The 243,793-nt window shown below is 41.0% G+C and overlaps 1 protein-coding gene, 1 non-coding gene and 1 pseudogene across 8 annotated transcripts; 1 reads left to right on the top strand and 2 right to left on the bottom strand.

Moving 5' to 3' along the window:
- The first annotated feature begins 7,170 nt into the window (after positions 1-7,170).
- On the top strand, positions 7,171-119,732 carry BCAT1 (branched chain amino acid transaminase 1). 7 transcript variants are annotated; one of them, XM_067008897.1, is made up of 13 exons: positions 47,325-47,430; positions 47,596-47,655; positions 48,258-48,449; positions 48,524-48,595; positions 59,571-59,771; positions 65,509-65,619; positions 68,324-68,443; positions 82,404-82,567; positions 90,681-90,823; positions 97,176-97,261; positions 99,890-100,030; positions 104,346-104,420; positions 113,526-119,732. In XM_067008897.1, the coding sequence occupies exons 3-13, from the start codon at positions 48,447-48,449 to the stop codon at positions 113,565-113,567; spliced, it is 1,158 nt and encodes a 385-aa protein (XP_066864998.1). In that variant the 5' UTR covers positions 47,325-47,430; positions 47,596-47,655; positions 48,258-48,446; the 3' UTR covers positions 113,568-119,732. The 7 variants fall into 7 exon arrangements, with proteins under 7 accessions (XP_058936107.1, XP_066864994.1, XP_066864998.1 ...); XM_067008895.1 differs by lacking the exon at positions 47,596-47,655 and having other exon boundaries at positions 47,330-47,430; XM_067008894.1 differs by lacking the exon at positions 47,325-47,430 and having other exon boundaries at positions 47,448-47,655.
- LOC136792309 (MARCKS-related protein-like) lies at positions 109,317-111,350 on the bottom strand (annotated as a pseudogene).
- Positions 119,733-134,420: 14,688 nt separating the features above from the next.
- Positions 134,421-134,528, bottom strand: LOC131767566 (U6 spliceosomal RNA). The gene has a single exon (XR_009338770.1). It is a non-coding gene; the product is annotated as a U6 spliceosomal RNA (small nuclear RNA).
- Positions 134,529-243,793: the final 109,265 nt, after the last annotated feature.

The raw sequence follows: 243,793 nt of genomic DNA, 5'->3' as shown, positions 1-243,793 counted from the left end.
TATCTGCTTCCCAGGTTATAATCCTCAGTTTGGCTCGAATAAAAATCCCTTTTTTTCTTCTTAACTTGATAATAATGGCTCAGATGGTGTTCTGGCCTTACTCCTACTCCCCCTCCCAGGAGTTGGGATTCAGTAGATCTGGGAGCGGGTCTGGAGTGAACATCTTTAAATGAAGTCAATGTTATAGCTATGTACATGGGTGGCTTACTTAGAGTATAAACAAAGATTATCCAGATCCTAGGGTGTCAGTCCCATTAGATGACCTAAGATAATGACAAGGTTTTGAATGGAGAGGAAATTTGTGAACCATGCAAGGAAATCTTCAGGCTTTTTGAAATGAATAGTCTAAGCAGGCGTAAATTACATTGTTGAGAAGACATACAAGAGTGGCTTGAACCTAAGTTGATGTACTCTAAGCAAGACCTTCAGAACTGCCAATAAATTGGTTTGCCTAAAGTAGAGGGTATTTGGGGAATTCCCTGGAGGTCCAGTGGTTAGCACCTCACTCTTCAACTGCAGGGGACCCAGGTTAGATCCCTGGTCGGGGAACTAGGATCCCACAAGCCACATGGCATGGCAAAGATAACAATAAAATAAAGTAGAGAGTATTTGGGCAGTGGTGATTTAGTGAAAGGTGCTTTATGTTGTAGAACACATCCCACAGAATATAAAAAACAAAACAAAACAAATTAGAAGAGAGAAATTAAAGGTAATAATGATAGTTAATATTTACTGAGCATTTACGATGTGGTAGGCACTATTCTAGTTATGTGTATTAGCACTTTTGGTCCTCATGGAAACCATAGAATTTTTTATTCCCATTTTATAGGTAAGAGAGATGACGTCAAGACAGGTTAATATGTTCAAATGTCACCCAGATACCAGTTAAGAAGCTAATGTCCAGCTAAGAGATGATGAGGGATTGAACTAAGGCATTCTAATGAGTATGAAGAGCAAAAGACAAATTTGAGAAATAATAAAGAAAAAAGCTTGTAGAAATTATAAATGATGAAACTGGCAGAGAGTGAAGGAAAAGTAGGATCTAAAGTTGACTTGGCTATCGTTTGGGTTACTAGTTAAACAGTACTGTTATGAAGAAAGATAGGAGGGCTTCCCTGGTGGCGCAGTGTTTGAGAGTCCGCCTGCCGATGTAGGGGACACGGATTCGTGTCCCGGTCCGGGAGGATCCCACGTGCCGCGGAGCGGCTGGGCCCGTGAGCCGTGGCCGCTGAGCCTGCGCGTCCAGAGCCTGTGATCTGCAGCAGGAGAGGCCGCAACAGTGAGAGGCCAGCGTACCGCCATCTGTGTATTTGGTGAATTGTGGCAAGGAGAGATTAAAGGCAGAAATAACAGTAATCCAAGGGGAAGGTATAATAAATGACTAAATCAGGGCAGTGAGAGTGGGAACAGAAGGGGCTCCACTATGAGAAATCTTGTGAAAATAGAACTGGAAAGGCTTGGTGATACGTGGCTGTGAAAGGCTCATGTCTTTCCTTCCTACTTTAAGTGCTGTCTATGAAGACATGAGCTATATTAAAATTTGGAGCCTGGATGACTGGGAGAATGTCGATGGCATCAGCAGAGAGAAGGAAGACAGCAGGACAAACAGGATTAATAACGAAGATTATGTGCTTGGATTTGGACTACTTGGCCTTGAAATAATAGTGATGAACCAGATATGGACCTTTGGAAATAAAGTCTGGAAATCAGAAGAGACATTAGAATTAGAGGCATAGCTTTGGAGATGCTCAGACTAGAAGTGACAATTGAGATACCTAGGAACAGAGTATCAGGGTCAGGTAGAAGTGGGGTGACTTATCTCGCCTACATCTGGAAGGCATGAGAAGAAAGAAGTATGATCATAATTAGGGGGAAAGGACCTGGCAGAGAGACTAGAGAGGGTCCAGAATAGCATAGTATCGTGGAAGGGAAGAGTTTCAAGGAAAAAGTAGCCAGCTTTGTGAGTCAGGGTGGGAAGTGCCCCGAGAGTTTGTAGCAGAAAGATTTACAACATCCTTTCAAGCCAGATGGGTATTAACTTACTTTTAAAGAATTCAGAAGAAAGATTCCATAAATCCCCCCTTGGAATTTTTTTCTTGGTTAAGATGTGTTTTTAATATTCTAGAATTTCTTTTCTTGCACCTTCAGTCCATATCCTTCAGTATTCCTTATGGAAAATGAATGGCTGTTACTTATTCTAAGGTGATCGGGATTGAAGGATTCATGGGAGATCCATGTGGAGCACACAGAGCGGGCCTCCTTTGATGGGCACTGTACAGGTAGTAACGCGCTTCTCTCTTAAAACGTACCTCCAAGGTAGGTACTCTTTTCCTTATATTAGTGATTTTTTTTTCTTTGCGGTACGCGGGCCTCTCACTGCTGTGGCCTCTCCCGTCGTGGAGCACAGGCTCTGGACGCGCAGGCTCAGCGGCCATGATGGCTCACGGGCCCAGCCGCTCCGCGGCACGTGGGATCTTCCCAGACCGGGGCACGAACCCGTGTCCCCTGCATCGGCAGGCAGGCTCTCAACCACTGCGCCACCAGGGAAACCCTATATTAGTGATTTTAAAAAATTAAACTGGGTTTCCAAGAGATTGAATAATTTGTGAAAGGTTGTACATTACAAATTTAGTGAAACTGGGGATACAAATTGAGGTCTGGTTCTAAAGCCAGTGCTTTCCCCTAATTTGTGCCACCCTTTTGTTTGATGATCGTTTATTAAATAGGGCCTTAGTCTTCTCTTAACTTAGTTTAGAGAGTATTATAGGGTTGGGCTTGAGTCTGTTTACTCCATCAAAAGAAAATACGAAGGAGTTGTAAAACTCTTATCTTTTTTTAATTTTCCTTGTCCTGGGATAGTTGACCAAAGATTACTGATTTATTTAGGAACAGTTGAATGTGGGAGTTACAACACCCTCCACGTTCAATAAGAAATCCATGTTGAGCCCTTTCTGTCTTTGGATATCAATACCCCTGGGCACACAAGATCATCCAACTTGGTACACACCCCCACTTTTTTGTGTGTGTGTGTGGTACGTGGGCCTCTCCCTGTTGTGGCCTCTCCCGTTGCGGAGCACAGGCTCCGGACGTGCAGGCTCAGCGGCCATGGCTCACGGGCCCAGCTGCTCCGCGGCTCGTGGGATCTTCCCGGACCGGGGCACGAACCCGTGTCCCCTGCATCGGCAGGCGGACTCTCAACCACCGCGCCACCAGGGAAGCCCCACCCCCACTTTTGATGGGGGGTGGCCAACCCTCTCTGATACAGTGAGTTTAATTTTGCATGGGAATTAGATTCTACTATGTATAGAATCTAATTGTTATTCTACACTTGTTATTCTTCTAGTATAATAAGGCTAAAAGTAAATCCATGGAGTTCAATTTTTCCTGGAAAATTTCTTAAACTTCCCATAAAGTATAGTATAAATGAATTTTGAGTATTGAACTTGGGGTGTGTGTGTGTATACATATATAATGGTTGCAAGTATTATAGGAAATATAAACAAGATAAAACCTTGCAGTAACTTTCATTCTGGGAAATAGAGAAAGAGAAGAATGGAATTTTTTTCTGAGTTTGTAGAGTAGAATTTTTTTTTTTTTTTTTTTTTTTTGCGGTATGCGGGCCTCTCACTGCTGTGGCCTCTCCCGTTGCGGAGCACAGGCTCCGGACGCGCAGGCCCAGCGGCCATGGCTCACGGGCTTAGTTGCTCCGCAGCATGTGGGATCTTCCCGGACCAGGGCACGAACCCGTGACCCCTGCATCGGCAGGCGGATTCTCAACCACTGCGCCACCAGGGAAGCCCTGTAGAGTAGAATTTTAGAGTAGATGTCCTTCTACTCTTTATGACAGAAAGGATCATTGCCTGCTGCTAATTCTCTTAAACCACATCCCAGGAATTGAGAAAATGTGACTTTCCCTTCCTCTAGAGAAGAATTAGTAAGATACAGGAGAGAAATTCTGCAGATACATAGTTGGCATATAATTTTCATAATGAATACAATAACACGTTTTTTGTTTGTTTGTTTTTTTGTCCACGAGGCACGAGGGAACTTAGTTCCCTGACCCAGAATCAAACCTGCACCCCCTGCAATGGAAGCATGAAGCCTTAACCACTGGACTGCCAGGGAGTCCCAATAAGAGACTTCAAAAAAAATAAATTTATTGATTTAATTTATTTATTATTTTGGGCTGTGTTGGGTCTTGGTTGCTGCACATGGGCTTTCTCTAGTTGCGGCAAGTGGGCTTCTCACTGTGGTGGCTTCTCTTGTTTCGGAGCACAGGCTCTAGGCTCACAGGCTTCAGTAGTTGTGACCCACGGAATCAGTAGTTGTGGCGTGCGGGCTCTAGAGCACAGGATCAGTAGTTGTGGTGCACGGGCTTAATTGCTCTGAGGCATGTGGGCTCTTCTGGACCAGGGATCGAACCCATGTCGCCTGCAGTGTGGCAGGCGGGTTCTTAATCACTGTGCCACCAGGGAAGTATGCCAGTAACAGACTTTTTTTTTTTTTTTTTTTTTTTTTTTTTTCTTGCGGCACATGGCCTCTCACTGTTGTGGCCTCTCCCATTGCAGAGCACAGGGTCCGGACGCTCAGGCTCAACAGCCATGGCTCACGGGCCCGGCCGCTCTGCGGCATGTGGGATCTTCCTGGACCGGGGCACGAACCCGTGTTCCCTGCATTGGCAGGCGGATTCTCAACCACTGCGCCACCAGGGAAGCCCAGTAACAGACTTTTTAATGACAGTGATGACAAAACAGAGCTGGGCTGTCTGGGGCTTTGAAATCAATCTCAAAGTTAGTGTCTCTGGGAACTGTTCGAAATTCTGTCTCCTCTTCGAGTTAAAAAAAAAAAAAAAAACAACAAAACAAAACAAACAAAAAGCCCACTGCCCATGGATAAAGATATGGAATACATCAAGTTTGAAGAATGCAACTTCCTTTAGTGTCTTTTAACTGTGACTTTCTTGAAGTGTGGCGCCACTGACAGCATAACAATCTTGGCTGATGATGACCCTCTTCATTTGGGAAACAGCATTTTTGGTGTCCAGGAGGGAAGTTTGGGGAATGTTTGCATGTTGCAATGAGGAACCTCTGTGGGATACTCCTCTCCACATCAGGGGGAAATGGGAGAACAGACAGAGCCATAGAGAGATTGTTTTCATATTCTTCTGTAGATGTTAATTCCCACAATTCCTCTTTCGCTTTACTTCTCGCTTCCCTTCAAGCTCTTTGCCTTTATACCACCTTCTCTCTTCTTTTGTTGCTTACGTAGGAAAGTCATTGGATCTAGAAGTCATTGCCAGGCATGGTTCAGAATTTACTCATTAATTCATTCAGGTCTATCACCCCATCAGTCTCTATCCCTCTACCATGGTTTATTAATCCCCATAAAATTTTCTACTTGCCACCTGATTTTTAAAAAATAACACCTTGGGCTTCCCTGGTGGCTCAGTGGTTGAGAGTCCACCTGCCGATGCAGGGGACACGGGTTCGTGCCCCGGTCCGCGAAGATCCCACATGCCGTGGAGCAGCTAGGCCCGTGACCCACGGCCACTGAGCCTGCGCATCCGGAGCCGGTGCTCTGCAACGGGAGAGGCCACAACAGTGAGAGGCCCGAGTACCGCAAAAAAACAAAACAAAACCCAGCTTTATTGAGATGTAATTCACTTCATACAATTGACCTACGTAAAGAGTATAATTCTATTTTATTGTATTCACAGAGTTGTGCAACCATCACCACAACTGAATTTTAGAACATTTTAATCATCCCCCCCAAAAACCCTGTACACATTAGCAGCGACTCTCTACTCCCCTCTCTCCCTAGATTGGCAACAACCATCTATTTTCTGTGCCTATGGATCTTCCTATTCTGGGTATTTCAGATAAATGGAATTATGATTTGTGATCACTTGTGACTGGCTTTGTTCACTTTGTGTAATGTTTGAAAGGTTAATTCATTTTATAGCATGTATCAGTAGTTCATTTCTTTTTATTACCAAATAATATTCTTTTGTGTGAATATACCACATTTTATTTATCCATTCATCAGTTGATGGACATTTTGCTACCTGATTCACGTTCATTTTCTGTTTCCCACTCTAAAATATAAGCTCCATGTGTGTCACTTTTTTTTTTTTTCTTTTTACCACTCTACCCCTAGAATCTTGCCCAGTGCCTGACACTTTATAAGACTTCAGGGAATTCCCTGGCAGTCCAGTGGTTAAGGCTCTGCCCTTTCATCACCCAGGGTTCGGGTTCAATCCCTGGTCCGGGAACTAAGATCCCACAAACCCTGCAGAGCCACCAAAAAAAAAAAAAAAAAACAATAAATTTAGCAAACGAAAGACTCTATCATTCATTCACCTAACCAAATTTAGTTAAGCATCCACACACACATTTGTGTTGAACACTCCCTCTCCAAGACAGTCCACTGGCTGTAGGAGATGAATACCACAGAGGATCTACCCTCAAGAATCTCGTAATCTCATGATGTAACATCCGTGCAAATAATTGAAATAAAGGATACGGAGAAAGCGCAGTGCATAGACAAGAGCTCAGTTCTGCTTGAGGGACTCAGCTATGACTTCATAGCAAAGACTCTAGTGGAGGTTTACAAAAACCGGAAGTTGCCAGATTGACAGAGTCAGTCAGAGAGTGGTCAACCAGAAGGGCATTTAAGCAAAATCGTGGAGCCTGACCAGACAGCTGGAGCAGTAGAAATGCTGGAACTTTTGTGTAGAAGTGGGGAGAGGAGGACCCAGAGAGCATAAACTGGGCTAGCAGGCAATATTCAAATCAGAAATAATTGCACATGTTCAGTCAAAGGATTCGAATAATTCCCCCAAGTGTATAAGAAGTTGACAAAAAATGTTGACTGAGCAGGGGCCTGTGGGACTAGAGGAAGGGTTGTGAGAAACAGAGATTGGCAAACTCTTAAAAACCAAGCACGTGTTCTTTACTATTCAAAATAGACATTTAAAAATTTTTCTGTTTTTAGATGACCGGGATCCACTGTATAATTTTGATCAGGGGCATGAAGGAAAGTTACTTTGGGGAGAGTGGAAAGTGAGGTGGGCAGGCGGCCAGCTAAGGACGGAACGGCAATCATGATCTGTGATCTGTGTTTCTCCTTTTCTTTGACGCCCCCACACCAATGATATACGCGCACCCAGGCACTAATGCAGGGGTTACGCGTTTGAAAAGCTGGCCTCCTCCCCTCCCCACCAGGAGTGAGCGGTGGGTAAGGGTCTGGAGTGGGCGCCGGGTCGGAATTTTCGTGCGGAAGAGGCTCTACCCTCTGAGGCCCGTCTGGGGGAAACACAGCCTCAAGACTCTTCCTGCTGATGCAATCCGCAGGAGAGCCAGCGATCGCCGCTGCCAGGGCCAGTCCGCGAGGCGCCCGCCACGTGTGCCCGCCGCCCCTCCAGCCACTTCCCCAGACTCGCGCCGCCCGGAACGCCTGGGGCGCGGCGCCTTCGCCTCCGCTCACCTCGAGCTGCTCTCACGGCCGACCGAACAATGAAGGTAACTGCTTATGGTTCTGACTGTATTTTTACAAAAATGTGTGTGTGGACCGAGCCTGCGATTCCTTAGACGCACGCTTGGCAGAAAGGGGAACGGAGGAAGGACCACACGGTTTCTTGGCACGCACACGTTTGCAATTTTTCCCTTATCAGTCATCGTCGGACAGGACGTTACATTCTTCTCTTCAGACTTCTGCTTAACCCCCGGTCACAGGACGTACCGCCCGTCTCAAGCTCTTTCACTACTGCATTCGTGAACCGAGATAAAAAGGCTGCTCGCAGCTCCTTCCCCTGCCTGTTTTGAAGCGCGGAAAGGAAGAGGAAGCTCTTCTCAATTTTCTAAGATGCCCAGGAGGAGGGGAGTTTCGGAGGAGCGGTCTGGGGGATGTCACTGGCTGTAAACGGGTTTTCTGCTCGGTGTTAAGTTATAAAGGAGGGAGGTGCAGAGCTAGGTAATGGGGGCTGTCTCATCGCTATTGAAACAGAAGGCTTGTCTTACTTTGTTTCTTGTGAATAGTCAAGCTTCGAAGAGTTACAAATCAAAGACGCCTAAGGGCATTCTTTTATTCTAGAACACCCTAGGGTCTTTCATTCTTATGCTAATCAATGATAATTAGCCCAGCTGACTATTGCTTGGGAAGGTTTATGTGTAGAAATGAACAGATTTAAGGGTTCTGTTTTCCTGGTCCTACAAGCATAAAAACTGCAATGATATGAAAAACTGAAGTGCAGCTTTTTTAAAGGAAAGTGAAGGGTGGGCAAGTGGTCCTGCCTTCTAACATCTTGGAAGTAGGAGATTCCTATATGCAGTCTGAACTTTGAGGAGAAAAAAAAGCTGAGTTTCCGGAGTTTCCAAGGAGGGAGATAGGTACGGTTTTCAACTGGGCTTATCCACAACCCATTCCAGTCTACAATTTCACTTACGAGAAATAATATGTCAATGGTGCCTTGTCACCAAACAAAAATTTCCACTATGATTAAGCAGGAAATGAGTGGAAACGTAGTTCTGTATTAAGAAGAGACATGCAAGTGCCCCACGGTGAAAAATTCAGCAGCCTTCCTCTTCTAGAGTTAAGAGATTCTAGTTCTGGCTTGCTCATGCCTGTCTACTTTCAGCTGAAAAGTACACTTTGATTGAGTATTGAATTAGTGAGTAAAAGGAGAAAATTATGAGAATAAAGTCTTGCTTTTCCAACTTTCCCCTGTACCATGTGGAGCTGTGGTTGATTATCTGTATGTAGTTGAATATCTGTAAGTTCATGGGTGCTTTAACATGAGTCCAAAACCCCCTTCCCTTTTACGAGGTACTTTTTATAACACAGGAACTGAAGATATCTTCAAGTAGTCTCATTTCTGTTTTCTGATATTTTACTAAGATTAAGAAAGAAATGCTTATGTATTTTAGGCATGATCTAAGGAGTATTTAAGGTTCCTTTAAGTGTGTTTTTATTATTTCAAAAAACCTTTCTACTAATCTTTTACCTAAGTATTGCTCATACTTGGGTCATCATTTAAAAAAAAAATTATTTGCACAAGACACCATGATAGGCTCTGTCCTCAGCAAATTTTCCAGACATGGTCTTGCCTGGGAGCTATTATTTTAAGATGGACACATACAGAATGGACAACCGAGTGAGAAAAATAGCACCTACATTGAATAGGGTGTGTATAAAAATGGTAATTACATACTATAACTCACTGAATTAAGGTGGAGATTTACAAGAGACATATCTGAAAGGACAGAGATAAGATGTCTTTGACAGGGATGCATGGTTAAATGAAGGGAGAGGGCTGTTTGTGTGTGTGCACAGGGGGCCCAACAGGACGGCTGGCAGGGAGAGGGGATTCACATTCCAGACCCAGGATGTGGCCCCGCAGGCCAGGCTCAGAGATGCGAAGCAGGCCTCACAAAAGGGCATTGGTAGAACCTGCAATGGTGAGGAAGAAAAAAAAGAAAAAGGAAGAACAAAAAATGAGAGTTTAATTTTGGCCAATATTTCATTTAGTGAGTTTCCATAATAAATAACTTCATTTGATTTTAGAACTACAGAGAGAAAGGAAGATGAGTTAAGAAAATTTTCCATTTGTATGCAAGAATTTCTCTTGCCTGTCAACTCATGGAACCTGAGAAGGTCTAATCATTTGAAATGGGCTTAAAACCTTGTGAAAGAAAGTTGGGAACAGTCCTCTGATTATTACAGAGGTTTATGCTAAGAATTAAAATCAAGTTATGGTTTCCTTCAGTAGTTGTGTATCTCCCAACTCTTTTCATAATTTTAGATGTTATCCCTTACATCAGTTCAGGACTTTTAGTTCTGTAGGGGAGGAAAAATAATTTTCCCTCTACCCTTCTAGATTCTTGGCTAAGATATCCCTGTAATAAAACACAGATTAACAGGAAAAAACACCCAGAAGTTTAATAACATGTATACCTCCTGTATACATGGAAGATACCCAGGAAAACTGAGTCACTCCCTTCAATGGCCCAAGCTATCGCCTGATATATCATCTTCAGTTAAAGACAAAAGAAAGATGCTGGAGCAGTGGAGCAAACCAGTTATGGGAGGTTATCAGAAATGCACAGAAAATTGCAGATTTAAGTCGGTACCTTCTCCATTGGTAAGAGTTTCTAGAGATTTAGTTATCCTTCCTTTCTTGGTACAAAGAGGGAGACAGCTTTACAAACGAGGATTTCCCTTGTAAATGCAACTTCTGCTCTGTTTTCAAATATTCTTTTGTGTCTGCAGCCTTTCAGAGATAATCAGTTCAAAATAATCCTTCTGCCAAAGAGGCATATTTTAGGGGTGATCCATTCTGCTTACCTTCAGTTATTTCTTTTTTTTTTTCATTATTTCTAATATTAAGAGATAGAGCAGGGGGAAGGGTTGACCTAAAACAGACTGCGGCAAATATTTCTCCAGCGAAGATGGGTTTGTTTGGGATCAGCAGAGAATTGCAATTCGGGGTCCGCAACCAAGGCCAGCCACAAGCAAGTCTCTGCACAGCAAGGAAAGAAGTCTTTATAGAGGGGAGAAGGACATTGGCACAGCTCTAGTAAACAGAGTCCATGGCTTTTCACTGACCGAGTTGCTGCTGGAGTCTTTCTTCTTCTCGTTGGGCTCTGCTCTCATTGCGAGCCCGGAGAATTCCCTCTTCTGGGCTCCTGACTCTATTAAATTGAAGTTTCTGTAATTTTTTAAAGAAGTGCACAGCTGGATAGTATAACCTGAGAGGTCTAGGCTTATGAGTAAACTTTTCCTGTGCATAAATGAAGAATTGTTTCTAAACTGCGGGCACTGTGAGTGTTTGGGTTAGTTATATCTTTGGGGGTTTCAGGTTGTTTGCTTCTCTGAATGGCCTCTCCTCAATGGGTGTAGAAAGATGAAAATGAAGAGTTTTCTCTGTCTTATTTTAGGCTTGGCAACTGTAATTCCTCTAACTAGCAGATGCCACACTACAGAAACCCAGTGGAATGTTCAGTCTTATTATGCCCGAGGGGGTTTAGTTACCATATTAGAGTGAGAATCCGATACCTCCCGTGATAGACATCATTATCCATTCTCCACTTCTTATATGGTACCTCATTCTTTCTGAGCACAGGAGGATACCATGGCTGGTCTGCTCACTTTACAGTTGTAAATGTGGGCAGCCTTTGTGTTGTAACTTTATCCCCTTAACAGCTGTCCAAATGCTCTAAACACTTAAAGTGACATATGGTAAACATTCCTACTGATGAGCTTTACTGAGTCTCTGTAGCCCATTTGGTAATCCGTGTCATGGCCATTCAACTAAGGCTACTGAAATTGGAATCCACGTACATCAAACTTGGGTGCAACTCAAATGTTTGAAATGTTTCAAAATGAAGCATTTGGGATGCTCTGATTCCTAAACATAACTTTGTAAATGTTTGCACACATTTTTATCATAAGATCTAGTCTATGATTCACAATGTCAATTGTAGATATGAAGCCACAGCAGAATCAGTCTTTTCTATCACACAAGGGTTCAGGATGTGTCAGCTGCACCTGTGCTTCTAATTAGTCCTCTCAAATCTACAAGATGAATAATATTACCCTAGAAATTGAGTCTTACATCCTTAAAATAACTTAGAAGTCGGATCACCTTATTATTGCAGTATAGCATATAAATATTTTCCTATTGTCGTATAGGCCATGCCCCTTTTGTGGGAAAAGCCATTTTGCAAAATATTTCTCTCACGTTCAGTGATTAATGGGAGAAAGAAAATCTTAAAGAAAGAGATAATCATGCTCCAGAAATTTAGGGGAAAAGGTCAAGAAGAGAAGAAAAAGGAAGACAAGTGAAAAAAAAATAGAGGAAATTACATTACAACAAGCAATAATCGGGAAAAGTCATACTGAAAAACATGCGATTCTTTGTGATTGAAAAATGTGTAAAATTCAGCTAGTTCCATTAATAGTCTTATATTTCATCTAAAAAGAACCAATTCATTAGTTTTTAAAAATTTTGATATGTAGATCTGAATATTTGATCAATTGCATGTACAGTCTATCCCCTAGTCTGAGAAATGTTTTTGCTATTTTGACTGGAGATGGTTAAGAATCCTAGGACATAATTAGAGTTCCAATTCTACCTGACTCCTTATAAATCTAGACAGAAGGGGCACCTGTTGGGATGTTCTAAGCCAAACAAGCTACAAATGTCTCTTACGTGACCAGCAAAGACCTCAGTGGATTTCTGGCATAAGGCCAAGGGTGGATTTGCACACGATGATCACTCAGCAGTTGTTAACATTCCATCACTATTAAAGGGCAATTTTGCCTAGTACATTTCATTTCGTTTTCGCTGATTCAGATTCAAAGTTATATTGTTTTGATTTCAGTACTAGATATTAGTGCAGGAATCTGAAATCACAGTAAATGTTTCTTTGAACTTTGAAGATAAAAGGTAGAGTTAGGGCTTCCCTGGTGGCGCAGTGGTTGAGAATCCGCCTGCCGATGCAGGGGACACGGGTTCGTGCCCCGGTCCGGGAAGATCCCACGTGCCGCGGAGCGGCTGGGCCCGTGAGCCATGGCCGCTGCGCCTGCGCGTCCGTGAGCCTGTGCCCCGCAACGGGAGAGGCCACAACAGTGAGAGGCCCGCGTACCACAAAAAAAAAAAAAAAGGTAGAGTTAAAATGGAGCTGTAAGGTCACTTGGGGAAGCATAATAATACATTGCTCAGGGATTCCATGGTTTTCAAGGTTAGTGAATGGTTTGTACTTGCAAGGTTAGTGTTGGTGTTTATAGTAGAAACACACCCAGGTTTGGGGAAGGACTTCTTTGCTTAACAAAAGTGAGATGCTTTATGTTTTTAAATGCTATATAAGTTACGTAACATTGAATCGTAACCTCAAAACAGTCATAGGAGGAAAGCATGACGACTATTATTAACTCCCATTTTACAGGCAAGGAAAATGAAGATCAGAAAACTCACTTAAATCGTTTAAGATCACAAACTGCCCAACATTATGAGAAACTAGATATATTTGACTCCTAGTCCAGTGTGCTGTCTCCCTCACCGGTAGTTCTAGCTCTTTTGGGGTCTGATGTCACTTTGCAAATCTTAGAAGAATGGATAATCACCCCAGCAAAATGCACAAATACACATAGGCACAAAATTTTATATCTAAATTATTTATTGTTAAAACCAAAGCGATGCAGTCCATACAGCATGAAAGACTAGTGGAAAATACTGAAATGATCTAGTTATTTAGAACAGTGGAGTGCTCTTGGCTCTTGCACCTGAAATCAGCTGAGATATGTAAATATATAAGCAAGAGAGCCACACTGCCCTTTGAATATTGAAAATACCTGCCTTTAGTCCAAAAGGCAAGCAATTATTTTCTTTGCCTTTTAGCAACACATGAGTTATCAGTTTCTTCTTTTTAATCTGATAAAGTCCATAGTGTAGTGGAGGGAGAAAAAATTTGCCTCTTTCCTTTTAGGTTCATTTCCTGGCATCTGGCAAATTAGGCTGACAAAAGACAGAATAACAAGAGAAAACCAGAGTTCATTAGCTCCTGCAGCTTGCATACATACAGGAGAAACTCAGTGATGAGTAACTCAAGGGGTGGTTAGAACTTGGGTTTATATAGCATCTTAACACAGAGAAACAAATATGTAAAGGCAAACGTTTTAAGTTTACAAGGGCAGCAAACTGTGGGAAGGTCAATATATGGGGGACACTAGTGGGGACACTCTTTGTGCAGGTCCATCTCAGTACTGACTTTCTGTCTTCTTCATGGCTGTAAAACTTCTTCAGGAGAGGAGATTTTTGGCAGTCCTCTTTTCTCAGAAGTTTCTGCTTTGAGTCAGAGAAGGGAGGTTCCAGGAAGGCTTCTTGTTGCATCTGTTGGATCTCTCGTGCCTTCAGTTTAAAATAATCCTTATCCCAAAGTAGCATACTTTAGGATGTCGTATTTTGATCCTCTACAGTAGTCACAGAATAGAACTTGATGCCACAGAAGCTGCACCCTTATTTCTTTGCTCTTCATCTCATTTTGAAGTGTATGCATGGCTGCTTTTATTAAACAGGGTTAGTATACAATTGCTTAGCAGAGTTTAGTAGTTTGGGGTGCCTACCCTTCCAATTTCATTGGTAACTTCCCTACCCAAATAGGTCTACATGGCTAGGTTGCTACCAGGTGACCACTGCCTCAGCCACAGCTAATTACAGCAATGGTGGACATTTGGCCCAAGTCCAACCATCTTTCACTTCTTTCTTACTCTCTTATCCCCTACATTCAATCAGATACCATACCCTGCGGATTCTGTTTTATCTGTTTCTATATGTTCTCTCTTTCCCATTGCTGGTGTACTGATCTATGCTCTCATTACTTCCTGCTTGCATTATTTCAAAACATGACTTCACCATTGTCTACTGAACTGAACTTAGTGCACGAGGTCTTTTTCTAATCTAGCCTCTCTTTTATGTGGATGTGCTCCTCCAATCATTATGGAGGATTTGCTGTTCCTCAAAATGAGCTTTCGCATTTCCATATATTCATTTCTAACTCCTTCCTCATACCTCCTCTCCATTTGGGCCCTCCATCACACCACTCACCACGTTGGCTCAGCCCCCAGGCACTTTTTGAGAAAGTGACTTGTTTTACAGTAGAATGAGTATGGGTGGAAGATGGTAAGGTAAGAGTAGGTTTACGTTTTGAAGTCAGGAAATAAGATATTGATCATATCCTGCAATTTCTGCACTCACATTTCCTCTCTTCCGTGAACCTTGTACCATCATTGGGGCTCTTACAGGTATTGGTTGAGGTAAATCAATGACCTCTTTCTAGACGTCCTAGATCCAGATTAATTGATTCTGTTTTATACTTCTTTGTTTACAAACAGCAGATACATTTTTTTTCACATCTGGATTTATTCGGAGTCAAAGTTTTTTTTTTTTTTTTTTAACATCTTTATATGAGTATAACTGTTTTACAATAGTGTGTTAGTTTCTCCTTTACAACAAAGTGAATCAGTTATACATACACATATGTTCCCATATCTCTTCCCTCTTGTGTCACCCTCCCTCCCACCCTCCCTATCCCACCCCCGGAGTCAAAGTTTTAATTGACTCCCCAAAGATAGAGGGTTATAAAACCAGACAACAGTGAGTACTTACATGTTTTCATGCTTACTGCCAAATTCATTTTATACAGCTAGTTTTTCCTGATTGATTTTTTTAGGGGGTGTCAGTGGTGAAACTGTACATAGATTGTAAGCATCATTGCACACATTTCTGGGAAAATTCAAAAAGATGCTACATAACAATATGAACTGGACCCATGAAAACCATAAGGATCAAACTCAACAATGCCTGTCCACTAAATCACTACCGTCTTCAGATTTAGGCAGTATGTAAAGAGAAAGTGTCCCTGCCACATCCCAAGGAACTGACTTAGAATATAGAACAAAGTCATGTGTCTAGGAATGTTAACAAATTCCAATACTGTTTAACATGGGGATTTTGTTGTTGTTGTTTGCAAACAAAGCAGTTTTTAAGCAAACTAATTAATGCATACACAGGCATACAAATCCAACAAAAGAGGCACTTAGAAGCAGGGTTCATTGAATACTGGAATTTTGAAAGAAAAAATCTATTAGGTCATTTTAGGCATTTACTTCTGCTAAAGAAGGATTGTTCTTTTGGGTTTATTTCTCTAGCTTTCGATTCCATTCCACCTAAAAACCTAAAGAACCAAGACTTCTCAAATCTTCTGTGGACAATTTTGCCACTTACTATATTCACTATTTAAAAGTTTCCTGATAATTATTTTCCTTCCCTTTTAGTTCTGTATTCTATTTGCTCTCATTAGTAATGTCAGTAATTCAGTGAATATGTAGATAGAGAATGTCAATAAGTTTTGTGCTCCTTTAATTATTTCATGCATGCCTCTTACATTAACATTGTGTCTGCTGGTCTCCCGGCACCTTTCCTCTTCTTGACCAATGTTCTTAGAACATTTATTCACAGTAGTCCGTCAGTCTACCATTTGATGTTAAAAGACAACTTTTTTTTTTTTTTTTTTTTTTGGCTGCATTGGGTCTTTGTTGCTGCGTGTGGACTTTCTCTAGCTGTGGTGAGTGGGGGCTACTCTTTGTTGCGGTGTGTGGGCTTCTTATTGCATGGCTTGTCTTGTTGCGGAGCATGGGCTCCAGGCACGCGGGCTTCAGTAGTTGTGGCTCGAAGGCTTTAGAGCGCAGGCTCAGTAGTTGTGGCCACAGGGTTAGTTGCTCTGCGGCATGTGGGATCTTCCCAGACCAAGGCTTGAACCCATGTTCCCTGTATCGGCAGGCGGATTCTTTTTATTTATTTATTTATTTTTTTCAGTACATGGGCCTCTCACTGTTGTGGCCTCTCCCGTCGCGGAGCACAGGCTCTGGACGCGCAGGCCCAGCGGTCATGGCTCACGGGCCCAGCCGCTCTGCGGCATGTGGGATCCTCCCGGACCGGGGCACGAACCCGTGTCCCCTGCATCGGCAGGCGGGCTCTCAACCACTGCGCCACCAGGGAAGCCCAGCAGGCGGATTCTTAATCGCTGTGCCAGGGAAGTCCGGACCTCATTCTTTTTTACACCTGATGAAATGTGGCTGACTTCCAATCTTTTGTCATTACAAACAATGCTGCAGTCAATACTCTCATTCGTATGTCATTTCACACATGTACACGTAAATACAAGGCACTTTTAATTAAACTAAGTATTAACAATGATGTTGACCTATTAAATCTATCTCAGAGTATGTACTTAAGATAATGTGGTTGCAAATGACCCCTCATTCCCAGCATCATAATGTTACCTTTTGGGGCTTCCCTGATGGCGCAGTGGTTGAGAATCCGCCTGCCAATTCAGGGGACACGGGTTCAAGCCCTGGTCCGGGAAGATCCCACATGCCGCACAGCAACTAAGCCCATGCACTACAACTACTGAGCCGGGGCTCTAGAGCCCGTGAGCCATAACTACTGAGCCCACGTGCGGCAACTACTGAAGCCCACGCGCCTGGAACCCGTGCTCGGCAACAAGAGAAGCCACCACAATGAGAAGCCCGCACGCTGCAATGAAGACCCAATACAGCCAAAAAAAAAAAAAATGGGGCTAAAAAAAAAAAAACAGCTAGTGGAGGAAAGAATGAGTAAGCTCTCTATATACAGATTAAAGGAAAATCTCCATGAGCCTTTTCACTGTATACGTTTGTACATTTGCTTTTTGACCATGTGAGTTTATTACATTCAAAATTGAAATTAAAACAAAAAAATGGAAATCCCTTGTAGTGGAATTAATTTGACTGTAGAGCCATTATCAAGGAAATCTGAAATTCTGGGTAATTCAGCACAATCAGTTAAGACCAAGGATATATTTCTTGACAAAATCTCCAAACTATTATATTTAATTATAAGTAACTAAAAATTATCCTTTGCTATCCTGAAACTAACAACATTGTAAATCAACTATACTCCAATGTAAAATTAAAAATTTTTTAAAATTATCTATTGAGAAAGCAGGTAAACATAATACGTACAAGCAACTTTACAGTAACTATTATATTAAGAATATACAGAAGAGAAGATGGCCTTCTATGAGCCATGAAGTGGGCCCTCACCATACATCAAATCTGCCTTGGTCTTGAACTTCCCAGTCTCCAGGTCCATAAGAAATAAATTTCTGTTGTTTACAAGCCAAAAAACAAAGAAGTATACAAACTCTTCTTGAAACCTAACATTTATAATAATGACTAGCAAACAATGATTGACTTGAGTTTCATTTAATTAAACACATAGACTACTTACTACTTACCACAACTACTTACTAAGACTACCAGGCTTTCTACCAGGTAATAGGCAAATGGAAATAATTCAAGCATTATTCACACTCTTGAGAAATTGCTATATTCAGAAAGAGATATATAAAACGTAACACAATAAAGTATAATATGGGTTACAGTAGAAGTCTGCACAAAGTACAGTGATACATGAAAAAGATGAGTCAGAGAAATCAGGGAAGGCTTGAAATCAGTGGAGGTGATGTTTGAACAGAAGCATGAGAGAAGGTCAGGTGAACAAGGAAGTCAGAGTGTTTTAGGCACATACGTGGTCCACTTTCACCCAACCCCAGACTTCTGGACCTAGATTCAATCACTCATTCCTTTACCATAAAAGACCATGAGGAAAAGCGTGCCTGGCCTCCCTTCCAGACCCCTGGTAAATACAGAGGCCTGAGTACCCAATATCGTTGAGGAATGAACTGTTAGAACTCACACCACTGGCAACCTTGCAATCAGTTAAATTCACCAAATCACATTTTGCTCACAATGTCTCCATCCTTCACTGTCTCTTGATGCTCTGGTTTTTCTCTCTTGACTCACCCCTCACTAGAACCTCCCACCAAAATTCGTCCACAGTACCCTTTGCAACTCAGGATTAGCACTCCCCCCTCTCCTTTCCTAAATCTTTCCCCCTCCTCCTGCCCTCAGGTGAGGTCACTTCCCTCTACAGAGGAGGTGACTCACATTCTCTACTCTCTCTCCTCTCCGAATTAGAGGGGGCCGGTCTTCACCCTGCCCATGCTGTCTCCACATCAGACAGCTCCTATAAAACCCCTAACTCTGGGCTTCCCTGGTGGCGCAGTGGTTGAGAGTCCGCCTGCCGATGCAGTGGACACGAGTTCGCGCCCCGGTCCGGGAAGATCCCACGTGCCGCGGAGCGGCTGGGCCCGTGAGCCATGGCCGCGGAGCCTGTGCTCCGCAACGGGAGAGGCCACAACAGTGAGAGGCCCGCACACCGCAAAAAACAACAACAACAAAAACCCCTAACTCTGCTCATACTGGTAGTCTGTGCCCTCTCTCCGCCTCATAGCTGTCATTGAGAGACACGCTGTCACTCTGCCTCATTCATCACTGAAGATTTTTAGCACTTGGCTCCTGATTCTCTCTTCCATCTCAAGTCCTCTCTTCTCATATTATTACAAGGTGCGTGGCTGGCCCATTCTCCTTTCTTGCATCTCAGTCGTTTTAATTTCTCATCTCCATTGTTGCACTGCATTCCTCATAATCCACCCACACCTATGGTCATACCCAGACGTATTTTTGTTTTTGTTTGTTTTAGCGGTACGCGGGCCTCTCACTGCTGTGGCCTCTCCCGTTGCGGAGCACAGGCTCCGGACGCGCAGGCTCAGCGGCCATGGCTCACGGGCCCAGCCGCTCCGCGGCACGTGGGATCCTCCCAGACCGGGGCATGAACCCGTGTCCCCTGCATCGGCAGGCGGACTCTCAACCACTGGGCCACCAGGGAAGCCCACACCCAGACTTTTGAATGACACTAAATTATACCAAGTCCCATCAGTTATGTTTGGTCCAAGATATAGCTTACATGAGTTTGGGTCTCTCCACTTTATCTAGCATGTGCCCAGTTCAAGCTACTGTCTTCTCTTCAGGTGGTATATATGTTTCTACTTTTGCTCACCTCTTGCTTATCCGCATCTCCCACCCCTGATCTGTTCTTCACGAAGCAGAGTGATCACATCGGTCATCTGCTTCGAAAATTCCTCAACCCCTTCCTCTTATGCTTTGAATAAAGCCCAAAGTCCCTCTCATGCCCTAGAAGCCCCCCCAAATCTGGTCCTTCTTACCTTTGCAGCCTCACCTTGTTACCACTGTTTCCATCTCCCTTCATCCCCCAAACTTTTCCTTCCGGGCCTTTGCATTTGCCAGTCGCTCCGCCTTAAAGGCCTTCTTCCTACTCCCCATCAAGCTGGCTCCTTTTTATTTTTTAAAAATATTTATTTATTTATTTAGGCTGCGCCGGGTCTTAGTTGCGGCACGTGGGATCTTCGTTGTGGCATGTGAACTCTTAGTTGCGGCATGCGTGCACAATCTAATTCCCTGACCAGGGATCGAACCCGGGCACCCTGCACTGGGAACACAGAGTCTCACCCCCTGGACCACCAGGGAAGTCTCCAGCTGGCTCCTTATCACCCTGCCAGCCTCAGACTGAGTGTCGCTACCTCAGAGATAACCTCACAACCCCCCAGCGATTCCCAGTCCTTTAGAGCACTAATTGCAATTTACAGTTATTTACTGGTGTGATTATCTGTACGGTTTGGGGCTTGATATCTGACCCTCCCACTAGATCATACATTTCTTGAGGGCAAGGAGCATATCCAGTTTTCTGCCACTGTGCAGACTCATGTAACCCAATACCTGGCCTAGCATAAGTGGTTGGTGAGTTTGGTAAGCTGAGTAATGAGCCCCCAGTTATGTCCACGGCTCAATCCTCTGAAGCTTTTATGGTAAAGGAGATTTTTGCAAGTATGACTAAGTTATAGCTCTTGAGATGGGGAGATTATCCTTGATTTTCTGATTGGGGCCAGTGTAATCACAGGGGTCTACAAGAGGAAGGCAGGAGGGTCACAGGAAGAGAAGGAGATGTGACAATGGAAGCAGAGGTTGGGGGGAAAGAGAGAGGGAGTAAGATTTGAAGATGCTACGCTGCTTGCTTTGAAGATGGAGAAGGGACCATGAGCCAAGGAATGCAGGTGGCTTCTACAAGCTGGAAAAGGCAAGGAAACAGATTCTCACCCTATGGCCTCCAAAAGGAATGTAGCTCTGCCGATACCTTGACTTCGGACTTCTGACCTCCCAAACTGTAAGATAATGCCACAAAATGTATGGTAATTGGTTACAGCAGCCATAGAAAATGCATATAGATTTTGGCACCTAGAAATGGGCTGCTACAGTAACAAATACCTGAAAATGTGGAAGTGGCTTGTGGAATTGGGCATTGGGCAGAGGATGGAAGAAATTTGAGGAGTACAAAAGGAAAAGCCTACATTGTCTTGAACAGATTGTTAGAAATATGGATGTTAAAAGCACTGCTGATGAGGGCTGTGAAAGTACTGGAGAATATATTTATGGAAGCTAGAGGAAAGGGGATCCTTATTATATAGTAGAAGAAAGCTTAGTGGGTTTGTGTATTACAGTTATGTGAATAGCAGAATTTGTAAGTGATGAACTGAGATATTTAGCTGAGATTTCCAAGCAATGTATTGAAGTTGCAGCCTGGTTTCTTCTTTCTGATTATAGTAAAATGCAAAAGGAAAGAGGTAAGTTGAGGGGAGAACTGTTAAGCCCGAAGGAACCAGGTCTTGATGGGTTGGGAAATTCTCAGACTCTTCAGATTATGAAAGACGCTCACATGAGGAGATTCACCATTAGGAAAGCATGCTCTGGCTGAGGCTGAGTTAGGAGACTGTGGTGACATGCAAGGAAGGGGTGATGGTGCTTGGACTAGTGGGGTGGTGGTGGTGTGGAAAAGATAGAGGAATGAGTTGCTTTTATTGGGACTTTGTTTAGGGTCTTTGGGGCCTATAAGTGGAAACACATGTTGCACTCTTATAGAGCTGCCTTTCCTGGCCACCTGAGCTCTCTGGCTGTCTAAACCCTCTCTGGAATGTTTTGTCTTAGTGTCCCTTGGGACCAGATCATCTTTTTTTCTGCTTGTATGCACTCTGGATTTCTCCCTGGACTAAAGGTCCAGTGAGGGGTGGTCTCTAGCTTCCTGCTTTTCCTCCACCACTCCATCAATGAGTCTTCCAGATGCCCTTTAGGCAACGTACTGGATCCACTTGGTCCAAGAAACAATCACCATCACATCCTTTTCACCCTGGGCACAGACCAGAGGGCGGGGCCATCTTGTCCTTCAGTCCTTGGGTAGCAGACAAGTTAATACAGTGTTAACAGGATTAGAGAGAAAAGGAGAGATAATAGTAATGTAATGGAGCCACCAAAGGACCCAAAGCCTGCAAGGAAGATAGGAATCTCTTGATTAAGAGATCCCAAAACTAGAAGAACCAGAGCAGCTAGTGCCAAAAGGTAAACAAAACTGAGATGTGGTGATATAACTAATAGTAAAGAAGGAAAAATTATCCACTCCCTTCTTTTCACTTCCCTCAGGATGATGACTTCATATTACTATCATGCATTTATTGAACAGACATTTGAAGAGTACTTACTGTGTAAGCCTCCAGAACTGCTCAAGGTCTTGAGGCTCTGAGAAGGAAGACTAGGCAGAGTCAACACTCTCATGGCACTCATAGGGAAAGGCCATGTAACATGACGGCTACGAGCAAAATCTGGGACCAGACTGCTGGTGCGTTTTCTTATCTATAAAATGGTGGTAATAATAGTACCTACCCCACAGGATGCTGTGAGGATTGAATAAAATAACAAATGTAGAGCCCTTCTATCAGTGGTTTGAAATAAGCATTACCTAAATATTAACTAAAGTTATTCTAATTTACTCTCATATGCTAACAAATAAAATATTTCAATTAGTGATGCCGTAGCAAGAAAATAAAATGAAGTGATGTTATAGTGATAGAGCTGAGGGGAAGCCAATACTAATTTATACTGGCTGGTCAGGGGAAAGCCTCACAGAGAAGGTGAACTTTGTGCTAAGACCTGAATACCATGAAAAACCATGGGGTGATCTGGAGGTAGTGTCCCATGCATAGTGAGCAGCAGAGTTAGCTTACTAAACTTCCTAGAGTTTAGTGAGAGAGGAGAAAAGTTTCATGATAGGGCCACATCATGAATACTCCTTTAAGCCATGGTAAGGAGTGTGGATTTTATTCAAAGTGCAGTGGATCATTTGAGCAACAGATGGAATTACATTTTTTAAAGTCACTAGTGAGTCAAATAGTATATTATGGTTACATTTTTTTCCTTACACAACCTTTTGTTTTTCCTGTAGTTAATTATTGCATTCTTTTCTTCCATTTGCTCACTTTACTATGCATTTATTATGAATTATTCCCAACTCTCAAATAGCCTCTATAATTTTGCATAGGTCAAGTGTATCCATTTATCTGTCAGTCCTTTTTTATTTTTCCTGGACTATTTTTTTTTCTGCCACCCTTCTTGTTCTTGTTCCAATCTGTCCTGGTTTCTCTCCAGGACAGCTGCACAGCTGTCTTTCTAAGACTTCTCCTTGGCATCCTGTATCCTCTGTGTTAGGCCCCCAGATTTCTGAATCTCATGGGTTCCTCTTTCTTAGTTTACTTCCTCATTTGTGTGGAGCATATCCTTCAGTAGTTTCCAATTAAAGAAATGCTTTTGTTCTATCACACTAGGTTGATATTTGATTATGAACAGCTTTCTGAGTTATAAATGATTTTGCATCCAAATTTTAAAGGAGTTACTATATTATTTTCTAGTTTCCTATGTCATTAATGAGAAGTCAAAGGGCACTCTTATTTCAGATCCTTTTTACATGCAACCTATTTTTGTTCTTTCCAGAAGCATTCAGGATCTCTTTTTATTGCTTGTGTTTGGAAACTTTAACATGACATGAGTCCTTTCATCCTAGGAAATTTTCTGGTTATATATCTTTCGAAAATTTCTTCCCCTCGTCTTTCTTTTCTTTTTCTTAATCTCCTATTTGTTTATTGTTAGACTGCCTTGACTGATTCTCTAATTTAAAAAATTTCTCCCCAAATGTCCGATTTGGGAAGGGGGGAGATTTCATCAATGTTATCTTCCAACCTTTTCCTTGAATTTAAAAATTTTAGTCTTCATATTTCTAAGACCATTAAAAATTCCCTAATTATTTAAATAATAACATCATGTTCTTGTTTCATGGATGAAATATCTTTTCTATATTTCTGAGGAAATTAATTATAATTAAAACATTTTCTTCCTACTCTCTGTATTGCTCCTCCCCTATACCTCTTATTTGTTTCTGTTTTTTGGGGAGGAGGGGGTTACCTTTCACGTAGGAGGCTTTGTTCAAATATCTGGTGACCTGTGGCAACTCATTTATATTTAAGAATGAGGCAGCAAGAAGCCTCTGGGAAGCTCTGTACACATGCTTGGTGCCTTCTCTGGTCCATTTCACAGTTTTATGACCACGGGGAAGTGACTAGCCCATTTCAGTGCAGGATTCCCAACTATGCTTAATTCTAGGTCTTTTCTCAGGGCGTTATATAGTTTTTTCAGGAAGAATCATCCAATCTGCATAGGACTTTCTGCCTATGTTTTGTGGACCACTGTAGGGAACTAGTGATTTCATCATTTAGTGTGTGGATTTTCATTATTTCCCTGGAAAGTGTTTAGATTCCCTTAAGCCTGGATCTCTTGTGGCTCATTTCTCCGGTGAATAAATCTCTCATTTCCTGATGGAATTAGGAAGAAGTAGCTACCTGGCTGGGCTAGGTGGGTGTGGAGCCCCAGGGGTAGGTGTATATGAACCTTATATGGGTAAGACAAGATGTTAAATGGGACCATGGTCTCCACTGAGGCTCTAGTAGAGTTGACCCTCCGAATCCACGACTGTACTACGTGGTTTTATATAAGGGACTCGAGCATCCTCGGATTTTGGGATCTGAGGAGGTGTCCTGGAACCAATCCCCAGCAGATACTGTAGGGAACACAGAGAGACAAGTACCTATACATTCCAAGCAGACATTTTTGATGTATCCAAAGAACTTCCTAAAGGACAGCAAAATTAGTTCTATAAACTTTTAATTCATTACTTATCTCCAATTTATATTTAACAGAAGGCTGGAGATTGAGCAGGCAGGGAAGAAAAGCATTATTTGGAAAAAAATTGTTGGCCAAGCAAGATATGCTTGGCATTTCCCCTCTTTTACCCTGGAGAGGGAAGGAGGGATACTCCCATCTCTCCTACAGGATCCTCACCAAAAACTATGTGAGGAGATCAGTGGGTCCCTTTGCTGAAAGGGTCTGGAGTGGAGCCTGGAGATTTCTTGAGCCACACTTTATATGTGTTCACTGGCATTTGGGGGGCGGGGTATATACCAGTGTCTGACTCTCCCCTGGGTCAGTCAAGGCTGGCTGGCGCTGCCTGTGATGGAATAGTCAAGAGAGAGGTCTTCAGAGGATGCAGTTTACAATTCCAGAGTTTTGTGGGGCAATGGTGCCATGAGCTATGAGGACTCTTAGGAAAGGAGCCATATCAGAATCACCCAGAAAGGATCCCGTCCAAGAAGGCTGCTTTCTGGGGCAAGTAGAGGCCAGCTGTCAGAGGCTGCTTAGGGGGTATAATGCCAGCGCCAGAGCTGAAGGGGGCCCATCGGAGGCGAGGCAGGGTGTGCACTACTGCAGTGGGGAACTGCAGGGCAGAGGTCTCCTTTGGTGGGGTGGTAAGAGAAGACAGGTGTGTGAAGCATCCATAGATGCCCTATGATGCTATAACAAGCCAGCATTTGACCATTTGCCATGGGACGGGGTGGGAGGGCAATACCAGAATATAACGGTCCTAGACAAGTCTGTTCCCATTTCCTCTTGTTGCTGGTACACATGACCCTGGGCGATCCAGAAATTGCAGCTGGGGCGTGGAGAGAAGATGGAACAAGGAGAGTGGGGAAAAAAATAGGAGGCCACATTCCAGCTGCTGGGTTTGGGCTGAGGGTCGATCAGGGAGAAACAGCCGTCAATGTGACGTGAAAGTTTCATTTCAGTCATACTGGGTCTTTTAAACACTTGACAACGAGATTGGACTCATACTTAAAAGTGACTGGGAACGCAACAGGATCAGCCTGGTCGTCTCCACATGGGGAGCTAGGTTCTAAAAAGTGGGGTTGAGGGTGGTGGTGCGAGAAAAATAAAACTTACTGATTGTACTCACCCCAAGTTAGTGCCATTCTGTAATGATTATGCACATTTTTATCAAAACTCCCTGCTTCATCTTTACCTTTTAAAATCCCTGGTGCAGGGCTTCCCTGGTGGCGCAGTGGTTGAGAGTCCACCTGCCGATGCAGGAGACATGGGTTCGTGCCCTGGTCCGGGAAGATCCCACATGCCGCGGAGCGACTAAGCCCGTGAGCCATGGCCGCTAGGCCTGTGCGTCCGGAGCCTGTGCTCCGCAACGGGAGAGGCCACAACAGTGAGAGGCCCGCATACCGCAAAAAAAAAAAAAATTTAAAAAAATAAAATAAAATAAAATCCCTGGTGCCTCTCTTCTGAGTCTTTCTGAGCTTCTGTGAAGGAAATCAGATTTTCTTCAGTGTCACCTTTACAATGTGGTTTCAGCTCCTTCTAGGCTACAGAGTTGGTGATTTCTCACTTTCCGCTTTCTGCCTTCCAGAATGGTTGACGTCACTCGGTACTCTTGTCTCCTATTCTCTTTCTCCTATGGATTACACTTTAAAAAATACTGTTGTTTCAGTGAGTTTCTGGAAGGATTGTGGAGAAATGGTCTTGTATTCCACCACGTTTAATTGGAATCTCAGACAAATATCTTAAGGACAAATAATAATATTCTCAGTTTTCCCAGTACTGTTACGTAGAGCTTGTCTATATAAATCACCTTGAGTTCTCCTTTTTTTCCCCCATAATTGGATTTTTGGTCATTTCATCAACATCAAAGAGCTGAAATTTTTTCTTCTCTTTCTCTTTTTTTTTTTTTTTTGGCCATACCACGCAACTTGTGGGATCTCAGATCCCTGACCAGGGATTGAACCCAGGCCCTTGGAAGTGAGAGCACAGAGTCCTAACCACTGGACAACCAGGGAATTCTGTGAAATTTTTTTCAATTTAATTTTTTATTTTTACACAATCTTTAAAGGTACTTTCCATTTACAGTTGTTACAAAATACTGGTTCTATTCCCAGTGTTGCACAACACATCCTTGAGCCTGTCTTACACCCAATAGTTTGTACCTCCCCCTCTCCACCCCTGTATTGCCCGCCCACCCACTGGTAACCATTAGTTTGTTCTCTTATCTGTGAGTCTGCTTGTTTAATTTTATACTCACTAGTTTGTTATATTTTTTAGATTCCACATATAAGCAATATCATATAGTATTTATCTTTCTTGAAGAGCTGAAATTTAACCCAAAACAAATAACTATTGTTTTATGCAAAATTTTTAAAAAGGGGATGAAGATTGTAACTCAGAGTTGAAATGGGGTTTAAAGGTTGTATGCGTTTTTAAATTATTCTGTCCCACATTTTACAGACTAGTGAAAAATTTATATATATGTATGAATTTTTATAATTTCTCCACAATATTTTTTAGAGGACTTCCAAGCCTACTGTATTAGGCACGGCTCTCCAGAGAAATAGAACCAATAGGACATATATGGAGAGAGAGATTTAGCCTAAGGAATTGGCTCGTGTGATTGTGCGAGCTTGCAAGTTCAAAATCTATAGGGCAAGTTGACAGGTTGGAAATTCTGGTAAGAGTTGATGCTGTAGTCCCAAGTCTGAAACTTGAAGGACAGAACAGGTAGGCTACAAACTCAAGTAGGGTTTCCGTGTTGCAGTCTTGAGGCCAAATTCCTTCTTCTGGAAAACAGAGTCTTTTTTTTTTTTTTTTTTTCCTCTTAAGGCCTTCAGCTGATTCATTGTGGCTCACCCACACTATGGAGGGTGATCTGCTTTACTCAAAGTCTGCTGATTTAAATGTTGATCACATCTAAAACCTACCTCCACAGTAACAAACAAATGGACACCATAGCCTAGCCAAGTTGACACATAAAATTAGCCACCATCACACTTGCTGTAGAGAGGAAAGAATATGCAAAAAACAACCTGTATGCCCTTTATCTAGATTCATCTGTGGTTAAGCTTTTCATGTGCTTTATCTTTCTCTCAAGCGATGAATCATATGAAAATAAATTCCAGCTGTGATGATACTTCTCACCCAAAATACTTCATGTCCCAGGAATAGGGACATTATCCAAATAGCACACTTAAGAAAATTAAAATGACTGCAGTGAGATCATTTCCAGTCCATATGTTGTTTGTTCCAGTTGGCCTTAGAATATTTTTCATTGCTTTGTGCTTATTGGTTTTGTTGTTTACACATTGCATTTGTCTCTTTCCAGCCTAGAACTATCCCTTTTTTTGCTGCTGTTCTTTTTCATGACACTGTCTGTTTTGAAAATTTCAGCCAGTTGTCTTGTAGGATGCCCCCACATTCTGGATTTGTCTAGTTTTTTTCTTTTGGGTCCAGATTAAACCTCTCGGTAAGAATACCACTGAGGTGAGATTGTGTCCTCATTGCCTCCCATCAGGAGACACATAATGTTTGCTGGTACCTCTATGAACATGTTAAGTTTGATCACTTGGTGAAGGTGATGGCCAGGACTTCTCTCCTTGTAAAGGGATATTTCCCCCTTTTAATTTTTTTGTTATTTTTGTGTGTGTGTGTGTGTGTGTGTGGTACATGGGCCTCTCACCGTTGTGGCCTCTCCCGTTGCGGAGCACAGGCTCCAGACGCGCAGGCTCAGCGGCCATGGCTCACGGGCCCAGCCGCTCCGCGGCACGTGGGATCTTCCCGGACCGGGGCACGAACCCGCGTCCCCCGCATCAGCAGGTGGACTCTCAACCACTGCGCCACCAGGGAAGCCCCCCCCCTTTTTATTTTTTTAATTTTTAAAACTATTATTATTTTTAGCTGCATCACGTGGCTTGCAGGATCTTAGTTCCCCAAGCAGGGACTGAACTGAGGCCACGGCAGTGAAAGCACCAATTCCTAACCACTGGACCACCAGGGAATTCCCTCCCCCTTTTTAATTAGTATGTAATCTGTAGCATGATACTTTGAGACTGTGCATATCTCATTCTCCAACCACCTTTCATCTGATGATTTTAGCATCCCTTGACTGATCTAATTATATTATTCTCAGCATTGGTCCGTTGGCATTCTCATGTAAAGAAGAGGTTTCCCTTTCTCTCTCTCCTCTCTCATAATTTGTTATTTTCTTATAAGTTATTAAAAATTATAATATTTTTCAATAAATTCTCAGTCTAGAAAAGGGAGGAAATGAGAGAGTAAGTTACAAACATACCTGATTGAAAATACCTAGTGCTCCAATCATGCCATCATTTAGACCAAAAAGCTACCTGTGCAAAATCAACTTGTATTTTTTTGTTCATTTTGTAATCAAACCTAACAGTGAATTAGTAAAAATTAAACAAATTGCTCAAGGTCCCCAGTAATTGCAGAGATGGGCATGGACTACACAGACTGCTTTCTACTTTCACATCTATTAAGTGCTCTGTGTGGTCTGAAGACTTGGGTTCTAGTAGCAGCACTGCCTCATTGTATTTTATTTTATTTTATTATTTATTTATTGTTTTCTTTTGGCCGTGCCATGCGGCATGTGGGATCTTAGTTCCCCCACAAGGGATCCAACCCGTGTCCCCTGCATTGGAAGCACGGAGTCTTAACCATGGACGGCCAGCCAAAAAGCTGCCTCTTTTTAGATGTGACTTTGGTCAAGCCAATCTACCTTTCTGACACGCAGTTTGGTTATCTCCAAAGTGAACATGAGAACTTCACTTGGATACTTCATGGCCTTTGCCCTCAATGACAACCTCTCCACAGTTGATCAGGTCTACTCCTGTGCATAAAAGCATTAATGAAGTAGATCTGGGATTGCTAGTCTTGGAAACGTCTACTGGCAAGGCTGGCCCTTGGTGTCTGGGAACTTGAATTTCCAGAGGGTTCCCACAGTTCCCTGATGAGAGTGGCTTACTGTACCTAAACTATTTGTACAATGTGCTCTCTGCCATACATCTGTTTCCTTCTGGGAGGCTGAAATTTGTATGTGCTGGTAGAGGGTGCCTACATGGCCAGCCTCCGATAAAAACCCTCGGGCACTGAGTCTCTACTGTGCTTCCCTGGTAGATGACATTTCACGCGTGTTGTTGCAACGTGTTGCTGAAGGAACGAAGTGCATCCTGTGTGACTCTGCTGGGAGAGGGCCCTTGGAAGCTTGCACCTGGTTTCCTCTGGGCTTTGTCCCACTTGCCTTTTCCCTTTGCTCGTCTGCCTTTTTGTCCTTTTTCACCCTGTAATAAATCACAGCTGTGAGCACTGAGGCCTGCACATCATCCTAGCAAATCATCGCACTTTTTCCAATTTTCTCATCTGCAAAATGGAATTTGTAATGATAACAATACCTACCTTATAGTGTTGTTGTATGAAACATGTGTGGGATTAAGGGCCTGATAGAAACGTGTCTGATGGAGGGTGGTTGTTATTATGCAGTATGTCCATTGTTTATGTGAGGAACACCTTGTGTTTTGCGTTCATGCTCATGTCTTTTTGTCAAAGTAACACTGACACATCCGCTCACGTAAATTAACTCTCAAATCTTTGATGACTCATTTTGTGAGAACAACAGGTTCACACCCCAGCTTATAAGGACACCTGCATCTTTCACTAAAATGTGTGTGGGGGCGTGTGTATGGGTGTGTGTTTCATCACTTAACAAATATGAAATAACTTGGGAGTTTTTTTATGGTCTGAATGTGTCCCCCCAGCATTCACATGTTGAATCCTAACCCCCAAAGGTGATAATAGTAGCAGGTGGGTCCTTTGGAAGGGGACTAAACTCTCATAGCTGGGATTCGTAGTTTATAAAAGAAGCTCAAGGGAGACCCCTTGCCCCTCTACCACCCAGGACACAACAAAAAGTCTGCATCCCCAAAGAAGACCCTCACCGGTCATGTTGGTACCATGATCCTGGGCTTCCTACCTCAAGAACTGTGAGAAATAAATGTTTGCTGTTTTTTAGCTGCCCACTATTTATGCACCCCTATGTTCACTGCAGCACTATTTATAATACCAAGATATGGAAGCAACCCAAGTCTCCATCAACAGATGAATGGATAAAGAAATTGTAATACACACACACACACACACACACACACTGGAATATTATTCAGCCACAAGAAAGAAAGAAATCTTTCCATTTGCAACAACATGGATGGACCTTGAGGGCGTTATTCTATCTGAAACTAAGTCAGACAGAGAAAGAAAAATACTGTATAATCTCACTCATACGTGGAATCTAAAAATAAGCAAACAAACAAATAAACAAAGAAGCGAAACCAAGCTCATAGATACAGAAACAGATTGGTGGTTGCCAGAGGTGGGGTTGGGGGCTGGACCAAATGGGTGAAGGGGGTCAAAAGGTACAAAGTTCCAGTTATAAAATAAATAAGTAAGTCCTGGGGATGTAATGTGCAGCATGGTAACTATAGTTAACAATGCTATATTGCCTAGTTGCAAGTTGCTAAGAGAGCAGATCTTAAAAATTCTCATCACAAGAAAAAAAATGTCTGTTAACTATGTATGGTGACAGTTGTTAACTAGACTTATTGTGGTGACCATTTCACAATACACACGAATATAGAATCATGTTGTACACTTGAAACTAATATAATGTTATATGTCAACTCAATTTTAAAAAACATGTAAATTTTTTTACATGCTCACACTTTTAAAAACATCTTTTTCTATGGCAGAAGGTAGAGTGTATGAGAAATGCAATTCTTTACTGCTGAGCCTATTTTTACACAGTAGATGGCTGCATTATTGTAAAGTCATAATATCTACTTATATTTTGTAAACTAATCATACTCAAATGCACAGAGTAAATTGCTTTTTAAAATCTGTACTCAGCCATAAAAAAGAACGAAACAATGCCATTTGCATATCATATATTATCATATATTATTATTAATAATATTAATATCATATATATCATATATTATCACTTATATGTGGAATCTAAAATATGGCAAAAATGAACCTATCTACAGAAACAGACTCACAGACATAGAGAACAGACTTGTGGTTGCCAAGGGGGATGGGAGGAGGGAGGGGGAGGGATGGACTGGGAGTTTGGGGGTGGTAGATGCAAACTATTACATTTAGAACGGATAAACAACAAGGTCCTACTGTATAGCACGGGGAACTATATTCAATATCCTGTGATAAACCATAAAGAATATAAAAAAAGAATGTATGTGTAAACTGAGTTACTTTGCTGTACAGCAGTAATTAACACAGCATTGCAAATCAACTGTACTTCAATTAAAAAAATTTTTTTAAATAAATAAAAGCCATTTTTGGCAAAACTTTTGCATTGTAGAAGTCCTATGACAGCAGTCCACAACCTTTTTGGCACCAGGGACCGGTTTCATAGAAGACAATTTTTCCACAGACCTGGGGTGGGGGGAGGCGGATGGTTTCGGGATGATTCAAGAGCATTCCATTTATTGTGCACTTTATTTCTATTATTATTACACTGTAATATATAATGAAATAATTATACAATTCACCATAGTGCAGAATCAGTGGGAGCCCTGAGCTTGCTTTCACTTGCCCCTCACTGATAGGGTTCTTTTATACGAGTCTGCAAGCAGTTGATTTATTGTGGTCTCTGTGCAGTCAGACCTCTCTGCTAATGATAATCTGTATTTGCAGCCGCTCCCCGGCGATAGCATCACCGCCTCAGCTCCCCCTCAGATCATCAGGCATTAGATTCTCACCAGGAGCGCGCAACCTAGATCCCTCGCATGCGCAGTTCAGAGCAGGGTTCTTCCCCCCTGAGATTCTAATGCAGCAGCTGATCTGACAGGAGGCGGAGCTCAGGCGGTAATGCGAGCGAAATACAGATGAAGCTTTGCTCGCTCGCCCGCCGCTCACCTGCTGTGCAGCCCGGCTCCTAACAGGCCACGGACTGGTACCGGTCCGTGGCCTGGGGGTTGGGGGTCCCCTGTCCTATGATATATCTGTTTGGTAAATTGAGACTGCCATATATTGGGCTTACTTTAGTGGGGAAAATGTATGCTGTCATCATGAGTGAGAAGGAGCTTCCATACCAATTTTTAAAAGCAGAGAAATAAATTAACCAGCCTTTTTGAGGAAGTGAGTTTTAATTCACTTGAGGACTGCACCAAATCCAAACATTGAAGGAACCCTAATGGAAAACTGGTTTTTCTGTATGTTGCTCCAGTAATCTGAGGAAAGGCTAAAAAGCCAGTGGACCTCTTAGTACAACAGTAGAAGTGCTAGCCACACGGGAGTGGTCAATTTGCCAGGAGGATTTATGGGCATCTAAGGTCAAACCACCCCTTCTCAGCCAGGCAGCAGGGTTGCAAGGAAGCCATGCCACAAAGTCTGTGTGTAGAGAGGTGAAAGTCCTGTGGATCCTTTCATCTCTATAAAATTAGAAATAATTCCAGTTTCACACATGCCAAATTTTCTCAAATATTTCTCAGATATGAAGATTCAATATGAATCTTCACTGCAATAATTATAACTAACGGAGTGAGAGCTTACTACGTGCCAGCACAGGCTTTATGTGAATTACCTCATTTAGTCCTCATGAATACTCTCTTATTAGCATTTCACAAGTGGAAAAATTGAGACACAGAAAGGTTAAGTAACTAGACCAAGCTTGCGGAGCCACTGAATCCAGCAATGTCACTCCAGAGTCTGTGTGCTTTACCGCTGTGTTATAGGGTCTCCCTACAAACTTGATAACCTGGTATTAGAAAAAAGAAACAACTATAACATATTCTGTTCATGTTTGCAAAATGCTCTAACTTAACATATTTCCTTTTTACCTCTGTAGGGAAGGTAGCTGAGGTTCAGAGATTAATGTGAGGTTCAGAGACACAAGGAGATTTGCCCAAGGTTATAGATCTCCTAGATAACAGAGCTAGAGCTTGAAACAAAATCTTGCAATGAACTCGGAACGCATGACTTAGTGAGATTCAGAAAAAGTTCCGAGGGGCATTTCTATACAGAAATGTGTGGAAGTTAGGGGAGGTAGGCAAAATATCTTGTAAATAGGTAAGGCAGTTTTAGTAAGGTTCAATATATGTATGACACAGAGACTGAACAAATGGCCGCTTTAAAATCTATCTTTGATTCATAGAGAATTTACCTAGGATAATGCAAATAAACCTTCTGGTATCATAAAAAAAAAAAGAGGTACAAACTTCCAGTTATAAAATTAAAAAGTCTCAGGGAGGTGTTGTACAGCACAGCAAATATCATCAATGGTGCTCTAATAGCTTTGTTTGGGGACAGATGGTTACTATACTTATTGGGGCCATCATTTTGTAATGTATTTAAATGTCGAATCACTATGTTGTACACTTGAGACTAACATAATATTGTACATCAACTACATTAAAATAAAAGATAAAAATAAAAACAAAACAACCCCATAGATCATAAAAAAAAACAAATAAAATAAAATCTATCTCTGATTCTTTTATGCCTAACACAATTGAGTTTACTTGGGTATCTGTTTTCTACTCTTTCTCCTTCTCTCCCTATATGTGTGTGTGTGTAAAACAAATCAGCTTATCTGTCCATTTTTTTTTAATTGTCACACTAAGTTTAGTTAACATCCATTATATCCTTCTTTAATTGAAACAAAAACATGGTGGAATGTATTCAATCAGCTTATTCAGAAAATATTTTTTGAGGTTCACACAGTTGCCTGGCTGTGTACTAAGCACTGGAAATCCAAAAGAGGATGAAGTCACTGCCCGGACAGTTAAAGACCGCAAAGAAGTGTCATAACTGCTCTAGTAAATGTAAGGTTAAACTAGCATCTCCAACCTGCAGAATTCACACCCCTGGGGATACAGGAAGACTTTTCAAAACAGTACGCAGGACAAACAAGTGTTAGGAAGCCAATCATCTCCCGGGCTTTTTTTTTTTTTTTTTTTTGCGGTACGCGGGCCTCTCACCGCTGTGGCCTCTCGCGTCGCGGAGCACAGGTTCCGGAAGCACAGGCTCCGGACGCACAGGCGCAGCGGCCATAGCTCACGGGCCCAGCCTCTCAGCGGCATGTGGGATCCTCCCGGACCGGGGCATGAACCCGTGTCCCCTGCATCGGCAGGCAGACTCTCAACCACTGCGCCACCAGGGGAGCCCATCTCCTAGCTTCTTAACCTTTATTTAACTCCTTCCCAAGCTCTGCCGGCAGGAAAACATCCGTGGAGCAAGCATCTTGCCAGCTCTCTTTTCCCATCTCCCTTTTCTCAGCAGCCTTCTCCCATGCTACCGGAGAAAAGCTTTGCTTTCATTCACTCCAAATTGCCCAGCAAACCACCAGGGCACAAAGACGTGGACAGTTCAGATGATGTGTCAATAAAACCTTTTAAAATTAAGTCCTCATAAACCCACTGTTGGGCTTCACTGCTTTGTCTTATTGCTGTTTCTCGTCCGGGGTGGAGAATGGCGTTAGGAACAGGAAGTTTTGTCGCGTGTTGTGATCCTCTGAATTTGGACTATGTTTAAGACGGAGGCAGCAGGAACAGTGACAACTTTTGCTGAAAAGCCTTGCCTCTTCCATCCCCTGACTCTGATTGATGAATCGTCCCGCCTGGCGAAGGCAGCCGTTATTCATCCGGGTGACAGACACACGGCGCTGTTCCTGCTGTGCCTTATCTCTCCACATTAAAATGAGAGTATTTGAGGTTTATAGAAAGCATGCTGGAAATGACAGATATACAAGGCGTGCCCTTGGCCTTTTCACCTCGAGAAAGCTTGAGGGCCTCTCATCCCCTTTGTTTGCGTTTCTCTTGGGATGATCTCAAAGAGCAGGTGGTGATAAGTGCCCTGTTTACAGTTCTGATGGGGAATGGCACATTTTACAGCCAAAGGGACGTATCTGAGAGAAGTTAGTTAGTATTGAACATATATTACACTCACAGGAAAGGCATTTTCATTAACTTTTTCCAAAAGTTCCCTGTATTCCAAAATACCTAATTTTCCTTTGCTGTATGTCTTTGGCTCAGGTCAATCATCAACCACTCCTCATTTTTCCTACTTATCATGTACTTATTAAAATTAGTTCATCTTAATGGGAGTATGTTGTGGATTCTACTGTAAATAGTATACTTAACAAACATGAATAAAACTTAACACGTCTACCTTGGTCGTGGCCCAAGGCCTTTTCTTTCTGCTGTTAATTTCCTCAAAGTAGATTAACTTGTACTCTTAAAAGCGGAGCAGCTGCTTTCAGTGGAAAACAAAATGTTCTCTGAAGCAATCCAGGATCTAATACTCTGGATTTTAAAAAACAAGCCTCATTTAGTTAGGACTAATTTCTCCCTCTCAGAAGTTGATATGTGGTTCTATTTCTGTAAAATGCAATATTATAAGCGTAATTGTTTCCAAACATGAAATGAAATTGCTTATCTTTCTACCTAGAATCTTCAGGTGTCTGTTTCTCTGTCTTTCTGTCACTCCTTTTTAGGGTACGTCAAGATGACCCTAGCGTAGAGACTTGCCATGCTAAGGATTCCTTCTGTGTATGAAGGAAAATGAGAAGTGCCAATGAGGGCGAGAGGAAGGGCAGGAAGGGAGAGAAAGCAAGAGCTTCAGAATTTGCAGAATCCACCGGGCTGAGGAGTCTGCACTTTGTCTGTGAGCCCAGTGGTTTCAACGTGGGTGTGTGCCCCCAGGATGTGCAACAGAGACCACTGGGGTGTCAGAAGCATTGATTATATTTGTTTTTTCTTTTTTTTTTTTTTTTTTTTTTTTTTTTTGTGGTACGCGGGCCTCTCACTGTTGTGGCCTCTCCCATTGCGGGGCACAGGCTCCGGACGCGCAGGCTCAGCGGCCATGGCTCACGGGCCCAGCCGCTCCGCGGCATGTGGGATCTTCCCGGACCGGGGCACGAACCCATATCCCCTGCATCGGCAGGCGGATTCTCAACCACTGCGCCACCAGGGAAGCCCTGTTTTTTCTAACATGTAGGAAAAAATGAAATTGTACATATATTTAACTCACATGGGTTGACATGGGCACCGCACCGTCTAACTCAGTCCATCAGAGGGTCACACTATCACTGACTTTGAGCACTGAGTGTCCCGAGGCAGTGCAGGGGAAGGGTCTCCTGTGCAGCCTTGGGCATTCATCCTCTTTCAGCAGAGGGGGTTGTGACCGTGACAATTTATATGAGCCTGGTTAAGGGGCTTTGTAGATTACGTCAGCCAGTGTTAATTGATAATCCTTGAAAAGGGGACAACTAGCTTTAACAGATTGCTGCAAACCGAATAAAACAAGCACAAACAAAATTCAAAGCATATATCATCAAAGAGTCTACAAATAATAAATTCTGGAGAGAGTGTGGAGAAAAGGGAACCCTCTTGCACTGTTGGTGGGAATGTAAATTGGTACAGCCACTATGGAGAACAGTATGGAGCTTCCTTAAAAAACTGAGAATAGAGTTACCATGTGATCCAGCAATCTCACTCCTGGGCATATCCAGAAGAGATGAAAAATCTAATTTGAAAAGATACATGCACCCCAATGTTCATAGCAGCACTATTTACAATAGCTAAGACACAGAAACAACCCAAGTGCCTATCAACAAAACATGTGGAGATATACAAACACACACACACACACACACACACACACACACCGTGGAATATTACTCGGCCATAAAAAAGAATGAAATATTTCCATTTGCATCAACACGGATGGACCTAGAGATTAGTAACTCAGACAAAGACAAATATTATATGATGTCTCTTGTATATGGAATCTAAAAAATAACACAAATCAACTTATTTACAAAACAGAAAAAGACTCACAGACATAGAAATCAAACTTACGGTTACCAAAGGGGAAAAGGGAAAGGGAGTGATAAATTAGGAGTATGGGATTAACAGATACACACCACTACATATAAAATAGATAAACAATAAGGATTTACTGTATAGCACAGGAACTATATTCAATATCTTGTAATAACCTATAATGGAAAAGAATCTGAAGCTTTATACCTGAAACTAAACAATATTTTAAATCAACTATAGTTAAACTTAAAAAAATAAAGTATTAGTGATATAAAAATAAGGAAATAACAAAAACAAAACAGCTAATATTTTTCCAATCCTATTTATTTGTTTATTTATGGCTGCATTGGGTCTTCGTTGCTGCATGCAGGCTTTCTCTAGCTGCTGCGAGTGGGGGCTACTCTTCCTTGTGGTGCACGGGTTTCTCTTTTGTTGCAGAGGACGGGCTCTAGGCACATGGGCTTCAGTAGTTGTGGCTCGTGGGCTCTAGAGCGCGGGCTTAGTAGCTGTGGCTCGTGGGCTCTAGAGAGCAGACTCAGTAGTTGTGGCGCATGGGCTTAGCTGCTCCGCGGCATGTGCGATCTTCCCAGACCAGGGCTCGAACCTGTGTCCGCTGCGTTGGCAGGCAGATTCTTAACTACTGCGCCACCAAAGAAGTCCCTATTTTTCCAATTCTTATTACAGCTTCTCCATTATCCATATCCCAAGATAGAAATACCAATGATTTAATCAGAATGATTACTTAGCCCTTCTGTATATTTGGCCTGTAGCCAAGGATGGTAGACGAAAACCACCATAATTAGGAAGATATTTTAAAATGCTAATTATTTCATGTTTATCTCATCTTTTATTATTCCTATTTTTGTGTATGACTTCCGTATTAGGTTATTTTCATAAACGACTATATATGTTAGGCTTGCATGCTGTTTTGGTTAATATTGCTATATAATCAACTAACCCAAAACTCTGTGGCTTAAAACAATGTTTTACTGTCTCTCATGGTCTAGAGATTATCTGGGCTCAGCAGAGTAGGTTTTTTCTTTTTTTTAACTTTTTATTTTATATTGGAGTATAGTTGATTAATAATGTTGTGTGGGACTTCCCTGGCGGTCCAGTGGTTAAGATTCCACGCTTCCAATGCAGGGGGCATGGGTTAGATCCCTGGTCAGGGAACTAAGATCCCACATTCCGCATGGCGTGGCCAAAAAACAAACAAACAAGAAAACAATGTTGTGATAGTTTCAGGTATACAGCAAAGTGATTCAGTTATACATATACATGTATCTATTCTTTTTCAAATTCTTTTCCCATTTTGGTTGCTACATGATAGTGAGCAGAGTTCCCTGTGCTGTACAGCAGGTCCTTCCTTGCTGGTTAGCCATCTTAAATATGTACATGTCAATCCCAAACTCCCTAACTATCCCCCCCGCCACCCTTCCCCTCTAGTAACTGTAAGTTCATTCTCTTAGTATGTGAGTCTTAGCAGAGTACGTTTAACCTAGGGTTTCTCATGTGATTTCAGTCATCTGAACACTCAACAGGGCTGGATGCTCAAGATGACAGCTCACATGGCTGGCAGCTGATGCTGAATGTTGGCTGGGAGCTCATCGGGGATTGCTGACTAGTGAGCCTGTACATGGCCTCTCCCTCATTTGCACTTCTTACAGCATGGCGGCTGGGTTCCAAGTGAGGGAGTCCCAAGCACCTTCCAAGAGGAAGGATGCAGAAGCTGCCAGGCCATTTAAAGTGTACGCCTAGGATTGGAGCAGCGTCGATTTTACATTTCTGCTCTATTCTATTGGTCAAAACAGTCACAGGGCCCACCCAGATTCAAAAGGGTAGGGGAAAACTCCACCTCATGATGGAGTTGCACAGAAGAGCAGATGCGATGGAGAAAATGTTTGTGGCCAATCTTTGGAAAATACAATCTGCCACGCTTGCTACAATTTTTAGTGATGGGTTTACAGTTGTAAAATTTGGAGCCACTGAAACAAGTCAGAATTGTAGGTAAGATCACAATCTTGAGGGCACATCGATTTAACTAACAGCTGTTTGATCTAGGGAAATTTAAGTCATGTCTCTGAGTCTCTGAAAATCAAGAAAGTAGAAGTTATGGGGTGTGTGTCGGGGAGGGGCTCTTTTGAGTATTAGGTGAGAAAATGTGTACCCAAAGTGTTACGGAACCAAACCTGGGTCCACTGGCCCGTGCGTTGTAAAGCCAATCTACTGACACCAGGTTGTGGTGAACGAAAGTGCAGCGTTTATGATAGAGCACCAAGCAAGGAGTCCAGGGAAGCTAGTGCTCAAAACCCCTGAACTCCGCGATGGGTTTTTCAGCAAAGCATTTTTAAAGACCACATGAGGGAGGGGCCGCGCTGGGTGCACAATTCTCTAACTGGTTGATGTTGAGGTAACAGGGTGGTGTCACAGGGGTTCACATTATCAACCCTTAGGCACCAATAGGTCTGGGGGCTACATACTCATGATCTTCAAGTAGTTTTCTTCCACTCGGTCGTGGTTTCTAGCATCTGTAAAACAGCTCAGGAAATGTGCATCAGATACTGTTATCTACGTACTTCGGATAGGAGCTAAAGCAGAATATATGGGGGAGGGGTCTGTCCTGGGAAGGCCCCATAGGGTCCTGCTTGGCTACAAAAGTGCTCAGGACATCATAACAGGCTGGGCCAGTAGCAGGTACCATTATGGTTTTGAACTGGGGAGTGAATCGTTTAGAAAAAGCTTTTCAGAGCAAGCACTCTGAGGAGAGCATGGAGGAGGTAGGAGGGAGGGGAGGAGACGGGAGATCAAGAAAGCAGTGGGTTGGGCTTCCCAGGTGGCACAGTGGTTGAGAGTCCGCCTGCCGATGCAGGGGGACGCGGGTTCGTGCCCCGGTCCGGGAAGATCCCACGTGCCGCGGAGAGACCGGGCCCGTGAGCCGTGGCCGCTGAGCCTGCGCGTCCGGAGCCTGCGCTCCGCAACGGGAGAGGCTACAACAGCGAGAGGCCCGCGTACCAAAAAAAAAAAAAAAAAAAAAAAAAGTGGAAAACAGGACACTAAAGATGGTGTGATCATTAAATTTAAAGTTAGTTAACTGTTAAGGGTTGAAATGTATCCCTTCAAAAAGATATACCGATGCAGGGGACGCGGGTTCCTGCCCCGGTCCGGGAGGATCCCACGTGCCGCGGAGCGGCTGGGCCCGTGAGCAGTGGCCGCTGCGCCTGCGCGTCCGGAGCCTGTGCTCCGCGGCGGGAGAGGCCACAGCAGTGAGAGGCCTGCGTACCGCAAAAAAAAAAAAAAAAAAAAAAAAAAGATATATTGAAGTCCTAAAAGCCCAGTAACCTGTGGATGTGATCTTACTTGGAGGTAGGGTCTTTGCAGATGTGATCAAGTTTAAATGAGGTCAAATTGAATTAGGATGGGTCCTTAATTCAATATGACTGGTGTCCTTGTGAGATGAGAACTAGAGACACAGGAAAGGAGACACCTGTGATCTCCCATCAGAGGGTGAAGGCTAGAGCTGCAAGCCAAGGAACAACTAAGGTTACCAGAAGCTGGAAGAGACAAGGAAGGACTCTCCCCTACAGGTACCAAAGGAGGCACATGGCCCTGCCCACCCCTCTTAAGACAGTAAGTTTCTGTGGTTTTAAGTCACCCAGTTAATGGTACTTTGTTACAACAGCCTGAGGAAACTGACACAGTAACTACAGTTGACCCGTAACACGGGGGTTAGGGGCAGGGACCTTCCAGGCAGTTGAAAATCTGCACATAACTTAGAGTTGGCCCTCTTATCCGAAGTTCTCATCCGAGGATTCAACCAACAGGGGATCAGGTAGTACTATGGTATTTACTATTGAAAAAAATCAGCATATAAGTGGACCCATGCAGTTCAAACCTGTGTTGTTTGAGGGGTTAGTTGTATATACACACTACAAAGAACTGCTAATTTTACTTGGGTAAAGGAGGCATGGCATAAAAAAGGCCAACTCAGAATTCTTTTGTCAAGATTTCTTTATGGTCATAGAAAGAAATTATTATTGACATGGAAGGGTCAAGTCAACCTTTCTAACGATGGGGTGTTCTCAGGGCAGGAAGGAGCTGTTTCTCATCCATCTGTGTCCTCCCAATGCCAAGCAGAAGGCATGCAAATAATAGGTGTGCAGTTTGCTTTATGAGCCAAACTGAGCCTCTTTTTTTTTTTAACAAACTTTACGTTAAAAACAAGAAACACTTGAAGTGCTAGATGTAGATTTTTAAGATTTCTCCTCATATGATATAGTTCCGATTATTAATATACCTAATCTAAGGGTTACACATAAGTGAAAAGCCATCATGATTTTTAATTTAAAAAAAAAAGAAAAATAATAACAGCTGACATTTATTGAGCAATTATGAGATGCTAACTAAGACCGCTGAGTCCCTTATACAATATCTTCATGTTGAATGTCATCACTGCCTTGTCACTTACTCTAATTTAAAATGTGAGACTCAAAAGAGGTTAGTCATTTGCCAAAGATCATAGAGCTGATAAGTGACAGAGCCAGGACACCAACTCTCAGCTATGGCCAAACTTATAACAATGCCCCCAATCTGCACTAAGACCAGAGCCACATATGGCTATTTAAATGTAAATGCAAATGAATGAAAATTAAGCAAAATTAAAAATGTAGTTCCTTAAGCACACTAACCACATTTCAACCGCTCAATAGCCACTTGGCTTGGCGCAGAGACAGAACATTCTCATCATTGCAGGAAGTTCTGCTTGAAAGCATTGATCGAATCCCTTAACAGTCATAATAGGTTGAAAGCCCATATGATGGGTAGTTAAGGGAAGAGATGGAAGAGTGGAAGGATGAGAACAGAGGAAAAGGAAGGAGAAAGATTTAGAGAGAGCAGTTCATGGAGAAAGGAGCCTAGATCTACCGGTAGAGTGGCCCCTGAGGACATTTTTAGTCTGTTATATTTGTAAACTTTGGCAGTTAAAATTCCAAAATATGTTAAATACATACTTTAAAAAAATTAGAGTTGCAATTCAACAGATGGTTAAGTCTCAGTTGTGTGCCGGGCATTGGGTGAGGGGGGATTCCTAGGTGCACAAAGTGGACACAATTTCCCATCATCAAAATTAGAGCAACATTAATCCAATAATTAGAATAAAGTGTGACAGTTATTTTGTAGTGGAAAGAATTCTATAGAAATAAATAGCAGAGGGACCAATGTAGCCTAGACAGGGCTTAGAAATGTCTCCCCAAGGAAATGCTGTGAAATAATCTGAGAAAGGAAGGATGAGAGAGGCAGTGGGCAGTAGCAAGGGGGTGTTGCAGGCAGACGGCCAGCTGTGAGAAGGCCTGATGTCAAAAAGAAGGACTGAACTAAGTTACACGGGTGGCTGGAGAGAAGAAGAATAGCAAAAGGGGAGCCAGAGAGCCGGGGACAGGTGGGGGAGCTTGCTAAAATAATCTGTGATAAGGAGGACGTAAAGCCTGAAGATTTTTCAGCCAACAAGGGATATGTTCAGATTTGCATTTTGAGACAATTTCTCTGGTTGACACGCTAAGAATGGGTTAATGGGAAGCAAGGCTGTAGGCAGAGGTTACTTGGAAGCTATTTTGTACTAGGATGGCGGTAAAATGGCTGGAGAAATGGTGATTGTCATGATATTTGGAGCTAGAATGTAGACGGTGGTGATCACTTGATTGTGTCTGAAGGATGACACTTATATTTCTAGCTGTGGAAACTTCATAGAGTAGGGGTCAGTAACCTACAAGACAAATCCACTCTGTACTATTTTTGTAAATACAATTTTATGGGAACACAGACATGCCTGCTCTTTTATGTATTGTCTATGGCTGCTTTTGTGATACAGTGACAGATTTGAGTAGTTGCAGCAGAGACCACATGACCCTTGAAGCCTGGAATATCTACTATCTGGCCCTTTAAGAAAATGTTTGCAAACTGGGATAAATGATCATTACCTACTAGGGATTAAGATTTACCAGGGAAGGCTTTAAGTAATTTACATCTGTTACATATGTTATGATAATCTATCTCAATTGGCAAACCTGAAGTGTTTGCTATTGTCCCATTTTACAGATGAGAAAACCAAGGCAGAGATATGACATTCTCATTCACACCCATAGCTTCAGTGATCACGCCAGTGACTTATCAAATGTTTACTTCTAACCCAGACCTCTCATTTGAGCTTCAGACAGGCTCAATATCTCTAGCAGGCTTGTATCTCTAACAGCCAGTCTCAGAGGCATCTCAAAACTCAATTGGCCCCAAACCAGACTCCTGTTCACCCCCTCAAACTACATCACCTGGGCTTCCCTGGTGGTGCAGTGGTTAAGAATCGGCCTGCCAATGCAGGAGACACGGGTTCAAGTCCTGGTCCAGGAAGGTCCCACATGCCACGGAGCAACTAAGCCCGTGCACCACAACTACTGAGTCTGCTCTCTAGAGCCCGTGAGCCACAACTACTGAAGCCCATGCGCCTAGAGCCCATCCTCTGCAACAAAGAGAAGCCCCCACAATGAGAAGCCTACTCACCACAACGAAGAGCAGCCCCCCGCTCACCACAACCAGAGAAAAGCCCACATGCAGCAACAAAGACCCAACGCAGCCAAAAAAAAAAACCAAACAAAACCACCTCATCTTTCAGTGTTCCATTTTTCTTGGTGAATATTTTAACCAGAGGAGCAAGACAGAATCCAGGGAGCCCTCCTAGGCCCCTCGCCCTCCCTTGTTTCTTCTCATATCCAATGTATCTAAAAATTGCTGAAATCTGACTGCTTCTCTCCATCTGCATCACCTACCACCTGCCAAGTCCAGTTTAATAGGATCATCTCACATGTGGGTTCTGTTAATAGCTTCCTTATAACCCACTCCACCCAGGCCCTCCTCTAATCTCCAAACCGCAGCCAGAGGGCACTTCAAGCCTGTCAACTCCCACCCCCATTCCCTACCAGATCCTAATCTTTTTTTGTGTGTGTGGTATGCGGGCCTCTCACTGCTGTGGCCTCTCCCATTGCGGAGCACAGGCTCCGGACGCGCAGGCTCAGCGGCCACGGCTCACGGGCCCAGCGGCATGTGGGATCTTCCCGGACCGGGGCACGAACCCGTGTCCCCTGCATGGCAGGAGGACTCTCAACCACTGCGCCACCAGGGAAGCCCCAGATCCTAATCTTTTGAACGTTTTTCTCCTGAGGATTCCTTGGGCCCTTTCATTGTGGTTTTACATTGTTTTATTGTTTTTTGAGTTATTGTTCAGCTAACTGATAGAAATGCAAAATAATTCTTGTCAGTAGACATGCAAATCAATTCTGAAGGTCAGGGTTCAACCAACATATCTCCTCCACTTGGAAGAAGCCAATTTCATGTCCATTAGCAACTTCCTTTAACAATTCACTAACCCAGTAATGTGTCTGTTCTTTGAACCAGTTTTAACCTGTACCTGGTAACTTCATTAAATGAGTTAGATAAACTCTACAAGTTCATTTTCTATCTATATGACAGTCATACCGTGTCCCCTGCATCGGCAGGCGGATTCTCAACCACTGCGCCACCAGGGAAGCCCTAGTTAACACTTTTGAGTAACATTTTTCTATTTGGCTGGAGGCAATGCATGGTAATAGGATGGAGGTGTGCTCACATTGCATCTCCAGCACTTAGCCCACTGCCTGCACAAATGTTACATAATTAATGAATATTTTTGACTGTGAGCATATTACTGCTCAGGAGAGAGGCGGGCTGAAAAAATATGTATTAAGAAGTCATCAGCATCTAGATGCAGCCATGAAAATGCACATGAAGGAAAACCATTGGGTTGAGCAAAATGAAGGCTACTGGGAAGGCTACTGTGGGTGGAATAATTGGACAGAAGTCAAATTATAGTCACTTGAAAGGGAAGGAAATAGAAGCAGTTAATACAGATGGCACTTTCTCAGAGTTTGGCTCTCGAGGGGAGGAAAGGTCAGGGTGGCCCTGTAGTAAATCTTTAATAACATCATTCTTGTATTACACATGCTTTCTTGACTGAAAAGGGAGGATTTACAAGTCACATTTAAAATGGCAAGAAAATTGGAGTTGTATTTAAAACAATAATAGACTTTGAATGAATAGTACAGTGTAGACATTTATTTTTTTAATTTTTATTTATTTATTCATTATTTATTTATTTTGGGGGGGCTGTTTTGGGTATTCGTTGCTGCGTGCAGGCTTTTCTCTAGTTGCGGCGAGCGGGGGCTACTCCTTGCGGTGCACGGGCTTCTCACTGCGGTGGCTTCTCTTGTTGTGAAGCACGGGCTCTAGGCGCGCGTGCTTCAGTAGTTGCGGCTTGCAGGCTCTAGAGAGCAGGCTCAGTAGTTGTGGCGCACGGGCTTAGTTGCGCTGTGGCATGTGGGATCTTCCCGGTTCAGGGCTCAAACCCATGTCCGATTTTTTTTTTTTTTTTTGCGGTACGCGGGCCTCTCACTGTTGTGGCCTCTCCCGTTGCAGAGCACAGGCTCCGGACGCACAGGCTCAGTGGCCGTGGCTCACGGGCCCAGCCGCTCCGCAGCATGTGGGATCTTCCCGGACCGGGCCACGAACCCGTGTCCCCTGCATTGGCAGGCGGACTCTCAACCCCTGCGCCACTAGGGAAGCCCCCATGTCCGATGCTTAACTACCGCACCACCAGGAACGTCCCAGTGTAGACATTTAAACCAACATTTTGAACGCAAATAAGTTGTCTGTAGCTCTTCAACTAAGGGTTTCTTATTTTTAGGCTTGGGGCAGGAGTCAAAAACGGGCAGCCCTAGAGTATACTTAATCTGTATACCTTCTTGTTCAATTCAATGTTACATTTCTTCAAAAAGAAGGACTCTGGTTTTCAGTGACATGTGACCTGTCAGGGCTCCACCCCAGCATAAGAGGCTTTTCTATGCCTAGTATGAAGGGGAGAGAGGAAGGGACAAGTGAATAATGCAGTTTTCTGAGCAATAAGATTAGAGCTGTATTGTCTTTAGGGCTGTATGAAATCAATTCTAAAAGCAGACTGGATTTAACCCAAAATAAACTGCTCTCTCCCCTTCCTAAGATCAAATCAGCACAAGTCACCACTTCCTATTAATTTAAAAGCCCAGAAAGGCTCATAATTTAGGTTGACATTGCTTCAGGAGCACACAGCAGACAAGAGCCATTACAGGCTTCCTTTTCCCTCTTTCTAAATGTTGCCATCACAGGCCTACCTCAAAAAATTGTCAAAGCTGCTTGGTTGGGAACTCGTGGTCTACTTTGCCTGAAAGCGATGAATGGGTTGGGTGGGTAGGTGGGGGTCTAAGTGGCATCAAGGTCTTTGGGCAGAAACATCTCTTAGGGGATGTGAACCTAGTAGCCCCGTAACACACCAAGTTACAAATCCGACTTGGGTAGGTGGCGGAAAGACATCTAAAACCCGGATTCACGTTCTTCTCCTTCAGTTTGCGCGTGGAGGTTGGTGGCAGACAAGAACCCAGGCACCACTGCCAGTCCCGGCTGCAAACTCTCAGGGCAGGAAGGGGGAGGGAAGCAGAAACTGCCTCTTGTGGGCTGGTCGAAGGAAAATCTGCCCTAATGTAAATTAATTTCCCCGAGGTTGCCTTGCCCTGGGCGGAGGGGCGTTTCCAGGCCCACCCAGGCGTTGTTTGGTAAATAAGGATGCTTGCTGAGTGCCTGCAACCGGAAAGGCGCTCCTGCACTCTCGTGCCCTGGGGGCTGGGACTACGGCTGGGGGTTTCCCGACCGGAGGACCACAGTGCCCAGGCAGTTGAAGGTTTCTCCCCCAGGGATGCTGGAGGCGCTGCGCTGTTCCCTGCGCCTGGTCCCGGCCTGCGGCTCCGGGTGTTGGCGGCCGGCTCCGCGCGGTCCGTGCGCCGGAGCTTGGCCGCGCCGCCCGCCCTCGCGTCCAGCCGGGCGCTACGTGCCGCCGCAGCTCTCCGCAGCCGCGCGCTCCCGGAGCCGCCCCATGGCCAGCCCGCCCCACGCCGCCGCAGCCCTCGCCCGCCAGGTACGCCGACCCCGGGCGTTCGCGGGCGTAGGGGTGGGGCGGGTTGGACCCCGGGTCCCGGAAGCCCACGGGCCCGGCCGGGCGCGCTGCTGCCGTTTCCCGCACCGTCCTGTTTCGCCTTGCACCGCCGTGCTGTCTCCATCCGGGCGTCTCCTCTTTCCCCAGCCCTGCCCGAAATCTCGAGTCCCAGCCTGCGAATTCCTCGGAGAAGCCCCCGCCAGACAGGTCTAAAGTCCTGCCGGGGACCCGCTCCGGAGCGCGGCGCGGACAGCCTCGGGGAGCGTGAGGGTCGCCATGGAAGCCGCTTTGGTGGAGGAGGGGTTGGTGGGGGGAAGCGGAATTTCTGGGCCGCCAGAACTGACAGCCGCATCCTGCGTGCCTTCGCCACCCCAAAATATTTTGACCGCAGCCTTCTGCCTCCTTGGATTCCCTTTCTTCCTCTTTCCCCTAGTGATGTACCAGATTAGGCTTTTTTTTTTTTTTTTTAAGGTCTTCCCCGTTTCCAGTTCGACCTGTTTCCATTGTGTCCTTAAGTATGTTTAAAATTTACCCCCTAATTCCATGCGGTTTTGTCTTTCACGTGTGGGGTTTAGTGTCCTTGCGCCTGCATCGGAGGACCCTGCCCGTAGAGCAAATGGTTCACTCTGGTCCCCAACCTTTTTCTAGGCTTGCTATTGTGCGCCCGTGATCGACAAGACCACGAGGCTGAGCGCGCCCGGGAGGTTTTTTCTATAAATGGCTTAAAGCCCTAGTCTAGACTATTTTCTCGGATAAAAGGGGGAGACAATTACCTTCTTGTTCTTTGCTGGTGAACCCTGGCTCTGTAGGGCGAACCTGGAATTTAACCAGTCTGCCCGAAGCCGGCGGTGGAGGACAAAAACAGCCGCGACCTCCGGCAGGGCAGAAAGAGAAGGGCAGCCCTCGCAGGACGCTCTCCTTTGGGGCTCGTGCCTGGGTGTTTGATCCTCCTTTTCCTGTTTGCTTGGGGACCGGACCGGAGCGGAGCAAAGGGTGTGATGGTGAGTGATATTAATTACCCCAGACCCCAGTCACCCACCTAGTTTTACTTAATGGATTTAATTCTTCTTTTAAGGACTGCAATAATGGGTGCTCCGCGGAATGTACCGGAGAAGGAGGATCAAAAGAGGTGGTGGAGACGTTTAAGGTAAGTTATTTGCCAGAGGCTCAGAGAAACAGCAATTCAGTTGAATACCGCCATTTCTTGTTGAGATTGGGGCAATTTTCACTGTACGGGTTTATACAGTAATTTAGATAAGCTGCCATGCATTTTAAATTCCACTCTTCCAGGGAAAAAGTGGAGAGCAGCGCAGTACAGATGTGTCTAAAATTACCTGGCAGTTAATTGCTTGTTTTATTTCATGAATTATAAAAGTTTTCTTGGAAAGTAATCAGTTCATGAATTTCACCTAGAGGTTTATATGATTATATAATACTTTTAACTCTTCACCCTATTTGTGGAAAAAGTTAAACTCATGTATTTCGTCTTTAAGCAGTAGCTAACATTTTACAGTAAAAGGGAAAAAATGGTTGTATTTCCTTCTTTTCTCTCCGAATTATGGAATTTATATATTAAATAATCTCATACATCACAGAGGAATAGTGAGGAGCAAAAGAGAAAGAATCTTGTAAAGTACTTTAAAAATCATAAAATTCTAAATGTAAGGTGTATTATCATTTTCTCTATAATTCATTATCTCCACCTACTCCCGACCCCCCAGACCATGGAGATTTTTGCTTTTTTTTTTGCTTCCTCCTGCTCCTCTGCTGCCTGTTTCAGTCACTGTCAATTGTCATCCATAGCACAGCGTGTCCTAATGATCTCACATCCTGGCAGGGTTCAGAGAGGGAGTGAAACTTGACTTATCAATTTCACACATACCCTGCTCTTACTATGTGCCAGGGACTGTGCTAGGCATTGGAAATCCAAAGATAAATTTAATATAAGATCTCTGCTCTCAGGACTTTTTAAAAGCCAAAATATAATAGGATACAGTAATAAGTTTGTGAATTTGTTCCTTGTCCTTTAATGTCCTCTGTAACCCAACAGTCAATCTTCTCTGCTAGTCTATGAAGACTAAGCTCCTAATACATTTGAGGGACTTAGATGTTGAGATGTGGGGCCTTGAAAGAATGAGATAAAAAGGAATTCTACTTCATAATCTCTGAGGGTCATCTTATATAGTAAATTCCTCAAAGTAAATTCCTCAAAGGTTATAGATAAAATAAAAATTTCCCCAAAGGTCTTTATACATAGAAGAATGGTTTACAAAGTGAAGAGTTAATTCATCATGTAAGTAATCTCTTTGTTAATTAATTTAGATTTCAGTTAAGGAGGGGTGTATTGATAGTCTATACTCATGTATTTGCATATCGAAATGTGAGTGGTAATGGTGGTTGTATTCACAGTGCAAATGTGATGAGGTAAACGAAAAATGAAATTGATAATTTGGGGGAGAAAAATGGTGGCTTTTACAGGATCGTGTTGGCTTTGGACGTATTCTATCTCCCTTTTGATCAACTCCATTTATAACTTAAATTGCCTTTTGGGTCTCTCATGGGTAGTTTTCACATTGCATCTCTTCCCCCATTTTGATAGTCATTTTAACGTGAGGAAACCGTTTTCCAAGAGTACAGTAACAAGATGCCTTATTACTGGGAAATCCTACAGAATTTTTCTGTGGACTCCAGGGTTGTCTTTGTTTCAAGGAAGTCAGCTGTCTGTTTCTTCCCACCCGCCCTGCTTCCACAGAATATGCAGCTCCAAAAGCCCTAATTTACTCCTATTCGTACCTCCTTATTAGATTTTTAGAAAGTGTCTGTAAATGATAATGAACGTAGCACCCATGGCTTTCCAAATAGAGCAAGACAAACGCACTTGTTTTAGAACAAAGTTATGCAACATCTGATACAGTTGTCATGCAGAGATAGCCTTTGAAAGTTTAAGTGCCAATTCAGAGAAGTACTGATGCCATGTTGGATGTTTCCTGAATACCGGCTAATACAGCCCTCAGGTGCTCTCAATCCAGTTGCAGTAGCCTGCTGTGGCTTCCCCATCTCAGACCAAATGGTTCCCCAACCACACATTTTGAGTCAAGAAATTGTTGTTTTTAGTATGCCCTGTTTTTGTCAATATTTCTTGCCCTTTCACAATCCAGTCTTTGCGGCCTTCCAAAGTCTTCCACAAGTATATGGTATCCTGACTTTGAAGTCATCAGAGACCATTGGAGCATCGGAAAGAGACAGATTAATTATTCAGGATAAAATATCATTTTACAAGTTCTGTTATTTTTATCCATCTTTAGAAAGGAAATATAGAAAAAGAAAATGGTTTTTAAAGAACACTGATGAAAATTGTTTGTGAAATGTTTCTTTTACACCAATACTCTTTCCCCTTGGAACTGCACTTCATATCTACTAAAGCCAGTCACACACCTTCAATGCATATTTGTTTACTTTTGAATTTCATTCAACCGTATCACCTAATTGTTTAGATTTAGTATTTTTAGGTCATTTCTCAGGTTAAAAGCTGTTATTTTTAGTTTCCAGAATTGCAGGAATTTTTGTCAAATGAAGGAAAACTGGAGTTCTTTTTTTTTCATTTTTTTAATATGTTTTTTAAAATTTATTTGTTTATTTAGGCTGCGGTGGGTCTTCATTGCTGCCCGTGGGCGTTCTCTAGTTGCGACGAGCGGGGGCTACTCTTCGTTGCAGTGCGCGGGCTTCTCATTGCGGTGGCTTCTCTTTTTGTGGAGCATGGGCTCTAGGCACGTGGGCTTCCGTAGTTGTGTATCGCGGGCCCTAGAGCGCAGTCTCAGTAGTTGTGGCTCACGGGCTTAGTTGCTCCATGGCATGTGGGATCTTCCCGGACCAGGGCCGAACCCATGTCCCCTGCATTGACAGGCGGATTCTTAACCACTGCGCCACCAGGGAAGTCCCGAAAATTGGAGTTCTTAATGAAATTCTGAAGCCACCTAATAGTGCGTTACTTTGAAAAGCTCCATGTAGGGGCAATCCTCACGTACAAATCAGAAAATTAGATGGTCGCAATTCACATCCTTAAGAAATTACATGTCTTACAAGAGGATGTCATAGTTTACTGAAATGGAACTAATACCTAGTAATATAATCACTTATATTCGATTTCTAGGAACTTAACTAGTATTAACAAGTTATTATTACAATAGCACTAGGTTGAGCATAAAAACATAAAAAAGTCTTTGCCATTAACTAACCTGATCTCAGGGCAAGAGGGTCCTACCCACTATGGGTGGTCTTAGAGGTATTTTAAAGAGAGGATTCAGAAAAGTAAAAAATACGTACTAGGCCTTGATCATTCTTCAAGTTGGCTGTCTAAGGGTTTGGAATAACAACAACAACAAAAGTCTTTTATGAATTATAGTAGTACAAGTTTTTGTTTTCAGTTTTGTTTTTATACAGTCTGTTATGTTGAGATATCGAAAACCGTGAAGATAGATCCAGGTTTAGTGAAGTTTGGAACAGAATTAATCGGACATATTTGCTATGATACTCTGCTAAATGAGAGTTAGGCCAAAATGATAAAGAGAAATGACTCCCATTCCCAATTGTTTAAATCAATCTGAAGGATTTTTACATAGGAAACCAAGCATTTTGGAGAGTGAGCTGTCTATCTGGAGGGTTTGCATGAGCAGTAGGTAAGGCAAGTGTTAGGCAGTTGGAAAGCAGACTGCTGGGCTGGGTGAGCGTACTAGTTTCCACATTTACTGCTGGAGGGAGAAAGGAGGGAGTTTGGATAAACTGGAGGCACCTCATGTTCTGCTTTACAAGTGGAAGAAATAATGGAGAAAAAGAGGTGAGGGTGGGAAGACAACTGTAGCCAAGTTTTAGTCCTTCTATCTCTTCCCATGTTAGACAAGAATACATAAGTGTTCGGGCAGTAGGCTAATGTGTACCGCAAATACAGCCCCAGACACGTTCCTTGTTAACAGAACCCTGGTTTTGTTTGCAGTTCTCCAACCAGCCCTGGATGACAAACCTGCCTTCCCAGCCTCCCTTGTAGCTAGAGAGATCACTACGACACGTTTCTAACCAATAAGGCATAGGGAATTTCTGGGAAATTTTTGCTTTTGCGATCAAAGGGAACAGATTTGTCTGTATTGTCCTTTTCCTCCCCTTTCTTTGGACTTTGATTAGATCATTAACACTGAAGCTACAGCTGTAGCTGTAGGGCTACAGCTGTAGCTTCAGCTACAGGTAGCTCCTCTGGGTGAAAAGTAGCTTCAGGCTTCTTTTGACCCAGAGGAGACGGCCAAGAAAATCACAGAGCCTTGACATTAAGGGGTACTGGCAGGCCTGGCTCCTCCAGACTTGTTATGAGAAAACCAGCTCCTGTTGGGTTTTTATTTACTTGCAGCTGAATGCATTGATTGGTAAATGATAAAAGGTTTATGCATAACATTAGTGAGAGGTAGAATTGTAAAAGGAAGTTAGTGCCTTGCTTGGGATCCTTGATTTTGGGGTTAAAATATTTGGACTTGAGTCTGTAGCCATTTAACTGTTCATGGACTTTTGAAGGTAATGATTAAACATGTGATACTTGAAAGTACAGGTGTCTTAATTCAGTGATCGATATGGGAAGCAGGGTTGGGAGAATGTTGTGAGAATGATGAGCTCAAAGGTAATGAACATGCAAAGAAAATAGAGGAAAAATACACGATGAATGTGCTAGCAGAGGTCATCTCTGGGAAGTGGATATGTAGTTGCCAGGTAAAAGATGGAGATTTTTACTTTTCATTTTTCTTCTTTCCGTAGAATTTTTTGAATAAATTAAGGATTAAGAAGTCAAGAAGTAGAAAGTAATATGAATATCAGAAATAGGGACCCGATTTTGAAGGAAATATTATGTGTTCCATTTTAGACATATTCAGTTTGAGATTACCAAGTTCATATGATTGCAAGAGAGTCAGTGGCTTTTGGTAACTATTTACAAATCTGTGAGATTTGAATCTCTGTCACTGGCTCTCAGCCTTTCTTGTGCATTGGCGTCTCCTGGAGAGCTTGAAACCAAAACTGATGTGGAGCCCCACTCCTCAGTTTCTTTTGCACTGATCTTAGGTAGGGCGTGGGCATTGATATTTTTCTTAAAAAAAAAAAAAAAAAATCCTCCCAGGTAAATCAACTCAGCAGCCAATGTTGGGAACCATTGCTGTTCAAGTTGATGAAATCTTCAGGGGAGACCGTGTGGTGTGGTTCTCAGCCCTGACTGCACAGTTGGAATCCACCTGGGTAAAGTTAAACAAACAAGCACCCACCCTGCTCCATCCTTCTGGGATTCTGGAATGGGGTCCAGTTTAATGTTTTTTAAAAACCTCCACGGTTGAATCCAATGTTTGGCCAGGGTCGAGAACACAGATGCCAAGGGGGGAAGTGTAGAGGCTCAAGGAAAAAGCTCAACATTACCCAGATTCTCTTATTTTTCCACCATTTAAACTCTCCTCCTTCCTCCAACTTTGCATTTCCATACTTAACAAAAACAGCAAGAAATTAAAGCATGGTAGGCTAGCTCTAGTATTATCCTTCAAATTACCTGGAATGGAGAGAGAAACTGGGTCTACCTTAACTGCCAGCAGTGTCTATGGTACAGGTCCCAGGGAAAGAAAGAAGATGGCGTACAATCTTGGTTACACAGAGCCAGAGCTCATGGAGAATTGGAATGTCGGTCGGTGTACAATGGAGTAACTGGTTCTCTCAGCCCCTCCTTTTCCTGCGTCCCCACCATACCGGCTCTTTGCTGTTTCCTGTACATGCCAAGTGTGTTCCCACCTCAGGGCCTTTGCACTTTCTCCCTCTGCCTGGGAGACTTTGCCCCTAGATATCTATGTGACCTACCCTCTTCATTCAAGTTTCTGCTCAAATGTCACCTCATCAGGGAGGCCTTCCCTAACCCTTCTATCTAAAATAATCCTTCTCTTTCCCACTCTGTCCTTTCAAGCTGCTTTCATTTTCTTCATAGCACTAATCACCTCCTGACATCTATTTATCCATTTATTTCTTTATCCTGTTTTTCCCCCTCGCCAAGAGAAGAGGACTCCCCTGAGTTTCTTTGTGCCAATACAGGTACATAGAAGCTCAAAAACTGTTAGGTTAAAAAAAAAAAATTGTTGGGTTAATATGTTACTGAATTGATCAACCGGACCTGTGCTGGGGTCCTAGTCTGGGTCAAGACCCCCATTTCCCCCAGGGAGGTTCTTTTTCCCATCAGATTGTGCAGCCAATAACAAAACCAATGCTGAGACTGGAACAGCAAAAGCTTTATTCAGCGGTTAAAGAATGGAGAAGTGGGAACCTAGTTCATCAATCAACTTCTCAACCCAAGTTGGGCGGGTTGTATAGGAGGGTCAAGGTAAAAGGGAGGGAATTGGAAAGAGTGGGAGGAATATTCATGAGTTATCTGAGGACAGGGGTGTGATTTGAACCCAGAACTGATGCAGCTCTCCTTTTCAGTCCTTGTGTGTGCTTTTCCGGTGGTTGTCATGGCAACCGTCAACTGTCATGGTGCTGGTGAGGGTGGCATTTAGCTAACATGTTACAATGAGCGTATAATGAGGCCCAAGGTCTAGTGGAAGTCGTCTTCCTCCATCTTGGGCCTACTTGGTTCTAACCAGTTCTTGTTTTTTCCTTTCAGCTTTGTCCTGAAACTTAGAATTGGTTTCTGTTCAAGGGAGGGGAAGGGGTATGATTCTGGGGTGATAACCTTGGTAACAGAATGAATGAATAACACTTGTTCACAGAGGTACCACCTGTCTTTGGCTGGCAGCAGGTGTGCCTGAGAAGGAAGGCTGAGCCCTTGCATCTTGGTATCTGCTGTGCTTGTTTAGTGCAGTACCTGAGCCACTGTGCTGGTGCAGTGTTCACTGAGTGAATAAAAAGGCAAAATACTAAGAATAATAAAGCAGGTGACGAAGGAAGAAGAGTGAGGGAAGGAAAAAACAAACAGAATCACCCTACAGTTTGATATGAGGCAAATCCATAGTCTTGTTTTTAAAATATTCTGTGCAGATTGTTGTGGGAATAAAGTTGTATATATTCCATTGCCTATTGGTTTCATGGCAGATAGGGTTCATGGAAAGCCTAGAAATCCTGAAAGGTAGATGGACCCTGTGTGGTTTGCTTCTTGTTGACTAGCTAATGATAGAATGGTTTGTTTGTTTTTTTCACATCTTTATTGGAGTATAAATGCTTTACAATCTTGTGTTAGTTTCTGCTGTACAACAAAGTGAATCAGCTATGTGTATACGTATATCCCCATATCCCTTCCCTTTTTCGTCTCCCTTCCACCCTCCCTATCCCACCCCTCTAGGTGGTCACAAAGCACGGAGCTGATCTCCCTGTGCTTTGTGGCTGCTTCCCACTAGCTATCTATTTTACGTTTGGTAGTGTATATATGTCCATGCCACTCTCTCACTTTGTCCCAGCTTACCCTTCCCCCTCCCTGTGTCCTCAAGTCCGTTCTCTATGTCTGCATCTTTATTCCTGCCCTGCCCCTAGGTTCATCAGTACCACTTTTTAAAATTCCATATATATGTATTAGCATATGGTATTTGTTTTTCTCTTTCTGATTTACTTCACTCTGTATGACAGACTCTAGGTCTATCCACCTCACTACAGATAACTCAGTTTCCTTTCTTTTTATGGCTGAGTAATATTCCATTGTATATATGTGCCACATCTTCTTTATCCATTCCTCTGTTGATGGACAATTAGGTTGCTTCCACGTCCTGGCTATTGTAAGTAGAGCTGCAATGAACATTGTGGTACATGACTCTTTTTGAATTATGTTTTTCTCAGGGTGTATGCCCAGTAGTGGGATTGCTGGGTCGTATGGTCGTTCTATTTTTAGTTTTTTAAGAACCTCCATACTGTTCTCCATAGCGGCTGTATCAATTTACATTCCCACCAACAGTGCAAGAGGGTTCCCTTTTCTCCACACCTTCTCCCACATTTGTTATTTATAGATTTTCTGATGATGGCCATTCTGACTGGTGTGAGGTGATAACTCATTGTAGTTTTGATTTGCATTTTTGTGGTTTTGATTTGCATTTCTCTAATGATGAGTGATGTTGAGCATCATTTCATGTATTTGTTGGCCATCTGTATGTCTTCTTTGGTAATGATAGAATTGTTTAGCTAATGTTAGAAATAGCAGGTGGAGGAATTCCCTGGTGGTCCAGTGGTTAGGACTCTGCACTTTCATTCCCGGGCCCCGGGTTTGAACCCTGGTTGGGGAACCAAGATCCTGTGGGGTATGCCCCCCCCCCCAAAAAAAAAAGAGGGCTTCCCTGGTGGCGCAGCGGTTGAGAGTCCGCCTGCAGATGCAGGGGACGCGGGTTCGTGCCCCGGTCCGGGAGGATCCCACATGCTGCAGAGCGGCCGGGCCCGTGAGCCATGGCCGCTGAGCCCGCGCGTTCGGAGCACATGGGAGAGGCCACAGCAGTGAGAGGCCCGCGTACGGCAAAAAAAAAAAAAAGAAAGAAAGAAAGAAAGAAAGAAATAGCAGATGGGAGGTTGAACTTTATCTTACTTTTGAAGAACCACGCAAATTATTGGTTTTGTCATTGGAAAAAAATAAAAAAGGTAAGGTCTGTTGCCTTCGCAATATTTCAGATGCATCCAGAATTCAGGGATAAAAACCTCATCCCTTCTACTCACACTCTCTCTGCTACATTTTTAGCTACTTTCATCTTTCTGCTTTTGTTTTCTATCTTACTCTCCCGTTATTAAGAAACTTTTATTAATAGTGTTAATAGGTGAAATTTTGCATTAAGTTTGCCTTACTATATTGATATAGTTCCAGATTTTTCTTAGCCCAGGATCCCCCCAGCCACTTTTTCAAAAAAGCTAACTAAAGCCAAAGCACAAGTACTTCCTTGTGGAAGGATACTGTGAAAGCATTCATGCAATAAAAAGTTTATGTTAGAATTGCACTCACTTTAAATCCCGCCATCTTCTGAGAATGAGTCTGTCATTCATTATGGAGTGCATCTGAAATCAACCAAAGTTATTTTTAGCATTTAAGAAACCTTTACTGCTGTGTGTGTCCGGCACTGTGCTAGGTTTAACTGCAAATACTCTAGCCATTGTTCTTAACTAAATAGTCTAGAAGGATTGGCAAGCTTTTTTTTTTTTTTTTTGTGGTACGCGGGCCTCTCACTGTTGTGGCCTCTCCCATTGAGGAGCGCAGGCTCCGGACGCACAGGCTCAGCGGCCACGGCTCACGGGCCCAGCCGCTCCGCGGCATGTGGGATCTTCCCGGACCGGGGCACGAACCCGTGTCCCCTGCATCGGCAGGCGGATTCTCTACCACTGCGCCACCAGGGAAGCCCGGCAAGCTTTTTGAATGGGCCAGATAATAAATATTTTGGGCTTGAGGGTGATCAGGTTTCTGTCACAGCTAATGGACCATATGCCATCAGGTGAAATTTGCCTAACATCCTCCCTAGTCTAGAGGATAAGGGGAGAGAAATGGAATTCGAAGATCAAAACAGTGTAGCTGGAATAAATTTATTTTCTTGCACTTAGTAAAGGGTTTTACTTGGATTAAATACTGATAGAAGAAATTTTTTCCTGCAAATTTTGCATTTTACTGGCATATTCCAAAGTAGCGTTACTAGACTGGCCTGAAAATTACAGTAATATGTTGTCCTTAATACCTTATACTTCATTGTAATGTGAGCTTTCCGGTTGTTTTGAAATAAATGACGTTTTTATGTTATGTGGCAGCCTGAATGGGAGGGCAGTTTGGGGGAGAACGGATACATGCATATATAGGTATGGCTGCGTCTCTCTACCAGTGCACCTGAAACTATCACAACGTTGTTAATCGGCTATACTCCAAGATAAAATAAAAAGTTAAACAAAAAATAAATAAATAACATTTTTAGCCTAAATGTTTTTCTAAAAATAACTGAGTATCGTTCATAATCTATCAGATGACCCAAGCAGCTATAAAGCAGTGAATTAATCAGAAGTAATTAGATTATTTGAAAAATAATGATCAGAGCTGGTGATAGGAAGTGAAATTCTGTTATTTGATTTTGGGGGGAAATGACTACTCTTGTGTATGGAAAGAAGTGGAGTCTGATCTTCCTCAGAACCTATTAACAGCTTGAACTTGTCCTTGGTTAATTTTGTTTTTAAGTGTTCTGAAAGCTCCCTCCGCTGTGGTTTTGGTCAGCATTCTACCGCTATTGTGAAGTTAGCAATGCTATTGTCTGTGATCCGGATGCTTACGTGTTGGCCATTGTAACCGCCAAGCCGGCTGTGGAGAGCTGGTGAAATGCGGCTGTGTGAAGTTGTTTCCTATTACTCTTATTTATCTTTCTTTCAATAAGGGGTCCTTTGTTCACTGTTTCCTCAGTACAGAATAGAGGATTTATATCTTAGTGTTCAATCTCGACCTGTGTTTGCGGCGAGGAAAACATTTGCTTCACTCTGCTTGCCGCCTGTCTCCTACGATGCACCCGGAGGATTTTGGAAGCCTTCCGCCAGGAATTCTTTGGGGGGGAGCTGGAGGATAACCATCCCAAGAGCTTCAGTTCTTAATGACATTCTTTTTAGTTTAACAAGTCATTGTGAGTGTTTCTGTTTTCATTCTAAGACCCCTCTTTCTTCTTTCTCGAATGATCCACATGGGTTCTATGGTGGGAGTGAAGAAGAGATATGTTCTTTTAGCGTCATTTAACTCCATCGACTCTTCTGTCCCTGTTTCTAAATGCCACTGAATTTTGGTTCTGATATTTGTTCGGCGGTATACGTTGCAGAGATTTTTTTTTTTTTTTTTTTTTTTTGCTGTGCCCCGCGGCTTCTGGATCTTAGCTCCCTGACCTAACCTTACTGGACCGCTAGGGAATTCCCTACGTTCCAGAGATTTTTAAACAACAGTCCAAATTCTGAATGCAGGCATGATTGGCTTCTCTCACGCAGTGTTGTTAAATTTCTGCGTTAGTTGCCAACATTTAAAAGTCAAATGATTTCACTTTCTAACTGGCCAGTGACTTATATTGTATCTGTCTTTTTATCCTCTATCTCATCCAGCAGGTGTTCAGTTACTTTTCTTTAATGGTGCTGATTTTCTTCCCCAGGCTAAAGATCTAATAATCACACCAGCCACCGTTTTAAAGGAAAAACCAGACCCCAATACTCTGGTTTTTGGAACGGTTTTTACGGATCACATGTTAACAGTGGAGTGGTCCCTGGAGTTTGGATGGGAGAAACCACACATCAAGCCTCTTCAAAACCTGTCATTGCATCCAGGTTCCTCGGCTTTCCACTATGCAGTGGAAGTAAGTACTTGGGAATTAATGATGGCGACATACTTGGTCTTCACTGGAGTTACTAAGTAGCTCCCCCGCTCAAAGCAGCAGGGCTTTACCATATTAACTAGAGGCCATCATAAATGGCCTGTAAACAGTTGTATTGAGGGTAAGTCTTAAGAACTAAATTTTCAGATAATCTTGAATTTTTAAAAATCTCAATTAAAAAATTATGTTGGTGGTAAGCACGCTGTAGGGTATACAGAAATAAAAATATAATGTGCATATAATGTGCACATGAACTTGTAACATTGGCTTATAATATTATTTAAAAAATTATTTAGAGCAAATGGGAAGGACAGTTGGCAAGAAAATTAGCAACCAAAAAGCCTGTACTGTTGATATTTCACTAAATCACCTCTCTTAGATCTTCTAATGATTGAGAAGGGGTCATTGAGTACAATATTATATTTAGATTTTAATGCTAACTGCATGGTTTTATGACAGCAATAAAATGTAGTTATGCATGTTAAGGGACATGTAATTAAATGTCATCCTTCAGGCACGAGTGGGATAATTATAAGCATCAAATATTAAATAGTTAGAGGGTGCTTCTCTGGTCCTTCTCAGGATACACACTTAGCCAAATACACAATATACTTGACCCCAGTATATTTTACTCTTTTTTAATGTGTTGAATATCTTTCCTAGAATATTGGGGTATAGAAATGAAGCAATGGCCTACTTACTAGGGGACTAAAAGGTGGTAATAGTAAATATTCAGAATGATTATGATAAAATAACTACATTTGTTTATTGAAATCCTGCAATATGCCCTGTACCTAGGTATCTCATACGGGTCATTACATTTAATTGTTTTAAGTGAAAAAGCATATAGTTAATTATTCAGGTTCTGGAGTCAAACTTCCTGGGCTCAAAGCCTGTCTGTGGTCATATTATTTTAATCCAAAAGTGAACATACAAATAATTTCCTTGGACATCTTTCTCCTCCACTCATCAGCCCTGGTGATTTTAGAATCCTATTGATTTTATTTTTAGAGCTACAATTACATGTGGTTTTGTTGATTTCAAAAGTATTTTTTGATAAATATGTGAAGATTTCAGAGAGTGAAGGAGAGACATGTGAAGTGTGAGTAGGGAACCTGGATGAAAGAAAATGCAATTTTATAACAGTTACTTCATTTTTCAGGTTGAGATACATATTTAGTGAGATAGAATGTAATTTGAAAAAATGGACAACATGTACTATTTAGTGAATACTTATAAATGAGTGCCCACGTAGCTACCACCCAAGTAAGGAAATAGACCTAGACCCTTTGAGCATCCCAGAAGCCTTCTCGTGTCCCTTCCACATCATAAAACCTGTATCTTCTGGCACTCGTTATTCTTACTTTTGTGGTAACTTTTCTTTGCTTTTCTTTTTGGATTGTATGTATCCCTACGGTTTTGCTTCTTTCTGAACTTTGCATAAGTGGAATTCTAGTGTGTGTGTGTGTGTGTGTGTGTGTGTGTGTGTGTGTGTGTGTGCGCGCATGTGCGCGTGCGCCCATGAGCCTGTTTGAGCTCAATGTTATGTGAGCTCTAAGCATCCAGGACCAACCCTAATATCTGTGGGTCCTGGGACAAATGTACAAACAGAGGCACCCCAAAGTCCACCCTCTATCTCTTTCTATCCTGGCTCCATCCTGTACCACAGGGGGCCTCACACACACACACGTAGATGCCCACACCACCTGCAAACAGATGACCCTTGGCCATCCCTTGGACTTAGATGTGGACATCCTAGTAGTCCTGTCTGTTCTTAAGAGGATGAAACCAAGGAGGCCCATTGAGGCCCTGAAAATAGGATCAGGGCCATTTGGGTAGGGAATTCTAGGGAGCTGAGTACTTGGAGTCTGTCTAGAAAAAGGATTCAGCCAACGCCTTGCTCCAGGGGGGTCACAGCTGGAGAAAGACAGGGGTGAGAGGCCCTCTAAAGTGTGAGGCTCAGGGCAGAGGCCCAGGTTATCTGGGTCAAAGGGTGATAGGAACCACATCATATGCTCCTTATAGCAATAGTATTCCGTTCTGTGAATATATTCAGTCTATTGTTGACGTGCACTTGTGTGGTTTCTTTCTGTGAACATTCTCGTACATAGTATGCTGGTGTGCTTGTATACCTGTTTCTTTAAGTCAGCAGCTCTCAAAGTGTGGTCCACAGACCCCTGAGCTCCCCTTTCAAGAGATCGCCAAGGTTAAAACTCTTCACAATAATACCAAGGTATTATTTTTCTTGTGTTGACATTTGTACTAGGTAACACTCTGCCACCCAGCCTCTGTTAGTCATTATCTTGTTTACTGGCATGCATTACAGTATAAAAAGAATGTCAGTTTTACCTAGGAATGTTCTTGATGAAGCATAATAATGATTAATTTTATTAAATCTTGACTCGAGTAAACATTTTAATATTCTGTGTGAGAAAAACAGCAATTTCGCGTAAACCTCTAATGTCATACTGAAGTGCTAAGGTTGTCTCAAGGGAAAGGAATTGTATGATTGTCTTTGCGTTGTGAGCTGAACTGGTTGCTTTTTCCATCTAGCACCATTTTTATTTGAAAGAACAAAGAAAAGTTACTCAAACTCAGGTGTGTGGCAGATTTTTTTTTTTTTAAATAGAGCTTTTTTTCTCTTTTTATTTATTTATTTATTTATTTATTGGCTGTGTTGGGACTTCGCTGCTGCACTCGGGCTTTTTGGTCTGTTTTGCAGTGAGCGGGGGCTACTCTTCGTTGCGGTACCCGGGCTTCTCATTGCGGTGGCTTCTCTTGTTGCAGAGCACGGGCTGTAGGCATGCGGGCTTCAGTAGTTGTGGCACGTGGGCTTCCGTAGTTATGGCTCGCGGGCTCTAGAGTGCAGGCTCAGTAGTTGTGGCACACAGGCTTAGTTGCTCCACGGCATGTGGGATCTTCCCAGAGCAGGGATCGAACCTGTGTCCCCTGCATTGGCAGGCGGATTCTTAACCACTGCGCCACCAGGGAAGCTGGCAGATGTTTTTTTGAAAATGAACGACATGAGTCTGTCACTTCCAGCAAAACAGTGGACTCTGTTGCCTGTGATAAAATTCTAGCTCTCAAGTGAAAAATTGGAATTTTGGAAAACTTGTTTCCACCACCGTGAGCTTGTCCCTTTCTGCTATAAAAGAGGTTTTATTTTTTATGATATTGGTGGTGATATTTAAAGGAGTTACCCTTTGGAAGATCTGTGTAACTCAGGGAACCCAACATTTTTCCAAATGAGTGTTACATGATATTACAAATTTATGTATGAGTAAAGATTTATTCAAAGTGCGGGGCTTCCCTGGCGGTCCAGTGGTTAAGACTCTGTGCTTCCACTGCAGGGTGTGTGGGTTCGATTCGATCCCTGGTCAGAGAACTGAGATCCGCATGCCTCACAGCACGGCCAAGAAATTAAAAGATTCAAAAAACAAAAACAAAACTGAAGCACATTTTAAAATGAAAAAAAAAGTAAAGATTTACTCAAAGTGCAAGATAGATTATGATGACTTTTTTTTTAAATTATTTTTTTAAGCAGTACGCGGGCCTCTCACTGTTGTGGCCTCTCCTGTTGCGGAGAGCAGGCTCAGCGGCCATGGCTCACGGGCCCAGCCGCTCCGCGACATGTGGGATCTTCCCGGACCGGGGCACGAACCCGTGTCCCCTGCATCGGCAGGCAGACTCTCGACCACTGCGCCACCAGGGAAGCCCTATGATGACTTTTTGATGTGTTAATTTGCTTATTCTGAACCACAGTCCCCAGAATAACGTTTTTCATCTCCTGCTGGGGACGGACTACAAGGGCGTTCTCTTGTGAGCACTGGAGGACATAGGAAGGCAGTGGCGGTTTTGTTGCGTACATGCGCCTTCTTCTAGTTATTCAGTCACACGCTAATTTAGGTGCTGTTTGAAGGAACTCTGCAGATGGGGTTAAAGTCCCTAACTAGTTGATTTGAAGTTGATCAAAAGGGAGATTACTCTGGGTGAGCCTGACCTCAGGACTTCCATGCAGCAGCTAGGCCTACACATGCACACAATCTCTTCCGCTGTCGCTCCTTCCTGACTCACTTGCAGATGGGCTGCAGACCACACTTCCTGGGTCCAGCCTGCTTGTGATCTTCTCACAGGCTGTCCTACAGATTTTGGACTTTGCTTAGCCAGCCTCCACAAATGCGTTGGGCAGTTTCTTCTAATAAATCTGTAAATGTTATACGTATTTCTTTTCTTTTTTGTTTTTTTTTAAAATAAATTTATTTATTTATTTTTGGCTGCGTTGGGTCTTCGTTGCTGTGCGTGGGCTTTCTCTAATTGTGGTGAGCGGGGCTGCTCTTTGTTGCGGTGCATGGGCTTCTCATTGCGGAGCATGGGCTCTGGGCGCGCAGGCTTCAGTAGTTGTGACACACGGGCTCAGTAGTTGTGGCTCGCGGGCTCCAGAATGCAGACTCAGTAGTTGCGGCGCACTGGCTTAGTTGCTTCGCGGCACGTGGGATCTTCCCAGACCAGGGATCGAACCCATGTCCCCTGCGTTGACAGGCAGATTCTTAACCACTGAGCCACCAGGGAAGTCCCTGTTTTATGTATTTCTACTGGTTCTCTTTCTTCTCAGTTGAACTCTGACTGACCATTGAATTTTAACAAATGAACAGAGCATGAAAACCTCATTTATGGGGTTTGATTCCACAGTGTAACTAACCTTTAAGGGACTGCCACTTGTCAAGTTGTGGAGGAGTATCAGAGAAGAATATCCACAATTATCTGAAAAGGTTATCAAAAATACTTCCTTTCTCAACCACATATCTATATGAGACTGGGTTTTCTTTGTGTACTTCAGCCAAAACAGCATTGCAAGAGATTGAATGCAAAACCAGATATGAGAATCCAGTTGTCTTTTGTTAAGCCAAATATTAAAGATTTGCAATAATTTAAAACAATGCCACACTTATCATTAATTCTCTTGGAAAATATAGATAATTTTAATGAAAATATTTTAACATTTCATAGTTTATTGTTAATAAATAAATAAATTTAAAATTTCTCACTACTGATAATGGTAAATATTGATAGAATTACCTTATAAATAAAAGCTCTTTGGGACCTTTATAATTTTTAAGAGTGTAAAGACATCCTGACACCAAAAATTTGAGAAATGCTGCTTAAGGGTCTAGGAATATGCTGATGGTATTGGATATTAACTTCATTTTTACACAGAAAGGGTAACTATTTTCCATAGTGATTTTACCAGTTTTTATACCCACCAGCCATGAATTAGCAACCACATTCAACCATGACTCATCAACCTTGCCAACTCTTAGTATAACCTGATTTTAAATTTTTAGCCAGTTTAATGCAATGGCATATTATTGTGATGTTTATTTCAATGGATATCTCCTTATTTGAGGTCCCTGCTTGTTTCCATCTTTTGCTCACTATTGTGTTCCCTTTCTCTTTTTTTTTCTTTCTTTTTTTTTTGCGGTATGTGGGCCTCTCACTGCCGTGGCCTCTCCCACTGCGGGGCACAGGCTCCAGACGCGCAGGCTCAGTGGCCATGGCTCACGGGCCCCCGCTCCGCGGCACATGGGATCTTCCCGGACCAGGGCACAAACCCGTGTCCCCTGCGTCGGCAGGCAGACTCTCAACTACTGTGCCACCAGGGAAGCCCAGGGATTGTTTTCATTTAGTTACCTTGTAACATTTATTTCTCTTTTATCTTCAGTTATTTGAAGGATTGAAGGCATTTCGGGGAGTAGATAATAAAATTCGTCTGTTTCGGCCAAACCTCAACATGGATAGAATGTACCGGTCTGCTATGAGGGCGACTTTGCCGGTATGTATATTTAGGAGTTTCTCTTGTGTTTCTCTTGTTGTAATGGGTCACTGAATTCCACCAGACAAACCATTTCTGAATACTTAGATCAGTATTTGGTATAAACCATATGAGCGCTGAATTTCTTTCTGATCTGTTTTTTAATCAGTGAGTTAAAAATACAAGGAAATAACCGCTTGGCAGCTCCACAATCTGTTTCTTTGTGAGTGTCTGTGGGAGATAATGGGATAAGGAAGAAAAATATACCTCAAACAGAAATAATAAAATTTAAAGACCATATGAAAATATGGTGTACTGCACAGATATATGTGGGATGTTTTGCCTAACTGCTAAAGACACTAGCAAGTATGCAGTGATTTAAGTAGTTGTTTTGATATTTTAGCTCAAGTTTTATTTAAAGAAAAAAAAAAAAAAGGATGTATAAAACGGTTTCTCACGGCCACTGGGTCCTGGCTATAACATTGTTTTTTATGGAGCAGAATTCATTCTAAGGTGGGTTGGATTTAGCCCCTAAGGTTCATGTCTAGGTAGGAGGTGACTTAGATTACTTTCATTCCCTGAGACTTGACCAGGCTGTCTTTCTGAACTGAAAGAAGTCTTTTCCGCCTTTGACATATTTTGTTCGTCCCTAACCTTCAGCTGTGCATTGAAGAAGGCCAAGTGATGACTCCTTTTTAGCCAGGCTGTTCCTTCTCCTTCCTTTATTTTTATTTATTTATTTTTTTTTTGCGGTACGTGGGCCTCTCACTGCTGTGGCCTCTCCCGTTGTGGAGCACAGGCTCCGGACGCGCAGTCTCGGTGGTCATGGCTCACGGGCCCAGCCGCTCCACGGCATGTGGGATCTTCCCAGACCGGGGCACGAACCCGTGTCCCCTGCATCGGCAGGCGGATTCTCAACCACTGCGCCACCAGGGAAGCCCCTTCTCCTTCCTTTAATAACACATTCTTCACCGACCTTCTTCAGAGGCCATAATATAGTAGCAGAAGGGAAATTCAGGAAATTTCTTTGGACTCCGTCCTAGTTCCACTCTTTACCCATTACAGACAAATCATTGGGAAATCCTTTAAAATGAGGACAGAAGGAAAGGGAAGTAACATTTATTGGACATCAACTGCCACAAACTATGTTATGTGGTTTTACGTTCCTTGCCATTTTAATCATAACAGTAGGCTATCGTCAAGAAGGTATGTATTGTAAATTTTAGCAACACCTTTGTACAGAGAAGAAAACTCAAGCCCGCAGAGGTTCAGTGATTTGCCTAAGATGACACAGAATAATGGGACAGGGCAAGAGCTTCACGAGGGATGTAAGTTTTTAAATCCCTAGTGAAGTTCTTTCCACTAAATCTTACATCTAAACAGCAGTATCAGAGATCCCGTGCTTGATACAGGGAGATGGTATATCCTACATGATTGGCAGTCCCGATTTCTATAACATTACCACACTGTGATTGCTGCTGTAAGTTAGTATTTAAATAGCCAAATCCTGATGTCATGAGCTCTATCCATGTGTGTTTCTGACTCATTTCTACCTTGGATAACCCACAGCATCTCTGAAAGTATGTTTCTTTGCCCTGCCAAGTGAATAGAAACTACTTATTTTACAAACTGTCACCCATCTAGTATATAAAAACCTTTTTCACCTTAGAAGTAAACTACTCTTTGCTTTTGCCCATTTTCCTGTTGGATCATCTGTCTCTTTCTTACTGATTTTAGGTTATCTTAACATTTTCCTGTTACGATCCTTTGTTGGATATGTTATAGATAACTTCACCCAGTGTGTCACTTATGTCGTTTGAAGAACAGAAGTTCTTAAGTTTTAAATAGTCAAATTTTGTCCATTTTTTTCCTGTATGATTTATGCTTTGTGTCTTTTAAGAATTCTACTTTAAGGTGACAGATATTTTGTATGTTTTTTAAATAAAAGTCTTAATGTTTTCTCACATTTAAGCGTATAATCCAACTACAGTTGGCATTTGGGTATGGTAAGAGGTAGGGAACCACTTTTTTATCTTCCTCATGTAGATAATCTCTCATTCCATCACAATTTGGGGGGGAAAAGTCACAGAAAAAAGAAGTTTTGTTTGGGTTTATTATTATTACTTTTAAAATATTTATTTACTTATTATTACTTAATAAATTTATTTATTATTTTTATTTTTGGCTGCATTGGGTCTTCATTGCTGCACACGAGCTTTCTCTAGTTGCGGCGAGCGGGGGCTGCTCTTTGTTGCGGTGCGCGGGCTTCTCATCACGGTGGCTTCTCTTGCTGCGGAGCATGGGCTCTAGGCACGTGGGCTCAGTAGTTGTGGTTCGCGGGCTCTAGAACACAGGCTCAGTCGTTGTGGCGCACAGGCTTAGTTGCCCCGCGGCAGGTGGGATCTTCCCGGACCAGGGCTTGAACCCGTGTCCTCTGCATTGGCAGGCGGATTCTTAATCACTGCGCCACCAGGGAAGCCCCATATTATTTTTTTTCAATTAAAAAAAAAATTTTTTGGCCTCACTGCGTGGCCTTGTGGGATCTTAGTTCCTCGACCGGCATTGAAAAAGGGCCACTGCAGTGAACACACCAAGTCCTAACCACTGGACCACCAGGGAATTCCCTATTATTACTTTTTTAATAGTCAAAGCTTTCCTGAGGATCATTTCTTACTGCTACAATGGAAGAACATTGCATTATTCATTATGTTTTTCATTCCTTCAGGCGTTTGACAAGGAAGAGCTTTTAGAGTGTATTCAGCAGCTTGTGAAATTGGATCAAGAATGGGTCCCTTACTCAACATCTGCAAGTCTGTATATTCGTCCTACATTCATTGGAACTGAGGTGTGCAGACTGACTTCCTGTTTTGGGGGGAGTTATCATTGTTTATGCTTGAAACTTCTAGTATGTAGTTTGAAATAGCCCCCCCAGTAGCATCATTAATGCTCCTTTACCTTGATTATTAAGACTGTAAACATTTTTTTTAAAGGGCCAGATAGTCAGTATTTTAAGCTTTGTGAGCCATATGGTTTCTGCCACTAATCAGCTCTGCCACTGTGGTACAAACACAGCCACAGACACCAACATAAATAAGTAAAGAAATGAGCGAGGCTGTTTGCCTTCCCCTAATCAAGACTAACCACGATGTCCTCAGCTTAGCGGTGTAATGCTAGGTAAGTGCCCCTCCAAGGTAAGAGTGGTAATGGCTTTGAAATTTGGAGGAGAGAGAGCTGCTACTTTTTTATCTTCATTTTCCTCATGTCTTGGGATTACTTGGTAAGGAGATGGAGGGAGTGGAGGGCCCTCTTCTCCCATAGAAAATGTTGGAAATAAAGTTCACAGTGGATATTAGGGGAGGCACTTGAGAGCTAGGGGAACAGGTCTAAACAACATGGCTGTGAGATCTCCCAGTAGGTCACAGTCTATTGGTTGGTGCCCTTGCAAAGGAAGGACATGCCTGGAGTGTCCAAGGCCATCTGTGCAGGTGAATATGTGATATAAAATATAAAGACTCTGTCCCTATCTCCTTCCTCTACTGGGTAGGGGTGGCCTTATGGAGAATAGGTGATAATGAGAGATCATTGATGGGGGGAGTTGAATGTGGGTGGGGGGGTGAGGGGTTGTGTGGCATATGGAGATCTTTAAGGTTAGGGACAAGGAGACAGAGCTTTTGCTATAGTCTAACCATTCTGCTCTCTACGAGGTAATTGTATGGTTACCAGATTTTCCACTGGGTTGTATGAATGCAAGCAGCAATGCCAGAGGATAAGTACCTAAGTGGTCCTTTGGTATCCTTTTTTTTTTTTTTTTTTTTTTTTTTGCAGTATGCGGACCTCTCACTGCTGTGGCCTCTCCCGTTGCGGAGTGCAGGCTCAGCGGCCATGGCTCACGGGCCCAGCCGCTCCGCGGCATGTGGGATCTTCCCAGACCGGGTAACGAACCCGTGTCCCCTGCATTGGCAGGCGGACTCTGAACCACTGCGCCACCAGGGAAGCCCTGGTATCCTTTTTGATGCCTTTTGAAATACTATTAAGAGCCTACATAATGGATTTCATGAATTGCAGTGTCCCTAATAAGCTTTAAAGAATCGGCACAGTTCAAAAAGTCATCTTCTCCTTAAGTTTCTGACATTTGATTATTACTGAGCTTTTAAATATTATTATTTAACTTTAGACTAAGAAGTAATTTTTTAATTTTGTTGAAACGTTTCTAATCTCAAAGCACTACCTTCTAAGGTATCCTGAGGTGCTTTCCCACTCTGAGATCTGATTCTTCTATTCCTAGTTTGTTGAGAGTTTTTATCATGCATGGAGGTTGGATTTTGTTGAATGATTTTTCTAAATGTCTTGACATGATTATGTGGTTTTGTCCTTTATTATAATATATTATATTAACTCATTTTTAGATGTTAAAACAACCTTGTATTCATTGGCTAAATCATACTTGCTCATGGTGAATAATTCACATTATATCTTGCTGTATTCACTCTGCAAATATTTTGCTACGAATTTTTGTGTCAACGCTCATGAAAGGTATTGGTCTGTAGTTTTCTAACATACCTAGTTCTGTGATTTAGTCAATTCTTTAGAGTCCTGGAATTCTATAATCTAGAGTTAGAAAGCTTTTATTTTTTTTTTATTTTTTTTTTTAATTTTTTTTTTTTTTGTGGTACGCGGGCCTCTCACTGTTGTGGCCTCTCCCGTTGCGGAGCACAGGCTCCGGACGCGCAGGCTCAGCGGCCACGGCTCACGGGCCCAGCTTCTCCGCGGCATGTGGGATCCTCCCGGACCGGGGCACGAACCCGTGTCCCCTGCATCGGCAGGCGGATTCTCAACCACTGCGCCACCAGGGAAGCCCTAGAAAGCTTTTAAATCTGATTTTATAGTCTGGCTGGTTGTCCCAATAATCCTGGCTATTAGTAGTCCTCAAAGTTTTGCATATGAATCACCCATGTGTTGTTTAAAAAACACATATGTATCCCAATCCCCAGAAATTCTGGTCGAGTGGGTCTGGATGGTGATTCTGATGCCTGCCCCAATATAAGGACCTCAGTGATAAAAACCCTGCCAAGCAGTCCTCTCCCACTGCACTCTATCAGCTTACATGTTTGATCATGCTTTGGACCTAAGAATCACGAATTTTTAAAAATCTGCTTTCCAAGAATTGCAAGCAATAACTGATACCATTTGATGAGTCAACACTATTTATATTTGGTTGGCATGTTTACATCAATTAGAATCTTCTAATTCATGGTATAGGCAGAAAAAACAATAACCTGTAATTCAGAAATGAGCATGATATAAATAGCATTTAGGGAAGTATATAGATTTAAACATTTGTGCACCACATGAATGTTTATACAGTCCAGTCTGGTAATTATCACTTGTTGCCTTTTCATGGTGGCTACATTTGATATGTGAGCTACTGGCTGGAGGATTGGAGCCAGTGGGTTCTAGGTCACTGGGATTCCTTCATCAGGGATGACTAACTTTTGCTTGCCTTTTTAGGTTACTCGGTTTTCTGATGGCTCTGTCATGTCTCTGCCTTCATAGAAGAACTGCAGGCTCACCTCTGTATCAGTTATCTGATGCTTTGGTCTTGTGTGCTGCTAGCTAACATCCACTTTTTTAAAAAAAAATTAATTTTATTTATTTATTTATTTGGGGCTGCGTTGGGTCTTCATTGCTGCGCACAGGCTTTTTCTAGTTCAGGCGAGCGGGGGCTACTCTTCATTGCTGTGTGCGCCTTCTCATTGTGGTGGCTTCTCTTGTTGCGGAACATGGGCTCTAGGCGCACGGGCTTCAGTAGTTGTGGCTCACGGGCTCTAGAGCACAGACTCAGTAGTTGTGGCGCACGGGCTTAGTTGCTCCACAGCATGTGAGACCTTCCCGGACCGGGGCTCGAACTTGTGTCCCCTGAATTGGCAGGCGGACTCTCAACCGCTGCGCCACCAGGGAAGTCCAACATCCACGTTTTTCTTTCATGGTATTTTCATGGTTATTTTGACTGATTAAGTGGATCTTTTATCCAAGAGGTATTTTGATTTCTTTGAATGAACGAATATATGTTGGGGAAATTTTTTAAGGTATGTAACCACCTACTTGCTCACATGTGCCTGGTCTCTAGTCCCTGGTATGGCACTCACTTGTGTATAGAGAATATTCAGTATTCTTCAATAGACATATTTGTACTGGGCTCCAGCTTCGTCCCAAATAACCTAAATCCATGGAGCCAGGATGAGACACTGCATTTAAACAAACTCTCCAGAGATTTTTTTAACTACTTACAAGAGAATCACCATCCCAAGTCTTGTGTTTACTCCAGGGATTGCAGACTTGCACCAAGGTGGAAATATTTTTATCTTTGAGAGCTGCACTTCATCCTACGGGCAGGGTGTTGTTTTCTTTTTCATGAGCTGTGATATGACAGTCTGATGTTCATTACTGCTTCACACTCAGTTAAATTTTGTAGCTGCCATATAATTTGAGAGTAGCTCTGACACCAACTTACGAATTTCATTACATTTGCACAGGCGCTCTGCCTCTCTACATGTTTTTTTTTTTTTTTTTTTCCTCTATGCAGGCCTCTCACTGTTGTGGCCTCTCCCGCTGCAGAGCACAGGCTCCAGACGCACTGGCTCAGCGGCCATGGCTCACGGGCCCAGCCGCTCCGCGGCATGTGGGATCTTCCCGGACCAGGGCATGAACCCGTGTCCCCTGCATTGGCAGGCGGACTCTCAACCACTGCGCCACCAGGGAAGCCCTCTCTACATGTTTTATAATCAATGGATTCTCCATTATTTTTATTATTTTACATAGGTAACACCTATGTACCAATGTTTTTGTGCAGTTCTTCATGTCTTCCAGCCTTCTCTGATAATAATTGGATCCATTACTAAAAATCCTTTTAGGTTTAGGACTGTAATGAACAGAAGAGTATTTACTGGAACATGTATTAATAGCTAATTAATTAGCTAGTTAAATAACCAGTGAACAGAGATTGCCAATAAAAAGATACCAGGTAGAAATTTGAAAAAAAAAAATTTCTAGAAAGTTTACATTATTAAGCAAAATACTAAACAGGATTACATAAACCTCTTGTAAAACATTTAAATTAGAGGATAAAATCATTCATGATCCCAGACACTTTCTCATATTAAAAAAAGAATTTCAGCATCATTTCAGTCAATATCTTCTGAAATATTTAGTTACAGGTAGTTGAAAACTTAAAGAGGAACTAAAAGCTATAGTGTTTCAAACTGCTGCTGATTGTTAACTGGAAATTAGATAAAATCTGAAATCATAATGTTTAAATAAAAAACATTTACATAAACAGTTTCTAAATCTTTACCAGCTAAGAAGCTAAACTTATATGATTATCAGGTTCAGTACTGAATACCTCAGAAAGCTCCATCTAAAAAAGCTGTCTTGTGCTGGGTTTTTTTTTTTTTTTTTTTTTTTGCGGTATGCGGGCCTCTCACTGTTGTGGCCTCTCCCGTTGCAGAGCACAGGCTCCGGACGCTCAGGCCCAGCGGCCATGGCTCACGGGCTTAGTCGCTCCGCGGCACGTGGGATCCTCCCGGACCAGGGCACGAACCCGTGTCTCCTGCATCGGCAGGCGGATTCTCAACCACTGCGCCACCAGGGAAGCCCCCTTGTGCTGGGTTTGACATCTGTTTTATCCAACTCTACCCTGTTTGGTAACTCTGAGAAGGTACAGCTACACACGCGCAGATGGGCTTTTATTTCCTCCGCAATCCTGATAAGTGTACACAGGTGCTTTGACCATGGTCCATAGCAAAATATGCACAACCACAAACCGAGGTTCCCTCTGATTGGTGCTCCAAGCCTCCCACTTTTCCAGTTTATCTCAGCATCACCTCACCTTACTCTCTCCACTGGGGAGGTGGTGCCAAATAACATCAGGGCTGAGAATAAGTGTCGTAAGGAGGGTCGAACCTGATGGGAGGGACAACCCTCTGGGCTGCAGTGGTCAGGCTGCCCAGACCCTCTGACCAGGTCCCAGGCTGTCTACCCCACACACATCTGCAAGCGCCCAGCAGATCTGACTTTTTCAGCTGCACGCCAAGACAAGGCTGACCTTGGATCTAACACGTCCTTCTACTTTGGAGTGCCCCACGTATATTTCTGGAGTTGAGCTCAACTAGAGAAGCTCTCTGCTTCAGGTTAATACCACCTCCAGTGCACAGAATACAATTTGGACAATGCAGAACAACATTTAAAATCATTTCACATAAAGTTGCCCCATCTACAACTTCACTGTAAACCTTTCAGTGTGATCTTTTCACGAGAGCTCGAATTGTAAAATCCTGCTGCCAAATGGGCCACTCTGATTTTTGGTTCACTCCACAGGGAGCTTAAGGACATGTAAATATCATCCATTGACATGTCTTTCTTTTCCTTTTATCACCTTGTAAAATCTTTATATTACATATATAATTTTACCTATAATCATAACAATTTCCACGAAAAGAATTCTCTATTCACAGCCTTTGTTTATTTATGCTTATACACCTTTTCATCGTTTCCCTTTATGACTAAGCTCTATAAATGAAAGGATCTGAACAGATTTGAAAACTAGTTATTACAGCAGCAATTTGTAACCGTTAACTTGGGTTTTGTCCACACTTTTAATATATTCTGTTGCAGTCCTATTCGAGAGTTTATATGTATCTCATTACACTATTTAGAAACAGTTAAAGATCTTACTTGCATAACTATTAACATGTTTTATATTAACAGCCCCCTTTTTAGTATCTTCAGACCTCAATTACCTGTTTTTAGGGATACAGCTTGTCTCTATTGATTTTAGTCTTTGATGATCAGCTTGCTATTATCAGGCCACTCCTAACAATGGACATCCTCTTGAGGCTGTTCTTGCCCGTTTCAACATTATTACAGTGGAAAATTGTTTTTATTCTCTTTGTTTTTACTTTTTTGGAGTGTTGGTGCACATGGTTAATAATAATACCGCTCAGTTCATGGCACTTACCATCATGGGGTAGAAGGGGGCCCTCTCTTTGTTTTTTAAATTCCCTTTTATCGTCTCTACTCTCATCTCCTCTTCTGCCATTGGAAATCATTCTTATTGAATGAATATTCTTTTGGTTCATATGGGTTTTAAGTATCTTATTACCTTGGATGCCTGTAATTTCAATTCATATAAATGATTTTGTCTTACACATCTCATTGTGTCTCTTAGCGTTTTCCCTCTGTGCTGTGTTTCTCATTTCTATCCAGGTTCCTATGTGTAGATCCAGTCCATCACTTCTAACTGCTGCAGAGTTCCCCACGCTGGACGCTAACCACACTTTGTCCAAGTTCCTTTACTGGGATTCCATTTCCCTGTTTCCTTATATGATACCGCAAAGAGCAGTTTGAAAATATGCAACCTAGGGAATTGCTGAAAGAGTTACTGTTTCCCTGAAAGATGCCATAGGCCAATCCCAGAAAAGTCCTGCTGCCTTTCAGGGAGGTCCTGGTTCTCTTTGAAGAAACAGGGTGGTCCAGTCTGTCATCACCCCCATCACCTGGCATTGTGAAGTTCTCCTAAGTGCCAGGCACTATGCTTGGTGCTATCCCTGCACTGACTGACAGCAGCCCTGTGAGTAGGTGCCACTGGCATCACTTTAGAGATGAGGAAACTGAGGCCCACAGAGGTGAAATCAGAACCCCTGTGTGCTTGCCTCTGTGCCGTAACATCTCTTATGCACTGGTCACTGTGCTGTTCTAGGGACGCTACCTCCCTGCCTCCGTGGAACTCAGTGTCTCATGGAACTTGTGGGAGTGTCAGACCCATGGAATGAATGTGTTGATAGATGTAGGTCAGTGTGGTGAAGAAATGGGGCCTGGTTGAATAAGAGTGCTTGTTGTGGTAACTCGGATGGGAGCTAATAAGTGCTTTCCCGTCTTGTTTCTGTTTCTGTTTTTGATGGTAATTTAGTTTGACAAGGATGTCAATACAATTCATTGGGGGAAAGTATAATCTTTTTAAAAAATTCTTATTGCAGTAGAGTTGATTTACGATGTTGTGTTAGTTTCTGCTGTGCAGTAAAGTGGATCAGTTATATCGATATATATACATCTATCCACTCTTTTCAGATTCTATTCCCATATAGGTCATTACGAATATTGAGTAGAGTTCCCAGTGCTGTACAAAAGGTTCTTATTGGTTATCTATTTTATATCTAGTAGTGTATGTCAATCCCAATCTCCCAGTTTATTCCTACACCCCATCTCGTCTTAATGTAAATCTGCCTTCATGTCCATTTCCTTTCCTCCTCTGAGCTACCAGCTTTCCTGCTCTCAACTATATTTGACATAATCATTCCAGATTTTATATATTTTATAATATGTTATATGTATTCTGTAACACACATGTATAGTCACACTAAGTCTAAAGTTCATTCACAGTGCTTCTGAGTTTAGGAATATCAGTTTTCACAGGAAACCTGCCACTATATTTCTGGGATTTTAAAGGAGGGATATGGGGGAGGGAAAAATTTGATTCAAAAATTTAGATAGTACCAAAAGTATACAATGGAAAGGAAGTTTCCTTCCTACTCTCATTCTGATCCAGAGTCCACAGTTCGCCTCCTTCTGAGCAATTCCTGTTGCCAGTTTTTCTTATATCTGTCTAGAGATATATATAGATAAATATACACACCTCTTACCAGCTTACATGTGTTTGTACATTATTATCCTTTTTACAAAAATGGCAGTAACTCTTTGCCCAGCTTTTGCCAATACTCAAGACTTTTTTTTTTTTTTTTTTTTTTTTTTTGTGGTACGCGGGCCTCTCACTGTTGTGGCCTCTCCTGTTGCGGAGCACAGGCTCCGGATGCGCAGGCTCAGCGGCCATGGCTCACGGGCCCAGCCGCTCCACGGCGTGTGGGATCTTCGCGGAGCAGGGCACGAACCCGTGTCCCCTGCATCGGCAGGCAGACTCTCAGCCACTGTGCCACCAGGGAAGCCCCTCAAGACTGTTTTTAAATGATTTTTCTTATTGGCTGTGTTCTTCATTGCTGCACTCGGGCTTTCTCTAGTTGCAGCAAAAGGGGGTCTACTCTTCATTGCGGTGCGTGGGCTTCTCACCGCAGTGGCTTCTCATGTTGCGGAGCACAGGCTCTAGGCATGCAGGCTTCTGTCGTTGTGGCACATGGACTCAGTAGTTGTGGTGCACGGGCTCAGTAGTTGTGGCTCAAGGGCTCTAGAGCACAGGCTCACTACCTGTGGCACACGGGCTTAGTTGCTCCACGGCATGTGGCATCTTCCCGGACCAGGGCTGGAACCCGTGTCCCCTGCGTTGGCAGGCGGATTCTTAACCACTGTGCCACCAGGGAAGTCCAGAGAGGGGATGTCTTAGTCGGCTTGGGCTGCCGTGACAGAATACAAAGATTAGGTGTCTTAAACACCAGAATTTATTTCCTCACAGTTCTGGAGGCTGGAAGTCCAATAGCAAAGTGCCAACAGGGTGGGTTTCTGGTGAAGCCTCGCTTTCTGGCTTGTATTTGTCCATTTTGTCACTGTGCCCCGCAGGGCTTTTCCTCTGTGTTGGGGGAGGAAGGGGGGTGCGGGAGGGAGCAGGGTGCACTTGCTCTGGGGTCTCCAGGCTGACAGGATTAGGGCCCCATCCTTGTGACCTCATTTAACCTCAGTTACCTCCTTAAAAGCCTTATCTCCAAATGCATTCACATTGGGGGGTCAGGGCTTCAGTGTATACATTTTGAGTAGAAAATTGAGGAGGAATCTGAAGGGTTCTGCATGGTTTGAGCATGGGTTGCCTTGAGTATGAGGGCTGTGGTGAAGGCTGAGGGTAGAAGGAAGGTCTGGTTTGAACTCTCTTCACATTAGGAAATCCTGGGAATTTCACTGGGTTTTTGTTTTTTGGGTTTTTAAAAATCAAACTCATATCGAAAAAGAGCTCTGGACTAAGAGTAGAAGATGTAGAGCTTAATAACTGAAACTTTGGGTGAATCATTTGAGCCTCAGTTTCTTCAACTTAAAAATAGGAATTATAACCCTTAACTTCCTGAATTGTTGGATTTTCTGAGATAATGGCTATGGAATGTCTTGGAAACCGGAAAGTACTGTGTAATTATTGAGGATCGTTGATTATTTTTTTAATCTTAAACCAAACCAACTAGTTTTTCCTACAAACACATTCACACTCAAGGCCCCACATGGACCACTGGTCAATCCCATATCTCTTACAGTGCCCTGTTAGTCTCATGTTCTTTATCATTTTCCCCTCTGACTAATCTTCTTTCTTAAGAACTGGTAGGATTTTTTTTTTTTAATTAGGCTATTCTTTGGATAAAAAATTTTAAAAAAGTGATTTGGATCCCCCCAAAAGTTCTGTTCTCTTTGAAAAATGTTCCCCTGTTATTTCTAATTATCTTTTTTCTTCTGTCTCTCACTTGCCTCGCCTGGCAGAATTGTTCTCAAGCCTCCTCATGGCTGCTGTGCTTCTCTGCCTTCCAGGCCAAAACACAAACTAGTAACTAGTACCTTTCTCAGCTTGCTGAGTGCCCGCTGCTGTCAGACGCCCTCTGAAATCCTGCCTTTCTATAAAGTAATTTTCTGACTGACACAGACAGAAGTGGTATTTTCCACTATGAGATGTATCTTTATTTTCCATCACACCCAATTGTCCTGTTATTCTGTGAAAAATATACACATATTTAATACCCTTATATATACATGTATATACTTGTTATTTGTGAGGCATAACTTAGAAAGTAAAAAGTATTTTTTTGAACACATCAGAATTTCAACTTCATGTGGTCTCTTGAGGCATTATAAACTTTGCATCTGAGATTTTATATACTTCATTTTCCCTGGGGTTTCTTTTAAAATAAATATCTTTTTCTTTTTTGGCTGTGTTGGGTCTTCGTTGCTATGCGCGGACTCTCTCTAGTTGCGGCAAGCGGGGGCTACTCTTCCTTCGGTGCACGGGCTTCTCGTTGCTGTGGCTTCTCTTGTTGCGGAGCATGGGCCCTAGTTGCACGGGCTCAGTAGTTGTGGCTTGTGGGCTTAGTTGCTCCACGGCATGTGGGATCTGCCTGTACCGGGGCTTGAACCCGTGTCCCGTGTGTTGGCAGGGAGATTCTGAACCACTGCGCCACCAGGGAAGTCCTCCCTGGGTTTTTTTAAAAGCCCCTTTCAATTCCTTATTTATTGAAATAATCCAAGACACTAGTAGAGAAGAATTTTTTAAAATCAATCAAAATAAGACATTGGGGGCTTCCCTGGTGGCGCAGTGGTTGAGAATCCGCCTGCCGATGCAGGAGACACGGGTTCGTGCCCTGGTCCGGGAAGATCCCACATGCCGCGGAGCAACTAAGCCCGTGAGCCATGGCCGCTGGGCCTGTGCGTCCGGAGCCTGTGCTCCGCAACGGGAGAGGCCACAACAGTGAGAGGCCCGCATACCGCAAAAAAAAAAAAAAAAAAAGACATTGGAACTGGTCTACATAACTTAACAGCTGTTATTATCTGCATTTTTACTTATGTGGCTTTTGTTTTATTTCATCAGAAGCCTGACCTTGTCATCATAGAATTTTGTTCATTGCCATTTGATTAATTTTTAAAAAAAATAAATTTATTTATCTATTTATTTATTTTTGGCCGTGTCGGGTCTTTGTTGCTGCGCCCGGGCTTTCTCTAGTTGCGGCGAGCGGGGGCTACTCTTCATTGTGGTGCGCAGGCTTCTCGTTGTGGTGGCTTCTCTTGTTGCAGAGCTTGGGCTCTAGGCCCCTGGGCTTCAGTAGTTGTGGCTCGCGAGCTCTAGAGCACAGGCTCAGTAGTTGTGGCTCACGGTCTTAGTTGCTCCGTGGCATGTGGGATCTTCCCCGACCAGGGCTCAAACCCGTATCCCCTGCATTGGCAGGCGGATTCTTAACCACTGCGCCACCAGGGAAGTCCCATTTGATTAATATTATACTATCATAAACTACTCTTAATTGTAGGAGTAGTGCAGAATTTAAATTGCTTTCCATGAAAGAAGGGAGAATTAAGAAAAAGGAACAAATAATGGCTCCTTGAGGGTAGAAACAGACCTAATCACCAAGTTCCCTTCCTGATCCATAAAGTTACCTTTTACTTATTCTCACTCATGAAGCAGTGTGACCATTTTCAGTAAAGTCACAGTTCTTTTCATGAAAAGACATTTGACATAAATAATCATTTAAGGAGGAAGGTGACTGAGCTCTGATCAACACAAGTACTTGAAGTGCTTGTAAAACATGAGTTGACCTTGCTTAAATTTAAAATAAAATGTTAGTACACATAAACACGTTTTTTTCTCAGCATTGAAAAACTCTAGTCTATTATTTACCTGCTTGCTAAGAGTAAAAGTTTATCAAGATACTGTTTTCTAGAAATAGTTTAATGCATGTTATTCTGTTTTCCATCTGTGCTCTCTACTACCACCTAGTGGAATAAATACAAGTTTACCTGTCAATTAAATCAGGGGAAGGAAGTGAATAAGATGAAATTTATCTCTGAAAAATATTTCCATAATGATGAGTTATTGTTACTTTTAAACAAATATTTACTTATTTATTTGGCTGCGCTGGGTCTTAGTTGTGGTGTGTGGGATCTTTGTTGCAGCATGTGGGATCTGTTAGCTGAGGTATGCAGGCTCTTAGTTGCGGCGTGTGGGATCTAGTTCCCTGACCAGGGATCGAACCCGGGCCCCCTGCATTAGGAGCATGGAGTCTTAACCACTGGACCACCAGGGAAGTCCCTGTTAGTTTTTTTAATACCGTGTAGGTTGCAAAAAATACGTGAGTGAGAAAAGTCCAGGCATTCATGTGGTATCTAATAAAATGCTTATCAGCTTGTCCATAAATAAGCTATTTTATTTAGAACATTAGAAGCTAGGTAAATTATTGAGATGTGTCCTGCATATTGTATTTCTAAATTATGTTGAGAAGTTTAATTCCTCATTACAATGGTCAATAAAAATTTTATTTTAATATTAAGCTTCAAAGCATCCCTGATATGAAGTGTACTTACTTAACTGATAGGTAAATAAAAGTGCGGAGATAAGATAGTCAATTTTTATCAAGGTTGGGAAGAAAGGCAAATGTGTTTGTTATTCTGAGGATTTCTTTTCCAAATAACGAAACCAAAAAAAGCAAATGGAGTTTAAGGCTCCTCATTCTTCCCTTGTAGGGGTGTCCTCTTTAGCCCCCCTTAAAGAACAGACAAATGAGCAAAAAAAACAAAACCTGTAGACGCTTGCTGACTCATTTCTTTAACTCAGTTATCCATCACCTATAATCCGTTTGCTCTGGGGCCAGCCAAGCTGCGTGGTCCTCACATTCACAATGGAGGGTGAATGGACTCAGCTTCCCATTTCCTAATCCTTCCCGATGGCATCAGTGTGCACATATACAATCACATTTTATTCTGCTCACAGATATTTTACCTACCTGATTCTTGACAATCTGGGCACAAGTAGTGGGTGAGGGGCCTTGAGCTAATAGGTAATGGAGGAAGAGATTTAATTGAAATTCAGAAAAATATATATCCCTAGGTCTACTTTCAGTGAGTTTCATGGAATATTACAAAGGCCACAAAATCAGGGGAACTGAGTCTCCTCTTGTTTTTTCCACGCCAGACTACTACCCCATCCAGGCAGACCAGGTTCCTTTTGAAGACTAGACACAAGTATTTTATATCCCAATACTTAATGTAAGAATCCTGACTTGTTTTCTTAACTCGTGTGGTCTTGAATCGCACGGGATAGCCCAGTGGCCTTTTTTTGCCTTTATAATACGTAGCCCTCAAAACTTTTCAGTCTCTCAGTCTTCCTCCTTAAAAAACAACTGGCAGTAATTACTTATAACTGCTTCTGTGCTGGAGGCATTTGTATGATTTCGCATCATTGGCTTGTGATTTTCCGGTATTGGTGGGAAAGGCCACTTTCTATCTTTGTCATTCCTGACACGAATTCCTGAGTCCTTCATCCTCTTGTCTTTTTTTTGGGGGGGGGGATTTATCTTGTCTGGTGTCTTTGCTTCTAGTGCAGTTAAACACTCTTGCTCTCTGCTGTTTCTCACAGTCAGGTGTGCTAATGACACACTCCCCCAAGCCCACTGCCTGCTGGAGGCGCTGGCGTATCCTGAAGCAGTCAGCAGTCAGAAGCAGAAGAGCAAGTTAGAGAAGCAAATATTAGGTTTCACCCCCAAAGACTGAAATCATGTCTAGGTTCTTCCCTTTTTCAGTTCCCAATCGGTGCAACGCTGAAAGGTGTTGTATGGCTAGTTGTTAAAAATAGACTCCTCTGGGGCTTCCCTGGTGGCGCAGTGGTTGAGAGTCCGCCTGCTGACGCAGGGGACACGGGTTCGTGCCCCGGTCCGGGAGGATCCCACGTGCCGTGGAGCGGTTGGGCCCATGAGCCGTGGCCGCTGGGCCTGCGCGTCTGGAGCCTGTGCTCCGCAACGGGAGAGACCACAGCAGTGAGAGGCCCGCGTACCGCAAAAAAAAAAAAAAAAAAAAAAAGACTCCTCTGAAAAAGCCTACTATTTAAAAAGTTGACAAATGTGTTTTTCCTTTAAAATCTTAACTCAGAAAGCAAAGTAAAATGGAACCAAAGTACCCCCATTCTCGGTGTTTCCTTCTTGAAAGAGAAGACCATCAGGCTTTGTGTAACTCAACTTCAGAAGTAACAGCTGTCCGTAGTCCCTTCTGGGAGATTGTTACAGATCTGTTCTAGACTTTGAGACTGGTGTCTGCATTTTAAATGAACAGTTGTGTGTACTTTTGCTTTATTGCAGCCTTCTCTGGGAGTCAAGAAGCCTACGAAAGCCCTGCTCTTTGTAATCTTGAGCCCAGTGGGGCCTTATTTTTCAAGTGGAAGCTTTAATCCGGTGTCCCTGTGGGCCAATCCGAAGTATGTAAGAGCCTGGAAAGGTGGGACCGGGGACTGCAAGATGGGAGGGTAAGTCAGTCTGTGTTTCTGTCTAAAGGAAAGAGTCCCTCGTGACCATTTAGTTATTGCCGTTTCACTTCAATACAAGTACACATATTAGTATTTACATTGTAATGCTCATTTTTATTCTGTGTTTAGTTTTCAGTGTTTTGAATGTGCTAGTTGTTTAAAGGATAACCTCTGTGGCCCCCTCGTAAGGGAGAAACATTGACTGTTACATATAGGCAAGAGCTAAAGTAACTAAGCCAGGAATAAAAGCCGTGCTTTGAATAAACTACCCCTGGATGCTGGTCCCTGGCCACAGACTGAAAGTTGGCATTCAAGAGCATCTGGTGCTGGGGCCCAAGCTCCCAGGTGGCTCCAGGGAGTCCTGTCTGGGGAAGACGCCTGCTTCACTGAAGCGCTGTCTTCATTGCCACAGATTGTAGACATACCTGCTGCCAACTGGCTGAGGGATAGCCCTGCTTTGGCTTGGTCAGGCCAGTGGCCTAGGCCATATGTAGCTGGCAGGAAATAAAAGAGCATTTGCAAGTGTTAGACAGTTTCAGGGGTGGACTTGGCCGTGAATTGGGAATGCCCTGATGGGTGAGCAAGAATTGCTGGATTAACCAGCATGGCTCTTCCTTCGTGTGTATCACACACCCAGGGCAGCAGCAGGCCCACAAGGTGACTCAGTGACCGTCTTCTGGGCCCTGTTACAAAACGTAGATTCATGGAGCCCTGCAGAATTGAAGAATGTGCTGCTGGGATGCCAGAGAGACATTGATAGCTGGCTTTGACCCCTCCATAGACTTTATTTCCTTCTTTTCTACCAAAAAAATAAGCATGTTGACAAAATTCTATGTCCTGTCATCACTGTTGGTATTCCCTCATAACTGCATTCCCTCAAGGGGCTAGAGAAACCCTGTTGGAGTCCATTAAACTAAAGAAGTCACTTTTTTCCTTCTATGCCCTAGGCTAGCCAGGTGCAAAACTACTGTTCTTTGCTCTCTTGATGTCTTTTTTACTTGTTCAGACTTCTTCACAGAGCGTATGCATATGCACCACTGCATACCATCTGTATTACTCTTTTAAAACTTCTCTTAGAGTGCAGTAAAGCAACAATCTTGATGAAGAGATAATAACTTAAAAGTTTTTCTTCTTTAAACCTTGCTCTCTAGCTCCCCCTACCTGCTTAGGGAAAAGTTAACACGGGAACACAGAAATTGGAGGGAAATCTTTAGTTTGGTGTCTAGGCAGATTGTTATTTGTTATAAAGAAGAAATAAGGCAGTCTCACAGAATATATGATCACTATAGGGCAATTAAAAATTAATACTTTTGGGGCTTCCCTGGTGGCGCAGTGGTTGAGAGTCCGCCTGCCAATGCAGGGGACACAGGTTCGTGCCCCGGTCCGCGAAGATCCCACGTGTCGCAGAGCGGCTGGGCCCTTGAGCCATGGCCGCTGAGCCTGTGCTCCGCAACAGGAGAGGCCACAACAGTGAGAGGCCCGCGTACCGCACAAAAAAAGAAAAAAAAAAATTAATACTTTCTGGGACTTCCCTGGCAGTCCAGTGGTTGAGACTCCATGCTTCCAGTGCTGGGGGCGCGGGTTCGATCCTTGGTCGGGGAACTGGGATCCCACATAACACGAAGCTCGGCCAAAAAAAAAATAAACAAACAAACTTTCTGTACAACACAAGGAGTGAGCCCCAGTATTACTATGTACACCTAGTGTATCAATATGGGCTCATCAATTATAACGAGTATACCGCACTAGTGCAAGACGTTAATAGCGGGGAAACAGAAGTTGGGGGGTAAGGGTATATAGGAGCTCTATTTTTTGCTCACTTTTTCTGTAAACCTGAAACTGCTCTAAAAAATCAAGTCAATTATAAAATAAATTAATAGTTAAGCTCAGTTGGACCAGGATCAGTGGAAGTTGACTTGAAGTCTCTTAGAGGAGAGAGTACTAGATCTCATAAGTAAAAGGAAAAATGGCAAGAAGGCAGACAGGAACCAAAGGATGGACTTGCCCCACACATGCCTGTTGTTTCCAAGAAGTTCCAAAGCTCTCTATTCCTGTCCTTCCCACCTGGAGGAGTCCAAGGGAAACAAAGGATTTTGCATTTACCATCATCCAGTTTAGTTGACAAAGACTTTTGTCAGGAACCTTAGATTTGTGTGTTACTGCTCTTTTCTAAACATAATTAATTTAATAGCTACCTTCTAAGCTTTTTTAAAAAAAATCAATTAGATTTATTAAATAGCTATTGATTTTCATAAGCTCAAGAATTTTCTGCTTTTATCTCAGTGAATAGGAGGAAGGCAGAGGAGAATATATATATATATATATATTCTAAGATTATGTCGCTGTTTTGAAGCCATCAGAGATAATATTATCCTTTTATTTCTAAGTGTACTTCAGTGAGAAAAGTAACAGTGGCTCACGGTTGAAGGGGAGTTCGAGCACAGTGGTTCTCACCTGTGGGTGCAAATTGAAGTCACCTGCAGGAGCTTTGCCACCGAGTGATGTCTGGGTCCCCCTGTTAGAGATTCTGGTTTAGCTGGTCTGGCAGATAGCCTGAGCGTCAGGATTATTTTCATTGTGCAGCTAATCTTGAAAAGCACTGAGCTAGAAGTCAGTCTTTCATCAGAGGAACATCTTGATTCCCAGGCAGTTTCTTAGTTAATTTGGACTGATTCAGGTCTCTCCCTCTCTCCATCTTAATTTTCCTCCTTTTTCCCTTATATTCTCATTCTGCACTTGAGTGCAAGCTTTGAAGTCAGGAGGACCTGGCTCAAAAACCGAACTCCTTGGGCATGTTACTTGTCTAAGCCTCAGTTTCCTCATTTATAAAGTCAGGGTAATAATGCCCACTTTACCTGTGAGGATGAAGAGAGATAATATAAAGGACATAGGACCCTGGCTGGCATATAGGGAGCTCTCAGCAAGTGTGGTGGTAGAACCAAGCAATTACCAGAGTGGATTGGGAATCAGATATCTGAGAGCCATACACGTCACACATCTGCGTAATCTTGTACAATTAACTTCAGGTCCTCAAAAGTATAATAAAGTCTAGGGTTGTGTTGAGACAATTCATTGAAATAATAGGGTTAAGTACTTAGTACCCTGCCTGGTAGGTGGTACCCTCTCAACAGACAATAGTTTCTATTGTAAGGCTCTCTTTCTTGTTTCATCTCTAGGACTCTCTTTATCTTAAGAGCAATCAGTTGGATTTCACACACTAGAATTTACTCTTTGGGAAGGATATATTTAATATTTCCATCTCCCAGATTCTATTTAAAATTATATTAAAATTTTTTCCATGTAGACAGTTTTCCCACTTTTTCATTTTTCCCTTTACTCCAAGAACATGTGTTTCTCTTCTGAATATTGGCAGCACATGGGAGGAAACCCAAATATATTACCAAGGTATCAATTACCCTGTGGCCAATAATAATACAGTTTACATCTGAGAGAGAACTCTTTTTTTGGTTGCCTGGGTCTTCATCATTGCTGCCCGCGGGGCTTTCTCTAGTTGCTGCGAGCGTGGGCTACTCCTCATTGCGGTGTGTGGGCTTCTCATTGCGGTGGCTCCTCTTGTTGCACAGCACGGGCTCTAGGTGCACAGGCTTCAGTAGTTGCAGCGGGCGGGCCCAGTAGTTGCAGCACGCAGGCCCCAGAGCGCACAGGCTTCAGTAGTTGTGGACCACAGGCTTAGTTGCCCCATAGCATGTGGGATCTTCCCAGAACAGGGATCAAATCCATGTCCCCTGCACTGGCAGACAGATTCTTAACCACTGCGCCATCAGCGAAGTCCTGAGAGAGAATTTTTTTTTTTTTTTTTTTTTTTGCGGTACGCGGACAGCACTGTTGTGGCCTCTCCCGTTGCGGAGCACAGGCTCCGGACGCGCAGGCGCAGCGGCCGTGGCTCACGGGCCCAGCCGCTCCGCGGCACGTGGGATCTTCCCGGACCAGGGCACGAACCCGCGTCCCCTGCATCGGCAGGCGGACTCTCAACCACTGTGCCACCAGGGAAGACCCCTGAGAGAGAATTTTGATACACACTTGTGTTGGGGGAAAAATACCACCTATAAATAAATACTCCATTTCCTTGCAGTGCACTGAAGCAGTCGGGGTCTTTAATTCTTTTTTCTGCCCAAGTAGCTTTATGATGCTGGGGAACCATGGTTTTGATTCAGCCTTACTCTCAAAAGTGTATGTTTGTTTTTAGAAGTTTCTTTGAAAGGCTAGATATTCACACTGAAACTTCTCTATGTGCTTTTGAATAGACCAAAGGGCATTCATTATACTTAGGAGAGAAATTGTTTCTTTATTTTCAGATGTTTGTCTCAACAATTTTATCTTATGAACTAGAGAAAAGTCAATTAAAATAGTCATTAAAAAACAACCTTAATTTCGTTAGGATATAACAGGCTTGTATAGCCTGTTTCTTAACTTTTATTGTTTTATTTTTGCCAAACAATCTATGCAGTATATCAAGCAACTGTTTTTACTTTTGCCAAATGAATTCAGTGATGCAAACTATGAACTGACTTGCTTTAGTTCATTTATAACCCAATAGTAGAAGTAAAAGAGCTGCATCTGGGCCTGCTGGCTGCAAACCCATGCTCTTTCTACCAGACTCCCCCTGCAGCCTGGTTTATACTCATTAAAAAGTACTCATGATTTAACTCAGTTATTGCCTATTTGCCATTAAAAACGAAAGCCTCCTGCATATCAGAATTGTGTCATCTCCAGATTGACCGATAATTTACATTTTATTACCTGTGTTTTGAAGTATACATATTGAGGGTCTTTTATTTTATTTTTTATTTTTTTTGCGGTATGCGGGCCTCTCACTGTTGTGGCCTCTCCCGTGCGGAGCACAGGCTCCGGACGCGCAGGCCTAGCGGCCATGGCTCACGGGCTTAGTTGCTCTGCGGCATGTGGGATCTTCCCGGACCAGGGCACGAACCCGTGTCTCCTGCATCGGCAGGCGGATTCTCAACCACTGCGCCACCAGGGAAGCCCTTAGGAAAGCATTTTTTTTTTTTTGCTGTATGCAGGCCTCTCACTGTTGTGGCCTCTCCCATTGCAGAGCACAGACTCCAGACGCTCAGCGGCCATGGCTCACGGGCCCAGCCGCTCCGCGGCACGTGGGATCTTCCCGGACCAGGGCACGAACCCGTGTCCCCTGCATCGGCAGGCAGACTCTCAACCACTGCGCCACCAGGGAAGCCCGAGGGTCTTTTAAAGGAGTCGTAACACCTTGGGTTGAGTGAACCCCTTCATGCCCCAGATTGCAATAGCCCTATAGTATGATGCCTGTTTCCCATGGCTTTCTAGAATAGTTTAGTTTATTAGTCAATAGTCTTGGAGTTACAAGTCAGAAAACCAGCTCAAACCATCTTAAGCAGAGAAGGGACTGATTGGCTCGTGTAAGTAGGATGGTAGCTGTGGACCAATAGGAGCTCAAATCCTTGTTGCCAGGTTTCTTCTGCCCTTGCCTGTGTCCTGCCCGTGCTGCTTCCTCCGCAGTCTCTCTCCGCTCTGCTTCATCCTACCTCTGTCTCCTGTCATAGCTTCTGGCTATGGGTCGACTTAGGGCTCTCCTGCTTCAGATGGCCTTCTCCTTTGAAGGCTGGTGACTATGGACACAGTAGACCCAGACTTACGTCCTAGCACACAAGCTGCCACTACTCTCAAAGGGAGAAAATACATCTTTCAGGTTTCACACATTAAAATGGATGAGTGAATGAACTCAAAGAAGAGCTTATGAGCAGCTTAGTTACTTGCCCACCCTTTTGTTCAGTTGTGGCAGGACAAGATGCTATGATTGTCAACCCAAGCAGAATGACTTGGCTCTGTGGGAAGAGCCAGAGAGAATATAGTGGGAAGAGTACGTGTGCAGATGAGAATGGCACGTAGCCACTGTGATATATGGCTTTTGTGCTTACCTTACACTTTGACTTAGTACTATAGTCTTTAATCTTGCCCAGATGTAAAAGAGACCATTAAAAGGCCTAGGTGGGTATTTTGTAGAGGGTAACATTAATGCTTTGTAGCAGTTATTATTATATGTTTGATTATTTCTGTGTTCTTCTGGGGGTTCATAGTCCAAGGTGGGCCTAGGGTTTATTTCCTATGCCTGATTGTGTCATGGCAGTGCTTCTCAAACTTGTTTGCTAATATCCTCTGAAAGCCCAGGAAAGTGAATTATATAATCAGGGACATAGGAAGGCAAGCAAGCATCACATTTTTTTTTTTTTTTTTTTTTTTTTTTTTTTTTTTTTTGCTGTATGCGGGCCTCTCACTGCTGTGGCCTCTCCCGTTGCGGGGCACAGGCTCCGGACGCGCAGGCTCAGCGGCCATGGCTCACGGGCCTAGTTGCTCCGCGGCATGTGGGATCTTCCCGGACCAGGGCACGAACCCATGACCCCTGCATCGGCAGGCGGATTCTCAACCACTGCGCCACCAGGGAAGCCCCAAGCATCACATTTACTTGAGGACTGTCTTGTTTTATCTAAAACATTGATTCATATTTTGTAGTATACTCCATAATTTTCCCATTTAAGTTTAATAAAAGATAAATTTAAAATACCACTTCCTTTTCTCCTAAAGCAACATAAAATTGGAGAACTCATTAACGAGAGGACAGTGAGAGAGCTAGGCATTGTTATGAATGAATCTACCCATGCCAAATGAAATTTTTTTTTTAACGTCTTTATTGGAGTATAATTGCTTTACAATGGTGTGTTAGTTTCTGCTTTATAACAAAGTGAGTCGGTTATACGTATACATATGTTCCCATATCTCTTCCCTCTTGCGTCTCCCTCCCTCCCACCCTCCAAATGAAATTTTAGGGTATAAAGAACATTAGTATTTCTGTTTAGTTTAGAATTCAGTTCTCCTTCCAAATGATAGACCATTTGTGAAAATATATCTTCTTAAAAAAAAGTGAATTCCAAGATATTTAAATTTCTTATCTCTGTAGTTTGAGTTTATTCTCCATGAGCCGTGTGTGTGTGTGTGTGTGTGTGTGTGTGTGTGTGTGTTAAATGTCAATTGTATCTTGCACTCTGATTCATAGAGGAAAGTGTTCCCCTAACAAGTTTACTTAAACTTCTCCTAGGAGTCAGGTAACGAATGAATGAATGAATAAACAAACTACTAAACTACATTGTCATTCCAGGAAGATATGCCATGTTCCTTTGATTTCAAGTAATCCAAGGTGAATAGTGCTGGTTGAGAAAAACAGGCTTTTGGAATACTTTTAGTTAAAATCAGGATTTTTAACATCTTATCTCACCTTTTAGGGAATTTAGACATTGGACATTAGGTGTTTCTTTGTTATACTTAAAGGTCTCAGAGCACAGCGTTGGTGTTCTGCTAATTTTTTTTTTTTTTTTAAGATGTTGGGGGTAGGAGTTTATTAGTTTATTTATTTTTGCTGTGTTGGGTCTTTGTGCGAGGGCTTTCTCTAGTTGTGGCAAGCGGGGGCCACTCTTCATTGCGGTGCGCGGGCCTCTCACTATCACGGCCTCTCTTGTTGCGGAGCGCAGGCTCCAGACGCGCAGGCTCAGTAGTTGTGGCTCACGGGCCCAGTTGCCCCGCGGCATGTGGGATCTTCCCAGACCAGGACTCGAACCTGTGTCCCCTGCATTAGCAGGCAGATTCTCAACCACTGCGCCACCAGGGAAGCCCATGTTCTGCTAATTAATAGCTGTAACTTGATAGTAGTTACTTCTCTAAGCCTCAGTTTCTCATCTGAACCATGGAAATAATGATCATGGCTAACTCACAGTGTTGGTGTGGGGTTTAAATGAAATGTAAAATTGATTGGTATGTGAAAAAAATACTCAGTAAGTTTTAACTGTTGTTAACTTGTCTATTTACCTGTGTTCTAACTTTTCAAGTTAGAATTCCATGATTTTTCTTTGCTCTCTCTTTCTCAAATGAGTGCAGTTAGACCATTTAGGTTCTCTAATGGGTTTCCTTTAACATTATGCAGTTAACTAGAGAGTATATATTATTAAAAACATAGTACATTGACTACATCCACACGTGAATTAAAGACTTACTGGGAGGTAGGGGCTGAAGTATAGTCATAATCAGTATGTTTCCTCTTTCTTAAAAGGAATTACGGCTCATCTCTCTTTGCCCAATGTGAAGCAATGGATAACGCATGTCAGCAGGTTCTGTGGCTCTATGGAGAGGATAATCAGATAACTGAAGTTGGAACAATGAATCTTTTTCTTTACTGGATAAATGAAGATGGAGGTAATCCACTCAGATTTCAGCTCTTGGCTCTTTTTCAGTCATTTTCAGTGGGACTGGAAAGAAAAGAACTAGAACCTTAGAACAAGAGAATAAGTAGCACGCTTGCAAAATCTAAGGAATTCTGTGCTTTTGCTGTCCAAGTATTTAAGTTTACAGCATTTATAAAGATTTTGAGTTTTGTTTATGTTTTTTGGCTTTAGATGTACTTACTACTGAGATGTCAACTGAAGGAATTTATTTATTTATTTATTTATTTGTGGCTGCATTGGGTCTTCCTTGCCGCGCACAGGCTTTCTGTAGTGCGGTGAGTGGGGGCTACTCTTCGTTGCGGTGCACGGGCCTCTCATTGCAGTGGCTTCTCCTGCTGCAGAGCACAGGCTCTAGGTGCGCGGGCCTCAGCAGTTGTGGCACGTGGGCTCAGTAGTTGTGGCACACGAGCTTAGTTGCTCCGCGGCATGTGGGATCTTCCCAGACCAGGGCTCGAACCCGTGTCCCCTGCGTTGGCAGGCGGATTCTTAACCACTGCGCCACCAGGGAAGTCCCAACTGAAGGAATTTAAAACTCCACAATTTGAAGATAATGCTGCCTTATCCCCTTTTCCATCTTATCATTTTTCCTGAAATCCCTTGCATTTGGAGATGGGTCTCAGATCAATTCAGTGGTTATTCACCATATACTATGTATAAAATGCTGTTGTAATAAACACAGTCTACTGTTTCTACTGATACGAAATTGAGTATACTCTCTTGTTGTAATTCATTTGACAATCATTGCCCTTTCTGCATATTTTGACAATACATTAGAAGCCTTCCAGATTTACTCTGGAGCTCAATTTGAATGAAGAACATGATTTTTAAGGACAGATCGATCTATTTGGGTATTGTTTTTAGATTCTGGTTGATTCGAGACTATTAATATATGTCTACTATAAAAATCAGTACTTCTTTGTTACCTTTAATATCCTGAATGCTCACTTTATCCCTCTTTGTGATTATTTTTTTAAATTAGTTGGCAGAGACCACAGCAGTTCGTTGATGTTTTGGCAAAGTCTATGGTATTAGATTAACTGGTATTTTTCCCAATAATGGAGGGAAAATACATATATATGCATTTATTTTCATTAGAATTTTAATAGTCAAAAGATTTAAAAACATTTTTAGGCCTATTTACATTCTTAGGCTGTTCATTTCACAGTACTGAGTGTTGAGACTAGAAATGTAAAATGATAAGTTTCTAAATACTTGTGAAATCTCGGGATTGGTTTTAATTAAAATTTTAAATGAAATTTTAATTTTAAAGCAGCTATAGTAGCCTCTATTGCTCTTTTGTTATTTGGCTACAAATAGAGGAAAATGGTGATTCAAATGTGGCTGACTTCAGAGCTAATTTGAGCATTACTTGCAGACAGTTATAAGATGAGCCTCATGTTTTAGTCAGAGTTAGAATAAACAGAAGGTGTAGTGACTACACCATGTCCTGGGGTTGCCCAGTGGTACTCCTTAGCATATGAAAAGCCAGGTATAGATCATGCTTGTTCTTCCATACCTGCTGTTTGTACTTGACACTCTTGAAAAACAAAACTTTCACTGGAATATTTGTGATTTCTAAATTTGAGTTATTTCATATGACCTGTATCAAAAGCCATGCTTAGAAGTTGACAGCCAGTGTTGGACAGACAGTATTACTTAGGAGATAATAAATTGGTTCAACTCATTCTTTCCACTTGCCCACTGCCATCCCCATCCCCCAGAAAACCCACACAACCCCAAACAAAACCAGTTACATCGTACAGAAGTGGCACCATCCTTATTTATGCATGGGAGATGTCAGGATTTAAGCACAGTCTGAATCAGAGCTACATGATTTAACCAGAAACTCTCCTGGTGAAAAATGACCGCTTATGCAAACAGTAATCATGAACCACTTCCACCATGGCTTTTAAGTCAGAAGAGGGCTTCCCTGGTGGTACGGTGGTTGAGACTCTGCCTGCCGATTCAGGGGACGTGGGTTCGTGACCCGGTCTGGGAAGATCCCACATGCCGCCGAGCGGCTGAGCCTGTGCGTCCAGAGCCTGTGCGTCCAGAGCCTGTGCTCCGCAACAGGAGAGGCCACAACAGTGAGAGGCCCGCGTACCGCAAAAAAACAAACAAACAAAAAGTCAGAAGAGAAATGAATGAATTTGTCTTTGGCTCTTATAAAATGTACAAGACTGGGCTTCCCTGGTGGCGCAGTGGTTGGGAGTCCGCCTGCCGATGCAGGGGACACGGGTTCGTGCCCCGGTCCGGGAGGATCCCACGTGCCGTGGAGCGGCTGGGCCCGTGAGCCATGGCCGCTGAGCCTGTGTGTCCGGAGCCTGTGCTCCAGGAGAGGCCACAACAGTGAGAGGCCCGCGTACCGCAAAAAAACAAAAAACCAAACAAACAAAAAGTCAGAAGAGAAATGAATGAATTTGTCTTTGGCTCTTATAAAATGTACAAGACTGGGCTTCCCTGGTGGCGCAGTGGTTGGGAGTCCGCCTGCCGATGCAGGGGACACGGGTTCGTGCCCCGGTCCGGGAGGATCCCACGTGCTGTGGAGTGGCTGGGCCCGTGAGCCATGGCCGCTGCGCCTGCGCTTCCGGGGCCTGTGCTCTGCAACGGGAGAGGCCGCAGCAGTGAGAGGCCCGCGTACCGCAAAAAAAAAAAAAAAAAAATTGTACAAGACCTTAACAGTTACTCTTCAGGCTATGGTTGCCTCCTTCAATTTGAGGCTGTTCACCTGCCAGATCAGATAAAATTTGAAGGAAGGAGAAAGGAAATGGAATAAATGTTTGAACAGTACTCTGAGAGAAGTAAGTAGAATGTCAGGAATAATCTTTGGGCTTAAAAAAAAACAATTGAAGCAACTCCCATAACTTTGATTTATACCACGTGGCTTTAGGAAAATACAAAGAATAATGTGTTGAAAATCAGAAAAATACTGATTTCCCCCCCCAACTTTACCAAAAGCAGAGTTCTTCCCATGAGCACCCACTCTCACTGCTCCTTGGGGACAAGGTGGCTGCCACAGGGCTGGACACTATTTTGTGGCACTTGGCCTGAAACTCATGTGGTTTTCTGTTTTGTTTGTCTTTGTTTTTGTTTCTGGAGCAGAGAAAGGTTTGTTGCAAGGCCGTGCAAGGAGATGGAGGTGGCTCATGCCCTGAAAAGCCTCGAGCTCTTATTTTTGTTTTTAAATTGAAGTATAACTGATTTACAATGTTGTGTTAGTTTCAGGTGTACAGCACAGTGATTCGGTTATATATACATATGTGTGTGTGTATTCTTTTTCAGATTCTTTCCCCTTATAGGTTATTACAGGATACTGAGTATAAGTTCCTTGTGCTATACAGTAGTAGGTCCTTGTTGGTTATCTATCCATGTGGGTTTTGATTCCAGTAACAGCAGCCCTGGTTGTAAGATCGCACGGCCCCGAATTCTCCTTTTTTATTCCGTTGATGAGTAATTTAATTCAATTTAACTTGCTGTTCACTGTTGAGAGAACAGTTGTATCTTCTACCAGACACTGGAGCTACCTTGAGAGTAAGAGTCGGTTGTTGTGGTTGAGTTCACAGTTGGTCTAGGAGGCATTTACACCGCCTCTGCTTGGAGTACTCTTCCTGCATGGCTGCTCCCTGCCCTCCCTCAAGTCTTTGCCGCATACCCCATTCTCAGTAAGGCTTTCCCTGGATACCTTCATACAAATCTTAAACTCTCTCCCCCAGCACTCTCCATTGCCTTCCCCCTTTTTTTGTCTCCATCACCTGACATACAATTTAATATAACTGTTTGCCTCTGCTTGTTAGAAAGTAAGCAAGGAGTTACATCGGTTTGGTTCACTGCTGTATCCCTAGTGCTTAGAACAGCCAACGGCACTGATACTGATAGACACTCAGTATATATTGTTGAATGAATGAAGAATTGTGCTGATGGTGTTTGGGGCATTCCTGGTTCCCATTAGTGCTTGAATTTGGGAAGTCACAGATGAATCCTGCTGTTACTGCTTCTAAATCCTTCATCTCCCCCAAATGATTTCTCTGTCAAGAACAAGCTTCATTCGTAGGCTCTCTTTTCCTCCTGTTGAGCAATCTGGAGCCCGTTTTGGCTCTTGTAAGCATGTTTGTGGTTGCAGAGGAAAATGAATATTTCTCACCCAAATGTTGTCATGTCATCATCTCTGTCTGGCAACCAGAGAAGCAGATGTTCTGTTCCTTGACCTCAGGCTAGTGGTTACGGTTTTGAGTGTTAAATATATTTCACAAAACTGCATTTGCACATGAGGGGGCCGCTGTTTTCATTTAACTTTATGCCATCTTAGAGCTCAGCAAGTATTAGGAAAGGTCCCATTTGGGAACACTAGAAGTGTTCGTCTATATGTATGCAGTGTGTATGCATACGTGTACACACATATAGATCTATACATTTATATATCCAGCTAGCTTGCTATTGCAAAACACATGTTTATTTTGAGACAAACACTTCTAAACAAGACAAAAAGTAGCCCTAAGAACATTGCCAAGAACAAATTTTCTTCTTTTGAGAGGTGATTTTCAGCAGATAATTTTTAGAAATAAAATTCAAAGAAATCATACTGCTGTATCCTAGCAAAAAGGATTATTCATTTATTTTCTTATTCAGAAACATGTATTACATTACCACTGAGGGCCAGGTACATTGCTGAGGGGACACAGGAATGGACATAAGAGTTTTGGTCTTCCAGAGAGCTGGGTTGTCGAGGATGTCTGATGTGGCCACAGTGGAGTGGGTGAGCCCAGACCACAGTTTACGAAAGAAAGGGCGGTGGCCACAGCGTTGGGAGACTTAGACTCTGGTCCTGACTGTCCCCCAGTGTCACCAACCTTGGCAAGTCACTTATGTTTTTTAGGGCCTCAGTTTATCCTTCTATAAAATAAGGATTGCACTAGGTGATTTCTAAAGTCTTTTTTGCCTGCATCAAATGGCTTTGGAGCTCAAAGACTGATTTCTACACTGCTTTAGCTACCCAGTGATCCTTTCCAGCATCCCTTGTGAATTCCTCTGCAGACACATGATGGGCTCAACATGTATATAAAGTGATGGTTGAAGGTTTGAATTTCTCACTAGATTCAGCTTCCTGGGTGCCAGAGGTGAGGAGGAGGGCGGATGTTGAGTACCAGAGGCATCCTTGTGTAAGGAGGCTTTGTGGCTGGCGGACCACACTGACTCCTGCAGACAGGTCATAATGTCAGCCCTTGCCACGGTTGGGAGTGTCTGCGGTCATTCTCAGAGTAGACCAGTGTCTGGGCCCTGGGTCTGTGAGTCACCCGTGGAGTGTTATTTTGGTTTTTTTGGATTTCTTTTTTTCCTTCTTTTTTTTAAAAAAAAATTATTTATTTTATTTTTTTATTTTTGGCTGCATTGGGTCTTCGTTGCTGCGTGCAGGCTTTCTCTAGTTGCGGCGAGCAGGGGCTACTCTTTGTTGCAGTGCGCAGGTTTCTCATTGCTGTGGCTTCTCTTGTTGAGGAGCACGGGCTCTAGGCTTGTGGGCTCAGTAGTTGTGACTTGCAGGCTCTACAGTGCAGGCTCAGTAGTTGTGGCTCACGGGCTTAGTTGCTCCGCGGCATGTGGGATCTTCCCGGACCAGGGCTCGAACCCGTGTCCCCTACATTGGCAGGCGGATTCTTAACCACTGTACCACCAGGGAAGCCCCTTCTTTCTTTAGTATTTCTTTGTTAGCCATATACATGCCTGAGCCCACTCTGAGCCCATGCCATCTGAATCTCAGAGGGTGAAGTCAACATCTCCATATTTGATGTGGATACTTCACCAGGCTTGAAAGTCACTCTGGATGGACTTGTCAGAGGCCAGTGTGGGAGCAGTGATGGCCTGAGTGGGCACACACACCTCTTAGGGCTGGGTTTCTCCCCAGTATTCATAGAAGGTTTGGTAATGCCCAGTGTTTCTGAGTAAGGGTCTATGCACATTATCCTAATTACTGACCAGCTTTAATCCACTGAGGTAAATTTTGACTTTGGAATGTTCCTCTTAAGAGTATTTTATGACTCTTACTGTTTGTTAGTGGGAAAGCATCTCATTTTTCACAGGTTAAGGATAAATTGAAGATGGTAGGATGACTGATTTCCTTTCTTGTTCCTTTTTTTTTTTTTTTTTTTACTTAAACATAAGGATCTACCTGAAGTATGAGTTGATTTGGAAAATTTGACAGTGCAGAACAGTGACCTCCTTTTCATGTTTATTAGCAGCAAAATTGCAAGAAACATTTTTTTTCTTTTAATGGCTGTTGATAAAAGGCATGGCTAATAAAGTTGGAAACTGTTCCAATTTCTAATTGACAGAGGAAGAACTGGCAACTCCTCCACTAGATGGCATCATTCTTCCAGGAGTGACAAGGCAGAGCATCCTGGACCTGGCACACAAGTGGGTGGGTGCCTTTGACATGAACCACTTTTCTAAGCATGGAACAAAAAGTAATCAAAATAAGTCCAGCTTAGTGTTGAAATAATATCCTGTAGTTCCAACCAATGCTGTCGAATCTTTAAATCTTAACTTGAGTGAAAAGAACTCTTCTAGAAGGGCTGTCCTGGTGAGACTATCAAGTAAGTATTGTTTGTAGGGAGGGCAGGCAGGAGCTAGTATAGCAGGCCGACCTAGTGAAGAAGTATTCTAGTACTAGTCTTAAGCTTTATACCAGGTGTCTCCTACCGACTCATCTGGTTTATCCCCTGAGTGCTTCCTGTTCACCAGCCTTTCACTTTTCAAGGCTGAGTGTGTTGTTTCCAAATGGCAGTGGTACGTAGCCCTTCCCTTCCTCTATTTATTCCAGTGTAACCGTGCTAGAAGTTAAAGAATTTTTCTGACATATAAATGCTTACTAACATGACAGTATTAGTTTTGCTGCCTTCTTTCTCCCTCCTTCCTGCCCCCTGTCCTCCCAACTTCACATACATGCTTATTTTAAAATGTAAACATTCAAGCAAATGTAAAGTTGTTTTCAGTAGCCTTTCTGATTCAAGTGACACAGGCATGTGTGTTAAACCATTCGGTATTGGAAATGACTTAGCATATTCAAGATGAATACTGAATGAGTTGATTAATCTGGCAGAGGTTTCTGGATGGGACTTTTGACCCATGTATTGAAATGGTCTCCAAGGGACCAGAAAAGGCTTTGAGCATACTGTGGTGAAACAGTGCTAATAGGACAAATGTTTAGAAACACACACATCTACGAGAGTACAGTTTCTCTGGAAAAGGCTTTGGAAATAGAGAAAATGTGCTATAAATAATTCTACAAAACCCTGAAGGAGACAAGACCCTACTGCCACATGCTGGCTGGCACATTGGGCATGACATTTACAAACTGTCAGTATAATTTCAAACAGCTTGCCCTGTCCTAATTGTGTTTTCGATTGGAAAGATGTATTTTCCAAGCTCAGTAATTTTTGTTTTATTAAAGAGAAAAATCAACCAAGTACAGAAGGTTTGATGAGAAGTTCCAAGTGGAAATTCCCCCATGCTAATGATTTGCTAGCATGAAAAATAGGTTATTATGGAGGAAGTTTCTTCCTGACTCCTTAGCTATAATTTATTTTTAAAACTGTGAGACACAAATGCCAAGAGGCATGCGGGGGGTTACCACTATTTGCCAGGTAGGGGAAATTGTCCAAAAATAAGTTAAGGGTGAGCAGAGTAAAGAGAATTCTGTTTATGTACAGAGATTTCTTTTCTTTTCTTTTCTTTTCTTTTCCAGAACTCAGCTTGTTCTCACTTGGCTGATTTTCTGGAATTTATTTATTTACCTTTGTACAACTTAATTGCAATTGCAGACTGAGATAGGTTGAAACTTATAAAAAACCATATTTCTGTTGCAGGCATATTTCCCTACCCTTCCGAATATACTTACAGCATGATGCATTCTTCTTCTAATGTTTTGAACCTTGCCAAGGGCTGTGATTTCCATCTTTATCTGTTGTGGATTTGTAGATTTAAAAAAATACTCTCATTTTTAAAAAATGTATTCATTCTTTGTTGCCCTTAATTCAAATAGCCTCCTGACAAGCTTTGAACTTTCACCACTAACATAGGAGAATGAGAGTTAAACAGATTAAAGAATGAGGATTAAACAGATAGTTTAAACATAGTTTAAAAGCATCAGATTTTTTTTTCCACTTCCTATGCTTGAGCAAATAAATAGTTCAGCTGAAGTCGATGAGCGGGTATACCAGTAATTCTATGATTAAACTCAACCTAATACAGCATCAGAGAGAAGGAAGAGGATTGCTGCTGTAAAGTCGACTGAATCAGTGAATGTAGGAAGAAAAAATATACAATGTAATTTCTCAAATAAAGTCCAAATACACTATCTATGTTTTAAAGTAGTGAAATGTTTCAGATATTTAAATTCAGTCTCTGTTTCTACTCCATAAAAGAAACAGTAGAAAGAGGACCAAATTTGGAGCCAGTCATTATCAGACCTGAGTTCAAATCCAGTTTCTGCCATTTACTAGCTGTGTGGCCTTCAGGGTGTCACTCAGCCTCCTTGAACTTTAGTTTCCTCATCTGTAAAATGGGGATGATAATACCCACCTTAAAAATTAGAGAACGTGGCATGTGGTGGTTGCTTGATAAGTGATGGCTATAATTATTAATATTAGATAATAATATATTTTCTCTTATGATACATAAGGTTTAGAGTACACATTAAGTAGCACTTGGGGTGCATCCATTTGTGAGACTTTGGCCATAATAACAAATAAAAGGCAGAAAAGCAGGCATGTATTAAAACATACCATGAACTCTATCATGCTGCTTATCTTATATTTTATATTCTGATCATCTCATTTAAAGATGCTGTGACCTTGGAGTAGGTTGCTTAGCATCTCAGTGTGTTTCTCAAGAAGATGGTGTCGATCTCTCCAGCTTTCCCTATAAGGACAATTATGACATTATCTGAGTTCATTCAGAATGTAAAGTAGAATGGTCCGTACCACAGGGCATTTTTTGTATGCCTTTTCCTTAAAAATATATTTATTTTTACTTCTATTCCAAACAGGGAGAATTTAAGGTGTCAGAGAGGTACCTCACCATGGACGAGCTGACCACAGCCGTGGAGGAGGACCGCGTGAGGGAGATGTTTGGTTCTGGTACCGCCTGTGTTGTTTGCCCCGTTTCGAATATACTGTACAAGGGTGAGGTAAGACACTGTTTCTTCACTTCCTATCATTTTCAAACATTTGCCTGTAATTTAATTCTTTAAATATGTGGACAAAGTGCTGGCTGGACCCAGGATGCAAAGGATTTTTTTTTTTTTTTTTTTTTTTTTTTTTTGCGATACGCGGGCTTCTCACTGTTGTGGCCTCTCCCATTGCGGAGCACAGGCTCCGGACGCACAGGCTCAGCGGCCACGGCTCACAGGCCCAGCCGCTCCACGGCACGTGGGATGTTCCCGGACCGGGGCACGAACCCGCGTCCCCTGCATCGGCAGGCAGACTCTCAACCACTGCGCCACCAGGGAAGCCCCGCAAAGGATTTTTAAAATAACTTGGCATCCTGTTAACTGTGGCAGTTTGTTCCGATGAGCTTGTGTTAGCAAATGATTTACTCATCTTTCCACTGGTTTCCCGTGAGCTCCAACAGTTTTGTCCTTCGTTACCGTACCTGCCTTACATCAGTTTAGGGATTGGAGATGTACCGATAGATTTACACTCATTTCTTTCTATCATCTCACTAAAGAAGGTTTTACAAGTAAGTGAAATTTCAGTCTCTGGTTTCCGAAAGTACTTCTAAACTACTGGAGTAGGAATAGCAAATTATTAAAGAAAACTCATTTGAATGATCAACTCCTACATTTTTCATCTTCATCATCGTCATTATTAATTAGACCACTTCATAAAAAATTTTCATTTGGCAAACCTGATGCATTTACTAAAATCTTTCAGAAGGAATTCAAGCATTTAGTGAGAAGACATTTCCTCCTAGTAAATTAATCTTGTTTATATGTGCTGTACATCCATTTTCTTGTTAGTTTTTTTACTTTCCTCTTTACAACACAGCTCCAATACTTATAATTAACATCAGCATCTAACTTCATAATTCAGAGGCATGTGGGCATTATTTTTATAATGTGATTGGCTTAAATTACTCATAATAAATACAAATTCTATTGGTTTGTTGGGTTTTTGTTTGTTTTGGTTTTGTTTTTGGATGTGCTGGGTCTTCATTGCTGCGCGTGTGCTTTCTCTTGTTGCGGTGAGTGGGTTCTCATTGCAGTGGCTTCTCTTGTTGCAGAGCTTGGGCTCTAGGCCCGTGGGCTTCAGTAGTTGTGGCTCAGGAGTTGTGGAGTATGGTCTTAGTTGCTCCTTGGCATGTGGGATCTCCCCGAACCAGGGCTTGAACTTTTGTCCCCTTCATTGGCAAGCGGATTCTTAACCACTGCGCCACCAGGGAAGTCCCTTCTCTTGGTTTTTTTTTTTTTTTTTTAACATCTTTATTGGAGTATAATTGCTTTACAATGGTGTGTTAGTTTCTGCTGTATAACAAAGTGAATCAGCTATATGTATACATATATCCCCATATCTCCTCCCTCTTGTTTCTCCCTCCCACCCTCCTTATCCCACCCCTCTAGGTGGACACAAAGCACAGAGCTGATCTCCCTGTGCTATGTGGCTGCATCCCACTAGCTATCGGTTTTGCATTTGGTAGTGTATATATGTCCATAACACTCTCTCACTTTGTCACAGCTTACCCTTCCCCCTCCCCGTGTCCTCAAGTCCATTCTCTAGTAGGTCTGTGTCTTTATTCCCGTCTTGCCCCTAGGTTCTTCTTGACCATTTTTTTTTTTTTTTAGATTCCATATATATGTGTTAGCATACAGTATTTGTTTTTCTCTTTCTGACTTAACTTCACTCTGTATGACAGACTCTAGGTCCATCCATCTCACTACAAATAACTCACTTTCATTTCTTTTTATGCCTGAGTAATGTTCCATTGTATATATGTGCCACATCTTCTTTATCCATTCATCTGTCAATGGACACTTAGGTTGCATCCATGTCCTGGCTATTGTAAATAGTGTCTCAGTGAATATTGGGGTGCGTGTGTCTTTTTGAATTATGGTTTTCTCTGGATATATGCCCAGTAGTGGGATTGCTGTATCATAACGTAGCTCTATTCTTAGTTTTTTAAGGACCTCCATACTGTTCTCCATAGTGGCGGTATCAATTTACATTCCCACAAACAGTGCAAGAGGGTTCCCTTTTCTCCACACCCTCTCCAGCATTTATTGTTTCTAGATTTTTTGATGACGGCCATTCTGACTGGTGTGAGGTGATAACCTCATTGTGGTTTTGATTTGCATTTCTCTAGTGATTAGTGATGTTGAGCATCCTTTCATGTGTTTGTTGGCCATCTGTATGTCTTCTTTGGAGAAATGTCTACTTAGGTCTTCTGCCCATTTTTGGATTGGGTTGTTTGTCTTTTTGATGTTGAGCTGCATGAGCTGCTTGTATATTTTGGAGATTAATCCTTTGTCAATTGCTTGGTTTGCAAATATTTTCTCCCATTCTGAGGGTTGTCTTTTGGTCTTGTTTACTGTTTCCTTTGCTGTGCAAAAGCTTTGAAGTTTCATTCGGTCCCATTTGTTTATTTTTGGTTTTATTTCCATTTCTCTAGGAGGTGGGTCAAAAAGGATCTTGCTGTGATTTATGTCATAGAGTGTTCTGCCTATGTTTTCCTCTAAGAGTTTGATAGTGTCTGGCCTTACATTTAGGTCTTTAATCCATTTTGAGTTTATTTTTGTATATGGTGTTAGGGAGTGTTCTAATTTCATTCTTTTACGTGTAGCTGTCCAGTTTTCCTAGCACCACTTATTGAAGAGGCTGTCTTTTCTCCATTGTATATTCTTGCCTCTTTTATCAAAGATAAGGTCACCATATATGCATGGGTTTATCTCTATTCAATTGGTTTTTAAATTCAACATTATAATTACGTTTTTCTCAGCTGGGTGGATTGATTTTTTTTTTTCCTGCTAATTTTAATGGTTGTTGATTCATTGCTTGAGATTTTCAAACTTGGCTCCTGACACAATTCCATCTACAGATTGATTTTTCAAGGGAGATGAATTATTCTATTATATATGAATGCTTACACTGATTATAAAGCTACTGTTTCACATTTTACTATGGTAGTATCTAGGTAATATATTATCAGTCCACTTTTAATTTTTATTTATTTATTTTGTTTGTTTATTGTGGTACGCGGGCCTCTCCCTTTTGTGGCCTCTCCCGTTGCGGAGCACAGGCTCCAGGCGCGCAGGCTCAGTGGCCATGGTTCACGGGCGCAGCCGCTCCGCGGCACGTGGGATCTTCCCGGACCAGGGCACGAACTCGTGTCCCCTGCATCAGCAGGAGGACTCTCAACCACTGCGCCACCAGGGAAGCCCTAGTCCACTTTTTAAATGAACTAAAGTTGTCATTAGGTCAGATTTTTAAAGTCCAATTATTACTTCTCCAGAAGTAAGTTAATAAGGTTTAATGTATATTTATGGTTTTGTTTTAGGGAGCCATTCAGAGCCAAAAGGTACATCGAATTATCCTATTATCCTAAAGGGCATATTAAGAAAAGTAAGAGGGCTTCCCTGGTGGTGCAGAGGTTGCGAGTCCGCCTGCCGATGCAGGGGACACGGGTTTGTGCCCCGGTCTGGGAAGATCCCACGTGCCGTGGAGCGGCTGGGCCCGTGAGCCATGGCCGCTGAGCGTGTGCTTCCGGAGCCTGTGCTCCGCAACGGGAGAGGCCACAACAGTGAGAGGCCTGCGTACCACGAAAAAAAAAATAAAAGAAAAAGAAAAGTAAGAGTATGGACTCTCTACTGAAATAAAACTATCAAAAGCCTGCAAGCCAGTGAGGCATGAATGGGCATGACTCAAAGTATAAATTAGGGCACATACAGTCTCTGTGCCCTGAATTTAACCATGCTGTCCAACTTTGTGGAATTTGTGGCCCCTGGAAGTGTGGCTTAGAACAGACAGATTTGGCAGCCCCTTTTGTGAAGGCATGCACTTGCCTCAATTTATGTCCCTGAGATGACTTGCTTTAATTTGCGACAGACTGTCTTTTGAGGTCTCATTCCCTGACGAGAGGGTTAGATGTGGAGGCTAATCATTCATCCTCGTAGATTCTCAGAATGCTGGAAGAGGTGTAGGGTTCTTTAAGTTTAGCCCCTATTCTAGGTACCCCTGCTTCTCATTGGGTCCTCAAATCAGCCTGAAGACTGGCATATAAACCAGTTGTGCCCTGAAATCAGTTGGTAGGAAATGAACAACCTATCACTGGCTAGTTCATTTTTATTCAAATTCAGAATAGAAAAGCGTCTTTGGCATAAGGAGCTAGCATCCATAATGAGGTTACCATAGCGCCATTCCTTATTTCCGTAAAATTGCTGAGTTTCTTACTTGTTGTTACTGTGTACATGAATATCCTCAAATGATTTCGTGTCTGGTTTCCTTTCATAGACTATACATATCCCAACTATGGAGAATGGGCCTAAGCTTGCAAGCCGCATCTTGGACAAATTGACTGATATTCAGGTAAGGGCATCTATTTATTTATTTATTTATTTATTTATTTATTTATTTATTGCGGTACGTGGGCCTCTCACTGCCGTGGCCTCTCCCATTGCGGAGCGCAGGCTCCGGACGCGCAGGCTCAGCAGCCATGGCTCACGGGCCCAGCTGCTCCGCGGCATGTGGGATCCTCCCGGGCCGGGGCACGAACCCGTGTCCCCTGCATCGGCAGGCAGATTCTCAACCACTGCGCCACCAGGGAAGCCCAAGGGCTTCTATTTTTAAAATGCTGTCTTTTTTTCATTCAAAGCCTAGAACCAAGTCATACTTAAGTGGAGAGAAGAGAGTAAGTGCTACCATCTGAGGTCAGCAAATTAAATTTAAGGAAGATGTTCCCAATAGTATGTGTGGGCATGAGCAAAGCAGAAATGAGAAAAAAAGATACACAGTTTAAAAAAAAAAAAAAAAGGAAGGAAAGAAGGGGGGGAATATATATATATAGTCAGAGACTCAATTAACGTTTTTAAAAAGTATATAAATTTTGATAACACTTAATCTCATGAAAATTATAACAGACTTCTTATAAAAGAAAAGACTTTAAGTTAGAAGAAAGCACAGAAAAAACCTAATATTACCTGTGATTACATCACAGATAAAATCAGTTAACTTTTGATATCTCAACTTTCCGTATTTTGTAAGCACTCATGTATTTTTAGATAGATATTTTTCTGACAGTGGGATCGTACGTAATTTTGTTAATCTGCTTTTTTTCAATTAATAAATCATTTGCTTTTTCGTATCAATAAATTTTAAAATTCTACGTATAAAGTTTAATTAAATTCCACTATGTTGATATACCATAATTTTAAAAGAAATCTTATTATTGAACATTTAAGTTGTTGGAAATTCTTTCACTATTATAAACAGTGCGTCCTTGATTTTTTCCATAGGATAGATTCCTGGGATTGTAATTATAAGGTCAAAGAGTATGCACACCTATTTTTTAATACTGCTAACTTTGTTTTGCCTGTTTTTTTCTGAGCAACAATCTACGGTAATGTCATCAGGCAGTTAAGCATGTTTCTCGGTAGACATATCATATACCAGGTAAACCTGGGTCACCTATAAAAGATATTGTTCTAAAGTTTGCTGAGCCCGGATGCCATCATTGCCAGTCAGTGAAAATACCCGAGGGAGCTGAGTTCATATTGAAATGTGAAATAAAGTTTGATAGATTGGGTGACATCAAATGGTGTAGGGTCTTAAAAAGTAAGCAAAAATGTAAAGTTGGTTGGGAAAGCAGCAGGTCCCTACAGAGGACTTTGGATGAAAATGCTGTTTTTTGAAGACTTAGCAACTTTTGTGCAAAATTTATAGCATTAAAAGAAAAGAATTATTGTGCTTTTAGAACCAATGAGTTGTCTTACAATCTTCAGTAGAAGTGTTCTATAGGAATTTTCTGTAAGCTAAATAAAGGAATATCTTAACATTGAAGACTTAAAATTTATTCAGAGTTGGTTTCTACATAGAAACAATCCAAAGTAATTCGGAGAAATTTAATAAAAATTTGTGCATGGATGGTTCATGTATTTTTATTTTTAGAGTTGTCTGGGTAAATCTGATGAAAGTAGACAAGTTATTAGTGTTTTGTTCAAATAAAAAACATAAACAGGGCTTCCCTGGTGGCACAGTGGTTGGGAGTCCACCTGCTGATGCAGGGGACACGGGTTTGTGCCCCGGTCCGGGAGGATCCCACGTGCCACGGAGTGGCTGGGCCCGTGAGCCATGACCGCTGGGCCTGTGCGTCTGGAGCCTGTGCTCCACGACGGGAGAGGCCACAGCAGTGAGAGGCCCACGTACCGCAAAAAGCAAAGCAAAACAAAACAAAACAAAGCAAAACAAAAACCATAAACAGAACAAAAAATTATATAATTGGCTAGATTGTGAAAACCTTTATCCAAAACGGAAGTTGAAAGATTTTTTAAGAGGGGAAGAAGTGTGGCTATAGTAATAAGGAAAGATTACCTTGGAGAATTTTCTTGAACATATTGTACAAAAAGCATGTTTCACTCTATAGTTTTTGTTAATACACAGAGCAGGAGATTTCAGGATTACTTCTTAGAAATTATATGAAATAAGGAAATTTAAACTTACTGGATTTGGTTGTAACATATTAAAAGAAAAGGAAAAGTAGTCAAAGAGGCTGAGGGAAAAATTAAACTCTATTAAACAGGAATTAGAAGAAAAAGCTAAGTAGAGGTGTTGAGCTGATATAATCATGAAGCTTTGGAAGGCAAAAGCAGAAATGTGTGTCATCCCCATTGAGATGGTGACAAAATATATGCCCCAGAACCCTAAAGTATGAGTAAAGGAAGCCCAAAGACAATTTTGTGGCGAGATGCAAAGTCATTACAAGAGGTCTCAGAAAGAGCATTTTTAAAAGTAAGATTACAGAAGCCAGGAATGTAGGTGAGGGAAGTGAATGTTTTTGATTCATTCATTCAACAGATGCATAGTATTGAGCACAAACTGTGTGCCAGAGGCAGTTCCAGGTGCTGGTGATAGAGTAGTGGAAAAAGTGACCGAAAAACTGGAGAGGTCAAAGCACACTGATATTGACGAAAGACAAATTTATTCAATTTAAATGTGAGGCCATATCAAAAGGTTTAAAAATAAAAGTTATATATGAAGCAGAAAATGAGAAGAAATAGACCATTTTCCTCTTACCTGTGTATATGCTCTATATAACTTGGTGCTTGTGGCCAAGAAGTTAATACTCTAGGTAGTAAAGTATAAATGGTAGTAACACTACGTTCAGAGCTCCAGACTGAACAAAGAAACAAAGGGATACATGAGATAGTACAAGGATTCTGAATTAAACTACAAACCAGAAGCACCAAATCTGCTCCAAATTGTTAAGTAACAAAGGACCATCCATTTGGAATCTAAGACCACCTCTTTCTTCTTCAATTATTTTGTGCCTGTGGGCATGGAACCTACAGTTTCGAAATTACTCTCTTACAAGCTGGCAAATTGGTGCTGTCAGCCAAGCTACTAAATTGTCTGTTTATCTCCAAGAAAAATAATTGAAGTATAATTATTGGGAAAAGAGCGTAGAATTGCATCATGTTTTACATTTGATCTCTTTGACATTGCATGGAAACCTGATGTTTCCTCCAAAGTGCTCTGGTGAATTGAAGAAGAGGGCAACAACAACCAAGAAACCTCAAGCTTCCTACAGTGTGACCCAGGGGGAAAATACCTTCTTAACCACAGATCTGATTTTTATTTAACTTGTGTACTTCTGTATACAAGTAAGAATTTCTGAGGTTGAGTGTTCATCCTATTTGGCTAATTATCCACATAGTTCCCTGGGTCTTAGATTGCCCTACAAATACCTCTTAGGAGGGGGACATTTCAGATGACAGGATTCTTTTGTTTTTGTTTTAAGTAAGTTTGTTTGTTTGTTTATTTTTGGCCGCGTTGGGTCTTCGTTGCTGAGCGTGGGCTTTCCCTAGTTGCGGCGAGAGGGGGGCTACTCTTCGTTGTGGTGCACAGGCTTCTCATTGCGGTGGCTTCTCTTCTGTGGAGCACAGGCTCTAGAGCGCAGGCTCAGTAGTTGTGGTGGACGACGGGCTTAGTTGCTCCACGGCATGTGGGATCTTCCCAGACCAGGGCTCAAACCTGTGTCCCCTGCACTGGCAGGCGGATTCTTAACCACTGTGCCACCAGGGAAGCCCTCTTCTTTTTTTTTTTTTTAATGCAACAAAGAAAAACACTTCTGTGTTCATACTTAACCAAACTTGAACTTGCAGAACATCACCACATTGCCCATGTTTCCCCTCTCTCCCATTACTCTTTGCTATTCCAGTTACCATCATATTCCTTTGCCGCTGCCATTTGGGGTCTTCTCTGTCGTCCAATATGCTCTGCTCTCTGCTGCTTCCTTTCTGCCTTTCTGTATCTTCTACAGTTTTCCCACTTGATAAGGCGTTGCTTATCCTTCGAGACACATCTCCTTTAGGAATCTTTTCAGTCTCTTGAACAGCGTCCCTTTCCCGCAGTACAAACACATACTCACCCACTTAAATGCGGCTTCATCCTCCAGCTTCCATGGCCCCTGGGATGATCACATAGGACCTTTTATTTATTTTTTTTAATGGGATGACATTTATTCCTTTTCCAAATGTTGCAGTAAAACCATGTGGGAGAGAATGGTTTTAGCAGTTAGGAAAAAAAAAAATTATAATCTGGGTTTGGCCATTAAGTTATTTACAACAATGGGAGGGGGGAAAAAAGACAACAAGAAGTTGTTTCACATCACATACCTCCCCTAGACCCCCAAAGCTCAATAACTTGCTTACCAAGTCAAAAAAGAGACACAGGTGATTCACAAGCTGGAGGTTTGAACTTGAGTAAGACATTTATAAAAACCTAGACAGGGGCAGTGTCCTCCCCAGCCCAGGGGCCACTAGGTACAGCACGAGAGTAAAAACTCAACAGGGGAAGGCTGGACACTCAGGGTTTGGGAGTATAGCCACCCCTACATGGGGCTCAGGGATTTGGGGAGTAAACACCTACTTGGAAAAGAATTGGAGAAGAAAACCAGCAATTACCTTCTGCACAGGTGGGGACAGGGAAGGAGGCAGGGACAGGAAGACAGGAACACTGGAGCATTTCACATCACTCACCTAACTTGGGAAACTGCAAGGGACCATCTTCAACTGGCCTTAAGGGGAAGGCCAGATGGATGATGGGAGAATCCACAGGAGGGAGAGGAGGAGAGGCGACGTGGCCACGGGGCAACAGCCCCTTCCTTTCTGGGCACAGGAAGGCAGCCAGGGCACCAGGTCCAGGAAGTGACCGCAAGGACAGGGCAGTTTTCTGCCGCTTAGAAATCACCCACCTGCCCTCACCCAGCTACTCATTGTGGCCGCTCGCTGGTGTAGGGCCCCCAGCGGTGGATGGCTGTGCGCCCGGGCCCTGCCTCTTCTGTGTCTCCTCCCTTGGAGGCAGCACCAGCCTCTCCCCTGTGGCCTGAGGCTCCTGGCTCTCGGGTGGCGGCAGCCTTCCCTCCCTGGGCAGTGCCTTCCTCGCCGCAGGCACCGACCCCCGGCTCCTGCCCTTCCTCTGAGGGCGACGAGGCAGACAGATGCCCCCTGTCCCCTCCCTCAGATTTCGCTTGAAGGCCAGGCCGCCCGATTTGAAAGGCTTCTTGAAAGAGAATTTCTTCTTCTTCTTGGGGGTCTCCTTGGGCGGGACCTCCCGCTTGGCCTCAGCGCCCCGGCTAGGGGGTGCCGGCTCGATGGCATCGCCAGTGGCCCCGGCTGCCTCCTCTGTTCCGTTCACGGGGGGGGGGGGGGGTGACACTCCCTTCACCTTTGGGGGATGAGTCTGCATGGCTTTTCGCGTGGCCGTCCTCCTGGCCGCTGACCGGAGCCGGGGGAAGCGCCGGCTACCTCCTCGGCCGTCACGTCGCCGCGGGGAGCCTTGGAGCTCTGGCTGCCCGTGAGCCGCCCCGGGCTTGCGCCGCAGTGGATCCTATCGATCGGTCGGTCGGGTGGGCCTGGCCGGTGGAGGGATGGTGCCTGAGGGGGAGGGTTGGCGGGGGGAGACCGAGCTGCAGCCCCGGTCCGTGCCGGGATGCGCCCCCCGTATGACCTTTAAATTATGTTTTAATTAGTCACACACTTATCTTTGTTCTGTGGTTGTCTGAGGGTGGGCATTGTTTTATTCTCTTTTGGTAAACCTAGTGTTAGGTGCAGGGCCTGGGCCATAGTACATACTCAGTAATGTTTCTTAAATAAAGGAAAATGGGTGATTGACGCACCGAGCACGTACCAAAGAGAAAAAAATGTGTTGCCTTTTGCATATTAACACATTCTGAGAATTGACGGGAGGAAGGTCTTGAATAATGTCAATTTATTTTTCAGAAAAACCTTCAGAGAATCTGATTTAGGTCTTTGCAAAGTAAGATACACATCCAGACTGCTGTCAAGATCAGATAAAAGCTGGAACCCGGGTCTTAAATATCAGGGTAGCATGCTTGACTAACTAGCAGTGCGGCTATTACCATTTCAGAAAGTGGGAGGAGTGATTGCCAAGACCCAGAGGTGGACGTCTTCAGCAGTTTAAAATAAGGGAAGCCAAATGGGATAGAAGCAGGATCTGTGTTGACTGCATGTCACCAGATAGAATTTCAAAAATCTGTTTTCCCACCAGTGGCCACAACTTTGTACGAATAAATGACCATTAGTTGTTACTGTATTTTTCTCGTTTTCAATGGAACAGCTTGATGACTTTAGTTCTGGAAGTTAAAGAGCCCCACCCCTTTTGTGTGCAGACTTGATAAACGTTCCAGATTGTCTTGATGGTTCAGTCCCTTGACCAGCTTCCCAGCCCCTCCTTGTTCCCTAATCCACACTTCTCCCCTTGTTATGGGATCACAGAGCTTCTCATGGCCATCAAATGCGATTTAGAACCAGGATCGCAAAGTGCTACCTGGTGAGCAGTGCTGGTTATATTTTTTTTGGCCTTGTGGAGAGTAAGTACCTGACGTGAAGATTCACCTTTTATGTTGCTAAGAATTTTCTGCTGAATGTAGAAAGTATTTTAGCAAAGGCCTTGGAAAATTTGCCATACATGCATTGAATGCGAGTAATAAGCTTGTCACCAGTCATGTTTTAGTTGAGTGTTCTAATTGGAATTGATGAAAAGATAAAAATTCTGCACATCACACTGAGCCTTCCACACGGACTCAAAGTACCATCCTACAGGCTCGATTTGATTTGCTGTGTTGCAAACATTAAAGGTGCGGGGCTGCCACCATGGTTGTGTTAACGACACTGCCAGTGGTATAAGGACAGCCTGGCTCATGCAGGTGACTGTTTTCTTGCTCTTGCTTCCCTGGACACCTCTTGAGGAAAAATTTCTATCCCTGCTAACATCTGTCATCTCTACTCTGAATTATTTTGCCTTGGAAAATTAAATAACATTATCCATCATTGAAATGAGAGGTGATTGTTAACCACCTAGGTCTAGATATTATGAATTACCTGTATTATCACATCTCTTGGATATATCTCAGAATGCTATGATTTTACATAAAAGCATAAATTATAGGATGAGAGAGATAAACCTTAACACATATTCTGCCGGTTCATAGAATTACACAGCCTATGACTGGCATTGTATTGAAAATTGATCTTGACTGTCTTCAAAACTAAAACAATTAATTGAAAGCAAATTCACTTTAACTGGTGAGATTCAAGATGAAATTATAGTGGTCATGAATCATAAGTTTTGCAACAAGATCTGCTAAAATGTCAATATGCTGACGCCCAATTATTATTAAGGACTAAAGTGTCTGATGTATTAACGGGAATCCACATCAGAAAAATAAAACATATATATTTTGCTCTTAGCCCTAAGTTGTGTCGCCACCATCTATAAATCCGGCAGAATTTGGGAATGTTTTATCCAGCGTTCATCATTAGCCAACAGAGTCAACAGTTGGGGGGGGGGGTCACCGTCTTTAGGCAACCCTCTCTGATGTGGATTGAGCAAGTCGCTTACAATCATTGGGCTTCCTTCATTCTCCTTTTCATGTAAACCAGAAGGTTGTAGGTGGACCCATTCCTTTCCTGGCTTCCAGGTTTTTTGTTTTTTTTTTTATCAATTTGATAGATTCTGTTCTCCGAGGTCTTTTTAAATTATTATTATTATTAATTAATTAATTTGGTAGTGCCGGATCTTTAGTTGCGGCAGGCAGGCTCCTTAGTTGCAGCTCTTGGGCTCCTTAGCTGTGGCATACGAAATGTTAGTCACAGCATGCACGTGGGATCAAGTTCTCTGACCAGGGATCGAACCCAGGCCCCTTGCATTGGGTGCACGGAGTCTTAACCACTGCATCACCAGGGGAGTCCCCTCTGAGGTCTTTAAAGTTCTTTAAGAGGCACCCAGCACATGGACATTGTGATGTTGAAGGAATAGCATTGCACAGAGGCAGAACTGGGCTGTGATTAAGAGCTTCCTCGAAGAGAACAGACTTGTGGTTGCCAAGGTGGGGCAGTGGGGTGGGGGAGGGATGGATTGGGAGTTTGGGGTTAGCAAATGCAGACTATTATATATAGAATGGATAAACAACAAGGTCCTACTGTATAGCACAGGGAACTATATTCAATATATATCCTGTGATGTACTGCTACATTTAAAATGGGTAATCAACAAGGACCTACTGTATAGCACAGGGAACTCTGCTCAATGTTATGGGGCAGCCTGGTTGGGAGGAGAACTTGGAGAATGGATACATGTGTATGTGGCCGAGGCCCTTTGCTTTGCCCCTGAAACTATCACAACATTGTTAATCGGCTATACTCCAATATAAAACAAAAAGTTAAAAAAAAAAGTCCTGTGATAAACCATAATGGAAGAGAATATGAAAAAGAATATATATATGTATAATTGAATCATTTTGCTGTACGGCAGAAATTGACACAATATTGTAAATCAACTGTACTTCAATAAAATTTTTTTTTTTTTTCTTTAAGAGTTTCCTTGAGCCTCAGTGTCCTTAAATGAGAAGCTGGGCTTAAAAGTTCATTGCTCTTCACACTTGATTTTTCAGCCATAGAAAGTTTCTACAAATGAAACGTTTCCTGGCATCCCACTATATAAAACCAGTAGAAGTGGAATTGCTCTGAAGTGAAATCCAGAGCCCTATTTATATGGCTCATCCCCTGCATGCTAGATGGTCATTAATGTTCTTTCCAGTTCAGGAATTCTATTGTTTGTGTTCATTTCAACTCAAGTTATATTAGTACTAAAGAGGCAATTCATGTGGAAAAGGGGACATGATCTGAGAAGCTAATTACAGAATGGCAATGAAAAGTTATAGGTAAGGGAGACCTATACCAGCTATAAATCTGAGCTCCACAATAATTATAAAATTTGTGATTCCAGGTATTGGTTTACACGCAGTCTTATTTTCAATGTGAATATGCTTTTAATGTTCAAAATAGAAGTGAACCTTTTGTACAACAACGTTGGTTATATCATTAAGTTTATTTATAATCTGTTCCTGCGCTGTGAGCTTTTACACTGAAACATGTTTTCTTGCTTTTGTTGTAGTACGGAAGAGAAGAGAGTGACTGGACAATCACAGTATCCTGAATGGAAAAGAACAGGCTATCATTTGTGTGCTTTTGGGACAGGCTGTTGCATTTGAATTATGAGACATTTCTTTGGCTACCTGTTTTTAGTTGCGCATAATGTAGTTTGTATTATCGGTGTTACCAGGGCGATTGTTTCCTCATGCCAGAGGAGATGAATTGCAATCATCCAGTAGTAGTTTATAAACTTGCTCCTAGAAGCTTACCTTACCTTCTCTAGAAAGATGAGAATGGAAGCCATCTAAGCGTAGAATTTTCCTCCATAACCTGAGTGCTTCCCTTGGTACTTCAGTCAGATAAAAAAGTGTTTATTCTTTAGCATAAGTTACGTTCTGCTCCTCAACCAAGTGTTTGAAAGCTGATCTGAGTAAATTTCATAGGTACCATTTCCTGCGACACATCTTCATCCTCGGAAAGTGTTTTTTGTTTGTTTGTTTGTTTGTTTTGTTTTGTTTTAAATCAAGGCTTTGAGAAACTGGATTTCCTCCCCTCATATTTCTTTCCAGGTCCCCTAAGTCCATCGTAGAGAAAATCTCTCCCTCCTTCCTGATGTCACGGTCTGCGTCAGGCTCTCCTGGTGCGTCAGCAAGGCCCACCTCTGCCCTTTCCACATTGTGTTGTAATCAGCAGTCAGGCTTCTCTACAAGACTGAGGGTCTTGTGCCTTATAGATCTTTGTATTCCCCTGCTTGGCACATAACAAGGAATGAATGAACATGTACCTTCTATAGAAGTGTACCTTCTTTGTTTCTATATTGTGAAACCTCTTTATTAGAATTTGTGATTGATTCTGACTTTATATTTACCTCATATTGTCTTTATTTTCCATGGATTGCTAAGTCATTAGAGATGCTCAGAGTCATAGTTTGTTGGAGGAATGATTTCTTATTTGAAGACTGTCTTGGAATTAAAGAAGTAGCTCTAGAGAGATCATGATACCATACCAACCAAATGGAAATGATATATGTTTCGTGTTAAACACATAAATGTTGTGTTAAATACAAAATAAATCATATTTAGTTTTTTGATAGAAAGCAAAAAGGTATATACTCTGGTTTTTATACTCTGGTTTTATAGGTGCTCATTTCTGTTGAATGGGGATTGGATAAGCACATGGTTAGGGTACAGGGAGAGTGATTATAGATGATATTTTCCTTGTTTGGGAGCCATAAGTTAAAAATTGTATCCTGGTTTATCTAGGGGAAAGTCAAATCTTGATAGAAAACATTTACCCTTGGAAGGTCAACTCTCAGACATTATATTTTGGTTTCCTTTAGTCCTAATACCTTTCATCTTGCTGATCATATTTCATCCTCTTTTCAGAGCAAGGAAAAAAATTCTAAAAGTTTTGACATGCTGGAAAATTTTCCTTAAGGCATTTAGCAACACATAGCAAATGGGGCTTTGATTCTTTTCCAAGACCTTTGGCCATAGCGTCTTTTTAGATAGGAACGGTAAAATGAAAATGAGGGAAGGATAAGATGAAAAGGAATGGTAAAAATGTCTTTTAGGGGGCTTTTAATTGGCGATCTGAAGTCTTGGGAGAGTCTGTTCTTTTTAGGTAGGGCTGAAGTGCTTTAATTATCCTCAGCACAAATTTGTTCACCAAGTAGCATTCTAAGAGTATACATTTGCCTTGGCTAAATCCTGGGACCTCATTTTCAATGTTGTAGGCTAGAAATGACTTAAGGTAATTCTCACCTGTCAAATAGCCCATAAGAACCAGACTCAACATTCCAATGAGAAATGGAAATCATCTATTTGCAACAAATACATTTTATACCTTGCATCTCTGAATTTAGTATGGCGAGACATGTTCGTTGTAAGAGTTGGAGAACAATATGTCTTGACATTATGTCTGTGTGATTTCTTTCATCAAACCTTAAGAGCATTTTAAGCCCTTTCTACCAGACTCTGAAGATGAAGGATATATACATTTAAAGAAACAAGGTCTCCTACAACAGGGAACACAATCTGCCATTCTCCTTTAAGTAATAAGACAGGAAATTGACCTTGACACTAACTTGTTAAATAGATTTAAAGGGAACATCTGCACATCTTTTTTCCCTGTGCACTATTTGTTTAATTGCAGTGGATTAATACAGCAAGAGTGGCACATTATAACTAGGCAATTATCCATTCTTCAAGACTTAGTTATCGTAACACTAATTGATCATTTAAGGCGTAAGATAGGCTAGCATTAGGAACATGTGAGGCTAATCTGCTCAAAAAGATCAACAAATTAATATTGTTGCTGATATTTGCATAATTGGCTGCAATTAGTTAATGTTTAATTGGGTTGATCAAATGGGATTCAGCAATTCACATGTGCATGAATATAAACAGAACTGGTGGCACTTAAAATGATAATGATTAACTTATTTTGCGTGTTCTCTTCCTTCCACTTTTTTTTTCACTTTTTACATTTCAGACCAAGTTCATCAGCCTTTTTCAAAACACATCAGTAGAAACCAAGACTTTAAAACGAAGCTTTCAGGCATTAGACAAAAAACCTGAGCATTTCCTAAAGCTATTTGCTGTTAGGAATTATCTTTGTTACAGTCATTTATCAAGGATTCAACTCGTGATACACCAAAAGAAGAGTCCATTTCAGGCATGTGTATCGTGCTTCCCAGAACCTGCAGGAATGAATAAACTAGTAATACCTAATAAAACCTTTACTTTCAAAAGTACAGAGGAAAAGTAAAAGGGAAAGAGGAATAAATGACTGAGAAAACTTGTTAGGGAATCACTTTTTTTTTCTTCCCGGTAAACACCATTTATTCTTTTCTCAAAAGATTGTCACGAGAAAAAAAAAAAAAAGATCAGAGGTAGCAAGAAAGCGCAATGTCACATCGATTATATAACTTGGCAGTGTCAGCCCTCCTGAAGATCTGGGAAGCCTACATTAAACAACATCATACCTCGCTTTCCTGAAATCACAGTACTCTGGGGGCACTTAAAGGCAATTAATGAGTATATCTTGGTCAAAAGAATTGTAGGAACTTTTTATTAAAGGTTCGGTTTCAGCTCTGCTTTAGGGAGTTTGTGCTATAAAATTAGCTGCCAACATAAGCTTATTTATTTTCCCCATTCCCACTTAGTGCTCAATCACTTAAAAGTTCCTTTTTAAAATTATATGTTCACTTTACCCTTATGATTGGGAAAAATCTATTTTAAGCAGGAAACGACAACATTCATTCACTTTCAATGAGTGATACTTTCTGAAATATTTAGAGCAATAAACATTCATGAGATGCACTAAAGCTTAGACTGGGGTTAGAGAATCATTGTAAGAGGGATCTTTGATTTCATGTCCTGATTCTAAATAGGATCAAAGAATTATTCCTTTAATGTGGATTTAGGATATGCAAAAACTTAAGTTATAAATAGTAATCCTGGCACATAATTTTAGTAGATGTTTATAACACCTATCACTTTGTTTTGCCACAAGTAGAATTTGTTCAGCTGTCTGTTTTCCAGATAATTCCTCACAAGAGGAGGCAGAGTACCACTCTTTCAATAAGCATTACTTATTGACAAAGATCACAGAGATTATAATTAATTGGATCAGTTAACTTGATAAATGTTGATCGAGTACCCACAAATATGTGTCTAACACAACTCACAGTAGGGATTAGAAAGTTAGTTTTAGAAAATAAGTAGTATATAGACATAACCCTCATGGAGTTTATACTCTGCTACTTGAAGTTTTAGGTATAAAAGTAATATTTAATACAGTTAGATGATAAGGAGACAAAGGTCAGAGCACACCTGTTGTCGGTGTGCTATCAAGAAATCACAATAAACATTTTCATCTCATTTTTAAAAGAAATAGTGTCCTTTTTTCCACTCCTTTCTTTCCTCTCATGGGAAACTACTCAGTAGATTAGTATTTAGGGGTTCTTGGTGTGAATTACCTCCTGGTTTACTGTTTACTGCCAACCTGGTACATTTGTTAACTGCATTCCTTTGGAGCAATGTTAAGTTGTCTTGGTACATCTAACAAAAGAACACCTCAAATTACAGCATCCTTGCTGATCTTAAACTCAAAGTCAGGTATTGAAATAAACAAAATGTTCCTAGAGTGACTTTTTCTGGAAAACGTCAATTATGAATCAAACTGTTGAGACTGTTGGCTTGAAAATGATGGATTACAGCTACTCAGAAAATAGCAGGTGGAAGACTAACTTTAATACAACAGTTTTTCACAGTTTGAGGTTTAAAAAGAAAGGCCATTTAAAGTATTGAAAGAGATTCTTTTTTACCATTGCCAGAAAGTTCCTTTAAAAATACAAAGGTAGAAGAAAGTGATTTATTTTCCATCTTCAGTATACATACCATAGTAAAAAACTTCTCAGATATTAATTTGAGGAAGTGATAAAGAAACATATCAATAGACTAGAAACATATCAAGTGTTTGGAGGTAAATAATTCCCTGGGATCAGATATATGTAAACATATTTGCTTTAGTGAATGATAAAGGCATGAAATTCAGTCTTAGCAAATGAGGTGGTCTTTAAAATCTGCTGGATACAAGTATTGAAGTTTTAAGTAATCTTGGTATACTTTCTGTCTGAAAGTATGTTTTGCATACCACATACCGACTAATAAGGTCTAAAACATGAGTTACATAATGTTCTACCTATGGAACCCACTGTTGGGATGGTAAAAATTGTGAGCTGTGATACGGGAATGAATTAAAATGTATTATCATTGACATGTATTTTCTCTACATGTCCGCTGTCACAATGGCTAGGTGCCTTGTTACCCATCATTGAATGGAGACAATTTTAACTGCAGAAGATGTCAGAGGAAGAACAAATGATAGTAGAGAAAGAAAGGCAAAAAGTCAAACTTGCTTCTGTGCTGTCCAAGAGAGCTCTTTTTCCTCCTCATTCTGCCATCGGGATCTTCGGCTTTCAACATAGGTGCCAAGTACAAATAGTGCCAATTAGAAAGTAACTAAATATAGTGGCCAGCTTATCAGATAATCTTGAGATAATGATCTAAGGGTCGTGTCACATGGGAACTACTTTAGATTACTACCAACATGGAATTTATAATTTTTATAATTTTATAATTGCATAGTCTATAAGATCTATTATGTCATTTCTTCAACCATTTTATTTTAAGATCTGTGAAGCTTCTTGAGACTGAATAAAAGAATAAGTGGCAAGGGGTAGATTGTGACTTCTTTTTCCCCTTCGGAATACTATTTGCCACCATCCCCCCCTTTCCTTGGTGAAGGTTAACTGATTTGGAAATTAGTTGAATATTATCATTTTGTTTCTAACGAAAATGTACAACACGCTGCGATTTCCTCAAGCTAATTTCACAATGGTCATTACAGTCTTTCTCAGGGTCGAGAAAGGAATACAAATAACCTGCCTGAATTTCTACGTCATTGATAAGTGTTTGAAGAGTGTTGGTATTCAAGAAGATGGCAGTAAGTAGTTTCTGAATGAAATTTGAAAGATAAGTTGGCTAATCTGTATGCACCTATAAATTCTGCAGATGGTCCCCTGTAGACGTAAAAGAATGCACGATCCCATAGTTAGCCAATAAATGGAGCCTAACCCCCTATGCTGAAGAATCTGTGCTTACTTGATATGGTGGCTGAGAGAAAAGTAGTGTGAGGACGTAGTTTTTAAATCAGTTTATAGTTAGAAATGGGAGAATACCAGCTTAACGATGGAATTTTTAGAATGTGTTCTCTTGCATCGAAGTCTGATTGTAATGAAAAAGCCCCAGCCATCGCTTGTCTCAAATTTCTCTGGTTGTGTAGTGATTCTTGAGATTATCTTTAAGAATAATCAAGTAGAAAGAAACATTTTATAAATAAGCCTTGGCTCTCATGAGCAATTGTTTAAAGATTAAGTTAAAAGGATTTAAGCTCACTGAAAGCATAATAATGGAAATGTGGAAAATATGGTGGGTAAAGGAAACTACCTCATTCTTTGAAGGTTTTGTAGAAGCACAATGAAGCATTCTAAAATGGCTTCGTTAATATGAACCATCTGGTGTGAAAGAACTATTTGTAATGTAAAGGACCTGGAATAATTGTATTTTGCTGGCAATAGACATTCTTTATTGTTCCTAGGTTCCTCATCAAATCCTCATCAAATTATACACTGATTCTGTCATCAATAAAACAATTTCAAGGATTCCTGTTTCTGTAGTCTCTTGAAATCAGCATTGTTGAATTCATAAAATAATAATGCTCAATTACCGTTTTTTTTTTTTTTAATGTTCCAAGGTTTTTGGTCATGGGATGTAAATGTGGTGTGGTGTTTTTAAACCAAAATGACTTTGAGAGAGAGAAGGAATTAAGCACACCAGAAAGACCTGAAACCATACCCCTGGCTAGAGTCTAAATATGTCTCATATTTTCAAACATGTGGATAAGAAATTCAATGGGCATTTAAGAGTTGTCCTTTCCCCTGGTATGGATCCGTCTTTAGCAAAATTTAGCTTTGTCTTTTGCATTTTGAGCGGAATAAGGGGAATGGATTACTTCTTCCCATTGACTGTCATGAATCTCACTGATGAAACAACACACACCCATATGTGGCTTTAGAATAAAACACAATGTAAAGTGAAAGGCATTCGATTTAAACTTAGAGAACATCAGTGATGTGTCCTTTTCGTCAAACAGTGATGTGTATAAATTGCTCTCATAAGCACATATCTTTGAGAGAATAAAGCCAGATGCAGTATCTCTGAGGGTCACGTATTTCATTCATTTTCTTGTGATTTGTCCCAACAATTGCAAGTGCAGCAAAACCTAAGGCTTCTCAAGGAGTTACTGTAAACTGAAGTTAAACGTGTCAAAGTGCTCAATGACCCTCTTCTCACAACCCTGTCAACCTGTGAAAATATTGGGCTTTATCAAGATCTTTATCAAGAAGTTACATGCAGAGTTTGGAAGGTCCAGGTGAAGGTTATTAGTCAAGTTCTCTGACAGTGTCAATGCTCAAATCCCACAAGAGCGACAAAGATAGACCTGTCATTCCTGTGGGTGATGACATACATTCACTGGAGCTTATATGATTTATCAGATGAGACAGCAGTCTCCTTCAGGGTAGAAAGTGTCTCTTCTACATGGGTTTACTAACAGAAGCCAAAAAAAAAAAAAAAAAAAAGCGGGGAGGGGGGTAATTTTCAGCCTTTGTAATTATTTTTGTTACATTGATTAGATTTGATCTTAAGCATATTTTTTGAATCAAGAATTGATTCCACATACATGGCCTTTCATAGGTGCTTGACACCATCATAACTTTAGATGAAATGTTCTATGGTAGCCTGACACTATTTAAAATTGTGACTTGTAGAGCCACACTCCTGTAACCAACAAACCCACAGCCAACATGTAGACTCTTCTGTGTGTGTAGAATCATCACTGGGCTTGTTCTCTAGCTATGTCTTTAGTCAGCAAGGATAGTTTTTTTTTTTTTTTTTTTTTTTTTGCAAGGATAGTTTTGATTGAAACCCATGGTTCATTCTCTCCAAAGGTCGTCATCAGGAAGTCAACAGGATTTTTGAAAAATTACAACCCTAGAGAAGTGGGTAGAGTGTAACACAAGAGCTTCACTTATGAAAACATTTTAGAGTTGCAAGATTCAGGCTGATTGTATCCTAAATGCAATATACCTTTTTTAAAACTGAACTGATTGAATTAAAAAGAGATTAAATTGCATTTGTTTTCAAGATAGTTACGATAATCTAGTAAACATTTCTCATCGATATCCATGGTAATGGTATGCAGAGGTAGTGCATGCTTTAATCTCCGGCATCCTCCAAGCCACAGCTGGATGTAACAAAACCTCTTGCTGTGCAGGTTGCCTAACAAGTAATGGTTAAGAGCCACCAACTGATCCTTTGATCTTCACCGAGCTACTTAAACTGGTGAAAAAATGGAGGTCCTTGTAGTACCAACCTCATGTGTTAACAAAGATTAATGAGTTAATATTGTAAGGCGCTTACAACAGTTCATGTGTAAAGCTGATGAGATTTGATTAAACACGAGAGAGTGAACACAAAGACAGAGGGGCTAATAGATACTTCGCCATATGCTGGTTTGAAGAAACTGGGATCAGCCCCTCCCTCTAGGCCTGGTGGGGGTGGTGAAACGTCCTAGAACCAGGGTGCAAATACTTGCCACAGGAAAAGTGGCATCAGCTAGCTCCCCTTCCTGCATAAGGTGAGTTAGAAATGTGTAATCTGCTCAAGCCTGGAGATAAAAGCCGTTAAGCAGTGGGTGGTAAAATGATTGGGAAGTAATCAGGTGTTTTCAGTTTTTAGAAATACAAACTGTTTCATGCTCCACATGAATATAACCATGATGGTTAATTTCATGTGCCCGTTTGACCAGGCTACGGTGTCCAGTTGTTTGGTGAAACACTAGCCTAGATGTTGCTGTGCAAACGGTATTTTTTTAATGCGATTAACATTGTTTTTTCTTTTTGGCCGTGGCATGTGGCATGTGGGATCTTAGTTCCCTGACCAGGGATTGAACCCACACCCCCTGCACTGGAAGTGCCGAGTCTGAACCACTGGACCGCCAGGGAAGTCTGTGATTAATGTTTAAATCAGTAGAGTTTGAGTTAAGCAGATTATTCTCCCTAATGTGGGTGGACCACATCCAATCATTTGAAGGCCTTAAGTCATGTTATATATTATAATGTTATATATTGTACATAAATATTATATAGTTTCTGTATACATTGGTTCTGTTTCTCTATAGAACCCTGACTAGTACAACAATGAACAACATTCTTAACACTGACTTATGGTTCCCTCTTCTAAGGAAGAGAATCATGTGCTATATTATCTCCTTTTGACTCTGGTATCTTACCTAAGGCATGCCTAGCTTTCAGAAAATTGTTCATTGCATCAGGCACCGGTGATAGTTTGTTCAGAATTCCAGGACTAGCTACGTTATACACCCCGAACTGACTAAATGAAGGCAGACCTCACCAGTGAAATTTCAGGCATCAGTGAGGAAAATATTTTTTAGTGTTGGGTCATGAAATACCCCATAAAATACTGTTAGCTTAGTGTTTCTTGCCTGAATCAATGTCCTTAGAATGCAATGTGGCCGAAAGTAGATGGTAAGAACTCCCTTTTTGGTGTAATTAAGGGATGGGGTTATTTTGTCAGGTGAGCAGTCATCTTGGTGGCAGAAATCAGTTTCACAGACCCACTAGGCTACAAGGGTCATCATGGAGTCATCTGGACCCTGCTGACCTCACACAGCACGGCCGCTAGGTCCAACCCCATACTTACTGATGCTCTCACTACCACACTCAATTTAGGAATCATCTTTGTAGTTGTCTGGACTTTTATTTACCTACCTTCCCCATATGTTGAAGTTATATTTTGCAAGACAGTCTTTGTAAACTCCTGAGTAAAGAGAACCAATCGGTCTGCTTCTCCAGTGATATTTGACAAGGCAATTTAAAGGCAATAAGAAGCCAAGTGAGGTTAAGGGATGGGGACAGAGAACATCCAAAATAGCTCCTCATCAGTTTGGTTTTTGTCACACGAGAAGGTGATTTCATATTTCCTATGAGAAGAAATGGTATTTTTCTTGGGCTGGCTTTTGTCATAAACATGAGGTTAATGTTTGCATTTTCTGCAAGAGTAGTCCTCCACCCCAGTTTAATGCAAACTCTCTCTTTTTTTTTTTTTTTTGGCTGTGCTGAGCAACATGCAGGATCTTAGTTCCCCAACCAGTGATTGAACGTGTGTTTCCAGCGGTGGAAGCTTGGAGTCTTAACCACCGGACTTCCAGGAAAGTCCCTGCAAACTCTCTTTAATGTCAATAATTCTGACACACTTCAACAGTTATTCTCATGACTATTCACTGATTTGAACGGCTAGTATTCAGCTGAGCATATGAAGGCCACAGAGGGTTCTGCTGTCATCCTTCCCCTGTCATCTAGGTGACTATGAGAACTTATAATTTTTTATGTCAACGGTTGCCTCTCCCACTTGACCAATAACTCTTCAAAGGATTACATCTTCCTCATTCTCCTATCTTCTCAGAGCAAAATTCTTTAATCCTATTATATAATCAATCATATTATATAATTGTAAACAGTGGCAAATAACAATGACAATCATATAAGCAGAAACAAAACCTCACAGGAAAAAGAAAACTGGGCACCAAAACTCAAGATGTAAAATAAGAGAAGATAAAGAAACTCCATGAACATACTCACGTGTGGTGCTAGAAAATGTGCTATGGTGCACAGCAGCTGACATGTGTTACCTTACAGATGCAGCCTACATTGACAAGTATGTATTAAATATGATTATGTCGTATGTAGTAAACACCCTGTGTTGTGCTCAGCGTTTAGGAGGTACACAATATTGGTCAGCTCCATGCTTTTTCTTGAAGCACCACTTAGCTCCAAGTATTGATGACATCTCATGTGCAGACTTAATCTCACCTCATTCATGAGTTAATTGGAAACAGGTCTGATAGTACATGAACAGCAGAAATTCAGAAGCATGAAATTAGCTTTGCTGTCCTAATCCCAGCATCTGGTGTCTCTTGGATGAGCTCCTGGATCCCACTGCACTCTCTCCCTAACCCTCAACCTGCATGTCCATCCATCCTGATGGACTGGATTTCTGCACTGATACAGTTCTTTGTAGGAATCACCCTGCTCACAGCCTCAGCCCATCTGACGGGGGCCCAGCCACTGCCTCAAGCCTGGACATCGTCTCTTCCTACCTAGACATAGACTAATCCAGTTTCCATCCAGATTGACTCCTTTGGAACAAAATCACTGCCTATTGCTCGATTATGATTATTGCTGGACCCCATCAACCAGACTGTAACCATTCATGATTGAAAATGACCTTGATTAGACCTGAGTTTGCCAAAACCCATGGACAAGGTAATTCAGGCTGAGCCCTATCTCCCCCATCAGGTGGCATCTTGCCTGGCACTGTTTTTGTCTGCCAGCTTGCTCTTGATCTCAACTCGCAAGAGCTCATTCTTGGCCCAAAGAGACATAAGCATTTAGCTTTGAAAATCATCTTAGCTTCCTGTTGCTTGGGCTTAATTTAATTTACTGTTTTTAGAGAGTGTCTTTAAAAATCTAAAACAACAACTACTGGATGAGTATCAAAGTTATCTAAAACCTCACTACCCAAAGCATCATTACTAGACGAACAACATGGGCCTCTCCTAGGCACTTGTTAGAAGTGCAGAATCTCAGGCCCCTCCCCAGATTTACTGAATCAGGATCTGCATTTTAACAAGGTAATTCATTTGCACATTCACATTTGAAAACGCTGATCTAAATACTTCTCAGCAAACATCAAATGGAGGTACTACTGAGAAACTATTGCGAGGTTAGAAAAAGATTTATTTGTTTATTTTAAAAAATATATTCTGTTGGTTTTATATAGATATTCTTTATTTTGTTTAGGTTATATCTCTTTCTTCCCTTTATTATTATTATTATTATTATTATTATTACTGTTATATTTTTTTGCCGCACCTCGAGGGTTGTGGTATCTTAGTTCTCCGACCAGGGACTGAACCCAGGCCTTCAGCAGTGAAAGTGCAGAGTCCTAACCACTGGACCACCAAGGAGTTCCCAGAAAAACATTCATCTGAAAGAATCAATTTTATCAACAAAGGCAATTGTTCTGAAGTCGAAGTGATTTTACATCACTGTACTCAAGGTAGTCCTGAGTTTGCTCAAAACCCAACATGTGGGCTTCCCTGGTGGCGCAGTGGTTGAGAGTCCGCCTGCCGATGCAGGGGACACGGGTTCGTGCCCCGGTCCGGAAAGATCCCACATGCCGTGGAGCGGCTGGGCCCGTGAGCCATGGCCGCTGAGCCTGTGCGTCTGGAGCCTGTGCTCCGCAACGGGAGAGGCCACAACAGTGAGAGGCCCGTGTACCGCAAAAAAAAAAAAAAAAAACCCAATATGTGCAGGTTTGATTATGAAATGCACTTCCTGAATTGCTAGTCACTTCTGAGTTCTCTCCTGGCACGTCCTTTCTGTCTCAGCCTCATGTGAGTAAATTATCATAGTGGTCTCCGTGAAAATTACCATACAGGAAACAACAGGAGACTCTTAATTACTGAATTCCCACACAGCATTTATTCTTTATGTTAGAGCCATTGGAGAGCCTCTGGGCATATATATACAATTAAAAAGATAAACAAGATTCCCAGGCAAGTTGCAGCTGTTCTTAACTTTCTTGGAACACTAACCTGGATAACTGCTTCCTTTTATATCAGAGTAAGTTCCCTGCCAGTGACAGTTTGTTGTCTAATAACCTGAGGGACTGGAGTATGCTTGTGAGGTAGTGCAGGTGCAGTGCTGGGCCCAAGGGGTCCCAGTGGCTTTTCCTTCCCCAGCTCTGAGTGCAGTAGGTTTCTTAGAACCTGACATTAGGGTGCTGAGAGGCAAGTCTGTTAGGTTTAGCTCCTACCAGAAGAATGTTTCTTGCTCTACTGCGGACCAGAAATGACTCTTAAATTGGCTGCACTACACCTAAACCAGCACAGACAGAAGAAACAGCTGGCCCTTTTAGAAGATCATTCTTATGTTTAACGTGTTAGGAATTTTTTTTCTCTAAAGTCTAAAATCCTTTTTGCCGCCAAATGAAGACATTTTCATACATATTCTATCTACAGACAGACATCTACCCACTGGAGAAAATGATAGAATATTAGTGTTCAGTGTTCAATAATTCTTCTCTAGGTGAAACTCCAACTCTCCTCTTTTTTCTCTTTAACTTTTGTGTCTTTTTAAAAACCCTCTCGGGCTTCCCTGGTGGCGCAGTGGTTGAGAGTCCGCCTGCCGATGCAGGGGACACGGGTTCGTGCCCCGGTCCGGGAGGATCCCACGTGCTGCGGAGCGGCTGGGCCCGTGAGCCGTGGCCGCTGCGCCTGCGCGTCCGGAGCCTGTGCTCCGCAACGGGAGAGGCCGCAACGGTGAGAGGCCCGCGTACCGCAAAAAAAAAAAAGGTGAGTTTAGGGGCTTCCCTGGTGGCACAGTGGTGGAGAGTCCGCCTGCCGATGCAGGGGACACAGGTTCATGCCCCGGTCCGGGAGGATCCCACATGCCGCGGAGCGGCTGGGCCCGTGAGCCATGGCCGCTGAGCCTGCGCGTCCGGAGCCTGTGCTCCGCAACGGGAGAGGCCGCGGCGGTGAGAGGCCCGCGTACCACAAAAAAAAAAAAAAAAAAAAAAAGGTGAGTTTAGGGGCTTCCCTGGTGGCGCAGTGGTGGAGAGTCCGCCTGCCGATGCAGGGGACACGGGTTCGTGCCCCGGTCCGGGAAGATCCCACATGCCGCGGAGCGGCTGGGCCCGTGAGCCATGGCCGCTGAGCCTGCGCGTCCGGAGCCTGTGCTGCGCAACGAGAGAGGCCACAACAGTGAGAGGCCCGCGTACCACAAAAAAAAAAAAAAAAAAAAAAAAAAAAAAGGAAGGACTTCCATTAGTTGACTCCTCCTTAAGTCTCTTCTTGCTCTAAGCTTCCTCAAGTCTGAGAAATCTGTCATTAGTGGACTCAGTGTTTTTCACAATCCTTTCCATCCTTCCACTCTCCTTTAATTTTTCTATTTTTAAGAGCTCATTTGCTTGAAAATTAGGAGAGAATCTGAAGGTAATCATCTACTTTTAATAAAGGAAGTATTAAGGAATATATACAAAAATCCAAAACATTATAAAGATGAATACTTTTATCACTATGCACCCACCTCACAACTTTAATAAATAAAATATCACCATTAAAGTTTAATCCACTCAATATTTTAATTTAATCCTCTCATCTATTGCCATTACTTCCCTATACCTAGGAGGTAACCTCTCTCCAAGATAGTCTTTTAGTCTTTAACGTAAATTCAAGTCATAGTGTTATCTCTGCAAGGTCTGTTGTATTTTAGCCTAAGATCTAACAATAAAATAAATAAGTTATAAATACATTTATCAGAATTTTTGGCAGATGGACAAAAGGCAAGGAGCAGAGTGTCCATCCCAGTGGAAAGAGCTGACGCTGAGAATCATAATATACCTATATTTTGTCCTACGTGTGTCAACAAGTGGAGTTTTCCTGTTGCCGGTGTTTTATTTACATATGGAGGGCTCTTGCAACAGTACTAATTCTAACTTTTCTTTCCCATTTTGTAATTGCTTAACGTCCTTGTTTGTTAGCTTTCTCTTTGGAAACTGAATATGGAAGAATACGGGAACAGTAGTGGTATCTACAGGAGAGAGACAAAGAATGACTACTTTAAGATTTATTAGTTCAACAACAAACTTGTTTACTTTAGAACACGTCAGTAATTATGTCAGTCCTAGCTGACAATCACCTGTAACAACACTTGGAGTTACTAGGCTTTTGCTCTGCCCACAACGTTGCCAGCATCATCTTTGCTTTTGCCTTACCAACCACCTTCCATCCAGACTGACCACCTTCCGGGTTCTCAAAAATATGCAGATCCATCTCTGTCCCAGGCCTTTCACACATGCTTTTCCTTCCACTTGGAGTGCTCTTCCTCTGCTCTCCACAGTGCTAGTTATTTCTCCTCCCCCGCCTCCTCAGATGGCCACCTCGTCTACAGTGGGTCCTCACTCCCCTTATGTCATCTCAGCCCTCTCTTAGTTTTCCTCTAAGCATGTATCACAGTTGCAATTTTACTCTCTCCTCCTTTAAAACATAAACACCGTGTGGGCAGACACCTTTCTGTCTTCCTTACCAATTGCTTACCATAGTCTTTAGCAATAGGAGGGATTTAATTGTATCTTTTAAAAGAAAAAAAGTAAGAGAGAGAGAGAAGGAAAGAAAGAAAGAAAAAGAGGAAGGGAGAGAGAGAGGAAGGAAGGAAGAAAGAAAGAAAAAGATAGGAGGGAGGGAGAGAGGGAAGGAAGGAGGGAAGGAAGAAGGAAGGAAAAGAAAGAGACAAAGTGAGTACTCACTTTCTTTATGTATAAATCTTGTGTCTTTTTTTAAAATTAGTAATTCATGGAAATATCCCTTGAATGTGGTTCAAGTCTTTGCCACAATGAATCTTATTGTATGGTAAATTGGGCATTTCTTCATTAAATTATTGGTTTGAAAGAGAATCTTGACATTTTCAAGTCCTTTAAATAGACTTAAAGCACCAGCACTAGCAGTCAACCATCTTGGGAGGTTATTGTAGATTTTTTAAAAAAATTTTAAACTTTGAGAAAATTACAGATTCACATGCAGTTGTAAGAAATAATTCACGGGAACCCTGTGTATCCTTCACTCAGTTGCCCCCAGTGGTAACATCTTGCATTACTATAGTACAACATCACAACCAGGAAAATGATTGTTTTTAACAAAGTGACAGGTTTTTTTTTTCCAATTCCAATCCAAGCTCTTTCACAAAAGAGCTTGAGGTGGTATATAAAAAGGACAAATATAATACCATTGCTTTACAATTAATTACAAAGGAGGAAAACAAGGTTAAAAGCAGATAAGAAAATAAGGTTAACTCTTGGGGCTAATTCAAAGTTTATAACCTAGTTCTCTGCAGGGTCAACAGATTCTAATTAATTCCCAACTGGAAACATGCCACCTCTTCAATGGAAGACAAAGCCTTTCTTAATTCCTAAAACAATAAAAAGTTCTCATAAGGGACACCTAAGTATGCTTATAAGAGACACAGTTTTTAATCATTTTCCTTGAATTACAGTGAATGTGACAAGTGGGGAACCACAGAGCTAACTCTTTAGCTAAATATCTGCCTCCTGCAAGACAACAGATCTTATCATAGACCTTCAGGGTCACTCACATAGCATCAAAACACTAGATGCTAAATTATCAAACTGCACAGTATTATTAAACTCCTATGAGTCAGTCACAGGGAACAGGCAGATCTACTCACAAATATTCTGGTTTTCCTCCTTCTGGGTCCCTGTTAAGACTGCAATTTCCAGCCCCCTTGAAGTTAAGCTTAGCCAGTGACTTGCTTCCGCCAATGAAATATGAGTGGAATTGACATGTGTCAATTCCAAGTGGAAGCATTTAATTGGTGGTGTCAACGGCACACTTCTTTTCCCTACTTCAGTGACAGTGGGATAATGAGTTAGCAAGAAGCCTCCATTATCCTGGGCCCCAAGAGAATAAACGAAGCAGAGACCTCTGCCGGTCCATGTTGGACTCATTGCATGAATGAGAAATAAACCTGGATGGAGGTTGAGATTTGATAGTTGTTCATTATCGTAGGTTAACTTGATAGCCCATCTTTGTTGTTATAGGAAAAAAAAAAAATCCCTTAAAATATAGTTACTTGGGCTTCCCTGGTGGCGCAGTGGTTGGGAGTCCGCCTGCGGATGTGGGGGGCGCGGGTTCGTGGGCCCGTGAGCCGTGGCCGCTGGGCCTGCGCGTCCGGAGCCTGTGCTCCGCAGCGGGAGAGGCCACAGCAGTGAGAGGCCCACGTACCGCAAAAAAAAATATATATATATATAGTTACTTGTTATTCTATCTAGTCAGGTTCCTTTTCTTGAGGCTATCTATGCCCATTTCCTCCCCTTGATGAGTGTGGAAAAGACTGGTTGCAGTATTAAATGGACCTTGCCGCCAATTTAACCGTAAGTATGATTTGGTCCTTGTTTGCTCTGAAAATAATCTGTCCATGACACTCCCGGTGAGGATGACTCTAGCAACATACTGAAACTCTGGGAACATCTCACGACTAGTCCCATAAGAACAAATTGACTCGTTAAAGGAGAATAGCTCATCATTAAAACCCAAACCTCGAGGCTCAAGTGACAAAGTGAGATGGGAGGAAGTTGGCTGTTTGATTTTGATACATCTGACGTCTCCCATTGCTGTGACCGCTTCCTGCACTTCATCCTTCCACTCTTTGGTGATAAAAGGAAAGGGGAAAAGGTCCTCACACAAAGCATTTTTAATTATCTGTTAATTGGATGAAATGGCAATTAAAGTGCCTAAGGGCTATATGCATATTCACAGATTGTCTTCAAAGGGTACAATTACCAAAGCCAATGAAAAAGATTATGAGTTAATATTGGATTGTGATTTGGGGCAGAGGAGGGTGAGGTATGTTCAGATATCTTCCTCCAAATAGCTCCTAAGATTAATTTGTCTCTCCGGTTTTATATGATAGTGTGTAGAGGTACAGTTTGCCTGGGAGCATAGCATGTTTGTCACAGGAACAATTTCCACAGTGGGTAGTCATTGGCCATTTTCCTGATTGCTCTAGGTGTACAATACTCTAGAGGTACAGGATGGATTTCTTACTCAATATAAAAGTTTAGATAATATTTTCCATGATTTCCATGTCTAATATTATTTCCATCAGAAATAAGTATTTCTGCTTGTGGTAAAGATTAAATATAATATTCCCTTTGTGAATTTCCATGGGAACATAAAAACAATATTGTTGAGAGTAGTAGCAACATTTTCTTTCAGAGCTGCCGAAAAGAGTATGGAAAAGACATTTGGGGATACCATGCTGAACTCCTCTCTCTGCCTTGAAGAATATTTTGACAGTTAAGATTCAATGTCCAAGTGACAACGCAGTAAACATAAGTTCAAATTCCACAGGGCCCAGGAATGGATGGGAATTACAGGCACTTTACTCTGTCTGCCGGCGTTCTGCTCAGCCTCTGAGGTCCTTGGAAGGGGAAAAAAGCCACACACATCCCCAGGGCACCCTCTAAGTGCCTGAGTCTTTGTCACTATATTCCTGCCACTTCAGATAATGTAAGGCAGCTGGCGAAATATAAATGCTCAGTGACCACAGTTTGGAGATTTCCAAAGATAAAAGTTTTTTCAGTTACTTTGTGGTCAGGTCCATCTGAAAGAACCATTGACTTTTTAAAAAATATTTTTAAAATTAATAGATTATTATTTTTAAAATGTTAATTGAAATATAGTTGATTTACAATGTTGTGTTAGTTTCAGGTGTACTGAAAAGTGATTCATTTTGTGTGTGTGTGTGTGTGTATGTATGTATATATATACACACATATATATATTCTTTTTTTAGTAGTGTGTATATTTTAATCCCAAACTCCTAATTTATCCACCCCTCCCTTTCCCCTGTGGTAACCATAAGTTTGTTTTCTATGTCTGTGGGTCTATTTCTGTTTTGTAAATTAATAGATTTTTTTTTAGAGCTAGTTTAGGTTTACAGAAAAATTGAGCAGAGGTACAGAGTTCCCATTCTCTTCCTTCCCCCATTCCCTTGTTATTAACGTATTGCAATAGTGTGGAACATTTGTTACAATTGATGAACCAATATTGATACGCTATTATTTTTAAAATTTTATTTATATTTATTTTTGGCAGTGTTGGGTCTTCGTTGCGGCGCACGGGCTTCTCATCGTGGTGTCTTCTTTTGCTGTGGAGCACGAGCTCTGGGCACATGGGTTTCAGTAGTTGTGGCACGTGGGCTCAGTAGTTGTGGCTTGTGGGCTCTGGAGCGCAGGCTCAGTAGTTGTGGTGCACGGGCTTAGTTGCTCCACAGCGTGTGGGATCTTCCTGGACCAGGTCTTGAACCTGTGTCCCCTGCATTAGTAGGCAGATTCTTAACCACTGTGCCACCAGGGAAGCCCCGATACGTTATTATTTATTAAAACCTGTACTTCACTTAGGGTTCACTTTTGTGTTGTACAGTTTTATGGGTTTTGACAAACGTGTAATGTCTTATATCTACCATTATAGTATCAGATAGAATAATTTCACCTAAAAATCCCCTGTAAGAGACATTGACTTTTATAGCTATTTAAGAAGTGTGTTCCCAGGCTCCTGGCCCTCTGGACACAGTCTAGCTCCACAGGGCTGAATACTGTAACCGAGAAGTGCTCTGTAGTAATGAGAGATGTGTGGCCTGGTGGTAAAGTGAATTGGCCCTGCTCTGCCACTGCCACGTCATTTAGCCTCTCTCATCTGTAAAATGGGGCTAAGTATATAGTATTTTGTACATGAGTATTAGATGAGATTATACATGTAAAGAACTTAGAACAGTGCCAGGTAGATAGCAGGTACTCCATACATTTTAGCTGAAATGATTTTTCAAAAACGAACGAAGGTGTAGAACTAAACACATATACACACACAAGAGTACAAGTTAAATTAGGAAAATCCAAATAAGTTCAGTGGGTTGTATCAATGTCAGCATCCTGGTTGGGATAGAATCCTACAGTATTGTAAAATATTACTTATCACTGGGGAGATGGGGCAAAGTGCAGCTCTATTATTTCTTACATGTAGCATGTGAATCTACAATGGTCTCAATAACAATTTCAATTTAAAGTAATTCAGGTGGCGGGGGTGGGGGCAGTGCTGTAGGGGTTACCAGTTCGAGATGGAGAAATGGCAACAGGGGATCATTGATCACACCCCACCTGGGAACCAAAATCAGCTGTCAGGGCCTTTGAGAAAAGTTGGGGAAATTTGGATACAGAATGAGAATTGTGTTCTTATTTTTGTTAGAACTGACCTGGGTATTGTGGTTATAGAAGGAAAAAGAAATGAATTTAGTGCCTCAACTCTTCATGGCCTGAACCTGCAAGGCTGTGACAAGCTGATTATTAGAAAGCCTCCCTACATAACTCTTTTTAAAAATATATATATATATATATATATATATATATATATATATTTATTTATTTATTTATTTGGCTGCACTGGGTCTTAGTTGCAGCACACAGGATCTTCAGTTGCAGCATGTGGGATCTAGATCCCTGACCAGGAATCGAACCCAGGCTCCCTGTATTAGGAATGCAGAGTCTTAGCCACTGGATCCACCAGGGAAGTCCCCCAACATAACTCTTTACTTTAGAGTTATAATCACCACCACGTTCTAGAAGAGAAACTCAATCAGCCACAGCTGGCCATTATTTTGCCCAAGACCTAAGCCTTTAGATACTGCAAACAAAGTCTTCCTATAAGAGGGTCACCAGCTCTACGGGACATATTCTCAATAAGGGATTATTAATCATACATTATGTGCAAGCTTCCTCCCAAAATGAACTACCCAGATATAAAACGGAACAACAGGCTGTACTGAGGATTCAGCCTCCTTGAATTTGAATGCCACAGATGTATTCCCAGCAAGACAAATGAATGAGTAATTATTACTCAGCACAGTGATAGACTGTATGCTTTAGACAGTGTCATTTCGACTTTAGCCAAGGTGTTTAATGTCCCTGTTTGTAAAACACTTTCTTCCCCAAAACAGCTAGATCTTGGGAATTTCCTTACTGTCTAACTTTCAAGTTCTTGCAACTGAGGAGTGCATTTCCAGGCATGAAAGTTTAGGGAATGCCTTTTCACCTACTGAAGATATTCACATTGCTGAGAAGTTTTAGATAAAGAACTGCTCTGTCTCAGCTTCAAAGAATTGTAATAACATATGCATTTTTTTCCTCTCTAAAGATCTTTTGTCGACCAGGCTCCTCTCTTTCTGATCTTTTCTGATAGAAAGTTACCAGCATGAACATGCTTGTGGTATTCCTGGAACTGTTATGTTAAACTAAACTTTTAAAGGTATTTTGAATTCAAATACGAAAATAAGCTCCCGTGGGTTATTCTTCCTGAGTGTAGATATATATATTTCTTTTTTTATAAAAACATCTTCATTGGAGTATAATTGCTTTACAGTGGTGTGTTAGTTTCTGCTTTATAACAAAGTGAATCAGCTATACATATACATATATCCCCATATCCCCTCCCTCTTGTGTCTCCCTCCCACCCTCCCTATCCCACCCCTCTAGGTGGCCACAAAGCACCGGGCTGATCTCCCTGTGCTATGCGGAGGCTTCCCACTAGCTATCTATTTTATATTTGGTAGTGTATATATGTCCATGCCACTCTCTCAAAAAATATGGAACGCTTCACGAATTTGCATGTCATCCTTGCACAGGGGTCCATGCTAATCTTCTTTGTATCGTTCCAGTTTTAGTAAATGTGCTGCCGAAGTGAGCACTAAATATATATTTCCATTCCTATTTTTTAATTATAAAAATGCGGGGGTTTAAAAATATTTATTTATTTATTTGGCTGTGTTGGGTCTTAGTTGCAGCACGTGGGATCTTCGTTGCAGCGTGCAGGAGCTTTTAGTTGCTGCATGTGGGATCTAGTTCTCTGACCAGGGGTCGAACCCGGGTCCCCTGCATTGGGAGTACAGTCTTAGCCACTGGACCACCAGGGAAGTCCCTATAAAATGTGTTTTTAAATGTATGCTTCGCGGATCACATATTTAGGGCAGGCACCGTCCACACTCCACCCACAGTAGTAGCTGGTCAACACTCAGGGAGTTATTTTTTATAGATTAAATAGAACAGTTAAATCACATACGAGTAACCTGGGCTACCAAATTTAGTTTCTCTCTTGGTTAGTATTGTTTCTTTCAGCAGCTTTACCCATATATTACAGGTTACTTCTCATTTGTTTGCAATGAAAATATTGTCTCATGCATTAAAGTTTTTTGCTTTTTTGGGTTTTTTAAATTCTGAAAATGGAGAAGTGTTTGTTCAGGTGATGGTTTAGACATCACAATTTCCTCTTTTGCAAAAAAAGGGGGTGGTGGGAGTTGTTTACAAGTAATCTCTAGTTCCCCTTCAGATTGCATATCCTTTGAGTCAACTCATTAGTAGCTCAGAAGAATACCCAGAAAGCTATGGCATCTAATATCTGCTTTTATTTTATTTTTATTTTTTATTTATTATTTTTTTTTGCGGTACGCGGGCCTCTCACTGCTGTGGCCTCTCCCGTTGCGGAGCACAGGCTCCGGACGCGCAGGCTCAGCGGCCATGGCTCACGGGCCCCGCAGCTCCGCGGCATGTGGGATCTTCCTGGACCGGGGCACGAACCCGCGTCCCCTGCATCGGCAGGAGGACTCTCCCACTGCGCCACCAGGGAAGCCCCTAATATCTGTTTTTAAAAGATAATTTTCTATCTTCCCAACTACTCTTCTCAACTTGAAATGTCCCAGTTGGTTTAGCTTTCCCCAGATTTAAATTATTCCTGGCACAAAGTTAAAGCTATTTTGGTAAATTTTAGCTTACTTTGCCTTGAAACCCATTGACGTTTAAGTGATCAATAAAATGATCATTTTTCCTCTGAGTCAACAAACATGAGACATTATTCTGAGAGATGGAAAGGTGAAGTTTACAACTATATTAAGTCAAAGTTTTTGATAAACTAACTGTGGTACCAGCATTAGGTATACAAAGAACAATATGGTTCTTTAAGGTAAATCTATCTTTGGAATTAGTAGAATAAAAGTAGTTTTCTCTGAGATCCTCTCATTTAGGGCATTAATTTGAGGGCCTTACACACACAAACACACACACACCCCTGCTGTACTTAGAAACTAAGTACCTGGATTAAATTGTATCTCTAGATAGATATTGATAGATAGGAAGATAGATAGATATAACCTAGCCAAATGTCATTTATAGTTATAAAAATATAGACCATGCTAACTATACCTTTATATAAATAAATAAATGGGCCAGTTTGTCTCTCTAAAGCCTTTTATGGCTTTAATTGGACTGCTTGTTTCCTTTATCCTTTAGTTGTTATAGCTATATGGCAGTTAGCCATACTTGAGTACATATTATCAGGTAGGGGTTTTTTTTTTCCCCGTTAAGTGTCATTTTTACTGAATTCATTTATTTATGTATTTATTTATTTTTGGCTGCGTTGGGTCTTCGTTGTGGTGCGTGGGCTTCTCATTGCTGTGGCTTCTCTTGTTGCCGAGCACGGGCTCTAGGTGTGCGGGCTTCTGTACTTGTGGCACAGGGGCTTAGCTGCTCCGCGGCATGTGGGATCTTCCCGGACCAGGGCTCGAACCCATGTCCTCTGCGTTGGCAGGCGGATACTACATTCATTTCGTTTGCTTTTGAAGGTAAGCTCCTAAAAGCTTGCACTTGAAGCAGCGTACTAAGCCATGCTTAGTACAACTGGAGTTGTCTCACAGCTCAATATTTTGGGCTTTTTAAAGGTAAAGGAGTAATATTGTTCTCTTCAAAGAGCAAAATCTGTCCTCATACAAAATCTGTCCTTTGGTAGAGAAAGATCCATTCTTTAATGTGGGGAGAGGAATACTTTTATGGAGGACAGTTTCTGTATCTTCCTCCGTAAGAGTTTAAACTCATGTTTTATTCTGCAGACTTTCCAGGCAACCCCTGTTCTTTTCACTTTTATCTTGTCCTTATTTTGGCTTTCCTAAAATAATCTCATTTTCATGGCTTGCATAACTGGAGCATACATTTCCTGATAAAATGCACTTTCCAACCCTTACTCCTTTCACTTAACACTTAAAACGTGTCCTGTCTCCAGTGATTGGAGGTCCTCATTGATTTAAGCTACCAGGATCACCCCCAGATTATTCTTCATATCAGACTTTGCATAGGCTTGGTTTTGTTCACGTGTTTGTTCACAATTACTTTTTTATTTTCCAAAAGACAAGCAGACCTCTTCTTCCTGTCTTAAATTAGCTTTGAGGTCTGATTTGTTTCTACCCAACACAAAGGAATATTGCTCATGCTGGATATCTTCACACCTCCCAGTCAGTGACTTTCCTGAAAGTTCTTTTTCTTTTTAATAATCATTTTATTTTAATGACTTTATTTTAATAGTGATTTGTGGTTGTGAGGATTCTATGAGTTCATTTATGTAAAGCATTTACTCAATAACTGTTAGTTGTTCTGGATATTCCTACTGGGTTTGTTACTGTACTGGACATTGGTCTTTCTTCCAGGACTGTGTTTTGGATACTGATTGCTCTCTACTTTGGCAGATGTCCATTGTTAGCTCTCTCTTGCTGCTTGATATTGTGGGTTCTCTGTCTTCTTCTCCCTCCACAGGGAACTCTGCACTGTAGTTTCTTTTTATTTATTTATTTATTTATTTAGGCTGCACCAGGTCTTAGTTGCAGCATGAGGGATCTTAGTTACGGCATGCTGACTTCTTGGTTACGGCATGCCTGCAGGATCTAGTTCCCCTGCCAGGAATCGAACCCGGGCCCACTGCATTGGGAGCATGGAGTCTTAGCCACTGGACCACCAGGGAAGTCTCTGAAAGTTCTTTTTCTGTCTTTAAATTCTAGTCCTTGACTGCACATCCCTCAGAATTCTCACAGTCTATTCACAGAAGATGATGTCCTTTCCTCAAGAAATTTATGACTTAATATGGGGAAGATGGAAGAGGGGATCAAATATTACCTTAGCTTGTTAGGAATGGTTAGAATTAATTTGGAAATACTTCTTAGATTATGTAGATTTACAGCTGTAGTCTAGTAGTATATAGCTGGATGGATAACTTCCCTGAGATTTCTGATTTCCTCAGAATATTGGAACACTTGTTGAGCTTATTTCTTTTTCTTTTAGCTGCGCTCGGTCTTTGTTGTGGCACGCAGTTTCTTCTTCGTTGCAGCACTCGGACTTCTCTAGTTGTGGCACGTGGGCTTCAGAGCACGTGAGCTCCTGAGCACATGGGCCCAGTAATTGCGACGTGCAGGCTTAGTTGCCCCACAGCATGTGGGATCTTAGTTCTCCAACCAGGGATTGAACCCGCATCCCCTGCATTGGAAGGTGGGTTCTTAACCACTGGACCACCAGGAAAGTCCCCGAGCTTATTTCTTATATTTATCCATATTGTCCTGGCAACCTTAATATGTCATGGGAGATAACGGATATGATTATAGTTAGTGGATTGGATATGGGGACCTTCTAATTTAAGATATATGCATATTTTTTCCTCCTTCAAGAAATGCAGATAAGTTCGGAAGATCTGGTTTTATCAATGTGATTTTGTAATTTCATGTTAGTTGAAGTGAATTCCCTTGATTCCAAGGTTTGAATGAGACGTGATTAAGACAGAAAGGAACTGAACATCTGAGCAACAGATGTTTCACGTGAAATTCTCAGCAGTAAACCAGGGAACACAGGAAGGTGTCATATGCAACACACATAGACGGTGTGAAAGAACAAGAGGATGCCAGAGTGGGCAGAGGAGAAATGAAAGAAGAAGAAGGAGGTAGGGCCAAGTGTGTGAAAAGAATGTTTCAAAAAGGTGGTTGATGGATCTCGAAGAGAGGTACTTTTATTTTTCCTTAGTTTAGGCTATGTTTAGGTGTTCACCTAATTACTCTACTTCCATGCAAAATGAGAGAGTGAGTTCTCATACAGAATGCTTGGCTAATGCCCATAAATCACAAGTTTTGTTGATAAATACGTCAAAACAGAAGTATTATTTCTAATGGGTTTTCACTAAGAGAGTGTTTGTTTGAGATATATAGGGGTCTACTTATGGAAATTAAGAATATTCTCTCCTTAGTGTTTTTCTCTCCCTGCATCTTCCCTGCCCATACTTCACTTGCTTTTTTTTTTTTTTTTTTTTTTTTTTTTTTTGCGATACGCGGGCCTCTCACTGTTGTGGCTTCTCCCGTTGCGGAGCACAGGCTCCAGACGTGCAGGCTCAGCGGCCATGGCTCACGGGCCCAGCCGCTCCGCGGCACGTGGGATGTTCCCACACCGGGACATGAACCCGCGTCTCCTGCATTGGCAGGTGGACTCTCAACCACTGCGCCACCAGGGAAGCCCCCCAGTTTTGTTTTTCTTTTTTCTTATTTTATTTCACTTGCTTTTTTTGACTCGAATACCAGGTGCTGAACAAGCCCAAAGATTATAAATTTATAATCTCTGTCATCAAATGACCTTAATTTTGCCTTCATTTTTTTAATGAGTAATTGGATCATTAATGAGTTTTAGAAATATTCAACTAAAAACCAGGAACATTGATTAATTTCTGGAGGCCGATAAATAGGACCCATTTGATTATTTTTAAGAAAAGATTAGAGATTCGTCTTTGGTTACGAAGAAGTATAAATTTTGTTCACTGCTATGGAATAGCCATTGCCCCAGTTGATGGAGAAATAAATGGGAACTCATTCAAAATTGAAATACCGTATTATAGAAATGATTTTACTTACAAGATTCAATATTTGATTATTTTTGAACTAAATTTTGATGACATTACATATACCAAATTGCATAAGCTTAATATGCCTGTAAAAAAAATAAGGAAAAAAAGCGAATTCGAAAAGAATATAATCATACTTCTAAAGTGATCTGATAATGCTTAACTTTGGGTTGGAAACAAGGACAACTTGACCAAAGAAAATGTCATTACCAATCTCCTTGAAGCAAGCAGTGATTAAATGCAAAGGAGCAGTATTTTTTTCTTTTCTTTTCTTTTTTATTTATTTAATTAATTTATTTTTGGCTGCATTGGGTCTTTGTTGCTGCATGTGGGCTTTCTCTAGTTGCGGCGAGAGGGGGGCTACTCTTCTTGGTGGTGCACGGGCTTCTCATTGCGGTGGCTTCTCTTGTTTCAGAGCATGGGCTCTAGGTGTGCGGGCTTCAGTAGCTGCGGCTCACGGGCTTAGTTGCTCCATGGCACGTGGGATCTTCCCGTACCAGGGCTCGAACCCGTGTCCCCTGCATTGGCAGGCGGATTCTTAACCACTGCACCACCATGGAAGCCCAAGGAGCAGTATTTCTTTCTTTTTTAAATTTTTTTCTAAGACGAAATTTTTTTAATTTCAGATATGGTAGCATTAAGACCATGGAAAGGTATCAAAATAAGCAGTGCTACACCTTTGGAAGGCATTAAAACAAATATATTAATAATGAAGAAATAAATATGGTATTTCATATTTTAAAATAGGTTTACATAGAAATATGGTAGAACATTTTACAATTACTGAATTTTTATGCTTTTCTGCTGCTTAAGAAATTTTCCATAATCCAAAGAATTAATTATGTTCACTTTGTAACTGTAGTTTAAATTATTGGAAGGAATTTAATAAATTAAATTATAGTCAATACTTAGGAAAAATTGGCTTACCAAATCATATGTATTTCATTTAATATAAATGTGTGTATATATATAATATATATATAAAGCACAAAGGGTAATAAATATTCTCCACGCTCAAAAGACCTTCAGATAGTGAAGAATCATATTAACAACAACCAATTTATTTATTGCATTGTCTTTAATGGTTATTAAAAGATGTTAGAAAAAGAGAATGCTCAGATATAGATGCACTTTATTTTAAGAAAATCTTAAGTATCCAAACCGTGGATTCTTAATCCACATAAATAAATGACTGTTCTTTTCATAAAACATAACCATAGTTTTCTCCAAAAGAGCTAGTTTTCCCCCTTATTATTTTAAAGCAGTATTTGTTTCATAAAAATTAAGCTCAGAGTTTTTAAGAACTCTTCTATTTATATATGTATGACACACCCATTACTGTATTATACTAGAAGATTACTTCTCATTTTCCTTACTTTTTTTAAATTAAAATTTTATTTATTTATTTATTTATTTATTTATTTATTTATTTTTGCGGTACGCTGGCCTCTCACCGTTGTGGCCTCTCCCGTTGCGGAGCGCAGGCTCCGGACGCGCAGGCTCAGCGGCCATGGCTCACGGGCCCAGCCGCTCCGCGGCACGTGGGATCCTCCCGGACCGAGGCACGAACCTGTGTCCCACGCATCGGCAGGCGGACCACTGCGCCACCAGGGAAGCCCTATTTATTTATCTTTTAATTTGGTTGCGCCGGGTCTTAGATGCAGCAGGCAGTCTCCTTAGTTGCAGCTCATGGGCTCTCTAATTGCAGCAGGCAGGCTCCTCAGCTGCAGCTTGTGGGCTCCTTAGTTACGGCATGCGAACTCTTAGTTGCAGCATGCATGTGGGATCTAGTTCACTGACCAGGGATCGAACCCCGGCCCCCCCACATTGTGAGTGTGGAGTCCCATCCACTGTGCCACCAGGGAAGTCCCCTTTTACATTTTTATATTTCAGAGAGTAGAATTTACAAAAGATAATTTTTTTTTTAGAAATTTCATGTAATGTCTGAAACATTTATATTAACATATTTCCATACAAAAGTATTTCTTGAGTTGATTGAAGAGTGCTGTAAGTTTCCTTGTTCTGAGAAGTTAAACATTTAAAAATTAACATATCCTCTCTGTTGCTCACAAGTAAGAATTTTATCTTCTGAATCCTCCTCTCACTAACTGATTTTTAGATAGGTGTGTTCTCTTTTATTGTTTCATTATGCAGCCTTTGAGTCATTTTAAAGTTATTAAATATTTTTGACTGCTTTGGTGTGTATTTGTGTAATGATGGGGCAGGATGGGTAGGGCATACAGGAGTGAGTTAAGTTAGTACCAGTTATGCATGGTCAAGGAACCATGGACTCACATATTTCAAGTGACCCAAGACACTGTTGCTACAACATTTTCTCAAAATGGTCTTCCCTTTGCCTGAGAAGAGTAAAATAATATAGTGCAAGTTAGCTGAGGAAATTACCATGTGCCCACGAGCCCTGAGAGCAATCAGGTCATCTTCATAGAAATCAGGTAGTAAGCCCTTGCGAAACTTAATATGTATGGTATTTCTCGCTTCCCATTGTATTCTTGTGAGACTTTTGTGGCATTCATATTTATGGTAGGCAATGTGCCAACATTTGGCTGTGGCAAATTCTGGACTCTTAATAGGCTGGGGAGAACCAGCAGGAAGGAACAGGGAGGGTGAGAGAGCAGAGTCAGGAGACATTGAAACATGGGAAACAGGTATGGGTACACTGCATTGTCTGTCAGCAGCTTAGCTTCACTCATGTCCCCTTAAACATTCTCCTCCTGCAGGGACGAACTCCAGAAATACGGTTCTCAGAGTCCCTCTCCAATATGTTTCTGGATGAGATTCTGCTAAATGGTAGACATTTCCATGAGGTTTGGAGGGTGCACAAAGGGAGAGCCGTTATTCTCCAGTGGCAGCTGGGATCATCCATGGTGGCTTCCTCTGTCTTCTGGGGTCCTCCTGGGAGTTACCCACTGTGGTGCCACAGGTGGCTGAAGTTCTCCAGTGGAAGTTTTCATGTGATCCCTGTACTTCCTGATTAAATAACTTGGCCAAGGTCAAACAGCTAAGCAAAAAAAAGCGTGAATTCAAGCTCAAGAACTGAACTCCAGAGCCTGTGCTTTTAGCCACTCTCTGTAGTGACTGCTACAGAGTGGATATGGGATGCTATTCTGCTGTCTTCGAGTGCTCTTGTATTTTCTTTTCATTTTTGACAAATCCTCAGGCCAACCTTTGACCATCCCTTAACTGTATAACTTTAACCTTTTCCATTGCTTCCATTATTCTGTTAAGGCAAAACAGAGCAACAGTCTGTCCTTTTTGCCAGCCGCATCAACCTAAAGCAAGGCTCTATTTTGTTAAAAGCCTGGAGAGGTACCTTATTTGTAGAATTTATCTAACAGCCTTAGCTTAGAGAGACTGTACTGGGGTAGCTTTATTAGCACTTCCCAGACCTCACTGTACACTCCAGTCTCTAGGAGGACATTTCAGTAACAAGCATCCCCATGTCCCACATCAGACCTACTGAATCAGAATCTGAGGATGGGACCCAGACATCTGCATCTTTAACAAGCATCCCCAGGTGATTATCGTGCATTCCGATAGATACTGATCTATCGGATCAGTGGTCTGAAGATACTAACATATCAACAGAGGGGAGGGTTATTGGAGGAAGTTCTACATACCCTGCTTCAAACAAAGCAATTCCGTTTTTAGCTTGTTTATACGTTGGAGTGCCAGTGGATTTTATTTGCTAAAAGAGTTCCACTACTTTTTTTTCAACCACTACCATTCTCTCAGTTGAATAGCTCTCCTCAACTCTACATATTTTCCTGTTTAATTCCTCAGCAGCAGCACAAAGTTCCAAATGCCTTTCTTTCCCAGCTCACCAGGACACTTCTTTCCATTTTGCATTCCATCTCTTCCTGATTCTCATAGATAACTGGAATTGAGCTGAAAATATTCCCAGTTAGAAACACAGTCGTTCACTTTTCTCTCAGCAATGAAATCATTGCATGCATATAATTACACAGTGGAAACACTGAAGAAAGGTCCTTTGTTTTTCTTTGAACAGATTTCCGTATATCTATGCGACCTTGTTTATGTTTGTCATTTATACTAATATGTTCTGAAAGCAAAAGGAGTATTTAATTTGCTTGACATAATATTCAAAATCTGAGTCAGGTGTACTTTTTTAAAAAAATTAATCAATTTTTGGCTGCATTGGGTCTTTGTTACTGCAAGCGGGGCTTTCTCTAGTTGTGATGAGCAGGGGCGGCGAGCAGGGGCTACTCTTTGTTGCGGTGCACGGGCTTCTCATTGTGGTGGCTTCTCTTGTTGCGGAGCACGGGCTCTAGGCACGCAGGCTTCAGTAGTTGTGGCATGCAGGCTCAGTAGTTGTGACTTGCAGGCTCTAGATCGCAGGCTCAGTAGTTGTGGCATAGGGGCTTAGTTGCTCTGAGGCATGTGGGATCTTCCCAGACCAGGGCTTGAACCCGTGTCCCCTGCGTTGGCAAGCGGATTCTTAAACACTGCGCCACCAGGGAAGTCATGAGTCAAGTGTACTTAAAAGCTAAGATCACTATGCTAAAGTAATGGTTTCTGTCATTTAATGAAACTACTAGGTTTTTCCCCCATGTTTAATGACTAGAGACCATAGATTCTATGTTGTGAGTCGAAGGAATTAGGGAAGGAGAGTTAACAGTACCAAGTAAAATTCCTGATGATGGCTAGAGATGGATTTCAAAGCACACACCAATCACATCACACTCACATACAAAACACAGACTATTTCAGAATTATTGCCTGATGAAAATTATATGAACTTGAAATAAAATAGATACTATTTTAAAACTTTAATATGTATTTAATCACTTTCATATATAGTTATGAAATATGTCTCTGAGAAAACTGCAGACACCCTGAAGTGTTTTAATTTCTCAACTGATGCAACTATTACCACCCCTCCCTTGTCTGAGCACCAAACCCTGTACCTTTTACCCATTATCTGTGAAACATCATGCAAAGCACTTTAAATGCATCATCTCAAACCATCCTCAATATAATGACAGGATGAGGCTATCATATATTATTCCATTGAACAGATAGGAAAGCTAAGGCCTAGAGATGTTAAGAAACTTTCCCAAGGCGATACTGCTAGGGAACAGAGGAAGCTGGATATACATCCAGGATTTTAATTCTAGCGACCAAGTGCCTACCATGATGCTATTTTGCCCAGTTCTCCAGTGAAACAAATGTTAAATGTCAGCTCGCCAATCATTAGCCAAATCTCTTCTCTGCCTTTTCCTACTTCCTCCTTTTAAGGTTCAGGAGGTAGCATGCTTTGGTGGGATAAGCACTGTCTCTGTCGCCTTGGCAGATACATGAACTTGGCAGATGTATCAATTATTTCAACCCTATGAACTTCAGTTCTTCTGAAAAATGGCCACATCAACCCTACAGGGTTGCTGTGAAGATGAAACAAAATAATATGTATGGATGTGCTCTACCCAGGGCCCAGTCAATGGGAGTTCAATAAATGCTAGCTTTTCTTCTTGCCTACTTTTCTCTTTTTTTCTTTGTTATTAGCGCCACAAAAACAAACAAATGGACACAAAAACCCTAAGCTGCTTTTTATTCTATGTTCTTTGAGTCCCCATAATTGGAGGTGTTCAAAGAAAAAAATGAATGACTCCTTGATGGAATGTTGTGGCTGGAATTGAGGCCATCTGGGTTACTGGCTTCACCAACACTTAATTCACCTTAACTCTCCATTTCTATGATTCCACGACAAATTACTGATCAGAATGTGTCATTTTATTTTTAAAGGATTTAGTTACAGGTAACTTTACCCTCTGCACCCTTCTTTTTTGGTTACCTCTTATTGTGTCAAAAACATATGTGAAGCAGAAGGACCTCAGCTCAGCCACACAAAGGGTGCAGTCAAGTGAATGGTAGTGCATTCATTTAATAGCCTGGTATACAAATTGATGATAATAAAGTAGAACAGAAATACATGCTTTTATATCTATTCCGGTTTGGCGACTGCCCAGATTGCGATCGATAAGTCATTCAAACTTTTTTGCCAGAAAGTCACTTCAGATTCTTTTAACAAGTTTCTCTATAATTGGACATCTAAATTTTTTTTTGAATTTTATTTTATTTTATTTTTTTAACATCTTTATTGGAGTATAACTGTTTTACAATGGTGTGTTAGTTTCTGCTTTACAGCAAAGTGAATCAGTTATACATATACATATGTTCCCATGTCTCTTCCCTCTTGCGTCTCCCTCCCTCCCACCCTCCCTATCCCACCCCTCTAGGTGGTCACAAAGCACCGAGCTGATCTCCCTCTGCCATGCGGCTACTTCCCACTAGCTATCTATTTTACATTTGGTAGTGTATATATGTCCCTGCCACTCTCTCACTTTGTCACAGCCTACCCTTCCCCCTCCCCGTATCCTCAAGTCCATGCTCTAGTAGGTCTGTGTTTTATTCCCATCCTACCACTAATCTCTTCATGACATTTTTTTTCTTAGATTCCATATATATGTGTTAGAATATGGTATTTGTTTTTCTCTTTCCGACTTACTTCACTCTGTATGACAGACTCCAGGTCTATCCACCTCACTACAAATAACTCAGTTTCGTTCCTTTTCATGGCTGAGTAATATTCCATTGTATATACGTGCCACATCTTCTTTATCCATTCATCTGTCGATGGACACTTAGGTTGCTTCCATGTCCTGGCTATGGACATCTAAATTTTGTATTAGGGTCAACTCTGGCTTCTGTGTCCTAAAATTTTGGTAAAAGTTTATCCTTGCTCACATGAAGCGTAACGTTCCTAGTCAGCGTACTCTTCCACATGGTTGTTCCAGGGAAGGACACAGGCTTGTTCCTCTAGTAGCTTTATCATCATCTAGGGCTTTGGGTTTCTTCACTGGGTTCTTTGTATCTCACCAACATTAGGACAAGAGAGCATGAAGGATCGCTCAGGAGGTAGTTAGGGACAAGAACTTGAGGCTGTTTGTATCACTTCTTTTTTTTTTAATTTAATTTTTATTTTATATTGGAGTCTAGTTGATTTACAATATTGTGTTAGTTTCAGGTGTACAGCAAAGTGATTCAGTTATACATATACATGTATCTATCCTTTTTCAGAGTCCTTCCCCATATAGGCTGTTACAGAGTATTAAGTGGTATCACATTCCATCACCCAGAAACGCAGTCCTATAATCATCTCTACCAGCAGAAGAGGCTGGGAAATGTAATCCAGCTGTGTGTCCAGGAAACAGATTTTGCAGAATATCCAGCAGCTTCTACCATAGGTTATTTCCAATTTATGGCTATCATAAATAACTCTGAGATGAACACCACTTTATTTCAATCTTTGGTCACATTCTTAAACCTTTCCTTAGGATGCATTTTGTACAGTGGAACTTTAGCCAAAGACTAACTTTAAAACACACTTTCGCATTTTCATATAGTCAACTGGCCTTCTGAAAAGTTGGATTAGCTTGCTGCACATTAGGTTTACCCAGGGACCTTTTAAAAAATCCTAATGCCCAGGTTACACTGTGGACCAGTCAAATCAGAATGTCTGGGGGTGAAGCTGAAGCCAGACATCAGTGCTTTTAAAAATCTCCAAGTGGGGCTTCCCTGGTGGCGCAGTGGTTGAGAGTCCGCCTGCCGATGCAGGGGACACGGGTTCAGGCCCCGGTCCTGGAGAGGCCTGCGTACCGCAAAAAAAAAAAAAAGTCTCCAAGTGATCCAATGTGCAACAGAATTTGGGAACTACTGCCTTAGGGATTCCAGACCAGAACATTGAAGGGCAATGTTAGTGTCTGCTAGTGACAGCACAGTGTTCTAGAACCACCTGTAACAGGGCTATCACATGTCAGAGAAATAGACTTCTAGCCTGTGTAAGTCTGTTATTTGCCATCTCAGTTACGGCCACCGAACCTATATACTAATAAAGGTGGGTTACTGTCATTAAAAATGACTGGCTTTTATTTCACAGAGAAGAAATGTCTTCTCCACCAGCATTATATAATGGTAATCATTTTTCCATACTTTTGTTAACAAGTATGCTCTTTCAGAATCCTAGTCAATTAGAAATGAGCATTAGTTTCTTCAGCTGTAAAATGATATCTGTCCCTTAGTGTTGGTGTCATTATCAAGTTAGATGGTTGGGAACGTGATTTATAAATTGAAACCTCTGTATACATTCTAGCTATTTTGAGAATGATGTTCCGGTAGACCTTGAATGGCTACCCTCGTTTTCAAGTCCTTGCAGAACTGCAGTGCCTGGCTTTTATTACCAAATTTGAGAAATTACTTTAAAAGGCTGCTATTTTCCAAAATGTCCATTCTCCCCATCCTGAAGTGAGAAACATCAAGAGTGAATGAGGCCAGAGTAAACTATTTTCTAGGTATTTCCTCTCCCCCAGAGATCTTAAAGTGGTGGGCACAGGTTATAAGTCAACAAGAACTTAAACAAAGTTGTCAGCCAAAAGGTGTCTTCTTGGGACTTCCCTGGCAGTCCAGTGGTTAAGACTTCGCCTTCCAGTGCTGGGGGTGCGGGTTTGATCCCTGGTCAGGGAGCTAAGATCCCACATGCCTTGCAGCCAAAAAACCAAAACAAAACAAAAGCAATATTGTGACAAATTCAATAAAGACTTTAAAAATGGTCCACATCAAAAAAAGAAAATCTTGGGGCTTCCCTGGTGGCGCAGTGGTTGAGAGTCCGCCTGCCGATGCAGGGGACGCGGGTTCGTGCCCCGGTCCGGGAAGATCCCACATGCCGCGGAGCGGCTGGGCCCGTGAGCCGTGGCCGCTGAGCCTGCGCGTCCGGAGCCTGTGCTCCGCAGTGGGAGAGGCCGTAACGGTGGGAGGCCCGCGTATCACAAAAAAAAAAATAAATAAAAAAAAAATAAAATCTTAAAAAAAAAAAAGGAATTAAAAAAAAAAAAGATGCCTTCTTTTTTCAACTGCCACCAGTGTCTCTGATCAAATAAGGAATGGGTATGGGTGGAGAGAGTCTGTGGAATATTACTCTAGCTCCCACCCTTTGCCTCCTCTTCTAGCTTAGTCATGAAGTGCCAGCAGCATGCGGAGCCTCCGGCAGCTCATGATCTGTACTGCTGTTATAACTACAATAAAACTGGGTGTTGAGTGCTGTCAAAGGTGTCCATCACTAACCTATCACTGGCATGACTGTAGAAAAGAAAGTAACTAATCATAAATGGCATTTGGGTGTTGTCAGGCTGGTGGGAAAGTTATCCGTATGTTCTAAAAGAGGCATTCAAAGCAGAGTCTCTCCACAGAACAGAAGGTAACATTAGAAAATAATGACATTTATTGAATGTGTCAGTGACTGTAGATGTTTGTATGCCTCTGTGTGCACACACGTGTTGGTGATGAGGCTGAACGGTAGAATGAGGTGAGGGACAAAGGTTGGGTGTTGGAAGATAAGAAGAAATAAGGACTGACCCTTCCCACAAGGAAATTTAAACTTAGTTGGACGTTTTCATAAGAGATGGCCATTTTAAGAATACTTTGCCTAATATGCATTAGTGAGAGAAAATTAACCAATTGTACCCTGAGTCCACAAGAACTAAAATGATACAAATAAAAAATGTTGCAAACACTAGAATGCAGCTTTCCTCTACCCTGCCTCCAATATAAATGATAATAAACCACTGCCAACATGTTGATGCCACCAGAAGTCAAGGACTTGAATTTTGGATATTTGCTCAAGGTTTTTAATGAATGCTCTAGCTCACAGACCCTGCACAATAATGGCTGCCCAAAGATGTCTGGGTCTTAATCCGTGGAATCTGTGAATATGTTACTTTGCATGGAGAAAGAGAATTTGCGGATCTCATTCATGAACTTGAGATGGGGAGACTATTCTGGATAGATTGGGGTTTGGCGGGGGGAGAACCCAACCTAATCCCATGAGTCCTTAAAAGCAGAGAACCTTTCCCAGCTGAGGTCAGAATCAAAGGGAGATGTGACCATGTAAGATTAGTGGGAGGGATGCAGTATGGCTGGTTTTGAAGATGAAGCATGGGAAGGAACCATGAGTGAATGTGAGTAGCTGCTAAAAACTGTGTCCACTACAAGCTAGAAGATGCAAGGATTCTCCCCTAGGAAGGAACGCTGTCCTGTTGACACCTTGATTTTAGCCCCGTGAGACCTGTTGCCGCCTTCTAACCTCCAGAACTCAAAGATAATAAATTTGGGTTGTTTTGAGTCAATGAGTTTGTGATAATTTGTTACAGCAGTAATAGGAAAAAAAAAAAAAAATCCTGTCTTTAAAAGTCCTCCCCGTAGGAAAGTGGCGGGGGTGGGGTGGGGTGAACTGGGAGATCGGGATTGACATGTAGACACTAATATGCATAAAATCGATAACTAATAAGAACCTGCTGTATAAAAAATTTTTTAAAAAAGTCCTCCCCCTAGAATGATTTCCCCCTTTATTTATCCTACAGTTGTTTTGTTCTTGAACAATAGGTGGTGCTAAGCATCCATGTTTCTAGTGTCATCAGCCAGATCCTCCAGTTTGAAATAATTAGGACCATATGACAACAGTTGAAACAGTTCCTCATGAAAATCTACAAATCACATAGCTGGGGATTCAGAAAACCTTCCTCAGAGTAGTGATGAACACCAGGATGTTGGAGACTGGGTGGCTATAATTCAAAAGTTAACTACTTATTAAAAACTCAAAGAACAATAGAACATATTTTCTGTTTGCTATATCGAATTGCTTACATCTCTTAAAAATATTAAAACTTGAACTTCAATCCTCCTTCAAAAACACTGAACACCCTGAGGCCACACAGTATATGAAAGTGAATTGGAGATGAGAAACTACAGGGAAAAGACGTCTGCCAAAGGAGTTATGCTGCTGTTGTTGGCTTTTTCACATGTGGTGTGATACAACACTTAAGAAAAGCAGTGGAAGATAGCATTCATGTTTTTCTTGCAAACGATTCACTGTATGTTTTCTTATTAGTGCTGACTTTGAACAAATGCAACGTTATTTATATTTAGTTCCTAATGGGCAAGATTATATCAGTTTGACTAATTTTTAATAGTCTGAAGTATCTGTATATGTAGATTTTTGATATTATTACAATTTGTAAAAGCATGATCTGTGCTATGGTAATATTTTCAACCACAGATCTATATTCAATTCTCTTCAGTCTAATATAGTAAGCTGTGACGATGGCATCTTGAATTTGATGACTAGCGTTGTATAATGTATCATTTTGGGACTCAAGTAAACCCTCTTATAATAAGGGGGAAAGAGGGTGCATTCTGAGATCTTTGGGGAGCCGGTGTACGGAAAGATTTAGGAGCACTCAATGATCTCAATATCAGTACGATCACTGCTTCCATCCTTTTCCTTTTCTAAACGGTAAATTAAAGATACTCATTTTCTGAATAAAAGCAAACACAACCCTGAAGGGTGAATATTTTTCAACTGAGAGTGCGGGCAGGAAATACATATCCACTTAGAAAAACCACAAACTCTTGGGAACTGAACGATGAATCCTCTGAAATTCTGAGACCATCGACTAGAAACATAGATAATGACAGAAATGTCAAGGGGACAGCATATAATGTCAAGGAGACATCTCATTTCTCTTTAGGTAAATAACTTCTTAATCTCCTCTGAGCACAATTCAAGATTTTCTCTATTTGAAAGCCTCCTGCATCACTCGAGTGTCAATCCCTGGAAGACTCTGCTCCTACATGGGTAAGAATCAGGAGCCGAGAGACAGTACTTACGCACACTGACTACCCCACACCACGGTGTATTCTGAGTACAATTATATTCAGCTTGCACTCTTGAATTAGTGAAATTAAAGAAATGTTTAAAGGGACTGAATCAGGAGAAATACAAGTCATCAAGGGCCACACAAATGAAAAAAGATATTCTTTAAAAATTAAAATCAGGACTTCCCTGGTGGCGCGGTGGTGAAGAATCCGCCTGCCAATGCAGGGGACATGGGTTCAATCCCTGCTCTGGGAAGATCCCACATGCCGCGGAGCAACAAAGCACATACGCCACAACTACTGAGCCCATGCACTGCAACTACTGAAGCCCACGCGCCTAGAGCCTGTGCTCTGCGACAGGAGAAGCCGCCGCAATGAGAAGCCCGTGCACCACAACCGAGAGTAGCCCCCTCTCGCCACAACTAGAGAAAGCCCACGCGCAGCAACGAAGACCCAACACAGCCAAAAAAAAAAGTTAAAATCAATTTCTAAAATCTGTTTAAGTAAGGAAGAAGCCAGAGCTCTGATTTTTCAATTGAGGAACCAGGGAACTGGCAAAAGTTTTAACTTTTAGCAGTGTCACAAAACGTGAGAGCATTTTCTTTTTTCTTTTTTTAAAATCATATGGTTTTTATTCTTCAGTTTGTTAATATGGTGTATCACATTGATTGATTTGTGTATATTGAAGAATCCTTGCGTCCCTGGGTTAAATCCCACTTGATCGTGGTGTCTGATCCTTTTAATGTGTTGTTGGATTCTGTTTGCTAGTATTTTGTGGAGGATTCTTGCGTCTATATTCATCAGTGATATTGGTCTCTAGTTTTCTTTTTTTGGTGTATCTTGTCTGGTTTTGGTATCAGGGTGATGGTGGCCTCATAGAATGAGTTTGGGAGTTTTCCTTCCTCTGCAATTTTTTGGAAGAGTTTGAGAAGGATGGGTGTTAGCTCTTCTCTAAATGTTTGATAGAATTCACCTGTGAAGCCGTCTGGTCCTGGGCTTTTGTTTGTTGGAAGATTTTTAATCACAGTTTCAATTTCATTACCTGTGATTGGTCTGTTCATGTTTTCTATTTCTTCCTGGTTCAGTCTTGGAAGGTTATACCTTTCTCAGAATTTGTCGATCTCTTCCAGGTTGTCCATTTTATGGGCACAGAGTTGCTTGTAGTAGTCTCTTAGGATGCTTTGTATTTCTGCGGTGTCTGTTGTAACTTCTCGTTTTTCATTTCTAATTTTATTGATTTGAGTCCTGAGGGCATTTTCTTATAAATCTAATGTCACGGGCAAGTTGTTGTTAGGAATTTATAAAATTATTTATAAGATTTATAAAATAATTTATAAAATAATTTGCAGTATTTTATCTACTTTATAGAAACGGGGTGAGAAATTGTGTATGGCAAGGGGGAGGGGTGGCGGACGGTGGTGAGAGCAGAGGCAACAGGGGGCTGGTGGCAGAGACAGGTGACAAAAAGCTCGGTCTTATTTAAAACTGACTAAAATGACCACCAGAGGGACTCCAAAGTTCACTCACTGATATCGTACTCCAAGCAAGAAACGTTTTAGAAGATTTAGATTTAGGAATATGCTAAATAGTTAAAATATGGATAAAATACAGCAATAGGTGTTAGCCGTTAATTCAGAGGAAGAAACTCAGATGCTTAAAATTGAGGGTTTTCAAAGACCACCAGTGGGGATAGAAAAGACTAATAATTGATATGAGAGATTTGTTAAATAGTTAAATTTAGTCTGGATTTAAAAAGCTGTTTTTATTTCCCCAAATTTCCAGTCTCTGTTCTGCCAGAAGGTGTTGCTGTAATGTAGCTGGGCTTGGAGGACAAAGTAATGTGGAATGAAATGTGGTCAGACTGGATAAAAAATGTAAACCATATAAGTATATAGAATTCAGGCACAAAGCTATCCATTATATGGGGAAAAGAGGGCTTTACTGTAGTATGTGCCCTGCTATAAATAGTTCAGTAAAATGTAAACATGAAATATTTCCCCAGTGATATTTGCAGCCATATAAACAGTAACCCTACTTTTCTTTTCATTAACTCTCATTTCTTAATAAAAGGACTTCTGTAAGGTGAAATTTGGGAAAAAATAGAAATGATTTGTAACTTTTTTTATAACAGGCTATAGCATACATGGAATAAAAACTGGAATTTAAAACCAGATTTTTTTTAATTTTTTTTTTTTTTACAAACACAGCTTTGCTTTAATGTATGAAGTCCCATATGTTATAGAAACAAGCACAGTGGTGCACAAAGGAAGAAAAACTAACAAAGGATTGAAGAAACTGGAATACAATCTTCTTTTTTTTTTTTTAAGTTAGGATTTCTTCCAATATTGGTAAACAAAACTCAAAATGAATACTTCTTTTAAAAATCTCACACAATCAGTCAAAATTTTAAAACTGATTGTTAAAATGAATGTCTTTTTAATTGAGTTAAAATGTATTTTCACTCAGACTTAATCCAGAATATATTAATTTTACCCTCAAAATTCAGACCAAGGCAACTCATTTTTTCTTATGACGAAGTCCATACCATGCAAGGCAAAATAGATCAAGCATTTAAAATATGGGACTCCAGCTTATCCCAAGTTAGCTCAGCACAGGTGAACAAACCAAAAATAAACTAAGGCACATAGATAATCCAGCCTCCCTTAAAATACTAAGTCTCAACCTTCCTCTTCTCCAGTTTTTTTTTTTTTTAAACCAAATTGGTAAAAATGGATCACTGTAGTTTGGAAATGCCCTTTCCACCCTGTTTTGCCCAGCTTACACTTCACTCGGATTGAACAATTGGCCCAGGTGTGCAGAAAGTTTTCTCTGAACCGAGGACTAGGCAAGCACCCCTCTGGGTATTACAGAGCACCCTGTACTGATTTCCACCATTACACATACTGTGTTACAAGCAGGGCCAACCCTTACTTGTCTAATGCTTAGCACTTTATCCGCAAGTTGGATAAATATCCGTAGGACTGAACTGAACTGAAACTAATTAAGACTAGATAATCCAAAAATAGCTCTTTGGCAATCAGTTGTGTGTTGCCTTCAATCCTCAGTTGTAATTACCTCTGTAGAACTTGGTGGAAATTTGAGAATCCTGCTTCTTTAAAAAAAAAAAAAAAGAAGAAGCAAGACACACCCTGCAAGGATAGCCCTGATTTAGGAGGTCTGCCCCCAGATGTGTTTGAATGTTGTGCTGTGAACTGCAGGGCTGCAGAAGAGGGCAGCAGGTTGTGTCTGGTGTTTAGGATCTCCTTACCTATTTCTTCTTCTTCTTCTTTTTTTTTTTTTTTTTGCGGTATATGGGCCTCATTGTTGTGGCCTCTCCCGTTGCAGAGCACAGGCTCCGGACGCGCAGGCTCAGCGGCCATGGCTCACGGGCCCAGCCGCTCCGCGGCACGTGGGATCTTCCCAGACCGGGGCACGAACCCGCGTCCCCTGCATCGTCAGGCGAATTCTCAACCACTGTGCCACCAGGGAAGCCCCCTATTTCTTCTTTAAGGGAGAATAAAAAGGGGAAAAGTATCAGGACTCATAACCAGATTTCAAAGTTCTAAGAGTTCCACAGAAGAACTTTGGAAGAGTGTCAAATACATTCTGAGAATTTTTTTTTTAAATCTTAGATATGTGACTGACAGGAGATCCAGGGAAGTACTCATATTGTGAACTCATTAAGAATGTTAAGCAAAAACTCCAGAAAACTGCCATAACATTTTTCAGTTGTAGAGGTAAAAGAGGTAATTATGAGACTTCAATGAAATAATTTTTCAAATCAAAGTCAGAGATGTAATTTATTATGTTAAATGTTTTACTTTCTCCATCTTTTTGTGTGTGTAAGGTACATTATTTTTTCCCTCTGTCATGACTATATTTGAGCACCCTTGGTTGTTTTTTTTTTTAGTTGAAATGTAATTGACATATAATGTTACATTAGTTTCAGGGGTACAACATAGTGACTCAATATATGTATATATTGTGCAATGATCAGCACAATAAGTGGAGCACTGTTGTTTTTATCATCATCTCTGATGTGTATGGAAATGTTCTTGATTAATCCAGAGAAAGTTCTAGTCCAATTACTAAGTCATGAAGCGTTTTAAAAGGAAATATTTTTGTTTCTATTTCATAAGTCACCCTTTTCTATTTTATATGAACTAGTTAAAAACTACTGTATATTCACATGGCAGCTTTCATTGATCCAAACAGAAACTCAACAGTAGATTTGATTCTGTTTGGGAAGGAATAAATTGCCTATTTTAAGGTTATTTCCTAACTGTTTCTAGGCCCCCAAGTAGTGGAGAACCAAAAACCTGAACAATAAGCAAGCAGTATTTCCCTCAATGTGGAGATTGGATCCTTAAACCAAGGTAAGCAGCCAATGGAGCAGTTTTTCCATGTAAAAGAGATATTAGTAAATGACTAAGTCTATGTGATACAAAGTGAGATGGAGCTTTACACCTTATATCCTTATATTCGAGAGAGAACTATATTCAGTAATTAAGGTTGTGACGTCATCTGGTGCAATTCTGTACACTAATAAGATTAAGTGAAAACCAGGCAAATCTACAGCTAACTTTATGTCAAGAAGGCATGGACTATTCATTTAAAAAATATCTATTGAACGCTTACTATATGCCAGGCACTGTTCCAGGCTCTCGGGATTCGTGAGCAAACCAAACAGACGAAGATCCCTGCTTCTGTGGGGCTCACATTCTAGCAGTGGAGTCAGGGGATAGAAGCCATGTGGCAAGAGCTAGAGAGCGGGAGGGAGGGAAGGGGGAAATAAGGTCAAAGGGGCTTGGTGGGAGCAGATCACGTGGGTCTCACAGGCCATCGTGAGGACTTTGATTTAACTCTGGGCAAGATGAGAGCCCCTGGAGGCCTTTGAGAAGAGGAGTGATACAATCTGGGTTACTTTTGAAAATGATCCTTTGGCTGCTGCCCTGGGCATAGCCTGTAGCAGCAGGCAGGGCTGTTAAGATGCTGTTAGTAATCCAGGTAAGAGAGGATGATGGCTTGGACCAGGGCGGTAGTTGTGGAGACAGTAAGAAGGGTTTGGAATCTGGATATATGTTGAAGTGAAGGTAGAGTTAATAGGATTTCCTGCTAAATTATATAAGGAGTGTGTGTGTGTGTGTGTGTGTGTGTGTGTGTGTGTGTGTGAGAGAGAGAGAGAGAGAGAGAGAGAGAGAGAGAGAGAGAGAGAGAGAGTGGGAGGGAGGGAGGGAGGGAGGGAGAGAGAAGAATAATGATAAGGTTTTCATCTTGATCATCTGGAATATGGGGAATATGGAAAATAGGAAGGAAAAAGTTGGCAACAAGTATAAACAACTCTTTCAAGCAGTATTCTTAAAGAGAGAAGCGAAGAAATGGCACACCGATCACAGGAGGCATGGAGTCAGGAGAACAGTATTTTAGGTGGAAGAAATAGCATGTTAATAGGCTGATGGAGATGATGCACTAGAGATGGAAAATTTCCTGATGCAGGAGGGAGGGGCAGATTTCTGCAGTGATGTCTTTAGTAGGTTAGAGGGACTGGGATCCAGGGTGTAAGTGGAAGGTCAGGCTTGAACAGGAGAGCAGACAATTCACCTCTGGTAACCAGCAGGAAGGTAGCATATGGAACTGAGGCAGGACCAGAACTCAAATGAAGGTCTGTGGGACTCCGAGTTCAAGCTCTGTCCACTATGCTACACGAAGGGAAGAAAACATGAAGCTAATCATGGTGCTAAGCCACCCACTCAGATGATCTATGTACCCTTCATAATCAGGGAAACCCAGAGATGCGTCATGATGTGATGGAAAGCGTGGGCATCTTAAGGCCTCATGTGATCCTCCATTGGGTGTATGACTCATCATTTGTAAGGTGAGAATAACATTACCTGCAGTGCCCTTTTTCCAGGGTTGTTGTGAAGATCAAATGGAACCCTATATATGGAAGTGCTCCAACCTATAAAGAACTATACAGAACGCAGTCTAATAATCAAGAGTGTTAACCACCTCAGGTCCTTTGTACTTCTTGTTGCCTCTGCCTGGAATAATTTTACACTTGTTCTTTGCACATCTCTCTTCATTTTATCATTCTTGTCTCAGCTCAGAGAGGCCCTCTTTGACCACACAAAAGTGGCCCCCATGCCCCATACTGGCTCGGTCATTCTCTATCCCCTTGCTATATTTTAATATCTTCTTAGCACTTACACATATTTGAAATCATCTTATATAATTATTTGTTAGTTTACACATTGATTGTCTTCCATACTGAAATAAACTCCATAAGAAGGTGGATCTTTGTCACTAGTTTTCCCCAGAGCCTAGAACAGTGCCTTGCACATAGTGGGTCCTCAATAAATATCTATTGAATATTAATATTATCTTAATTATCGTAGAGATAATTTGCCAAAATAAAATACCAATTTAAAGGAAACACTGAAAAGCTATTACCTTTTTCAGTTTCATTATTTAATGGCACAGCAACAATAAATGACTCCGATTTAGTGGAAGCTTCCAAAATAGTTTCCTAACAATTCTACTCTTCTGTGATTTCCCTCCAGGAGAAAAATCTTATTTGATGTGTTTAACAACTGTATTAATTCATCACCGTGACAAACATCAGAGAATTGTAACAAATTGCAGGTCTTAGGAAACATTCAATCAGTATTAAGCCAAGAAAGGAGACCTGTCTCTAGTTTTAATGGAGTTAGAATCTCCCTTCTTAGAACATGTTAATGCTCTTTTATTGTTTTGCTTGACTATAGTAAAGAAAAGTTATGGTGCAAAAGAATGTCTATGAAGGGAGGTGTACTCAGAGTCTGGGCCCGAGACACGGTGGACTGTTCTCCCTTCTGAAAGGGCTTGCAGAGGTAGCCTTTGGACCTCCTTGATACTTACCAGGAGGTCCTGTGATTGTGCATGACCTCCACCATTCATGTGAACTGTGCTCTCCAGAATGGGAGAATTATATGCTGTGGTCATTTGGCTTTTGCTTCCAAAGACCTGGTTATTTTCCAGTCGGGTTAGTATGCTCCACACACCAGAATTGGTCACAGAAAAATTAACAGGCAGCATTTGCTAACAGGATAGACAAGTGTGAATTGACCCAGTATATTGAATAATAGATGACTGTCTAGTGATAAAGTCAATTTACAGAAGGACTGTGGGCTAGATTTTATTCCCCAATAGTTCTTTACTTCCTGTGTTAATTGATGTTGTGTGACTTGTGTTATTTTTTGTAGCAGAAAAAAAAATCTCTTACTCCAAATACTATAGCTATCTTGCATGCTTTTATTTCTTCTTCTCTCCTTCCTGCCATCCCTTCCTCCCTCTCTCTTTCTCTCCCTTTTTTTCCTTCCTTTTTCCCCTACTTCCCCGCCTTCTAGTCTTTTTCAAATGCTCTCTGTAAAATGAGGGTCTTTCAAGGAGCCTATAGTCCATCCTTCTTAGAATTTGCCTCCAAAAAGGAGAATAAATCTAAAGTCACAGAAAGTTCATCTAGCCTACATTTCTGTTAGAAAGAGATTTCCATCAGTGGTTTGCTTCCCTGTGTGAACATTCAGAGCCCTGTGTGCAGCTGCAGAGATAAGAACTGTGAATTATGCTGCAGAGTTGACTCTGACCAAGATGATGGCCCGTCAAGCAGCCATGTGAGCAAAAATAGATCATTTTCTTTTTCTTTCCTGCCCTGGGGCATCAGAGTCTAAAAAGGTAGAACTTTTCATTGAATTCTCTTAATTTACTGAGAAGATATTTCCAAGGAAGGCCATGTGGATTTGAAGCAATGAAAATCAGGTTCATTTTCTCCTGGAACTATAAAATACAACTGCCTCATCCTCCATCATCCATATTTCTAGCCCTTTGTGCATCTTATATGAGCCTTATCTCTCTGATTGTAACTGTTGACCTTCCTTCCTCGGTAGACCATGAGTTCTTAAAGAGTAATGTGTCTTGGTTACTTTGAAACTCCCCAGGCATACATAGGTGGATCACACGATAGGTGGTTAAGTGTTCGAGAAATGAATGAATCAATGAATGAGTTACATTAGAATATACGTCTTATTGAAGTCTGTGTCAAATCCTATACTTTTAAAAATAATTAATTAATTAATTAATTAACTTTGGCTGTGTTGGGTCTTTGTTGCTGCACGTGGGCTTTCTCTAGTTGCGGCGAGCGGGAGCTACTCTTCATTGCAGTGCACAGGCTTCTCATTGCGGTGGCTTCTCTTGTTGTGGAGCACGGGCTCTAGGCGTGTGGGCTTCAGCAGTGGTGGCTTGCGAGCTCTAGAGGGCAGGCCCAGCAGTTGTGGCACATGGGCTTAGTTGCTCCGTGGCATGTGGGATCTTCCCGGACTAGGGCTCTAACCCATGTCTCCTGCATTGGCAGGCTGATTCTTAACCATTGCACCACCAGTGAAGTCCCCTATACTTTTGAAAAGATCACATAACCTGTCACTACACCCCAGAACTATGTACCCTTACTGTTCCCTCGGTGGCTCGAGCTGGAAAACTCCGTACTGCCTTTTAGCAGAGGGTGGTACGTGAACTGTACGAGCTATAGACCAATTCACATCAAGTAGGCTTGCAAGAAATGTTAACACGTAACTACCAACAAGGCAGTGAAACATTCCAGAAACAAAATTATGAGTACATTTACATGGAACATTACCATTTTCAGACTGCTCTCAGTGAAAAAAAAAAGTGTTTATGTTCAGGTGTATGTCAATATGAATGACATATTCTTGCATAAATACCAAGATTCTAATGAATGCTCCTTCATTTCAAAGAAGGAAAAGTAAAGTCAGAGTAATTTGTATAATTCTTCCTGAACCAGTTGATGCCAAGGACACATGGTTTCTGGCGATGGAGTCAAACTGCTAGAACACAGGAGAGGTGTGGTTCAGTAGAGTTTATGTGTCACCAATTTTTTTCCATCCCCCAGGTTTGAGAAGGGTCATTATTTGGACACGGCATGAAATCAGCACATGCTGGAAGCAGCTGCTGGATGAATGACAGTAGTGTGGCTGTGCTTTTTTTTTTTTGGTCATCAAATAGCAGTGTTTGGGTCCAGTCTCTGTATTTTAAAGAGGATAAGACAAAAGCAATCTATCCCTAATTTACAAGTTCCCAGAACACACACAATATGTTCATAACCAGACCGTTAATTTATTGCCTGATCTCGAAAACAGGGCCTCAGTTTGATTTCACCACTAAGTCTTCCACATTCAGAGGATGCAGGGGTACACGCATCACTGACCTTAAAAGGAATTAAAGTAACAATGTTAAATTTTTAAAAGAGAAGCTATTGTAAACTGTGACTTCCTCATTGCTTTTGATAGAGGGTTTTGTTTGTCACTTCTCTCCAAACAAAACAAAATTCAAGCCAGTGAGGATGAGGATGGAAGTCTTGTACAAACAGTACAGTTTTTCTTGAACTTCAGTAGAGCAAAAGCAACCTACATGCCTTGCCAAAGTCAGTACTTAAATCTCTCTCATAAAACTTAAAGAAGACCCTGATTTATACAATGCAGATTACAAGATTAAGTGAAGGATGATGAATCAGATAATCTGGCACAGGGCATCCTGAGGAATAGTTTAATGGATATAAATTGAAATTCTATCACACAATGAAGAGTTCAAAGCCAGCCACTAATTTCCTTTCATTCACCTCCTTTCTTCAGTTTCACCTTGAAATAGCATCAACAATGTTTTATCCATCTTTCCCCAAGACAAATGATCAATAAGGGACAGAGTGTTCAAATACATATATATGTAATTGGGATGCAACGAGTATTTTTTGTGTTTAGGAAGAGCCTTAATTGTGATGGTAGTTTTTAAATTAAGCAATGGTTCCTGAAATCCTCTAGGGACGAGCAGGAATATGCCCTGTGTATATAGCTTTTTGGTCAGATTTTCAGGGAAGTTAATTTTATGATAATGTGGCTTATATAGCCACGGTTGCCCACGTTACTGAATCAGCCTTGCATTTTCTTTTGCCTGAGAAATAGGGCAGAGTCTCCTTGTAACATGTTTCTCCTTCAGCCTCATAGTGAGTAAAGTAACGAAGTGAACCAAACACTTAAACATCCCTAAGCCCCACCTGCTGAAATGCAGTTTGGTAGACTTGGCAATGACAATTCAGTTATGATTAACTCCTGATAGGTCATATGAGTGGTGAATATTGATAATTAAGATTAGAATTATTCTATTTTTTCCACTCTAGATTCTTAATCAGAGAGAAGAGTAGATTGCAGTTTAGAGCATGGTCCAAAGTAGCTACCATAAGAGAGAAACTTTGACGTCTTTTAAAATTTAGTAGATGAGAATGCTGCTTTCCAGTCTATCATATATCTGTTGGCAGTTCAATGTCCTTAAGCATACAATTGCATCTCTTCAGTTTATTGCAAAGTGCTGGGCAAATGTAGCTCAAGTCCATTCTTCCAACCAGCTGGCTGCCCTTAAGCCCAAAAGCAGAGCCTGAGACAAGGACTTGGGTACAGGTAGTTTATTTGGAAGGTGAGAAGTGGAAGAGTGAGCAAGGAAGGAAGAAAGCCAGTAAAGGATGCATCACTGAGCTGCTTCCTTTTGCAGGCACTGGGGCTCAACCCTCTGCAGAACCATGTATATTGCACCTTAGGACTGTTCCTCTGAAGGACAGGGGCTGGGGTACTTACCCCTCCTTAGCTGTGGATCCTGCCCAAGGACATTAGCTCTCCTGCACTTCTGGGTCTGCCCTTCTGGCAGCTTGATAAAGCGCTGGTGGTTTGGGGAAAGGGCTTGAGACAGAAAAATTAAAGATGGGGTGGGCACTCAGGCTGGGATGTTGTGAACTTTCATGAGAGCTGTCCTTCACTAAAGCAGATGAAATCCGAGGTGACTGAAAGGATACAGTGTGGAATGCCAGAAGCATGTACTTCATTCTCAAATGTAGCGCTTTTGAGCCATAGCTGGATACATTTTATTTTACATATTTTTCTCGATGTATATTCTGGTAAAATTGATACTCCAGAGAGCATGTTCATCCTGTGGTGTTGAGTGGTCCTCGTATACCCATCTAGAAGCCCAGAAATAAATGGTAATTTGGAAATCATAGTGGAAGATACACAAATAGCTGAAGAGGTGTCTAGCGTGGTGGGGACAGGTAGCACTCAATGGTCCCAAGAGAAGAGAAGGTAGCTTCAAACTTGTTTTTCATCTGTTCCCTTAGCTTCTCTGGATTATATTAATTTCTCTGTTTCAGCTCCTACTGTAGAACAGACTCTTAGATTCTCTCTATGTAGTTACCGCTGAGAACTGCTAGGTGCATGAGACATGACTGTGGATCACTCAGCCCATAGTAGAGCAGAAACTTGGCCTAGGTTCTCTAATTCCAAGCCCAATGCATTTTCTGTTAACCATGGCAACCCCAGAGAAACAAAAATTGGCTGAAAGTTGGAAACAATATGTCCAGACGATGGTCTATTTGATCAAATAGAGTGTTGTACACTTTACAATCCACTCACATTCTGGGGAGCTATGTCAAGAATAAAGAACCCAGGAAATGAGTCTGAAGAAGAAAGTTTGGGTCTGATTTCTATCACTTAAGGGCAGAGGAAAAGCATTTTTGAGTACTTGCTTTAAGGAAGACATGAGCCTAAGCCTTTTATATACAGTTGATTCTTATTATTTGCTGTCCTTACATTTTATAGCTGCTGTGAACACTGAATTAGGGAATACTGCTCCTAGGTTAAAATATAGGGCTCAGTTCCTATGAGCCTCTGGTCACCACATTTTTGTCAACTGATAAATATATAATAACATTGTTGTATGTGTGTTTCTGTTTAAAGAGATCTTATGTAGTGTATAGTGTTGAGTCATTAACATGAAACTCACAATTCTATACTCACAGCACTGTAACTCAAGCCTGTACAAAGGCTTATATAACACAGAGATTTTCTCCATAAGACTCATCAGAGCTTTCTTGTGCTTAGGAAACACTAGACAGCACTTCAGCACTGTGTTTGGGGGGGCATTATCAACAGTGAAATTACCAACAAAAAACACAAAAATGCAAAAAAATAGCATTAAAAACATGGAAAAGACACTTGTTCACAGTCTGAGAGCTGAAACAAGAAGGCAGAGTGTGCCTTGTGGGACCTCAGCTGGGAACACATGTGTCACGTGACTTAATTTTTTTTGTTGCTCTGTGCTTGTCTGTAAAGGATCACAAAAGCACCACAAATTCTGACTTTAGAGTTACAAATAAATTTTAGCAAGTAGTGAATTTACAAATAATGAGGATCTATTGTACACATGTCATTTAATCTTCACTAAAAACTCTGGGCAATATATTGCATTTCCCCCAATTTATAGGAATAGAAAGTGAGACAACTGGCCAAAGACTTAAAGTTAATCTGTGGACAACAAGAATGGTATATATATTGTTGTGCTTTTTTTTTCAGTTCAACTGTAAATAATTCAGTATGTGTCTTAAAGGTATTGTCTTTTAAAAACATAAACACATTATCACAACTAAAGTAATTGGCAGTTCCTTAATATAAAAGATCACAATTTCTCCAATTGTTTCATAAATCATATTTTACAGCTGGTTTGTTTGAGTCAGGATCCAATGGGGTGCATGTGTTCCATTTGGATAAGGTGTCTTTAATTCTCTTTTAACCCTGTAAGTTCTATCTCTTTCCTTTTTATCCTCCCTTGGAATTTATTCATTGAAAAGCCATCATTTAATTTTTTCTGTGTTTCCATTTTTTCTCTAACAGCCACAAAGTTCATGAAAGTCTTGAGGCTCAACTTTAGTCATTATGGAAGATCTTGGTAGCATAGTTAACATACATAACTGTTTTCTAATTTTCTGCTAATTCTTATCTTTCCATTGTACTCCTATTGTCCCTTCATTAAGTTTCTTTCAATTCATTTATATTTTTTCCTCCTATTGTGTTGCATGTATTATTGTAAAACATCTCAATTTTTTTTTGCATGTGCAAGGATATTCCTACAGATATAAAATATTAAAACAAACCTAAGTCAGCGTGGCTTTAAAGCCTAAGCTTTTCTATTCTGTTTGTTGTCTACCTCTTGGCTTTATTTTCCTTCTAATCTCATCTGGTAAACAAGTATCCTAATAATATTTACTCTCCTCTCAGAACTGTATTTGGGAGAAAGGTGATGATATATGGGCCTGACACACATAATCAAATAGTGAATGCTTGCTGTATGAGTGACTAAATTCATGATTAAATAGGAATGCTTCCTAAACCATAAATATGCTATATAAATGTTGCTTAAAATTATAAATGACTGATGAAACAGTTTGAATAAAGAAAAAAGAATTTTCTCTCAGGCTAAGAATTTATTGCCCCATTGTAAAGCTAACTTTATTAATGAAGTGGATTATTTAAGGCTTTGGGTTCTTCCCTTCCTCCTTCTATCTCTCTGGCCATTTTCCTGCCCAGCAGGAGACGATGAACAGAGAAAGGTGAAAGGTCAATCTGTCTTGCCTTTTTTTGCAGGATCTGGAAGAAAGTCTTGTCAAGGAAAAGGTAAAAATTTATTGAGATTGTTTGTTGTTACTCTCTTTGAATTTCAACTATTTATCTTTGTTTCTGTCCTTCAGACTAAAATGTGAACTCCATGAGGACAGGAGTTTTTGTTATTTTGTTTACTGCTCTATTCCTTTACCTAAAATACAGCTTAATAAGTGTTCAATAAATATTTGCTGAATGAATTCCTATACATCACTGGCATGTTGGCTAGACTTAGATTTGATTCATGAATGCTGTCTAAGCTTCAGCTGCTATAACAAAGTACCATAGACTGGATGGCTAAAACAACAAACATTCATTTCTCACAGTTCTGGAAGCTGGAAAGTCCAAGATGAAGGTCCCGGGAGATCCGGTGTTTAGTGAGGGCATTCTTCCTGGTTTGCAGATAGCTGCCTTCTCATTGTATCCTCAGATGGCAGAGAGCAGAGAGAGGAGCAAGCTGTCTCTTCTTATAAGGGCACTAATCCCATTCGTGAGGGCTCCACCCTCATGACCTAATTACCCCACAAAGAACCAATCTTCTAATACCATCATATTGAGGGTTAGGATTTCAATATATGAATATGGGAAGGATACAAACTTTCAGTTCATAACAAGTGCAATGGAAATGCTAGTCACAGTGCTAGCCAAGTTCACCTTACCTTCTAAAAGACACTGTCAAACCTATGGTTTCCTCTACTAAGAAATATGCTTTGAGCTTTTCCTTAAGCAGGACTGGTCATATTCTGTACCTTAGATCTCCTCCATCTTCCATTTAGACAGATCAAAGATAGGCACCTGAACCAAAATTAGCCAAATTCATAGTATTGGCAATGACACATCAAATGATGGTCTGGCACAAAAAACTTTGCCTAAAGAAGACTGATGGTGGACGAACCATGAAGGACCAAGAGAAAACTAAAGCTATGAGTAAACCAAAGTTATGTGTATGCAGAAGCCATCCGAAATAGGAGCCATGAGACAGAAGAGAAAAGGCATTTGTTTGAGGGTGACAATATTGGTTGATAATGGCAAGAAAGGTGGAAGCAAAGACAGAGAAGGGTTGAGTGACTTCTGGCAAGGCTTCTATAGACTTCTGTGCCTTAGGAGGGATCTTAGGTCAGGTTTCCGAGAAACAGACTGAGATAGAGATTTGTGTGCAGGAGTTTTAGTGGGGAAAGTTCTCTGGAAAGTCAGCTATGTGGGAGAAAGAAAAGCAGTACCAGGCAGAGGGAGAGACAAGTCAGATGCATTGGCAACAGAACCTCATCTGATCCAATGGGAGCTCTGGAGCTAGAATGACACATCAAAGTTGGGCCCAAGAGAGCAAGAGGCAGAGCCTTTACGCCCTCACCGAGACGAGTCCTTGCATGAGGGTTGCATGAGGATGAGTAACTTTGAGCTAGGTGGCTCCTTTTCACCAAGGGCGATTCCTGGAGAGGGACCCAATTACCAGCCACCAGCAACCAACACTCCCTGAGTGGGGATGAGAACCTCAGTCTGACGGGGGCGTTGAGCAGTGAGCCCTGGTATCCACAACACAAAGTGACAAAAATAACTCAATTTCTAGAGCTATCTTAAATACATTTTGTTTTTAAAGTATGCTTTCATCTCCATGAAGCCCAGATGTATGGCTGTTCTTGGATCCCCCCCAAAGATACAGTTTTTGTGTGTATATATACTTAATACATTATATGTACATATAATATGTTTTGTGTGTAAAATTATAAATATATATATAATATTTTATTTATCTCACCGTATAATAACCTCTCCTCCCATTTCTTGAGCTAGCCTGAATCTCTTACCAAACAAAAAGGGAGAATCCATTCCATTGATCACTAAGGAGAAGAGCACAAACTTCAAAGGGCTAAGCCAGAAGATGCCAGAAGAACACAATTAATCAACTTTAATATTAATAGACCCACTAATGTTAAATCAATATCGAACCTTCCCATTTATGAATGAATTTACTGAAATCTTTCAATCCTGCACCTAATGGATATTGATTCTTTCTTTATGAGAATTTGCGTGGAATATCCATGAGGGCAAGGTGTGGATTAATTTCTATGAGTAAAAGAGAAAATTCTAAGAAAGTTACCTAGTCCCTGAAGATACACAGACTGAAGTGACAAAATAATTTTAGGAGACATCTGTCTGCATGGCCTGGTGACATAAGGATGGACTTTGAATCTAAGAAGGCCCAGATGTGACTTCTGGCTCTGCCACTGTGTTACCTTGGGCAAGTCCCTCAACCCCTCTGAATATCCATTCTTTGTTTCTAAAATCGAGACTGCAACACATTAGTTAAAGAGTTGTTGTGAGAACTAATGAAATCATACACACACAGACACACGTCACCAGTGGTAGAGCTTGCCACGTAGTAGCAAGTACATACTATCCATCCCTTTATGTTTATTATAGCCAGTCCTTACTGACTGAGTAGTCTTGTTAGCAGTTGAATGTAATTAATACTCATGGAGTCAATTCTCCCTTATTCTGCAACCAGATTCCAGGGACCCTCGATCTGCTTTGGGAATATATATTTAGGACTGGACTAGAATCCTTCCTTTATCCATAGCCTTCCTGTAAAGCACACCTGGTCCAGGCATTTCCTTGCCTGGAGCATCTCTTCCAAGTGGATCAGACTGAGGGCCTCTGCCAATGTTGAGCTCTAGAAGGATGTGGTTAGATTAGCATCACTTCTGTCTTTTTTTTTTTTTTTTTCTTGGCTGCGTTGGGTCTTCGTTGCTGCAGGCGGGCTTTCTCTAGTTGCGTGAGCAGGGGCCACTCCTCCTTGCGGTGCGTGGGCTTCTCACTGCGGTGGCTTCTCCTGTTGGGAGCACAGGCTCTAGGCGTGCAGACTTCAGTAGTTGTGGCACACGGGCTCAGTAGTCGTGGCTTGCAGGCTCTAGAGCGCAGGCTCAGTAGTTGTGGCGCACGGGCTTAGTTGCTCAGCAGCATGTGGGATCCTCCCGGGCCAGGGCTCGAACCCGTGTCTTCTGCATGGGCAGGCGGATTCTTAACCACTGCGCCACCGGGGAAGTCCCCACTTCTGGCTTATTGCAGGTATTCAACACGATTGGGTTTCCTTTCCTACCTTTGGTCCAGGTACCTCTCTTGAACTCTTCAGAATCCCAGGAAGATTCCTTGAGATTTTACTGAACTCACAGGGAATTCCTCAAAGCAGTATACCAATGACTAATGGAACACATGGTCAGCTTCTAGTTTCCCTGTTGGGCCCCTCAGGTGGTAAATTATTACAGTCCCATCCAGGAGTGTGAACTTCTGTCACAGGTTCAGCTCCAGGGAATAATATTTCTGGTTTTAGGTCAGCCCTGTAACAAAAACTGTAAAGCCCCCTGTAGAATGTGGTGGTAAATGCAGGCACCCTGGGGGCGCCATGCCTGCTGCCTGCATTCAAGTCTGTAGTCTCCAAGCACAAAAAAAATAATCCTGAATTCGATGTTGTTCTTATAATCTAGGGAAGGCCTTTACAAAACGTTGGAACAAATAGTGTCCCAAATTGGTTCCGTAATTAAGGTATGCAGAGCTCGGCTTCAAAGATCCCTGACGTCTGTTTTAAGGGATGCTGTTAGCGAGCAGATAATTGTACTTAGCAGCTATAGAGCCATTAGAGGAGCTTAATCTATACAGAAAGCTTTGGATATTAGGAGCTTCTGGGACATTGCTTCTACAGTAATGCCTCATCTGCAGATATTACCCCAAATGTGCACTTTTCTCCATTATATTTTATTTTTTAAAGCCAGAGACTTTCCATTTGGGTACAGTTTTGTAGCAGGATGAATAGGTACCTCAAAGATACTTTGATTGCTATGAAAGGTAAAAACATAATGAGAAAACTAAGAAAACTAGTTTTCTGAGAAAACTTAGAAAACTGAGAAAGATTTCAAGGATGCAGTTCTTATGACCTGTTAAACGTGTGTGGGATGGAGAAGCGGCCCCAGGATGGCCCCAGAGAGGAAACCTATTTGCGTTAGAGTCAGCCCCGTTTTGAGGCACTCTATCTTATCCTTAAGAAGTCATGCGAGTAGGAGATGTGAAATTCAAAAGGAATCCAGGAGTTTTTTGTTTCATTTTGTTTTGTTTTACTAAAAACCTCTGAATTGTACATTTTATTTACCTGTTTTCTTTTTTATCATTTCTATTGGCGTATAGTTGACTTACAATGTTGTGTTAGTTTCTGCCGTACAGCAAAGTGACTCAGTTATACATATACATATACATATGTCCACTCTTTTTTAGATTCTTTTCCCATATAGGCCATTACGGAGTTCTGAGTAGAGATCTCTGTGCTCTACAGTAGGTCTTTATTAGTTATCTATTTTATATAGAGTAGTGTGTATATGTCAGTCCCAATCTCTCAATTTATCCCTCCCCCTCTTAACCCCTGGTAAATCCAGGAGTTTTGTTTTTCCTAAGGGTTTTAGTGGAGAACAGATGAGAACCTGGGAATGCGGCTAAGAGAAAAATACTGACGACAAGTACTCCTTCTGGACAGGCAACTTCCAGCCTGTACCAACCCCAAATCTTTCTCCTTGATTTGCAATAAATATGCTTTTATAAGTAATAATTATTGAACAGCTGAAGGGTGAAACCAAATCATCTCAAACAGTGACAGGGTCCATGAGTAGAAGAATCCAAAAATCCTTGCTCAGTCACTTTAAATAGTATAGGGATTATTATTGTAGTTGTTATTATTATTATTTTTAGTGTCTACTCATGTTCAATTCATCCCTTCTACCTCCACCACACACATACACTTTTAACTTTTATAGTGCATCTCTTGCATAACGGGCCACATACAAAGGCTTGGTTAAAAAACCTCCTCCCAGCCTGTTGCAATATTTATAAAGCCCTGGCTTTTAACACACTGTGAGAAGGGCTTAGTAAAACAAAGGGCATCATAATTTATTGTTTTAAGATTATTGATTCAATAAATTAACAATGATTTCCGTGAAGGGTAGGAAACCTGGTGCCATAAAAGTTTATTTATTCCTACTTTAACTAGCATTGATTAGAGTATTCAAATTGTCCCAGTGTTCTATAATCACTCTTTATAGGTGAAATGCCCTCCGCTGTGCAGGAGACAGTAAAATAAACATTCTACCAGAAGCGACAATGGCTCCTTTAAAAACCAGAAACGCTAGATTTTTTTTTTTTCAAGAGGGAAGAAATAGTTCAGATAGAGCTTTTAATACATGCTGTGTGCACGTTGGGCTCTGCTCCCTGATATATTGCAAGGACATAGTTTTAAGAACCTATTGCCATGGTTAGCAAACAGGTAGGATCTAAATGGTGATATTTATATCCCGTACCTCAAACAAAGACATCATTTTGTTGTTGTTGCTTGGGTTTAAACTATCATTGTATGTGGCCTTTAAGAACAAGATGAATTTTTTTTTTCATGCAAGTATTGTTTCAGTGCTTTTGTTCCTCAAGTGGAGACTAAAACCTTCAAGGTGACTTTGTGAGGGCATTGTAAAATTGTAAATAACTTGAACAAACAGGTACTGCTTTTTCTTTTGTGACCACAGGGCAGATTAATTTGAAGTAACTATCTGAAAAGACAGAACAATGGGCAAGCTAGCTCGCGTTAGGCATCCCAGACCTGAACTTGGGTTTCTCCTGTCCTCAGGATCAATTCTCCTTTCTAGAGCACCAATATGATAGGGTCATGCTTCCCTTTTGTATCTTCACCCGTCCCATTTCCCTCCTCTCTTGACCTCTGGACAACGGATTGTATTTGTCAGCTTTCGTGCTGTATTTTCCAGTGTGATTTCTTATCTTTTCCACCAGCAAGAAATCTCCAAGCTGAAATATGATTTAGAAACAGGAGTTTGCAGTAATTAATAAAAGGAAATGAAATAAAATACAATAAACCTCTTGGTCACCAACAGGCTTATGATTTACATAGGCTTTAAATGATCGTTGGTGTTAGATTGTTTCTCAGAATGCAACTCAGGAATTTTAAGTTGTCAGATTAACTGCTGCATTTACTGGTCTGTTTGATTAGGTGAGCATAGTTTATATTCCCTCTTGGAGACCTAAATAGCAACCATTTCCTACCAAAACAGCACTGAGAACAAAGGCCTCATTCACAGCGCAGTGGGCATTGCTCTATAGGCCTTTGTATGTGAAACAACATGGTTTCTAAGCACCTCGAAAGGAAAAGGTGCAACTAATTTTTTCAATGTACACGTAATAGGCAGAAAAAGAATCACGTTGCATACCAAAGAATATATTCTATCAGAAGTGCACGGAGTGTTTGTTTGTACTGCTGGCCTTTCCAAGGCTGGAAGAAGAAATTACTGCGGTCATTTCTGAAGGACAGCAGACAACAGAAAACACTATTGGATGATCTGGTCTCATCATTTCAACTACTCACAAACACTCTAGAGCTTGATTAAGATTCTTTTAGTCCAGAGCCGTCTTTTTAAGAACCTTCCGCGGGCTAGGCTCTGTACTTGGCCTCGCGGGCATGAAAGCCAATCAGCTTCCTTTCTCCCCTGCTCCTTAGTCCTACATTCCAGAGGTTGGAGAGTATCGTGACACCAATTATTTCAATGACAAAGATGGAGTACAGAGGAGGGATGTCTTCTTCAAGAAGATGACCCCTAAGCTAGATCCTAAAGACAGGGGCTGAGGCAGCAACTCCAGATCGAGGGGACTGCACCAGCAAAGCATGGGGAATGTCCATACAGGAATCTACAAGAGGTTACTGGTGCTGAAGTGGAATTTAAGTGGAATTTAGGACTGAAAGAAGATGAAGAGGAAGGAGAAAGCAGGATCCACAGAGCACTTTCTGTGCCAGGCTAAGTAGTTTGAACTTGATCCTGCAGGAGCCTCTGAGCCTCTGAAGGGTTTCGGAGGGTAAGGAGGCAGATAAAGCTGGCCAGTCTGCACGATTCCAACTCCAAAGCGATTAATTGTTCAGTTGTTCATTTAGGGTCCCAGAGTGAATCTCGTCACACTGGTTAATATACGTTTTCTTGACCTGCCTTTCGCTGCTTCATTGTCTACACTGTTTGAATTCACAGATAGCCACTCGACACTTCCCTTTTCTCGCAAAGTTGACGTATCATTCACTGAGGGACGTTATGTGTCACCCATGAAGACACACACCAATCATTTTATGAAGGACTTTCAAAAGGATAAACATGCGATACCACCAGTTCCTTATGTCTGAGGCGTGGCAGTCTTGAGGAGTTTAAGGGAAACTCAGAAGCGTCCCCCAGGGCCGTGGGGGTAATGTTAAAGTTGCACGATAAACGTTTTCAAAAACAAGGTAAACACAGTCTGGCTTTCCCCGTCTCTGCTGCCACGTTCTGGTAGTTATTTTCTCTTTACAATGCATTAAGATGAAGGGGATATTTGGGTGAAGCAAATGATCTTACAGTTACATACACTGGAAAAACACATGTCCTGTACTTACCTGTTATGTCATTCAGATGTAAAGTATTTAATTTTTGATCCCAAACTGATCACTTCAGCTAGTCTAGTGTCTTGGCAAGACAGCTGTGTGCACTTGCCAAGACAGCCAGGTTTTAACCTCTCGAGTTGAATGATCACTCAGCAATGGGAGAGCTACTCTCAAGGTGAAATGGGCAATCACCCATTTTAATTGAGACTCTGGACTTGATTTACTTCTACCCGTAGTTTTCGCCACTTGTATGAGGATAAGAATCATCCTGGTGCCTGTTAGGTGTGCAGGTTACTAGACATGCCCTCTGTGAACTTTGCTTCAGTAGGTCTGGTTTGGGGTCCAAGGGTCTGTTTCTGTCAAGCTCACCAGGTGTTCCTGACTTTCAGGGAATTTGGGGAAACATTGCACAAATGAGATCGAGTACATGGAATAGGACAGCATTCTTCAGCTCACCATATATGTAACATTAAACTTTAAGAGACGCTATAATGTAGCATCAAAATAATGAGGAAAGAGTTGGGGTTACACATTCTATAATTTTGTAGGTTATTTTAGTAGAAGGAATGAAAGCAGTATAAAAAGCCACTGTGCCAAATTGTTTATTGGGTCTCCAGATTACTAAAGTACTGCCAATTCGCTTGCAGTTAAAAAAAACTTGTGGGTCAGGCGATAGTTTCTTTTCATTACTAAGTGAAATAGATTTGTTATTGGTGCTTCAGTTAAGAAGAATAAATCCTTTGTTTCTTCCAAGTACAATGTATTATTACATGCTTATGTGACAATGAAGGTGATCCTTTGGGTCTGTGGTACCTGCTCTGTCATCATCCTCATCTATGCCATCCCTCCATAGAAACCATTACAGATAAAACCTACCTAAGGCAAAAACCTGCTTGCCAGCAATGTATTTGTTTCAAACTAGTTTGTTTTTTTTTTTTTTGCGGTACGCGGGCCTCTCACTGTTGTGGCCTCTCCCGTTGCGGAGCACAGGCTCCGGACGCGCAGGCCCAGCGGCCATGGCTCACGGGCTTAGTTGCTCCGCGGCATGTGGGATCTTCCCGGACCGGGGCACGAACCCGTGTCTCCTGCATCGGCAGGCGGGCTCCCAACCACTGCGCCACCAGGGAAGCCCCTAAACTAGTTTTAAAGAAGCTGGATACTTTTTCCAAAACCGCAGTATATAGACAAGTAGGAACAGCTATGTTTTCATCGGGGGCTAGAGGAGTGGGGTAGGGGAGCAGGTCTGCAGGGTCCTCCCAGCTCTAAGTCAGCACCTCCGTAATTCACCAGCCTCCCTGTGGTTGGAGAGGAGAGTTCAAGTCACGAGGACAACAAAGAGTTGATGTTAAATGGAAAATGGTGTTTTGGTAACTCCTGAAACACCTCCACAGACAGGGCAGAGCAGAGTTTGAAAATCTCTGCTAGGGTTTTCCCTCAAGGGTGATAGCCCCCGTTCACTCAATCCAAAGAGCACCTACCACATGCCAGAGACTAACGAAAGGTTTCTCGTAGGGCATTTTCATCGCATGCTATCAGAGAAATTTTCAGAGTTGACGTCCTTTCTCAAGGAACAGTTACAATTTTAATAAAGCACATAAGGATCTGCAGCAGCAAACAGAAGAGAGAGTGTTTCTAACTCAATTGATAAAGCATGCATGCACTTTTAGAATAAGGTCCCACCGGTAACGGTGATATCCTAACTTTGTGTTGTGGGAAGCCTCTGGGGTGCAAGGAGATGGGCTGGAATTAGAAGGCATGGCTGTTTCTGTTTAACTTGCTTGACACAGAGCTGTCTGCAGGTGGGCACTCAACAAAAGCTGCCCGTCTTAGCATCCAGAGAGGCAGTTGTGATCAGTCATCATATTATTAAATTATTCCTCTCATATTAAGTGACCACAATTTCAACACAGGCTTCTCTTGATAGATGTACAATTCCTGTAGACTATTGGAATTATATTTGGGGCGTGCTGTGATTTCATTTGCTGTGCCACTCATAGTGGAAAAAATATGCCACACTTTTTTAAGCAAACAGGCTTCTTTTCACAGTGGACAGAGAATACTGTTAAACAGAGGAAACGCAGTATCCCTTTTCATAGCAAGAGATTAAATGTCTGCAGAAGAGTTTAATTTATACTTTGCCATGTGCCAGAGCCCAGTTTGAGACATAGCAAGACTTCAGTACTTTCAATCAGGTCATAGTTTCCACCCCGGATGACTTCATCCCTTTTAAAATAGAATAAATGGAATTCCACATTATACTATGGGTAGGGATTATAGGAAATTAAAAGACGTATAGTGCTCAGCACGCTAAGTAATTGTGACGTTGAGCTGGGAAAATAACACTTAGGCAGCAAGTTCTTCTTGGGTGTTATTTGTGAAAGAGATTTTGCTCAGCTTTCCAGGAGAGTGGAAGAGAAGTGTTGCCGCGTAGGCCAGAAAGTAAAATCTATGCCGTGCTTGCTCGAGGTTTTTTCCCTTTTCAAAATATATGTAAGCGTTAAGTTAGATCAGAGGTGTGACTTGATTTCATTGTCCACCAGCCCCGCCCGCTGACGCTTTCTGGACTTAGTTCTCTGGTTTTCGTGTGCTGGCGATGAGGATTTTACAGAATGAAGTTCAGCCTCCTGCAGCTTGGGGTGGATGCAGTTAGAGAGGTGGGGAGAAATCCTGTTCAGCCAAAAGAAGTTCTGAAGTTAAAATATGATAGCATACTCTGCGAATGCCCTCAAACGCAAATATCCCACGTGAGCTGAATTGTTATAAAAACCAGAGGTTTGGGGTTGGTCTGTAGAGAAACTGCCTAGAAGAAAAAGCTGTAACGGTCAAAAGTTAAGAGGGAGGTCGATTCTTCTTTGGAGGACCTTTTCTTCACAATGTACTTTTGGGCTGCCTTTTGACCTTATTTTGTACAGTTTTGTAAGTGAAGGAATTTGATGTGTTTCCTGAACAAATGAATACACACACTAGACGCGCCTACAACGGGTTTATTACACACGCGTAAGCCTTCTTTCTGTTGACGCGTAGTGAAAAGACAGTATTTTCATTCTGCTGTACTCTCTTTACAATCACGTTTGTGGCATTAAATGGTTGCGGTGTTGAGATTTGCACACCTTTTAAAAAGAGCCCAGTGAGCAAGGCCTTCCCTTTGGGAAGATCGCGGCTGGAAAAATGGGGGTTCTGAGAGACAGTGAGTACAAATCCACCGCAGGTGAGCCAGCACACTTTAATCACATACTACATTTATAATACATCCCTAGGAATTCATGTTTGCTTTGAATCTGCCTACCAGATAGGCCACAAGGAGCTAGAAATGACTTACCGTGGTTTCTAGTGCCCAGCGCTGAGGATATGCTCTGCTTCTGTTCACACATAATCAGCAAGCAAAGGAGGAGGTGGCAGCTGCTCAAAAGAGCTCTTGGGAGGGAGATGTACAGGTGGGAGTTTTAAAATCCTGACACACTGATAAGATTTCAGCATGGCTTCAAAGCTTATTCCAAAAAATGACCCACGCCAGTATTTCTTTGAAAATTCTAATCTGTTGCTAAAACAGAGCAAACCAAGTTCTCCTTTGTGAACTTGAGTAAACACATTCCTCACCACCATCAAAGGCTGTGTGGCAAGAAGAGGGAAGGACCTGCCTTTGTGATTCAAGAGTCCTCCACGAGTATTCTGTGCATATTTGTGGGGACAGTCATATCTTTCAAAGAACAACCCAAACCAAATACTTCTGGTAATCTCCAGGCTTTTAATGTGTAACAAAGCAGGGTAATGGGTTCAGGTGTGTTATTTGGAGCCTTCCTGTGACTGTAGGACCAGATCAATAGCCACACTTTCCCTTCTGGGCACCTGCTTATGGAAGGAGCTCAGAATATTGGAGAAAGGAGCGTTATACAAGGAGATGGGGAAACTGAAGCAATGAAAAGTTCTTGACCTGGTCAAAATCAATATGACTGGTCAATAGAGGAGTAGAAAGCAGAGAACTTGCATTGTCCGGCTCTAGCTCTCTGCTATGACAACATGTACAGAATATGATGTCTTCGAGTTGGTGGAGAGGGTGGTCAGGGTGAGTCTTGAGGCCACAGAGTCTAACGTGTTCCACAGCAGAGAACACTCTGTCCATTTACCCAGATTACAGTAAGTCTTACTCTTTGTGAAAGTTTAAAACAGGAAAAATGAGCCCTAGTCTGGGCTCTACGTTAGCAGCTTCTATGGTTCTCTTAAAAACGGGTAGCAAATTGAAAACGGCTTGGCGATGGAAACAGTGTTTAGGGTTCCCCAGAGAAACAGAAGCAATAGAAGTGTGTGTGTGTGTGTGTGTGTGTGTGTGTGTGTGTGTGTGGATAGAGAGAGAGATTTATTTTAAGAAACTGGTTCATGTGATTGTGAAGCCTGGCAAGTCCAAAATCTGCAGTGTAGGCCAGCTTACTGGAGACCCAGGGAAGAGGTGATGCTGTAGTATGAGTCCAGCAGCTGTCTGCTGTCAGAATTCCCCCTTTTTTGGGGGAAGTTGGTCTTTTTCTTTTAAGGCCTTTAACTTATTGGATGAGGCCATCTCCAGTATGGAGGGGAATCTGCTTTACTCAAAATCTATGGATTTAAATGTTACTCTCATCTTAAAAAAAACCTTCAGAGACACATCCAGACTAATGTTTGATCACATATATGGGTATCATGGCCCAGCCACGTTGACACATAAAATTAACCATTACAGACACAGGGCAGGGTAATTATTGAGATGGGAGACTCCCTAGGAGTCTCCAGGAATACTAGATGCTGGAGACCACGCAGCAGCTACAGCCCCCTACCTGATCACACAAGACATGGGAAATATATTCTCTGATGGAAACAGGTACTTTTCCTTTTTATTGATTATGGTGGGACATTTTCTGAAAGTCATTTAGAGTAAATTTCATACCCAAAGAAAGTAATATCATGGGAAGAAGGAATGTTGGAAAGTTATCAGCAGAGAATGATTACACACTCTCATATAGCACGCAAACACGTATATAAAGCGTTGGACCAAATGTGAAGTAAGTAAGCCATATCCAAATGAAAATAGGGAAGTGAGAAAATGAAATTCAAATAAGTATTCAAACATATAAACATCCATTAACACATATATAATTGAGCTCCTACTGTAATATGACACATTATCAAGTCCTGGTTAATCACCCCCTTTGATAAGGTTGGTAAAGTTTTAAACACTTTTTTAATGGTATAGGTAGAAAGATGAACTTTGGAGATCATTATTTCAACAAACTCCCAAAGTAGATAAGTGATAGTATTACTGAATATATGTTATCTCTATAACACGTTTAAATCAAAAGGTACATATGCCACAGCCACTGTCTTTTTGGGTGTGGGTATGTATGCTTACACAGATATGTACTTTTCTCTTTCTCTCTTACATGTGCACATCTATGTATGTATGTATGTATGTATCTACCTACCTACCTATCTATCTATCTACAAATGCATGAAGATATGAACTCGATTTCTTTTTTTTGTGTGTGTGTGTGTGTGGTACGCTGACCTCTCACTGTCGTGGCCTCTCCCGTTGTGGAGCACAGGCTCCGGACGCGCAGGCCCAGCGGCCATGGTTCACGGGCACAGCTGCTCCGCGGCACGTGGGATCTTCCCGGACCGGGGCACGAACCCGTGTCCCCTGCATCAGCAGGCGGATTCTCAAGCACTGCACCACCAGGGAAGCCCTGAACTCGATTTCTATTGTGATAATACTAATCAATGTTTTTTGAGTACCTACTATGTGCCAGGCCCTGTGCTAATCTCTAGGAATATAATAAGGAACATAATGATCATGATTTACCTTTTGTACATATTGGAGCTTATATTCTGGTGAAGGAGAAAGATACAAAAAGTAGACAAGAATAAGTAAAATAGTTACAATTAGCATTTAAGTGTTATGAAATTAAGGGAAAGGGGCTTAAGATAGAAAATAAGGAGACCTACTTTATTTTTTAATTAATTAATTAATTATTAAAATTGAAGTATAGTTGATTTACAATGTTTCAGGCGTACAGCAAAGTGATTCAGTTATACATACATATATATTCTTTTTCAGATTATTTTCCATTATAGGTTATTACAAGATATTGAATATAGTTCCCTGTGCTATACAATAGGACCTCGTTTATCTATTGCATATATAGTAGCATATATCTGTTAATCCCAAATTCCAATTTATCCCTCCCCGCCCCACCTTTCCCCTTTAGTAACCATAAGTTTGTTTTCTATGTCTGTGAGTCTATTTCTGTTTTGTAAATAAGTTCATCTGTATCATTTTCTATGATTCCACATATAAGTGATATCATAAAGAAGATGTGCAAACGTAAAATAGATAGCTAGGGGGAAGCAGCCGCATAGCACAGGGAGATCAGCTCGGTGCTTTGTGACCACCTAGAGGGGTGGGATAGGGAGGGTGGGAGGGAGACGCAAGAGGGAGGGGATATGGGGATATATGTATACATATAGCTGATTCACTTTGTTTATAAAGCAGAAACTAACACACCATTGTAAAGCAATTATACTCCAATAAAGACGTTAAAAAAAACCCAATGTGGTACATATATGTGTACACACACACACACATAACACACACACACACTGGAATATTACTTGGCCATAAAAAAGAACGGAATAATGTCATTTACAGCAACATGGATAGACCTAGAGATTATCCTCTTAAGTGAAGTAAGTCAGACAGAGAGAGGCCTACTTTAAATAGCAAGTCAAGGGGAATCCCCTGGCGGTCCAGTGGTTAGGACATGAAGCTTCCACTGTGGGGGCACAGGTTCGATTCCTGGTTGGGGAACAAAGATGCTGCATGACACAGGACATGGCCAAAAAAAAAAAAAAATTTTTTTTTTTTTAAAGAATTCTCAGACATTATAAAAAGTAGCAGGTCATGAAGGAAATCTCTGAGAAGGTGATATTTAGCTTGAAACCTGGAGAATGAGAGCATTCCAGGCAGAGAAAACAGTAATTTGAAACATTTTCAGAAAGGAGGACTTGAGACATTAAAAAAAAAACACCCAGAGATACTAGAGTGGTGGGTACATACTGAGGAAGAGCAGGGCAGCGTGAGTTGAGACTGGGGAGGTCAACAGGGCCTCAAAGGCCATGATAAGGGCTTTGGACTCCATTCTAAGAGCTACGGGAAGACACCAAAGCAGTAGAGTGCAGACAAAATTTATATTTTAATAAGCTGATTAGTGCTGCTGTATTGAGCATGACAGGATGAGAGGTAAGAATGGAAGAGATGAGATCGATCAAGCCTAAAATAGCCCATGCAGTGAGATGACAGTGAACTAGTCTGTGGTGGGGGCAGAAGAGATGTAGAAAAACAAACTGATTAAGATGTACTTTGGGGCTTCCCTGGTGGCGCAGTGGTTGAGAGTCCGCCTGCCGATGCAGGGGACACGGGTTCGTGCCCCGGTCCAGGAAGATCCCACGTGCCACGGAGCGGCTGGGCCCGTGAGCCATGGCCGCTGAGTCTGCGCGTCCGGAGCCTGTGCTCCGCGACGGGAGAGGCCACAGCAGTGAGAGGCCCGCGTACCGCAAAAAAAAAAAAGATGTACTTTGGAGATAGATCTGGCAAGACTTACTGTTGTATGGGCGTGGGGCGTGAGGAAAAGGAAAAATCAAGGATGACACCTGTACTTCTCACTTGAGAAACTGAGTGGATGGAGGTGACATTTACTGAGAAGGGGAAGACTGGATCTTCTGATGGGGAAACAGTTCTGAGGAGGAAACCAAGAATTCCATTTTGGATATGCTGAGTTTGAAATGTTTGTAAGGTATCCTATTTAAATAAGCAATGTGCTGTGTGAGTATGCAGCTCAGAAGTGAGGTAAGTTCTGGAGTCATCAAAATTAAAATGGTATTTAAACCCATGGGAATGATGAGATTTTTGAAGTGGATTATTTAAAGAAGTTAAGAGGCTTCCTATTTGAGCCTTGAATTCTATTTAGAGATTAGTTATAGGAGAAGGATCCAGCAAAAGAGAATGCCAGAAAAGTGAAAGGAAAATCAAAACAGTGTGTTTTTTCAAAAGCCAAGAAAAGACATAATTTCAAGACAGAAGCAGTATTTACCTGTAACAAATACCGCTGCAAAACTGCATGCATTGTGAATAGGAAAGAGTCCGTTCAATTGGGAATCACGGAGTTCACTGGTGACGTTGACAAGTGATTATGCCCTCCCTTTGAAAGTGCTTGGAGCTGGGAATTCCCTGGAGGTCCAGTGGTTAGGACTCTGCTCTTCCACTGCAGGGGGCACAGGTTTGATCCCTGGTAGGAGAACTAAGATCTCACAAGCCGCACGGTGCAGTCCCCCAAAAAAGTGCTTGGAGTAGAAATTGGATTGTAGGGACTTCCCTGGTGGCGCAGTGGTTAAGAATCCGCCTGCCAATGCAGGGGACACAGGTTCGAGCCCCGGTCCAGGAAGATCCCACCTGCTGAGGAGCAACTAAGCCCGTGCACCACAACTACTGAGCCTGCGCTCTAGAGTTCACAAGCCACAACTACTGAGCCCGTGTGCTGCAACTACTGAAGGCCGCTCACCTACAGCCCACGCTCCGCGACAAGAGAAGCCACCATAATGAGAAGCCAGTACACCACAACAAAGAGTACCCCCACTCGCTGCAACTAGAGAAAGCCCCGCGCAGCAACGAAGACCCAATGAAGCCAAAAATAAATAAATTTTTTTAAAAAGAAATTAGATTGTAGATAATTGAAATATAAATGGGAGATGAGGAATTTGTGTACATAGATCTTTCTTTTGAGAGATTCATATTCAGATATGCAGGAGACCAGAAAAATGGGGTAATTGCAGGAGAAAGATGTGATTGTATTGATGGTAGATACCAAACATGTATATTTTCTGAGAGCACTGACTTCTGATTTGTAAGAAAGTACAGCTGAAGGAACCAAGAAGTAACACTTGAGATGGAAGAAGAGAAAGAATCAAGAGCACACATGGATAAATCGAATGGCAGTTTGTAATATGACTCACATGGAAAAACCCTGTAATAAACATTCTAATATACTTTTTCCTTTCTAACTCAAAGCCATTCTAAACAGATTGTTCAAGGTTTAATAGAATAACTCAACCCATGAAATGACTTGATGTCATTGTAGTGTAACCTTTCAGGGAAAGAGACCTTTATTGAGAAAGTAATTCAACTATAGCATTTCTTAAAGAGAAAATGTAAATGTATCTTTAACGTCCTGATTCTTCCCTTCTGAGTCTGGAATGCCCAGTTGATCTACCTCAAGAGGCAGAGATGGCAGAAAAATCTCTCCCCACCCTCTGTAAAAAACCAGCCCACTAGAGCTTGTAGTACTCAGGACCACAGGCTCTCATGATTTCATATGCTGATTTTAAAATAACCCTATATTAGCCAAAATTTTCATCTCCAAACTCAGTGCTCAATCAATGGGACTTTCTTCATTTGTTTAAAACTGAAGGCAATACTCTCAGTCAATTCAGGGCTTCCTCCATTTGCCTTGGGATTGTTTTTTGTTTTTGTTTTGTTTTTGTTTTTTATTGAAGTATAGTTGATTTACAATATTGTGTTAGTTTCTGGTGTACAGCAAAGTGATTCAGTTTCATATATATATTCTTTTTCAGATTCTTTTCCATTATATATTATTACAAGTACTGAATATAGTTCCCTGTGCTAAGAGTAGAACCTAGTTGTTTATTTCATATATAGCAGTGTATACCTGTTAATCCTAAAGTCCTAATTTATCCCTCCCCCCTCTTTTCCTCTTTGGTAACCATAGGTTTGTTTTCTATGTCTATGAGTCTGTTTCTGTTTTGTAAATAAGTTCATTTGTATCATTTTTTTTAGTTTCCACATATAAGCGATATCATATGATATTTGTCTTTGTCTGACTTACTTCACTTAGTATGATAATCTCTAGGTCCATCCATGTTTCTACAAATGGCATTATTTCATTCTTTCTATGGTTGAGTAATATTCCATTGGGTATATATGTACCACATCTTTATCCATTCATCTGTCAATGGACATTTAGGCTGCTTCCATGTGTTGACTATTATAGGTAGTGCTGCTATGAACATTGGGGTGCATGTATCTTTTCGGATTTAAGTTTTCTCCGGATATATGCCCAGGGGTAGGATTGCTGGATCATATGGTAGCTTTATTTTTAGTTTTTTAAGGAACCTCCATACTGTTTTCCGTAGTGGCTGCACCAATTTATATTCCCACCAACAGTGTAGGAGCGTTCCCTTTGCTCCACACCCTGTCCTACATTTATTATTTTTTTCTTTTTCTTTTTAAGATTTGGAGGGATTATGTGGTGCCAAGATGTGGGGTTGGAAGTGTACCTGTGCCCCTCTCCTTTGCAATGTACCCATGTCGTCGCCTGCTGGGATGCCCTCATTGTTATCTGGTCTTTGGTCATTACTCCACACAGATTATTGCTATAAACTCTTTGTCCCTTCAAACCCTGGGCTTTTTGTGCAATGTCTGAGTTCTCTTGGATATCGGGAAACGTTCCACTGGTATCACACAACTGTGGGTTGCAGCAAACTCCGTGAGGCTGTCTCACTGCCAAGTGCCTGAACACCTCTATAGGCCTTTCTGCTCTGGAGTTTTGGACTACAAGAAAAGAAAGCAGATTTCTCCCTGTTCTCCCATTCCTCAAAACTATCTGGAAATTTCTACCCACTTCCTAAGAGTTGGCGTGTGGTTGGGGAGGTGGAGACCCCAGGAGGCCCGTTTCTCCAGCTACATCATAAACCCTATACTTTAAACTGCTCTCCTTCCTGAGTCAAAAAAACATTTATTTAGTTTGAATGCAGGGTAGCTTGATTCTTTCTCTTCTTGCAAATCTGTGGTTTATGGCCTGATGTAAACTTGTACCTTTTTAAAAAACAAATTTATTGAGATATAACTCTGAGACCATGCAACTCATCCATTTTCAGTGTACAGTTCAATATCTTTCAGTGTATTTGTAGAGTTATACAACCACCAGCACAATTTCTAACCTAAACTTTTGAAACTTTCCACAGCCAATGGTTTGATTCTTTCTTTTTTTTTTAACTTTTCTTGAGGCATCGGAAAGTTTCCTGAATGAAGAAAATAAACAGGAAAAGAAAATGCACATGGGGAAACCTTGATTAATATATCAAAATATTAATCTGCCACAATGTGTGGGTCTCTGTGATCTATAGCCAGCCCTTCAATACAATGAACTTCCTGTGTAACATGGATGTAGAATGCTGTATAAAGCACGGTTTGGCTTGTTTGCAAAAGATCTCTACTTTTGCTCATCCCATCTTTAAGTTTACAGATGTTTCTTTTACATGAGTCATCAAAATTTGGAGAATGAAGCTGCACAGTGAATATACCGTTAGGTAATTTATTCCACCTCCTATTTCTATAGCATTAGCCCCAGTTTCGTCTCATATGGAATTTGCTCTGAATTCAAATTTTAACTGCATTTTCTTGTCCATCCAGGTGTTGCCACGGTATTAGAAGAGCAGTTGGGCCTGCGGCAAGTTTCACCTCTGTGATAAGGATTTGTGTGCGTACCTCTGGTTCAAAGCACGGTAAGATTTCAGGAGCCCACAAGCCATGAACGCACCACATGTGTTGAAAGATATGCCTGAAAATGCAACGTAGTGTTTTTATCTAAGCAGTCTCATGCTATGGCTCAATCATGCAAAGCCATAGCAGGAATCATGACCCTACCTGTACAATTTGTTAAATTCGTAGATACAGGCAAATCTGAGTAGGGATCTAAATTACCTAGAGTTCTTGATGATATAAAACTGAAGAACCACAATTTTGTCACAAAACCTTGCTTACCTGCTCTCACATCAATATGTGGCTAAAAAAAAGAAAGGAAAAAACTTTCTTTTTATGGAACTCTGGCATTTCTATTTCTTATTTTCCTTGAGAAAGGGAAATGGAGAAAGAACTGAAAAGAAATATTGGAAAACCTTCCACACTAGCAATTAGCATTTTTTTGGATCCTAAGGAAACAGTCAGCTTTTTGTTTTTGTTTGCTTTTGGTTTTGTTTTGCTTTTGTCAAATATGAAGGCCAGCACTGCAGGTAAAATATTTTACTCTTTGTTTCGCCAATATTTAGTCCTTATGGCTGTTGTGCCTCTGTCATATCTCAGGATAGAAATTTCCTTATGGTCAACATGATTAGAAATGCAATGAGGTGACGGACGGACTTACACATACTGTGAAATGATTACCACAATAGCTTTATTTAGCATCCATCATTTCATACTGATACAATAAAAAGGAAAGAAGAAAAAAAAAGGTATGCAATGAGAGCTATTAAATATATTTGAAAACAGGCAGCAAAATTGCCATGCAATGCATCTCAAGAGACAGTCCAAAAGTATCATGTGTACACACAAAATGAATCCTGCCCACACACAGTCCCTTCATCTGGTCTCATTTTGTCCTTCCTTTCATGACTAATTCCTTCAGTGTCAGTTTAGCCTCCTGATGTTGGCATATATTTGACTCCTAAACGTCCACCAACGTCAGGAAGCAAGTCCGGATGGGAAAGGTGAAGGGGTGAGAGCAGAGAATAGGAAAGACCAAAAGGAACGAAATGAGAAACAAAGGAAAAGCTGAGGTTTGAAAAACTTCTTTTCTGTGGTCGTTTTGGAAACTGGCCTCCGACACACGTCATGACTCTGTCACAGTGGCTCTGAAACTGAGGGTTCAACTTTCACCCATGAAAAGAATCGCCAGCATACCTGTGGTTATTTGAAGATTATACGTGATATTTGGCGACCTTCTAATATGGACAGCCACGATTCCATTTTTTTAATAAGCCCCATGCAGTGGAAAAATCCAGATTTTAAGTTGAAAAGTTCTCAAGGGCAATAATAGTAACAATAGCTAACAACTACTGAGTGCCCACTGTGCTTTGTGCCAGAACGTCATGACCTCCTGACTCTACTATGATCTCATTTAACCCTTACAGTGATCATTGGAGGAATGCTCTGTCATCCTCCCCCATCTCACAGCTAAGACACTGAGGCTCAGAGTCCAGAGTGCTATAACCATTACACGAGAATAGATACATGTATATGTATAACGGAATCACTTTGCTGTACACCTGAGACTAACACAACATTGTAAATCAACTATAGTCCAATATAAAATAAAAACTTTTTAAAAAAGGGAATTCCCTGGCAGTCTGGTGGCTAGGACTCCGTGCTCTCACTGCCAAGGGCCCGGGCTCAGTCCCTGGTGGGGGAACTAAGATCCCACAAACAGGGCAGTGTGGCCAAAAAAAAGTATACATAAGTATATATGCTATATCAGAGAAGATGGTTTAATATCTTTGCATTTTCCAACTAACTACATACACTAGATATAATGGACATTTTTGATGCTAGTTAACATCAAAAGTAAAAAAAAAAAATCAATCATCTAATTAATAAGAAGAGTTTTAAAAAATTAAAACAAACAAACAAAAAGAAACTAAGGCTCCCAGAGGCAAAGTACTTTGCCTGAGGACACAGTCACTTAGAGGCTCTGGTGCGTATACCCCTTACCACTGAGCCCTCACTACTCCCTCTTCATAGCCCGCTGCTTCTGATTCTGAAGAATTTATTTTTTTAAAGAATTTTTGTCTACGTTAAAAGCTTTGCAGAACAAGCAGTATAAAACCCTGGAATAAAATGTTTTTAAAAGTTCCCAATTAATTTTCCATTTATCAGACCCTTGATTACCACATGGAAACCCAAGAAAACGACCAACTCGAGTCCCCAAAGGAAGAGCCAATGGAGACATTGTCTCACCTCCACCCGCCAACCCCTCTGAGCACAGCATGCTCCCAGCAGAGCCTGTGGGCAGCCCCAGACAGCGTCTTTGAAAAGGAAGCACTTTTCCCGCCCTATACTTCACACTCCTGTGACCTTCTGTGTGTACAGCAACATAGCTTCATTCTTTATTTTAAAATTTCTCTTTTATTCCTCCCCGAAAAGTCCCAGACTTTGGTGGCTCTTGCATAGCTGAACAGCTGAGTGTCTCCAAAGATATCATTAAAAGGTGGGGAACTGGGGTTGGAACTGTGAAGGAACGCATGCATCCTTGGCCTTATGAAAGTAATTTCTTATCAGTGTCAAATGGTGAAAAGGTTGCTGGCCGAGAGAAACAGAAATGAGGAAGTATCCAGGACAGATAAAACTGAGCTGATTACAGTGGAAGAAAAGACACACACACACAGACACACACAGACACCCCCACACACCCACACACGTTCATTTATTGAAAAATGTTCAGGCCACCTCCATGCTATATTTTTTCCTCTTTATTAAGGTATGATATACATGCAAAAAAGTGCATAAAGTTTGAATGTACAGCTTGACAAACTTTCACAAAGTGAACACACCAATATAAGAAAGAAAAGAAATTTAAGAAAGAAAGCACTATCAGGGCCCCAGAAACCTCCATTTTCCCCTCCCAGTCACTGCCTACCCTAAAGGTAATCACTCTCGTGACTTCTAACCCATAGGTTAGCTCAGCCCATTTCTTAACTCTACATTAATGGGATCATACAATAGGTACTTTTTGTGTGCCTGTCTTCTTTGTATGTAGCAGTAGTTTATTCATTCTCATTTTATGTTATTTTATTCTGTAAACACACCTCAACTTAATTCTATTGTTGGTAGAGCCTTGGATAGTTTCCAGTTTGAGGCTATTATGAATAGGGCTGCTATGAATGTGCTTGTACATGTCTCTTGGTGAACATATGTTTCTACTTCTGCTGAGGTAGCCATAAATGTTAAAAACAGGTTCCTTACCTGTTTTATACTCTTCTGAGTGATATTTATCCCATGCATTTCTGACTCTATTATTAAAGCAATTCAGTTGTCTTTTCTTTTTAATCTTGCCTCCTTCTTTGCTTTCCCTCTTCCTGAACTTCCTTTCTTCCTAAAACAAAACTGACCTCAGACACTGGGAAAATCAAAAATACATAGCTCCAAGCTCATCATCTGAGGATGTAATAATGAGTGTGTTGTTTTAAATTACTTTCCATCATGGTCCATGCTGCCTTCAAAGGTCAGGCCTTCATCCCTTGTGTGTTCCGTGGGAGTACATGGCACATGTGACCAAAAGTAGAGGAGTTTCCAACAAAATTCAAAAAAACTTCTGGTCTTCTCACAGAAGTCTTTTTTTTTTTTTTTTTTTTAAGGTAAAAGAATCTACATTTGATTCTCTGAATCTAGCTCATTTTAATATGAGACATTTTTGTATGCAAAGGACTGCTGACACCAGCAAGTTTTATAGTACTGATTACTATGGAAACATTTATCTATAAATATAAAATCCTTTAAAGCTTAGCCTTTTATCTTTATAGAAAAAGGCCTGTTTATGTCACTTCTAAGATTCCAGCTTTAATGTAGACATGAGCTATTCTAATGCCAAACAAGATAACCTCTGTGTTGGAGCCATGCACGCTTTGAAAAGTGGAATTTGTGCTAAAACTATCATTTTTTGGTAAAATATTAATAATGAAATAAAAATATTTAAAGAAGCTCACTTAAGCCTATAGCCCTGGTTTTGTTGGATTCTTTTTGTTGAATTTAATATTGTGAATATGTCTCACTCTTTTTTCTCTTCTAATTCATGTTCTTTTCCATTCTTTGTGCATGTGTGTGTGTGTGTGTGTGTGTGTGTGTGTGTGTGTGTTAGTTGCAAGGACTGCCAAAGTGGAAGTAATTCATTCATTAACCTTTTCCTTTGGCATATTTATGGATTTTTCTTTTTCAAAGTTCCTGTAAAACCAGATATGATGATGCAATGTCTTTGTATTATTATCACTTCCTTTCTTGTTTCTCTTTTACCAAAACATATCACTTTAAATAACTAGAGGTTTACAAGAGGAAATTATTGCAAAATGAGAGGGGAGAGATTGCCATATGGCCCAAGGGAGAGCACTTTATATTTTCCTGCTTCCTCATGGGATAGGTAAGTGAATTGAGATGGAAGTGGGAAAAGTTGGGTCAGTAGGAAAGCATCTGAACAAGATAATTATTGTCCTCACTTTTTTTATATAAATTGGAAAATCCAGGAGTTATGGGTCTAGCCCTAAAAGAGCAGCTCTCTCTACTTCAGCACAACCATCTAAATTTAACATAATTATTTCTCAAATGTATTCATGCTTCAAATCTGTCTCTAATCCAACAATTTTGAGTTATGCCCAAATAATTACAGTCTGAGTAGTTAAAACCCTCTGAGACACTTCTACATTTCCGTTCACTAGCAGAAACCCCCCATTCTTAAAAAGTTATAATACAAAAATGTATGTCAGTATAATTGTCAAGCTTTCAACCAGTGTTTTATCAGTGCAGTTTTACAGAGCCCTAGAAGTAAAGAGAAGAGTAGGAGAAAGTTGCTGAGGTGCAGGAGAAAGGCACGTTCTGCAATTTCGTGGGTCTACCAGATGTCACTGAAGAGTTAAGTGTTAAACGATGAAATCCAGAGGAGCTGCTTCTCATCATGGCTGTGAGGATGGGAATGAGATGCCAAAAATGTGTGGCTGTCACAACTGACCCAATTAACTTTTTAATTGCCAAATTCCTACTTATTTATCTTGGTGGTACATAAATAGAGGTTCAAAAAACATCTTTGAGACACCATCCATTTTAGACGACGTTTTAGATGTTGTGAGGACCGACTTCAGTTGCTAGATAAATCTTCAGTCTGAGGGAAGTAAGAATCCATTGACAGGATATAGGGGAATTATTATGGCAACATAGAATTGTAAAATCACAGGGTTGGAAGAGGGCCAGAGACTTATCTATTCTGACCACCCAGGTCTTAGCCATAATTTTTTAGAAGCAAAGAGAAAGAACATATTTCATAGATACTAAACAATAAGGGTCACAGAGCAAATCTCTTTTCAGTATTCTCCTTTGATCTGCTATTTTGTCGTTCCTTTGAGCACCAGGAAAAAGGATTCAACTATGGAATATTTGTCCAGCGCTGCAGATAGCAGCCACACTTATGGGCTATGCGTTGTTATTAAGCGGCATAGACAGGGCTGACTCTGAGAAGACTGTGATATAAGGAATGATCACTGGCACATTCCTACCTTCACTCTATCTCTCTGTCCTTTCTCTCCACACATCTCACCAACCCCCTTTTCCCTACTCCACACCAAGATGTGCCTTGCTCCCCAGCTTAATCCAGGCTTGAATTCTTCACTTATAATAACAGAAATAATAATTTTATACATTTCACAGTGTTGAAATTACAAGAGTAAATAATGTCTTTAGTTCCATATCCAGCACACATTAAGACCTCAGTAAGCAATGGCTTTTATTATTTCTGCCAACTGCTGAAGATGTAACCCAGCCAAGGGTATTGAGAATGTAAGATAGTACTTGAAGATGGGAAAAGCAATTAATGGATGGGGTTGACATTTGCAAGCAGAGTGTTGCCTGTTCAACACCTATTTATTGGGCATCTACTATGCATCAAACCCTCTGCTTCAGGGCTGGGAATAGAAGATTTAAAAACACTCGTTGTTCTTAACTTGATGGAGCAAATGGTCTAACGAAGGAAACCAAAACCAACTATGAGCATTAGCCACAGAAGTATTTGTATAACACCAGTTGTAATTAGAGCAATGAAGGAAAAATAAAGGGAGATATGAGCATGTATAGCATGGGGATCAAATTTCAGAAGTGAATTGGGAAAGCTTGTCTGAAAAGTGCCACTTGAGTTGAGTTAGGCAAGGAGGAGTGGTGGGGTGGGAGATGACTCTTCCTGGAAGCAGAAGTGGGTGTGCCTCCTGGGACTGGCCTTGGGTAATGTGGAAGGAATTGTAAAGAGAAGAAATTGGCCTGTGACCATCTTCCTTCCTCCTCTACCCAGCCCCCAACCTCTCTTGGTTCAAATGCCACCATCTCAAGTTTCACAGTCCAGCTACTTCTCAGGTTGAATTGCAGAAGACTGGGGCCCCTCTTTTCCTCCTCACAAAGTAGACCACTGGTCCCCTTTTCTTCCCTTGCTTAAGAGGCACTGAATAAAACTCAGCTTGCTGTCCCTTAGTATGTGCCACCCTGGTGCATCGACTGGGCCTCCAAGGCCCAGATTTGACCTGAACACACCTTTCAATCCCAAACCATATGAAACTGCAAGGTTTGCTAAACCTGATATGAACCTGATCTTATTGTTATTTTTTTAACTGAACTGTCAACTGAATTTAAACCATTTCAAAGTAAGCCTAAAGAACTTGTTTGAGCCAGACCTAAGCTCACGTTTTTTAAAAAACTAATAAACCAGAACTAAATCAAAATATTGAACCTAAACAATCGTTTCATTTAGTTTGAGCGCCCATCCTGAAGAAAGAATATTTATTATAGGGCAATTGAAAGATATTTATGTTTAGGTTAGTTGCAGTCAGAATCATGCTTCGAGATGTTCGGGAAATTTCAGAATTAGTTTTCATTTTTCTGAAGAAATTTTTGACAAGAAGTGTGCATTTTTTGTTGTCAATCTGGGAACTCTACATTTCCCCCTGCAATTTTCCAGGAACTCTCATCACTATAGGAACACCCAAATCAAGATTTATGTGAAAGTTAAATAAAAATTAAAGGTTTGATTCCTTCCTGGTGCTCCTTCTGGCTTTCCATAATAACTGTGTTTTGTTTTAGAGCTGGTAAAGGAAAAAGGGATTTGGGAATGTTTTATTTCTAGTCAAAAGATTCCGTTATGTGAGGAGACATGGGAAAACAAGATGAGATATGGCAGTGTAGTGATATGCAAAAAATTTTGACCAAAAATGTAAAGTCCATTTGAAAAAGCAGTGACTGACCTTGACAGCCTTTCTGGGTCTAGATACTATAGTGAGTAGAATCTTCTCCCTTTGGTGCCAGTAAGAGCTCGTTCTGTGGGGTCAGCAATTTCCACTTAATGCTTCATCACTTTGTGAGGCGTTTCATAACTTGACTTTGGGTTTTAGACACCGAGCCCTGGGTAAAAGCACACAATTTCCCCTTCATTTAAGCTCCAGTTGAACTGAACCACTGGCTTAATGATAACCTCTCAATTAGTATTGCTAACAAAGAAAATTTCAGTTGATTTACTTTGCATTTCTAATGATCTGAACTAGTTTTTGACTTTTGAAGTAAGTGGAGTTCTGTGTAGGATCTTGCACAGATCAAAATGGATTCAACTGCAAGCAAAAAAACCAGTTAGCAAACACAGCCCTTCCAACCACCCCCGCGCCCCACCCTGCCTCCCTGCCCCTGGAACGTCTCTTATTTTGGAAGGAAAAATAACATTTCTTAGTCCAAATTTTAGTTCCAAATTTTTAACAAATATTTTACCATTATCAAGGATATCATAATAATGCTGGGACATGAGTTTTAAGTATGTCAATTTTTCAGATCAGGAAACTGAATTTTCTTTGGGTGCAGTAACTCCATTTCACGTGGTCAGTAGGGGGCAGAGCCAAGATTTGGCTTATTTTTCTGATTCTGCCGTTTATTCTTCATGGTGCCATGTGCACCAACAACACTAGTACAAAACAAATAGCATAGGAAGCCTTTTTTTTGTTTGTTTGCGGTACGCGGGCCTCTCACTGTCGTGGCCTCTCCCGTCGCGCAGCGCAGGCTCAGCGGCCATGGCTCACGGGCCCAGCCGCTCCGCAGTACGTGGGAACTTCCCGGACCGGGGCACGAACCCGCGTCCTCTGCCTCGGCAGGCGGACTCTCAACCACTGCGCCACCAGGGAAGCCCCAGAAAGCCTTTTATCAAAAGCTTAACACCCTCCCAGTTGGGTCCTCCATCTGTAGAATGGGGTGTCCCCACAGCACGTTGTGTCGAGTTAGTTGTGAGTGTGTGTAAGACGAGGCTTAGATTTCCTCTATCATTATCTTCTGGGATAGAAAGAACACTGGAAAGGACTCATTCTGAAAAAGTGTCCTTCTTAAACTCCCCACTCCAGTTTGAACTCTTGAACCTGCGGCAATGACACAAGAGCTAGATACTTGGACGGGAATGTCAGTGTCCTGGTGTAGGAAGCTCTGAGGCTTCTCTCCCTTGGTTCCCAAGCATCTCTGAAATATGCCATCTGCTTATTGTCAGACCTGATGAATCATCATGTTCTGGTTCTCTTTGTCTCCATCTCTTAAATGAGGGTCATACTTCCTCGGTCTTCTTGTACCTAAGTGCTGTGGTAAGCTTTAATTAGCCAATATCTGTGAAGTCTTTGAACATCTTAGGGGTAACAAAGTGCTAAATGAATCTAACATTTTATTAAAAAGTAGTATTTCTCTAGGGAGTAGTTAAATGAAAAACTTTAATACAATAATCTCATGGCAATCTTTGCTCACCTATATTAATGAATCAAACTTTTGTATAGATGACTAATATCAACTTTGAAAACACAGAACTAAAAGAAATTTAATATTTGCATTTCTGCTTTTGTTGTTTATGTTTGTAAACCCACAGTTATAGTGATGGGAATGTAAAGTTCCCAACCTTAGTAATGTTTGGGTTAAATCTTTCTTCAGAGACTGTAAAATTACCCCCTATTTGAGGTCAATAAATTGGGAAGACAGCTTGTGCTTCTGCTGGTTTACAAGTGGAGACATTGACATTAGACCATCTAGAAGGATTGTTCTGCCTACATTAATATGAAGTGATGATCATTTCTCTAAGTAATTTAGATGTAGCTCTTGAACAATAGTTCTGAGGCAACCAAGAGAAAGGGGCCACCTCACCACCACTCACACATAGACACATACACAGTAATTCAACTCTAATACTAAGGAGGCACGAGTTCGTTAACTCAGTAAAAGGTAAGTAATGTAATATAAGTAATAGCATTGCCTTTCATTTGGGGTTGCCAAATACTTTTCCAATATCACATCCCCAGTAGGAGCTAGCCAGTCAAGAAAGTACAAAGAATTTAGTTTTTAAGGGCCAAATATAATCCTGAATTTTAATTTACACACCCTGTCACCTCCCATTCAACTCATTTCTAAAGTTCAGAGATACAAGGTAATGAGATAGGAAAATTAAAAAGATAGTGCCTTACGCATATCACATACTCAATAAAAGTTTGTTGAGTTAAATTAAGTTGAATTAAACAATGACCTAACTAATCCAGATTAAGACATTCCATCCCTTAGCAGTTTCATTTTTGTTGTTGTTGATTTTGGACTCACTTCAGAGAAAAAGAACAAAGTATTCTTTTGGGAACTTATTTTTTAAAGTCCATTTTGGTTTATTTTAAATCAAATGTGAAGCTTTGAAGAGTTTGAAATTATGCTTCTATTGCCTTCAGCTCAACAAATGACAAATCACCTGATGAGAAATTTATCTAAACCACCAAAAAAATCCCCCCTGTCTTTATCATACTTCCTCTTTCCACATCTTTCCCCTTCACTGCAACATGTCATTTCTAGACTTTATGGAAAAGACTTCTTTCTTTTGAAATAGGTTTAGTAGTTTGGGCTCTTCTCTTCAGTAGGAGAAACATAAAGAATTGCATCATTTCTAAGGCAATTATCTTAAAGAGGTGAAAATGTAGTGGCCGACATCACCGAAATTGGCACCGGTGTAGAGTAAGAAATGAAGACTTGGGCCTCAGTTTCTTGATCTGCAAAATGAAGGAGTGAGAATAAAATCTGTTCAAGCCTTAGCATTCAATGCAGTTAACTCAAGATTGTGAAACCCAAAAGGCTGAAGTTCAAAGGCTTCCCTGGGGAAAATTTTCCAGAGGAAATGCCACTTGGTATCCATGGCCACCACACTTCTAGGAGGGAATTTGTTGAGGATATTGTTTCTCATTGGAAAGAAGACTGTGGGACTTGAGAAATTTCAAAGAGATCTTTGGTCATATCTGCACACATAGGGTTTTTGTTTGTTTGTTTTTTGTTTTGTTTTTTCTGTTTTGTTTTGTTTTAAGTGCAGTGTGGGGTTTTTTGTTAGTATGGTTTTTTGGTAGTGCCATTGGTCCACTATGTAGTAGCTAATCTACAGTTTGGCTGTAATGTTCACTTTTCAACTGATTAGATGACATCGTGTGGACATAACCTTAGACCGGGCTAATTAAGATCTGTTTTATACAAACAACTGAACTTTTTAGTTTATCCTTCTCACTTTATTATGTAAGAATCTTAGACTGTAGGAGTTGCAGTATACCTTAGAGATCTTGTCTGCTCCCATCATTTTCTAATTGAGGAAACTGTCAAGAAGGAGAAATAGAAGTTAGATTTTCTTTCATCCAGTTTTATATTGATTTTGTAGGTGACTCTGGCAACATGTCTTAGGCTTATGTGACTATAATAGGGAATTCTTTTATGTCCACAAAGCTGTCAGATTTTTTTTTAAAGTCTATACTTTAGAAAAATTAAATTCTTTGTAGTGGGGTGTTTCAGTTGAAACCTCCTAATATTTAATTTTGATAATTAACTCTATCTTATCTGTAACACTTTGAAGATGAAATGGGATCACATTTTTAAGATGTCTACTAGTAGGCACAAACACACATAAATTCCCTCTTTCCTGCAGCCCACCCATGCCCTACCATGTGCAAATGAGTGTGTTCCTTCCCTACCTTCAGTTGAAACCACAAAAGAGATCTAGTTCTTAGCATCATCATAAAGAGCAGCAAATGTTTAGAAAAATGCTTCAATGATAACAGGCAGAGAAATGCATTTGTGAACTGATCGCATTTCTCAGATATCTTGGGGCTTCATTTTGCCCTCTTTTGTATGTGCAGTGATTGTGAATTGCACAAAACTTTGCATATGTTTTTTTGATTCATTCAAAGTGTGAAACGATTAATTGAGGAATCTCATATTGTTGCAGATAGACGTGTAAAACAATTTTATTTTGCCAAACCGTGCCTTTCACTGTACTATAGCAATTCCCCTTTTCTCATCCCTAATAGCATCTTGGGCATATGTATGATTTACCAATCAGTTACAGTTGTTAAAAATGTGTCCAGGCCTATTTAAAATTTCAATCTCATATTCAATTCAGAGCTCTTTCCCTCTTCATTGCAGCCTAGATTTCTGTAGTAAGGAGTTTGGAGTAGAGAGGAAGGCATGGCGTGGCATGGGATAGCCTCTCCTTCTTCAAAGTTTAGTTCCTTTGATTTGTCTACAGTAAAAAGGAAAACAGAAGGGGAAGAAGTAACTTCAGCACAATGCTCTCTCCATGAGGTTGACTGTCCATACCCTCCTTTCATCTTCAGTCATTTTTTAATATTCACTGTGGGAGGAGAAGTTGTAGTGGTGATTGTCTGTAAGAGGGCCAGTTCTGTGCCTCCTAATACACCTGACCCCAACTGTCAGAACTTAATAGCATCTATCCATGGGCTGAAGTGTAATTTTACAGTCTGAGCTTTGAATCTTAGCTGCAGTTGTGGATAACGAAAAAGTCCTTCCCACACAACATTCTATTAGAGCAGCAAAATAATTCTTGAGACAAATTTGTATTTATATATGTACCCTGTGTGTGTCTATGTGTGTTTGCAGTGGATTATCTGTAGGAAAAAGGATATAACTGAAAATTCTTGACGAGACTTTGTCATATTGCATAAGAAGGGAAGTATAAGAGCTGGACATTCATTAGGTTTCTTGAGTAGAGTATTTCCTATTGTTCTTAACCTTTGATGTTCAATCTCTCTGTCTCTGTCTGTCTGTCTGTTGTTTGTCTCTCTCTCCCTCACATACACATCCCCAAAATTGTTCCTTCCCTAGTTTTTCCCTTCTCAGAAAATAATGCTACTATGCGTTGTGAATGACCACAGCCACCGGTTTTCAAAGATGCAGCAGTAACATCAAGTTCATTGAACTTAAAGAGAATTCTGGGACCGTATTTGATAACAGTCCACTCTTCTCCCAGTTTTGGCTACTTAATCTAGGTTGTTTTACCATAATGGATAAGAGAGCCCTAATATACAGTAATATCTTCACCTCTTATCTTTGAATAGATATTCACATTTTATATTTTAAAAATAGGGTAGACAGATTCTGAAAATCAGAATAGCCACTCTTAGTTACTGATGTGGCAGGCGTCAAACCCACAGCAATACTAAAGGATCTTGGGCAACAAAATATTACAGGTAGGCTCAAGGAAAACATTGATTTAAGAAAATTTATGCTGTTTTATTTTGGTAGAGCAAAACATTCAGAGCGAGGTGTGTTTAAGAGATAATTTGAACCTAGAACTCAAACTAATGTATCCTCCTCTCTACCATACTGAATTCAGTTCAGATCAGCAAATATTGACTAAAGTTCACTATGTGCAAAGCTCTATTATTTTAATCTCTGGGAAAAAAATAAGTGACTAAGTTTTAAAGGTAATTTTACAAACTTTTTAAAAAATTATCTGAAAGAAATATATTTTTGTTACCACTCAGCTACAGAAAAATGATGATTTGAATGACAAATCTGTAAACTTATTCCTCCTAGCGATATTTTTCAAAGTCTCTAAGCAATACTGTATTTTATTTCTACCCAGCTGAGAAAAAGTTTAGTGACTCAATTAGCAACGGTACTAACAGACTTCATTTCATGAAGTTTCAGCTATCTTAACTTCGTCAGAGTGTGGTTTCTTAAGATTGGTCTTTTGAGTGAAAGCAAAAAATGTTTATTGAAACTTCTTAAAATTGGACTCCTAGATTATGTCAATACTTCAAAAGTAAAGTTGAAGGTGATAAAGAATATTTGGACTGTCCAAATTTACAAATAACTCATCTCCAAAACCTGGTCAAGAGTCTCTCTTAGGGACACAGAGGAAAATGCAGCGGACCAGTCTCGCTGAATCTTCCAGCCACTTTTTATCTCTGATCTCTGCATAATGTCAAGGGATGTGGAAGCAATTTGTCTTTAGTGTCTATCAACTATCATTTTTGTTATGTTTTTTCTGGGCATTTTCCTTTAAGTGTGTCGTACAATCGTGCTCCATTCTGGCTGCCAAAAGCAGGTGGGATAGTGCAGGCTCAATATTTAGTCCGATGTTGACTTTCTTTTCTTTTTGTTCGGCCTCCCTTCCCATACCCCTCTATAAACACATCAAATTACCATTATTTCTGGGTGATGAGTCTAATTAGTTGAAGAGAGGGAATTGTTTTGATTACCCTGAAGTGTGAATGACCCACTAGTTGGCCTAGTGTCTTGCACTCCCAGGAGCACTTATGTTTACAAGTCAAATTTTTAAACCTAAAATAGGAAGGCTCCATGGTGTGTTCTCAGGCAACAGAACAAGAAAAGTTTTAAATCAAACTCCAAGAGAAGAGCTGTATCTCATTGTTGTTTTCCCCCTTGCCATTTCTTACCTTCATAAAATATTTCTTCCTATCTTAAATGTTTTCCTAGACAACAGAAAACACACACATAAAGCATGCATCTATTCAAATTCTTAAATCTTTACAGAAGGTCATAAATTTGTCTGGTGTCAAGAACTGTGAAGAATCTGAGAGTTTACTTGCATGCTAACAAATTGGCTTGTCATAGTTCCATGGATGCTGGTAGAAGACACAAGACTCTTGGGTCAGAGACAAAAGACAGTTTAATACTCACGGCAACAAAAGAAGCCCAGATCATCAGCATTTTTGCATCAGTTCCCTGAGCCCCAATTCTCACAAATTGATGCAAAGAGGGCCAGGTCACACCTTCAGGTCAGTGGGTTGTGTTACAGGAGAGGAGCCTGATGTACATAGGGAACTTGGATCTTTCACATTGGGCAGTAAATATTTATGCTCTTTGTTCTAGAGGGAGACATTATCTTTATTATATTGAACTCATGGCTCCACCAAACAAATTTCTCATGATATTGCTATACCAAAAGCCCTATGTCAAGTGCCAAGTCCATCATTCCTGGTACCTTCTATTTAAACTTTGAGGATCCCTTGATTCTCCAGCCAAAGACATGTTGCTTTCTAGCTGGGGCTGCAAGATTTGCTATCTCTGGGTGATTCAGGCTTGACTGAATCCATTTCTTCGAAGATCCATCTTACTCTGGGGAAACCGCCGTCTGTTACTAAGAAAGCATCTTATATTCTTGCCTAGGTTCATCCTAAGGGTTCGGGAAGTTTTCCAGGACAAGAACACTGACCACAAGAAGTTATGTACATCTCTTTGGGTCCATTTATCACCCTCTTTAGTGGGTCATCTTCAACAGTTGTAAAGCCAATCAGGACAAAAAGAACCCAATTCTCCTGGGCGTCTTTCTTGGGAGAAATCTCCCTTCAAAAGGCTTTTAAAGGTCACTTTTATCAACAAGGACTGATCACAAAAAAACTTTGAGACGTTTACTGTCATCTCCAAGTAGATTGAAGGTTGGCATGATGACAGAGTGTGAGACATTTGAGGGGCCAACTGTTGCCAGTCTTCCTTAATAAGTATTACGCACCCTTCCTCCTCCTACCCTGAGCATACTAGGCCAAGTTCTACCTGTATGGCCAAAACTTTCTCTCCTTTAATGTGTAGTGTAGGTGTTATGTCTCGGCAACGCTTGTCTGAAAGGGGGCATACCAGGATGACTCTTGTTATTTGTCACAATGTGGAGGACCTGAGGCTGCCCACCAGATGGGAAAGGAAGTCCTCCCCGGACCCCACCGCTGCCATCCCCACCCCTGACCTGGAGGAGAGTTAGCAACAACCAGAGCAGCGTCTGGGCAGCTGTCTTTGAACTTTTTCCTGTGTTCAGTCTTCAGCCACTTTCCAAATACCTCCTCCTTAGCAGAGAGAAGGAATACTTACTGCCCAGTACACCATACAGTTTGGCCAGCATATTCACTACTGATTGTATGGACTCCATCAAGTCCCTTTAATTGGCCTATGAGGCCACCACCCTTCCTTCTTCACGTTGCCATGACCAGTCGGCTTCCCAGCCTCATCTTTAAAACTGCCAAACGCTGAGAAGGGTCTGGGATTTCATTCCACTTGCAAGCAAAAATGTTAACCTGCCACAGTATCATAGATGCAGGTAGAAGACACAAGACTCCTATAGATCAGAGACTAAGAACAATTTGTAACTCACAGCAATAGAAGCAGTCAGAGTATCAGCATTTTTGTGCTAGTTCCTCTAGCGTCAGTCTGCCCAGCTTGATGTAAAGAGGACTGGATGACACCTGCGCACACAGTGGGTTATGTTACAGGAGAGGAATTCTGAGCTTAGGGAACCAAAATCTTTTATAATAGTCAGTAATCATACCTGCCCTTTGTTCCGGAGGGAGACACTATTTCCATCTTCTTTTAAAAAAAAACAATAGATTTATTTATTTATTTTTGGCTGTGTTGGGTCTTTGTTGCTGCCCGCGGGCTTTCTCTAGTTGCAGTGAGCGGGGGCTGCTCTTCGTTGCAATGCGCGGGCTTCTCATCGCGGTGGCCTCTCTTTGCAGAGCGCAGGCTCTAGGCGTGCAGGCTTCAATAACTGTGGCGCGTGGGCTCAGTAGTTGTGGCTCGCCAGCTCTAGATCTCAGGCTCAGTAGTTGTGGCACACGGTCTTAGTTGCTCCACAGCATGTGGGATCTTCCCGGACCAGGGCTCGAACCTGTGTCCCCTGCATTGGCAGGCAGATTTGTAACCACTGCACCACCAGGGAAGCCCTATTTCCATCTTCTAAAGCTGTTAAGCAAATCTAATCTTTGCTCCGAAGTGAGAAACTGTCTCTATATTCAAAGCCTGTCTGTGATACAAGCTTCCTTGAAAAGATAGTCTGGAACAAAGGTCAGTCAATGCTTCTCTTTCAAAATGTGCAGAAATACAATAGACCCATAGAGAACAGAGAATTGTTTCCCCACACTTGGAAGGAAGGGGAAATAGTGCAGCTACAAGTAGCCTTTGTTTTATGATTATAAGGACCCAATTGAAAACAATAGCACAGGAAAACAAGTTTGGAAATAAGAACAATTGAGTTTTTGGTGTTTTTTGATAGTTGGAAAATATATTTCAGTGAACAATATACTTAGCAGTTTATCAAATGTTATATTAAGCTTACAGGTTTATAAAAGATGTGCACTGAGGTTTCTTCTGAAAGTTCTCACATGACATATTGTCATGAACTGTTACTCTCCTAATGGGAGAGACAAGGTCTTTTAGTGAATGGGCCTAGACTCATCCCATTTGTAAATTCCTTAGGTTGCAAAGAGCCCTGGAACCTCACAACGGAAGTGAAATTGGTAGATGTTTGGTCTTGGAAGGATTGAATTGAGTCTATAGGGCAGTGGTGGCAATGTGGCTGCTTTATCTTCCTCTTAGGAAACATGCTAGGTTACAATTTTGTCAATTATACCTTAATAAAGCTGAAAAAGGTAAAAACGAAAGAAACATGATGGGATTTTGACTCACTAATAAAACAGAAAACATCTTTTTCTCTCCCTGAGAACTCAAACATATACATGTTTCCATTCAGAAGGGTCTTCCCAATAGCTGGAACAGTTGTACAAGATTTGGATAACGAACGACTAAGTGTAGAGCAATTGTTTGTTTGCTGTATAGGTAGATTTTGTGTCTACTCTAGTTACATAGATTATAAGGAATTTTCCATTGCCGGCATACACTGAGTTAGTCTTACAGTTCTAACTGGCTCTGGGTCTTTCAAATTCTGACAATCCTGGTTACTGTGTAGACTTGGGCAAGTTATGCAAGCCCTGGGCCCTCTTCTTTTCTTCTCTGTTAAAAAAACAAAAACCAAAAAACGGTAGAAAACTCACTTATGAGATTTCCTGACATAAAATTAAATACCTTAAAAAAAACCTTATACGGTGCATAGTACATAATAAGTTCTCAATAAAAGTCTGCTCCCACCTTTCCCATGTGGTTTGACTCCATATGGAGAGAAGGTCATCATTCTTCATTTCCATGTTACTCATTACTTCGTAGATTCCTCACTGATCCAGGAACAGAAATTAATCCTCCCTGAAGGACCTTGCCTCCTTCTACCAGAGAACAAACTTCTCTGCTCACTGACTTCATATTCTGTTGTTTGTCACGGTCCCCAGATCACATCCATGCGGAATAATGAAGGCTCACTCCGCAGACAGCAGACAAGTCCTGGGATTGATTCCATGTGAGAGCTCATAACAGAGGGGAGTGTGTTAAAAAGCTAAAGAACAGATTTAAAAAAGCCTAAAATCCTTAGAATCTCAGCTTCAGATCCTGGCAGGATTGAATTAGCTTTTTTTCCTCTGGAGTAGTTAAACTTAGTTTCATGTGTTTTGTCTGAGTACTGCGTGTGGGAGTGGGAATCTATATCATTCAGATGGAAGCTTTCATCTGTTTCAAGCCTGTATGTATATTAAAACAGCCATGAAATTTTATATGTGCTCAAAGCCTAAAAATATCAGCACAGACCTTAAGAGAATCAGACAGAGGGCTGAAGAAAGATTTAATATTCAGTACTTCTCCTTTCTATTTCTTTTTGCATCATTTTAATAAAAAGGTGGGTTGACAGGAGCTCTAAAAATATACTTTGAAAACTGAGCAATTGTCCACTTTAATGCATATTTTAAGATTACAATTACAAACACATTAAAATAAAACAAAACCACAACATTTTCCTCAATAGCAGGGAATTAAGACCCAATTTGCCCAAATGAGAGCCTTCAATCTCCTTTTTATTTATTTTCTTTTTAAACTGCTCCAGTCATGCTGTCAACATAATCTTGAGTTCCTTTAAAAACCTTCAGGGAACAAGGGAAGGAAGTAAAGATGCCTCAGAGAGATAAATGGCATCTGTGGATGGGAGCCTATTCTGAAAATAGGTGTTTTGGGGTCTTACATTGAGGTCACGTTCCTACTTACCAGGGTTCTGTATCATTGGTACTTTAAGTGACTTATCAAATTCAAGGTGCCTTTTTGTTTGTTTGTTTAAAAGCAATGTAAGTGTCTGTCAATCTTCTAAAGCAATAAAGATTGCTTTATTAAATAGAACTGAATGGGGGCTTCCCTGGGGGCGCAGTGGTTGAGAATCCGCCTGCCAATGCAGGTGACATGGGTTCGAGCCCTGGTCTGGGAAGATCCCACATGCCACGGAGCAACTGGGCCCGTGAGCCACAATTACTGAGCCTGCGCGTCTGGAGCCTGTGCTCCACAACAAGAGAGGCCGCGATAGTGAGAGGTCTGTGCACAGCGATGAAGAGTGGCCCCCGCTTGCCACAACTAGACAAAGCCCTCGCACAGAAACGAAGACCCAACACAGCCATAAATTAATTAATTAATTAATTTAAAAAAATAGAACTGAATGAATGATTTCACCAGAGCAGGATTCCATTACACCAGAGAGCCACTTTTTTTTTTTCCCATCCAAGACATCCCGAAACCATCTGTAGATGAGTCTTTGGCTCCCAGGACAATGCCTCAATCACCAAAGACCTGTAGGTATGTCATTGAACTCATCCATCCCTTTGCTCCGTGATCTTGAGAAAAACTTGCCTTTGCTGCACTCAACACCATGACCTCCACATCCTCCCCTTCTATCCACTCTTCCACATGAAAGTAAGAGCTAGAGCATATGAAGACCTATTTTTGGTAAATGTCATGGTTTTTCACATCACTGAGTAAGCATGAAAATTTCTCTCTAAATATTTGAATCACTTCATTTATAGTCAAGGACACTTTCTCAAAATGAACATTTTAAAGCCAACCAATTTGACTATACATCTGGGTTTGAACCCAAGAAAGGCAGAAACACTATAGTTGATCAATTTGTATTACTATTCTTATCTGGTGGTCTCACTTTGAGGAAACCACAAAGATGTAATTTTGGGAAGTCACAGCTTTAAGGGTGGGGCTGAGTTAGAGGTGTTGGATTTTCTGGTGGTCAATGATTGTATAATGCACAGCCTAAAATTGTGAAAAAAGATTTTTAGTGAATTTTTCTTCTTAACACATTGGCTTTTTTCAGAGCAGTAGTTTTGAATTATGACAATTTGGAAAGAATGAATGCAGTGCGACATCCAGCAAAGAACAAACTACTAAATTTAGGGATTAGAATAAACTCAGACCTAGGCCCATCTATGCCATTTTTTACTTTTGTTGTGTTGGGCAAGTTGCATACCAATATGGTGTCAATTCCTTCTCCATCAAATAAGGAATTGGCTTAGATCAGAGCTCTCAAAATTTGTGCTTTAGACTTGTGAAATTGTCTGCAGAAGTAAAATTATAAAATAAATTGGGAAATGCTGCATACTATACTCTCCAAATTTACATTAGCATGGTAAAGGCTGTGGAAGGTTCTGCAGTTAAAGACCCCAGCTGTACTTTAGTACAGTATTTTCAAAAATTTGTTTTCTAGTGATACATCTTAATGTTTTTTGGGGGTAGGAAACTCTAGATTCAATAATCTCTGACATCCTTTCCAGCTAGCACTCAATTATACCAGTTATTCTGCTTTTGTTATTTTTTTAAAATATCTTTATTGGACTATAATTGCTTTACAATGGTATATTAGTTTCTGCTGTGTAACAAAGTGGATCAGCTATACATATACATATATCCCCATATCTCCTCCCTCTTGCGTCTCCCTCCCACCCTCCCTATCCCACCCCTCTAGGTGGTCACAACTGCTTTTGTTATTTTTTATGTTTTGACAATAGGAGAGGGTTTTTTTGTTCATTTTTGGTAATTTATCAGATAAAGAATAACAGGAGATGAAATAATTTAGTTGCCTAAGGATTCATTAGAATGAGTCCCTCTGTTCCATTTAAGGTACTTTCCAGTATTAAAGTTTATGATTCTAAGATTCTAATTTGAGACCAGGGACAATTCTTCCTCTAAGAAAAATTAATTGTAGTTTTTACCTTCTAGAAAGCCTTTTGTTACTTCATGCACCTATTAACGTACACAAACGTTTATTTTTCCCCCCAAATTATCATCTCAACATAAGAATAGATTTACCTACAAGCAACAGAGACATTTGGTAGCCTCATGGCTAGTACTTTTTAACGCTTCTGAAAAAGCATATTTTTCATCACATAGTATTTTTAATCTAAATAAATTTTAAGCTATATGTTGGTACAAATTTACACAGGCATTAAAATCTCTGGTTACTCTTCAAGACATTATATCGAAGTGTATGTGTTGTTGATTTTACTCATTTGAATACTTTTTTTGTCTAAATAATCTACATCTTTTGTTCCGAGAAAAGAGCAGGAAAGAGTGCATGCCTGAATCTTTAAATAGATGTTCAAGTTCATTTATACATAAGATAATCTTTGTTTTGAAAGATTGCATCCTCATCGCCTCCAGTTTATCTCTTTCATCAAAGTGGTTCAATATGTATTGATATTTTGGTAAACAAAACAAAACAAAACAAAACACTTCCAACAGTTCCAGAATCAAAAAATAAGTACCATGTGTTTTATTTACCATTAAAAAAATGGTTGAAATATTTTCTAATTACTCCCTCTCTAATTGGTCTCCCTTCTTCTAGTTCTAAGTGGAGGATGGTAAAATACTCCCAGTACCCACAAGGTGGCATGGCCTTCTTGTGTAATTCAGTTTCATTTGGTTTATTTCTACTTTAGCTGCTCTCTATTGTAGATTCTACTCTTTTATTAATGTTTTGAATTCCACTTTATGGTTTTATTTTTCCTCACTTGCAGCCTATGTATAGGGCTTGAATTTCTAGACTGAGACATATTTTTCACAAACAGAGGCATTCAAGTAAAACTCTTCAGTCTTTGCTAATTGTTTCAGACCACTTTGGAGCTGAATTTAAATTCTTTGACTTTGTATAATGCTTAATGCTTATCATAATGCCTAATAAACACTAGGCACTCAATAAATATTTGCTGTGGAATTTCATGACTTGCCTTATGGGAAAAAGTATTCAAGTATATCAAGTACTCAATATCATCAGAATAATTTCTGGATACTTTTAAATATGTTTACTTGCTGGTGAAAAAGATCTGCCTCCATTGCCCAGGAAGTACTGTTATTTTATGATATTACAAAAATATATTATGGATTAGGGTGAAATTTCCATCCTACCTCAGTTGTAAGCAAGGCATGCTTAATTCAGTTTACCCATGTCTTTTTTCCTCGGTAAACATTTGTGGATGCTCTGTCTATACCCAGCACTGTGCTAACTGCTAAAGAACATGCAAGAATAGGTAGGAAATAGATAAGTGGGTAGATATGTAATCACAATAGTGTAACAGTCATACAGTCAGTCATTCATTCTTTCATTCAACAAATATTTATTGAGCTTTTACTGTGTGCCAGGTGTTGTGGGCGGTGAATAGTGAGTAAAATAGTCAGAAATTTTACATGAGAGTGAGGAAGACAAACAATGAACTAAATAAATGAGTGAAATACCTAGTACAGTAGAAAATAATAGGTGCTAAAGAGAAAAAATAAATCAGAGAAAGGGCCAGGATTGGGAGGAATGAGAGTAGTTAGGCTTTTAATTTGAGTAGTCAGAGAAGGCCTCTCTAAGAAGGCAGACTTTGCAAAAGAGTTAAAGAAGGTACAGAAGTGAGCTGTGTATTTATCTGGGGGAAGAACATCTCGGCAGCAGGGATCAGAAATACAAAGGCTTCAACTTGGGAGTGGGTCACTGCTGGAAGGTATGCAATCTTAGAGTCTTGTGTGAAATGAAATGGGAGCAAAGGGGAGGGAGGGGACCCTCCCGGGAAGCTAATGAGGACTTTGCAGAAGAAGCGAAATTTCCCCGGGACCAAAGGAAGAGAACTGCACTCCTGGTAGAAAGAACAGCAGGAGCAAAGCCATAGAGGCATAAAAGCTAATGATGTGTTCGCCTGGGAAGCAAAAAAAATGAGATAGTAAATGGGACCAACGTGCAATAATAGTCTTGTATGTACAACTCCATGTTATATCTACTTGGGAGAAAAAAACAATGATTTTACCAGACTCATTTTGAGAAAAAAAATAGCTCAGAATTTTAATTGAGGCAAAACATGAAAAAAAAAAATTAACTGACAGTATATGTGCAGGGCCATCGTAACCGATAATTTGTATCTGTTTTCCATTACAGAGGAATCTATGATCCTTGTCATTGGGATTAGGAAACTTTGAGTTCAAAACGCCTAAGAGGACAGACAAGAAAACTGAGTACCCTATATTTTCTAGATGCCAGTTCTGCTTTTGAGATAAGGCACACCCAGTATGCAGTGTCTACCTTGGAATGCACTAAATTTTAGATATCGGAGATCTGGACAGTGGATAGGGTAAGCCTCTTTTATGAGAGGTTTCACCAAAGGAGAGCTCACTGGATTCTATCTGATGGCTTTTTCCAGGTTTTGAACCTTTAGTAGGGCTCAGATAAGGGTATGGAAAACTATCCCTTGATTGTTTTGGAGAAACAGAATCTGACACGTTCAACTGTAACAACTGCAGTTCTAAATGAATGTATACTTCTGCCACTGCCGTATGTTTTCTTTGCTTTTTTTCTATTTTTTTTTTAAGACAAAATGGTGGGTTTAAATCTCAGTCTACAACTTCAGGTGTGCAAGCTACCATTTATTTTTCTAAAATTCAACTTAATTTCTCCTTTCAGACATCACTCCACTAGCATGGAAGAAAACTTAACTTTGGTACTTAAAAAAAAAATTTTAGCAAAGTTTAGTTGATTTACAATGTTGTGTTAATTTCTGCTGTACAGCAAAGTGACTCAGTCATACATACGTATATGCTTTTTCAGATTCTTTTCCATTATGGTTTATCACAGGATATTGAATAGAGTTCCCTGTGCTCTACAGTAGGACCTTGTTGTTAATTCAACTTTGGGGCTTTGATGGGCCCCTTCCCTCCTGAAGTTTTGGCAAGTGTTTGTGAAGGTCGTGGTGAAGTCTAAGGCCCTATGTGGGGTGGAATCTGCTCCACACAGACAGCTACGGGGAAACTGTCACCCATCTGTCCATGTGGCACCTTCAGGCCTGTGGCTCCCCTGCTGATTCCATGACACCATTGGGGGCAGGAACTTGCTGCTGCTTTCTTGGCATGCTAGGGCCGTGAGAATCCTTGCCGGGCCACCCTTTGTCCCATATGCCTGAATGCTCATCCCTTGTCCAGGTTCATGTTATCTCTCCCTGGCTCTGCCCTACGCATTCTCAGCCTCTATCCCCTCAGGGCTAACTTGTCCCTTCTGTCTCTCCTCCCCATAATCCCAAAGAAACTGTTTCAAAGTCTAGAAAGGAAATCTTTCTGCCCCTGTGTTTTCTTCACTAGGTGGCCTAATATCCCGAACCATCCATATTGTCCCAAGAGTTGGGCTCTTGGAAACCAAGTATAGGAAGACCAGAGGATGTTTTCTGCCCCCTCCTGTAACCCTTCTAAGCCAGGGCCCTGAGACTGATTCTCTGCTCTAACCACTGGAGGGAAAGAGAGAAATACCAGAGGAGGAAAAAAGTTGCTATTTCACAAATATTCACATGATTTCATACACCTAAAGGCTGTGTTCAGACTCAAAGTATTTATTCATACGTGTCTGTGTTCTTTGTGGGAAGACAAGGTTACAGATCTGCATCAGGCAATCTTAGGCAACGCCTTTAACCTTATAGCACTAGTTTCCTAATATGTAAACAGTGGACACTAAGCTTGCAATTCCTGACTGGAAGACGGTTGTGAGGCTTAAATGAGGCAACTGTATGAATGTGATTAATCATTATGCACGTATATATACATACGTAAAGTACCAATAGCACTCTTCTGTTTTTAGCTCAAAATTCTGTTTTGAATTTCAAGAGACCTACGTTTTCAAAAGTAGTAAAACTAGGGATGAAACAGAATTATTAGACTTACAAGATAAAGTGTCAGTTTGTATTCTCTTTCCTAGGAAGAGTAGAAAATCTCATGATTGTTATAGATCCTCCTCTTTGCCCAAACCTTTGCACAAATCTCTTCCGTTCTGCCCATTTCCTTCTTAACACCAGTGGCAGTGTCATGAGGGCATTATTTTGTGCACCTCTCTGAGAATGTTGTAGCATCCTCAGGGCTGAAGGATGGGATGGTGTGTGGAGGTTTCTGAGCTAACTTTGGTTGAGTAGAGGATTAGGGGCCAGGGGCTTGCACCTGCCTTGGAACTCAGCACAGCACTGAGTACAAACCAGCTTCCACGTTACTGTTCCTCACATGATAGGACCCTGGAAAGTGGGGTCCAGGATGTCTGAACAGATGTCCACACAGAAGGGGCAACAGGAGTCAGGCGACAGTAGTGGGCCTGGATTCCCCGGCAGGCCAGCTGGTGCTCTCCTTACTGGCCCTTCCCTGTCTATGCTTCATTTGCCTCTCAACAGACACACACACACACACACACACACACACACACACACACACACACACACACACACACACACGCAGACCGAGTCCTGTGACCTGCAACACCAAGTGAGCGTTTTCACAGACTATTAACCCCCATGTGTATGAAATTATAGCACTTATGGTACATTTCAATCCTAGTCTTATTTCTTTTTCCTCTGATGCTACTTAATTATTTCTCCCTTCTATCATTTCTCTAAGCAAGATAGACTTCAGATATAGTTGTGAGGTTCTTTACATAGGAAAATAATAACGCTCATTTATTTTTTTTATTTTTTATTTATTTTTTTTTTTGCGGTATGCGGGCCTCTCACTGTTGTGGCCTCTCCTGTTGCGGAGCACAGGCTCCGGACGCGCAGGCGCAGCGGCCATGGCTCACGGGCCCAGCCGCTCCGCGGCATGTGGGATCTTCCCGGACCGGGGCACGAACCCGTGTCCCCTGCATTGGCAGGCGGACTCCCAACCACTGCGCCACCAGGGAAGCCCAACGCTCATTTATTGATTGAGTACTTACTGTTTGCCCAGCCTTGTGCCGAGCTCTTTAGAGTCATGATGTCATTTGATCCTTACAAAAGCCTCTGAGGTAAGAATTATTATCTCCTTATTTTGCTTATGGATGAGGAAGCCAGAGCTTAGCAAAATGTGTCTTTCTCTGAGGTCACGCAGTCAGTGGCAAAATGACCACTCTGACCTCAAGTGCTCTGACTCTGGAGCTTATGCTCTTAAACACCACAGTATATGGATAAGGAAACTGAGGCACAGAGAGATTCTGGGAACTCATTCACAGTTCTCAAATGAAGATCTGATCACACAAAGTGATTTCTCCTGACCTGCAATCCAGGACCCCACCCCACTGTCTTTGGTCAAGTCTAAACGCACACCGAACAGGGGAGAACCAGCTCCGCTCGGGAACACACTTTGTACAATCTCGCTCCAGCAGATCACACAGCCCTGCTGTCTCCGTGATGAATGACCGTGCGCTGCAAGCTTCCCCCGATCAAGTAAGTGCCGCTACTTCTTTTCTGCTTACTTTCCTGCAGGGTGTCTCCATGGAACCTAAAACTCAAACATTTTGGAGAGACCCCTTTGAAAAATACACAATTAGGGATTCAACATCAGAAATATTTATCTATTCCAAATGGGAAATCAAATCAAATCAAGTAATAAGTGTCAGGAAACTAAGTACCACAGAGATCCTAAAATTCATAGAAATCATACATTTGTCTCAGTGAACTGCCTGATAATCTCCACAATACTTTGTTTCCCTCTACTTTTCCTTACGTAATTCAGACTGCCTTTTCCTATAACAACCAGTAAACAAGTCAGTCATTTCTTTAGGATGGTTGACTGATTTCTTAAATTAATTGTTGAGATGCACAAAACATCAGTGACTTGACAAACAGACATCCTCGCTTTGGGTAGTGTCGCTACAGGTTTGGGTTGTACAAACAGAGGAATTCTGACAAATTCTATTTCATGAAATTCGTATCCCAAAAGACAAATTGTGTAGTGCATTTGTAGTTGTATACACACCATTATCAAGTACCGTTTTGACTAGACTTCTATTATGACTAAGCAACAAGGAGCACTCAATTTCCCACTTACAAATTTACATGTTACAGAATTATTCACTTCAGATACCATACATTTCACTTCAGATACCATACATTTCAGATAGCATACATTTCAAACGTTGGCTGTTCTTTCCTTTCCACATACAGCTGGTGCTGTGGGACACTTTCATACCAAATAGAACCTCTGACCCTGTATCTTTATGGCACGACACCAGGAGAGTCAGCACAGAGGGAGAGAGGAAGCCTGGAACCCAACACTACACTGGATTGAATGGCAGGAACCCAGCTACACACGAATGTGCCCGTGAACCACAAAGACACATCCCACTGAACCAAAAACAGTACATGCATCCTCAGACTCACCTGAGCCAGATCCAGGAAATACCCATGACCACATCAACACCATCTGAATGCAGGAAAGGAGGACCAAAAATTGGAGTGAAAGAGCTACCTTAACCAAAATGTCTTTGGTTAATATCTTATTTTTTCAAATCTTGCAAAGACTTGTGGCCTTGGGAACACATTTCTAGAGCCTCTCCCAGAGCCTTGGATGTACGCTGTATAAGTGAAGGGCCCTGAAGCTTAGCAATTTATGAACATGTTGGATAAGGGAATGCTTTCCATCCACTGTAATATACCTCCCTTTAATTGTCAATGCCTCAAACTCCTTTGTCGCTAAGGCTTTGACAGCTCAAGATTTATTTGCACTTAGTCAACTATTAGCTAAGGTATCTGTTGCATGCCTTGAGGTTATGAACATAGATTGCTTCATGAGAATTAAAGAATCACAAGGCCTTTAAGAGTCTTAATTTATTTCTTTGACCCTAGGTTTTAAAGAAAGCAGAGGGTGAGTTAGAACCTGGCAAGCAGACAACCACAGTTACAATTATAATGCAATTTAATTATGACATAAAAATGCAATGAGTCACAGTGGGACACCAACCTAACTTATTAAAGAGTGGAAAAAATTGTTAACCAGTTGTCTTGTTTTCCCACACAAACAACTGGTTTAATGTTCACATTGGATAAATTTGTAAGTTTTCACATCTGTAAATGAACATAATCCTACCCCCTACTAGACTGTAAGCTTAATGGAACAGAAATCATGTCTATTTAGCTTACTCTTATATCCTCAGTTCCCAGAGTATTAGCAAACATGTGGTAGCTAACATAGAAATATTTGGCAAATGAATGAAATGAAAGGATATCAATTACTCAGCTTCTGTTATGGCACATCCTAATACAAATTTCCTATTACTGTTGTAATCAATTGCCACAAACTCAGTGGCTTAAAACAGCACAAATTTTATTATCTCACAAATCTGGAGGTCAGGTTTGAAAAGAGTCTCATGGGGGCAAAATCAAGGTGTCAGCAGGGCTGCATTCCTTCTGGAGACCCCAGGGGAGAGTTGACTGCCTTTTCCAGCTTCTCAGGGCCTCTTGCTTTCCTTGGCTCACGGCCCCTTCCTCCACCTTCAAAGCACATCACTCCAACCTTTGATCCTCTTGTCCCACCTTCTTTTTCTGACTCTGCTTCTATTGTCTCCCTCTCATCAGCATCCTTGAGAGTTCATTAGGCCCAGATAATCCAGGACAATCCCCCCATCTAAAGATCACCAACTTAATCCCGTCTGCAAATTTCCTTTTGCCATGTAAGTTAAAATGTTCATAGGTTTGGGGGCTTAGGATGTAATTATCTCTGGGGGCCATTATTCTGTCTACCACATCAGTAAGAAAATCACTTCCACAATATGTGCTTTTAGGAACAATTATTGGAACCAACAGAGTTTAGACCTTCTTACTTCTGAGCTAGTGTTTCTTCATTGAAACACTTCTTTTACTAAAGTAGAAGTCTTTTTTTAAAGTATTCTAGTGCCTAGAAAGATATGCTGGACACAAGGACCACAAAAAGGTGTATATTCATACCAAGAAGAAGTAGTACAGATGTTGGGAAAATTGGCTCTGTGGGTAGGCTCTCTTTATTTTAGCAATTTATAATCCAGATGAGTGGATGTATCATAGATATGATTCTCGCCACCACTACCCTATCAGTTCTTTCCTTATTGCTTATTCAATTCTGGGGGACACTCAAAATGCTCTGTTAGTAAGGACTTATTTCCTTTCCTCCATTGCCTCTCCTCTTCTCTATATGAGTTACACAGAAACTAACTTCGCTCAAGTGTCAAGATTAAGATATTTGTTTAATCATGCTTCTCAGAGAGCCGATAATTCAAAAGGGTATATGATAATCACTGAAAACATTTTCAGAATATGGGTTGCAGACTGCCTCAATGTGAACTAATAAGCAGTGGAATTCCTGACGCTTTCTAGGTGCTCAATAAATATTTTTAAACTAATTACACATTTATAGTTAATGAGGGTAGAATGAGAATCATTTCAGTTTCATAGAGCAGATAATTTCTTATAGATAGCCTGGCTTGGGTGTAACAGTGAGTCTGAAGGCACAAATTCCACACTTTAATAATGAAAAGATAGAAACGAGAAGGGAGTGGTCCCAGGATCCTGTGACAATATATTGTGTACAATAGGCATTAAAAAAACTCTTTTGAAACTTGGTGTCTTCCATTGCACATTGAAACATCACAGTATTATTTCTCCCGTCTGACTCAACAAAGTGCCCCCCCTGAGTCATCTGGCCACTTCCTGGGTTTTCCCCCTCGAATCCTTCACACCCAGGGTCTGCCTGTACTCCACCCTGCTGGGCAATGATCTCAACAGGGTTCATTAACTACAGCCTTGATAGACCCTACTTATGTCATGGTCCCTGTGGATACCAGGATCCCATCCCTGGAGACTGACACACAGGAGGGTTTAGACAAGGGCAATTAGTTGGGAATTGTCTCCTACGTGTCATCTGTGAGAACCATCTGACCTCACAAGCCAGACTCTCTGTGGTGGAAAGGGTGGTATGTGCCTTACAGGAAATGCAAAAATGACTTCAGGGCATTACATACATGATTAGCCAGAGGGTAAAGTGTAGCACTGAAATCTTGCTTCAGATTTTTAGTGTAGAAAGACAATTAGGGGAAGGGAGAGAACACAGGTCACTTGACAAAGGGTGGGATAGATGATACCGTCTAAGGTGAAAGAGCTCCTGTGGCTTCACTCACTGACTCACTCACTCAGCAGGTATTCACGAAACCCTTGTTATGGGGCAAAGCCACTGTTCTGGACCTTTCTCCTCCTTACCCCTATTTTCTCCTGCTGCCAGCTCTCTTTTTTGTTGTTCCCAATTAGAATGTTTTTCATCCTTGGAGCTGTATAAACTTCTCTTCATCACCAGATTCTTTGATCTAGGAAAAATAGCAGCCCTTTGAATAGCAGAATAGGAATCTTTGTTCCATAATTTTAGTTTTTTCTAGAGAACTTTGAACATAACCATGTCAGGAAAATTTGAAGTTAAAGGTTTCCCATGGTTTGACCACACCCTGACCTCTTTGGGATCCTTTTAGTTCCTTTTCATAGGGTTTTTATTTTTTACACAATTTGGTCACACTCTTTTGAGGCTAATTATATACTGGCCTTGCAATCTTCATAAGATTTGCACATGACAAGTTCTGATTTGCTTGTTAGTCAGTGAAGGCAATCTTCAAAATGAAGCTTCATAAATAACCAAAAGGAGATTTTATACTAACAGTAAAGCTAATTTATACTTACAAGGATTTTTCCATGATGCATTATACAGTGTTAGGCATAATATTTTAATCTCCTACACTTTAACACACATTTCAGCCATCCTGACTTTGATTGACCTATGACATCTGGATGCTCCATAACGTTTTGTGAGACATACTGCACTACATCATATTATGGGCTGTAATGTATTATAATGCAATCTCTCAAGACTCTCCCTCTCTGTCTTCCACACACTTGCGCGCGCACACACACACACACACACACACACACACACGTGCACCGACAAACTTAGATGCTTATGTTCAATGGCCCCCAAACTTAAGCGATACTTCTCCCTCTTCTGTTATCCATTATTTATTCTGGTAGTGGAACAAAAGCGACTCTGTTTATTTCTGAGAAACTCTAAAGATATGTTTGTATAGATAGCAACACATGCCAACAACCTAAATATAGACGAATCTTCCCAGGGTTCTCTCAGCATAAAGTACCATGAATGACCTGACCGATAAATAACGTATCAGGAGAAAACGTGTTGTGATAAACAAGGTGCATACAGATCTAGGTTCTAGAAATAGTTTAAACTACTAATTAGTATTGTGACCTTCTGGAGATCCTCTAACCCTTCTGAAGCTCTTAAACAGACTATTACCTATCCTACCCACTTCCTGGGTTATGAGGACAAAATAGAGTAATGCACAGGAAAGCAGCTTGAACAACTTAATCCTCTATGCAGATGACATTTTTTTTTTTTTTTTCCGGTGCGCGGGCCTTTCACTGCTGTGGCCTCTCCCGTTGCGGAGCACAGGCTCCGGACGCGCAGGCTCAGCGACCGTGGCTCACGGCCCCAGCCGCTCCGCGGCACTTGGGATCTTCCCGGACCGGGGCACGAACCCGCGTCCCCTGAATCGGCAGGCGGACGCTCAACCACTGCGCCACCAGGGAAGCCCGCAGATGACATTTAAAGTCCATTTTATCTAAGTCTGTAGAGTTGCTTTAGAATGAAAACTGTTTCTTCTGTGCTTAAGTTTATCAGCTGGGAAACCATTTTAAAAATGGGGATTGAGGGCTTCCCTGGTGGCGCAGTGGTTGAGAATCCGCCTGCCGATGCAGGGGACACGGGTTCGTGCCCTGGTCCGGGAAGATCCCACATGCCGTGGAGCAACTAAGCGCGTGAGCCATGGCCGCTAGGCCTGCGCGTCCGGAGCCTGTGCTCCGCAACGGGAGAGGCCACAGCAGTGAGAGGCCCGCATACCGCAAAAAAAAAAAAAAAAAAAATGGGGATTGATTAACTTTTAAGACAATCAATCACACTTCTTAAAAGAAGCTATATGAGCCACTACAAAATCCTCTTGTTTACATTCCAAGATTCAAATTGAGGCCCCTTGTGTAACGCTCAAAACTCTTCACCTCTACACCTAATCAGACTTGGACGTTTTACAAAATACTGACAACTTGCCAAGGCTGTAAGTATAACTATCCTTCAAAAATTCAGGTGGACGGAGACTTCGCTTTTAATCTGGTTTCCTACTCACACAGCCAATTAAGAGATTAAAAGGACAGACCCGTTTTAAAATTCGTTACTTGCAGACCCTGGCGGTGTGTTGGCACTGTGTTTTGACTGCACTGACAGGAGTATATTTATAGGGAAGAATTCTACCTCAATTCTTTTGTTCAGCTCATTACAGTTGATTTGTTACTGGTATAAGCTCAGCGTTATTACAATAATTAGCACAGATATTAATGTAACAAAATAGTGTTTCCCAGCTAAAGTAACAGCCAAACGCGAGCCTGGTTTTCCTCCACTGGTAAGTGAAGTTCTTTCAATATCTTGATACCGAGAAGGTTCTTAATGCTCCATCTTCGGCTGAAGTTCCTTTACTTTTATTCTTTTTTGGGGGCTCCTGATGGAACCTTTCCAGGTCACAGTGATGCCTCGTTTGCATCATTCAACGCCAATGAGGTAACAAACACTCCTGCAGAAGTCAAATGCAGGATTTGAAGAGTGCAGGTGTTCGGAAGATTGTACACCATGCAATGTTTGACTGTGGGATTCATTATGGCTATGGGACGATAGCAGTGCCTGAAGGACTCAGATGACAGGAGCACATTTGCAGCTTGCTGCCGAGCCATACAGATGCAGAAGGGATGTTTACATTCATCTGAAAGAGACATGTTCACAACCACCTGAGCCACCTTTGTGGCTCTTGTCCCCGGTTTGTTAGAGCCACAGGCTTACACACCTGCCAAGAAGTGTGAACACACCTTAGGTCTTTATAAAACGCATCTGTGTGCAACTTTTGATAGCTTTTACAAAACACGCAATTACTGCTCCGAGTGGGTTCCCTTCAGCTGCTTTCTAGTCAAGGGAAGTAGGTGTAAAAATTTCTCAGTGGACTGGAATTCCCAGTGCCACTTGGATTCTGGGCTTCGGGTCTTTTTCTATCATCTGTGCATGTATTCCAGGCGTGTTCCAGCTGAGAAGGTTCGGGTTCAAAGGACATGTGGTCTAGAAAAATCACAGGTTCATGTTAAAAATTCGCCTTGGTAATAATTTGGGGAGTGGTGATTTGAAGTAAGCAGTGATAAATCATTCAGTTGTGGTGAGCAAAATGTGGCAATATGCTTTGATATTCCTATTTAGCAATATCAATTGCCTTTTTATGTATAAAAGTCGTGAATAAGGAGATCTTTTTTTTCTGGCAATTCAAATGACATGTTAAATTGCAAATTCATTAACACTGGGCTTTTGAATTGGAAGAAAATTGTGCTGACGTAGTTGCCACAGTCTTTAGGGTGAAGAGAAGGACAAGGCTTAACCCGAGCTCTTTCTCCCCTTCCCTGAGGCCTAAGACCCTGTAACACCAGCGTCATCGTCCAGGCTGCCCACCCGAGCTGGGGCCTATTAGGCGCTTGCTTCAGAGCTCAGAAGCTTTGGAGTTCCAAGTCAAACTCTTCACACGCAGCCATGTCAGAAACATTCATCATCTTCAGAAAAGTTGAGCAAGAATGATAGTGACTATTTTTTAATAACTTATTTTGGTCTGTGGTTAATTAATTCTCTACCAGCTTCAGTTAGCAGTGGAGTCTTCTGGACTCCTTCCTTCTGTTTCATGAGCCTTCTTTTCTCCTTCCCCCTCCAGGTCTGACTCTGCCTTTTCTCAGAAGTTCTCTTGTAGGTCCTCCTTTTCTGCAGGAGCTGTTCCGTGGTGGCACCAGAGATATTGGCACTCAGGCTGCAGGGTGTGAAGTTCTTTCTGAAGGTTACGAGCTTCCCTTTTCTCCTCTTCTCCTCCTTCTAGGAAGTCAGAGCTTGCAGCATCTTCTCAGGGCAGTTTTCACAAATCACACCACTAAAAAAGAATAGTGATAAAGACTAGTGAAGAGATGATAAAGAATAGTGAAAGTACCAAGTAGACATAGTAAATGATCACAAACATAAAAAATGCATAGGGAGTCCAGCTCAGGAAATACCTCCCTTAGAGATGCTATTCTTTTCTCTTTCTTCTTCCTTCTCTCCTACATTCCCTCCTTTCTTCCTTCTTTGTTTTCTTCCTTCTAAAATGTCTATTAAGTTACTTCTATGTGCTGGTGTGTCAGCACACAGTACATTTAAATGAGGTGATTTGCATGGAGTTTAATAAAAAGGACATAAACAAAGGTGTGGGCTGGGATAAGGACACTAACAAGATGTAGTGTAAACATATCCGCTTTTCTCACCTCCCACGTGTTTCTGCTTGATTGGGACTCCCATGAGTGGTGGCCACCAGCTTGGACACTGCTCCATGCTATTGTCAGATATGGTCAGGAAAGTGTAGAGAAAGGTCACAGTGTCCACCACTGTATGCTTAGTCGCATATGTGGCCAAGACAGGTGCAAGCCACACTAGAAAAAAACATTTTAATTTTTTTTATTGTTTTACTGAAGTATAGTTGATTTACAATGTTGTGTTAATTTCTGCTGTACAGTAAAGTGATTCAGTTATACATACATAGATACCTTCTTTTTTAATATTCTTTTCCATTATGGTTTATCAGAGGATGTTGAATATAGTTCTCTGTGCTCTACAGTAGGACCTTGTTGTTTATCCATTCTGTATACAATAGCTTACATCTGCTAACCCCAAACCCCCACTCCTTCCCTCCCTCCCCCAACCCCGTCCCCCTTGGCAACCACAAGTCTGTAGAAAGAACATTTTAAAGCACACTCCCAGAGAGTGAAACATTGGGTTCGATGGCATCAAAGATAGATGTTCTCCTTTCTGTGGGTCTCCATCTTCCCCCATCCCTCTCTCTCCACCAAAGGTAGTTCTCTATGAGCAAAGCTATGTCTTTTCTGAAGCCATAGTTGGAGAACTGGATTTAAATTATTTTGCATTTGTTTAAAAAGTGATGGGAAATGAAGAACTGATTATTAGGAAAATTAGAAAGTTGGCAGATTTGTCTTCAGTAACTCAGCTCCCTTGAGAGGTCCCTGTGTACCTTGCTTCCAATGTCTTTTTACCCTAGAATTAATCTCCTGGAACAGTGCCTTGGGAGCTCCCTATCTTGTCTCACTGTTTTTCTTCTTTTTCCATCCCTTTCCAACATGGTCTTTTACCTTACTCCAAAAGTTACTTATTTTCAAACTTATACCTTTAGGTTTCTACATTCCTCCCCACCCCACAAAAAAATCTAGTTATAAAAATAAAACTTAAAAAAATAAAAGCTAACTTTTTTGCTCTGTTGTTGAGTATTTTTGAGTGCTTACAATGTGGTAGACAGCCTGCTAAGCAATTTACATGTACCATCTCAGTTAGTCCTCATAACAACTCCTACACTGTAACAAAATTCAGCCGTTCGTTCATTCAGTCAATTAGTTATTCAAACAGTATGCCCTGAGTGTCTACTATATGTGAGGTAGTGCTCTAGTGTTTAACAAGGCATGGGTCTGATTGAGATTAAAGTCTAGACAAGGACACAGATAACAAACAAGGAGACAAATAAGATCACTTCAGATAGTAATAAGTGGCATAAGGGAAATAAAATAGGATTGTGCAATAAAGATGGACATTAAATAGAGTGGTGAGAGAAGACTTCTTTGAGGCAATGATTTTTAAGTTCAGACTTAAACGATAGAAAAGTTAGACATATAAATATCTGGGAGAAGAACATTCTAGAAAAAGGAAACCATGCTAATCAAGGCTTTGAAATATAAATAATCTAAGAGAAACAGGTAGAACACTAATGGGGTTGGACCACAGTGAACAAAGGCGAGAGTATTAGATTAGGGGTTGAGAGCACAGCTGGGTGCCAGCACCTATAAAGCCGTGTAGGCAATGGGAAGGGGTTTGGCTTATATTCTGAGAGTCAGCATAAAAGAGCAGCATGCTCTGATTTATCATTTAAAAAGATCACCATAGAGAATGGATCGCAGGGGTCCAAGATTGTAAATAGACATGTTGAATAGTCCCGAAGAAAGATGGTAGTGGCTCAGATGCTAGTGGTAGAAGTGAAAGTGATTCAGTCTTCAGGACAGATAAAAGAGAAGTTTTGAGAGTAGAACTATTAGGTAGTAAGATGAATGTGGTTGGGGGTGATGGGAAGAGTAATGAAAGATGATTCACAGTGTTTAGCATAGCAGTTAGGTTGTGTCATGATTGACGTGAGGATGGGTAGGGGAAGAGTGGGGTTTTTTGGTGTGTGTTTCTTTATTAATTAGGATTGAGTTGAGGGAAATCCAGAGTTTTTCTTGGCATACCTTTTAGACATCCAGTAAAGATGTCAAGTTGGCTATGAGTCTAACACTCAGGACAGTAGTCAGGGTTGGACATATAAACTTGGGAGATATTAGCATTTTAATTTACAGGTGGTATTTAAAGTCTTGGGACTGAATGAGATATTCTTAGACACAGAAAAAGAAGAAAAGAGAATTCAAGCCTGAGTTGTAAGTCACTCCAAGATTTAAAGTTTAGGTAGAGAGAAAAGATCCAGCAGAGGAAATGAAAAGGGAATGGCCAGGAAGGCAGGTAGGGTAGTAGGAGGGAGTGGAGTCACAGGAAGCCAAGAGGAGAAACTGTTTCAAGGAGAAAAACGTGATTTCTTATGTCCGTTGATGCTGAAATGTTGAATAAGATAATAGCAGAGGTGGGGCTTCCTTGGTGGCGCAGTGGTTAAGAATCCACCTGCCAATGCAGGGGACACGGGTTCGAGCCCTGGTCTGGGGAGATCCCACATGCCACGGAGCAACTGGGCCCGTGAGCCACAACTACTGAGCCTGCGCGTCTGGAGCCTGTGCTCCGCAAAAGAGAGGCCGCGACAGTGAGAGGCCTGCGCACCGCGATGAAGAGTAGCCCCCGCTCACCACAACTAGAGAAAGCCCGCGCACAGCAATGAAGACCCAACGCAGCCAAAAATAAATAAATAAAAATAAATAAATTTATATTTCAAAAAAAAAAAAGATAATAGCAGAGAATGACCACGGAATGACATGGAAGCTGAAGAGACTAAAGTTTGATTAGAGGGTTTCCCTGGTGGCACAGTGGTTAGGAATCCACCTGCCAATGCAGGGGACACGGGTTCGAGCCCTGGTCCAGGAAGATCCCACATGCCACAGAGCAACTAAGCCCATGTGCCATAACTACTGAGCCTGCACTCTATAGCCCGCGTGCCACAACTACTGAAGCCCGTGCGCCTAGAGCCTGTGCTCTGCAACAAGAGAAGCCACTGCAATGAGAAGCCCACGCACTGCAACAAAGAGTAGTCCCCGCTCGCCACAACTAGAGAAAAGCCCATGTGCAGCAATGAAGACCCAACGCAGCCAAAAATGAATAAATAAATAAAATTTAAAAAAAATAAAATATAAAGTTTGACTAGAGAGAAATAGGCGAAGAAGTGGAAAGAGTCAGAAAATCAAGGCTTAAAGGATGGAGTAACTTGTTCAGGATTTGAACTTAATTCAACTTTAGAACCCAAGGGCCCTGACTTCAAAGCTAGACTCGGAACTCACCTCCTGTGTCAGGGAAAAGGATAAAAGTGATACCTAGTCACCCCCATCCATTCTTTTCTGAGTAACCAATGCTCAGTGACCTCAGGAAGCCAGTGATGTGTGGATGTTTACTGATCTAGAGAAGGGCTGTGACACTCTGACCAGATGGGCAGTGCTTGGGAAAAGACAGTGCCAGGAAACGTAGTGGGCGGGGAAATATTTTGAGAGAACATATTAAATTCACAGTTTAATTATTTACATATGCATAGTTACATTTCATAAAGCATTATATCATTTGATTTCTACAGAAACCCAGTAAGTTAGAAATTGTTCTAACGTGTGAAGAAGACATATATCTGCATGGCAATTCCTAAGGAAGGAAGGACAAGGATTACAGTTACAAGCAAATCACGGGAGAGATTAAATATTTTTTGTTTTGTTTTCCATTAGCATAGCTATTTGACTTCTGTCTTCATACGAATACTTGAAAATCCTGGATTACATCTATACCATGCATTCATCTATTCATCCATCCATCCATTTATTCATTCATTCATCAGAAGTACACCTGGCTTTAGGCTTATCACATGGGCTTCATTATAGAATCATGAAATATCATTTACACTCACTGCTATTCAAAATTACAATAGTCATTAGACCTGCTGCTAGATCTTATTATTTAATACATTAAGGAAGACACACATTTATTAATTTATTATATCACAAATTTGCTTTTTAAATCTTGATAACTGTCTGTCTCTCAATATCATTGATTTCTTTTGCAATCCTCTGCATTTAAAATCATTATTAGGAGAACGGATCCATTGGCTTTTCCAAACTGCCAAAGAAATCAAGGTACACATTAAAAAAAAAAGTTTAAAGAACCCTGATCTAGTCCAAATTCTCATGTAATATAGGAATCTCCTCGGTTCCATTATTCAGAAGCGATTGGGTAGAATTTGTTTACTATTTCCAGTGATTGGGGAGTTCACTATCCAACAAATGAATACGTTTTATTTCTTTAAAGCCCAAAATATTTTTGAAAACTCTTTTATATATTGGAAGTAATAAGTGGATAGTTAAACTTTCTCCACCCCACCCCTCACTGACCCCTTTTTAGAACTGCCCTTCCCTCTTGAGCTACGTTCTTTTTAAAAAATGTTAACTATTTCTGTCTGGTTTCTTTGAGATCTATTTTCCTGAAGTCCAGGGTGTGTTTCTGACTCTTTCCAAAATTCCCACCCCTCACTCTTACAAATCTCCAAGATATCAGGGTGATGGTCTCACAAGTTTCCTGGCACTGACACATCACCATCTAGTCCTTCCCTGAAATTCATGATGAGATTGAGTTGTAGGTCTCCTTATTGCTTCCACAACCATCTGAGACATGTAACTACTAGGAAAGCAAGGCAAGAGTTGATCCGATACATGTTTTTAGCAGAATGCAACCTTCATGGCTGTCTAGATAAAGCCCCAGCCCTTCCCCCATTGCTTCTGGATTCTGTTGCTTTGTCAGTGGTATTGGCTGCTTTCAGAAAACACCATGCGTCTCCAGTCTCTGGCCATTTAGTGTGAAGTTTACCTCCACAACGATATCAGTTGTTTCTCTCTCCTTTATCATCAATGGCCAAATGATCTCCACCATATTTCTACACCTTGCTGCATGAATTTTCATACAGGTGGCATGCCTTCCTGACAAGTTAGATCTATTTCTTTTGAAAAAGTATGTCTTTCCACTGCCATCTTACAGTTGGCAACTGTCCCCTTCCTATCAAGTCACAGTGATTTCTGTTTTCCTTGGCTGCCACTGTAAACTTGCAGAAAGGAGAGAATTTGCAGTTCCTGGGGACTATCTATGCTGCGTTGGGTGTAACCACAGAGTTAGAAAGGACAGCTACAGGCAACACTCAGGAAACTTGGCAACAGAAATCCACTTTCCATCCCCTTACCACAGCTGTGAATGCCATTGTCAAGCAATTTATAGTGAACTTTAAAAAAGTGTTTAAAGACAGAAAACTGTAGTGGGAGTTGGTAGAGTCAGTGCTTTTTTTTTTTTTTTTTTTACACTTCTCATTTGTTCTTTGGTATTTGAGATATAAGTTCACTCAAAAAAAAATGTTAGGAAACTTTTCTGGTGGCTCAGTGGTTAAGAATCTGCCTGGTAATGCAGGGGACATGGGTTCAAGCCCTGGTCTGGGAAGATCCCACATGCCGCGGAGCAACTAAGCCCATGCGCCACAACTACTGAGCTCCCGTGCCACAACTACTGAAGCCTGTGCGCCTAGCTCCCCTGCTCCGCAACAAGAAAAGCCACCACAATGAGAAGCATGCGCATCACAATGAAGAGTAGCCCACAATATTACATAACAGAAACTCATCAGTACTACTTCTTTCTCTCCCCTAAATGTTTTGTTTCCATTTTCAAGTCTGGGATCAAATCTTTTAGGAAAAATAATAAGATAAATAAAGGGTGAAAATGCAAAGTACCCAATTCTGGAGTCCCTGACCCTAAGTATATATATACATTTTTCATAGTATTAATAGTATTTCATAGTATTTTTGAAGTTATATTTCCACAGAACAAATCAATTCATAACATAATACATTTTCTTTTTGTAGAGACTGGGATAAAACCAGTATAATTTTTAGAAGTTAGGAGCCCAAAGTAGTAACAGATCCTAAGGCTGAAATAGAGACTGCGATTAAAGATCTTCCAACAGACAAAAGCCCAGGACCAGATGGCTTCACAGGCGAATTCTACCAAACATTTAGAGAAGAGCTAACACCCATCCTACTCAAACTCTTCCAAAAAATTGAAGAGGAAGGAACACCCCCAAACTCATTCTGTGAGGCCACCATCACCCTGATACCAAAACCAGACAAAGATACTACAAAAAAGAAAATTACAGACCAATATCACTGCTGAACAAAAATGTAAAAATCCTCAACAAAATACTAGCAAACAGAATCCAACAGCACATTAAAAAGATCATACACCATGATCAAGTGGGGTTTATCCCAGGAATGCAAGGATTCTTCAATATACGCAAATCAATCAATGTGATACACCATATTAACAAATTGAAGAATAAAAACCATATGATCATCTCAGTAGATGCAGAAAAAGCTTTCAACACCCATTTATGATAAAAACCCTCCAGAAATAGGCATAGAGGGAACTTACCTCAACATAATAAAGGCCATATATGGCAAACCCACAACCAACATTGTTCTCAATGGTGAAAAACTGAAACCACTTCCTCTAAGATCAGGAACAAGACAGGTTGTCCACTCTCACCACTATTATTTAACATAGTCTTGGAAGTTTTAGCACAGCAATCAGAGTAGAAAAAGAAATAAAAGGAATCCAAATTGGAAAAGAAGAAGTAAAGCTATCAGTGTTTGCAGATGACATGATACTATACATAGAGAATCCTAAAGATACTACCAGAAAGCTAATAGAGCTAATCAATTAATCTGGTAAAGTAGCAGGATACAAAATTAATGCACAGAAATCTCTTGTGTTCCTATACACTAATGATGAAAAATCTGAAAGAGAAATTAAGGAAACACTCTCATTTTCCATTGCAACAAAAAGAATAAAATACCTAGGAATAAAGCTACCTAAGGAGACAAAAGGCCTGTATGCAGAAAACTATAAGACACTGATGAAAGAAATAAAAGATGATACAAACAGATGGAGCGATATACCATGTTCTTGGATTGGAAGAATCAACATTGTGAAAATGACTCTACTATCCAAAGCAATCTACAGATTCAATGCAATCCCCATCAAACTACCGATGGCATTTTTCACAGAACTAGAACAAAAAATTGCACAAGTTGTATGGAAACACAAAAGACCCCAAATAGGCAAAGCAATCTTGAGAAAGAAAACTGGAGCTGGAGGAATCAGGCTCCCAGACTTCAGACTATACTACAAAGCTACAGTAATCAAGACACTATGGTACTGGCACAAAAACAGAAGTATAGATCAATGGAACAGGATAGAAACCCCAGAGATAAACCCACGCACATATCGTCACCTTAGTTTTGATAAAGGAGGCAAGAATATACAATGGAGAAAAGACAGCCTCTTTAATAAGTGGTGCTGGGAAAACTGGACAGCTACATGTAAAAGAATGAAAGTAGAACACTTCCTAACACCATACACAAAAATAAACTCAAAATGGGTTAAAGACCTAAATGTAAGGCCAGACACTATCAAACTCTTAGAGGAAAACATAGGCAGAACACTCTATGACATAAATCACGGCAAGATCCTTTTTGACCCACCTCCTAGAGAAATGGAAATAAAAACAAAAATAAACAAATGGGACCTAATGAAACTTAAAAGCTTTTGCACAGCAAAGGAAACCATAAACAAGACCAAAAGACAACCCTTAGAAATGGAGAAAATATTTGCAAATGAAGCAACTGACAAAGGATTAATCTCCAAAATTTACAAGCAGCTCATACAGCTCAATATCAAAAAAGCAAACAACCCAATCCAAAAATGGTCAGAAGACCTAAATAGACATTTCTCCAAAGAAGATATACAGATTGCCAACAAGCACATGAAAGGATGATCAGCATCACTAATCATTAGAGAAATGCAAATCAAAACTACAATGAGGTATTACCTCACCCCAGTCAGAATGGCCATCATCAAAAAAATCTACAAACAATAAATGCAGGAGAGCGTGTGGAGAGAAGGGAACCCTGTTGCACTGTTGGTGGGAATGTAAATTGATACAGCCTCTTTGGAGAACAGTATGGAGGCTCCTTAATAACCTAAAATTAGAACTACCATACGACTCAGCAATCCCACTATTGGGCATATACCCTGAGAAAACCATAATTTGAAAAGAGTCATGTACCACAATGTTCATTGCAGCACTATTTACAATACCCAGGATATGGAAGCAACCTAAGTGTCCATCGACAGATGAATGGATAAAGAAGATGTGGCACATATATACAATGGAATATTACTTGGCCATAAAAAGAAATGAAATTGAGTTATTTGTAGTGAGGTGGATGGACCTAGACACTGTCATACAGAGTAAAGTAAGTCAGAAAGAGAAAAACAAATACTGTATGCTAACATATATATATGGAATATAAAAACAATGGTTCTGAAGAACCTAGGGGCAGGACAAGAATAAAGATGGTGACATACAGAATGGACTTGAGGACACGGGGAGGGGGAAGGGTAAGCTGGGACGAAGTGAGAGAGTGGCATGGACAGATATACACACTACCAAATGTAAAATAAATAGCTAGCGGGAAGCAGCCGCATAGCACAGGGAGATCAGCTCTGTGCTTTGTGTCCACCTAGAGGGGTGGGATAAGGAGGGTGGGAGGGAGAAACAAGAGGGAGGAGATATGGGGATATATGTATACGTATAGCTGATTCACTTTGTTATACAGCAGAAACTAACACACCATTGTAAAGCAATTATCCTCCAATAAAGATGTTAAAAAAAAGAAAGTTCATCAGTCCCTCTGTTTTTTTAAAATTGAAATATAATTCACATACCATAAAATTCACCTTTTTAAAGTGTACAATTCAGTGCTTTTTATTGTATTCACAAACTATCATCACTGTCTGATTAGAGAAGATTTCATCACTTCAAAAGGAAACCTCATACCCATTAGAAGGCATTGCCCATTTCCCCTTCTCTTCCAGCTCCTGAAAACTACCAGTTTACTTTCTGTCTCTATGTATTTTCCTATTCTGGACTTTTCAGGTAAATGGAATCATACAATATGTGGCTTTTTGTGTCTGGATTCTTTCATTTAGCACAGTATTTTTTTCCAGTTAGTTTTTTTTTTTAGCACAGTATTTTCAAGATTCGTCTGTGTTGTTGCATGTATCAGTACTTCATTCTTCTTTATGGCTGAAAAATATTCCATTATATGGGTATACACTTTGTTTTTCCACTCATCAACTGATGGACATTTGGATTGTTTCCATTTTTTGTTTATTATGAATAATGTTGCTATAAGCCTTCATGTACAAGTTTTTGTATGGACATATGTTTTCCTTTCCCTTAAGAGTGAAATCTCTTAGGCTCAGTCATATGGTAATTCTATGTTTAACCTTTTAAGGAACTGCCAAACTGTTTTCCAAAATGGCTATGCGATTTTACATTCCCACCAGCAATGTATGAGAGTTCCAATTTCTCTAAATCATTTCCAACACTGTTTTACTGGTTATAAGCCACCCTAGTGTGTGTGAGGTGTTATCTCCTTGAAGTTTTGATTTATATTTCACTAATGACTAATGATGTTGAACATCTTTTCATTGGTCATTTGTATATCTTACTTGGAGAAATGTTCATTTAAATCTATTGCCTGTTTTTTAATTGTTTTTCTTTGTTGAATTGTCAGAGTACTTTATATGTTCTGTATACTAATTACTTATCAGATAGAGGATTTGTAAATATTTTCTCCCTTTCTTTGGGTTGTCTTTTCACTTTCTTCATGGTGTCCTTCGAAGCACAAAAGTTTTAAATTTTGATGAAGTCCAATTTATCAATCTTTTCTTTGTTGCTGGTGTATTGTGTCATATTTAAGAAACGGTTGCATAATCCAAGGTAATAAAGATTTATGTCCATGTTTTCTTCTAAGAATTTTATACTTTCAGCTGTTATATTTTGGTCTTTGATTCATTTTGAGTTACTTTTTTATATGGTGTGAGGTATTCTCAAGCATTTTAAATGTTCTTCTACATTGTTATAAGTATTTTGAATGGTCCACATCTTAAATACTCTGATTTATCTCATAAAGTTATGAAGATTATATCACTCTGCTTTCAATTAATACATAGATCTGTGTAATAATCACTTTTATTCTCCTCTCTCTTTAAAAACTATAGAGAACAGACAACTCTGTATTTTTTAAGCTTTCTCTTTTTGGCATTCTTCTTTTCTGGATACATACTAAATAATAGATCTGGACATGATATGTTTCTTAGTCTCAATTACAGAAAATCCTCAATTAAATTTTAAATAGCTCTCTTAATACTCTATTGGAAGACAGATGTGATAATATTTTTAGAACCTAGCTCTAGAAGACTGCTACACATATATTTTTCTGGATATAAACGTTATTTATATACCTGTAAGAGTCAAATAATTGAAGTAGAAACCCCAAATCTCTTTTAATCAGGTTAAGGATAAACAGGGTCATTAGTATCAGCTTTAAACATAACTTGGAGGTTTTTAAAAATGAATTATTTGAAATTTGTTGTTTTACCATAGCTACAGGAAAATGGCTTTGTGGAAATATCCTTTATTTCTCCAAATGCTTTTCATGAAGCACATTTTAAATGACTTCAGTATATTCCATCAAGTGGACATAGCATCCTATACTTATTTTCTTTTTGTTTTAAAATTTTATGCTTTAAATGGATTCTAACTTGATTTATCTTATCCCAATGAGTACACCTAATATTTGGGTTAGCTCTAGCCCAGTTTATTGGCTAGAGCTGCAATAATATATTTTCTCTCTCTCTGGTGGACAATTGTAATGCTCTTTGTAATAAGTAACTATTATATACTCAAAGGATAGTTGGTTGTATTAAAAGAACCATTTATAAAAGCTGTTATTTCTGTAAATGTGAGTTTCTATATGGTTTCATTTAATCATTTGTATTTTTACTTTCCAAAATAAGTGAGCAAAATGGAAAAAGCCTATACAAGTGGGCCTTTTAGCCTAAAAGAACAAAAATTATGCGTGTACTTGGCAAAAGGACATAGAGATATTGTTATCTGGATGAGGCAGCGACTAATGAATGTAAAATAGTGATTTTTTAAAAATTTCACTAACATGCCATTCATTGTTCTCCCATACTTTCTGGCAGGTTCTCCTGTGACTTTAACCTTCACACTGGTCTTCGGTCCACAATGCAAGTCACAGGTGCTGGGACGGATTGCCCTGTGAAACTTCTAGTAGGAAAAAAAGCAATGTAAGTGTCTAATACATGGAAAGCAAAGAGTAAAGAAATACTTAAGCCCTCAACTTAAAATGTGCAGGACATTTGCTTATTTGCTTTGTCAATATTAGAGAATTTCATATTACAGGATATTAGCTGAGGTTGAGAGGCCCTAAGAGGCCCAAGTAAGATATTAAAATCAGTTAACATTTAAGAATCATTAAGAGTCTTTTTCCTTATTTTACAAGGCATATGCTAATCATCAGTTGGAATCAAGTATTTCCTCTCATGGAGTACTATTCCATAGTTAAGTAAAAGATAGGATTTCTTTTGAAGTATATGATCACTGCTTATTATAGGGGAACTGACAAGGAAGCACATTCATTATTTTTTTTACTGTATAGAAATTTAATTTACGGGATCATAAGGATAACATTTATTTTAAGCTATTGTGTTGAACATAATATTTCCCTAGGACTGTATTTTCATTTACTCTTGGCATAGTATCATTTATTTTATTTAATCATTCAACTCTTTTATTTAACTGAAATTCTCTCATTCACTCAGTAAATTTGCTCAGAGAGCATTAATTGAGTAGTAACCAGCACCAGGCACTGAGGTCCATGTTACTGTCTGAGAGACCCTTGGGTTGTTTGGGGGCTTAAATAATTCGAGAGGCATATAATCAGCTACTGTGTTCAAACCATAGAATTGTGTGGAGCTTCTAAGGCAGGAACTATACTGCATTTATCTTTGTATCTCCAGTTACACTGTAGGCACTCAGTTACATATCTGTCAAATTAAATTGAGTAGCATCCTTGAGCGTTAGACTTGGAGATGTAGTGTCTAAGAGGCTCATAGAGGTGCCCCAGAGATGGCCAAAAGGTAGCGTGACAAGGCAGATTTCTGGGAGTTCCCTACTTATCTTTCAGCTAGAGTATACTCCCTTTTATCTATTGGGTTTCTGTATAAGATTTCATTTTTTAAAAATGTATCTACTGCTAAAAAATGTTAGAGTCATTGATAATTCAATTGCCTCAATAACAAATGAGGTAAATCTATTTTTCAGGAATCTATATCGGTTGTAAGTTACATAAATTTTCTAAACAGATGTAGTTCAGATCATGTCCCCTGCTTGCCCTTTTTTTCTTCCTTTCTTTCTTTTCTCTCTCTTTTTGGTTGTTGTTTAAAAAAGAATGGGGGGCAACAGCCTAAAAATAATTTTCTCAAGCAACGATGAAGCAATAAAGTACAGAAGGCTTTGAAGACTGCTAGCAAGTTATGTCAGTGTCTGTAATGTGAAACTGCTTGAGGTCTCTTCAATGCTGTGTGCCCTCACACTGTGCATGAATTCATTAAAACAATGCAGAATTCTTCTGGGGCAGGAAAATAAGGAAACTAATTTTTAAATGACTAAGGACTGAGGATAAGCTTCTCTCTTAATTTCCCTGGCCTAATGGAAAACACATACACATGCTATCAGCTCATCTCTATCATTAAAAATAAGAACCGAAAACATGTACAATCACATCAAGGCTTGTCAATTAAAACTCAACCTAAGAAAGATGTTTTGGAGATTACTGAGCCTGTCAGCTTCCACTGAAAGTGAGACGAGGTCTAGAGAGCAAGGCCTTGGTTAATGTTGAGATCTTTGTTATAAAGCAAAGAAAAACTGCTTCCTCTAGGTAACTTGGTGTTGATATCATTTGCCTTAAGAGAATACTTCCAGATTATAGAACTGATTATTGGTCATACACTTTAACTTGTGAGCTCTAGGAATAAGTCAACAAGACTGATTCAGAAATACAAGGCCTAGGACACTTGTGGGGACTTTCCTGGCTGTCAAGTGGTTAAGAATCCGCCTTCCAATGCAGGGGACATGGGTTCGATCCCTGGTCGGGGAACTAAGATCCCACATGGCACAGGGCAACTAAGCCCACACACCGTAACTACTGAGCCTGTGCACCACAACTAGAGAGAAGCCCGTGCACAACAACGATAGATCCTGCGTGCTGCAACGAAGATCCAGTGTGCTGCAACTAAGACCCGACACAGCCAAATAAATATTAAAATAATAATAAACTCAGCCTCATAGAAGATTTTTTTTTTAATGAAATACGAGGGCTAAATGTCATGAGAGGTGTATCTCTCCCTTTTGCAGCAGGAAATTACAGAAAACTCTCGAATAAGCATTTTTCTTGCCACTGAGATTGTGGAATTTTTTTTAACTTCAGAGAATGGAATCCAACTCTCTGATGGACTTTTGTCTTCAATTTTCAAAACTGTTTCATAAGCTGAAAATTTCAAAGGAGTGGTTGGGAATAAATGTTATTTACAAATTCCAGAAGCCCATAAACTTCCTTTTCTTCACAAAATGGCCAACTGAATATTTTGAACTCATGTGTCTATCAAAAATGTAGATGCAACACATTTCTAAGTCAGCTGAGGCCCCGTGACTGTTTTTTTTTTTTTTTTTTTTTGCGGTACACGGGCCTCTCACTGTTGTGGCCTCTCCCATTGCAGAGCACAGGCTCCGACGCGCAGGCTCAGTGGCCATGGCTCACGGACCCAGCCGCTCCACGGCATGTGGGATCTTCCCGGACTGGGGCACGAACCCGTGTCCCCTGCATCGGCAGGCAGATTCTCAACCAGTGCGCCACCAGGGAAGCCCACTGTGACTGTTTAAAAACACAATACAAAAGGAACAAAATGAAGGCAGTCTTCATGATACAATTTGAAATGACAGGCCAACCATGCCATTTTAGTATTAAAAAGTCAGGATGATGAAGGAAAAAGGTTGGGTAGCCTACCAAAACAGAGGAGGTAGCAGTCAAAAGCAAGTATTGTTCTTCTTGCATCGACTTAGAGAGAATGGTTGCACTAAGGAGTAAATAGGCAGTGAGGGAAAGAACAGCATGTTGCAGAAGCAGAACGAGAGTATAGCTGAGGAGGGATGGGGAGAGATGGGGGTTGAAGAATGAATGCACAGCCAGGGACAGAGAAGTTGAATTGTGAATTAAAGAAGCAGAATATATGACACAGACCTAGAGATCATCATACTAAATGAAGTAAGTCAGAAAGAGAAAGATAAATACCATATCATATCACTTATACATGGAATCTAAAATATGACACAAATGAACCTATCTATGAAACAGAAACAGACTCACAGACATAGAGAACAGACTTGTGGTTGCCAAGGCAGGGGTGGAGGAGGGAGGGACTGGGAGTTTGGGATTAGCAGATGCAAACTGTTATATATAGAATGGATAAACAACAAGGTCCTACTGTATAACACAGGGAACTACATTCAATATCCTGTGATAAAATATAATGGAAAAGAATATGAAAAAGAATATACATATATGTATAACTGAGTCACCTTGCTGTACAGCAGAAATTAACACATTGTAAATCAAACAGACTTCAATAAAATTAATTTTAAAAGAATATATGACAGGGCTTCCCTGGTGGTGCAGTGGTTGAGAGTCTGCCTGCCGATGCAGGGGACACGGGTTCGTGCCCCGGTCCGGGAAGATCCCACATGCCGCGGAGTGGCTGGGCCCGTGAGCCATGGCCGCTGAGCCTGTGCGTCCGGAGCCTGTGCTCCGCAACGGGAGAGGCCACAACAGTGAGAGGCCTGCGTACCGCAAAAAAAAAAAAAAAAAAAAAAAAAAAAAAAAAAAGAGTATATGACACAAAGCATTTATACAGATGGAATTGAGTAACATTTGTAATAGGTAACATGGGAAGGAGATGAGGGGATGTAGACTCTCTCTCTTTATTGTGTTCTATCACAGTAGAGGGTAAAATAATTTGAATGAAATTTTTTTTACGATGAAAAAGAAATGACTGTCTATGCAAGGTATTTGTTTTTTGTGAGTGTCTAAAATGTATGCTCTGCATGTCTTGGTGAGAAAAAAATATCTTGTCTCTTAAATACATTTTAATTCTAATTGTATTTATTGCATAAATATTCCCTAAAGGACAACACACCTTTGGTTGCAGAGCCATAATCTTTGAATTCTTGCTAAGATTTGTCTGAGTTTTGTTTCGTATCCTCCTCTATGGTGATCATTTTGTAAAAGTAAACCTTTATACTTTAAAAAGTTGTATAGGCTTATAACAGAGCTTAAAACAAAACAAAGCAAGACAATGTCTGCTCTATGAATGCAAACTCTGCTCTCTACAGAGGCAACGACTTTCAACAGAGGGTTTACCTCTCTGTTTCCACAATCGCTTTTGCACGTCTGTTGATTGAGCATGCGTGCGCGCAATCTCTCTCTCTCTCTCTCTCTCTCTCTCTCTCTCACACACACACACACACACACACACACACACACACACACACATTTACCTGGAGTGGGAATAGGCAGGTTTTCCCAGATGAACTATAGATTCGCCCTTAGAACTCTCTCAAGGTGCTGTTCCACTGAACAACTTGCGGGAGCTCTTCCCTCATTTCTCCAAGAGGTCTCATGATATGTGGCACGGGCCCAAACGGGTCCCCAAATCAGTTTAAGCAGTCTATAATGCTCATAAACTTGGACCCTAGACACAGGCTCCAGCTTTTCTGGGAGAAATTTTAGATCCTACTTGCTAATTTGGATGGTGTTATTGTTATTCAGAGTTCATCCTAATCTGAGTCACATCTGTGACTGCTTAGCTGAACTGGGAGCCTCAGCATTGAGCTCTATCTTCATTTGCTCGAGGGACACATGGTGTGGTAGGAGCCATCATGCTTTGTTTTTACAAATCAAACTCTTAATTAATTACTGAACATACTGCAATCCACTAATCAAGCTGTATTTTTTGAGACATTTCTGACTGATAAATATCTAGTCATCTGGCTTTGCAATATATCCTCTGGTCCTTGCTTTAGACAAAAATGGTAGGAGTCATCGGAAATGTTTCTTTTTATGTGTGATTTGTTCATTATCATGTACGGGCTTGGAAGAAAATAATTTCCCATAGAATTATATCCCTATTCTTCTGGCCTACACCGAGAGGTAGCGTTTTCGAGTCAGAGCGGGTACTGAATGCAAAATCATAAAAGACTTGGGTTCAAATTCTGGCTTGGCTATTTCCAACTGATGGAACTTTAAATCTCAGTTTCTTATTTGTAGATTTGTTTTGAAAATTAAATGAGAAAAACCACATAAAGCACCTAGTTCTGTGCTGGGCATCTAACGAGCAGTGAAGTTTCCGATGATCCATTCATTCCCTTATTCCCACAAATATTTATGGAGGATTACCTGCAATTTCCTAGGCTTTTAGACATGGAGAAAACAAGTGTAAGCAAGATAGATAGAAAAAGTGGCTCTTTACATGAAGCTTATATTCTGGGGGAGGGGGATTCATAATAAACCAGAAACAAACAAATAAGTGAAATAATTGCATGTATATTATAATAGCTCTCTATTTTGTTTTTTAGATAATTGTGTATATATCTCACTTTCCATGCGATGAAAAGCTTTGTGAGAACAGTGTCTTACTGTTTTCTTTATAAAGATCACTATTGCACAAATTAGGAAACATATCTGTTGAGTAAATAAATGAACAAATGTAAGAAAGTCTCTAATCTGTCTATACATTTGGAATGGCTTATGGTTTACAGGGATATTTTAGTAAGCACATCTATTACAAAATTCAAAAAGCATTCCTGAGATTCTTAAAGAGGCAGTATAGGGCAAAGGGTAAGAACAACGAGTGCCCTGCACCCAGATTTCCTGGGTTTGAACCACAGTACGTAGCTCTGTGACTTAAACACTCTGTGCCTCAGTTTACCCACAAGGAAAATATGAATAACGAATACCTCCATAATATAGCTGTCATGCAGATTTAAAGAATTATTTCATGAGGAATATCTCAGAACCATGGCACATAGCAAGCATTCAATAAATGTCAGATTTTTTTCTTTCACTAGACAACTATTTCTCAACCCAGACTCTCTAAACAAATGGGAGTTCTTGGGAATTTACTCAGAAGTCTTCTCATTTGTGTAAGAATTTTACATTTTGTGTTTTCATTTTGATGAAAAATTCAAAAAATATTAAAGTTTGTTTATTTTGGAAATCTACCAAGCCATTTCAGTGCCCATATTTGCACTTACACTTAAAGTTGCTTTGAGTGATCACCCAACATGACAGTGTTTAACTTTTAGTTTCTCAAACTGGGATTACATATATTCTTGAGAGTTTAAAATTTCTCGAGATTGAAAAATACAATTTTGGAGCCTCAAGCATATATGTGCCATAAGTCATAATATAAATGTTCACAGTGCAAAATTCATCTGTCATTCAACACGTTTATCATGGCCCTCATTCATGCTGTCTCCCAGTTCTTTTGGATGCTCTGTCTTCAGGGCACATAGGATTTCACTTCTTTTTGTTTGGTTGGTTTTGGTTTTTTAACATCTTTATTGGAGTATAATTGCTTTATAATGGTGTATTAGTTTCTGCTGTATACCAAAGTGAATCAGCTATACATATACATATATCCTCATATCTCCTCCCTCTTGTGTCTCCCTCCCACCCTCCCTATCCCACCCCTCTAGGTGGTCACAAAGCACCGAGCTGATCTCCCTGTGCCATGCGGCTGCTTCCCACTAGCTATCTCTTTTACGTTTGGTAGTGTATATATGTCCATGCCACTCTCTCACCTCGTCCCATCCTACACTTGCCCTTCCCCGTGTCCTCAAGTCCATTCTCTACATCTGCGTCTTTATTCCTGTCCTGCCCCTAGGTTCTTCTTAACCTTTTTTTTTTTTTTTTAGATTCCATAATATGTGTTAGCATATGGTATTTGTTTTTCTCTTTCTGAGTTACTTCACTCTGTATGACAGTCTCTAGGTCCATCCACCTCACTACAAATAACTCAATTTCATTTCTTTTTATGGCCGAGTAATATTCCATTGTATATATGTGCCACATCTTCTTTATCCATTCATCCGTTGATGGACACTTAGGTTGCTTCCATGTCCTGGCTATTGTAAGTAGAGCTGCAATGAACATTGTGGTACATGACTCTTTTTGAATTATGTTTTTCTCAGGGTGTATGCCCAGTAGTGGGATTGCTGGGTCATATGGTAGTTCTATTTTTAGTTTTTTAAGAACCTCCATACTGTTCTGCATAGCGGTACATTCCCACCAACAGTACAAGAGGGTTCCCTTTTCTCCACAAAATCTACAAACAGTAAATGCTGGAGGGAGGATTTCACTTCTTAGTCTTGTTTCTGTTTGGATGGTGAGGGGACCTGTGGCTACTTCTGGCCAATAACTGGTGAGCAGAATCAACATGTGTTACATCTGTACCAGTGTGTTTCATTGTTGGTGTAAGACCTTCCAGCACCCACTTTTCAAGTTTTAGCTGTTCATTGGCTACAACCCTGAGCATCCCTGCCAACTTTTGTTGGACATGTAGCATACATGAGAAATAACTTATTTGTTGATTTAAGCTACTGAGATTTGTATGTTGTTTTCCATAACTGCAACCCAATTAGTATGTAATTTCACTGCACCTATTGTGTCTAAGCCATGATGAAACTGCTGCATAAATAAAAAGTAAGTCAGTTTCCCAGTGCAGACTTTTCTTCTCAGTTTACACCCTGCCAAATTATATTCTGAGAGCTGAGTTAATGTAAGCCTTTTATTATCTTAAACTTTCACTCAACTTGGAATTCCTCAGGTTCATGTTATTCTCCATTATCAATGAGGATGATAATAAAACACATACAATGTCTACGCTTCTCACCAGATGCTAAGTAAACAGTAAAGATTTACTCTTTATTCTCCCAAGAGAAATGGAGAGCTGCCACAAGGAAAAAAGGAATATTGCTTGGCAAGATGGTCTCTCTCAGCCTGATGTGCCACTCCCAGGCTGGATCTCTGGAGTTGCCTCGTGGTGGCTCCTAGTGGCAGCTTGAGACAGATCCTCCAGAAGTCATATTTGCCCGCTACTCTCAGTCAGTCACAAGACCCAACTGAGTCCACTAGAGCCAATTTGAAGTTTGTCAAAAGAACAGGTCTTTCTCAAAACAAATACTGTACGCTAACACATATATATGGAATCTAAAAAAAAAAAAAAAAAAAAAAGAAAACGACAGTTCTGAAGAACTTAGGGGCAGGACAGGAAAAAAGACACAGACATAGAGAATGGACTTGAGGACACAGGGAGGGGGAAGGGTAGGCTGGGACGAGGTGAGAGAGTGGCATGGACATGTGTACACTACCAAGTGTGAAGTGGATAGCTAGTAGGAAGCAGCCGTATAGCACAGGGAGATCAGCTCCGTGCTTTGTGACCACCTAGAGGGGTGGGATGGGGAGGGTGGGAGGGAGACACAGGAGGGAGGGGATATGGGGACGTATGTATAAGTATGGCTGATTCACTTTGTTGTACGGCAGAAGCTGGCACAACATTGTAGAGCAATTATATGCCAATAAAGATGTTAAAATAAATAAATAAAATTAAATTAAAAAGAACAGGTCTTTTAAAGATTTGTCTATAGCATTGCTCTGGCATCAGACGTAGGTCCAGTGAGCAAGTGGGAAAAGCAAATGATCTTGCTTTTATAACCATATCATCTAATAATATTTCTACTCTGCTCTAAAATGAATCATGGGCCCCGTGCCCTATAGGCTCTTCCTTGTCTCCAAGCTCATTGTCCATCTCCCTCAGAGGTGTTCTTCCAAGGGGTTGGAGTTTATATCCCAACATTTTCTTGTGTCAGGACCTGAACTCAAAGAAAGAGACCAGAAAGTCTACTTCAAATAACAACCAGAAAGTCTACTTCAAAAACCACCCCCTCCCATATGTTCAGTCCAGATTAGGTACTTTAAAATTTTTTTCTTGAAACATAAAAAAGTCCTAGCTCATATTTAAAACACTAAAGCATGAGTTTTGAAGTGAGATACTTTCTCTTTAAGCAACATATATACTTTATACAACATCAATTAATGCATTGGAGAAATTTTTTCTGGAGCACCAGTACATGCAAGTAAGCCACCATATTGAACAAAAGGGGGAAAGTGGAAAGAAATAAGGCTGGAACGTTTTATGATCATGAAGGATTTGTAAAACACGTCAAAATGTTTGAATTTATCCTAAGGACAATGGAAAGCCACTGAAAGAGTCGGTGGGTAACAAGGTAAGATTTGCATTTTAAAATAACCGCTCTGGCTACAGCAAGGTGGTGGGGTCAAGACTGGGAGTTAAGGTAGAAGTAAGGAAGTTGTTTTAGACATTCAGATGAGAGAGGGTGTTGGCTTTGACTTGAAGATCAAGAAGGACATTTAATATGGAGGTACTAATTTGGGAGTCAGCATAGACATGAGCACTGAAGCTCTATGAGTGGTTGATAATACAGGGACTGTATGGGGAGAACATGATCAAGGACGGAACCGGTAGGTTGATGAGTAAAAGAAAAAAGTAAAGAGAATAAATACAGATAGTTCTTTCAGGAAAATTATCTTTGAAAGAAAAAAGAGAAGAATAGCTGGAAGGAGATACAGGGTCAAGGAAATTTTCTTTTGTTTTACTGCTAATTTTAAGGAGAGTATAGAAAGAGAGAGGTAGAAGGTCTAGAGAAAGCAGATGGAAGGATTTTCTTAAAGGGACAAGAGGGAATGGGTGGAAGATTAACATTAGACATTAGGAACATCTCTTCCCTTGTAACTGGAGGGAAACAGAAAGGATGGCTGAGGAAATGGCTAAATTTCTAGGTTTGGTAACATACAGTTAAGGGATTTACCTTTTGGCTATTTTCCTTTTGGAGTTGGAGGTGAGGTCATGGTTGAGATTCAGTGGTGAGGTTGATGTTGGAAGTTTGGGGAGAGAGAGTGGAGATTCTTTGAAATAACTGCTGTAAAAAACTGAAGAGAGCTGATGATGAATGAGAACATCTTTCTCACAATTGGGGGGAGGCAGTTAAATAAGATGATGTATGGAAAGTTGTATGTGGTCGGAACAAAATAACTCAATAAATAGTAGCTATTATTATTATTAATATGATCATTTTCCTTCTACTTTTTATGCCACAATACTAATTCTAGCTTTTATTTACAGCTCCACTTCTTCTTTGAAATTTGATCTCTTTGGTTTCTCTTAAGTTTCTTCCTTCACTCCACCTCCAGGCTCTTGCTTTCAGCTCATCAATTTCATCTCTTTCAACTCTTTCCGCTTGGTTGTTTCACATAATTTCTTATTGATACTGTCCCTTCCAAGCTGGCCTGGCCCCCAGCATATCTCCTTCTGATTATTTCCCTGTTGGACAGTTCATCACTTCTCTCTTGAGCTCATCATCAGAACTCAACCAATACCGAGGCCAGGGAAATCATGAGCATTCTGTGGTTTACCAAAACTTATTTGCAAGAGAGATCCGAATCATAGCCCTGAGTTCCAATAGTATGATTCCATGAAAATCAGAGGATCAAATTTAATTTAGATCAGAGGATCAAATTTAATCAATTATAAGACTATGAAGCTGAAAGTTTTAGAGATGTTTATGGCTCTAGCAGGCAAAACGAGGTATTTTGTCTTTATGTATTTGCAATTGCCAATCCATCTCTTAGGTAAATCTGTATTTTTAAAAATTATAGTTGAAATCTGTCTTTACAAACCCTTTTTGTAACAAAACAAAGCTGATCTCGACAACTCTGCCTCTTCTACTGTTTGAGCTGCTGTCAGAGAAACTTCCTTCCATTTATCTAGTGTCTTTCTCCCTAACTTGAGCTTTATCTCATGACCTTCTCTCCAAGCTGCATGACTGGAACCCTGGGGTCTTGGCTCTGACTAGCTATAGTTTATAGTCTGAGAAGGTGGGCCATCCACCCTGCCTTTCTCAGCTCCTTTCCTTATTTATTATCATGTCTAAGCATTTTCCCTCACCTCTCACCACTTGCAAGTGAATAATATGAAACTGAACATTTTATTAGTAAAATGACCACAGTAGATGATTACTGAGTGGAGAAACTAATATCCCTCCTGAAAAAATGATAAGCTGTTTTCATTGACTGGTGATCCCACAATTATATTTCATGAGGTTGACTGTGCATAGATCAAACTTTAAACCTCTTACAACTCATACCTTGGCTGCATTTTTAGGGGTACCTAGTATATACTTCATTTTGATTATTAAAGCAGTGCACCTTCATCACTGCTCACTGTGTAAGAAATCATATGAAAGCTGCTATCAATTTAAAAGTATGCATGGAGTGTGTTTTTGAAACCTGGCAGAGGGCACATGTAGACACACCAGAAACAACCTCAGCCTCTCAATCCCAGTGAACTTTGTTGGAAAGAAACTGAGGATGCAGGTACAAAATGGTTGAGTGATTTTTTTTTTTTCTGACCAACAGAGCTGCTTGTTAGCAACTTGAAAGGACGCCTAGATCCAAAATAGTATTAACCAAGTGTTTCTTCAATATGAGATCATTATGTTTCTCTTCTAAATCCAAATACTAATTGCAACCTTGCTGTGAGCATACAGTATTAGGGCCATCATAGCCATGGCAACAGAATGCAACATAAAGTGGGATCCTGTCATTGGCACAGCACTGCTAGTGGTTTGGGTGGCGAATGAGCACTTTCTTACAGCATCTCCAATGCCCAACTTCAAAGAGGGGATCATACCACATACCTTTAGGCAATTTTGCCATACAGGTTCTGTGACCTTTGAATGTTTTGTATATTTCTGTAATTAATTTCAATACAATATGGCTTGTTAATCCATGGACAAAAATACAAGCACAAATGACAATTTCAACAGGCACTTTATAATGGCCATTTACATTTCAAAATTAAACCCATAATAAAAACTTTTGTGTACTTATAATTGGACTTATTTTTAACACCCAGTGATAAACATCTATGTAAATAGCCTCCCAAAGATTTTACACTTAAGAAAAAAAAGCTCTTTAAATGAGCTGCTTAAAGTCACCTTCTCTGCTTTGCATGATAATTGTAATGCAAAATAATAAACAGCACAGGGCAGGAGTACAACACTACCAGGATGATAGGGTGCCATTTATACGAAGATAATTAGGCATTTAAAACCTACCAATACCAATTTTAAAACCTACCAATTAAAAACAAAAAAAAGTGTGCTTACAGTAAACTCTTTGAAATAAATTTCCACTCGCCTTTGCCATGCTTTCATTGCAAAGACGTCCACAGCTCGTGCTGCCCCAAGGATTCTGTTTTTGTGTGTAGGAAGTGAGGTGCAGATTAAGAGTTCATAACCCAGCCTATCTTTCTACAAAAACAGAAAGTATTTTGTAGAGATTTGCTGTAAACATATGAACCATATGCCATTGTTAAAAAGAAAGGAAACAGTTATGTTGGCAGAAAGACTTGTTACTATTAGGAAGATTGAAGCGTGAACAGAATTCCATAGTCATTTGCTCCTAGAGTACGCAGGAAAGAGCAAAGGAGACAATGGGATCTGCCATCCACATTCAGAAGCAAATGCATCGGGCTTTGCTTTCATATTCGCCTCCTCAAGAATTTACCTGAAAATGCACCATGAAATTCATGTGAAATCAATCAGAAGATCATGTCGCTATCCCAGATGTACAAAACATGACACGTCATTTTGACCACAAAAAAGTTCGAACACTGGAGCAATAAAGAAGTCCCTAGCAGATAGATCAGTATATATATATATACTTTTTTTTTTTTTTTTTTTTTTTTTTTTTTTTTTTGCGGTATGCGGGCCTCTCACTGTTGTGGCCTCTCCCGTTGCGGAGCACAGGCTCCGGACGCGCAGGCCTAGCGGCCATGGCTCACGGGCTTAGTTGCTCCGCGGCATGTGGGATCTTCCCGGACCAGGGCACGAACCCGTGTCTCCTGCATCGGCAGGCAGATTCTCAACCACTGCGCCACCAGGGAAGCCCTATACTTTTTTTTTTTACTATTATTAGCGCTTCATTGGTTCATCCATTCATTCATTCACTCCTTCATTTTTCAAACATGTATTAGTCACCTACTTTGTGTCAGGCATTATACTAGATGCTGGCAATTCAAATACAAATTCAACACTCAGAGATGAAACATGTTAACAAGTAATTTCAGTAAAAACAGGGAAAATTATGAGTGAGTTTTACGCAAAGTGCGATGGAAGCAGGAAGGAGAAAATGACTTAATCTGCTGCTGTAAAGGAAGAGTTCATAATAATAGGCAACATTGGAACTAAGTGTTGAAGGATAAACAGGTGTTTGCTGAGGGGTGAAGAGGGGGAAAATAGGTGGAGAAATCGGGGGGGGGCAGCTTTAGAAGCTGGAGGCATCAAGGTATTAGATTTTAGTGCAGGCAAGTAGTGCCTAGAAGAACCTAAGGTGTTCATCTGGAAAACATTCACTGTTTCCCTATTTACCTTTCCATTAAATCTTATTTCTTCATCCTGGTCTGCAAAGCCTTTCATACTTGTGTGTTTGTGGGGAAGTGGGGAGGGAATTGTTGACTTAAATAATTGTGAAACCCAGGAGAATCATTTTGGGCACAGCTGAATTTAAGTGCTCAGAAGAATCTCTCAGTTTTGCTTTCCTCAGTTTTGGGTCCATTCTCAAGGCTGTTCTCCATGTATGACCCTAGAAACCCAGCAGACATTTGGATTTGTTTAAGGGATGATTTTTCCAAAGAAAAAACGGGGATATTGTCCCTAAATTGTTATCCATTTTCTGAGAACCATTTACTGAATAGTCAAATTTGGTTTATATATACCAAAAAATTGGAACAGCCAGTGCTCCTGACTATATATTTGGTTGAATTCATGAATTAAGTCAATAAATACCTATTGGATGCTTCCTATATGCCAGGCACTGTTCCAGTGATTTGTGTATATATCTTTGACACACTTTTATTTTTTTTAAATCTTTGCAATTTGTTTTATTGTCTGGTGAGTCAATGTTTCCCAAAATGTAAAACACATACTTGTGAGGATACTTGAGGTTATTTTACACCAGTGCAAATGATTTTTCCCTTTCAGTTCTCCTTTAATCCTTCTAATTATGTTGGCAAAAAGTCTTGTCTAGTACCTGGTTGTCTATAACATCCTTTTTAACAAAGAGATCTGGTAAGCTCAAAAGCTAGCCAAAATTTAGTGACAGTGTTTTATTTATTTTACAAAACTTTTGACTAAACAACTTTTATGCAATTTTAGTATCGTTTAGAAAGGTTTTTATATAAAATAATTTTATTTATACAATTTCATTCTATTAAAGGCAAAAAAATTCTAACTTACCAGTTGCAGTATTGATATGAAGTTTCCTCTTAAGTGGTTTAGGTAATACATGCAAATTGTTTAATAGAAAGATTTGAAATAATTAATCAGTGATGTGTGATTAGGGTAAAATTTGTGACGGCTATATGTAAACAACTGAAATTTGGAGTATTCCATATTAGGGCAGGAACCCACCGCCATTCTAAAATTTCTCATGTATTTGCATGTGTTTATTGGTTCACATGATCTTCATAATAACTTTGTAAATTTCTACAACAACTCATTGGTTTTTATTATAATTTAATTATATCTATAAATTCATATTTAAATGAAAAGTTCATTTGTTATAGTCAGTCTTCTTTTCCAGGAACATGGCACAGTTCTTCATTAATCAATTCCTATGTACCTTATTAGGAGTCCATCATTTTCTTCATTAAATCCCATGTATTTCCTTTTAAACATATACTTAGATATTTTATAATTCAGTTGCTATTGTTAAAGGGATTTTTAAAAATTGTGTTTTCTACCTGATTATCTCTTATATATGATACAGCTATTGCTTTTGCATACATTTGTATCCAACCATTCTTTGAAATTATTTTGTTACTTGGGACAGTGCAGTGTTTCATTCTCACTTTTTTTTTCTAGGCAGACAGTCATAATTTGCAAATAATGATTGGTTAATTCTTTTCTTTCCAATAGTTACTACCTTTTTTTCTGTTTCATGTCATACTATCCAGGACTTTGAAAATAAGTTTATGTGACAGCGTTTATAGCAGCTATACTTTTTATCTGCTCTTAATTTTAATGGGAATGTATCTTCTTTTGTACCACTAAGTTCCAGGTTAGATATTGATTTAAGAGGTTTTGTGGGTTTGGGTTTTTGTTTTTGTTCTTTTTTCATTTAGGGAAATAT

This window comes from Kogia breviceps, chromosome 12, assembly GCF_026419965.1.
Source record: "Kogia breviceps isolate mKogBre1 chromosome 12, mKogBre1 haplotype 1, whole genome shotgun sequence".
NCBI classification, from domain to species: domain Eukaryota; kingdom Metazoa; phylum Chordata; class Mammalia; order Artiodactyla; family Physeteridae; genus Kogia; species Kogia breviceps.
The sequence above is the reverse complement of the archived record's forward strand: the minus strand, read 5'-3'. Positions and strand labels throughout refer to the sequence as shown.

Excerpts from the sequence above, each read along its gene's own strand:
- BCAT1 (XM_067008893.1), top strand. The coding sequence starts at position 47,389 with ATGGCCAGCCCGCCCCACGCCGCCGCAGCCCTCGCCCGCCAG. Across the intron at positions 90,824-97,175 it reads CTGGATAAATGAAGATGGAG|AGGAAGAACTGGCAACTCCT; the intron begins GTAATCCACTCA and ends TCTAATTGACAG. Across the intron at positions 100,031-104,345 it reads ATATACTGTACAAGGGTGAG|ACTATACATATCCCAACTAT; the intron begins GTAAGACACTGT and ends TTCCTTTCATAG.